Here is a 288,358-nt window from a genome sequence, read left to right as displayed (position 1 = left end):
TTCCATTTCCCCCAAAAAAATGTTTAGAAGGAAAATAGTTCAGAATTGAGTTGTCTGGAATTATTTTTGGCCTGAACTTGAATCACCTTTGGCATTAAACATGCCTTTCATTTTGGCACTTGAACTTTGCTCAAGGAGATGGGGAAGAGCACAGGCACAGTGCCATGTTTCAGAACAAAATACTCATTTCACATTACATTCCCACTGCCTGTATCTAATTGCATGTGAATATCTGACAGGAAATGAAACAGGATACTCAGCATTCAATGTTTTTAGGAAACAGATAAACGGTAAATTGCTCTTTGCTATAGTTAAAAGAACAATTGTTTTACTGGGCTGACCAAAACCAAATTGCCCCAGAGATGCCAAAAACGACTGACAATCTGTACCCTACTGGGTAAAAATTAGATAATTCTTTCTTCTTTTTTTTTTTTGTTTAATCTTTACTGTATTTCTTTCCCTAGTCTGATGCTCTCTCCCTTGTACATGTATGATTGGTAAGGAAAACAGTTTAACTTCAAAAGGTGCTAGGATGATTAACTGTCGTATACAGTTCTTGCTGATTACCCAGCCAGGATAATATCATGTATAACAAATTATCAGGGTTGGCCCTACATTGCAGAAATGAGCTGTATTCCTAACGATCATTTTCCAGCCTTTGAGATAGAAAGAGGCTTTGCATTTTTGAGCATCTTGAGATCTATTCGAACAATGGTTATCAGTAGTTCAAAGACATGTGAAAAGTTTTTTCTGTTTCCTTTTTTTTTTTCTTTTTTTTGCTTACTTCTCTGATAAATAAATGAGGGGAAAGAATCCTTCTGAAAAAAGAAGCTTTCCAAGAAAACACAATACTCTTAACCTCCACCTAACATTAACTGTTAATGATCTTCCTATGAAACTTTCCCCTAGCAAGTTTCTTCTAGGCCATTCTAATGTGGTTGGTGACTCCACATTGAGTGCAAGGCTTCTTCTTATGTGGGAATGTTCAACCATTGTTCAGCGTGATGGGATCTAAACCTTGTGGTTCAGTCCTCACAGGTCCATTATTGACCTACTTGATCTTTCCTTTCTCATTTCACCAGAGATTGTATTGCCACCTAGTTCAATAGGTTATAGAAACATTAGAAGTGATTTTTTTGCTATTGTCTTTGCAGAGGATCAGGAAAAAGAAGCAGATCAGCTGAGTGGCAATTTTTCTTTTCTTCTTTACACAACATGATCTGCAAGTGACACAGATGTCATTGGAGCACATGTGGTTTATGTACCCCCCACCACCTCAGCCTGGGAAGTGTAGCACTGTTTTCTTGGAGAGTCATTAGTCCTTCTCATTTTGCCCAGTGTGGTTTTGTACGTGTTCATCACATTAAAATATAAAACACCTATTAAGGAGCAAAATAGTAATTGAATGATACAGCTAGGTAGGAAAATTCAGAGGTGAGCCCAAGGGACAATTTGAGTAGCTTTTGCAGTTCTAAATCATTTTCCTTATAATGAGAAAAGGAAACAGTGAGGAAAAGAGTATGAATATCTAACTTTATATTATATACAACTTTAAATAAGGCTTCTGGGCAGCAAGATTGTGTTTTACTTCGTGCATTCCTGCATGAGAGAAATAAAATATTTATTTTAGAAAGCAGAGGTGCAATTTAGATTAAACCATTTAAAGACTGATGTGCTGGATGACAATTAATTTAATGATACTTTACTGTCATCGGCAACTCTGACAGTAGGATAGTGAAGCACTTCATTAAATTTTACAATGCCCCTGCCAGGTATTGCTATTAGAGACCACTAAAAGGAAGGTGACTTGCCCAAGGTAGCACTACATTGGCAATAAACCTCAGAAGCCTGAGGTTTATTCCCTGGTCTAACTATAAAACCTTAACTATGTCAGCCTGGTCCCTCACCCTGGCATCTGGCAGCGTTGTCAGACCTGCACATTGTGGTGGATATGGTGGCTGACTCCTGCAATCACACCTTGTGCTGTCAGTCTTCAGCTGACTCGATGTGTCTGTTTGCTTCCTGAACACCATCTCAGCTGGAGATGAGCTAATTTTCGTGGATTTTGTATGGACAACACCAAATTCAGCAATCCCCCTGTGACGTATGATTGTAGGGCAGCTAAGAGACAGTGCTGCTGTACGGAGTGAGAACATGGGCTTTTTCTAGCAGCAAACACAAGCAGCTCTGAAAAATGATCCAGACATCCATTTGTTTTTTTAAAGATACATTAATCTTTCAGAAAAATGTTTCTGTAGTTGCATTTAGACTTGGATATCGTTAATATCCCATACTGCTAATTGATTTTTCTGACCTTTCCAGCCCATATGAAAACAGGGTGGCTGCGGCTGCTGAGGGAAAGTACTGTTTGCTACCACCAGAGACGCGTGGCCAGCAGCCAGCAGCACAATTACACCACGTGCCTGGAATGATAATTGAGATATTGCTCCCTTCTTTGCTTTTCACCTCGATATTAGCACTGATGCAGCCTTCGCTTGACAGAGTGACAGATAAGATGGACCGCAAAGATTTATTATGAAGGCTTCATAAAGAAGGTCCTCAGAATGCATCACAGTGAGAGTCCACTTGGATTCACCTGATGATAGATTGTCTTTGGAGGAAAGAAGATAAATTGTTGTTGTTACTATTAATTATTACTGTTGCTGCCACTGCTGTTACTGATACTACTGCTATTACAGTTATTACTTGCTGCATTCAAGAAGGATCTGGGAGGTGCTAAAGTGGTAGTTTCTACAGGGAGCAGGATGGAGAGGAACATCGTGTCCCAGGAGGAAAATCTACCATTTTTCACTCCTTTCATCCCCTTTTTACAGATTTTCCAGCCTCTCCCACATCTCTCAGTTTTTTGCCTTCTCGCATCCCCATTTGCCTGTGTCCTGACCTCCAACCCTCATCGCTGGGACTTCAAAACTCCTGGGAAGTCTGAGCATAGTTCCAGAAGCTGAATTTGCAACAAGGAACGAAGACTTGAGCTGAAAACTGAAATCAGAAGTGGGCCACCAGCAAAGAATTTGGCAGCATCTTTCCCCGCGAATCAGACCCTTCGGAGCTCTGTGGTGCCCTAGTCTGTATAGCACGTAATGAGAGACAGTCCCGCTCCTCAAAAGCTGCAGTCTAAGCTTCAGAGGGGAGGCCAAAGACTGGGAAATACATACCGGGCAATAATAATCGAGGACACAAAATGAGATTCATTGAGAGAGAAAAACTTTGCTCTAAAATTGGAAATGAGGCAGAAGGGGGAAACAGTGGTAAGATTGCAAAGCATTTCATATAGATCTAGTCTGAAATAAGACTTCTGCATTTTAGTATTCCTAATTTTCAGAGGGCTTTTTTGTGTGTGTTTTGACTTCTTTTTTTTTGGTTTGTTTGATTTGGTTTGTTTGGGGGTTTTGTTTGGGTTTTTTTTTTGGTGTTGAAACCTCAGATCTTTACTTTTCTTCAGGCAGAAGATTTTGCCTTTTATGTAATGAGATTTTTTTCCATTAAATTCCCAAGATTTTCTCTATCTTTAGGTTTAACATGTATAAAAACTACTTTGACATTTGTTTAACCCTTCTGTTCTCCTTAGTGGATCCTTTTATCAATATTTTACACCTTTTGCACACATGTCATGAATACCAGGCTGGTAATTTTTAAGCCTAAATTTACCAAAACAAGTCAGTTCAAATTTAACAATAAAATAACTTAATAACCATACACACAGCACCAGCTGAAAAAAAAAAAAAGCCTCTGAGGCAACATGAGTCATAGCGATCCATTACTTGCTGTCCTTTGCTTTTTTCCTCTTCTGCCTTCCACAATTAAATCCTAATGGTCACGAAGAGATTCTCCGCGGCTTTTCCACAATGTAATTTTTCTCAAAAGCATCTACAATTGCTCGTGTGGTATTATTCAAAACATACAAATCAGCTGCCCCATCCGATATTTTTAAAGCAAGATTTTACTGCCAGTTGGAGCACGTTTAAAGTGCTCTTTACCAATTACTGGTTGATAGAGGCCAGGGAGGAGATGTTTATAGAGATGCACTGCGCTGTAGGGGTGGATGCAGCCGCAGACTTCGTGGGGTCTGTGCAGCGTTGCTACCTCTCCTGTCAGACTGAGCACTGCACTGAGCACTGCTGATGGAAAGATTAGATCCCATTCAACCACTACTTTTTCTTCCTTTTATTCTTTCTCCCCCACCCCCAGGAAATTTGTCCTGTAGAAGGGTAGAGATCAAGGCACTGCAGATCAGATCTGGGGACACCTCTGGCATTGCACTGGGGCTTAGAGCATTTACCGCGAAGACGTGATCTCCCAACCTACATCCTGACTCCTTCTCTCACTGGCTCATCTCTACTCGGCTTCAGAAGCTGTAAATTTCCATCCACAAATGACACATGAGCTGAGTGAGGATAGCTGATTTGGCCACTCCTATTGGAAAAAGGAAAGGGGGAAGGAATATTAAAAACATACCCAACAAATACTATGCCAATGTCAATTAATTAGGGGGAGGGAATAGTTTTGTGTTGTTCACATAGAGCAGCACTGGTTTTGTGACAATTTTTTCTTCTCGAAATAATAAAAAAATAGCGTTGAGATTTCTGGATGGGATGTGAAGGAAAATTCAGGGCTTTAAATACATAGGAAAAGAGATATTTGACATTCTTATGAACCCAGTCTGGCATAGCATACATAGCTCAGCTCAGATTAAGCACAAGAGTTCAAGTTCAGACCCAACACTCTATGTTTCGCTCATCATTGCTGCTCTCACAGATCCACAGCCTACCATCTCTTCTGCAGTACTGCCAACCTTAATGTTTTTTATTACATCTCACATTATTTCATTTTTTTCTTAAAGATCATGCTCCTGGAAACATGCATTGCACAAGAATCTCAGCTTTCTCTTGAAGAAAATTAATTTTCCAGACCTCACTGTTGCAGGACAAGGCTTGGAAAACATGAATCTTAGTCAAACGTAAAGCCTCAGAAACCAAAAAGAAACTCAGAAGAATCCAACCATCTCTCTCTCTCTTTTCCTTTCTTTTCTGTTTTTTTTTTTTTTTAAATGCCTCCTTGCTTTTAAACTTGTCACATAATTTTTTCTGATACCTGACTCATGATTTCTGAGCACCCGAGGCTGACAGTCCCGCATCCCGAGATGGGAAGGTTTGCCAGCAAGAAGCCTAACAGTCCTGAGTGAGAGGCAAAATGAACACAACAGCAGCCCTGAGCTATGCAAAACTTCAGTCCACAGGGATGATTCCCTACATGCCTTGAAACCAAATGTCAGGCTGTGTCTGCTTACGGCTTCCCTCCAGGCTCCCTTCCCCTTCAATGTCCAATAGGATGAGATGGGCAGGAAGGCTCTGGAAATATTTAGCAGATGAACGTGAGTCAGGAACCTCATCTATGTAATCATTAAGAAGGAAGGCAGAAGCCTCTCCAGGATGTAAATCCAATGGCTTTCTGGAGATGTTTCCATTGTCTGTAGAGGCCGCCTTCTGATGACCATGACCCTTAACTGGGCATACCAATTAACTGTCTAAACTAAGGCTGGATGAATCCTGGCTGAATCCTCATGTCTTCAACAGTTGCCTCTTGGAAAAGTGATCTGCATAGATCTTTACTGCCATCAAGAAGTGATTCTGCAACTGAGACACAACTCTAAGAAGTGGCTACCTGAGCCTAGTCACAAGAGAGTGTAGATAATCCACTACCCACCATACACATCTCATTTTTCAAAGTGTATCATATGAGTTAAAATATTCAATATGCCCATCCCTTGTGCCTGCAGGACATCATGGTGGTGTGCAAAAAAAAAAAAAAAGGCAATAGCTTCCTTCAAATGTACATTAACAAACAAATGGGCTTCATACAGAAGCGCCTTAAAAAATGTCCTTTTAATTGGGTGTTTCAAACCACAAACTACCGTGGTAGTTTGAGAGGTATATAGTATTCCTCACAGCAAGAAGCAGGGACTTTGACTCAGGAGTCACTAAGATAGCAAGAATATACTTTCTGCTATTCTCCATGAAAACATCTAAAATACCTCCTTTTGCATACACCCTTTTCAGAATTGCTGAATCAGCTGAATTTGGCAGCAGTTCCTTCCACGCAAGCTGTGCTCTGGGCAGCAGATGCAGGGGCTGACCAAACTATTCTGTCCAGTTCCACCTCAAATATTTGTGATTCCACATGCTGAAAATCAGGCATCTCTCCATGCCCAAGTGTTGGGGAGGAGAAGGTAGCGGTAGCCCTGTGGGATGTGGGTAGGTGGAAGTTAGAAGGACAAGAAGTTGTGGAAGCCATGAAGATGTTCAGGAAGAGGAGGGTGGTGTGATCAGAGGCAGAGAGCAATACATAGATGCAAACAAACAAAAACCGAGACTGAACAGAAGCAAGACTTCCCAAAGCCTGAAGTTTGGAAATAACAGAATTTAAGCTGCCAGGGAAACCATAATTGGCCCCACTGTGCGTAAGCTCTATGATACAGTCTTTAATTAGATGACCCCATACTGTTTTTTCCACGGGGCCTAAAGATCACTTTTAGTGCAGGTCTTGGGTGCTGTGCTGACCCCAGCAGTCCCCCTCATATGGGAGGGGACAACTGCAGGGACAACAGGGCAGAGCTGCGCAAGCAGCAGCACAGAGGTTGAGGGAAGCAAAGCCTTAGGTCCAGCAAGGCAGGGCGGGAAGAGCCCTCTGATATAACGTGAGGAAATCACTGATCCCTGTATTTTCAAAGCCAGTTGCTTATTGACATTTTTCATTGGATATGTGGCTCAATATTCTCAGGTCTCAAGAGGAACATAGGTGCTTGAAGCCAGCAGGTGCTATGCTATGGGGTGACCTGATGCATGAGGCTGACCCTCCTCAAGTGCCCCACTCCACGTCACATCAGGCTTTGGACAATTACATACAGGTAAACTCATAGAAGCACCAGAGAAAAGCAGTATTTTCAAGTCACTTGAAGTCTGGATGGTGCACCTTCAGTACTGGGGTCACAAACTGCCATGAGCAGACAAATCAGCTGCTGGAGCTTGGCAGAAAATCAGCACCAGTCCCTCATCCACACACATACAGGTGTTTGAGAAGAGGCTGCACAGCCATCTTTAACACCGGAATTACCTCTTTTTGTGAGCACTACCCAGCATGGGCCACATACCTTTGATACCTCAAGCATTGATAGAACGTTAGCACAAAACAGCAGCAGTGGGCCCCCAGCTATGTCACGGTGGTCCTCTTGCTGCTCAAAGGTGCCCACAGCCACTGCGTGACCTTATGGAGATCATTGGATGAGGCTTTGAGCAACCTGGTGTAGTGAAGAGTGTCCCTGCCCATGGCAGGGGGGTTGGAACTAGATGATCTTTGAGGTTCCTTCCAACCCAAACCATTGTATGATTCTATTACTCTCACACTCTCCTCTATTTTCTCTCTTTAAAAAAAAAAAAAAAAAAAAAAATTTAGCTTTTAAATCAGAACTTATCCTCACTGCCTTTTTACACAACAAGATGTGATTTTACTCTGGGTTTTTAAGCCTCCTCATAATCCAAGGAAAACCATCTAAAGAACTCCCAGGTCTTTACTGTGTCACCACCATTACAATGGTACCAGTAGTGCCATTTCCATTTTCTGTTCAGCTCCGACACTACAGGAGCACTCTGAATGCACGCACAAGCCCTTGGGAAGGTGTTTTTTTGCTGACCCGCAGAGGAGCGCGTTATTTTGGACCTTCCTTTTAAAAGCGAACACAAAGGAGAACGAAGGGCAACCAGAAAGCAAGCAAGCGGCTCGCACAGCAAAATCGCTTTCGAGCAGAAATGACTCAGCCATTTTCCGCTTAAACACAAACAGATACACAAAAATATCCCTGCCACATTATGCAGAAATCACCCTTATTTCAGCTGGAAAAATAAAGAGCCGCTGAAGCATTATGAAAGCAGCCAGAGCCAGCCAGCTCCTGTGCCGAATCCGCCGCGCTGCCCTCCCTCTCCGCTCTGCTCTTCTGCCACTTAAATCCCGCTAAAAGAAAAGGGTTTTGAAAATCAGGAGGGGAGGGGGATCATTCCTGGCCTGAAATCAGACTTTTGCTGCCAAGGTTCAGCCAGAAGCAATTTCTTACAGCTGAGTTATAAAACTCTGGGAAGAAAAAGACGCTGGCAGAGAGAGAAGGGAGGGAGACAGAGGGATTTATAACGGAAAGGCAGGCATGACCTTCGCTTTGGCAATGCTAGTGGGCGATGCTGGAGAATTCCAGGGGCAGAAAGGTCTTGCACTAAACCAAAAAGATGAGACACCTTCTGACAGGAACGACAAAATTTCTTGAGATCTTTTCTTTGTTTCTTTTGTTCTTTCCATTTTTTTCTTTTTCATTTGTTTCATTTTCAGGCCATTCTTGGTCATTTATCGGAATTATTTTAAAGTACCTGTCATTTAAACTGAGTCACATAATCAGATATTGTCATTTTACTGGCGACAGTGTTTCCTGAACTGTGCCTTTGGCCTGTGTTTTACTTTCGGTGATTATTGAAGAGCCCTCCAAGAGTTCAGAGAGCCCAAGGCCGGTATGTATCAATTATAGTTTGTCTGCATAAAAATTGCTTCTTAAAAATAGTTTTCCATGTTTACTAAAGTGCTCTCTGAAATGCTAAAATGCTGGACCTAACTTCAGACCAGCGGCTCAAATACCAGCCATTAATCTTTTTGTGACTATTTAAATACGAGACTGTACTTGTAATTCAGGACTCCTCTGATACCCCAAGTATATGTATAAACACCAAAGAAGAAAAACGTGCCATAGACATGGGGGGGGCCTGTGAAGAAGCTTGTCTAATACACATAGGCTTTTGGCAGATGGAGACCCTATGTCTCATCGCAGAGTCCAGAGCTGTACACTTTTTATCGCTGCTCTGACCTTAGGACAGTGTTTCTCACCCTTGTTAATTAGAGGCCACACTGTTCATTTGGAAACAAAACACGAAATATACAAAGGATATGATTTACAGAAAGTTCACTGCAATGTTGTAGCAATAGTTTTTATTTCCAACTTAAGAAAAAATAGATTAAATGCTAAATATTCATTTGCTGCTTTTATTTTGTCCCTGGTTTGCTCACTTGCATGTTTGAGGGTTTCTATGTACGAGGATTTTGGATCAGTGGCAATACAATTTGCAGCCTTTGTAGAAATGCCTCTTGGTGCTCCGCATTAGTTAGCCTTGTACAAGGGTTTTGCTGTAGCATAAACTTCTTCTTAGCGAGCTCGAGATTGACCCATGCTGTCCACACTGACACGCCCTCGCTCTGACCTACAGAGAACACCACAGTGCAGGAAAATAGCAATTCTATCTTCAAGCCATTTACATCTTTGGTCTTGCGGCTTAAACCACTAAACTTGACAGCATCTGTGATTTAGGTAGAGGTTTACCAGAGATCAGCTACCGGAGGTCACTGAACAGTCATTGGCGATATCATAGAATCATAGAATGGTTTGGGTTGGAAGGGACCTTAAAGATCATCTAGTTCCAACCCCCCTGCCATGGGGGGTTGGAAGCCTCATTCAACCTGGCCTTGAACACTTCCAGGGATGGGGCAGCCACAACTTCTCTGGGCAACCTGTTCCACTGCCTCACCACCCTCTAAGTGAAAAATTTCTTCCTTAGATCTAATCTAAATCTCCCCTCCTTCAGTTTAAATCCATTGCCCCTTGTCCTATCACTACACGCCCTTGTAAAAAGTCCCTCTCCAGCTTTCCTGTAGGCCCCCTTTAGGTACTGGAAAGGTCATCTATGAGGCAGGATCTCATTTAGTTGAGCATGGAGATATCTAGTCTTTGCTGATCTTTAAATGTTTATTGGTTGCATTGTATGGGCATAGGGCAGGGCCTCTCACTTTGCATCTATACACAGCTGCATTCGGGCTCAAGGCACCAGGAGTACTGATATTACATATTAGATAAACAATGTCTGGGTTGATTGAATAGTTCACTTCTTTTCTGTTTTGACAATGCTGTAAAGGGCTTCGTGTGTCCCTGGGCCAGTTTGGGGAACTGGTTGCAAAAGGAAACTACACACTGTTGGACTTTAAGGAAGCGGTGACTGTACCATAGCCTACTGTCATGGTTTAACCCAGCCGGAAACTAAATGCCACACAGCCACTTGCCCATCCTCTCCCATCCCCTGGGGAATGGGGAAGAGAATTAAAAGAGAAAAGGGAAGGAAGCTCGTGGATTGACATAGAGCAATTTAATAATCATAATAATGTAACATTAAAAGTAATAATGATAATATAATAGTAATAATATATCAATATATAAACAATTTGATAATAATGTATACAAACAGGTGATGCACAGTATAATTGCTCATCATCCAGTGACCAGCACCTGTCCCATCCCAGCGAGTGATCCTGAAAGAGGTAAGTTCCAACACTGCAATCCCAGCTGAGTGAGAAGCCTGGGGGGGTGGGGGAGAGAGAGAGAGAAAGAGTCTGAGAGTCTGCGAAGAGACTGAGAGAGTCCTCCAAAAGAGAGATACCAACTTTCCAGACAACCCTCATCTATATCCTAGGCATGACGTTGCATGATATGGAATACTCAATTGGCCAATTTAGTCCTCAATCCTAAATCTAAATTTGGATCGTAAGAGGAGTTGTGGATCCCTCCAGCCTGTTGTGCTCCTGCACACTAGCAGAACATGGGAAGCCAAAAAGTCCTTGATATCTCAGCACCAACTACAAACATCAGTGCGCTATCAACATTCTTCTCATAACAAATCCCATGCTAATCCATAACACAGCGCTATTCTAGCTACTCAAAAGAAAATCTAACTCTGTCCCAGCAGAAACCATGACACGTACAGAGACAGATCAGTTCAGCTGATGCTCAGGAATCGTCCTATTCATCTGCTAGTGGTTGTTCATATGTATTAGTCACGTGAGAGTCACTGATTTGGGGCCTGAATAAAAAACGTGAAGGAAATGCTCTCTTTGCAGTAACTGGGATTACAAGTCATGAAAACATGTCTCCCTCCTCCAGCCTTGGCATATTTTCTAAAAGAGTCTTCAGTGCACTCTGCTGCACAGCAGCCATTTATGTAGCTGATTTCTTTTATATTCTCTAAAAACAGTTCACTGTTTTGTATCAAGTACCCTCTGCTCTGTGTCAGAATTAGAAACGGAGCCAGATCATAAGCAATCACCAAAGTTACCACTGATACTGGAAAGTATGAAAAAAATAAAATTCGAAGTCATCCTTGGATTTCATTTTATGACAAAGTTTTGCCAAATCATATTTACGTGCTACACAATCTTGAAAAAGAAATACATTTCAAAATTTTGAATAACTTTCAAAACTGAAGTCCTATTTTTATATATCACTTATTCCAGATCTTCAAAAATAGGTAAGTATCTAACCTCCACTGAAGTCATTTGAAGGCAATTGGGTTGTGGGTGTCTTAGATATTTAAAAACTCAGGATTTCAAAGGTGCTAGATCTTACATCTTATTCAAAGTCAAAAAATTGGTCTTGCAAGTGACCTGTCCTGACTGAAACCATTTAAGTAGCATCATCCAGCTGTCAACAAAATTTGGGGTCGAGGTTAAAATGATGTCCCTCACACTTTTTCCTTTGGAAAATTGAAAGTAGAGTCCCTCTGATTTTGATCACTAGTGGTGGAGATGCTTAGCCCATCTTCTATGTAGTTTCATGTTCTTTTATTACAGCCGGTGTAAATTGGCCCTGCTTCTGGATAGAACTTCAAGGTTCAACCTCTTAGTGAGTTCTGGGGACTTATATTGTCAGTGTTTGCAACTCAAATTCACTGTGTTTGCTTCTTTTTGAAGTTTGGTGCCAGTTTCACATGTGAAATGTCCAATCCAGGATGCTGGTTTGACTTGGCATCTCTGTCAGCTCTGCAGAAAGTCAGCAATTATACCCTAAACCAAAACCAAAATGTAGTTAAAAGTAAAATGCAATGCAGAAGGCTAATGGAAATGCTTCTGTCTGCTCATAGATTAATTCAGTCAAAAATCATTTTTAGATCTCTGGCCACTTCCCAGCCTTTCCTAAATGGAAAACTTAGTCAGCTCTAACTCCACTCCTTTTAGATGTTTGTCGCCGAGTTGAAATCGACTGGAAAGATGCAGGACAAGGGGCTGTCTGCCAGGAGGCAGGGTTTTCATCCCACTCCTACGCATAAAGCTATAAATCATACTCTGCCATCAGATCATTATTTTTCTTCTGTTTCTTATAAACACACAGCAGCATCAAATGAAATACGAGCTCTCCGAGGCTGCTGGATTTCCTTGTACGTACTGTAGAAGGCAACATTTGCAGACATATGGCATGCAGGCTACTCTTAGAGAAGCATTTTGAAAGCTGAGCTTGGACATTTTTCAGTCCTATAATGTGTAGGTGGTCTGGTTTACTAACCCTAAATCACTTCAGTGGTAACTATTTTTCCTGGTCCTACACATCAGTCTACATGACATTAGGTTTGAGGGCTTTTTATTAAATAGAAACCTCAGATATAATCCCCTGAAACGAACTGTAAAAGATTATCTTCTGGATGTGTGGCTCTTTTTCTATTATTATTGCTCATTTGGTTACAGTACCCAGGAGTATGTGGGTCAAGCACACACGACTTGCAGTGCTCCAGTGAACAGGCTTCGGGCAAGCTGGATCTACTCCCTGTTCCTCCACCATTCGTCTTTCTTCCTGCGTGTTCCCTCCTTCCTGCATGTTTCCTCTCCTTTTATCAGGGAAGTATTGTCGGGATAATAACACAAACTTTGTCAGGACTTCATTGTTACGGGAGAGGAGGGCAATGGAAGCGTCTCAAATATTTTGTTAGTTTTGCCGGTTTGGCTTACCTCCCTATATATATGTGGAGATAGAAAGATAGATAGATAGGTAGGTAGATAGATAGATAGATAGATAGATAGATAGATAGATAGATAGGCAGACAGATAGATAGAATGGAGGTACATACACATGTATATTCATAGATAAATGTGCACACCATATATTTTATAAGGAATTGGTTTTACATTATTGACTATTAAGTTGCACTCTTCTTATGGGGGAACTGGGCTGCGTAGATCTTTTTGGAAAGGGCGCGTTTCAGGGTTCACCACGGAAAAGAGCAAAGGAAGAACAGTGATAGGTTATTTTGGCACAGAGAGCTGCCTGAGCACAAGTCTGGAGACTATAAAGGATGATGGAGAGAGCAGAATGTTGTGGCAGGCAAGTAAGCATAAAAAGCACTGTGAAAAGACAATGAGGCAGGAACCGGCCGCATGGGACCTTGAGTGCAAGGGTGGCAACATCATCCTGGCAACAAGCACATCCAAAATCCTCCTGTGAACTCTCAGGAGCTTCGCCTCTCCCACGCTCTGCCTCTGGATGCTCCAAGCCTGCTGTGAGCAAAGCAAGGGCTGGACCCAAGCCCAGAGGTCCTTTGTTGCGGGAGTGGGGATGGGGCACCCTAAACCACACCTGTATCAGCACGTCACATGTGCCCAGGGTCGTTCCTCAGCAGCTTTTGTAGAACAACCCACGCCTGCCCCACGGAGTAGGTTGGCTGCATTCAAATCACCCGTGAAGAAGGACTCCTGTCCCTTGCTGTCCCCTGGCCCATACCCAGGCGAGTTTTAAGAGACAGCCAAATTAAGCCAAGCCATAACAGTGCTGGAGGCTGGACTGGCAGTTTCACAGCACAAACAATCAAGTTTCAGTTCCTAGAAACATTTCCTGACACTATTTAATTTACTGGTACGAATACAGTCCTTCACCTTGCTCGAACTACAGGGAGGTGCTCAGACACATACCCAGGAAGAGCTCAACCGCAGCCAGCATTTCTCTCTATAATTCCCTGCCGTAGCGTACGGCAGATGTGGCCCATCTACTGCGAGACTGGTCTGAGGCCATCTTTTGTGCTGAGTGTGCAGCTGGTTTAATCACACCGTGCCCCCTTTAACGTGATTGCATTCATATTTATCGCTGCACTGACACAGGCAGTTTAGCTGTATTGCTGATGGATGCCCTAGAAAACCTCATACATTAGCTTGGTTAGAAAACCTGATTTCCTGTCTCTAAGTGAATGGAGAGATGCTTTAGATGTTGATACAAATGTCTTATAATCCAGCTACAGCACACCATTAAGGAAATTGTCTCGAGACCAGATACTGCCAGATTGATAGTCTCTGCTTCATTCGCCGATAGCGCAGGTGCAGACGCTGTTGACAAATGCATCGAGGCTTTTTGAAAAAACTACTAAGTGATTTGCTCCAAGGGTAACCTGCAGCAAGGAGTTCCGTGAGTTAATGATTGACCGTGTCAGTGCAGACAAAATCCTGAAATTAGAATTAATGAAACACTAGAAAGTTAACTCTGAAGGGAATGCCTCAGAGAAGGATCCTTCATTGACAAGGAGATTGAGTAGATGACCTAGTAAGAAAAAGTCAGTCTCTTTTCTAATTTCAGCTTTAAGACTTTGCTATGTGTGCTCAAATCCCAAGCATATTACACACATTGGAGAACTTATCCAGCTCTGAGTGCCTCTTGAACTAATTTTTTCTTTGGATATAATGTTTGTCACTGTTGTCTCTTCAGCCTTATTACTGCTGACAAGCCCGATGTGTGCATTCACACTCAATTCAATTCAATTAACACTTACTGTTTGTGCTTGAGTGTTCGTAGTGAAACAGCTTTAAAGAATGCCTTGGATAAAGCATGAAATCTTATTGGTTGTTTGCATCTCTTTGTTCTCAGCCCACCTCAGCTTTCAGCTGTGTCTGCAGAATTGTAAGTATTTAATACTAATGAAGTAAAGAGCACAGACAGAACCAAATGATCGAATAGGTCTTCTTCATGGCTGAACTCTGAGATTTTAAGCAGTGTTTAAAATTCAGACAGAGCTGTGACCACATTTTCTTGTGCTCACTCAATTCTTGATCTTGAATTGGAAGCATTCATTATTTATCCACATCTGTCGTTCATAAATCTGTTTATTATGAAAGGGATTAGACACTTCCCCTATACAAATCCCATTATTCCCAAGGATTTATAGTCATATCAACCTTCTCCTTTGAAAATGCCGCTCTCTGTCCTATAGCAACATTGAGCAGTTCCTGCCATTTACATAAACACAGGATAAATTCCACATTGCACTGGTGCTTCTCCAAATAGCTGTGCTCAGCCACACTGATGTGCACCTCACCAGCCACTTGCACTGAGTAAGGCAGTAGTAAGCCCATACACAGCACAGAAGAAACATCTGAGGGTCCTTCCTTCCTCTCCTACATGCAGTGGGGGAAAATCAGACCCTTGGATCAGGAGCGTGAAGTTACCCTGAGCAAGAGATCTACCATGTTGGCACAGCCAGTGTCGCCCTTGACACATGCTGGGGCAAGTGGCAAAAGAACAAGGCCCACAGACTGCATGGGAATTAAATACTGGTAGGAGAGTGATGTCTGTAGTAGGAGCAAACAGATGACAAAGAAACAGCACTGGGAGATCAAAACCACTGCAGACTTAGAAGCCGTGCTTAGAAACTGAGCTGACAGACGGTTCTTACAAGCAGCGAAGGCAGACAGACAACTCATGCCAGGTTTTTCCACCTGATAGGAGATTTGTGGTACGTATTATTCCAAAGGCAGATCTTTGAAAGGTAAGCATTAGAGCAAATATCCTTTTGAAATGCAAATTATCTACACAAATGTCCCCAAACAGCAGCATAGAACTGAGATTATTTGGTTTTTATTGTCATGTTACACCTGGACGAAATGGGATGGCAGCACACTGAGTAACAGGGCAAGATCACTTAGAAGAAGTAGAAGGAACTGAGATCATCCTGACAACGAGCTCGTTTTCCTTCGTTCCCTTGCCCCAGGATACTGCAGAAAACGACCAATATATAGCCTGAGTTCAACTACTTCTGGACACTACCGTAGGCGCTCGAAAGCAGATCTGGTGGTGCTGCTCCCTGCGTTTTTGAGCCCGCTGTTGGCTATGTGTCTGAGCTGAGCATTGTGCTCTGCTTCTCTGATCAGCCAGCGCCGCGCAGCCAACACAGCTTTCCCCAGCAAGGAAGCAGATGGCTCCTGGGACCAGAGTCATCCTTGGCATAAGTCATTGAGCTTCACTGAGGTAGGACTGCAGCTACACTCATCCCAGGGGTCTGGACCTTGACTGCTCATCTGCATTTACCATATGCTCTGCTATAATTGTAAGCTGTAAAGTAAAAAACAAATACGTAGCTTAAAGAAGCCTGCTCTGTGTGGTGTTATTTCAGTTAAGGATTAGGTGAATCAGCCTCACTGAAGAAGACAATCTCTTGCCATATGCCCATACAGACCCACGGCTCCCCCGTGGCATGCTGCAGGGCAGAAGGGAGACGCATGCTGTAAGCTATGTGCCAGCTCTGTCTCTCTGCTGTTAGTGCCTGGCTAAAACAAATGGTATTTAAAGAAACAGATCTATCTTTAAACAAGGCCTCATTGGGTAAATTGCAGAAATCCAGCAAAGACTATCCTGAGCTCTCAAAGAAGGAGTCTTGCACCTTCTTAACACCAATGTCAAAACTGCCCCTGTCATCAGTGAGCCCTGATTATCACCTTCAGACTCCTCTATTCCAATGCACAAATTCAGAGCTATGGAATTTTAAAAATAGAATAACCTCAGCTCTTCTTAATGTTTGCATCTCTGAGGCAGCACTTAGTTACCTAAAGCTCTCCTTTCACGCTGAGGAGAAGCAATTAGCACAATGAGTACCACACAGAGGCAGGCACATATATATAACCGAGAATCAAGCTGTGACAACCAAAGTAATGGGGCACCAGAAGACAAATAGGCAAACACTGTATTTGTTTCTGAAATAAGGACATGGGAGAAAAAAAGAAAAGAAAAAATCACAAAACTATCTCTGAATAAAGAACAGCAGAAAACACTGAGAAAAGACTAAAAATAAATTAGCTGTTAAAATTGTAGTACGTCTTGAGGATGAAAAGTTTAACCTGTGTATCTAACATAAAATCATAGAATGGTTTGGGTTGAAAGGAATCTTAAAGACCATCTAATTCCAATCCCTGGCCATGGGCAGAGACACCTTCCACAACATCAGTTTGCTCAAAGCCTCATCCAACCTGGCTTTGAATGCTTCCAGGGATGAGAGAGCCACAACTTCTCTGGGCAACCTGTTCCAGTGCCTCACCACCCCCAGAGGGAAGAATTTCTTCCTTATAGCTAATCTAAATGTGCCCTCTTTCAGTTTAAATCCATTGCCCCCTGTCTTATCACTACATGCCCTTGCAAAAAGTCCCTCTCCAACTTTCTTGTAGACCCGCTTTGAGTAGTGGAAGACTACTAGAAGGTGTCCCCAGAGTCTTCTCTTCTCCAAGCTGAACAACCCCAACTCTTTTAGTCTGTTTTCATACAAGAGCTGCTCCAGCCCTCGGATCATCTCCGTGATCCTCCTCTGGACCTGTTTCAACAGCTCCATGTCCTTCTTATGTTGGGGGCCCCAAAGCTAAATGCAGTATTCCAGGTGGGGTCTCACGAGAGCAGAATAGAGGGGCAGAATCACCTTCCTCAACCTGCTGGCCACGCTTCTTTTGATGCAGCCCAGGATACAGTTGGCTTTCTGGGCTGCAAGCGCACATTGCTAGCTCATGTTGAGCTTCTCATCCACCAGCACTCACAAGTCCTTTTCCTCAGGGCTGCTCTCAATCCATTCTCCACCCAGCCTTCACATGTGCTTGGGATTGCCCTGACCCATGTGCAGGACCTTGCACTTGGCCTTATTGAACTTCACGAGGTTCTCACAGGCCCATCTCTCCAGCCTGTCAAGGTCTCTCTGGATGGAATCCCTTCTCTCCAGCATGTCCACAACACCACACAAATTGGTGTCATCTGCAAACTTGCTGAGGCTGCACTCAATCCCACTGCCTATGTCTCTGACAAAGACAGTAAACAACACCTTCCCCAATACTGATCCCTGAGGAACACCACTTGTCACTGGCCTCTACTTGGACATCGAGCTTTTGACCACAACTTTTTGAGTGTGACCTTCCAGCCAATGCTTTACCCACAGACTGGTCCATCAATCAAATCCATGTCTCTCCAATTTAGAGATCAGGATGACATGCAAGACAGTATCAAATGCTTTGCACAAGTCCAGGTAGATTAAATCATTTGCTCTTTCCTTACCCAGCCATGCTGTAATGCCATTGTAGAAGGCCACCAGATTAGTCAGGCACGATTTTCCCTTAGTGAAGCCATGTTGGCTGTCACCAATCACCTCCTTTTTATCCATGTGCATTAACATAGTTTCCAGAATGATCAGCTCCATAATCTTGCCGGGCACAGAGGTGAGACTGACTGTCCTATAGTTCCCTGAGCCTTTCTTTTTTCCCTTTTTAAAAATGGGGATTATGTTTCCCCTTTTCCAGTCAGTGGGAACTTCACCAGACTGCCACAACTTCTCCAAATATGATGAATAGCGGCTTAACAACTTCATCCGCCAGTTCTCTCAGGACCCGCGGATGTATCTCGTCATGTCCCATGGACTTGTGACATGAAGACAAGGGATACTGAGCGTTTCATAGGCAGAAGCTATATCCTGTATCCAGCCAATTAGAATAATGGGTAAAAAGGAGGCATACCAGTGGGCACACAGCATTCCATTAGGTCTGTGGACTTCTGTAGTTGCTTTTCATGGATGCTACAAGCTTACTTCAGACTTTCAGATACATGCTGGTTCCTACCCATCTCCCATTGGGCTGACAGAAGGAATGGCTTGACTTTGACCTGTGCAAAGCTTCAAATCATTGTCTGAAATACAACTCTAATTCCACCACTTTTATAGCTATACAGAGTGAAGTCTTGATGGGAAACTAGTCAGATATTCCATCCATGAGGCAAAAGGAAGGGCAGAATCCTGCTTCTCTCTCCCTGAAGTGCTGTTCTGCACGGCTAGCTGAAATAAAACACTATTTATGTCACTAGCAGTGGCATATTTTATTCTGAATGCTTGCAGGAAACAGATCTCTAGAGTAATGAAGGGACAATAACTATAATAATTTCTTTGGAGGAGAGACATGCTTTAAAATTACAAAAAAAATACTGGGCATGCTGCTCTTATAGGAACCATTTATCTTGCATCTGCTCCCCCACCCTTCTCTCAAGCTCTAATTATGTACAAACACACTCGTGTGCATAGAGAGTACGTATCCACATGAGTCCCATAGCCCAAGAATTAAGAGCCATGTTTTTCTTCCCTTCGATTTTGTATTTCACCTCTTAGCGCAGCCCTACTTACCCTATAGGCCTGACTTCAAAAACTCAGGCAGATAACATGACAGAAAATCTTTCTAAATCTAACACAATAGTTCCCATTGTCTCAAAATATATCCCAAACACATCTGAAAGCTTTCAGACAGACAACGGTGGTTTTAGCATTACAAGAATTTGGTTCATTACACCTAGAAAACAGAAATATTTTTTTTCCGTCAGGTTCTACTTAGTTGGCTGTAAGATACTCATTTAATTATTTCACATAACAGTATCAGAAAAACACAATAGGTATTAAAACGATAAACAAATGGCATTGATACTCTTTTCATTTACTTTAATTGCATATCACTTTAACTTCAGTTAACCAGTTTTTCAATTAATATAAATGATTATGTCTCTATTGCAACCAATAACCCCAGAGTGATTTCGTCAATTGAGGTTTAGGTCAATTGAGCTCAGTGGAACTACTGCTATTTATGCCAAAGCAAATATGTAAACAATGGGGGTCCATATTTTTTTATATTTTATTTTAATTTTCCATACTAAAAATGTTACTAAGTATATATGGAAGAAAGTATCAGAGAGGTAGAAATGGATGAATGCATCACATTCACGGGATTTCCTAAGCAGGAAGATAAAAAATGTGTTTTATTATGTACAATAGTTAGCATTAAAAACATTCTCAGCACTTCTATGGTACTGCTCACACAGCAGCTTGGTTACAGCTATTTTTTTAAGCTTGATTTTTCCAGTGCCCTAGACATTTTAGATCTTAGCTTGCTGCATAAAGACAAAAAAAAAGTAATTTAGATTAAAGTTGTCAACAAAGAGCTGTTCCATCATTAACGTGCAGTTGTCTCATCTCAGCCGCTACAAGATTTCCAGTAGAGACATGCCCATTTATCCGCTTCCCTACTCACTCGGTAGACCTCTGTAGGGTAGAGATAATTTTCTCGTGCCTCGGTATGGCTTTGATTCTGAAAAGGAGAGGCATGGATTAAGGAAACACCCCAGCTGAGCAGCTGTTATTTGTGAATCTGTCCCTCAGGCTACTCATGTAGCTCAAGACCTAATAAAGCAACGAAACAGGAGCCTTAGTGCTGGCAGGGCATTTTTGGCATGAATTGCAACTCATCCTAACCAAAAAGGTAAAACAGTAAAAAACTAAGAGGCTTACATTTAAAGCAGTAAGACATTGTTAATAAGTCAGACTGTGAACCTCTTACCCCCACTTGGATCAAAAAATAGAGGCAGGACAACCACTGACAGCCTGAAATTTCAGGTGCTTTGGTGTACAGCCAGGAGAGACATTTTTCTGCTAAGGTTTGAAATAAATCCAACAAGTCATTTCTAAAAGAGCAGCAATACCCTGAAAAGCATGTGTTCAGAAATAGTTTTCATTTGAAAGGTCTGCTCCCCATGTTCACAGACCAAACAACTTTCATGTAGAATTTCTGTACCTACCAGTAAAGGCAAAAAAAAACCCAACCTCCTTTTAATTTGAAAATGGACTATATTTGATTTTATATCATCAGCAGTCTATCAGAAGGCAACTCCCATATTGCTAACATTGCATTTCCAAATAGTGCTTTTTGGTCTTCACATTAGACAGCTGCAGATTTACCTCACCCTCCTGTGATATTTTTCCACCAATTATAATTCAGGAGGCATGCAAATTACCAAATTCTCAAGTTCGAGAACAAAACCTGGCAAGGCCCAATGAACTAATATGAAGCATTTACAGATTTTCTTGATTAAATGCAAAAATAAAGAGAAGCATTTATATTTTCACCTCTTGTAAAGGAAAAAAAAAAAAAGTATTTTTTTTTAAATGCCACAAACAGTTGCTACCACCTCTTTGCTCAGTGTTTGCAAAGCCTAGCCAGGAGGCAGACGACTGGGGTTCAGTTCCCACTTTTCGCACAAGATCTGAACCTAGAGAAGGAAGGAATATTCTGCTGGAAAATACTTTCTGTTTTGGTTTTTTTCCCCCTGTTGATATTGTTCCACTGTATACAGAATATTGAAATATTCATTATGCCAGAGAGAATAACTCTATATCATGGTGTTTAGGCTCTGCAATGGGAAGGCAAGACATCACTTTCATGAATATTTCAACATTATAAACAAAGTAGAGCATATTCTATTGGAGGTATTGATAAAACAACCTTTCTTCTCTCTCGCTTCTGCACTGGGAGATACCAAAGTGATTAGGGACCATTCCTGGGAAATTAAGGTAAACTCAGATCTCCGTAAACAGATGAAGAAACTAAAGCCTTATTTCCTGCATTTTGGATAAGTCCCTTGCCAAATGAACTATTGAAAGGAAAGAGACACGTGACTTTTAAATCAAGTAATCTATCATTATGTATCTCTTTCTCCCTCTCACCTTCAAAAATGACAAATTTATCCTGAATTTTGGAACAGTCCTAAGCTCACTGAAATGTCATTTTTGAGCAGAACACTTAACAACCAAATCTTACTCAAACCTGATCATATTTTATGTTATTTATATGTTTTTCACAGCTTTAGGCTCAACTCTAGCATTGCACAAATCAAATTCCGGCTTTATTCTATTAACCTTCATTCACCTCCTCATACTTAGACAATTTGAGGTGGAAATCTCTGATTTGGTGGAGAAGTAAACGCTGGGCTGGAGGGAAGGTCTTACATTTTACTGTAATTAAACAGAGATCTATGAGAATTGACACTTAAGGAAAAATATTAATCTGATTTCCGTGTTACAGCCTTAAAGTTGAAAGTTGCTACTAACTGTGTCAGAGGCTGGAAATGGTCTGTGATGTATTAAAGCCATGGCATCAGTAGCTGAAGAAGTAAAATTCTTGTGAAATGCCTCAAAAAAGTCCTAAAGGCTATTACATTACTGTCTTAAAAAAAAAAAAAAGAAAGAAAAAAAAAGAAACCAACGAAAAACCCACAACAACAACAGAAAAAACCTCAAGAAAAAGCCTTGCTCTGGTGAACAAGGTACCCTGAATTATGTATGAGTCCACATTAAAGGCACAGCACGATATTTCTTTACAAGCTATATGGAATGCAGTGCTCTTTCCCAGCTAAAAGTAGCCAGTTTGAGAGAGCAGAATTTAGGCCAACGGTTTAATTTGGTTGTGAAGTTTTCTTTTATGCCTATACAGTATAACTTGGGGGCATGAATAAAGTCAGATGAGAGCTGGAACAGCTGAGGACTTAGCAGAGCCTGTGGATGTTCAAAGCTTTAGCTTCCCTGGGTCTGAATGATAGATGTGCTCACATCAGGACAAAATTTCTTCTGTTGTCTTCAGAGTTGAGAATATCTCTTTAGCTGGCTGAGAAAAATGTTTGGGAAATCTCTGTAAGAGATTGTAATATTTATGTTATTTATTTTGCCTGCATTTATTCTGTAGCAAGCATTCTGGAAGTAATGCAAATAAAATAACTCTACAAGGAATGAAATAAATGCAGGGAACTGTTGCTGCATAGAGCTCCAAGAAACTCTTTGCAGATATATTCACTTAGTTTTCTTCAATGCAATTGTGACAGGAGAGTTTACTAAGAATCCTAGATGATAGAAATTTCACATGCATCTTCCTACTGCAATTTATTCACCAAAAAAGCATCCCCAGGCTCCTAAGTACCAGGAGAAGCACTGATGTTCTGGCAGACAGGCTGTCGCATAGAGGCAATGAGCTTGCATGTACGTATATGCTCCTTATAGACACACACAGATTCAGGCTATATCTGCATTCACAAGTGAAGAGGTGCAACAGGAACATCAGATAATCCTATTGCATATTGCAACAGCAGCAACACCATCTGTGCTACACTGCACGTCTCGTGATTTTACTTCAAGACAGCTCTAATCTGGTCCTCAGGACAGAATTCCCGTTAGTTGCTGGAGCGCATTAGGTGCTTGGTTGCCTGGAGCACATAATTTGGCTTACTTTCTTCTGAAGGGATCTGGTTCATGCACTCTGAGATAAAGGACGCAAATCAAAATTTAGAGAGTGGGGATAATCAGTAGAGTCAAAATCGCAAAACTTGAAGCTAAAAGCTTGCTTATTCCTGACTTCAAACCCATCATTTCTACACTGTTAACTCAGAAAACCACGTGCTTCATAGGAACCTCCAAGAAAACCAAAGGCTATTCCAAGCCACCAAAACCAGGGCCACAGAGTGCATTACAGCCCAGGTGCAGCTCCCATGGAATCTGTCAGCCATGCTGGATGCCTTTGAGATGGCAGCTGGAGTGTTACGGACTCCAGGCTGGAAGGGATAGCCATGGAGTGGCTGCCCAAGGTCCTTCCCTAAGGAAGAGCAAGTTAATTCATCCATGCAAAGCACACTATCAAAATGACACTAACACTGAAGTAGCTTCATCACATTAAAAAAGCAATTTAGGTATTCTGCTAGGATTATACAGCTACATGGAGTTGGTGGCTCAACCATCCCAGTCAGCCAGAGACTAAACTTCCTGGTCAGTTAGTATCAGGATGAACCTCAGACCAAACCTGTGTATGTTGAAAGAGAAGTTAATAAAATTTAAGCTAAGGATATTAAAATGACCTGAGAGATGTCTGATGGCAAATTGGTAGTGGTAGTAGTAGAAGAATTAATACTATGATCCTTACTTATTGGGTGGTTGTGCTAAAGGACTTAGTTCATAGAATCATAGAATCATAGAATGGTTAGGGTTGGAAGGGGCCTCAAAGATCATCTAGTTCCAACCCCCCTGCCATGGCAGGGAAACCCTCCACTACACCAGGTTGCCCAAAGCCTCATCCACCTGGCCTTGAACATTTCCAGGGATGGGACACCCACAACATCTCTAGGCAACCTGTTCCAGTGCCTCACCACCCTCAGAGTGAAAAATTTCTTCCTTATATCTAATCTAAATCTGCCCTCTTTCAGTTTAAAGCCGTTGCCCCTTGTCCTATCACTACATGTCCTTGTAAAAAGTCCCTCTCCAGCTTTCCTGTAGGCCCCCTTTAGGTACTGGAAGGCTGCAATAAGATCTTCCCGGAGCCTTCTCTTCTCCAGGCTGAACAGCCCCAACTCTCTCAGCCTGTCTTCAGAGCAGAGGTGCTCCAGCCCTCTGATCATCTTCGTGGTCCTCCTCTGGACTCGCTCCAGCAGCTCCATGTCCTTCTTGTGTTGGAGACTCCAGAGCTGAACACAGTATTCCAGGTGGAGTCTCACGACAGCAGAGTAGAGGGGCAGAGTCACTTCCCTCGACCTGCTCAAGTACTGGCAAACAGCTCATGTTTTGTAATGCCTAAATTGAGGGAGACAGGGCATTCACAGGGTTAGGATAATACCCAGGGAGCCTTATTTCACATGGTTATCCAATTCTTTGAAATATTTACAGCTTTGGTAAACCAAAACATCTCACCAGCTTCAGTGGAGGTTCAAATCCATCTGGTTTTATACCCATACACAAAGATAAAACTGCGCAATGCTCAAGTTTTCCATGTCAAACTGAAAATACATACACCTTTATTTCTGCAACCCTATTCCAGCTATGGGAAAAGCCCTCTTCTACTACTCAGTAATATCCTGAAAATGTGTTACCAGTACCAGATCCCATAATTGCCTGATTCAACATATAAACTCAGTTTTTAATGTAATGTCAAAAAACAACAAAGAATGAACTTTAATTGAAACTCTCACAGTTATAAAAGCAAATTGTCCTAAAAACACACCTAGAGTCTTTTGGGGCTGGAGCCACATCTTGGCAGGCACAATGGGGTTGCAGCACATTACAATGGTTCTGCAACATAAATAAAAATAATCTAAATCATTTTTGGTGTCTGCACGTCTCACACAGTAGGGATCAGACCCGACTGGCCTCCTGATGACAGTGTCATATAAATATTAAATATTAATAGCACTGTTACTGTTAATTTGGCAAAATGTGATACTGTGTAAATGGAAGTTTGTCTATTTTGGCTGTGCTGCAACAAGGAAAACACATGTTCTCAACATTTCTAGCTGGATGGCTTTCTTTTACAAAGGTTTGCTTTTCTCAAATTAACATACATGAGTGGGTTGGGGAGGTGGGGAGAGGCCGTTGTATTTACCTGAAATCTTTCATCCCCCTTTTCTGTGAGTCACATTACACTGGAGATCTGGGCTTGGCTGACACTTGTCTCTAATTTAGACACAGTCTCTTATTTATCAGATAAAAACTGGAAAAAGCTATCATCTAAAAGCATTCCTGTCTTTGACTTTTGTACATTACAACGCAGTTCTTGTCATAAATGTAGGTCAGACACTGAAGCTAGTGGCTGGAGCAATTAAGTGTTCCATTCGACACAATTGAAAATCAAATAAAATACTCAAGTGTTCAACCATTACATATACACATTTATTCTTATGTTTTCTATGTGTTGTAATTAGGAAATATTTATTTTCATGCAATCTGGAACCACAGTATTAACAGTGAGAAACAATCCTCATGAATATGGCTATCAGGATATTTGCCAGCATTCTCTCTTCTTTAGCACAACAAAAATGTTTCTTCTTTACCCCTTCATAAATCTACTTGAATCTTGGAAGAGGAAGTACAGACTGGAAGAGGAAAAAGCCTGGAGGAGGTATCCCTGACCCTCTTTATATACATACAGTAGAATATGAATCGCACTCTTAAATAGCTCTGCTACTAAGAGCTTGCAAACAGCTCTTAGTTCCACAGCTATGGAAGCCTAAATGTTTTCAGGTGCAATGCAGCACGAAAAGGTGAGGTTTTGTTGGCAATTTCATTTTGAATGAGGAGAAAATGAGAAATAAACAGGAAAATACAGGAACAGCTGTGACCTCTAGAAAGAAAATATGAAGGCACAATGAAGAAGCACAAGCATTAAAAGAGTGAAAGCTGGTAATGATTCTGTGTTCAGAGCTGACTGTTGAATACTGGTGAGAAAATCATGGAAAACCTCATTATCTCACTCGGGAAAAGTGAGATAAGGGAAGAAACAACACACCACAGAAACAAGTAACTGTTTGTGGAGATATGTGGCAGATTAATCAGCTGAGATAATGCTCTGGCACTTTGTAGACATGACAACATAGATGCAACTGTCCAAACTGGGTGCCCCATGATATGCTCAGGAACAGCCACTGGAGGCCAAGCAGGGCATCTGAGGGCATTTCAAGTAGCCCCAGACACTTTCCTTATAGTGAGATAGCCAAACTTAGGTGTTCTCATGTGTAGTAGATGTCTAAAGTCCTGTTTGTGGACACTGTGGCATAATTTTAGGTTCAGTGGAGTATCTGCTCTGGTCTCCACCTGCTGCTTTCTGTCATATTGGCCATTCCACTGCAGAAGTCCCAGATATCCTAAGGTATCTCAAACAGCACTAGACTTGGTTTAAACAACAAAGTCCTCTCCTTTGTCACTACAGGCAATGGAAATTACAATGGAGAGCTATTCAGCCATTCTGCCTCGAAGCAGGAACCCAAAGTTGGCCTGTTGAGTCCGTCTTTCAGCTGTCTGGACTAGACCTTCACTGACTATAAACGTAAGCTTAGACACCTCATGTGTGTGTAGACTCCTACAGGTAACGTACATTTGTTTTACTCTTGAGATAAGCTCACCCTAAGGAAATAGAAGTTTGAATAAATCTAAATCTAAATCTGGGGCAATTCTTGGAAAAATGTGAGGGCTGCTGATCTATATTGAAGAGCAAGGATAGTCATGAGGTCAGCAAAGACAGATTAAAGCTAAAGTTAAAGCTAGTTAAGAAACCCAATACAGACCTGGTCAATTCAATTGCTTGACGTGGCCTCATTTTCCCTGGAAAAGAAGGCTGACAGTCATGCAACCAGTACACCCACCATGAGGCTGCAGGATCAACAAATGATTCATTTCCATGCAAACAGTGGAGTCAGCTGCAGTGCTCATCCCAGCAACAATAAACATTAGTATAAGGCTGCAAAAACGTGACTGTGTGTTGGTGATATATAAAAAGCCATGCTAAAACCATCAGATAAATACAAAACTGTCATTAAGAAACTCACAAAATGCATTGCTTGGGTTTTGCAGGACACAGAAGGAGGCAGGACAATGTAAACTCTGATCTGGTAAAGCAGAGCCAAAGAATGTCCTCATGGTGATACGGCAGCCACTGTAGGTCAAGCACTTGTCAAGGGCACAAGACAAGAAAGTGAAGCTATAAATAAGCTTATTTCCAGCGAATGAGACATGAGAAACGCACAGTGCAGTCACTAAGGAAGGAAGTTACAAGGCTGCGAAGAAAATGGATTGTTAACATCTTTGGAAACTATCACAGACTGGCTCACTATTCTAACAGCACTGAAAGCTGTCCTGGTTTCAACTGGGACAGTTAGTTTTTCTTTTTAGCAGCTAGAAGAGCTGTGTGTTTTGGATTTAGTCTGGGATTTGTTATGAGAAGAATGTTGACAGCGCACTGAGGTTTATAGTTGGTGCTGAGACCTTTCAGCTTCTGATGTTTTGCCGGCATGCAGGAGCACAACAGGCTGAGGGGAGCATGGCCAGGACAAAGGACTCACAACTCACCTTATGAATTGAACTTAGAGGATTGAGGGCTAAATTGGCCAATTGAGTATTCCATATCGTACAGTGTCATGCCCAGTACATAGATGAGGGTTGACCAGGAAGAAGCTGTTTCTGTCTCTCTCAGACTCTCGGAGTTCTCTCTCTCTTGCCCTGTTTTCTGGCCTCTAGTTCATCCAGGATTGCAGTGTCGGGTCTTATCTGTTTCAAAATTGTTTGCTGGGACAGGACAGGTGTTGGTCACTGGGTGGTGAACAATTATACTTTGCATCACTTGTTTGTATGTATCATTATCATCATATTTTTCATATATTATTATTTTTATTATTACTTTTAATTTTATATTATTGTTATTATTAAATTGTACTTAACTCAATCCACAAGTCTCCTTCCCTTTTCCCCTTTAATTCTCTTGTCCATTCCCCTGGGGTGAGGAAGGTTGAGCGAGTGCTTGCGTGGCGTTTAGTTGCCGGCTGGGCTAAACCATGACAAAAACCTTGCAGGTAGTTGGGCATTGACATTGACCCAAAAACACTGAACTGAATCACTCCTGAAAAGTATCACTGCTGATTATCAGTGAGCGAAGCCAGAGCACTTGGTTTGTTCAAGGCAAAACTCTCTGCTGACCATTGTATCAAGAAGAGTCTTTTGGGGAAGTGCTGTGGATAAGGAACTTCTCTGGGCTTCAGCTCAGCCTCAGCAAGACAGAGGGAGGGTCTGGTGAACACTGAATCACTGGTGGAAACCCAACCAGCAACATTTACACATCTTTTAGAGTGTAACCAAGAGTTTGCTGGGTTAGGGGGACGTCTCTGAGCACACAGTAACGTGGCTATAATCTGATGGGGCATTAAGTACAAACAGTTAGCATTTTGGAATTACATGGCTGGCCAAATCACAAGGAGTAAATCCTCCTGAATGCCCAACAATATACAGAAAAAGTAAAGCATTCAAAAAGTATCCTAGCTACCAAATCCCAACCAGGTTCTTGGAAAAGATCAAAACAGACTTTTAAAAGGAGAATTGCATCATGAGAAAGAACTTTCCCAGCTTCTAGTAGGTGGATAATTTGGAAGCCATTCAGGCAAAACTCTGATGGGGAAACAAAAAACACATTTTGCAAGATATGACATAACCAGGTCCCGTACTCAGACAATCAAGCACATGACACAGTAGCAGAGTTCAAGTGACTCAGCACTCCAGCAGAATTGTAATACAAAACCTCTTCCCCTGGGTACACACAAAGCAATAGCAAAACCAGATCAGCACTAAATAGCCTGAGCTAAACATCCATCTGGACAAAAGAACAATCGTTCAGGCAAGTCTGGCAGGCTTATATGAATTAGCAACAGACTCAGGACAGCAGATGAAATGAAACCAGTAGCAATAGGAGAATAAGGGCAGAGAGCTGGAGCCCTCATGGAACTGAGGCCAGGGCCAGGAAAGCACTGCAAGATGCTCAGCAACCAGCTGAGTCAGAGAAAATGAGAACTGTAAGAGTTGCAGACCCCACGGAGGACCGAACTGAGGTGCCTGGGGCAGAAGGGAGGCAAATCCTGCGCTCACAGCAAGCACATGCTGGAAGTGGCAGCTTTCCTCAAAGAGTCGTGCGTCAGAAGGACTATGCAACTTAGTGGGCTGCAGCAAAATGACTGTGAAAGGAATAACCGTATTCCTGGAACTTCACGTTAGTAAATGCTTTTAAAAAGAAATAAATAAGAAAAAAAAAAAGTCCAAAAAACAGAGTAGTTAGTGCAACAACTGTCATAAAGCCGAAAGGGAGAAGTGCAGGTTGCAAAAACATGCATTTTGAAAGAGTCACTGGGTACATGTGACTGGGGTGCTGAGCCAGAGAGAGGAAGACAAAACCCTTTTGAGACCTCTGAGTAGGCCAAAGGGAAACATAAACCTGAAGTTCAGATCCCTATCTTTTTTTTTTCCCTTTCCATATTGCCCCCTAGCTCTTGCAATATGCTCCACGTGCACCCACAAACTCTGTAGCTCAGAGCATCAAGGAGGTAGCACGTATTGAGCTGGAAATGCTGCAGTCTCTCTTCTGCTACTAAAAGGCTCAGTAACACATTCCTTTTTGCAGTTCTTCTGCTTCAAACTGTGCAGAAACACATCAGCACAGTTCCTCCTAATCCTCTCTTGCTCAAACATCCCCTCTCGCTCAGGCACATTTAACTGCTTATTAGGCCACCGCTGCCTTAAGGTCAATCATGATTACGCCATTCAAAATTTCAGAGTGGTTTTTTCCTATTGACTAACCACATCACACAACGGACTAATTAACCCACTAGGTTCTCATTACGCAGTATACCTTCACTCTCCTCCAGGACCACCAGCTGTGCTGCAGATTTCCTCTGAGTTTAGGAAAATAACAAGATTCATTATCAGAAACGGATTTTTTTTCCTTTGGCACACCACAAGGCCCAGGATCAGGTTTCAAATAGCAACCCCCAGACCCTGGGACTTGGGGCAGGATTTAGGCAGCCTCCTGCAGGAGACTGGGATGATATTTCAGTAATGCTGTGGGGAGTGAGAGAAGGATCTCATCATGCAGAGACCTGGATTCCTCCCCACATGCCCAGGATGGAGGAAAAAGCGTGCTTTACTCTTTCACAGACCAGGATGCATAAAATACCACTACTTAAGGTAAAAATCTCATTTTGGAGGCCACAACAGGTCTCCACCTAAGGTGTTCTCCTGTTCCTGGGCAACTCTTCTACCACTCTGGAGCTGATGCTCACCAACTTCCTTGTTTTCCAGAGGAAAATCTGCAATACAGATACCTAAGCCCACAAACAGAGAAGAGTGCTGAGCCTATCCCAGCCCCAGTTTATCCACTCTTTAAGCGTGTAAAAGCTTCAGGCACCACCCAGGATAGAGCAATTCCTACATCTGGTTTGGTCATCCATCCCTCAGCATGCCAGCTGTCCTAAAACCTGATGTTGGAGCCCTGCTCAACCCAGGAGTTCGCATCCAAACTTTAGACCTTGCAGCACAAATCATCAGGACACCACTGTCCTCTGGCCAGGCAGGCCAAAATATTTGATTTTCATATTTACTTTGGTGGTGAACAAATTAACCATCAGCGTGAACTGGAAAAACCCTTAAAAACTGTTTTTTTCAGAACATAACAGACCATTTTGTTGTGTCTCAATGACTTCAAGTCAGCATGGACAGTGTTTGTGATATTGCTTCCAGTCAGTTTAAAAAAGAAAGTTTCTCAGTTTCTCAATCATTGGCCTAATGTTGCAATTTGGGGGATGTTAAGATTGTAAAGGAATGCTTATTCACCATTTAAAATATCACTGATGTGTTTCTGTAATGAAAATTTATGTTAATCTGTGTTAAATGTAATTAAATATCTATTGTAAATAAAAATTTCTATTGGCCTGTTGTGAGTAAAAGAAAAACCTTTTAAACTAATTTGGGCCTAGAAATGGTTCTCTCAGTTCATGAGAATCAGCAGCATGCTTCCATTTTGAATTGCAAGAAAAAAAACAAGACTTCAAAAATTTTCACTAAAATACAGGATAAAAAAATATTTTTATATGATGGGTTCCCTGATCTCAGTCACTTCAAAATATTTAGTTTAAAATTTCATATTGCTTAGCTGTTTATGAAAATGTATTACCTAAAAGATAAGTTGTTTTGACTAAAATCATCCATTCTCAGGATATTTTCCTTCAGATTTTTTTTTTATTCTGATTTTTTTTCAATGTGACACTTGCAAATAAACTATTTCCTTTTTTTACTGAAACAAATTTCTTTTTTTTCCAGTTAGGTTATCAGACAGTAAAGGTATCTTGGAAGATTACAAGTCCACTTTTATCTCCAGTTTAAAATTTTCCTTCCATAGAAAATTTTAAATTTTCTGATTTTTTAATTAAACTGTGTGAAAGGGAAATACAGGGGATAAAACATTCAAAAGAAAGAAAATCCATATACAGCTAAAAGGCTGTATATCACACGAACTACATTAGAGTATATCGATTTTATGAAGTTATCTTTCAACTGCTAATTATAGATTTCTTACAGCATTATAAATCTTGACAAAGTGCTTGAGTCAATGTATTGGAAGGAAGATGCCCTTCCGAGTACACGATTTGCCATACCAGACTGTGGGTTTCCAGCAGGTTTGCCATGAGAACAGTTCCTCAGGCTGCGGAAGATCAGTGTGTGAAGCCAGGAGCAGCCCCGCGGGGCTTCTCTCTGCCTGTTCCACATGGGTGGGATTTCCTCCCCTCCAGCCCCCTCTGCAGAGATGGAGCTGGGACTATTTGAAGAAGGACCAAGCTGCAGAGCAATACAGCAGCTCACCAGGAACCTAAAAACTTCAAGTAACATGTGTAAGAGGAAGCAGCTTCCTGAACGCTGAACCAATAACTAAAAAAGTTTTTTTAACAGACACTTACAGTTGCTTGGGAATATTTCCTGATGTTCCAAAATCAAAACTCAGTCTTCTGCAAACCACATTGTGCAGTATGAATTGTTAATTTTGAGAGACCCAAATACACGCTTCCTAACAATACATTCTTATTCAAATACCGATTTTAATTTGGCTTTCCCAAAAATCACAGCACCATGTACTCTTTGATGCTAAATCAGTAAATCATTTGATCCTGCAAAAATACCACTGGGCGCCATGGAATTCCTGGACACAAAGGACAAAGGCAGGAAGGTTTAAATAGTTTCAGCTGAGAAGCTTCTTGCTCGGATGACCCCAAACTGGGATCCCTATGCATAGGTAGTCCAAGAAAATGTGGATTACAGAAAAATACAGTCCTGAAAATTAAGGACTACTTCAGTGAAGCGTGTCGTATTCCACTTGGATCCCAGCATGGTCATTCAGGGAAAGCTTAAAGCAGTAGTCTCCTTATTTGTAAATGACAGTGGTTCACTTGTGCACCCTAAAAGCCATGTTTAACCCAACTGGTGAACTCTGCCCAGCTCCAATTTACACCATGTTCTGTTTTACAAAACCTACTTAGTCAACATATGGGAACAAGGATGGAGGAGGAGCTGGGAACATCTGCTTTCCTTGTCTTGGGCTTACACTGTTGCTGCATATAGCTTTTTGCTCTGGAAGACTGTCAAGCCTGTAATAGTCACCAACCACTTGGATGCAACAGTGTGCTCTGATGTTGCTGTCTGTCTTCCTGCTGTGACTAATTCAGGATTTTTCTGGTTTTGACAGAGTGCTGACATGTCCAGGGGTTTGCCTGCGGTCCTCGTTAGCAGGGCTGGTGGCCAGGGTCTCCACACCACACATCCACCAGCCACCTTGTGCTCATGCTAAAGGTCATCAGTGTTACCAATGAAACAGCTGCTTCTCGTTAAAGATTTCCGATAAAGTGATTCAGAAAAACAACTCAGTTTGCCACAATCTATACCACTGCTGTCACTTTCTATGTACATTTCTGGGATGAGACCATTATTTTCAAGAAAGACCATCATTTTCATTTCAGAGGCAGCAGAGAGGGACAGGAGGCAGCCTGATATGGCATTTGGCTTTGGAGAGCGACAGGGCTCGGGTCCAGCAGACAGAGCAGAAGTATGGCTCTAGTATGGTTGTGCTGCAGACTGGCTGGCTTCTGTCAAAAATAAGATGTTGCCTAAAGAAGAAATTGGCACGAATCTTATGAAAGGCTGTCCCTCAAGCCTCTTCTGCCCTGGGATAAAAAGGCTTGAAATGTTCTTTCTAGTCCTTGTGGTTACATCTATGAGCTCTTATCCTTGACACCATAATTTGTTTGGAGTATGTCAGGAATTTGACCCTTCCCTTGACAAAACTCTTGCCCCAGCACACACAAGTGGAGAAATTTCTGCTTGTCTGAAACGCCTGGCTGCTCTTGGTCAGAACAGTGTGTGGTCAGCAATTGCACAGAAGCAATCCCCCCATGTCTGTATGTCAGGCAGAGGGCTTTCCTCAGCCTCTCTGCACACTCTGCAGCTCTCCCACAAATTTTCCTGCTCCCTGAAGCACTCCCAGTGGCACAGAAAGCATCAGGGGGGAAGCGAGGGGCCGCTCAGTTTTGCTTTATTACCAAGATGATCAATTATGAAATCAGTGTCTCTCGAGGCACAGCACAGCACTCTGTGATGTGTTAAATCACTGTAATGATGGCCATGAGAGATGGATTTGAAGATGCCTAGAGCACAGCTGTCTTAAGGGAAAGAAAATGGAGCAGCTCCTATTGTTCCCACAGGGCCAGATCCGGCCACTCTACTTTGAAACCACTGCAGCATTAAAGAGTCAGTGGCTGATCTGGCTGGCTGGTAGGTGGTGAAGCAAGTCAGGGCCAAGGAGTAACCTTGAGCAAGGGAGGAAATGCAGCCCACAGCCAGAGACTCGCTCAGATGTCATTTGCAGACTGCAGGACCGGGATGCTCAGAGAGACGCCCAGCAAGAAGCACCAGTCTGTGACATGGAACAGATTACTCAGATACTGGTTGTCCCATGCAATCAAAACCCTCTCCAGTCCCACGTCCTCCAGCCAGCAGACCTGCTCCCCAAATCAAGGATCTGGGCTTCTAGTGCCACAGGGAAACAGGAGAACCGTGAACTGGAAAATGAGAGCAGCTGAGTGTGCTTCACAAAGCACAGACTTGTCTGTAGCTCAAAACTATTGAAAGTCACCACTAACGAGTATCTTCAAAATGCTGCTATTTTTTATCTCCATTCCGTTTCTCCCTCTCTTTATTTTCAACCTTTCTGGGTCAGACAATGCCAAAGTATGTTATTTTGATTGTCTTGCATGTTGTCTCTTAGTGCAGCAGATGAAAGGGTGCCCCAGACATTGTGTCGTCCATGGCTTTGTCATTTTTCTGGCAGGTTATTTCCCACATTCCAAGGTCATCCTGTACTCTTCAAGCCGCTGAGCTGAAGGAGTACTTGGTCACCACTTAGTTACTCCAGTAAGTAGCAACTATGATTGCAGCTGTAGAGAAATTAATATCTCTAAGGCTTCCCCATCCCTCTCCCAACTCCAAACAGCATCAGGACACTACTCCACATGGTGTCATTTTTGTGTCATTCACATTTTTCTCACACCAACAGTGAAGTGAACAACAAGGCAGTTTGATGCAGGAACCATTGCCAGGTCGCACAGCTCCATCTTCCTGCCTCCCTGCATTAAACTCAAGCTACAAAACCCTGTTGTCCCTCCTGATGCATCCCCCTTCTATCTCGCCTGTGTAGACTCATACATTTCTTTTGCATTGTTGAAGCACTACCAGTTTCTCATCTCCTCGTTTGTCATTTTTTGGGGCCCACTGCACTCAGAGGAGGGAGCACGACATGCCATGAGACGGCAATCTGATGCCAAGGCAGAGCATAGCATTAGTGAGAAAAGGGGCCACAGCCAAGATCACAGTCTCCCTCCACGACCTGCCCTGCCCTCCTTCTACATCATCCCTGCCTCCATCCATACGTTCGGGCTGGTTTTATCCATTAGTTTCCCTGTTAACACTCCACTCTGTTGCATTTTCCTGAGGAACCTTGTTGAGCCAGTTGGCTTTGGCACTGCTGTAACAACCAGCTCTGTTTAACAACTATCACCGGATTTTCCGAAGACCCAACTTTGCTTGGACTCGCCATCTGCATGTGTCTTTGTGTGTGTCCTCTGAGCTCACAGGCCAATTCAACAGAACTGGGAGGGGGCAAGACCTCCCAAAGTGGCTGTGTCATTGACCATGTTAGAGGATAGAGACTTGGCTAAAGAGAAGGCTGTAAAACAAGCTCAGCCCTTGCTGGGTACAAGAAAGAGATCTCATTAATACTTGAACCAACATCAAGAAATAAACGTCAATAAGCCTCAAGGTAGAAGAGGAATTTAGGTACATCACTTCTGATCATTAGGTAACTACTTTCAGAAGGTAACTACTTTCAGAAAGTAGTTTAAAGTCAGAGCCACCAAGGCCCACCTATTACAAATGACTGAGTATGGTTGCAAGAGCTGACTTGATTTTTCCAGCCCTCTCCAGCACTCATATGCCCCACACAGTCACACGCCAGCTCTTTAGGACCAGGGCTTGTCACACAGGGCTCAAGCCCGCAGCCACGCTCACAGCCTATAGGTCTTGGCCATCTCCACCTGTACCCAAGGGACAAGGGTGACCTTTGGCTCCGGAGTCATCTGGGCTTGACCAAAGGATTTTTCATTTTGTTTTTTCCAGCAGGACGTCATTTGGCTTCCCAATCTTCTCTACAGAGGAAATGCGCTTTTCAGAAAGGTTTCTAGGGAGTGTGACAAATTGAAATTTCTGTTAACATCTTGGTTTTCTTCTAATTTAACACTGCTGAAATTCCCAGAGCCATTCCAGATTATAGCCCTCTAAGTCTCATAACTGCCCTTGACTTTTTGCACCCCATTTTGTGGAGCCTCTGGGGTAAGTGGAAGGAAGTGGGGATGAGGGTTGCAGACGGGCACTCCAGAGACCAGCACTTCTTCTTTTCTCACCTCCAGTGCCTTCAACGCTCCAGGCCTGGCCTTTCTTTTTACCATAGTGTTGCATGTTTGTACCCAGGCATTGATAAACTGGTAAAAGAGAGGATCTGGATCTGTGCATCCAAACTGCACATGCACAAAATTTTTGCAGGCGGTTTTTTAAAAGACAGTTACTATCCATCCTACTTGTCTTCACGTCCTGGAAGCTAAGCCTGAACAGTGCTGTGAAAGTTTAAAAATCCTCAAATATTTGGACAAACATCTTGAAATTAAAAAAAAAAAAAAAATGCAAAGGATTCTGACTCAATCTGTGCTACTTGGAGTGAGTGACATAGGAAACTCAGTAGCCTCAAGGATTTGTCAGATAAGGAACAAAACACCATGAAGATGTGTCCTGAGGAACATCTGCCAGTCTTAAAAATGTGTGCACATCTCCATCATGGTCGTTTGCTGACACCTTCAAGAAGATCTCAATGCATTTCCATGGGTACTTCACCTTTGACTTTCTGTGTTATCCTTCCTTCTGTGCTATTGTTGCCTGTGCAGTCATTAGAGAAACATCACAGTGGGCTTCTGGAGGTAGAGTGTGAATCTACAAGTTGGCTTGCACACCCCTATAGGGAAACACCATAGTCTGGACCATTGTTTGTCCTTGTACACCAGTGGGGGCCCACCTCCAGCCTTCAATGGCCATCCCTAGTGATGGTCCTTGGAAGTGAGGAGCCCCAAAGCCTGATACAGATGGAGAACAATGTGGTATCTCTCAGCCTGCCTAGATCCTAACATCATCTTAGATGTTAACATGATATCGTCTGCTGAAATACCATGGTATTTTAGACCCTTCAGGGAAATAAAGGAGACAGCTGGGTTTTTGTTCACCTCCTCCTAGAGAGTTTTCCTGTGAAAATGGAAAAGAAATGCTGGGTAGAGGAAGAAAAAGGAAAAAAAAAAAAAAAAAAAGGAAAAAAAGAGTCATTGCATCTGGTTTATATAATTGCAAAGAATTTCTAATAAAAAACATTTATTTCTTCATTCTTAGATTCAACACCGTGCGCATTTGGTAGAAATGGCATCAGTGACTGGAGCAGACAACATAGGCTTTTTTTTACGGTATAAATATCTGAAGCTATACTTGAAGGAGGAACGAGCTGAAGTTTTTGTGACAGCACTAGTCAAAGGACAGCCCGTAGAAATGCAGAAACCCACGCAACCGAGAGACATGGAATGAGACCAAACAAGAGGAAAAGGCAAAATGTTGTGATAAATGCACCAACTGTATTTAGGAAAAATTGGAAGCAATATTTTGCTTGTCTTTTTAAGTGACTTAATGATAGAGAATCATAGCAGAGACAGCCTTGCAATGGAACGCCTTCCAGCTTGCCACAGGAAGGATCATCACAGATGCTATGGAATCACAGAACCATAGAATGGTTTGGGTTGGAAGGGATCTTAAAGATCATCTCATTCCAAACTCACTGCCATGGGCAGGGACACCCTCCACTACATCAGGTTGCTCAAGGCCTCATCCAACCTGGCCTTAAACACTTACAGGGAAGGGGCAGCCCTAAAAGGGAAGAAGTTCTTCCTTAGATCTAAGCTAAATCTTCCCTCTTACAGTTTAAAGCCATTGTCTCTCATCCTATCACTACACGCCATTGTAAAAAGTCCCTCTCCAGCTTTCTTGTAGGCCCCCTTTAAGTACTGGAAGGCCACTAGAAGGTCTTCCCAGAGTCTTCTCTTCTCCAGGCTGAACAGCCCCAACTCTCTCAGCCTGTCTACATGTGAGCAGTGCTCCAGCCCTAGGATCATCTTCATGGTTCTCCTCTGGACCCATTTCAACAGGTCTGCATCCTTCTTATGTTGGGAGCCCCAGAGCTGAACACAGTACTGCAGGTGGGGTTTCATGAGAGCAGAGTAGAGGGGCAGAATCACCTCCCTCGACCTGCTGGCCATGCTTCTTTTGATGCAGCCCAGGATACAGTTGGCTTTCTGGGTTGCAAGCGCACATTGCAGGCTATGGTGAGCTTCTCATCAACCAGCACCCCCAAGTCCTTCTCCTCAGGGCTGCTCTCAATCCATTCACTGCCCAGCCTGTACTTGTGCTTGGAATTGCCCTGACCCATGTGCAGGACCTTGCACTTGACCTTGTGGAACTTCATGAGGTTTGCACAAGTCCACCTCTCCAGCCTGTCAAGGTCTCTCTGGATGACACCCCTTCCCTCCACTGTGTTGACCACACCACACAGCTTGGTGTCATCAACAAACTTGCTGAGGGTGCACTCGATCCCCCTGTCCGTGTCACCGACAAAGATGTTAAACAACACCTGTCCCAATACTGATCCCTGAGGAAAACCACTTATTCCACTTGTTGCCACTCGGACATTGAGCCATTGACTGCAACTCTTTGGGTGCGACCATCCATACAATTCCTTATCCACCGAGGGGTCCATCCATCAAATCCATGTTTCTCCAATTTAGAGACAAGGATGTCGTGCAGGGCATCAATACGCTTTGCACATTTGACATTGATGCTCCCAACAGTGCTTCTACCAAACAACATACTCCTGAACAAATCAGTTTTGCCATGCTACTTTCCAAACCAGAGAGAGACACTACTGTAAGAGCTAACAAGTTGAAATGAATTATTTATTTGGACCAGAGGTTGGATTCAGCTTTCAGAGAAAACCAAAACCTCTGTGAATTACAATTAAAAACTACAAATGACATAGAAATCACTGAAATTAAGTCTTTACCATACAATAAATCTGGCTTCAGGACACTTGGTATCAAATAAAGGCCATGGCAGCTTCATAATACAAAACACTTATTTAACAAAACCTCACTCTGCCATCTCAAATTTGTTCAAAAACTGTGAGCAGGTTGACTTCACCCTGATAGGCTTCAGGATCCAAAAAGTTATCACTTGCTTCCACTGCTTAAGTTGATGACGGACCTCTGTTACTCAAAGCCAAGTTTAAACCCGGTATGGAAACATACAGCCAGCCTAAACTTCATGGTGGGTGCTCAGCTAATGCAATGGAACAGTGTTTCAAATGCTTGTTTTTCTGTGCTCGGTCTCAACCAAAATCAGTGCTGCTGGGTAACATGTCAATACACAGCCTCCATAGAGGGACTGCGGTCTCCGTGTTCTCCTACCTCTATCTGTGTTTTGAAGGAGGTTAATTTATTCTTTTCCAGGGTATGCTTTAGAAAGATAAAGTGAACCAATGCCAAAACAGCAAGCCATCATTGTCACTGCAATATTAGCTCACTTTGACCAGGCACAGCAGCAGCATGCCAGCAACTGCCCCTCAGTGATTCAGATTCCCCAACTTGAAAACTCAGGGATGAAAACCAGGGCCGGGTCAGCAGGCAGCGTGTCACCTCTTTGGTACTGCACGGAGTGAAATCCCCCTCCTCGGCGTCCCATGGACTGTGACCCAGCAGCCGGGCGATTGGTGCAACGCAGCCAGCAGCGTGATGGAGAAAGCGGGCGCAGAAGATCTCTCTTTGCTCTAGCAAGCTTTTTACTGCTTTTGCCTGCAATTTTCCTCCCTTTTGCCTCCCTGTGGCAACATAACCCATTTTGTGAAACAAGATAATCTAAGACTCAACAGGCAATTACCCCTTCTCTGCGGAAGTCCATGACTTTATTCTCCACTGACCTCTATGCCTGCAGCGTACAACCGAACCCACCCCTGATATGTAAGGAACCAGGAGTTCCTCACTGTCTTTAAAAACACTTTTTCCCTGTCCAGACCTCTGTATTCAGTGTCTTGATGCTGGAAGTTGTTGATTTTTTTTCTTCTTTTGCTTGTCGAGGAGCAGGGTTGTTTCTGAGATAAAGGTGATGTGCACGTGTGGGGCCACATCACATTTCAGCACCACCTGCAAGCAGAGCATTTCACAGGTAAGTAAATACCCGTTTAACAGTTAGGAACTGTCTTTTAATGGCTTCATGATACCTGAAGAAGCCAGCCTAGGAAGATGCACACCTGCATTTTTGGTAGCAAATGAAATTGAAATGAGCTATTGAAAACGAGTTTTTCACGATTGAACAGGCTTTGTGAAAAGTGCCTGTGTGTGCACAGCCTCTGTGTATCCACACGCAAATAAAGATAACAGCTGCCTTCCACATTTCTCTTGGCTATTCCTTTTCACCCATCCTGCAAGATCTACTTCTCTTTATTCTTAAGACATCACTGGTAACAACAGTACTTTTCAGTTCTTAAGTAGAGCTCTGTGTGTGCTGGCAAATTGCAAAATATTTGGCAATGGAGAAAGACTGTGGTTATCTCCATGCTAACAATGAAGAAAGTGCTATAGGAGGAGAACTTTGGAGGAATATCTCTTATTTGCAGCTTATTCCATTGCTTAGTTATCCCATTCATAATAACTGTTACAACTGATAGAGAAAACTTTCCTTTCACTCAAATATTTTCAAGAACTCAGAAAAATGTACTGAACCAAGATGAACAGTCAAAATAATGAAAATACTTTGTGGATCGAAAAATCCTAAAATATTTGGGTTTGATTGAAAACCTTATTTTAAATATTTGAAATTTTTCATTTAATCTTTACCTTATTTTCCCTTATTTTTCTTTTTACCTATTAGTGCTTTATTCAAAAAAAAAAATCCATTACTTCATATGTTAATGTATCCATTGACTCCAACAGCAAGCATCGCAGGAGCAGCTGTTACGTGTAATGTTGTTTATTCAGATTTATGCTATTTAAAGCTGAAACAACAAAGCAAAACACCAATTCAGAGATTCAGGAACAGCCGAATATACTGCTCCCATCATTAGTTAAACAGTTAGCCTTTTTCTGTTTCTCGACACCATGAATTTCCTTCAAACAATTCAACACACCTGGACACAGTTAGGAAGAAAAATATAAAACACCTCCCAAGTATTGCAATTAGGTTTGTTCTGGCAAGTTCTGCATCTGTATTCTGGTGGCAATTGGCTTCTGGTCAGAAAATTGTGCCAAAAGTAATGTTTTCTTTTGCATACAACATACGGAGCCTTTTTTCTGAATTCCACTGTGCAGTGTGCTTCTGGTAACGCTGTTGTCCAACCTGGGAGCGAGACAGTCCAGCACCACTAGTTACTACTGGGAGTACCAAGATGGTATCAGTGCTACTAGAAGGAGAGAGTGGCTTGCCAGTTGATGAAATGGCTTTTAACACAAAGACTAATGGGCGGCAGAAGGCTTCTAGCAGGGAAAATATCTGATCTACATATGATGGCCGTGAGCACCCTCAAACTCAGAAGGTAGAGATGGGAAGAGGATTTATGGAAATGTGAAATAAGGAAAATACTCAATCTGCAAAATTTTCCAGTCTGAGCCTGAGCAAACAGTGAACCTGTGCATCACGCTGGGTGTAGCTGTATCTCTAACTACCAAGTGTTGTTTTATGTGACGTATCTTTGGCCTCAAACACCAAACAGATTTTCCACGCAGAGCACTTGCAAAGAACTTGATGATATTATTTACAAAATATTTGCATTGTTTCAGTTTCCTCTTAAACTGGTATTAAAGCATTTCTGAAAATGGTTTTCAGGCCCCATTCATAATGTAGTCATACTACCAGGTTCAGCAAGGAGCATTTACTTAGTGAAAATCTTTAGAAACTGAAAGTAAATTGTCACAAGCCAACCTCAGAGCACTCGTTTTTCCCTCAACTTCCCCAAAACTGAGAGGAGTAAATGAGTGTGTCATTGCACAAACCGATCCTTGGAGAGGGAGCAGCATCCAGCCCCCTCTGTGCCACTCACCCGTCTGCTGAGTTTGGGCTCAGGCCAGAGCTGAGGCATCACATAACAGTGAGACCTGATTAAAGTGGACCAAATATCACAAGAGAAGCTTTGTCATCCTTTCTACTGTCCCCACAAAAACTCCACTTTCTGGCTAATGTAATAGAAATGCACTTGTCAGAGAGAGCCTGATTCAGATCAGCATGGTCCTGGAATAACAGCCTGGAAGTACGGTGGAAGGATTTGCGGAGAGCCTTGTGCCTTGGACCAGGATGGGGCTGGGAGTGAGGCTGTACCTGTCAGGGTCTGGCTGGAACCACCCACAGCCCAGAGCAGGAGAAAGCGCTGGAGAAGAAATTAGGACCGGAAACTATGAGGCGTTCAGTCTGGAGAAGAAACTGGGTAATTCAAACTGCAAATTAGAACAACTCTTTCATGTTCAGAAGCTGGATCAGCTGTTCCCAATGAGATATTGTGAGCCAAAGCAGCGGGATGTTGAGGACCTGCGGATAGTTTAGGGCCAACAACAGGCACATGTGAGCTAGATGTGGATGTAGGAGCATGGCGGAAGCACCAGCAGAAGAACCTGGTCAGCTTGGCTGAAGATTGAGAAGAGTTTGCTTTTCACCAAAGCATTTGCTACATCTCTTGAGGAAAAGGAGAACCATGGCAGGAGCTGGCACGGGCTGAGGAGACACTAAGCCACAACATGACCTTCCTGTGTGCGCAAAAGGCTTAAGACAAGGAATAAGAACAGTCAGAGGAACTCTGCCAGCTTTTACAATCAATTTCAGTGACTCCACAACACCCCTAAAGCCTGTGTGTATAGCTCCTTTGCACATCAAGTGTGTTAGTGTGTACAAAGCACTGAGTGCGGCAGAAATGGGAAGTTGCGTTGTTCCTGAGCAAACCCATCCCTTCCAGATCCACAAAGCTGCCTCTCACGGGGCCCTGGTTCACGCTTCACCACCTCTGGGCACATGAGGCATCTCAGGCAACTCCCAGGGGCCAGAGACTTGTGCTGAGTGCTCCCAGGTTGTGCCATGCGTCCCCGGCCTCGCTCCTGGGAACAGCAGAACCACCTGAGTTGGCATTTATAGAAAATACTGGTTTTGATAGACCGTCCCTCAGTAAAAAACGGCAGTATTTTAAAAGCAGGGTCTTAATGTGGAAATGTTCGGAAACTTGAGTCACAGCGTAGTCGGAGGCAGCTGTACTGTAAGAGTGGGAGAAGGTGGTAAAATGGCTCCATCCCTATGAGCCCTTTGAGTGCTTCAAAAACCAAGGAGGGGATCCAGTGTCCCCAAACTGCTCTTTGGGAAAATATATGCATTAAAATGACATTTTGTTTGCCATCCAGAATACAGACATGAGAGCACTAATGAATCCATTCTCAAAGAGATTGCTAAAATGTGAATGTTTGGCCTTTTTTCTTCTCTCTCTCTTTTTTTTTTTTTTTTTTAACTCCTGAACTTTTACTTAAACTCTTGGGTTGGAAAAATAAGACAGTAATGTTCACACTAAAAAAAAAAATAAAAATTGGCAGAGATAAAGGACAGTTTGGAAGTCTTAAAGCGGCACTTGGTCTCGGTTCTGTTCCAAATCCCTTAATCTTATCATTGACTGAGGCATTCTTAATGGACTTTTTAAAAAAACATAAATACATGAAAACGGATAGTTCAATCAATGCACTATCTTTAATTCAATATTCATCCCAATTGATTTTCACTTCCCAGTTTCACTTCGTCATGAAACACGGCATTGTCTTAAGGAAGTTGTGGGAGAACTTGTAGGTTTTGGCAGCTGGAGTGAGGGGAAACTGTGGTTTTTAGATTAGAGGAAGGTGTAGGAATCAGCTCTTTAGCTAGCGGCTGGAGCAGCAGGGCTTGCATGTGTTGTTTGTGTGCATTTCTGTCGTCAGCCTCAAGATGTTGTCTCTGGGCGGAGGTGAGCGGGTTGCAGAGGCACCGATGCACTGACGCTCCAGCCATGGTCCTACTCCCACCACTGGCTCACTCCGCAGCAGCGATGGCACCGTGCCATCCCAACGTCCCCGTCCCCAAGCCGCTCCCCAGCTCTACCCTGCCCCCTAACAAAGGTGGAGGATTTCCAGACACCGTCCCATACCCATGCCCACATTAGCTGCCTGGGGAAAAGAAATTCCCTTTCCCAGCTGGGGCATCTCCATTTACAAGGCTGCCAAGCTCCTGAGGACTGCAGCTCTCCAGCAAACACATTCCAGATATTTTCTGTGGCTGCACTATATATTCTGTGGTTCAGTCTCATGAGATATGCAGGGCTTTCCATGGCAACCACAGAGATAGCTTTCTTCTTAAAGGAACAGAGAGTAACAGAAAATGAGGAGTTTACATAGATAAAATCAACCAGTTTAAGGACATCAGGAAGCCCATCTAATCAAACCCCACTGGAAGGAATGTAACAACTCCGTCACCTAGGGAGCAAGAGCAGGAGAACAGCATGTGACAGAAATTAGTCAGTCCTGGATGCACTACGGAAAAGGCAAATCGAGAGCCAGAGGAGCCAAGCAAAACCCCATCCTGTTTGTGCCTCACCTGTCTCTGCACTTCCTCACCTTTCGCAGCTGAGCCTGTTGCAGTTCCCTTAGCAGCACCCTGGGGTCTGCTTTTAAAGTACATTCACACTTATTCGCATCAAAAAAAAATGTGGTTTGCTTATGCTTCACTGTGACTGCCCAAATATCCATTCAGATCAGCATCTTGACCACGATCACAGCTGATCTCCATTGCCCTTCTCTCTCCATGGTCTATGACCTCCATTTCTCTGTATCTCCTTCAGAGCTCACTTCTTCTATGAAGCTCAATGACCTTCTCTCAACCACATCAATAGATGTCATTGCAACAGCTGGACCATTTATAATGGTCTGTGTAGCACTTTGTGCTTTGCTACTCCAGATTTTTACTGGGAGATCCTTTGGGAAGGCATCTTTCCACTTTTGGCTTTGGTGATCATCATAGTTTAATCCCAGCTGGCAGTTAAGTCCCACACAGACACTCGCTCACACCCCTCTAATGGGATGGGGGAAAGAATCGGAAAAGTACAAGTGGGAAAACTCGTAGGTTGAGATAAAGACAGTTTAATGAGGAAAGTAAAAGCCACTCACTCAAACAAAGCAAAACAAGGAATTCATTCACTCCTTCTCACCAGCAAGCAGGTGTTCAGCCATCTCCAGGAAAGCAGGGCTCCATCACACGTAGCAGTTACTTAGGAAGACAAGCACCATCACTCTCAACGTCTCTCCTTTCCTTCTTCTTCCTTCAGCTTTATATGCTGAGCATGACATCATATGGTATGGGATATCCCTTTGGTCAGTTGGGATTAACTGTCCCAGCTGTGTCCTCTCCCAACTACTTGTGCACCCCCAGCTTACTCGCTGCTGGGGGGCGAGGGTGGGAAGAAGCAAAAAAAGCCTTGACTGTGTGTAAGCACTGCTCAACAATAACAAAAACATTCCCGTGTTATATCAACACTGTTTTCAGCACAAATCCAGAACATAGCACCATACTAGCTACTATGAAGAAAATTAACTCTATCCTAGCCAAAACCAGCACAGTGATAAAAGGAAGGAACAATCACTTCTGAATTATTGTGCTAGGTATTGTACGTGCTAGATATCATTCGAGATGTAACAGAGAAAAGAAGTGTGGACAAATTAGGGGAAATTCAGTAAATGACAGCAACACAAAGGGACTAAAAGGGACTAACTTAGGATCACTGAAATCTCTAATATCCTTCCCAAGAAAGAGCGTAGAAAAGGTTTTGTCCAGTCCATAAAAGTGTAAGAGGTACAAACAGAAGGAAAATACGTGTTCAGGGTGGAGCTTTCTAAGCAGCTAAAATTCAGATGATGGTATTAAGAAACAAAACCCTAAGAGAAACCTTTGTCCTAATAATCTCTAGTGACTTGTGGAGTTGCCACTACAGCAGACAGCAGGAATCTCTCTGTTGACACTTTCCTTATTACCAGTTTAACTGCGTGATTTTGAGTTGCCGTCTCACATTATCCAGAAAAGAATCACAGCAGCCAGTTATAAAACCTTCCAGGACAGCATGACTTGAACCTCTCTTGTTCCAAAGTCCGTCTGCTATGTGAAGCAATGACACATGTTAATGCAGGGATCTGTCCCAGATCCACTCATATACGATTATGCTACTGGAGCAAAGGTCCTGGTATTTCTCTTTCTTATGAGATTTTACTGTGCTGCAAGTCAGTGCCTAACCCCCCGGGAAGCTCAGAGATGAGACTCTCTAAAATTATTTACTTCCCTCAAGTGATTTGTCCACACTGGTGAGAGAAGAGGCTTAATCTTGCCAGTTTCTGACAATGCTCTGCCCAAGGACTTGGCTCTTCATACCTGCCCACATGGCATGAAGAGCTGGAGTACCTAAACCAACGGCTGTCCCAGCTACATTCCCGTGTGAAAAGAGCTCTAAATGCACAATAGCAGTCACCCATGTCCCACGGATGCTGAGGATTTGGACCTAAAGCAGTCTGGATTTTACCCATGGAAGTTAAACCTCAGACTCTTGAGGAAGCACCCTTACCAGAAAGAGAACCCAGCATTTTCATAGGAGGTGAAATAACTACCCTTCCCTGCATGTTTTGCCTTCAAAATATGGGTATGGTAATTTGAAGAAGTTTCTATAAAAACAGTGAAAATCATCTGTTTGATAGCAGTCAGAGGATTCAGTCTCAGGATGCAGTGACATGGTGCAGAGTAAATATTATGGAGCTCTTTGGAAAGTAGGTTGCATGATTTGCTGTGAGTCGCAGTGAAACAGAGGACAGGACCGGCAGCAGACCCCTGGCACCCCAGCTTCCAAATCTGAGCTGTAACCACAAAACTCTCCTTCCTTCCTCCCACAGCTCCTCTTGTGAAGCTTCACTGGGGGAGGGAAAAAAGCAGCCAGTGCTCGCAAACTGGAAAATCAACTTGGTAGCGACAGCAATTTTGTTTCCAAACTTCTAAACTACAAGGAGTCAAGGGACGAAATAGGGTAAACCTACAAAAACAGATAATCTACAGGATTCTGTTAACTAGGGTATACTATAGTCTCTATAAGTGAACTGTTTTCCAGCTAGAATATGTATTCATCCTCACAAAATGTCTGGAGTAAGAGTCACAATAAATTGTTGCAGCTTCTTTGAAGTTTGCCAAGCTCCTGCAAGCTGGGCAGGCTGAGGACCAGCGCTGGAAAACTTTCTCTTCATTTGAATATTAAGAGGGCTAGTAAAACAAAGAGGATATGGTAAGTTCTGGAGGTTTTTCTTTAGTTGCCAAGGGACAATTTGGATGTGAGTATGGTTTTTAATAGCTCTCTTCACTCTAGTCCGTTAGTCGTGCTTACAGAACCAGTCACAAAGAGCATCTCCTGCTGCTTTGCAGATTAATTACGCAATGTTTGGATGAAGTGCTGTGTCAGTGCTAAGTGTTATTACTTCCAGCAGCACCACTCTGCAGTGAATGTGAGCAGCCACTTTGAGAGGGCCATCGCTGCTTCTGCCATACCTCCATGTTTCTCAAAGCAACGACCTGCCCTCTGCTCTGTGGAGTGGCATTTCTCCATAAAGCTGGAGATACTACCCCAATCCAGCAAGCATGAACATGGGCAGCGAATACCACATGGTGGTACAGCCTTTCGTGCATGCTGACAGACTGAATAGGAGCCCTCAAGGGCCAAATCCTGATCGTTAGCATTCACCAAATCCTGTCTCACTACCCTTGTTACCCAGCTTAGCTGCCCAAAGTGTTTTTCTTCTTGTACCTTCCATTTGCCGTGTAATTGGACCCTATATAATGATCCCCATGGAATTTATACAGCCATGGTGTCTAGCGACACCAAAATGTTAAGGTAATGGCTGTCCTATGTTCAGTAATAGATGAACAGGTTCTGCCATGATGGTCACTCGCTGCAGAGTATCTCTAGTGCCTGGCCATAGAAAGTAGGATTTTAGGGTCAAGAATACCTGCTTCTCACTCTTCCCAGCAGTGGCTAATGAGAGCCACAACACAGAGCAATGTATGTATTTTCTCACAGTCCTTGGGACAATGCTTTCTTGTCTGCAGAAGACCATACATGCACTTTTACAGTAGAAAGTCATAAAAAGCCGTTTTCTCTCCTTGTCTGTTTTACTGAAAACCAGTCATCATCACGTCCTGCACTCAAGAGACGTGATCTGTGGTCAGCCTGCGTGTTCCCCTTTCTCCAGCCACCTTGGACTCCTGTTTGCAATGATATCCTGGCAAGATCCTGGGAAGGTGCAGCTCCACTTCTCCCTTGTCAGGGCATTATTTGAAAGAACTGCCTTGGCACCTTTCCCTCCTACGCATGCTATGAACCAGCCCATGCACATGCATCATTATTTCCAGAACACTGAGGAGGAGAGTACAGAGCCGATCAGAATCAGACTTTGTTTTCTCACCACCTTTTAGCAGAAGTCTGGGAGAAAAAAAAAAAAAAGAAGTAGTTCTGAGACCTGAGGTTCCTCTTTATGTTTCTGTAGGAATTTCCTATAAAACGGGGTGTGCATTTTCCAAGGAAATGAGTTATTCACTCAGCACTTGGGCTGAGAAAGTCCTGCAGGGAAGAGAGATGGGAAGGGAACAGTCATAGAAAATCTATTCATCCACAGGAAACTTGTATTAATGCAAGGTCACAGCCTGTTGCTGAAATACACATCACTTTTATACTGCTCGCTGCAGTATCATATTCCTAAAAGAAGCATTACAGAGGAGTCGGAGCCAGACTTCTCAGAGGTGTACCGAAAAGGGGCAACAGGCAACTTGGTCTAACTTTGAAGCTGAACCTGCTTTGACAGATCTCCAGAGGTCTCTGCCAACCCCAGTTGCTCTATGGTTCTATGACATGTGAAAATGAAATTTATGCTATGTAGAATGTCTATTAAGAGGTAACATGATTTTTAAAGATGCCTGATTTTTTTCAGTACTAAGCTTCTATTTTAAATCATCAATATCTCCCTGATATTGTTACCATTTAGCTCAAAATTTCTCTCATTTTCTTTAGAAATCAAAATGAATCAGCTGTGTCTGCATAAGAGCATAAGCTCATTAGAAAAACCCTGATGTGCCATCATCCATCTATTCCACCAGTGACAGCAGGAGATGCTATTTAGGGAGAACACACAAGCCCAGATACTCTCTGTGGTTTATTTCCTTCATGCTCCCCCAGCATCAACACTCACTGGAAAAGTGATGTTCAAGTTCCCTCGGGTTGGTGTTCACGGTCTGTTTCACAGTCTCCTGTAGCAGTAATGCCAGAAGTTCAGAACACCCTATGTAAAGCAATTCTTTTTTAAAAGACCCTCTATTAGGTTTAGTGTCAGGTAGTTCCAGAATTATGGGACATGGTCAGTAACCATTCTGCAGCCACACTGCCCACCACCTCCCTGAGGTTGTCAATCCCAATCATCTCCCATTTTCAGCTTTCTCTTCAGCCAGAAAAGACTCAGCCTTACTAGTGCCTCCTCATAAGGTAGCTCCTCTCATCCCCAGGTCGTTTCGTTCACCTTCCTCACTGTTTCCCCTAACTCTTTGATGTCCTTGAGATGCAGAAACTGGGATCACACACAAGACTCAGAGCATGAGACCACAAAAAACGTAGCAGCAAAATGACTCTCTGTCATGTCTGCAATATCCTTCCTGATGAGCTCCAGCATTTTATTGACTTTCTTCGTTTCTGCTTAACGTTAAGTCAACAGTTTGAGAGAGCTGTCAATGATGGCTCCAAGACTTCTTTCCTGAGTTATAACAGCATCTTTATTTTTTTTTACAAAAAAATCCACACAGATATGTAAGAGCAAGATAGCTATGTGAGTAGGTGGTATAAAATCAGAAGTACCTAAAAATACTTAACTCATTTTTAAATAATAAGATAATAAGCTAAATAATTAAAACTAATTACCTTAGGACTACAATGAAAATAAAGCTTAGCAGCACATTCTGAACTCTGTCCAATGTCGGTAAATTATATGGCCTGGTCTTTACCTACATTATCATATGTTACCTCTCAAGCAATACATTTGATCTATTACTGGAGCTCAATTTGCATTTTCCTGTAGAGTTGCATTTCATTCTATGTACGTCTTCCTTGGAAATTTTCTCAGGCCTTGCTTTCTTACAATTTTTAGAAGAAATTATGCACTTATGCACTTGATGTAAAGACGCCTAAAGTATCAACATAAGCGTGCTTTTTATAGCTACATACATGCATTTTATTTGGACAGTAGTGATATTCCTCCCATAATTTTCCCCCTTGCACGTGCAGCACATAAGCATGATGGACCTATTTCTCCTACTGAGTTTCCATATATTAAATGTTTTTCAAGTTATACTTGAAGAAATGTCGTGGTTTAATCCCAGCTGGCAACTAAGCCCCACACAGACACTCGCTCACTCTCCCCTGATGGGATGGGGAGAGAATCGAAAGGGTAAAAGTGAGAAAACTCATGGGTTGAGATAAAGGCAGTTTAATAGGGAAAGTAGAAGCCGCGCACGCAAGCAAAGCAAAACAAGGAATTCATTCACTCCTTCCCATCGGCAAGCAGGTGTTCAGCCATCTCCAGGAAAGCAGGGCTCCATCACACATAGCGGTTACTTAGGAAGACAAGCACCATCACTCTCAACGTCCCTCCTTTCCTTCTTCTTCCTTCAGCTTTATATGCTGAGCATGACATCATATGGTGTGGGATATCCCTTTGGTCAGTTGGGGGCCATTGCTCTGGCTATGCTCCCCCCAGCTTCTTGTTCACCTGCACACTAGCAAAACATGGGAAGTTGAAAAGGCCTTGATTTCTTAGCAGCAATTTAAAAATTCAGTATATTATCAACATTCTTCTTATACCAAATCTCATACTAAATCCAGAACATAGCGCTATTCTAGCTGCTAAGAAAACTAAGTCGATCCCAACAGAAACCAGGACAAGAAGATATAACATACCCTTGAGATGCACAAATCCACTCCAGGACTGAACCAAAGAAGGGTGGTCTTCTGGGTGAATAATTCATGAGCAGTAATCATATACTCCAAATCCAGTATCAGAAATGTACTGTGCCTTGATCATTTGTATGTTTGTAAGAAAAATGTAAATAATCAGATAATGGAATATTATGACAATGGACAGAGTGAAAAAGGAGTCAGAAAAATTTTGTTGAGCAGTATCTGAAGCTAAACTAAAGTAGTGTTTACTATTTTGTGTTTATGTCATCATTCAGTCACACCAGCCTGCTGCCCGTGCAGGAGATGTTAATTCTCAGTGTTTAGTAGCTGCTGAGTTTTGAGTTGTGGATCTTTTAGTGACTTTTATTTTGTCATGGCCTACCATTATGAAACATTTGCTCTAAAAAGCTCTTAGTAGCTTTTCGTACTGCTGCCTCTTTCATTGCCATGAAATGGGAACATACACAACCTAAGGCTAAATGCTGCTCTGCACTGGACAATGGATAAGTTACTACGGAGAAAGCCGTGTATGCAACTCATTTTGAAATCTGCCTCCAGGTCCTGAAGACAAACTAAAATCTTCTTATACTGCTTATCAGTATAAGAGTGAAAATGAAGGTGGGTGAAGGGCAGATTCATCCATCCTGAGATTCTAGCACCTCTCAAGGCATTGCTGGTGCTGCAGACCTAAAGGTTGGGCTGCCACACCGTAATGAAGAGACACAGGAAACAACATGAAAACAGAAAACTCCGTGGGCTTCAGCATAGATGAGAACAGGCAAGTCTTTTATAACCCAATTTTGTTCCTCTTCTGAGAAGGTCACTTCTGCACTTGCAGCAAGCAGGTGTGGCAACAGCATTTCCCTGGTGCTGCTACATGAAAGCATTTGAAGCAAAGACCTAGGGGTGAGGGACACTGAGAGTCTCTAAACCCAGATCCTCACTCCCAGTAAACTTCTTTGAAGTTGCCCTTATAGGGAATGACTCTGTCATGTGAGGGCAATGGAAAGCATGAGCCCAAATTCCCCAAGGGACCAGAACAGAGGAGGAGGAGGAAGGAGTCAGAGTCAAATGTGATTGCTGCTAATTATGTCTCAAATGACAAGTCTGAGAAGGATCTCAGATAAGACAGTGGCATCTAAACCCCGGATGAGGAATCACTTAGTTCTGGCAGAGTCTGAACTCCCAGCCTGGGGACTCGCCTGTCCCTCACCCGTGCCAAACACTGAACCTGTGCCTTTGTCCAGATGAGGGAAATCTCCCTCCAAAACTCCATTTTTCAAAGACCTTGTCTTCACTAAATAAGACATTTCTCTTTTTCATTCTCTGAATGGCTTTCACAAACATGCACAGAATGTAAAGGATGATCCCAGAAATCGAGCTGTGATGGAGAAGGCATGAGGAGCCAGAGGAATTAGGACCCTGAGGCTCCGATACAGACTGCAGTGAGGCTGCCTGAAAGCAATTAGCTCCTGGCTGAGCTTGGATGTACTTTCCTCTGCCTTTGAAATCGCTGTGGCCAGGCCTGCCTGTGCTACTCTTATGGTAACTAACTTTTAAAAAATGATGATAATAACTACATTAACATATTGACATCATAAACCCAGCTACACATGAACGAAGTGCATCCATTCTCAAGATGTGAAGTTATTTAGCCTGAACCACTGTGCCAGCAAGGAGAGGAAATATTTATTTTTTTTTTTATGATGTCAAGATCAAGACCTGGAGTGGCTGTGGCTGGTGCTGCTGCTGCCATAAAAGCCAGTGATTAAAACATGATGTTCATCCACAGCCAGCACTGAAATGAACTGTTTAAAAGAGAAGTTTGTTTAAGGCACAGTAGCACCTGGACTTCCCCTGAACGTACTGCCTCTTCCAGTGCCCATCTGCTCTGTGATGTGCAGAACTGCTTGAAAGCAACTCAGCACAGAGGCTATACTGCTTGGTGAGGACAAGCAGCCTGCTTGACCTTGACATCCTAGAATCATACATCCTTCCTTTCCTCTCCATTTAGCAAAATCCTAACAGCCAGGAAAGAGAATGACTATGGCTACCTTTTCAGAGGTGACATGTTATGAAAGTGTATGATTTTTCTCTCCCAGCAAATTCAAGATGTCAGAGGTTGCCAATGGATGGAGATGTAAAACAGCAACAAGAATAATCACAGGGAAGGAGTCACGCATCTACTCTTGGTATTGGGAAAGTAATTATTTGTGAAGATGCAGCCTGAGCTCCAGGACAACTTAAAGATGTTGTATCAAGAGTGTTAAGGCAACCTCTGGAGTCTCCTACAACTCAAGCAGAAAAAGCCTTAGGAATAGTGTGGCACTTAAAGATCAAGTCATAGTCAATGACACTACTACAGTCTATGCTTAGTGGAGATCTGGCCCTAATCGGATGAGGCTTTGAGCAACCTGGTGTAGTGGAAGGTGTCCCTGCCCATGGCAGGGGGGGTTGGAACTAAATGATCATTGAGGTCCTTTCCAACCCTAACCATTCTAGGATTCTATGATTCTATGTCTCCTGGCTCTTCTCTTGATTTGAGGAAAGATCTCTGTGTCGGTTTTGGCTAGAGTAGGGTCAAGAGGGAGTGAGCGAGCAGCTGTGTGGTGCTTAGTTGGTGGCTGGGGTTAAACTACGACACTCTGATCAGTTCAGCTTTACACACATTTCTGAGCCTGTGCACCTCTCTTTTTTGCAGTGAACACTGCACATTGCTCAGTTTGTGGTGTTCATACCTTTACAAGGAGAACAGGACAACAACTCTCTCCAGAACTGCAACTCCACCGTCCACATTCAGCTTGTTCTTTATATCACAGTCCCATCAGCTTTCAGTAGTATGACATGACAATAGCCACCATAAGGGAGACCATCAGCCTTGTTTTCTGGGGGAAACACCTCTTGATCCATGGGCTGGCTACTGCTGTAGTAGAGTGAATAGTATTGCAAGTAGCCTGTACTCCATTTCCTTCAAATTCATTCGGTTCTTGTGAGGAAAACCTTTTGTGTCTTCTATTAAACACCAGTCTGTGCCTTGCCATTCATGGGCATGCAAAAACAAGTGATGTTATTGCACAAGCCCATATCATACTCAGCTGCAGACACTGTTCTAATTCATTTGGAAAAACATACATCACATCTGGCCAAGACTGGTATTCCTTTTATTAAAAACAATGAGCTACATATTGGTGTGACCCTTGTTTTGCTAAAGCTGTGCAGCTGTTAAATATAACGCATGTGAGTATTAAATAGTGCTTTCTCTGTGCTCATGTGAGCACATGCATGTGGGGAATTGGCAAGTCTTCCTGCCTTAAAAGACAGAAGGGAAGCATTTGAACTTGGGACAACACAAGAAGAACTTGGACAATTGGATGAACTCGTGAGCAAGAGGGAAGTTCTCTCTGCTGTGCTGTGAAGTGTGGCCAGAGAGCCTTGGGCAGACTTGTCACACACAAAGAGGGAAAAACAATCCATCACTCTTTGGCTCAGCTATAATTTTCATATGGCAAAATAACTTTCACCAAATAAAGTAACTGCTAATGCTGTTTGTATAACCAGACCACAGAAAGGTAGCTCTCAGAAGCCACATTTGACTCAAGATGATGCATGAGATAAGCAAAATGCTGCTAGAAGATGCCCCATATCTGTCTTAGAAACCTTACAGCCTCACTGCAGCTCTTCCTGACAGCAGCAAACTCCAAAACAAACCATGCTGAACATGAGGAAAAAATTCTCCAGGGTTGAGCAATACTCTGTGTCCATTGCAGTCACATTCAACATCTGCCAGCGTCCTCACCAGGCTACCACAGGGCGTCTTGCTGTATGAGAAGCAGGGCCTGGGTAACCTCAGTCCTAGGACAACTTTGCTGGTCATGTCCTCTTAGACTGGCAGCTATACTGGCAAAGTTACATTACGTGGATATAATAAAACCACTCCCTTAAGGGAAACAGCCTTTGCCCTTAAAAGACCAGATGTTTCCAGCAAAAGCATCTATAGCAGGGGCCAGGAGAGCAGCATTGTTAAGGCCAAGCCCGGGCACCCAGCCCCAATGTGCCTAAGCAGGCAGAAGGGCATGATGGAGATAGAGCTCACCTGGGATGTGCTTCGGCTGGAGTAAAACCCCAGGGAAAACCTCAAGGCTATATCATATCGCTCCCAAACCAACAAAACTGCAAGAACAATCAGATCGGTGCTGTGCTTCCTGAATTCCTGCTTGTAATGGTTTTATAATAAAAGGACTGAGGGTCGAGACAAGAACAGAGGGAGGAGCACCCACCAACCATGGTCCCAGGCACAACAGACTCGGCTTTCTCAAAACAAAACAATTTATTAACAGTTGCTTAAAAAGGACAAAGGGAAACAAAACCAGTTACTTGAGAGGATAAAGAGAAAACAAAGCCAGATCTTAAAAACAACACCCTCCCACCCCCCTTTCCTTTTCTTCCTGGCTCTACCTTCCCCTCAGCAGCGCAGGGGGACAGGGAATGGGGGAGTGCAGGTCAGTTCATCCCATGTTGTTACAGCCGCTCCTTTCTTAAAGGAGGAGGAGTCCTTACACCATTTTCCCTTGCTCCAGTGGATCCCCTACTCACGAGGAAAAATCCACAAACTTCTCCAGCGTGAGTCCTACCCGCAGGACGCAATCCTGTCCCATCAGATTGCTCCAGTGCGGGCTTTACCACAGTCTCGGATTCTTAGGGAGTTGTGGCCACTCGCTCCGGTGTGGATCGTCCCACGGACTCCAGATGCCTCACTACCTCGTCGTGCATCCCAAGCTCCATTATTAACAGTTACTCGTCGTGCATCCCCTGCTCCACGACCTCTCTCAGGCTCAGGCATCTCTTCCCCGACGTGGGCTTCTCCACGAGCCGCGAGTGGGTCTCTGCTCCGCCGAGCCCATCTTGGCTGCAGGGGGCCACCTGCTGTCTCGCCACAAGTTGCAATGGAAAAACTCCTCTCCAGCACACCTCCTCCCGCTCCATCTTCACTGACCTGGCGTCAGTGTGGCCGTTACTCTCAGGTCTTAGTCCTCTCTGGGTGAACTCAGCCCAGCGGGTACCCCAGGAGCGGGGTGCTCCTTGAGTTCCCCAAGCGGCTCCATCGCCGCCATCTTGAGCACTTGGCGCCGGCACGGCACGGGCAGCCGCCCCGCCAGCCGGGGGCCATGGAGCGAGGGCAGTGCCCTCCTCCCTTCTCCTCGCTCCTGGGCAAAGCACCTTTCCTGTTCCTTTGTCCCAACGTAAATAGGGCAATTCGCAGAGGCGCCGATGACTGGCTCAACCACGAGGGGGATGGGAATCCGATCTGGTGGCACAGGGAGCAAATCCCCTCTCCTGCCACCAGAACCTCCTCCCCCACATCAAACTATCACACTGCTGAAATATGAATACGGGTCTCTATTCTCCCTGCCAGTAGAGGAGCAGGCTGCCTCTTTTCTCCCATCTTTGCAGACCACTATTTAATTTCTTTGCTTGATATAAAGTCCAGGACAACAGTGGGGGCAAAATACTCCATAAAGAAGCGGCTTTTTGTCTTCATTGCTCTGCAATTCTCTGCCCTGGGACATTATCAGAAAATATCAAATTGTAGACTTGGACTTCAGAATCTAAGTGTAACATTTTTAAAGAAACCATGTTCCCAGCCCAAGCAGCTGAAAAAAACAACCACATTTCACGTGTGAACCTCTTTCATTGGACTGTGTCCTGTAATCAGAAGGGACATTTTCTCCTCCTGTAATCTCACTGCAATCAAACTTTAAGTTACATTGGACACCTTAATCACGGCAGCTAACATAAATGTCAGTTCTGTTAATTCTTTCTGTGTGGTTCGACTTAACAGAAACCTCACAGTAGTTATTATTATCATGGGCATATTTCACAGAACCCAATTGCTTCTTATCGCATTCGCACATCCAGAAATCTCCATCTCCCCCAGATAGCTGTGATGCTGCCATGAGCCTGCAGTAAAAAATACTGCACTCAATAGAAGAGGAAAGCAAAATATTTTGGGCAGCTTAGAATAAATCCAACCGAAATAAGACTTTGTTCGGCAGCCACATGTATTTTTTAAATTTTAATTCTGGGGAGGAAAAAAGAAAAACCCTTAATGTTTAAGATTGTGCTCAGTCTGTGATCTGCCACCTAGGTAAGCTCAGTAACGCAGGTGTTTTGATGAAGAAACTAGGTCAACTTTCTCTGAGATGAGGGCAAAGTCTCAGATGTTATTTAGCATCACAGGAATCTGTGGTACTTCCAGCCACTGCAGTGAGGAGAGGGCACAGAGGCAGAGCTGTTCCCATGTGGGTACCAGAGTAGGCAGTGCTAGTGGCCAGGGAAAGGGTCTGCAGACCTTTAATTTCATCTCTTCCCTCCCCATCCCTGGGAAATTGACTGCTGAGAATTGAGGCAAGGTGCCCTCCTGAAACAGCTCATTCGCATCTAGCCGAGAACAACAGAAAACGAATAGAGGCTTTCACAAGTTCTCTGTTTGGGTTTCATGTGTCACTTGTTTAATCCGAAAAATAAGTGCAGCATGTAAAGTACCATAGAGAAGAAAGACTGAGAGAGTTGGGGTTGTTGAGCCTGGAGAAGAGAAGGCCCTGGGCACACCCTATAACAGTCTTCCAGTGCCTAAAGGGAGCTGGAGAGGGACTTTTTGCAAGAGCATGTAGTGACAGGACAAGGGGTAATGACTTAAAACTGAAAGAGGGCAGATTTAGGTCAGCTCTAAGGCAGAAACTGTTCTCTCTGAGGGTGGTGAGGCACTGGACCAAGTTGCCCAGACGAGTCATGGCTGCCCCATCCTGGACGTGTTCAAGGTCAGATTGGATGAGGCTTTGAACAACCTGATCTAGTGGAAGATGTCCTTGGCCATGGCAGAGGGGTTGGAACTAGATGATCTTTAAGGTCTCTTCCAATCCAAACCATTCTATGATTCTATGAAAACTAGCTTCTTCAAAATGACTCCAGTTAAGTCAGATGGGGCACAGACCAGACAGGCCTACTTCCTCCGTCAGAGGCATCTGCCTCTCCCCTGATGTCTTGCAGACTGTCATGAGACCCTCTGGGACCTGAGCTCATTCTGCACAGCCACAGGGCAGCAGTGAAAAAAACATCCCTGCCATCTTCAGCCCAACCAGAAATTGCCTTGCTTCAGCTCGAATGGGAAGCTGAGTCATGCTGAGAGCAGAGAAGGTCTCAGCAGTGTTTCCACCAGGCTGCACACCGTGGCCATGGAGAAAAAGAAAACACATTGAGCCCTGTGGTAGTGGAGCAACCTGACTTCCTGATCTTTCCTGATCTCCTCCCTTTCCACATATCTGCTTCCTTTCAGAGCAGAGCAGGATAGTTAAGCACTGACCTCCAGGTTTCACCCTGGGGTGGAGGCAGAGGGACAGCAGAAGGCACCAATGGTGTTCTGTAGTCCAAACACAACCACCTTCTTCTGCTTTTCTCAACTGTAGGAGACCCTGGACTACAGCCATCTCACTGGACTGTGCAAGAGCAACGTGTCACATCGTGGCATGGATGTCAAATGTCCCCACAATGCAAACTCCCCAGGGAACATGAGCTAGAGGACTCCAAGTGCTGGACCATAGGAATTAAAAGATGGAGGAGGACACTGACTGCCAGTTGGGCCAAAGACCCTTCGTATTAGGTCATTGCTGCTACCCCAGTGGTCTGCCGTTTCCAGCCCATTTCAGGTGGTGACTGAAGGATCCGCTCTTGTTTCGGCACCCTCTCCATTCACAACTCACTGACCCAGCTCTGCTGGTGATAAAATATTTCCAGACAAAAGCTCCTTCTTGACTCAACCCCTGACAGGAAAACAGAACGAGCCTGTAAGCATGACCCTTCCCCGCGCGCATGGCACATGACTCACCTCCTCCACAGATCTCTTTGCCAGAAAAAGAAGGAGAAAAAAAAAAAAGGAAGTATGGCAAGCTGAAAATCTCAGAAACACAGCAGGAAAATAAGCAAGCACCGAAGACATGAAAACAACTGCTACAGACAGCTCTACAAATCTTCATTACAATATCGTCACACAAGGTTATCGTGAAGAAGCCTTGGAAATACAGACAACGGCATGGTGTGGTGTGAGTTAGTGTTTGCAAGAGGACAGTGAATCTCAGCATCCAGGAAACTGCTATTAATGAGATATCTGTCAGACCACATTCACGCTGCAAACATCTTAGTGACCTGCAAAAAGTGTCCAAGAGGGAGGGTAAATGAGCTTCCGAGCTTCGTGTCACTGCAGCTTATATCCTGCTAGGAGCTAAGCCAAACAGCTGAATCCCTCTGCCGAGCCCCAGCTAGCTGCCTGCAGCTCTCACGTGAGCAGCAGTCATGAAGAGCCACATCTCACCAGTACTGTTGCTGGCAGTAGGTGAAAAATTGGCCCCTGGTTTAGCCAGGCATTTATCTGGAAAGGAAGGATTCATCCAAAGAGGCAAAGGTAACTAAAATACAGCAAAATGCATCTCAGCTCATCACTGAGTCTCCTCTAGTGATGAAACGAGAAGAACCAACACTCGGAGGCAGTAACTCAGCCATCCTAAAGCCAGCAGCACATCTAGGGGAGCTTGGAGGGCTGATATCTCCCCAGTGGTGATGCAGGGAGGCCCCTTGACAAGCTCAGGTGCAGATGTCAACCAGGAGGGGACAATGCCCATCCCCACATGCTGGCATGCACTAAAACACAGCTGGCCTATTAGACCACTGACACCTAGGTCCAGGTCTAGTGATTCCCTGAATGAAGCCAGCCACCAGACTTCCATTTAATTCAAAGTCATCAAAGGATTGGAGGAATTGAAGTATGTTGCAGACTGATCAGATTTGTTTTGGTTTCATAATTTCCTAATTCTTCTGACACCTGAAGCATTTTCATTATTTTATTTCTTGAAGCAAAGAGGTTTCCTCCCCTTTGCTGGGGCTCTCATAGGACACTCATCCAGAGTCTGACACAAAAACAACCTGGATGAAAGAAACATCGAAACATCAGTGGAAAGACATGGAGGGGAAAGAAAAGACTGTTCAGAAAAACAGCAGAACGAAGTCCCCTTGGCAGCCCTGAGCTTTTCACACTTGTGTTTGCAAAGATAAATTCTCTGGTCAATTCTGGAGTGCTGAATACATGGAAAAAGTTCTTTTCATCCCATACCAGAACCGCGTCCAAATAAATGCCAGCTGTCCCTTATGTGAGGCCCCCGCTCCTTGCTCCCTCTCTGAGGAATCAATACTGAGCAAACTCGCCCCAACTGCTCTCCTGCTGTGATCCTTTGGGAACACCAGTGATGGGGGGAGAGAAGACCTCTGGTACCATTACAAAGGCAGAATATGTTGCATTTGTGTCCATGAGGAGAAGTACTCACTGGGTGCCATCCCCACGCCCCGAATGAGGCAACTGCTTCTCCTCTAATGCTGCTGCTGTGTGGTTTGCACTGAAATCCCGAAACCACCTCCTCCAGCAGCTGAGCAGACAAAACGCAGGCCAGCCACTTTCCCTGTGTTTCAATTTTCCTCTTAGCAGAGGGGATAATAAAATTACCCAGCACTCGGCAATGCTGCAGCTTTAATTCATTAATATCTATAAGGACCTTAGAGATCCTCAGCCATAAGGGGCTCTGGAAATGCCAATGGAAACACTTTGCATCTTGATGCTCCAACTTTTAAAATTTCCCTATCAAACCCACCGATCCAAACAATTTGAGTTCTGAATTTTCTGACTCGGCAGACTCAAACCGGCTTTCCACAGCGATGCGAGGAGCGAAAACGCGCTCTTTGCCAGCGAGAGGACGCAGGAGCGGCGCTGGGCTGTCCCCGCGCTGCACCAGTCAGCCGCAGCTTGCGCACCTGCTGCGGCTTACGAGTCTGAATGTACTGAATGCACTCGGAGATGCTGGTTTTGCAAACAGATGGGTTTTGTAAATCCTTTTAACGTTTCTGTGTGTAAAGAGCTTCCCAGCAGAAAAGGAGCATGTCCACGTGAGTATCGGATCCACTTACCCTTATAGATCTTAGAACAGCAGCTTCATTTGACTCAGGCTGGAGATATAAATAGATTCATCGCAGAGTGGGTATCCTGGTTGTGTTTGTGAGAACGGCGGCTTTCAGGAAATTAAATTTTAAATTAGCTGCTCTAAACCACAAGAAGGAGGGAGATGTGTGGCTCTAAAGACACATCATCTCTGGAGGGCTCAGATCAACCACACTCCAGCAAAACAACCCTTTTGGAAGGAGCACAGGGGCTGCGTGCGCAAACTGCTTGTTGTGCTCTCTCTCAATCACAGGGTTTTATTCCAAAAAAGTTACTGGAATGTTTTGTTCTCGTAAGGTTTAAGCAGCTTAGGCAGGGAAAATTGCATAACCCATTTGCTATGTAAGCTTCAGTATTTGACGTATACTGAACTCCTTCTGCTTTGTGCATATACAACTGCTTTTTGCACAGGACAGGGCTAGAGTAGTAAATAAGGAAGCTGAGCCTGATAAGAAGGGAAAAAGGGTCCTGAGAGCTGCTGTTGTAAATACAAGAGAAATGAGTGTGGGCAACAGAAGCACAGCTGCTGTTTCAGCAGTTTACATATGAATTTGCTGAAATCCTTCCATTCACCTGGGCAGGAGGGCTGCCACAGAGTAGGGCACACACGTGCCATACGCCTGGCTGTGTGCACCATCACCTGCTGAATGAGCTGGCTGTCCTGAATTGAACCAAAATACACAGCAAAACGAGGCAGAAATGGAGAGCGGAGAGGTTAGTGGTCTTCAGCAATCACAGCGGGACACTCTTTGTTCCCCCTGGAAGTGGTGTCTCATGGCTACACAGCCAGTCTTTGTCAGTGGGATTAAGCATGGCCATGGTTTAGGAGGAGGAGGAGGTGGGAACTGCTAAAAAACTCACCCTTTTGTATATTTGTGAAGGGACCCTCATACCAGTAGGTATGGAGATGCTCAGGCAGGGATGTGGCAGTCCAGACGCGACCCCACCACCTGAGTCCAAAGGAGATGGGAAGTTGTTGCTTTAGAAATTGGTGTCCGACAGGCTGAACCCAGCTCTCAGACTCGTCTCTGTTTAGAGAGACAAAATGGCCCTGTAGTTCCCCACATTGCTGTGATCATCAGCTATCGAGTGCTAGAAACCCGCTGTACACTATAAAATCCTAGCTGTTGTTATCGGAATTTATTATGTGGGAAATTAACATAGCCAATCCCGTTACCGCTGATGGGATTTATCGGAATAAATCTCACATGTGTTATTCTCCTAGAAAAACAAGCGATCAACTTTTTGGCTTGGCCTAAGTTTCCAAAGATAAATGTATTCACGCATTTATTACTAACTACACAGCTTGTGGCCATGTGGTATGAGTATAAACAAGCTGAACAAATGTCTAGTATGGGAAGGAATAAAATGTTAATGCAAAAAAATTGATTTGGTGATCTCTTTGCAGCCAGTGAGACGGATATTTCATTGCCAGGTCTGACTACGCAAAATAGTAATTGTGCAATTAGTGCTTAATGGCTGGAGTTTATTTCTTTTCCTTCCCAATCCTCAAAGCCATGTTGATCTGCTCAGAACATATTGATAATTTCTGAATATATAGGCAAGCAAATCAGAAACCACAACAGTCTACTCAGGCTCTGTTTATTTCTCTGCACTGACATGCAGTAGACCTTGCCAGATAAAAATGTCTGCAGCAGAGTAGGGCAGAGGACGAAGAACAAGGAGATGGGGCAGTGCCTGAGCTGTTAGCCCCCCAGAAACACCAAGTCACTAGGTTACACCCATCCAGAGCAGAATGACCGGGGTGATGCTGCTGTTAAAGCTGGGGGATGGTGTTTTACGCCGCTGCCAAACGCACAGAGCAGCCCCCTACTTGTTGCACACTACATACAGATTACACCCCTGAGTACAAACGTTAACCGCATGAGGCTGCCGCAGCAAATCCCCACCTGTGCAAGTCTTAAAGCACTTCCCCAATCCATTCTTGGCCACAAAAGACTTGCTTTGAGAGGTGGTTTCCTGCTTCCGTCCCTCATTACTTTCTGCAGCATTTCAAAGCCTGCAGTGCAAGGTTGCACTTCACGCAAAGGGCCCAGTGTCTCTCTGCACCCTGTGTAGGCATGCCTTTTAGCACAGCTACAGCTATTATTTTCCCTTTGACTATGTCTGTAGCACTTCCCAGTCCTGCGAGATCTGACCCTTCACCTCCACTCAAGCTGCTACAAGTGGTGCTCAAAGTGGAGTTGTTGAGTACCATGGCTGGGGTTTTCAAAGATGCATAATGGGGTTAGGTGCCTATCTCCTGAGGTTTTTCAGGAAAAGAGGACGGCTAATCCCTCTAGTTATGTCCTCTTGTAAGAAGAGAGGCTGCCTGCACATGGCATGCGGCAAAGACACCGTCAGGCACCCTGTGAACTGACCTGCATGAGCACACTTACATCCCTGCTCGTCACTCGGACCAGGGCAAGATACGCGCAGGCTTTGAGCCAAAATCACTGCAGAGATTCTTGTTCTTGTTCTGTGGGAGGAAAATCCCAAAACGGAACAAGCTAGAGAAATGGATAAATATTCATCTGGCATTCAAGAGAAATGCATAGATGCATCTTGAGTTGGTTTCCATCTGTTAGCAACGATTCCAAGCGCTGTTACTGGAAGCAGGACCCAACTGGCTAATTTGTCCCTATTGCATTACGCCTCCAATGCTGAAGCAGAAAGTCTGTTTCCTGACCCGGATCTGTTGTTACCAGGCAAACTGTCTGCCTGAGCAACGGACTTTATTATGAGCAGGAACAGTGCCAGTGCTTTGAGTCTGTAGGCAGATGATGACCACAGCAAGTAGGAGGGTGGCATGGTCGAAGGGAGCAACGCATCGCTCCTGGTCCATCTCCTCACTAAGGGACGCTCCTGCTAATGTGCGTGAGTGGACAAGCCAGATCCCACCGTGTCAGCTGAAAGCAGTGTTGTCACACAACATGGATGTAAAAACCAATGCTGAGGTCAAGAGAAAAATCTGTACTGGTAAACAAAACAAGCCAGGACATTTTTTGTGTTCTTAAGGGCAAGTGAAATGATGCAGTTCCCGTCCATTGAGCTCTGCACCCCCAAACCAGAACAGCTTCCTCCTTGTTACCTGCTGGCCGCTGCTGTCCTCTGAGCTGTGCCACGGTAACTGTGGCAACGGTGGTTGAGACACACCAAAACCTTCAAGGGAAAGTGCTGATTTATAATTAACAGGGAGGATCTCCAGCCCATGCCCTGGCTCTGTTTAGCTCACTAGCCTAGGTGTAGTCAAAGGAGCTACCCTCAGGAGTCCAAAGCTGACTTTTCTCAGTGCTGCAGGTTCTGCTGAGCCTGTGAGTTTAAACTGGGAATTCCCAACGGGACCTGAATTCCCCTGTAGTTAGTAAGGGAGTCTGGAGACAGTGTCCTGTCCCACTTACAGCCCATTTCCACTGGACAGGCAGTGAGCCCAGATGGCTGGTTTTGATATAAAACATGTTTTCCCTATTTTTGTCACTCCCTCCCTGCCGCTCATGTGTTTGCTTCACCCAGCTGTGACTTCCTTATTGCAGCCTGGCTGTGGCCGTGACTCCAGATGACACAGCAGTACAGCCATAAATGTAGGCTTAACACCTGAGTTTGATCCAACACACCACCGCAGAGCAGTAACAATCAATAACACAAAACTGGGTACATGCTAAAAGAAATGGATAGAAATCTCCTTAAATCCAACTTTAAAAGACGGGGAAAATAACCTACTAAAGCCACTTTATTTCTGGCTTTGTAGTTCTGATTGATACTACTGTAGGTGGACATGCAAAAAATTGTAGATGTCCTGCTGAATTAAATTTGGAGGCAACTGGTGATGACATCTTGCACCATAAATAACGTCTGTCTAAAGCAGTTGAGTTCATTCTTGTAATGCTTTCTTTCTTCCTTAAAACCCTCGTGCTAAGACCAATAAATCGATAGAAGAACACCCGCTCACTTTAGTAAATTTTGGATCATGTCCTGCGGGATTAGCCCACACGAGCTTTACAGAGCAAGGACTTGTGCACAGCAGTAACAGATTAATGAGACCATTTCTGTGACCAAGCATTTGCTGACAGGGGTTAAGTTTGCATGGCCAAGCACTAACAGACTTAAGTCATCATCTTAATAGCCTGCACATCCATTATACTGAAAGTGAAATGAGCACATCTGGGTGCCTGGAGATGAGAATGACTAATAAAGAAAAAAAAGGGCAGACAACTGAGAGGGTAAAGTGAAGAAACCATATGAAGAATATGGGGCTGCCGTTCAAAGAGTCATGCTCAAACCTGGGGAGTTTGTGGATCCGATGGTTGGCATATGCTCCTGCACAAACACGTCACACTGACAAGTGAGCCCAGTGTTCAATTTGTTTGAGCATCAGTGTCAAAGCTGTACTGCTGACACAGAAGTGCAAATCTTGTTTGCTTTGGTAGGAGCTGCCTATACGTGGTGGAGAGCACAGTGTGAGCAGTAAGGTCCAGGTTGAACCTCCTAACGTGAGGAAATTGGGAGTTAAGTGTAACAACTCACTGAACGCGCGGAGAGCGGGTTTAAACAAACACGCTTTGGTGCGGGGACAGCGATGCGTTTGGAAATCTGGGCAGGCTCTTTCTGCCGTCTGTGTTGTGTTTCTGGATCCAATGCTATCATAATGAATAAGCTGTTTGCTCTTTCGACTGCACACCACATGACAGCTAGTTTCCATCCAAAAACTTTGGCCCCTGCGTGTAAATTGATCCTGCAAAGTTAACTCCTTTGTTCAAGAGGTTAAGTGTGCAATGTATCAATCGGGCATTTTGTGTAAAAGCCACAGAACAATATCCTTCCTGAGCTGTATGTGTATTGCAGAATAATTTGCAGTAAAGGTATGCAGAGGAGCAAAGATGGGTCATACAGAAAAAATGTAGGCTCCAGGTCAAGAAAGTATCCGTTCAGAACAGAGCAGAACTTAAGCATATGCTTAATTCCCACTGAAATATGGTTTCTAATCACATTTCAGGTTAAGCGTGTGGTTAGTGCTGGCTCCACCAGGAAGGGATTTAGATGCATGCTTAAAACCTCTGAACTGGGCAGGTTTTACAAAAAGGCCTCTGGAGTCTGGGCTGACCAGATCAGGGATCCGAACTTGCACCCAGTCTCTACCAAATGTGTCTTGCAAAAATGCGAGCTGGGTTTGATCCTAACCACAGACGTGGCAATTACACCTCCCTGGGATGCAGCAGCACAGCCAGGAGTTGATGGCACCTGGGGCCTCGCCACTCCGAAGTGGATGCCGTGCTTACAGGATCGGGGCAGGTGGCTGCTGAGGACACCAGCCCTGGACTCACAAGAAATCTGATTGTTCTTCTGAGTCACGCTTTGGATATGACCTTGGGCCACGTTTCCACTGCAGCACAGTGAATCTAGTCTCTGTCCCAGTCTCCCATGTGACAGTGGAGGACCAGGAGATGCTCTCAGACATGGGGGGCCACAGAATTCCCTTTTGTAAATTGAAAAGTACCTCCATCCTATACCCTGGTTGCTGTCACCTTCAAGACATCCCAAGGAGAAAAAAGGGCTTCTGTAAAAGTAGCTTTGCCACAATGGGGAATTCAGAATGAACCATGAGTGAAAAAGGAATACTCCTTGCAGGAAACAGGACTGCCTTTGCATTGTCTTCTTCAGTGAAATCGACGTCGTCTAGGTAGAATGACGTCTGCTCTGACATCTTAATCTCTGCCACCTACCCTGCTGGCAGTGGGATCATATGCATCTTTGGCAACAGACAATTGGCATTTTCAAAACTGGTTAAATTCTTCCCTTCTGCTGCAGTGCATCTGGACACAGAACGTACTGGCAGCCTCGCTCAACGTTATAATTTTATTAGAAACTCTTGAAGGAGCATATTTGTCTTATTCCTTTGGCTTTTTGTTATTTCTCTCTGGTAGCAAGAACCAACAGCCTACGAGGTACTTTCCAAAGAAAATAGAGGCACAGCCTCTGCCTTGCAAAGCCATCAATCCCTTTAAGATCCTTTGCAGTGTTGTCAAATACGAGAATCAGAAATCTAACCCCACCGTTGTGAAAATGTGAAGGTACTTTTAATATTTCTCTTTTATGTGTGTCTGTGTGTGTGTGTGTGAGTGTGAGTGTTTAACCTTCATCTCTTTAATGAGGAGGTTTATTTTTTCCGTTGTAAATGTGTAGACTGGGAAAAGGAATGTTCTTGATTTCCCTGCCCAAGGTGGAGCATCGCATCAGCCGCGCTGTTAAACACCTAACATGCTTTTCCTCCTTGGCCACCCTGGATTAGGCAATTCCTATGGATGTGTGAGCAGAGCCTGGAACGGCACCGGCTCAAAGGGCTTGCAGGGATTTCAGGAGCGCAGTCAGGCTGTCGTCTGCTCTAAACCGGCGGAGCGCCGCTGCCTTCCTCAGAACTCTGCCAACTCGTACCAGGTGGGGATCTGGCCCTCAGCCTTTATTAATTATCATACGCACTCAGAGGTGAAAAAGACGTTTATCACGACGCAGAGAGAAGCCGTCAGCTGCGTCAGCTGCCAAAAGGGAAGGTGTTCGCTTGGCTCGGCTCGAAGGGCCATCATCGCGGCGGCGCTGGGCACTTATCTGCCAGGAGCAGGTTAGCTCTCGCTGATGCTAAATGGAGGAGACGCAGAGAGACCAGACAGTTCTTTGGAGTCCCTCCCTGCCCTATTTTTCTGTGATGTCTGTTATTTTACAAGGGATCCAGTCTTCCCTTTTAGTAAAAATTATGCCAGCCAAGGCCAGGCAATGCCTGTTGCAGAAGCAGGGGGCTCAGCGGGCTGCGCGGCTCCGTTCCGACAGGATTTTGAGGACAAAGTTGGGCATCTGGGGATTGGAGCTATGGAGGGGGTGACCAGGAGCTCCCGGTGGAGTAGGGCTACACACGGTGAAGGTGGTGGATGAATTCAGAGCAAGCGAGTTTCCCCGGGCATTTCTCTGCCTGGTTTGGGAAGTTTCACATGGATTAGGGAAGGATTTGTCAGGCTGCAGTGCCAAACCAGTGTTTACCCACAGAAGCCTTCTTATTTTTTAATTGTGTCAGAGATCTCTAGCTGGCATCTCTCTCTCCAAACCTGGTCCGTCTCTGCAAACAGAAGATTTATTCCCATCCTTTGTTTTACAGCTGGGGGAGGCGAGGGGAGGGCTGAGGTTTCTTATGTCTGACTTTAAAGAGGTACCCCCTTCTCTTTATCCACTTCCAGCTCATCCTTCTGGCTGGCAGACGTGGGGGCTTCCCTGCCAGGGCTGGGGAGGGAGGGGGAAGCCAACAATGATTCCCTTGGTGTGAGAGCATTGGTAATAACACGAGGCACCCTCAGATGCACACGTCTTTCTGTTGACTGCTGTGGGAGTTGCCTGCATATTTTAGGAGACAATTAGGGCAAAGCAGCATACGCTGCCTATTCACTCTTCATCTCCAACCCCAGGTTAGCAAGAGGAATGATTTATTAGGGAGGCAGACTTAACGTCTTCTGGCTTTGGTCAGCTGTGATGTGAAAATAGCCTCATTGAAGGCAAATAGCATCAAACCCTAATTAAAACCAAAATCTTTCGTTGGTTTGCTTGCAGACAGCTGCTGCACTGGAAGCACAGCCTTGCAGGGGAAGGATGAGGAAAGCAGGAGAGGAGGAGAAGGGGGGTGAGGGGGAGAGGGCAGGGACATGGCACAGAGCACCCTGAGGTGGCCATCACCCCCAGCTCCCACTCACACTAAGGGCAAGCGTGGGCTCAGCCCATCGCAAAGGATTGCCCAGCAAGGTGAAAGTCTCCGCGCTGCTCTGCTGGGGCTGTGCAATGACTTGAAAGGCTTGAGAGAGATAGTTTGGGTCGGCCAGTGCATATCCAGACAGTGCAGGGGAGAGTAGCACTGCAGGGGAGAGTAGCACTGGTCCCCGTGACAAATCCTCGCTAATCCTCCAAAAGCAGAAAAAAAAAGTACACAAGTGATGCAGCCTGAGCTTGTGAACAGGCTTGGGTGGCATTGTCTGATCTTTGGCTCCTGCCCAAGTCGGGCTGGCTAACGCCCCAGCGCTCCCTCAAGGTTCACATCAGCAGAACGCCCGCCTTCCCAGGGGAGCTGGGATGAGCTGAACATCCCTTCTTTCCCTGCCAGACCTTATGCCCTCGCCACTGCCCTGAAGCACAGCTGGAGTCCCGCGTTAGTGCTCTCATTAAAAATGTGCTTTTTCCTGCCCTTGCACTTGGCCCTGTGTCAGGTTCGTTTAGCAACGCTGATTGAAACCACTGCAGCCACTGTGCCTTTGCACAAAAAAGTGCCTTCTTTTGGGGGTCTCACCCTGTGACAGAGGCTGCAGAATGGGAGACGTTGTGTCAGTGATGGGGAAGACTCTCTGAGGGTCTTGGTTATGGTTATGGTGACTGGTCCCCATTAGCCCTGTGGTTCGGATTGTTCCTTTGCCCACCAACTGCCTGTGAACAGTGAGCCCTTCACTACACACAGTGCTCCAGGGAACACGGACACTGCACCCGTATTAGTAAATAAAACGTGCCCAGGACTCTTCTCTAGCACTGAGGCCAACCAGTTTGTAACAGCCTGCACTTATACTCTTAAGCTTTTTCATTCTCCAAAATGGTGCAACCTCTTCCAGGTTGCTTACTGGGAGAGGTGGTTGACCCATGGTAACTCCTGAACTGTGCTGGGGACCTTTCTAATAATACAACAGGGTAGACAAGTTCCAGCGCTCGGGAAATTCCCTGGCACTATTTAATTTATCAGTCAGATGTAGATAAGACACCTTCAGTATATCCAGGTCACTGCAAGACTTCTGTGATTGAAGGAGCCGCTCCAAAACACCAAAGGTGCAGGAAAATTTTGCAGGGCTGCTGTGCTGGGGAAAGCAATCACATCTTGAGCCAAAGCCATCACTAATATGAGCATGAGTCTATTCAGCATGTTCGCATCCACCGCATCTGCCACAGCAAGCAGCCGTGGGGTTCTGGGTGCACCCCTGCTCATCTGCTGAGCATCGCATCGCATCGCATCGCATCGCATCGCATCGCATCGCACCGCCACTGCGCTCGCACCCCCCCTGCCCCAGCCCGAGGAAGAAGCCTGAGGAAGGAGCCCGAGGCAGGGACCGCAGGTGTTTCCAGCACAGCTCCGCTGGGATGCTGCCAGCAGTGCCTCGGACGCCCGTCAGCAGCGTTGGCGGGGCGATGTGGCAAACATCATGCCCTCTGCTTCCGCACCACCCGCCTGCTCTGCCTGCGCAGCTGCCTTCGCGCTCGTCGCACGCTAGACCCAGGAACAGGCTGCACAGGAACCCAAAGCAAAACTGGCCCACAAACATTATGGATTGCTTCTGATACTGGAAAATAGATTATTCCAAAGGCTAGGAAAAGTTGGATCTGGAGTCTGCTCCGTGGGCTTATTTAGAGCTTTTTAAAAATTTAATATATTTCACTTAAGTATCCATATGCCTGGTCATAGCTCAATAAATCAGATGACATGCTGCAGTCAACTAAACCAACAATATTACAGTAAGCAGTAATGTGCAGTGTGTGGTACAGTATGCAGTAACACATATTGTGGAAAGAGAAATTCATTGATGAGTCTGTACTAAAGCACACAATCCCACTCGGCTCTGGTACCATTTCCTTATAAAGAAGAGGTTTCCTCATCTGAGGTTTCAATAAAACTTGAGTTCCTGTTCCTAAAAGGAACTGATGTATGTCATTGTCTGTCCAGTACATTCTGAGATTGTTTTCACCTCAGAACTGCCTGCATCCCTATGAATCATTTCCCCAGAATTATCCTAGAATCATAGAATGGCATAGGCTGGAAGGGACCTCAGAGATCATCTAATCCAACCTCCCTGTCATGGGCAGGGACACCTCTCAACTAGATATTTAAAATGTATGCTTGGCATATTTAAAAAATTGAGATAATTGCCAGTTTGGGGTTCCTTTAGCATAGCCTACCAAAAAGATTTTGAAGATGAATTGCTTTATTAGATAGCAAGGATTAGATCTTCTGCTGCATAAACTAGGGCAGCCTTATTGCAAATTCCCAGATATGATCCTTATCTCACTAGTGCAATACATCTTCAGCCTTAAGCTACACTCACTTTTTCTGCATCCTCGGAGAATTCCAATGGGAGGAATATCATGTTATGTACCTGTGTCAGGGGGAGATACTGTCATAGCTCCTGTCTTAGAGCCCATTGAAGGCACTGAGACGCTGTGCTTTCATTTTAGGATCAGGACTAAGCCTGGCACAGCAAAGCACGCCTCAAACAAGTCATTGACTTTTACTGTGTGCCTCATTTTCAGTGACTTCAACGAGACAGAGAAATGAGCTTTTCCAGGACAGATTTGACGACATGGTAAGAATGTGGCTGGTTCAGAGCCTGGCTGCAGTCGTTTCGCTTGCAGAAACTGGAGCAGGGCTTGCACTGAGTGATGCTGCTGAACACCCGCTGCCTTTCCAGGGCGGATGCTCTCACTGCGACTTGGCCCGTCGCACGCCAGAGCCGTAGCTTTCGGATGCTGCAGTTAGCCTGCCACAGCCCCTGCCGAAAAATCCTTCATGACTTAATAGGAAATTCCAGCCTTGCTAATGCGGATTTCGGGGCTTCTTAATCATTTTAATTTTAACAGGAAATTACGTATAAAATGCTATCGAACAGAAAGGAAATCTGCTGAATTTCAGAGGGTAGTTCTGATTTTTTCTACTATCCCTCGTCCTTGAAGATCCTCATGGTTTCATCAATATTAAATTCTGCAGGACTTTTCCACAGAGGAACTCTGTCATTTATTTTCTTTACGGTCCTGACTGAGCAAATATAGACAAAATAAAGTTTGCTGTGGCACAAGGGAGACTTGAATTTGAAGTCGCTTTTCAATCGCTTGACATCACAAATACCTGAAGCTGTGACTGATATCTCATGCTCACAGCTGAGTATGTTGCTTGAAAAATCCCGTTACATGGGTGAATGAGAAGGGGAAAAGTTTTTCACTTTTGCAGGGTCTTTTTTTAATTTCTTCCTTTGTCTGCCTTGATTTTAAGAGATTGACTCACAAAAAAGTGTGCTTTTCCTAGTCAAGAGAGAATTGCATCCTCAGAATGATTGCACCTGATCCAAACTGGATCTTGATCCATGCATGTGTTGCCTCCAAGCCCCAGACTTTCGGATTCAGGGTTGTGATTTTCCTAATGAAGATTAATTACATACCGACTTCCTTGCAGTTTCAGAGACCTAAAAGGCTGCAGAGAGACCATCAGAGGCAGATTTTTCAATGAGGGAAGACCCATTGGTGCACGTACATCTTTATAGGACCAGTTCCTATAAGCAAGAACATGATGAGTATTTGTATATGCCTTTGTCTGATTGGGACACTAATTATCCAGGTACAAATTTATAAAAAGAATGGAGAAAGAGGGCTGAAAAGAGGTAGAAGAGTGGATTATCAATTCCACATACGCAATCTATAATCCTCCATCCCAAATGCCTACGCCAGCCCCTCCCCAGTGTTGGGCTCTATCCGCTCCTGCTGTTCAGACACATCTTCACGCACACACAGCTGTTACGTTACATTGCTGGGTTATACAAGCCCAAACACCTATGTACTATCCGGATGCATTCAGCTTTGAAATTTGAGCCTTCCTATCAAAGCTGGCGGATAATGATAACTAATGTAAAAATCAGATTCAAGAGGAGATTTTATGCCTTGAGTTATCACAGCAGTGCAGGGGACTTCCATGGTTTTGGAGTGGCTGTTGTAAAATGCGTGTTTTGATTCAGTGCCCTGGGAGTCTCAAGTCTGCAGCTAATATTTCTTTTCCAATTATTGCTGTGAGTGGATAAATATATTTTAATATCTTTGTGCTAAGAATCCTACTAGAGAGAGAGGTATTTCCACTGCACTGCAAGGCCATTACATTTATTTGCGCAATTCACTTAACTCTGGTCCATGATATCGCCAGAAGCCTTGATGGAATTATGGTTCCATAATTATAGCTTTATAAATTACAGGCCTTAATAGCTTTAGGGCTGGATTCTGACTTGCAATAAATCATCAGGGCTTCATTGATTTTATTGAAGTATATGGAGACATATCAACTTACACCATCTGAAAACCGAGGTGAGATCTTCACCCTTTGAAGTCATTGGGAGTTCTGCCATCAGCTTAAAGGCAGCCAGAAATTAACCCTTGCTCCTCATTTCTCATAGCCACTTTGCTGCCATGAACTGCATCGATACAATAAATTGTTGAAGATAATGATATCACAAACCAAGATGATGTTGCTAATTAAAATCTATCATTACCACTCATGCTCTAAAAGGTTGGACACTAAAAGGGTTTGATTCCCTACCACTCTGCACCTTAGACTCCCTTTGTATTGATCGAACACCGCAACACACCCTCAATTCCTGCAGTACCCTAATACGTTTTTATGGATGCTCTGAAACATGCACACATAAATATAAAGTTTCAGGGTATGTCACTGTGCACTCTCAGCTAATTTACTGTTCATACATGAGCCTCAGTGAGAGGAACAGATAAATAACTGGAAGTCATCCAGCATTTCAAATGGTCAGCAAATGGATGGATGAATTCACTCAGACTCCTCTGGCAACCTGCACAGCCTTCTGCCAAGAAGCCAGACAGTGGAAGAGGAGGCTAAAATACTCAGCGTGGGGGAAAGCATTGCTCTGGGTGAAATAAATATAACATTCATATGTAAGTAGTGAAAGTCAGTCACTGCCACAGGTCAGATTTGATCTAATATTGATCACTTGAGATGGATGCAACAATCATTCACTTAAAGAATAAGTAGAATACACTGTCAAGTCTTTCCCAATAAAATAATATATAGAGCCTTTATATAGCATCAGTGTATTTTAATGACCATAACACTTTTATGAGCTTACATTTGGCTATCTGTATTTTCAGTTGTCAAAATGGAGCTACTGAAAGTTTCAGTCCAAAACAGCCATTGATTTTTTTGGCAACTAAAATTTGCATGTCTTTGCCTTGCCCAAAGTCAGTTTTGGCAGGCACATCAGAGATCAGCAGTTCCTAAGTCCAAGCGGTGATCTCGCGATTACAGCTTATTCCCTCTGAATGTAATTCTTTTAAAAATCAAAAGAGGTCCTCCAGAGAAGGATTGTTAGGGGTCTGTTAAGGATAGCAAAGTACAGGCCCAAGTTTACCAACAGATGAGGCGGCTGTGGGGTAGGCGTAGGTGAAGGAAGGCATAAAATGTTTATCCCTTTAAGCCACAGTGACTGATGAAGGGTGAGCTTGAGAGAGTGCTCTCCCGAGACCCCTCCTGTGCTGCACTTCTCCGGTTTTCCTTTCCTCTGTGCTTGTGGTTACAACTGGATTATTTGTCCCTCAGCTAAGATAAACATAACTTTCCCACATTTTAATTCATTACAGCAAACTTCCCGGTCTCACTCAGGAAAAAAAAAAGCTATCTGTTGCTTCTTGATAACTCCACCACAGAAAGATAAGGGAAGGCTGGTGAAAACATTGAGCTTCTCATCACAAGGGAATTAATGGCTACAAGCCAGTGGGAGCTCCTGCTCCAGGGCAGGCTGTGGTCTCCTCAGAGAGCCTGGGGCAGTTGGAGCACCATTTCAGCTCTGACACATCAAAGGTGGCATTTGGCAAGAAGGTCATTGCTTCAACTTGTGTCAGGACCATGTCAAACAGAAAGCAAAGCCAGAGAGTCAGGAAAAGGGTAGAGCGATGGAGCCAAACCATATCCAAGGAGCAGATAACTGAGAAGTTAAAAGCACTTGGCCAGACAATTACAAATGGATGTCTCAACTTAGAGGATGATGTGCTGATGCCAGCAGCTACGCTGCAAGGGTAGATCAGCTTCGTTGCAGCAGGTGGTTGGAGTCCTTTTGGGTCCACTGCAGCATTAAATGCAGGGAGGAGCCCACTCCATCAAGGACTCCCGAACCCACACGCTTTCCTTTGAACTACGCCCTAAAAATAACAAGACAGTAACATCAAAAGTGAATTGATAGAGTCAATCCAGGGGCTTTTTTTCTCCGCTGTTGCTTGAAGGATGTTGTGAGCACAGTTTCATCTCAATCTCTCAGCACTAACACATGCCTCTACTCACTGTACTGATAGAGGAGAGTGAAGTTTTCACATAGGGAACACGGTTACTCCAAACTACCTGCAAGGCAGTGATGAATACAGCCCCAGGGACTGCATTTTTCTGGGTACAGTGCATTAACAGAGTGTTAAGCAGGAGAACGTTAATTACAACATTGTTGCTGCTGTTCACCGAGAAGGAATTCAGCCTGGTAAAACAGGATCATAAAAAGGAAGGCATTTGGAATGAATCGATGCGTGTGTGACACATATAAATGCCCTTTGCATCCTGCCTGTGAAGGCTCCACAAGCCTTGTGGCTCGCAGCTGGCTGCCAAGGTCTCCGCAGCACCATCAAGCACAGCCTCAGATGATGGTCCAGTGACTCTGATCTCCACTTAATGAGCGCTGACAGGGAGATTAGAACAAAAACCCAAAATACCCTGTGGTAACAATTCTAGATATAAAATCTCCTTTTCTGGTGAAGCTATAGGCTTGAGCTCTTTTTTCTCTTAATAATTCTGTCTTAAAATGACAGACTTCAACATTTCAGTGACCGTGGGCCAAGACATCTGGGTCTCTGGGCTTAGCAATGTGCTGTGAGGACACAGCTCCCTGATTCTTTGCCCAGTTTCATCCCCGGAGCATCCTGATCTGCTTGAATCCACACTGTCCCCAGGACCCACGACCCAGCCAGAGACAAGCCAGTGCAGCCCAGCCCAGGCACTCAGCTTGCACCCATCCGCCCCTCATGGAAGGAGACCAGGAGGTCCGGTTTGCCACGTCTAGGTGTCCTGGAGATGCCACAGTGTAGAGAGACGGTCAAGACAGTCCCGAGGGGCCAAATCAGCTCCTCTCAGTTACGGAGGAATACCTTTGGTTTCTGCTCAGATCAGTCATTTAATGGAGTACTGATGGTATCCATCTCCAGGGCACTTTAAACAAAAGCATACCTATCACCACCACCACTACCAGATGGCCAAATTGCTCTTCAGAAGAGCGAAGTGACCTTTATTTTCAAACCTATTCAAGAGAGGCAGCGAGTTACGTTCAACAGCTGGTTACATTACCAAAACGCGTTGTTGCTAATGTATGCACGCACACGGTGCACAGCCTGGTGTGAGCATTGCGACTTTGGGTTAAAGCCACTGCCGTTTTATAAATTGTGCACAATCATCCATAATCTTTGCAAAATACAAAGTACAGTTTGCTCTCTGTTGCTTGTTCTGCACAGCCCTTTCATTACAGAAACATCTGTTAGAAGCGCTTTAGTTAAGAGTTCGTCAGAGTTTCCATTATAAACCCCTATATTCAAGGGGTTACTGCAACTGAGCTGTAAAAAGTTGCTCCAGGCTCAAACTTGGCATAAAAAATCTCCAGTGGGAGAATTATTTTTTTTTTCTAAAACCAAAATGTTAAAATACATGCAGTTAAACAAAAGAAGTTCACTTTCCCTCAGAGATTGCCTCTCCTGAATCTACATGTGTTAAGACAAACTTACATGTGCACACATTGTGCATGAACCTTTAAAAACAAAATATTTATTAATTTATTTTAAAACTATTTATTAAAATAAATTCACTAACTTAACAGCCTTATTGACTCATTCAAAATATAAGCGGCCAGGTGATTTCAGACAGAAAAGCAGCAATGACACAGAAAATGAATTTTATCATCCATATAAAAAGCAGGGAGAGGGCAGCACTTCTAGGACCTTTTTTCATCTCCAGCTTTAACTAACTGTCCTCTGGCAGACGATGTGGTTGCCCCTGGACTGGCAGTAGGGTCCAATGACCAAAACGACCTGAAGGCAAGTGGAGACAATATTTAAGGGGTAGTCTGCTCCAGCAGGATGAAGGAGATTAGCAGAAAGACGTTAAGTAGGAGGAAATAATACGCTTGTTTGGAGAAGATAAGCAGAGGGGAGAGGTTCACCATACTGTACTGATCTTTAAGCAGTGGTAGACACAAAAATCCTCCATGCAGCCTGGGGACAATGAAGAAGAGGCAGAAACCATAGGAGAGTTCAACTTAGGAAAGTCTGGTTTGCAGGTAAAGGAAGATGAAGCAAAGCTAAGATCCAGAAGACCTATGAATTGAGGAAAGGCTCATTTTCCAGGCTTGAGCACATGAACAGTGATGCTCAGCAAGTCAGTCCTTGGTTATAGAATGAGCAACTCTTGTTACACCACTAATTGTGCTGCCCCCGGGGCAGCTGCAGCAACAGACCTCAGTGCTGATCCTGCAGGAATTTAAGTCCATGAGTAATCCCATTTAAATTAATGGGATTATGCCTCAGAAGTGTAGAGTTAAGCATATGTGTATGCATTTGCTGGAGCAGGCCCCAGGCAATGAGCACGCTTGCTGAGTGCCCTGCCGGCAGCGATGCTCTCTGTGCTGCCATCCCAGAGTGAGCTGTAAGGTCTCTAAGGAAAAGCCCCAAACCAGGGGAAGTCGCACAGTGATTCACCTAGTGGCACCCTTTCCTCTGAGTCAGTCCTGAACAAAAGTCCCATCACGGCTTTAAGATGGGAAACTGTGGCTGGATGTGCCATCCTTTGCAGGAGATGGAAAACAAACATCCTGCCCGTGACCGCCCCATAAGGTCTCAGCAGCTCTTTTGGAGAGTTGGGGTTTTTGCCCTGGTGTTTCTGGCCAAGATCCAACTGCCGTAATTTCAGCTTTCTGGTTCACCCTCCCAGCGTGGGCTCCTGCTCTTTCGTAGCCTCAGCTGCATTTGTGAACACAAATAAGCAGCTGCTGCAGCTCTGATAGATGAGGGAAGATGTCTCTGTACACACCACAGATGACCCAGGTACCCTCAGAGAACAAGCGTGATGCAAAGAAACAACCTTGCCTCCTTCACTTGCACTGATCAGCGCTTTGGTTTGTATTAAAATCAGATATTGCTCAGCATGCTTGGCTCCAGCAAAGTGGCTCCCAGCACTCATTGATGTTGGAACAACTAGAGATTTCACCACATGCAAACGGTTCCTTTTAATCCCCTCAAAATCTTCAGCTCTAACACTGAGCTCAGGGAAAAGCTGAGAACATGATAGAGCATCTTATGTGAGTAATGCACGTATATTGTTCCTCCGCCTATGGATGTCAGAGAGGAAAATTTCTCCATTGCATCTTGTTATCAGCATGCAGCATGCTTGAGAGGCTTCTGATTCTTGGGCATTGGCCAACCTCCTTCAGTGCTCTGGAGTCAACACTGCCATCGCCTGATGCCTTGCGGCACACCTCCTTTTGAACACCAGGAGCCCCTGGAAAGGAAAAGCTCAGATAAGATATCAGTCACTTAAGTCATAGGTTATCTGAAGTGAAGGCTACTCACAATTCCTTCCTTTTCCCTGTTTTCTACAACCTTCTTCTAAGGCAGTTGTCACTACATTGCTTAGATCAAGAATGCTCAGATGACCTCTCCACATATTATTATTTATTATTGTTAGGAAATCATGAAAGTTCTCTCAATTAGAGAGAATGTCCCAAATGTAAAAGCTTTGACAGGATTGCTCACAGCAATTCAGTTTTCTGCTTTTGCTTTATGCCAGCTATGCAGATACATGTTTTGACTGGTTCAATAACTCTTCTTGAAAACATAAACAAATATTAAAAATCTGACAAGGAAAGTTGACATTAAGTAGCTGGAGAGCTGGGATAGACATCAGCTAATAGGAATTTCCTGCTGCTACTACATGTATTTCTCCCTTTAATCATTGTCACATTATTTTCTTATCCCAGATTGTCCTACATGGCATGATAGAAGCAGATATCTGTCAGGTCCTAAAGAAGCCTTTCAGAATAGACCAGACTTTAAAGATTTTCCTTTGCTGTGAAAAGAGAACTATGTTCACAAAAGTTATATGCATTTCCATGTATTAAAATATTTTTCCTGGACAGTCATAGCTAATGTCAACTCTAGGTATCATTCCATTTTGAAATCTCCAACATGCCCATCTCTACAAGTCCAAGAAAAAAAGTCCTTTTCTTTGCACATTCTTTACGTGAAAGTGCTGAAAATCGTGTGTTTAAAATGAACGGGGATTGATGTGAATCTGTCACTTTAACAAGAAACAATTTGGTATTTCCATAAGCAATTAGGCTGTGTTAATAGTTCACAATCTATCACGCCAAGAAATGACAGAAGCAACTTCTTAACTGTATAAAAGTGTCTGGGGTTTCGTTAATGTTTCTTCTTTAGAGAAAAGATAACTCACATTTCCATCTGGATCCAACTCAGCTGTTGTGAAAGAGTAGGATCAGCATCCAGAAGACCAGAAACAGCAGAGAGTCAGAGTTTGGGTCCCAGTGCCATCCTGTTGTTTCTGCAAGAACAGGGCAAACGATCCAGGAAAAATACAGCAGAATGCATCAGGGAGAGGTGTTATACTTGGCTGTAAAGCTCTCTCTTGAGTAATCAGTGGAGGTGTTGACTTGCCTTTCTTTTATTTTGCTTATTAAATATGATCTGTGATCCTGTTAGCACTTTGCATGTCACACCGAAGCTTCACACTAGAAAAAGACTGGGATGGAGATTTCCTAGCTGTGGTCCACAGTGCACTGGTGAGCTCACTGCGCCTGCGGTATGCTGGCTTTTGTCCTGGACTTCAGTTGAGAGGAACAGGGCCAAGGGAAGGAGAAAAGATGAGATAAACAGCAAAAGCAGAAATCATGGTCAACTTTTACAGGAAGGTCAATACCCATATTCCTCTAAAGACCTCTTAAAAAGAGGCACAAATGCTTTTTCAGTATGGTTTTCCTTGTAATGCAAATTGCCACAGGGATGTTGCACAATGACTCGAAGGATAAGTGCCCATGAGGCAATTTCTTTATTGAGATGTGAAGCTCATCACAGAAAAGCTGGAAAACACCTGTAGGCGTGGGAATAAGTTTCTAGTCTTACTGGAATAAAATATACCCTGGTCATTGTGCTAGCTTTTCAAGATCCCATGGCGTACAACATCTATTTCTGTCTCTCCTCTGAAAGATCCTTTTATTTTTTTCACAGATGAGATAATTTACCTGTCTTCTAGCAGAATAAAAAGAATAGAACCACACAATTAAGGTGGCTTATGATGAAGAGAAGCTGAGAGACGTTAGCAAAGTGAGGAAATGAAACGTGTGAAATGCAAGATTATGCTAATCTTGAGAGGTACTGTTAGAATTGGCTTTTGATGTACCATAGATGTTGTATTCCCCATGAATATAATAAAAGACACAGCACCGAATGATTCAGAAGTGTGACCTGAAGATCATAGAAGCTTAGGGAAAGTTTCCTATTGAATACAGTGGCCTTCAGATGACAACCTTTTGCAGGAAGCACCATCAACTACTGGAACAGCCTCAACCATAAGAAAACCCTGAGAAAATAAGTTCACTAAATTGTATCTGTTTGTGGCACATTTTCTACCTTAGCTGTCTCAGGCTGATCTATTTTAAATAACTATTTCTTTCTGGAAGTTTAAAAGCTTGAGTCATTTGAGATGATGAAGTTACGGAGAAAGCTCCTTTTCCACCTCTTCTCCCCGATTCCATGTTACAGCACTGTGGAGGTCTTGTTATGAAACTTCACCCCTTTCCTCCATTAGAACTTGGTATTTGACAGTGAAATGGCTTTTCAGACAGAGATGTGCCTTTCACATCTTTGAAAGCCAGCATATATGCAGACAAACCTAGGTTTCAATGACCAAAATTGCCCAAGACACCCTTGATACATACGATATGCCAATCCAGAGCTGACCCAGACCGATCTAGACTACAACTGGGCCGGAGCACAGACATCTGAGAGCTACAAAACTCAGGCCTGCTGAGAAGAGAGGGAGGGAAAATCAGGGGTGATTCAAGGAGAAAGAAACACTTATCCACGTATCCAACAGGGACGGGAAGAAACTTAGTGGTCAAAGATGGGGAAGAGGCAGGTTTGCAACAGCTCTGCCCACACAGCTTTAAGTGACTGATCTACACTTCCTTACAGCAATGTAAAATTAATGGTATTCCACAGTATACATTGAATTTTCATTTCTCTGTGCAGATTTTCACAGCCTTTCCTTTTTCCTGTGGCTTTTACTACCCAAGAAGAGAGAGAGGCGGAATATAAAGCTGCAAACCGAAGGGAGTGTGGGTGTGAGGGGGTTTATGTGTGCTTTAGTTTCGAAGCTTTGGCCTGAAAAGACATATTTGCATTAACAGACTACAAAAGATGGATGATTTGCTGTACAGAAAAAGTTAGAAACTCCTGCAACGTCAACACAGTTCATTGAAAGTTAAAAGGGGGGGCGTGTTATTTTTAGGTGCTAAGTAATTCACAACATTTTGTGTTTAAAATAAAATATTCATCTGTATCATTATGAGTCATCTTTGTCCAGATAGTTTACTAAAATATTCTCCTTATGTAATACTATCATCCAGCATACCTGAGATCTCTATTTTATCATAAAGCTGGTGTACATTGCAAAGTCCACAGATATATTTGTGTTCTTAAGGCTAACAGCAAAGTGAAACAATATTTCAGGTATTGTCACTATTAACAGGTTGTAAAATGTTGACTTCTCTCGCTATCTTTTCAAATGCTCTATGTCTTTTCTATTATTATTTTTCTTCTGCAGTCTATGTGCCGTATGCCTGCAGCCAGGAACATGTGTTTCCAATTATCTGAGCTTTCCAAACCAGCTTTGCATTCAATAGCAACATTTTTTTTTTTTTTAAGGTACAGCTCCTCCTCCCACAGAAGTTAATATTCCTCTCCTTTTTCACACAGCAAACAGCAGTGGCTTTTGATTTCAGGCCCATTTTAGACATTTAATTTGGCCCATTTTAGACAATGAATTACATTTCATGAGACAAAACCAAGCTTTCAGATCGAATGTACATAAAGTGTTGAAGAAAGAGAGGGAAAACTGATGTCATCCAGTTTGCCTTGTATGACATTTTCTCTAGTTTCTTATACAGTGAAGAATCAAATTTGATCACTAGAGCCATAACAGCAAAAATGTTAAATAGCATCTCATCCTTACACCTCATGCTTAGGCATTACAAATCCCATCCCTGAAGCATCTGTGCAACCTGTGACCTGTAGCATATCGAAGTCATGTGTTGTAAGGCCATAAATTGTGATTATCCCCATTTGTAGGTGGAGAATTGAGGCAGACACATGTTTGTGCCTCTGTGTCGGCTTGGGGATCAAGCTTGCATTTGACTTTTCTGTGTGCAGTTCTGGGATCCACAATTTAATAAAGATGTGAAGGTACTTGAATACGATCAGAGGAGGGTAACAAAGCTGATGAAAAGGCTGGAAGGAACGCCCTGTGAAGAGCAGCTGAGGACTCTGAGTTTGTCTAGTTTGGAGAAAAGGAGGCTGAGAGGTGATCTCATTGCTCTCTACAGCTTCCTGAGGAGGGGAAGGGGAGAGGGAGGTGATGATCTCTTCTCTCTGGTATCCAGTGATAGGATGTGTGGGAATAGTTCAAAGCTGGGTCAGGGGAGGTTTAGACTTCACATTAGGAAGCACTTCATAGAATCATAAAATCATTTAGGTCGGAAAAGACCCTTAAGATCATCAAGTCGAACCGTAAACCTAACACTGCCAAGTCCACCACTAAACCATGGCCCTAATGCCACATCTACACATCTTTTCAAAACCTCCAGTGATGGTGACTCAACCACTTCCCTGGGCAGCCCGTTCCAGTGTTTGATAACCCTTTTGGTGAAGAAATTTTTCCTAATATCCAGTCTAAACCTCCTCTGATGCAATTTGAGTCTATTTTCTCTTGTCCTATCACTTGTTACTTGGAAGACGAGACTGACTTCCACCTTGCCACAACCTCCTTTCAGGTAGTTGCAGAGAGTGTCTTTCTTGTAGTGAGGGGCTCACGCTTCTTTACGGAGAGCCTGGTCAAACACTGGAACAGGCTTCTTACAGAGGTGGCTGATGTCCCGTGTCTGTCAGTGTTTAAGAAGCATTTGGACAACGTCCTTAATAATACGCTTTAACTTTGGTCAGCCGTGAAGTGATCAGGCAGTTGAACTAGATGAACATTGCAGGTCCCTTCCAATTGAAACATTCTATTATATTGATCATCTGCATCAATGAGACACTGGCTTCCACTCAGGCTTCGGTCTGGGGAAGACTATGGGCTCACTACTCAGAGAAATTCAAACACAGAGCTGCAAATTGAGATGCAGTCCCCCACAGACAGTGCAAGCAGAACCAACATAAAGCATTTTACAAGAAAATGGACCCCACCCTGAGGCATAGTTGATTAAGATAAGAGACATAGCCAGAGACCCAGGCTGTGTCTTGCCTGAGTAGGTGGCGTGGGGCAGTGTGTGAGGGGAGTGGGGTTAGTGCACATCTCTGGGCCCTGCTCCAGGTTGGGTTGAAGCCAAAATACAACTAGACAGGAGTTTGGAAATGCCCTGGGGTTTCTAATTTTAAATGAAGCCTGGGTGAGTTGACCAAGGCCAGCATAAGAGCTTGAACTCAGCATTATCCATGAATCTGCTTAATGAATCTTCGTTAACAACTCAATCTGCTTCCTAGGACTGGAAAGGCACCAGAAGGGGCAAGGCACACCAAACTTCATGGGCACTGCTGAGGCAGAGCATGCTCTGTGCCCCAGGCAGCAGAAAGGCTGGTCAGAAGGTGCTAGAGTGCTAGGAATAGGTTATAAACCTCTGACCTTTAGTCACTGAGTAACTAACGATTGAATAGCAGATCACTTATCTGACCTCCACACAAGGAACAGTCATGATCCCTCATTTGTATGAGAAGCACCACATGAGCACGACTGTGTGGTTGCCCTGAGCACCAGGAGATATGAGTATCTCCTTCTGAAGCACAAAGCTGGTGAGACAGTGTGCTGCAATTAAAAGGTAGAAAAACAAGATGTTTAACATAAGATGAGTCATTTAGAAAGAAGATTAATTCATGCTTGGTGTTGTATGACCCTCCTCCACAGATGTGTTGTGTAGCCCTAAAACAGCTGTGTGGCCAGCATAACACTGCAGCATTTGAAACCTCCGCTGATAAAGTGGCAGCACACAAGTCAGTCCTGACTGAGGAGGATGAATGCTTCAGCTGGTGAACACTCACAGAGCAACTCTTAGCAAATGAGAGTGGGATGAAGGCAGCCACCACTTCCTGCAGAAGAGCTGAAAGAGCCTCTCCCAAGGAGAAGCCTATAACCAGAGCATAACCAGCCAGGACAGCGATGTGATGGGGAGAAATATGGAAACAGACACATGTAGAGTCCATTCCTCTTTCAGGGAAGTGCTGCAGTCCTTCTGTGACTATAATGAGTCATCTCTTCTCTAAATCACTACGTTATTCTCTCCAAGAGCCATCAGGCCTCACTGATGATGGTCCCAGGTGCATTGGTAGTGGAGGACAGGAGCTGCAGTCCTTCTGAGCACAGGATACAGCACTTTCTGACTCATTGGATCTAACAGAGGCAACCTCACCACCTATTCCCCACCGTCCTGGCTTCTCCCTGCAAAAGTCATATCTTTCTGCAGCAGCTTCAACCTTCTGCTGGGCCTTTTCATTCTCATCTACATCCTTCAGGGCCATAACAGGCCAGGCTGGTATTTCACCCTTCTGCTTTGTTTCTCAGTCCTGTTTCCTCATCAGTGTTCAAGGGTTTGGATTTTGACTACACACACATAGGCATACACATAAAAATCTAAAGGTCTAAAGGATTACAGTAGTGGGGAAAAATTTGGCTTTAAGTCTATCTTCCTCACTGTAGACATGTTGCCATGATGATCACCACCTATTTCCAAAAAACTGTAACGGAAATTAGAAATAACGCGGGTTTTTTCTGTGGCCCTTCATTTTCCAGACCCCACTAAAGCTCCCTAGGCTAATAGCTCCTGTGCAACCTATGCCGTATACAAACATACAGTGCTCATAGCATATGAAGTTTTCAGCATTTATAGCAGTGTTGACTCTCACATGTCTATGACAAGTCTCATGGCACCCATCCATACTTTTAAACGTTCAGCTCCTTGTGAAAAGGGATTGACAAGAATTTGTCAATTGACACTAATTTTTGTGTATGCATCTAGACTTCATTCGTAAAAAATGCCTAAAATTATTGCTCATATGACTTCCAAAGACTCAAATAATAAGAAGATTACATTTCTTTTTTTAAAAAATCCTTTAATTGCAAAATCAATCTGGTGATTATCTAGAGGTCTGTCACAGTGCTTATAAATGTCTGGAATTCACATGTTGTGTTTGTCATTACAATCTTCTGCAGCAAACTAATGACAGCACACTGAGGAATAATCTTTTTCACCCATTTTTAGAAAGGAAGCTGAGGAAGACTTTGATGGCAAAGGGAGAACAAGACTGGTGTGATGCTTACAGCATGTCCAAGGTGTCCTCCTAACCCAGCCCTCTCAACATGACTGATGGCCTGGAAACCAATAGAGAACGATGCAGAGAGAAATTCAAATTTCAGCCTTTTCCCCACACAGCCGCATTTCATTACTACTGGTGTCTGTGGTGTATAATTCAACTTACAGTTGTGTCTGAATGTTGTCTGGAGTTTCCACATATCTCTGGCAAATGATGAAGCCAGCAGCTACACTCACACCATGGGGACACCTTTAGGTGACAGCTGTTTTCTTTAGTACCCTTTACTGATTATACTTCTATTTGAGCAGAGGTAGTTAAAAAAAAAATTGTTGGACATGTCTTTGGTTTCCTCTTTTCATATGCCACGTCAGAAAACAAAATTAGGGGAGCAAAAGAGGACTATGAAAAAATTACCCCTTTTTCCCTTTGCAGCAAGGAAGAATGAATGAAAAGGCGAGGTGAAAAAGAAAATGCTTTGGTGTTTTTTTTCTTCTTAAGAAAAAGAAAACTATAAAAACAAGAATAGTTGAAAATGAAACGTGCACAGCCTCCTGTGCATTGGTATGACCTGTGGCTACCACGGGTCAAGTGCTTCTTGTCAAGGCAGTTTCTAATGCCCGGATGTTTTCAGAACGTCAAGAGGTGCTATTTGCTTAATATATGTATAAACATGTTGTTAAACCTGTTAGAACACAGCTTCTGCTGTATTTCACTGAATGAACAGTGGGGAAAGTGGCAATGTTGCTCATGTAATGTCAGAGCACATGGTCTGCTGCTGGATGCAGGGGGCTCGGTGCTTTTCTTAATGCAGCATTGTCAGCAGGGATGCTGGTCTCAAAAGCAAACCTCCTTCACTGCTCATTTAGGAAGGAGCAGACTAGTATTAAAATTGGTGGGGATCTCCAAGCAAATGCTAAAATTGAAAGCCAGTGCACAAAGAGATATGTTCTGTAGCGCAGCAAGAAATCTCTAAACCAGTTAATTACTGAAGTTTTGCAAGAAAAATAGTGTTTATGGATTATGGTAAGTTGTGTCAGTGTTTATGAAATCCTTTCGGTTAGTGTTTTCTACTCATTTTCTCTGATGTTTGCTAAGTTTTAGCATATGTTGTTGTAAATCCAGATAGAGTCACAGTGTGAATGGGGAACTTTGTTTAAGCGTGTCACAGTATTTCTCTGGCATCCAGTTTCTGGTAGCTACTGAGAGGTCTGGGATTGCTGAGCACACAGGGCTGGCCATGCTCTAAAGGGAAAGTAAATTAGTTTCACATGAATATATTGAGTCATTTTTTTCAGGGGTGTAAAGCCTCAGGGTGACTGAAGGGTGAAGAACAACAAAACTGGGACCTACAATTTCTTTCTCCAAAAGTTTTAATTATTGTGTCAAAGCCTTCCCCAAACCCAATAAGCAGAGTGGTGAAAATTAAAGAATTGATCTCTGTTTAAAATCTATACTGGAAAAAAAAATCCTATTTATAATGATAAGGTTTGTCATTATACATTAAAAATAACAGAGCTTTGAGCCTCATAGGTTAATGATAGCTTTTCACAAGCATTTTGTTCACAATCTCAATTATAATTTCATGTGCTTTATCTTTCACATACATAGCTAAATCCTTTTAATCTTTAATGAACTGATTTGTCTTAATTCAGTAGCTATAGAGCTCTTTGTAGAAGAAGTGAGAATTTTGTTATCAGCTCTAGGACCACAGAAAGTTACATCCTGGGGATATAGAGCAAGTGAGCTGAAAGCTCAGCTGCTGTGGAGCTCCACATCAAGGGTGGAGGTGGTGGAGGTTTTTTTTTTCCAATTTAAACACAAGCATCTTCACATCTGTATTGAATAAGGCCACTGGCTTTTTTTCTCAGGTGATGGGAGATTTTTTGCAGCTGCTGTGCCCTTTCAGGAATCTTTATTCGCTTTTTAGCTTCGGTAACTCTACTGGCCTGAGTTTGAAGTTTTCTCTCTACTCTGTTTCTGCTGAAATGTTTCTGTACGGTTTACTTTTATCAGCTTCGTTATTCTACCTACCATGCTGTCCCTCTTCTTCCTTTAACCAAGACTGACAATAACACCTTTCCGTAGAGCTTTTCAGCAGAAATTTCTCATCAAATGAAACTTTTCAGAATAAGAACAACCTTTCGTCAACATTTTTTTTTTACTTAGAAAAACAGAAAAGTATAATACTTTTTGTGGTTCTGTATGGAAATTGTTGGAGCTGTTCTATAAACTGATAGTTTTCTATTGAACATACCACTGAATTTTTTCCCCCCTTTGCAATTTTTCTAGACATAAAAAGAGTTTTGCACAAGCACTTGCTCTTCTGCTTAGAGCCTATCAAAGCTAGATGGAGTATGCTGGTCTTTTTAATTATTTCTTTATCCCCTCTCACCTTGACCTAACTGTGCCCTGGCAGGGAATGTTTGCCTACCTCTAACTGATTTACAGCAGATGTTAGTGGTAATAAATTACATCCCACTTCCCTCAGGTCCCTTCTTTCTAGAGCTGCTTGAATGTTTTCAAATGAAAAGTCTCTCAATCTCAAAAGGTGTTTTTTTCAAAATGCGTATTTCTAGGGTTCACGACTATTTTCTCTTTTTTCCAGTTATACTGAAAACATAGGCTGCGCTTTAGTTTTTTCCTCCATTTTTGCTTTCCTTTTGCCACTGGAAAGGACAGCACTAAGGGAAAATACAAGAAAAGGGAAGGTGAAAAAAATCTGTGACAACAGAAGAACTTCTATGGAAAAAAGTGAATAACTGAAATAGCTCACTGGCAAAACATATGGAACAAGAAAAAAAAAAGTCCAACCCTGACATGTTTTAATTTTTCCCTGTTTTTCCACCAGTTCCCTCCTGACATCATCAAGCAACCATTTGGTACTTGTTTCATGTAGCACGTGCTAGGCAAGGGGAATGACTTCATGCCTCTAAAGCCAAGCCTTTGTTCTACCAGCTATTTGCCCAGACGCTGCCGCCAGCGGTCCAGCCCACGCTCATAGGGACCGATCTCCATCACTGGCCTCACGCATCCTAAAAACAGTAAGAGAATGACTGGGAACATGAGGACCCAACTTGAAAGACGTTTCCTGTCTCAGAACTGGGCTGGAGACCAGAGGAGATTTTCTGAGGCGGGGGTGCCCCAAAAGCCCTGTTTTCCACCCCAGCTCTGCTGCCAGGCTCCCCACGGCGTCGCTTGGCCAAAACAACCTATCTCAGTAGACCAGGTGTAATTTCCAAGCCTGGCTGCTTCCAGGGAATGCTGAAACCGATGTTGGTTTGCCAGAGCTTCTGTCTTTGAAATAATAAGCAGAAACACACCGTAAGTAGTAGAAGGTGCTGAAGGAAGCCTGTTTCTATAGTGCTCCTATTTTGTTCCTAGTGGGTACCTTAATATAATAATATAGGTTAATACTGGATGTGGGACTTTTACATTAAGGCTATTTCAGATGAGCTAATTGCCAACGCCTTAAGCAAGGGCAGCAGTCAGCGGATATTACCTCTGTGTCTAATTACTTCTGCCAGCAAATGGCGAAGTGAAATTCAAGGTACTAACTTTTATCATTTTTGTATCGCTACGAAGTCCTAGGAGGACCAGAAAATCTGAAGACACAGCATTTTATTTCCAACATGCTTTAGGCAAGACTGTTCCAAAAAGTCAATTTTAAGAGAAAAGATGCATTTTTGGAAGTATGCCCTTGCCTTAGGAGTCAGTAACCTCTGAAAAGCAGTGAAGCCTGCAATTGTCCTGCTACAGAAAATACAGCCAAGTCCCCATCCTGCAGACATGCAGAGGCTTGGTTGCATGTGTGAGAGAGTGTGTGTGTGTCTGCTCATAGTCCTATGGATTTCAATCAGACAACTCTCACGTAAATGTCACTTTATTTACCACATCTGTGGGAGTCAGAGGTCAGCTCTACAAAATGCTGTTCCTTCTTCTTGCTCTTGTAGCTAGTTAAGAGGTTTACATTTATATTTTAACCAAGGTAGATCATATAAAAGAAATCAATTAAGAAGCCTCAAAGAAATAAAAATGTGATGATGTTAATGATGGGGAGTGAATCATAAGGCTCAAAGAGGAAAGTCTATATTCTGGAAACGAGCAACCAAACAAGCCTTATTTTAATTTTACTAAGGACTGCAGAGTTTAATCCTCAATTCCTTGACTAAATAGAACAAAGGGAGTTTCCAACCCCCCCTGTTCCTTTAAGAACACTCTGCCTCTGATTTCTAAGGTGTCTCCCCAACCCTGCTGCACCAGCCCTAGAGAAAATCATCACTGGTAACCTGCAAGGATCCCACAGACAGCCATATAAACCTTGTGTTACAGCAAAAGAGAGGGAAAAAAACAGGTAAAACTAATTCAGGATGACCAGGTAGCCACGGCTGGTGGCACACAGGTGTTCAGGCAGGTTTCCCCTGCCCTTGCAGGGCTCAGGGTGCAACGTCATCTCCTTCAATCATACATGTTTTAACGAAAGCATCACTATGTAGAAATAAAGCGAGGAAAATACCCTGGCCAGAGCAGGGAGGGAAGGAGCAGGCAGGGTTGAAGGCAGGGCTGCCGCTCTGGCTCCTGCGCGCTCAGGCTTTGGAGTCCCCCAGGCAGCTTGTGTTTCCAGGCGTTGCGTATCTGATTTCAGCCTCAGCCGTGGGCAGGCGAAGGGTTAACGGGAGACGCAGCACGTTAACTGTATCTGTGGAGATTATGGCATGTTTATCCAGTGTTCAGATTTCCTGTCTGAGTGTTTGGATTTCCTGAAATCCCTGCTATCAGCCCAAGTGCTGTCCACTGAGCAGACCTTTTTTCCTCTCTCCCCCCCCCCCCTTTTTTTTTTTAACTTTGCTCACATGGTAGGTTTTCCTTCCTGCTCTCTTTCCAGTTGTACTGCCTGTGTCTCCTCACCAGTCAGGACATTTATGGATGCAGATCAACACTCTTAGACTCCAGAATTCTGGGGATCGCCGTACATTGGATTTCCTTTTTTTTTTTTTTTTTTTTGCTTTTATTTAATCTTTTTGTGGAAAGAAAACCTGAAGAAACACGCTCTTTTTCAGCTGCTCATGGGAGAATATGTTTTAGTCTGAGATGGAATAATGGCCTTAGGTTTGAAGACCAAACCTGGAATGGGAATTCAGACTGCACACATCCTGGTGAGTTACAGCGCATCGGGGCTCAGCGTGGTTGGTAACGAGCAGCTCTGAGACGGGGACAAAGGCTGAGCGCGTCCATTCGGTGTGGCTGCTGAACAAACTGCAAAAAGCAGATGAGTGAAGCTGAAGTCAGAACTTTTTCAGAAAAAAAACCCAACCAAAGTCCATTTTTTATTCCTAAAAACACAGGCTGATCTACAGCCTAGATAGCATCCAGGTAAACTTCACTGTAGCAAAATGCGTAAGGCCAGATTCTGCGAGTCCTTACTCATGTAAGTAACTTTTAGTCACTTTAAAAAGAGATCACGTAAGAAAAGACTTGCAGAATGGGGCCCACATTGTGTAAACTGCAACGTCTCTATCTCAGCGAAAATTAAACGTAAAAGAGAAATGAGAATTTTCTGAGTGTCTTTGCATGTTTCCTTGGCCTTTTGTGTTTTATTGTTGATCTACATTTAAGTTTTCAGAAGTCTCCATGCGCCAACTATTTCTCCTATTGTCTGAAATAAGTTTGCAGTAGGAGTGAAAATGTATCTCATGCAGCAACGTTCCGGGAGGCCAGAAAGGGGCTTTCTGTTGTTGGAGGGAAAATGCTGAGTGCTGTGCTGCTCTGAATGAACTGGAAAGCTGCATTCAGACGTGAGGCTTAGCTAAGGTTTTAGCTTCATTTTTGGATGTGAGAGCCCATGACGGCGTTATTAGCCTTAGGTGGTTTTAGTTAAACCACGGTCACACATGCAACGAGTTGACCAGTCTAAAAACTAGTGACTCAGCATTTGGAAAGAAAAGTCTTCTTTTCGGACCTCTTTGAAGCAGATTTCGTTGCTAGCACTCATGGCAGTGTTGCTGGAGTAAGATGTGGAAGATAAAGCATCATTACTGTTGCAACTTTTGTTCTGTCCCATAGCTGGAGGCTGTGGTTGCACTGAACATTCCTGAGCTGCTCCTTGGAGCTGCTCCAGGGATTTGATTCTCTAATTTTAGGGGAAAAACCTTGATTCAGAAATTGCTTAGTTGTTAGGCAACACCTATAGGAAAAATGGCTTTCTACAGTAATTTTACTTTAGCCCTGATTTTCCTTAGACCATTGAGTATGTGCTGAATTCCAGTGTATAATACTGCACGTCAATCAAGAGACTTTAACACATAAATTCTTGGGGTTTAGCAAGACAGAATACTTTCCTTTTTTTATACCAATAAAGGGAAAGAGCCATTTTCCAAATTCTTTGCAGAGCTTCCAAATCTGAAGTTTTAAACTAATTGCCTGGTGTGCTGGCTTTCTGCACAACCCTTTGAATGTGATCCTGCTGCTCTTCTTCAAGGTTTTCTTTGGTATCAGTGGAAGGTTTGTGTGACACCAGACAGACCAAACTCATATATTTTCTGCCTGCAAGCCTTCAAGAATTCAGTTTTAATTATTAACATGGGGCAACGCTGAAACCGATGGCAATTTATGCATTGAAATGTCAGTCTTGCTGTGTACGTAGGTTTGTACTCTCATTGTAGGAGACTGAACCCAAAAAAAAACAAAAAGGAGGGCAAAGAACCCCTCACCTGAGATGGTGCCAAGGTGCCCTGCCTTGCAGTTAACGTACAATTTGGTGGTCTGTGGTCATGGATGCAATTAAACTGGCTGTAGCAGAAATGTCCTCTTCTCAAAGCTGGCAGGAGAGTCAAAAGGCCACTGATGATCAGTGAACCACAGAAAATACAGAGTACAGATGGGGACTCAGGATATATGAAGACTTGTCTAGGTCTACCCAAAACTCCCAGCTTTGGAAATTTCATTGGCTGCCCAATTAGCAGGATGCTTGGGACTGGGTCGATTGGGGGTTTTCCCCTCTTTATTGCAAGACTGTCAGAAGTTTCTGGTTTCAGTCAGGTTGGAAATGCTGTGGGAATAGTTTTTCTGGTGGTATTTTGGTATTTCCTCTTCTGCTCACACCCAGACCAGGAAGTGCAGAAGCACAACCTTCAGCTCATTGTGTACGTGTTTCTTTTTATAAACCTGAATTCTCTTCCCTCCCCTTTTTTTTTTCTTTTTTGTCCTGAAAGCCCTCATATAGGTTGAAGGTTTTGTTTGATTTAGACTGTGGGAGGTTTGTATACCACTTCATATAACTATACCAAACACTAAATAATTCTTTAATAAATGATTATCACATTAGTTTTGAATTATCTAAGTGCAATATTTGCCACTCAGCTACTCACGGCCAATAATGTCAACGCGCCAATATTTCCCAGTAGCTGTTTCTGCCGGCATTTACTCCTGTACCTTCAGCAATGCGAGGACTAACTGGCCGTTAAGTCCTATCTACTCAGATGTCCATGGAGAACTGTTGCAAAAGGCAAGTTTTTTTGGTAACCAACCATACTATTAAACTTTCTAAGATCAGACACTTCATGCTTTAATGTTCTTTCCCTCCCTCGTCTTCCCTTTCTGCATCAGTGAGGAGGTTCGACTCACGCACTATCACTCCATGTGTCCAACTCACTCACCATCACGACTGCCAGTCCTCCTACCTTTCTTGCTGTTGTTGGCAAGTATGGATAAACAGTTTTGACAGGCATAGAGTTCTGCAGAGCTAACTTCGTACGCACAGTGATGTTTCTCTGCTCAGATGATAAATGGACCAGAGTAACTAAAGCACTTTCACTGAAACTGTTCCCCACATCCAAAGCTTTTAACCTCTCCTTTTTGTGTTGTTCTCCACAAAAAGAAAAGAATGCAATTTTGTTTCATACCTGAGAAAAGTGGATTATCTTTGGATTGCGCTTGCTCCCTCAAGACTCTTCTAGCCATCTTGTAGAGTCTTCAGTCGATAAATGAAAATAAACCTAAGATGGACCTTAAAGTTGTCCCATGGTGAAATACTCATCTATATTTCCATTTGGTGCACTCTCATGAGCACTACAAGAACAGCTATGCCAGTCATGTTTGGAGACTGTCCCCATGTAGAATTGGGTTTGTAAGACAATTTGCTCCTCAGCAGCTTCATAGTCCTCAAAAATACAAGGAAATGCGAGCAAAGGGAAGTTAATTTACTTCACTAAAAGCTCTGTAATTTACGCAGATTTAAGTAGAGGCAATGGAATTACCAAGGGTTTTCAAGCTCTGTGCTTGTTTTGGGATGTTTGTTTTTTCATGGATGTTGGCTCTTAAGTCTCTCTCTTGGGCTTTCGGGAGCTGCAATGCTTCAGAGAAAGGGCATGAGGTGGGGGAGAGAACGACAGTGTGGTTCATTATTTCAGACACTGATAGCAGCAGGGCTCAGCCTGGACCACATATCGTGCTCCTCCCATGTGGTACCCACGAGCCAAGCTCCATCCACGCTGAACAAGGCGTAACATGGAGCTCCTCGCTCACTTCCCCCCGAACCCCAAAGCCCGGTTCGGCCCCCCCAAGAGGCAGCGATGCTTTTCATGTATCCTTCTCTGTCTCGGCTGGAGTTAACAAAATCCATCTGCTTCTGTGAGTCAGCAGAAAAGTATTCGGCTTTTATAAGAGTTAAGGGACACGGGATAGGGCAATGTCAAAGTGCAGAAGTCTTCCCCCGGCTTGGCGTTTGCACGGCACGCACAGAGAGGAGGTCACGTTTTCTGTTCCCATTCACCAGACGAGCTGATTTACACCAGTGGAGGACTTGGCCCGTGGTGTACATGGCCACGGGTGTCGAACAAGTCTCCTTTCATCAGGGGTAAACACGAAGAAATGTGCAAACGAGAACAACCAGCACGCACCGTGACACGGCGGCTGCTAGCAGTTTGGGAAAGTCGAAAGAAAACTCTATTTTCTTCTCATCAAAAGCAAAATGAGGAAGCCTCCCCCCTCCCTTTCCGCCCCCACTGCTACCACCCTGGCTTGAGCAAGTCGATCCGTAGGTATTTGTGTGGGGGTTTGTTCTCAGCGGTTAACCACATAACAATTTGAAGCATGTGGCTAACTCAAAAGAAAATGCCTTTAAACGTTTGCAGACTGTAATTGCGTTAGGAAGAGCGGAGCCCTGGCCGGGGGCTGCTGGCTGCCCCGGGGCTGCGGCAGGAAGCCCTGAATATCCCACAGCAAGGCCCCGAAAAGAAGGAAAAAAAACCCTGATTTTATCTCTAGGAGCTTCTCTGCAGCCAGGGCCAGATGATCCCCACCTCCTGTTTTGTGTCTTTATTTGGTGTGTCAGGGTGAAACACCCGTCAGGAAACAAAACGGAGAGAAGAGGGGTGACAATGAAGGGGAGAGCGTTTCGGCATGCAGTTTTCATAAATAAAGCCAGAGGAAAAATAACAAACAAATTGGAGAAGCTTTGCTGTGAATTTGAGAGTGCCTGAGACTGTCGGGCGATCCCTGGGGGAAGTGGTGAAAGCACACAGCGTGGGGCTGGAGAGCCAGACGGCCTGGGGGACAGCAAGGAGCAACCCTGCTCGGGGTCATAAAATACCCCAACTGAGCTCCTCCATCCCTCCAAACTTGTATTTCTTAGGCAGGGAGGAAAGACTGGAGGGAGTATATCATAGAATCATAGAATCATAGAATGGTCAGAGTTGGAAGGGACTTCAAAGACCATCTAGTTCCAACCCCCCTGCCATGGGCAGGGACACCTTCCACTAGATCATGTTGCTCAAAGCCTCATCTAACCTGGCCTTGAACACTTCCAGGGATGAGGCATCCACACAACTTCTCCGGGCAACCTGTTCCAGTGTTTCACCACTCACATTGTAAAAAATTTCTTCCTTATATCTAATCTAAATCTCCCCTCTTTCAGTTTAAATCCATTGCCCCTTGTTCTATCACTACATGTCCTTGTAAAAAGTCCCTCTCCAGCTTTCCTGTAGGCCCCCTTCAGGTGCTGGAAAGCTGCTATAAGATCACCCCGGCGCCTTCTCTTCTCCAGGCTGAACAGCCCCAACTCTCCCAGCCTGTCTTCACAGGAGAGGTGCTCCAGCCCTCTGATCATCTTCATGGCCCTCCTCTGGACCCGCTCCAAGAGCTCCATGCAAAGAATATACGCAAAGGAGAGGTGAACAGTTGTGCTTGTGGGGGGTAAAGATCCCAACATCCACATGGTGCCACAGCACTCATCCTCATAGAGCCATGAGGCTATAGTAACATCTAGTTTTAAAACATTTGAAGGTTTAAACAAATAAAATAGTGCAATTAATCTTCTTCACCTTGTAATCTTCTTCTTGTTTGTAATCCAGCAGGTAAAAATACCATATCTGTACAATCACCAGAATGGCCACTGATCTAGGAAAGAAAATAACATTCGGTGTGTGGTCTTAAGGTTGAAAATTCAACCTGCTTGGGAGAAAGGGCAAATGAGACCCTGCCAAGTCTTTCTTCTCTCTCGGTTACAGTGGCTGGAGCTGTGGCCTTGTGGCACGAGGATGGGGTGGGTGGAATTGCAGCTAGAAACTGAGCAGTGCTCCAGGGTCCTGAGAGGATCTGCAACCACATGCATTTCTCCATATCTATTCTCCAGTCTGGGCAGAAAAGAAATCAACTTTTAGTTAGTGGATGAACCACCACCCTGGGATTGCCACCTTCTGACACTGAATTAGAGTGTGACCACAGGCAAGTCACTGCACGGCACTACCCAGATCAGCAGCAGGAGAAGTGTGGCTGGCTCCCCCTTTCTTCTTCTTCATCTCTGGAGTAGCCAGAAAGGAGTACGTAATTGGGAAACACATGGTTGATGTGCTCTTCAGAACCACTTGAGCAAGAAGACGGAGATGTCTCCTGCCAAGGCTGGCACAGCTGGATGCCCTTTTTATAGCACTTGGCCAAATGCAGAGAAAGTAATTTTGTTCTGGCCAGAACTGCCAGCCAGAGAGGTGTCAGGACGTTTCAGGTGCTTCGAGAAGCCTTATGGGATCTAGATTCAACATAACACCAAGCCCTTAGCATAATGCTACGGTTCTGTATCAGAACATGAAACCGCCTGAGCCAACACTGCAGGATCCTGCCCCCAGTATTGGCTGACACGTGTGTAGGATGCAAGAGTTGAACAGTGAGAACATGTAGCGGTATTTTCTCAGATTATGGTCCCAGCTTTCCAGCATCTCACCTGGAGGATTTTCTGAGTCAGAGCTCATACTTAGGATGAACTTGTCCTGCAGATATTTGCAACATGGATTTGTAGGCTTTTTTCTACTGAAACTAATTGACATTTTAAGCATTCATTAAAAAAAAAAAAAGGCTTATATAGTTATAACAAAGTGGTAGAAAAAAATGGACAGATAAATTAATGGATGAAATTTTGTCCTGAATTTACAGCTATTAAATTATTACTGACAGTGAGGGTCCAATCCTAGTGTCCTACCTGATTTATAGTAGTGCTACAAACTGAATTTTGTGGAAATATTCCAATCTATTTGTGGGTAAATAAGATCTATGCCAGCACCATGGAACTCTAAGGTTTATTTTATCTAATTTAATGTGGAACTACATTGCTACTTTCCTTCTGCATTCATATCCAAGCAGTTCAGTAGTCACTCAAATTAAGATGCTTACTGATGAAGCCATTTACCTAATGGTATATTTGTCTTAAAATGTGTAAGACTGCATTCTCTGCTGATGTAGGATACTGGCTCCATCCATCTGATCAGAGGCAGGTTGCAGTTGCGTATCCTTTAATAGTTATTTCAGCAGGTGTCCTTTTATTCCTGTTCATAATTAGTAGCTGAGTACTTAGCAAAGCTTGTCAGGATCAGAAATTCCTACAATTCAGGAGTTATCCATATTCATGAACAAAGAGAATCTCTACCTTGGTAGAATAATTTCTGAATATATTTTATTAAAACTAATGGGTACCACAATTCTACATTAAATCTAGAGCTTTTAAATTATTATCAACCATCAGGGTATAATTCTGATCTTACACTTGTCCTAAATTAATGTCACAATCTGACTCCAGATTTAATCAATGGTCAGATAGGTCTTAGCCAGAATCACAGATCTTATGGATCATTTAAACACCATCATTTTTATTTTCTGTGTTTATGAAGATGTGGTTCAGAAGGAGCTATCATGTTCACACTTTGACCAGGATGGGGTTAAAAATCTACTTCTGACCCAAGATGATCTACAGCTGGTATTTGTTCTCACTAGACGGACAAATGGGATTTGGCTCAGTTGAAACAAATTTCCTTACCATTGAGAATATTAGACTTAAAGGGCATCCCTAGCAGTGGGAACAAGGATAAAAAGGTGATTGTAAGTCATGTTTTGCTCCCGTTTGCTGGAGCCATATGACAGCCTACCTGACACCTGGTCTGAATTAGAGAAATCAATCGACTGTTTGGATTTATGTTTTTCTTCCCAGAGGTCCTAGGAAGATCAGAATAGTAATTACGCAGCCGGCCCTATGGGGTGGTATATATACATATGCACACGGTATATCATAAACTCCTACGCTTTGTCCCTTCCATTGCCTTCAAGCACGGAGAGCAGCCTGGCTGTAAGGTTTCTCTTCAGCCAGAAACCTTCTTCCCCCGAGGACCATTTCTAACACTAATTCTGCCCCTTTTAAGACTGTTTCATTTCCCAAAGAGTCAGAAGGCCCTAAGCAGTGCCTTCTCAAGGATGGGATCTGCAATAAGCCTATGTCCTGTGACTCATATCCGCAGTTTTCTAAGCTTGAGCGACAGAGTTGGACTTACACAAGTAACTCATAGAATCATAGCATCAAAATGGTTTGGTTTGGAAGGGACCTCAAAGATCATCTAGTTCCAAGCCCCTGGCCATGGGCACGGATATCTTCCACTAGATCATGTTGTTCAAAGTCTGATCCAACCTGGCCTTGAACACTTCCAGGGATGGCACAACCACAGCTTCTCTGAGCAATCTCTTCCAGTGCCTCATCACTCTCAGAGGGAAGAATTTCTAAATCTCCCCTCTTTCAGTTTAAAGCCATTACTTCTTGTCCTATCACTACATACCCTGATAAAAAGTCCCTCTCCAGCTTTCTTTTAGGGCCCCTTTAGATACTGGAAGACTGCTGGAAGGTTTCCCCGGAGCATTCTCTTCTCCAGGCTGAACAGCCCCAACTCTCTCAGCCTGTCTTCATAGGAGAGATGCTCCAGCACTCAGGTCATCTTCGTGGCCCTCCTCTGGATTCGCTCCAACAGCTCCATGTCCTTCTTGTCTTGGGGCCCCAGATCTAAACACAGTACTCCAGGTGGGGTCTTACCAGAGCAGAGGGACAGAATCCCCTCTCTCGACCTGCTGGCCACACTTCTTTGGATGCAGCCCAGGGTACAGTTGGCTTTCTGGGCTGCCAGTGCACATTGCCGGCTCATGTTGAGCTTCTCATCCACCAGCTCTCCCAAGTCCTTTTCGTCAGGGCTGCTCTCAATCAATTCTTTGCCCAGCCTGGACTTGTGCTTGGGATTGCCCCAACCCATGTGCAGGACCCCACACTTGGCCTTGTTGAACATCATCAGGTTCCAACAGGCCAACCTCTCAAGCCTATCAAGGTCCCTCTGGATGGCATCCCTTCCCTCCAGCGCGTCCACAACACCACACAGCTTGGTGTCGTCAGCAAACTTGCTGAGGGTGCACTCAATCCCACTGCCCATGTCTCCAACAAAGATGTTAAATAGCACTGGTCCCACTACTGACCCCTGAGGAACACCACTCATCACTGGTCTCCACTTGTACATCAAGCTGTGACTGCAACTCTCAGCGTGACCATGCAGCCAATTCCTTATCCACTGAGTGGTCCATCCATCAAATCCATGTTTCTCCAATTTAGAGACAAGGATGTCATGTGGGACTGTCAAATGCTTTGCACAGGTCCAGATCCAATACTGTACAATAGATTTGCACCATTAGGCAGATCAGGCACAAGAGAAGACATGACCCCAACCAGTGAGACCAGGTTTAGCCTGACCGTAAGGAAAACAAGGAGTGTTAGACAACACTTTTTCATAATGCTGGATGCTGAAGGACACCCTGTAATTTAAGGGAATCTTATTCATGTTGTGATTTACATCCTGGGAGGAAAAAAGAATTGATATATGGAAATTTAGATCATTTAAGTGGAGTTTAAATAATGTGTTACTGAGAACTCTGCAATATTTGTAGCCTGGTCTCTATGAGTGAGGCTGTGGCAATTGCACTGTGCGTGCACATGTGCCCCTCAAGACTGTGAAGCCCCCTCAACCAAGACAGATGAAGGAATAGACGTCTCAAGTGCTCCTATACATTTTGTAAAAACAGGCAGATGACTAGAAGAAAAAAACACTCTTTGTAACCTCTGACTACCTCCTTCCCAAGGGAAAAGCCACAACTATAGTGAGACAAAAAGACAGTTTCCATGGGAGTGCATCACTGCGCTTGCCACAACCTGGGGGAAAAGCTTCCACAGGCATTTGCCCTTCAGGCTGCCTGTGTGGGGTTTCAGCTCTCCCAAGCCTTCTTGGTGTTCGTGCAAACCTGCATGTGTCAGCGTGGCTTTAGGAGCAATAACAGTTTGGTGAAAGACACCTGTTGTTATTTATCCCATTACTTAAATTCTCTCTCCTTGGAAGAAATATCTTCTTGCAATATCACAGGCCATTAAACAACCACGTTAATGTGAAAAGTGTTTCCTGGGGATAATAATACCCTGCCATCAGTATTGCTTGCACAGTAGTGCTGGCTGCTAGTACAGTGGAAATGTTTTGCTTAGACAAGCAATACCAGGAGACGACCCTCTTTGCTAAAGCTGGCCATTGTTGATAAAAGCTTCAATCAGTAATTCTCAAAAGCTGATTGCCTAAAATTCAGAGCCTCGGCTAATGCCAAAGTCCTGGATAACTTATTTCAATGTCCTTTTGAAAGTAAGGTCAGCTATCTCAGTCCACTAATCAGGGTTTTGGTAGATGAGAGTTCAGCATTTCCTCTTGAGTTTCCCAGTTGAAGACAACATAGCTCAGTCCTGAGATGTGGAATATTTGGGGTTTTATAATTCAACAGGCTTTCTAAATAGAAATCTTCAGCTGGGCCAGACTGTTGAAGACAAGTCAATTTGTGTTTTGGAGAAAGACACTGGGCTTGCTCCAAAATGTGAACTTAGATGGGAAAGAATCTCAGATCCCTACGAAAGACCGCTTAGTGCTTTCACTCCTTCACACCTCCAGCCATCTGCAACGTATATTAGTTTACCAGGTTTAGCAGGAGATGAGCGGTGGTCACGAACACCAGAACGGAACAGTCTCATCCAGCTCCTACTGCAGATGCAAACTGCAGCCGCCTTTGCTCTGGTTCCCACAGATACAACGCAAGGAAAGAGGAAGGACCACAGTGACCAGGCAGCAATCTGCATGAACGCGGGCAATACCCTCTGGTTTCGATAGCAGTTATCACGAGAAAATATGTCTCTACTTTGTCCTTTCCTGTGCATGACAAAAACAAACAAGATATTTGTTCCCAAAAAGGAAACAGGCTCATTCTGGAATGCAGGGGGCAGATCAGGTTCTTCTAAGTACTGAAGGATACATATGTGGGATTTCAAAATTTTTAAGCCCTCTCAGGATATTTGTGTAATATTAATTATGTCAGTTACTGTATCGTTTTTGCAGCAAACAGTAGACCTCATGTAAGGAAAACTGGCCTCATTTGTGCTGTGAATGTAGTCTTTCTTAGAAGCAGAAGCTATTTGCAAGATCATAATTTCCCTCACAGACACTATTTTTAATTGGGGAAGGGTTCTCTCAAAGGAGTAATAGTCTTACTTCTGCTCACATCTGCGCAGTATTTTCCTGATCAAGAGATCAAGAGAAAGAGGATCTGAGCAACTGCTTCTCTAAGTAATAATGATCAGAGAGCTGTGCAGTAAATCATAATGTGCAATAAAATAATAAAAAAAAAATTTGGCCGGAGATTAACGACTAGAATGGGATTTACTGAATTAAATTGGATCGGATGCTCCTTGGAAAAAATCTGAGTTAGATTCATGGTTTTGGTTTTGGTTTTCACAAAGGAAGATTTAGCTTGATTGTTCTGTGACTACTAATAAATTCTAGGCCTTGCAGAAGTGGTCTTAGGGGCCTGCAGCAGAGGACAGGCGCTGGTAGAGGAGGGAACTGAACATGGAACCTCCCCAACACACAATGCCATTAACTGCTCAAGTGCTACAGGAGGCATCACATTTTTACAAGATGCAAAGGGCTGGCTTTAGTTCCCACTTCCAGGGCAGATTCATGATTACAGGTCTGCTACGGAGCCAGATACCCCTGAATTCTTGAAAGCTATGCAAAGCCCAGTTGCACCTCTCGTTCTCCTTTTTAGGTGGTTTAGGTGCCTCCTTCTTACCATGTTTCCTCCCGTGAATCCACTTGTAAGTGTCCAGCCATCCAGATGTTGGCTAAAGAGACGTATGGGCAGCTAACTGAGGCGTCCGAATTTTCCCAGGGACTAAGGCACCCAAAACCTACACCTGGCTTGGTGTTTCAGTGCCAGATTTGTTTGTGACTCCAACTCCAAGTGGCAAAATGTTGGCACTTCTAGCACTGTTCACTGAAAAAATCGACATAAAACTGTAAACCAGTGACGAGGACTGATGTTTCCTGTTGTTGTTAGTGTTTTTTTTAGTCAGATATGTCTGTTGTTTTGTCAAGATCCAGACTCAGCTCATGAATATATCAGAGGAAGGAAACCAAAGCTGCATAAATTCTCACTGATCATGCTAGAGATACCAAAAGTTTTTCCTCCTTCGATTAACTTTATTTGCTGAACTGAAAGTGAAACAGACCTCTAACATGACAGATAAAAAGGTTCACCTCGGTAGGCACGATGCTGAAGGTAACACACACACCTTCCTTCTCACCTGCTCTTAGGCACCTGGCAGCTCTGCAGCATTGGGCTTAGTGACTTTGCCTTATTAACTCAGTCTCCTTGGGCTTTTGTAAAAATGGACTTAACAACAGTTGCCTAGAGCCAGAAGAAGAGCAAGGCTATGTTATTAAAACCCAGAATGCAATACCATTAAAAAATTCATCAAAGTGCTCAGAACAAATTCTCCAGAGATTGGTGGCTTAGTCATCCCAGGTTTCTCCAGCTCATTTAGATAATTGCTCCTTGAAATAGTTGCCTTTTTTTTTTTTTCCTCTTTTTTTAACACTGTCACTTGGCAAGTATTCACTGAGCAGGCAGCTCAGCTCCACAGCTGCAGAAGAAATCTCAAGATTCCCACCATGCACATCTCTACGTTCTATAATGTGAGCCAACCACATCTGAGTGCATCCAAAATAGTCATCTCACTGTCTCACTTGACAAGATATTAGCAACTCAGTAGCCAGTTTAATTAATACACTGGAAAATTAATTTATTTGTGAAGTGATTTATTAAATAATAGGAGATGCTTAGAGAGTGTAATGTGTGAGTTATTCTGTATTTTTAACTACCATCAGGGCCTGGAGACACTCAGTCTCAATGCTTTTCCACCTTTTTCAAAGCCATATGATTCGATTGCTTCTGTCTCAGTATAAATTCATGCTGTCACCAAGAATGCCCAGAGAGGTGGTGGATGCTCCATCCCTGGAGACGTTCAAGGCCCAGTTGGATGAGGCCCTGAGCAACTTGATCTAGTTGGAGATATCCCTGTTCCTTGCAGGGGGGTTGGACTAGATGACCTTTGAAGGTCCCTTCCAGCCCTAACGATTCTATGATTCTATGATTCTATAATGGCAGTTCAAGTACTATCACATGAGCTGATCAGGAAACCCTAAATGAAACTGAACATAAAAAGTTATTTTTCAACTGCATCATTTTTCTCTTGATAAAAATATAAAACTTACATTACAACATAAAATTTTATTTACCTAACTTCTTCTATACAAGAAAATCTAAAGATCATTACAACTTCCCATTCGAGTGTCAGTGGAAGGTATGTCAGCATCCACGGTAGTGCACCATAGGTATTTTTCTCTGGGGATTTCCATTAAAATTTTCATTTTTTAAAATTTGTTTTCTTCCTCCTGGCACCTCTACTTGAATGTAGAATTAGAGGTATGGTCTTGTATCTGACCATCTGTATCCATGGTTCAGGCAGAAATAAGAAGGCCCTGCCACAATGCACTTAGGGCATGCAGCATCTTTGGGGCAGGTGTCTACCTCTGGGCTCAGCACCCCACTCTTTCTTTTAGTCAGTAGAATGGAAGAGATGGTTTAGGGTGTGGTTCTCAGCATCTATTTCTTTCTAGGCATCTACTTTAGTATTTCTATTTTAAACACTTAATTTTGGAGGATGAGGTGAGCTGCAACCTAGTTTCAGTTCTCTGTATTGACTGTGTCATCAGTAACGATAAAGACAGCCTGGGGTGAACAGCCCAGGCAAAGACACTTTGTCAGATACATCCCACTTTCACAGTCTAAAAGTTGAGTCAGATCTCACTAAAGTGGATGTAAAGAGTTCCTCTTACATGGACTGAGTTTGGATCAAGTTTTAAAGGCTCTGTTCTGTCACTCACTTTCCGTTAATATCATTTTTCTATATAGATAGCACATACGATTTCAAAGACCATGCTTACAGATCTGGGCGTGACTCACTATAGGGGTAGCTGCAGACATGAAGAACAAAAGAAGTGGATATTTAGGAACATCTTTGTATTCCTGTATTGAGGTTTCTATGTGTCTCATATTTTGGGATATTCTGTAGATATGCTTTGATATTTCCACATTCCGCTGAAGGACAGGATGGCTAGGAGTATTACATCAGCCAAAATACGTGACACTTTCACAGGACTCCTAAGTAGAGTGGTACTTACTTGGTGCACACCAAAGGAGAAAGCATGAAAAACACAGCATTTTGAAGGGCAGAGAGGTACCAAGACAAGAGGGGTTGGCAGAGGGCACTTTGGAGTCATCCTTGTGATCAAAGACTGGCTCTGTCCATGAGACATCAGACTGAAGATGAACATATCAGGCTCCTGTTCATGGCAGAAGCCACATACAGAGCCAATCTTTGATAACAAGGATATTCATCCTACAAACATATATGAAATATATTCATTAACTTCTGTGAGGTGTTCAGACACAAGGACAATGTAAGTGCCTGACTAATCAGTGAGGGCTAGAAGAAGGAGGTGTGCCACTTGCTTTGCTTGAGAGCTGCCATCATAAAGCAGAAAAGCTGCTGTAGGAAGGGCACAGAAAGTTCAGATGCATCAGACCTTTCATGCAGAGACAAATTGATCTTCAAAACAGCTACACCAGGTTTAGTTTCTAAATTTTTATAATAACTCCTTCCTGAAAATACATCCAGCAAGCAACTGATCTTGAATTCAACCCACAATCAGTGGCTACTGAGAATGAGTGGGGGCAATGACAAGAAGACTTGATGTTGCATTCAGATTAAATTATTAATCTATGGTCCATATACTGCGTACAGGCTATTTTGTTATAGACTACGCACTGAGCAAATAATTAAGCAGTGACTAACCTTACAGAGCAAGTGGGAAACCCTCTTATGTGTTATTAGCCCCTCACAGTCTTCAGAAATGGATTGTAAGTAACTCAAAATCTTGGACTGCGGATGGCAGCCTTGTCATCAAATGCAAAAAAAAAAAAAATACCCTTGACGAGATCAGTGAAAGCTCTCCAGAGGCCTGAAGTTGGGCAGCAGACACTCTGATTAGCTGCAGCCTCCACAAAATGAAAATTCTTCCCTGAGCCCAAGAAACAGCCGATGGATGTAGTCGGAAGTGATAAAAAGGTCACTCTTAAGTGGATCCAAGGAGATTTAAGTCACAATACCATCATCCTGAAGCCCTCAGACAAATAACAAAAGACAGGATTCAAAGACTAGAGAGTCCTTCAGTCTAAATACTTACATAAATCTCTTTGTCATGTATCTGAGTCTTAAAGAAAATTCACCTTTGAATGCCCACTGCAGAAAATTACCTAACAAATACACTTAAGCCCTCTGGCACTCTATAGCAATGTGTTGTAACATCGTACACTAACAGTGGTGATATACTACAAAACCACTGAGTCTTAGAATTACTGTGTTTTGCAGCATGAATTTCTAAACCAGGTTTAACCTGTGTGGTGCAACTCTTCTGTAGCACTTGAACAGCCCAAATATCTATCACGATCATTTCATAATCATATAACGATTATATCATCAGATGAGTGTGGAGAACTAATTTCCATCCTAACAGTAATGCCCCCATCTCCTAAAACTAGATTCTTTTTTAATCAGTTATTTCTAGGAGTACTGTCCAAGAAACTAACTGAATTTTTAAGTTGATTTTTCATACATATTCAAACACATCGGTATTTCAAGATGAATGGAGGAAAGCTCATACTTTGCCAATACATTTAAAACTTCAGTGGAATGACCTGAGGTTTAATAACTCTGTCAGCCTGACATCAATCAGTGTAAAACACTGGAATCACTAATTCCAGGCACTATTCATAAAGAATCAGAGAAAAGTAATGCTATTCATGCCAATCAGGATGAAATTAAGGAAAATCTTATTTCAAGAAAGCTATCTTGATATTTTTTGAGGTTTTAAGTTTTCCTGAAAAAAAAATCTATACTATTGATGTAATACTTAGGAACTTTGGTAAAACTTCTGGCACCAAACAACATTTTGATTAAGAAGTTTGAGTTATCTAAAGTCATCACTGTAATTATTTAATAGATTAAAACCTGAGCAATTGACATTTCTCAGAAACCATTATAAATAGGGACTCATCATCAAAAGGATGTCAGTCAGCTCTTCAGGGTCACTTCTGGGCTCTATGCTGGGTCAGTGCAATTCAGTGATGACTTTCCCATAATAATACTTCTTTCAGGGTTCAGCTCGTGCCTATAAGCATGCTAGTATTTTGATGGTGTGTTTTTACGGAAGCACTGAAAACACATACAGCTAATGCACGAGGTCAGGACAGAGCTTCTGTTGCTTAGGAATACTAAAATCAAGTCTGAGGTGACTTGTTCACAGACAAATATCCTTGGATTTGCTTCACCGAAGTTTGTTAGACCACATCCTAATAGCGTTATCCAAAGCATGGATTAGGATGAAGCCAAAGAACATATGTTTGTCACATCCTCTTTGGATGATACCAAGATAGACACAAACAGAACAAGCAGACTTTGTCACAAAACGAAAGACATTTTCTTTAATCTCATAGTTGTTCAAGAGCATGTCAGTTATCACATGGACTGAGTAATTTAATTCTATATTTTGCCCATGACATCAGCTTCAATAGCCTTTGCAAAATGTGATTTTGAAGACAATCTTTAAATTTGTAAGAGACACTCTTCAACAGAATATAGACAGTGCAATGACTTGATCCCCTGTAGTTCAAACAGTCAGCTTATTTTTTTCATTTGCAGGAAATAAGATTTTTTCTACCTGCTTTATTTTAAAACTTCCTGGGATATAAAAGCTTTCTGCTCAATCATTAGCTGTAAATTGCAGAATGAAGCAGTAGCCTACAGCATTTCCAGATGAAGTAGTCTGTTTATACAGAAAGCACAAGAGCTATAATTACTACATGATCACATTTGTATATCAGGGTCAGAATTCTGTGATTCACGCTATTGTTTGGACATAAAGGGAGTTGATTTTCAGCATGGTGGTGTACAACTACTATTATTGTTACATCAGTGACTGTAGAAACAACATTAACTTTTGCTTGTTTGAGTTTTTCTAGTTAGGTTAACTCCAGTTCAAGCCTACATGAAAACTGCCTGGTTAATATTTGTCCTAAAATACCCATTAGACATGCGAAATATGTATTTGTATTATTGCTGTTTAGGTCATGTATTCTATTATGGAAGAAGAAAAAATCCTCCAAAAAGCAAACCAAAATAGGTCATTAAATTACTTACACATGAAATCACACACAATCTAAGCAATATCAAATGCAGGTAACTAAAGCATATAAAAATATTTCTTGATCTTTTCCGCTCTTCTGCAAAATATCTGCATAAGATTTTCTTCTTGACTATTAACCAATTCATTGGCAATTTTTATATTTCGTTCCTGAGAATTCATTGACTTTCTACACTATTTAACCAGTTTTAAAAGCTTTAAAATATGGGGATTCAACACATTATACCTATTAGTTAAGAGCTAGGATTAGTCAAGCACTTAGATTGCACCAATTAATTCAATATGATTGTACGTATTTATAATCAGGCACAAGAACAAACGTTTTCCTCATCTGAGCACTAATAGAATTTGCTATTGTATTACAGTATCATATTGAATTGTCATCCAGCTGCCATTAATGTCACCATGTCGTCAGCTAGGCCGTTTTCTCTTACTTAAGCCCCAACTAGTCTTTCTCTTTTCAAGTGTAGGTGTCCCTAGGTAAAGAAGCAATCATATTTCTCCAGGTTTGCATTGTTCTCTATCTGTTCTGGGGTTTTATATTTCCTATTCATTCCCTGCTCCCACACATATACTGTCATATATAAGGACTTTACATAAATCCAACACTGTTACCTTCACATTGCCAAAGACGGTTGGGAAGCACTTTTTTCCTTTTTATTTTGGGTGAGAAACAGTCATGACGCCATCTTGATACAACCCAAATTCTACTATAGTCGTTGGGTCAAGAGTTTTATAAAAGCTGTATTTAGCCTCGAAAGACTCCTCATCCAGACAAAACACTCACATGGTCATAAGGACCATGGAATTTGCCTTCTGAGCATTGCTCTAATAACTTTTCCAAGGTCAAGGAGACAGGGTGTTGAAACAACATGAGCATCTTCATTACTCGGGAGCATTAGATTCCTCTGGGAGCCACATATGTTTCCTTCTCAGTGTTGTTTCTCATCAGTCAATCCTGATAACTTCAACCAACTTGATTTCTTTATAAATATTTTTCTGGAAATGAGTAGGAGACCTAGAAAGGAAATAGAATCATAGAATCATAGAATGGTTTGGGTTGGAAGGAACCTTTAAACGTCATCTAGTCCAATCCCCTTGCAATGAGCAGGGACACTTTCCACTAGATAAGGATAATCATCCTGACCCATTGAGATCTAACTGCAAATGCTGGTAATGGTGCCTATAGCAAATGAACAATACACAAATAAACAAGAGGAGTCAGAGATATATGCATGCCAGCAGGGCTATGATGTTATTGGCATCATGGAGAGGTGGTGGGATGAATCCTATGACTGGAGCAATGGAATGGAAGGATACAGGCTCTTTAGGAAGGACAGGCAGGGGAGACGAGGAGGAGGTGCTGCCCTCTATGTCAAAGACCAGCTGGAGTGCATGGAGCTGCACCTGGGGATGGATGAGGAGCTGACTGAGAGCTTATAGGTCAGGATTAAATGAAGGGCAGGGACAGGTGACATTGTAGTGGAGGTCTGCTACAGACCACACGACCAAGAAGACTGAGTGGATGAGACCCTCTATAGTCAGATAGGAGCAGCCTCACGTTCATGAGCCCTGGTCCTCATGGGGGAATTCAATGACCCCGATATCCGTTGGAGGGACAACACAGCAGGGCATAAGCAATCCAGGAGTTTCCTGGAGTGTGTTGGTGATAACTTCTTTCTCCAAGTGACAGAGTAATCAACAGGGAGAGGTGCTATGCTGGACCTTGTTCTCATCAACAAGGAGCAGCTGGTGGGGAATGTGAAACTCAAGGGCACTCTTGGATGCAGTGACCATGAAATGGCAGACTTCAAGACCCTTACGGCAGCGAGGAGGGCACACAGCAAACTCACTACTAGCTGCTGGGTAGAGCACCATGTAATAGAGCCCTGGAGGGAAGAGGGGCCCAAGAAAGCTGGATAACATTCAAGGATCACCGCCTCCAAGCTCAGGAGCGATGCATCCCAACAAAGAGGAAGTCAGGAAAAATGGCCAGGAGGCCTGCATGGATGAACAAGGAGCTCCTGGACCAACTTAATCACAAAAAGGAAGCCTACAGAGGGTGGAAGAAAGGACAGGTAGCCTGGGAGGAATATAGAGAAATTGTCCGAGCAGCCAGGGATCAGCTTAGGAAAGCTAAAGCCCTGATAAAATTAAATCTGGCCAGGGACATCAAGGGTGACAATAAAAGCTACTATAGGTATGTCAATGATAAAAGGAGGACTAAGGAAAATGTAGGCCTTCTCCAGAAGGAAACAGGAGACCTGGTTACCCAGGATATGGAGTAGGATGAGGTACTCAATGACTTCTTTGCCTCAGTCTTCACTGGCAAGTGCTCCAGCCGCACAGCCCAAGTCACAGAAGGCAAAGGCAGGGACTGGGAGAATGAAGAACTTCCCACTGTAGGAGAAGATCAGGTTTGAGAGCATCTAAGGAACCTGAAGGTGTACAGGTCCATGGGACCTGATGAGACGCATCTGTGGGTCCTGTCGGAACTCGTGGATGAAGTTGCTAAACCATTACCATCATATTTGAGAAGTCATGGCAGTGTGGTGAAGTTCCCACCAACTGGAAAAGAATCATAGAATGGTTAGGGTTGGAAGGGACCTCAAAGATCATCAAGGGGAAACATAGCCCCCATTTTTAAAAAGGGAAAAAAGGAAGACCCAGGGAACTACAGGCCAGTCAGTCTCACCTCTGTGCCCAGAAAGATCATGGAGCAGATCCTCCTGGCAACTATGCTAAGGCACATGGAAGAAATGAGGTGATTGGTGACAGCCAACATGGTTTCACTACGAGAAAATCGTGCCTGACAAATTTGGTGGCCTTCTATGATGGGGTTACAGAATTAAAAGGAACGGATGTGCTGTAAAGTTAAACAACAAGCAGACATGTCATCATGGGTTGAGCCATATCCAGGGCTGCCATTGGCTGTGATTTTATTGTAAGACTGTGGCACTTGGTTGTCTGGTGGTGGATGCCTTTCCCAGTCCTCTAAAACCAGTGCAGCACCCAGGTCTTCTTCTAACACCATTTTCCTGCATGTAACATAATATTCAAACATAATATTCTTGATTTAAGGTAGATACTTCTCCTCTTACACCCTTGTCTTCATCCCAAAGGACACATCTATTCCTTACAGGCAGAGTCCATAACCATGTCCTCTCCTGTGCTCCCAAGCTGGTGGCACACCTGGTAAAATCTCAGATCCTTTCCAGTCAGTATGTGAAAATCTGAAATCTGCTGGTTAAAGAGATGTCTAGCCCTCCTATTGGCAAAAGAGCTCTTGACAACAGCACTTGAAAGTATCCTAAAGGCTCAGAAACAGAAGGGAGAACAGATATAGTAACATCCTATCCAAAAACTTTTATGTTGCAATTTTTAATTGAATCTCATGTGTCTTGGAGGCAGGGATTATTCCATGTTATTTTTAATGTTAAGGGTTGGCAAACCTCCAGACCCACATGACATATTTGGAAACATAAAACATACAGGACAAAACCCATAAACAAACTACAGCAGTCTCTGGGGAAATAGGTCAACAGAAGTAACAAGTCTTCTCTTAAGAGAGATGTTTGGGGTTTTTTTTTAAAAAAAAGACTCATAGTGGAGGAGATGTGCCTTTTCTTACAGAATCAAGTGGTGTGCTCAAAAGGAAATGGCAGACTGGCTAGCAAAGGGTATGATCTGGAGGTGGTCTTCCTCTCACTCCCCTTCTGCCTTGGCCTCTCTGTTCAATCCCAATCTCATCCTTGTAGGTCCTTGTCATGTCTCTCATTCTGCCAGCTTACTGTCGTGGTTTTAGGCTGATCCAGCAACTAAAACTCACACAGTCTCTCCTTCTCCAGTAAAGTAGAGAGGAGAGAAAAAAAACAAAGGGGCTGAGGGTTGAGACAAGAACAAAGGGAGCACCCACCAACCATGGTCCTGGGCAAAACAGACGGGGCTTTTCTCAACTCAAAGCAAAACAGTTTATTAATGATTACTTAGAAGGACAAAGGGAAACAAAAACCGATTACTCGAGAGGACAGAAAGAAACAAAACCAGATCTTAAAACCGACACCTTCCCCCCCCTCTTTCCTTTTCCTCCCGGCTCTACCTCCTCCCCCCAGCAGCACAGGGGGCAGGGACTGGGGGAGTGCAGGTCAGTTCATTCCGTGCTGTTACTGCTGCTTCTTTCTTAAAGGAGAAGGAGTCCTTACACCCTTTTCCCCTGCTCCAATGGATCCCCTACCCACGAGGAAAAATCCACAAACTTCTCCAGCGTGAGTCCAGCCCACTGGAAACAATCCTCCCCACAGATTGCTCCAGTGTGGGCTTTACCACAGTCTCGGGTACTTAGGGAGCTGTAGCCACTCGCTCCGGCGTGGATCGTCACACAGACTCCAGATGCCTCTCTGCCTTGTCATGCACCCCAACACAACCATCCTCAGGCTCAGGCATCTTCTCCCCACGGGCTGCAAGTGGGTCTCTGCTCCACCGAGGCCATCCTGGTTGCAGGGGGGCAGCCTGCCATCTCACCATCAGCCGCAGGGGAAACTGGGCTCCGGCACACCTCCTCCCGCTCCATCCTCACTGACCTGCTGTCGATGCGGCTGTTTCTCTCAGATCTCAGTCCTCTCCAGGTGAACTCAGCCCAGTGGGCACCCCGGGAGTGGGGTGCCCCCGAGTTCCCCAGCTGGCTCCGCCGCCGCCATTCTCCGTGGGCGGCGCCGGCCCGACACAGGCAGCTGCCCGGCCGGGAGCCAGGGAGTGGGGGCAGTGCCCTCCTCCCTTCTCTGCTCGATCCTGGGCAAAGCACCTTTTCCAGTCCCTTTGTCCTGACTTAAATAGGGCAATTCGCATAGGCGCCCTATTGGCTCAACCCCGAGGGGGATGGCAGTCTGATCTGGTGGCCAGAACTAAGCCTAACCCGGTTCCAAAACCGGGGAGGTCACAGGGACCAAAACCCCTCTCCTGCCACCAGAACCACCCCCCCCCTCCACATCAAACCATGACACTTACCCAGTCCACATCTCTCTGTCTCATGTGGCTTGTACCAGTCTTCTTTTTTTACCACCTCATCTTTAAAGGCAAGAGCTTCTGTATAGCCACCTCCTTCCCAGCACCAATATCTGGCCCCAAATCCTGGTTGATCTTTCCACCTTATCCCTTTGGCCCTACCATGGAGATCAGTACAGCAGGTCTCAAAGTGAGAGGTTTGTCCCAGTCCTCCCCACTTCCTCCAGAGGCTCTGCAGCATCTCTATCACCTTCCTTCCCTCACAGCAACACAAGTCTTAAACTAGAAATACTATGCAATATAATGGTGGAGAAGACTGATGAAAAACTGTGAAACCACTTGTCCATGTCCTGATGTGACCGTCTCCCCACACCCTCCTCCTCTCTCCTACACGCAGGATTCCTCCCTGTCAAGCCACTTCTTGCTCCCTGTCTCTTCATCCTTCAAATCGTATCTCCGTCTTCCAAAAAAGATCAGTCTGGTGCATACACCTGACATGGAAATTTTCAGCCTGAATGGTTAGACTGAAGTTATATCTGAAAACAGGGTCTTCTGAGGAGTCAGACAACTTGGACAGGCGATGCTACCAGCTCTGCACTCAGTGCAGCTGAGTGAGTAGTTGCCACATTTAGTTAGACAGAGTTTTCCCAGTCAGCTAAACGAAGCCCTCGTGTACCGATTTTTAACAAGGTGTTATTTTCAGGGATTTCTAATGGATTTGTTTACCACAGTGAAATTCACAATATCAAATGCAGTAATCAAATGAGGTATGATAAATTGCCGTCACTGACGAATTAATGGACATTGTTTCCAACTGACTGTTTGAATAAGTGATTTTGTCAGTCCCATAGCTCTGGTCAGTTTTACTTATTTGATCTTTTCTCCTCATCTAGGTAGGTTTCTGGTTGTGACAGATGAGACATGAGATCTTCAGCTTCCAGGCTTTCAAGTTTTTCTTCAAGAGATTCACTATGGAATCGGTAAGAAAGACGAAAGACATATCAATAACTGGTTTAAAGTGTAAAAAGCAGTTGAGAATCTATGAAAAATAAGCCCAAAAGCAATTGGTTTTATCAATTGCAATATCTGCAAGTGGTTTTTTTCTGTGCCTAACGCCACTTTGGTCATTACTACAGTGGGTGGTTTTCAAAAAAGATGTAACCTATTGATCCTTCCAAGCATCAAAAAAATCCAACAAATCTGTAAATCCTTAAAAAACACTGACCGCCTGAGGCAGTATTGGAACAAACATTTATTTTGCTCTGCTTTCATAGATTTCAAAGCTGGATGCGGGGGCAGGGCATAAACCTGACGCTTTTTGTAACTCCTTTCAACTCATGTAGATCTGGTAACTGATGTTCTTTTAACTTTGAAAACAACATATCTCTGAGATCAACCTGAAAAATCTATGGCAAGATTTGTGCAGAAGTTTGAAAGAGGAGGGACTCTCTTCTTTTCGTGATGTGGAGGGCTGAATAGCACACAGTTGTCTAAATATGCTTTTGTTTATTCAGTCTCTGGACGGTGAGTGCTCTTGTTTTAAAGTTTTTACTGTGTTTCACTGAACCACTAAAAGCTACATTTGGACTGTATGACTTGAACCCCCTACAACAACAACATTGGCAGTTGAGGCTGAAGTTTTCTTTGTACCTGGTGCACTGGCTGGAGCTATCCTGGCACAGGTCACTGTTCCCTGTGTGGCCATCACAGCAGTGTGGGACTTTGATCTTTTGTCCTTCCTGAGGCAAAACGGTTGACCATGTTGCACTCCAGCCCAGCCAAGAAGGGTGAATCACTGCTGCTGATCTTCTGAAAACCAAATAAAATCCTCCTTTGGTGCATTTGCTTTGTCACATGGCTACATGTATTTTCCCTTTTTTAAGTCCACGATGCCTTAAATAAGCAAGAGTTCAGAAGTCAAACGATCATCTTGAAAAGTATGAAGCTATTAAGCTAGATACCCCTATTTGACTTTGAAACAGCACTCAAGTTTTTATGTCCTACTGCTCCAAGATTTTCTTGGAAGAATAAAACAAAACAAAACACAACCACCAACAAGCAAATAAGCAGTGGTAAGTGTTGCTCACCAACCTGGGCTGCAGCTCCAAAGATGTCATTGCATCTTCCACAGCCAGGAGGAAATGGCCTGCCTTTTGTAGGCAGGGTCTAAACCTTAGTTAATTACATTCAATTCAAGCCAGCTGGGTAATAATAATTGGATGCCATAATTCCCCCTTTTTGTTTTATAGTTTTTTGTTTTCAAGAATGCTTTACAGTAAGCAGAGACCCAGTTCATTCATTCCAACTCCAGCTCGCTTCCTCTTTTGGGGTTGCAGCTTTACCTTCTTTACCAAAGGAGTCTCACTCCGGCTCTTTTGGCTCTGGCAAGGGAGTCGGGGTCGCAGTCTTCAGGGTCTCTCGTGTTTGTATCACATCAGGGTCACCAGATGTTGCTCACCAGCCTAGGCTGCAGCTCCAAGGATGTCATTGCATCTTCCACAGCCAGGATGAAATGGCCTGCCTTTCGCAGGCAGGGTCTAAACCTTAGTTAATTAGTTAATTACATTCAATTCAATTCAAGCCAGCTGGGTAATAATAATTGGATGCCATAGGTAAGATCACTGAAATTAATGAAACCTGATTTCCTATGGATTTATGTCTTGACTGCAGCTCCTGAGGAGGTGCAAACCATCAGTGAAAGTTTTCCCATGAGTGGGACACTTAAAGAATCTTTCTCCTACATCAATTATCTTGATAAAGAAGATGATGAGGGGGTTTTTTTCTATCCATAGGGACAATAAATATCTTTTTCTTCTGCTCATTTTTATTTTCCCACAAAAATTCTAGGAACTGAAGAATTTTGACACCTTCCCTGCCCACCTTTCAAATTCGCTGGGATCAGCAATGCATTTAAAAAAATCATTAGAGGCAGGACAGAGGAGCAGATGATCACCCTCTATCATAGTCAATGGAGAGCCAGTTAATTTAGGAAGAAGCAAGCTCAATTTGAATGGTTAAAAGTAGAAGCAAACGAGTAATCAGAGAGAGGCTGCTGTGATGGACTTCTAGACTGAAATTCTGAACTACTTTATTTCATTTAGCACCATATGAACACTGACCCAATGCAGACTAGGTCCACGCAGCAAGACCAGTTTCCAAAAGCTCCCAGATGGTTGCCTGCCATCCTGGGTTTTAATAGAACTCCACAACTACAACATTCAAACGTGTACTTTAATAAAACATTCAGACCCTAATTTTCAATTTGAGTAAGTTTTGCTTGATGACAAGCCTTTGAGCATTAAAGCAGATATGCCTCAAATTATTTCAGGTCTTATGTATTGTCAAACATATTGATCTCCTTAACAAACAAACAATACCCAAAAAAACAACACAAAAAAATCCAAACCAAAAATCAAAAGACATCACTCCTGAACTGAAAATTTCCTGTGCCATGTTCAAGTCTAGAGTCTGGCCAAGTGATGCATCCCTGAAAACAGAGACTTACATAAGGGAAATCCAGATGTGCTAGTAAGTTCAGTGGTTGCAAGGGCCTTTTTTATAACATCCAACATCTGCAGATTTATTTTCAGCAGTTCTCTAACGAGATGTTATTTAGGAAATTAAGAAATGAAGTATGCTCAGTCAACACTATAAGCCAGCTTTTGAACTTCAGCTCAGTAGGCCCATACACGTGCATGTCTGCAAACTGTCTTAGAAAAGCTTGTGTAAAGCCACAAATGACTTCTGTGTGTCTGTCTAACATGCCAGGGTCTCAGTCCCTCTTCTTCCACTAAATACCACTTTAATACTAATAAATTCATAACACAGGGGGAAAACCTCTCACAAAACCAGATCTCTCTGCTTTATATTCTCACATCATGAACAAGTAGCAGAAAGAAACCCTTCCATTTACCTGCCAATCCTTTCTGTCTATCCAATAAAATGCTGATTGAATTGTTTGGCCTGCGAGCCCTTCTCATCTCTCAGCTATTTTTTGAAACTCTTACAATGAAACGTATAATAAAAATACTTAGTTCTGATATAGCACTACTCAGCCGTAAAAGCCCAGTGTGCTTTCACCTAGAAGAATAAATGTAATTGTCTGCATTCCACAGACAGAGAAACGATGCACACAGAGATCAAATGTCATGTTCACAGCCATGAGCGGCAGCTCAAGGACATGATCCCAGGTCTACAGAGCCTTTATTTTGTTCTCAAACTGCTTCCCAGGTTCATTTGGGCCTGAAACTCCAGTTTCACTGCAGGCAAGATGCATGCTGCCATCAGCGTACGTTTAGCAGCTTAGGAAGAACCAGAGATGTGCCTGGATAATGATACAGCCATATCGTTTTCAGAGGGAAAGAGAAAATATTGAAATGTTTGCAATGCGAGTTGAGGCTTTATTTCATTCCCTTTTTATTTTGGAGAGCCTGCTACGCCAGCTGCCCTGCAACATGTTCATTTCTGCAGTATCACTCTCTGATTTTAGTCATTGCTGTTTCTCATATTAAAAAAAAAAAAAAAAAGAATTCAGTTACTATGATTCCTGCTTTGGTAGGACTCTTATTTCTTTTGTTTCAATCAGAGTACCCCTTCCTGATATATTTTCTTTGTCTCGTGCTTCGCAATCCCACTGGCATGTCTTGCTCTCATGCTAATGTGTCTGCTGTGTCCTTCCCAACAATTCTCCAAGGATTCACTCAGGGTCAGGAATGCAAGGATAACCATGCACAGGTTTCCCCTGTGCTGGTCCTCACCCTCACCGACCCTGCGATGGTGGATACTGCTGGGAGAGCAGCTCCCGTGGGGTCGACAGTCCTTGTGCAACTGTCCCCCAAGCAAAGAGCAGTCTCCTGTTTGCACTGTGGGCAAGGGTTAAATTTGCCAGAGGCTCCACTGACAGTTTTCTTATCCACCAGCATTCATAAGAGTTCGACATTTTTGGACTGTCTCAAATACGGTCCTTGTAGAAGAAGAACACACTGCTAGGATTTTGTATTCCATAAATGTTTTAAGGGCTGTATTTTAATCTCATCTCTCCGACCCATGTAGTATTACGCTTCCTATGAACTGAAGTAAGGTTTCTTAAATGAGCATCTCTAACAAAAAAATCATAGAACTGTTTAGATTGGAAAAGACCTTTAAGATCATAGAGTCCAACCATTGACCTACCGTTGTCGAGTCCACCACTAAACCATGTCCCTACATGCCACATCTACACATCTTTTAAGCATCTCCAGGGCTGGTGATTCAACTACTTCCTTGGGGGAGCCTGTTCCAATGTTTGACAATCCTTTCAGTGAAGAAATTTTTCCGCGTATCCAATCTAAACCTCCCCTGGCACAACTTGAGGCCGTTTCCTCTCGTCCTATTGCTTGTTACTTGGGAGAAGAAACCAACCCCCAAGTCACTACAACCTCCTTTCAGGTAGTCATAGAGAGCGATAAGGTCTCCCCTCAGTCTCCTTTTCTTCAGGTTAAGCCATCCCAGTTCCCTCAGCCGCTCCTCATAACACTTGTTCTCTGGACCCTTCACCAGCTTTGTTGCTCTTCTTTGGACATGCTCCAGCACCTCAATGTCTTTCTTGTAGTGAGGGGCTCAAAACTGAACACAGTATTCGAGGTGTGGCCTCACCAGTGCCCAGTACAAGGGGAAAAACCTCTGTGCAATAAAAATAGCAAATTCAGCACAATTGCCAGAAAAAAAAAAAAAAGAGCATGCCTTCCTTGTCCTCGATCTGCTGCCTTTTGCTGCTGGTGAGCATTTTGCTGTTTTTCTCTTTGGAGGATGGACGGGTTGCAGGGGAACAGCTCGTTGCTTGTTGTTGTTACTGTGATCCTGGAATGCCATTACGTGTTTGTCTGCATGATTCTTGATCTTGCATGACAAAACCAAAAAACAAAGGCAAAACCGAATCAGCAGATTAGTCAGCTTAATCTTGTGTAACTCAATGCTGCACTTCATTTTCAGTGCTGTTATTTTCAGCTGTCCTTTGAGGTGGCTATTTGAGCTTACCTCTCACTCAGACATGCTCCTTGCATAGGACATTCAAATAAATAAGATGCCAAATATATAATTCAGTGGTATGTTTCTGATGTTTTGATTTAATCTCTTTAATTTGGTACATATAGTGTTAAAAATGCGAGATCTTAATGTAACCACAATGTCATTTATAACAAGAACATAATGGGTTCTCTTTTTGCTATCATATTATATATTGAAAGAATGCAAAAAGAACCTTTTGTTTAAGCCACTATTGCTAGTGCTAAAAGGCTTTTAAACTAATACTGTAGTTTCTGAGAGAGTTGCTTATGTTTTCGTATCTAATTTTAAATACCAAATGAAGACATAAGCTCAGAGATGCCAGTATTAAAATTGAAATCAGCTGATCCTTGTATTCAAAACAGTCACAGCGGCAACAGAAATTGTTGATGCAGCTCATGTAGTCCATAACCCATACTGGTAGATACTGCTGCTTAAAAAATACCAAATTGTAATCAGCCAGTTTGCTGGATCTGGATTTTGGTTTTCTGCATGTGCTGCGATATGATTTCTATAGGAACATTTTCCTTTGACTGGAATGTTACCTGACTATTCTGTCCCCATAACACAATCCTTTCAAAGATTTGCTTGCAAATGTCAAATCCAATAGCCTTCTTTCTCAAGCAGAAACACTTTGCAGTTTACCATCTAAGTTCCCTTCAAGCAAATTAGCACCAGTCACAATGTGTGATGTTGGTTTCAATGTTTAAAATAGACTCTGCCTTTTCCTGTGAGTGCATCATGCACTTATGTGATATTAAAAGTGTAAATGTGCTGCAGGTTAAAATACGTAGTTGTTATGTGTTGTACAAGCCTCAGTCAGCCGACGGGACCGTCTTCAGAGAGGACACTGCTCCTGGAGGTGAAACTCCTCTTGGCTAAACATTTCCTGCTGAAGTACAAAGCGATGATGTTCGGTGTCCTTACATAAATGGGGTGGTTTTGTTTTTCAAAACAAAAGTATGGGAGTTCCATCAACAAAGAAAGTTTACTGAATTTCAGCACATGAGATAATCCGAAACCAAAAGCCAAACTCACCCTGCTGAGATTCTTGTTGATTTGAAGCTCCTTTTATCCTCTAAGCCCAACATTCAACTCAAATGAGAAGAGTCAATGTTCAGAAATATTTGTGGATATTCCAGTACTTATGGCCATACATTTACATAAGCATTTCTCACTAATTCAGTCAGAATTTATATGGAAATGAACTTATTAAAATATAGCAATAGCAATTTACCATATATATTTCTTCTCAAGGGATCTCAAACTACCGTTATCGGGGATCAAATGCCACAGCTGCCTTACGCCGTACAGTGATCCCATACAGTGAGTCAGGATAGGAAGGAGGATGGGAGTCAATGCTGGCTGCTGTGTTTAGCTGAAATGGATGAATGTAACACCAAACCACAAATTTATTCAGACTAGCAGTATAGTAGAGCAGCATAGCCTAAGGATATTTTCCTGATGAGTTTTAGCACACCACTAGTTCTGCTGCTATTTGCTGCTGAACTGGTGATACTCTCCATGCTAAGGAGCATAAAAAGAACAACTATATAGTTTACTAACAATAGTATGTGTATTTCAGTGATTTGATATTTTAATTAAACACTAATGTCTGATCTGCACCACTTTTATCAACAGTAACAGCCAAAATGGGAACCTTGAAAGTAAAGAAATGAGTGTAGGTGTAAACCCTCATTTGCAAAGCGGCATCATCCCTCCCATACTTGGGAAGAAAGACAAAACGAATGTGACATGTGAGATCCTGGCATGACTATGTCTGTACTAATCAAGGGGAGTCATCTGCACAGTAGCCATGTGCACAGTGATTTCCTTCTTCAGCTAACAACTCACTTCTCCGCCACACTGACAGGTTGCAAATGGCCCTGGAGGCAGCTTGTCTGAGCATGCTTGACAGCATATTTGGTGCACAGCCAGGGACCCGGGTCCAGCTTGTTTCCAAAAACCAAGCAGCAGCCACACCTGAGTCTGTATTTGTGAGCTCCCTATCTGTGCAGCAGGCAAGCGTGGCCTCGGGGGCGGTCCCGGGGCTGCTCGCTTCGGGCCGCGTAAAGTGTAATCGTATCCCACGGGAGATCCACCACGGGCGTCAGCACAGCTGAGCTGTTGATACCCTGAAGAGCTGACTTTGCATGACTAAAGCTAGACAGCCTAAAATACCTAAAATATAGCCCTGCTTTCAGTCAGCAGGGCCACAGCCTGCTGTATCTGTCTCCTTGTGTGTAGTGGAAAGATAATATTGTTGTTCTCCACCTCACCACTGCCTGGTTTAATTGCACTGACGACGTGAAGAGCTATGCAAGTGCAACGTAGCCCTTCACCTCTGGCACGTATCTGTAATGTTTCAAAGTTTGCAATGATGACAATAGTCATCATCACCTGATGACTACTACTTGGCTCCTGTGAACGAACCGACGATCTCAATCTAAATATAAGATGACTGGAGTACTATAAAATGAAACATACCATAGTTAATATTCACCTTATTGTGAAACACCTGTGTCGTTAGTAGATTGTGCTGTCGTTGCTATGTTCCTTAGCCTCTCCTCTAAGCACGGTGACTATCACCAATATTGCAGAAATATTGTCAACTTGCTGTAATTAACTCTCCTGCTGGCAGTCACAGTGAAAAAGGCCAGGGAATCAAAAGGATTTGCAGACTGAATCATTGGGCGGGATAGTGAGGAAGCACGACTTCCTTGACTGCAATGTATCATCAGGAAGGAGCGCGCTTCCCAGGGCTGCTCGGGCTCTCTTCATCCATGCTGGCTTGTCCCAGGATGGACACGGAGATGTGTTTAGCATCAGAATACCAAGAGGAGTGAGATAGGCATAACCTCTATTGGTGAGCCTTGCATGAGAAAACGGCTGCGGCACAGCCTCCCCCAGGATCTAGCACAGACTGAGACAGCGTCAGAGCAGACGCCGTGAAATATAACTTTCACACTTTGCTGATTATTCTTTGACATTTGTGAAGCGAAACAGCGATTTCAGTTGGTGACAATTTATAGAGAGGTGCATCTTACAAATTTAGAAGTGAATCTCAGATGCTGATGGCAATTCCAAACAGGAAACATGGTTAAATCTGAAATCCACTAAAAGCTATCTGAAACAGTTATATAATTTGACTAGTTTAAACGTAAGCACATTTTTACAGGCAAGTTGCATAATTTATTTTTTATTAACATTATATTAATTAACTAATCTTGCTTCCAGTGAGTTTAAGTGAAGATAATCCAGGCCTAAAGAGGTCATGCTCACAGGGCTATTTTCTGTACTAGCATTTGTATAGGGGAAGAGAAAATGCTGCATCAAGCAGCAAAACTGAGCACCATATTCTCTTTAATAGAGTTAACAATTTCAGAACTGTCAAAAAAACAGACTAAGAGGTGAGATTATGATCAGTAGTTATTCATCTTCCTTTTTCATCTTTAGGCCTCGTGTGCTGTGTTCTTTATTTCCCAGTATTCTTCTGTATTCATTCTATTTTTAGGTATGTAATATTTTATTTTAAAATATTTCTTTTCCTGATGAGGAAACACAGAAGCTCAGCTACTGTTACTCTCTGCTATGCCTGCATTTCTATCACTATTCACTGTTTCAGTTTCCGTGGCCTGCCTCCTCCCTTTCTTTGTTGAACATGCTCTTCAGTTCTGCAGTTTAAATTTTCTCTAAATATTATTAAAGAAATCATGTCTGTGGCAATACATCCAGCTTTTGTTCACACTCTTTGGGGTAGGATTTGTTTAGGATAGCAGATGAGGTTATTTCACAATCCAAAGACTAGTGCTTCAGCTCAACAACTTCAGCCTGAAGAACAATTCACCTTTAGCAGTGAGAGTACTCAATTAATTAAATCAGTTTACCCATCACTGCGATGGATTTATCCTCACTTTAAATCTGCTGGAGAGGGATCTGGTCTCCCACCGTGAACACCGCGGCTGACCTGCAGACCATAGGTCTGGCTCTGGAACAGCCATGTGACAGCCCATGATAGATGTTCTGCAGGAAATTACAGGGGATGACCACAGAGGTCCTGTTTGGCCCTGGGGCCAGATCCCAGCCCCTCACCCATGCAGTTTCCATGCAGGCTAGGCACACTGAAACAGCTTTTTTTGATGCTACCAACAGCTCTTCCCTGGCCCAAACCTCTAGTTCTTCACTCTCATTTCCATACTGCTTTTGATACCACCAGCCATTTTTATCTTCTTGATCTCTCTTCCTCCTCCACTGCTCTCACGAACACGATCCTCAATTGATTTTCTTCCTACCTCTCCAGTTGCTTCTTCAGTGCTTCTTTTTTTTTTTTTCCCAAATCCATTTTTCAGTGCAACTCCCACGCAGTTCTTTTCTTGGCTTCCTCCTCCTCCTCTTGCCTACTCTACCTTTCAGAGTCTCATGACGTTTAACAATCATCTGTACGAGCCCGCAGCTTTGTGCCGGAAAGCCGGATCACGTGAAGCAGTAGCAGCAGCAATCACATGGCCATATGGAGGGCTTCTGCTAAGGCAATGGAATCACAGAAACATGTTCAGGCAGGACCATTTCTCAGGAGTACTGGTCATATTTTTGCTGGCAGAACTACATGCAAATGATTTTTTATGGGTATACACAAATCAGGTATCTCCTTTTTATGTTTACTCAAGCATTGCAGACTTTTGCAGATATTTCCAACTATTTTTGAATTGCACAGGCATTTTATCAGAATTACATGGAAAACCATGTAAAAGCCTAAGTGCTTTGTAATACAGGAGTAGGTCCCTATATACAGAACATTAAAACCTTTGAAATGGATGTAACCATATAACACTGATCATTTCCAGTTTTTCAGATTTGAGAACACTTACCATTTCTTAATTTGCCAGATTCTGTGGAGAGAATCCCAAATACAAAGAGAAGGAAAACGCATAGTAGGACTAAATAAATCGGACTGAAACAGCAGATGACCATAATTACTTGAGCCTCCTGAGACCTAACCTTCTTGAGCAAGGCACATATGGGCCCCAAAACCTAAGCTTTTTTTTTTAAAAAAAAAAAAAAAAAAGAAAAAAAACTCATTAGTGCTGTCAATCCCCAGAGTTACACGATGCAATAACGGGTAAAGGATATTTTAACTTATTCAGAAATACTACTTGTAAGAGGATGCAGGCCTGGTAAACACCGCAGAGGATGGATTCCAGGGATGCGATGAAGGTTGGAGGCGGGCGCTGCCGCTGCTGCTCTCTCCGCGGTACGAGGGCACCGCGGCGAACCGTGCAACCCCCCCACCTCGTTCCAGCAGCCACACATCACTGCCCGTTCCCCTTGGGAAGGCTCCGGAACAGAACTAGTAACACGTATCAAGCGATGGTGGCTTCAGGGGTAGCAGGACTTCCTAAAAATTATGCAAATATACGGAGGGTAAAGCCCGTGCAGTCAGACCGCTTAAAGCGATGCGCGGGTCAGCGGTGGCTGTAAGAACTGCGGAACCTCCGCGCGCGTAGCGCTGGCGAGCGCCGAAGCACCGCAAAGCGGCTTCGCCCGGCGGGATGGGCTCGGAGGAGGGAAAAGGAGGAAGGCGCTGGCCCGCCCTCGGGCTTCGCCCGCGGCTGCCGGCACGGGAAGCCCGGTCTCCCGGTTGGGGACAGAGCTGGAGCCCAACACACACACACACCCCCCCCGCCCCCGACCTTGTGTGCTTCCACCGAAACGACCTTTTTTTTTAATCATAATTAAGAAAAAAAAAAAAAGGAAAAGAGGCGCAGGGACCCTCCCGCGCTCCGCGCAGCCCCCGCGCGCGCCCCTGCGCGAGGCGCCCCCCGCGGGGTCGGAGCGGGGGGCGGGGGGTGGCGCGCGAGGCCGGGGGAGGGGGCGGAGGAGGGGGAAGGGCGCGCGGCGGCGCCTGCGCAGAGCACTTCCTCGTTGGCCCCACGTAACGGCAGCGCGTGTCAGTCACCGGGTGACTGTCAGCGGCGGCGGGAGGCACCGCCAGCCCCGGGCAGCCGCCGCCCCCGCCGCCTCCCCCGGCCCGTCCTGTCCCTCCCCCCCCCTCCCCCCGGCCGGGGGGCGCAGCCGGAGCCCGCACAAGTTAGTGCTCAACTTGGTGGCGGGTGGGAGCGGCGGCTGAGGCGAGGGGTGCGAGGGGGGTCGGCGGCGGGTGGGGAAAGGGGCTGAGCCCGGCGGGGCGGGGGCTGGCGGACGCCGCTCCCCTCCCGCCTTCCCTCCCCTCGGCGGCGGGGCCGGGCTTCGCAGAGGCGGCCCCGTCCCCGCAGCCGTCGGGGGCCGCAGTCGGCCGAGGGAGCGCTCCCCACCGGCGGGGCCGAGCGGCGCGGGGCGAGCGCTGCCGTGTGGGGCCTCTTGCCCCCTTCACCTCCTGCCCGGGAGGAGGAGGGGGCGGCCGGGGGAGAGGCTGGATGTCGAGGGCGAAGCCTCAGCCTCTCTCTGCGGCTCCGCTGCTTTGATGCTGCAGGTCTCTGCTGGCTGTTAACATCTTCCCTCTGCTTTTTTTTTTTTATTATTTTATTTTCCTTTTCTTTTTTCCCTTCCACCTTCCCCGCAAAACTTGGCTTCCTCTCCCCCGGATCTGTGCGCTCGGCTCCTTCTGGGCTGTGCTGGTGGGGCAGGATCATGCCGGACCAGATCACCGTGTCGGAGTTCATCGCCGAGACCACAGAGGATTACAACTCCCCGACCACCTCCAGCTTCACTACCCGGTTGCAGAACTGCAGAAATACGGTCACACTGCTGGAAGAGGTAAATCATTCTCCTCTCTCCCTCCTCCTCTCCCCCCCTTTTTTTTTTCTCTTTGAGAAAGAGCATCAGGGACGGGGCATTACCACCCGCCCAAATCCGCGGAGCTAGAGGCATTGGTATGCATGTGCGTGTAATCTGGTCTTTTAATTGTGGGACTTTGCTCTTGTGTTGAGCTAGTTACAGAAACCTTTCCTGCCCTGGCGTCTTAAAGATTACTGCGTAAAGCAGTTGCCTGAACTTAAATATTACTGTAGCACTTCGTGGTGGTTTTGGCCTTGGCTGTTGTTACAGTAGAAAAAAAGTGTGAATATTGGGTTTTTTAGAGGGAGGATGAAGGCTGAGTTTTCTTTGGGAGCGTTAGCAGAGGTTTTCCCCAGCCACTCATGAGATCAAGTCAGTGCAGAACTCTGCAGAAACCTGCCAAGGGAGACTCCGTTTAAGAAATGTGGTAAGGATGAAGGGATGAATTTGGAGTGAGGAAAATAATATGAAAACAAAATAGGTAGTGGAAGGAGAGCCATATAATGCAGCAGAAGTGATTATACAGTCTCAGCATCTCAACCTTGAAGCCTCAGTGTTGGGATCTTTTTTTTTAATGCTTATTGTGACCATCATTTAAATGCTCGTCCTGCTTCACTATCAAGAAAGAGGAGTGTGAAAACGGTAAACTTCCAGAGCTGGTTTCTATGGGATATCTATAAGTCCACTGCTTCCTATTTGAGGTTTCAGTGTGATTGCCTATGGACTAGGTCAGCAGTTAGGAGGAAATGTCTCCCAAATGACTTTAAAACAAGACATTGTGTAGCTCTTCTCTTGCTTTGTGCTTGGTTGAACGTACTAGCATACTGACACTGAAAGAACAGTTTTTTCTATTGTTTAACAGATTGCACTTTGTTGTTGTTTTGAATTATGCACTTAGTTAGTCAAGTATTTGTCAATTCTTCAGGAGTCAGCACGTATTTAGGAGATGGATTTAATAGATTCTTTTTAGTTTTGCAGAATGTGTTGGCATGAGCAAAGCATTTGGTATGCAAGTAAAGAGTGTTAATCATGGCATTCTCCTGATAGTCTTGGGTATGGAAAATATAATTCCATAGAATTAAAATTAGTTAATGTTGACTTAGTAGAAAAACTGTCTATGTTGAAAATTTTAATCGAGCTATTGTTTGGAATAGCTGACTAGGTAATAGAGTGATTGCAAGATAGCATTTAAAATTATACATTTTTTTATTATTATATAACCTATGTTAGCTTCTGTAACTTTCCCATAACTGTAATTGCTTTTTTTCCTTGTGTAACTATGCCATGGTTGCTTATATATTTGTCAGAAATCAACCTGTTTTGGTTTGTGTTTGACAGTATTGCTGCCCCCTGGTCTTAGCGATGTGAAATAGGTACAGCCATTGGTATACTTACTGGTATGGCTAGCAACATTCAGAGAGTTAAGTGAAAACATGTATTCTGCCATCACTGGTGACTTCTAGGGTAAGAATACAGTATAATGGGGGTACATGAGTACAATCTGAGTGTGGTAACGCCTGTCCAAAGGAAACCAAAATATAGAAGATAAAGAGACAGTGTTCAGGACCGTTTGTGTGGATTGTGTGCATTTTCAAAGTTTTTATGTCGGACTTGACAGCAATAAGTCAGAGGAATAGATAATAGTGGGCGCTTCTGGTGCTTGCGTTGCTATTTCTTGAATTTCTTTTGTTTGTATAACTGTTTCATGTGCCCTATTTAGACTAGTTGCAGTTTAAATTGATCCTGGACTTGTTTTGTGTTACTTTTTTATTATCTGTAAATACAAAAAAGCTTTATTTGGTGGGAAACAAGATATAAATATGCTCTACTGTTACAAAAAGCCTGCAGCTCTCCCAAATTTGTTTTTATTAATTTGCATGAAGAAATGCAGATGGTCAGAATGTGGCAGGCGAACTGCTCCGTTAAGAGTCTTTGACTGTGTCTTCATTGTGGTTGTAGCTTGGGTACGCAGTTCTGCTGCTGGTACTTCAAAGCTAGGTTGGTTTCTGCACACCTGCTTACCTAAGGCTGTGATTCGAATCAAGCAGGGGGTTGAAATTGAATGGTTGAAGTGATTGTTGTGTGCCTCTTATTACTGCTGCTATTGTCCATGCATCGTGGATGGCTGAAGAGCTCTTGAGCAGCTCCTGAACTTCAATTTTGAACCCACTATATAAAGGCAAAGGGGGTGATCCCATCCTGGTAGCTGTTTGATTTTTTTAACTTAATGTTTGATGTGCGTTGGAGCCTTCACTGGCTCCAACAGACAGGGTCCGGCTCTGTGCTGTTATGGCACTGCAGCCTGCACGTTTCTTAGGTCAGTAGTTTAAAGGTAACACAATTCAACACAACCTGCACCTACCTCAGTGACTATAAGCTGGCTTGTGGATAAACTAATTGTTTTCTTTATTCTAAATAAGATCGTGAAGTAGAACTATTTTCTGAACAGAACTGGTAGAGAAATTAAACAAATTTAATAAAAGTTAGATTTGTGTCATAGCCTCTCAGTCTGGTGTAATTCCTACCATAGCTCAGGTCAATGGTTAGAGGAGAACCACCTTTTCATAAAGAATGTGACAAAAAAGAAACAGACTGGTTTTTGTATGTCTGTCTGTCTGTGTAACGCCTTCATGGAACTAGATATAGACAGCATTGTGAATTTACTATTCCTTAATCACAGTTAACAAGTTTTCTGAAATAATGAAATAGATGATGGACTCAATTGCTGTCTTTTTCACTTGGTTGTCCTCCATAGAATCATAGAATCGTTAGGGCTGGAAGGGACCTTCAAAGGCCATCTAGTCCAACCCCCCTGCAAGGAACAGGGATATCTCCAACTAGATCAGGTTGCTCAGGGCCTCATCCAACCTGGCCTTGAACGTCTCCAGGGATGGAGCATCCACCACCTCTCTGGGCAACCTGTTCCAGTGTTCTACAACTCTCATGGTAAAAAATTTTTTCCTAATATCCAACCTGAATCTACCTCCCTCTATTTTAAAACCATTACCCCTTGTCCTATCACAACTGGCCCTCCTGAACAGCCTCTCCCCATCTTTCTTGTAGGCCCCCTTGAGGTACTGGAAGACCGCTATAAGGTCACCCCGGAGCCTCCTCTTCTCCAGGGTGACCTTATAGCGGTCTTCCAGTACCTCAAGGGGGCCTACAAGAAAGATGGGGAGAGGCTGTTCAAGAGGGCCAGTTGTGATAGGACAAGGGGTAATGGTTTTAAAATTAAAAAATTTAATTAATTAAATTAATTAATTTAAATTAATTTTAAAAAATTCACTCCAGTAGAAGTGCAGTTAGTTCAACTGGGTGGATTTGTGTATATTCTCCTCTAGTTGTGACTCTTTTCCTTTTACAACTGAAACTCTTTTCAGAGGAGACTTTGGATCCAGTTAGATGCAATTTTGGGACAAGTTTCAAATGAAAATCCAGAGCAGGCATTTTTACTGATTCTGATGACTTTGCATTTGTTTTTAGTGGAATGCCCAACAAAATACAGGGACATACCTCAAAAACCTTAGGAAAGATTCTCCAAAGGATTTCTGTGTGTTTGTGGGTGACTTTTTTTTTTAAAAAAAAGAGCATTCCCCCCCCCCCCCCCCCAAAAAAAAATCCCAAACTCAACTTAAGCTGTATTCAGATCTATTGTAATATTATCAAAGGAGAAAATAGTAAGTACATGCTGCTTACATGAACAAGCAGTTCATTTACTAGAAAGGTTTTGTTCCATATTATGTAAACTAAAGAAACTTGAAAATTTGCAAGCTTTTTTCCTCTTAAGAGACAAAACTTACGTTTTTTTGTCAACCAGTCACACCAGACAAAAAAACCCTCTCTTATCTTGGTATCCAGGCTTAGGCATCTTATACAGTAGTTACCAAAGAACTGCAATATTATTTTTTTATCATAATTTTTTTTAAAGCATGAGTGCTGTCTAATGGTCATCAGTAAATACAAATTTTAAGGTTCATTCTTTGGCTAAAGTAATGATTTTTCTTTTTTTTCAAACTCTGAGAGGAGGGAAAAACCCCATTTTAGGTTCTTTTTTTATTTATAAAAACCATCATAGACCACTAGTCTAGGTCTAGTTTAAGAGAATTTGCATTCAGTACTCCTTTTTGTGTTGTTTTCTTCAGCATGTATTCATGGGAAGAAGACATTTTTAACTTAATATTCCTGCATGAAACTGAGATTTTTATAATATTCATATGAAGAGGTAGATTATTGCTTATGTAGATGGATAATTACTCTTGGGAAAAAAAAGTTGAAATCCTAAGATAGTATAGACAGATCTCTGACAGAGTCTTAGAATATAGCCTCTGCTTTGTTCTTATCAAACACGCTTTTATACCCACAGTAGCTCCATGATTTGGGTTACTCAGATTTTGAAGAGTTGATTTTAATAGTTGAGTTGGTATTGCGATGTGAGCTAGTTGGAATTTTTAGAGAATGATGACATCTGTTCTGAGAATGAGTAGTGCACATGTGGGATCACCACAAGACTGGCTTGCTTACCATTCCGCTACGTCCCAGCTCCAGCTGAAAGGCCATCTTTGCGCTCAAGGGATAACTCAGTTATCATGACCAGGCAGTTCTGAGTCTTGCTCCTAAAGCAGCAGATGTTTCGCAGGGCTGTCTGGAGATACGGAGGGTGAGCGTAAATGTTAAGTTCCCTTTAGGAAAGCTGGTAGATAAGAAGGGACAGTTGGAAGCTGATGATACAATAAAGAATAGCTGCAGTTTTTTCTGGTGCCTGTGTTACAGTTTGATGCCTATTTTACTGTTATTTTGTGATACTTGAGTGTCTTTAATGATTAATGTTATTTCTTGCTTTCTCTCTTCAATGAACTTGAAAACTCAAATGTGCTTTCTGACAAATAGATCTCGTCACATGCATCCTTTTTTAATAAATGTTTAGCTGATGAGTGTAATGAAATATGGCTACAGATATGCTTGTTTTTTCTATTTTTTCTTTTTTTTTGTTTATTTTTTAAATAAAAAAATCCCAAGCCCCTATTCCTGCAAAGACCATTGCTCATTTTGTTTCTCACTGTGCTGATCTGCTCGAGCTTAGAGGTCTGTTTGTCTAGACTGGCCCTGTAACAGATGTGTGCATGCTAATTCGGTGAAAGAATGACTGACTGGCTCCTGCTCCGCCTAACATGGATTTTGTTCTCGGGGCAAGGCTGGTGTTATCTAGGATAACTTGAAGGGGGAAGATTTCTCAACGTTCTTCATCGTTTCATGGACGCTGATATAAGATTAGAGATGGGAAAGGGGAAAGTATGTGTTTTTTTCTTTTTATTTTGCCTTTTTCTTATTTTTCTTTGAAAGTATATTGTGTGTGAATGATTTTCAGTTTTTTGTTTGTAACTTTCCCTTCATGCTTCAGTTTCTGGGAATTTTTCTTACTGTACTGAGGGAAAGACTTTTGGGACAAGGGTAAGGGGACAGAGTTTTTCCTCCTTATGAGCTTGTAGAAACTAGCGTAGCACTGAAACTGCTGTACAGTCAGTTTGTCTACAGTGATTTCATACATTTTTCTACCACGAGATCCTTTTTGCAGTGACAAATTATTCTATCAAGGGAGGCAGGTGAAACCATGCAAGAGAAAAGGAGCACTTCCATTCTAAATCAGCTTTTTGTTTTAGCTGGCAACGCGCTCAGACTTTGTTTATTAGCCTGGACTTTGAAAACTGGTAAGATTGATTTTTGTGTGTGTGTCTGAAGAGAAAGAAACTATAGAAATATTTCTATCATTTAATTTCCTTTGAAGCGTCACCTCTATATAATTACAACAGATAAATCGTAACATCCTACTGTTTATCTTTCTTTATTTTTTAAATTAAAATAATTTTTTATTTTTTTGATGGGGAATCCAGGAGACTCTAGCAGCACTAGACTTAAAACCAGTTTTTCTAACCCTGTAACCTGTTACTTATGACAGTCAGAAACAGTCTTGCATCATCTTTGTAAGAGCTTGTTCTTTCGTAACAGACTACAAGCAATCTTCAGTTTTTGAAGAAATACGCTTTTGGTAGGAGACCATCCTGAAAGAACCAGACAAGAGAAGTTTCTTTGCTTAGTGAATAAAAAACAGAATAATTATTACTGTTTTGACACTGAATGGCAAATTGCACCAAAGACATAAAAATGGGGACATGAGCGTTCTGAAGTACAGAGGCCACTGGCAGCTCGTGCATGATGCCTGATAGTGATGCTGAAAATGTGATGAAGAAGGAGACTTGACAGCAAGTAGTGCGTTTCACAAAAATGCAGTTGAGGATGCTTTTACATTTGCATGCTACAGTACTTAATTCATTTAGTATGTAATTGGTTTTACCCTTCATTTGACAGTAGTCGAAACATTTGGTTGTAATAAGCAGACAATCTCCTTTTACCTAAACGTGACTGATGCGAGGAAAAACAAGAAAACATTCACTGGTAGCTCAAAGTTTCAGTCACGGCAGACTAATTAGCTTTGCCTTTTGAGAGTTTGTATTCATTTTAGACACATTTTTGAAAGTACTTATTGCTTTTTGGTAGCTCATATGTTGTTCTTTTTTTTTTTTTAGAGAAATACTGCTTCTTGTTTTGAACTCCCAAGAAGCTTCATGTTTGCTCACCAGTTAGGAAACTGGAAGTGCTCTTGGGTGCACTCTGCTCAGTATGCTGTTCAGATAAATCCCGACAGAGAGTGTACCTGTAGTCATGGGAACTTGGGCCATGATAGAGAAGAGGGAGACGCTTAAAGTGACATGACTTAAAGTTGATTTTAGTGTTTAGATTGGAGTCCTGTGCAGATACCTTCTGCAGTTAAAAAGCACTAAAAGGAGAAAAAGTTGTTTGAACAAAAAAGGAAGGGAGAGGGGAAGAAACAACCCACAAAACAGTGTTTGTAATCCAGCGTGGCGTCGCCGAAAGACTGCAGGTGAATGATTTGGAACAAAACTAGATTGGCTGATTTAGCTTCCAGTATTTTTTTGGTCCAATGAGTAAAATTCAATTTTCATAACTATTGTTGTGATTTGTAATGACATGAATGAAGGTGTTTGTTAATAATTTTTAAAAACAGATGTGAAACAAATTTATAGAGGAGAACTGTAAGAAAGATCATAACATCTTACTTTGAATGGAATATTACCTTGCATTAAAATCATTAGGCAGAATCAAGCCAAGACTGCTGATTACTACTATTGTTTCAGGTGCAGAGGTAGGCAATATATGCATGTTCTAAAAAAAGTGCCCTAAACCAATAGTATATTTTTTTTATATTTCATGTGAAGCTTTTTGGAATCCAGTTAGTAGCACGTGCCGTGGTACTTTTCTTAGAGACTTTTCTGTCAGGTTTGATTGATACTGGTCAAGAGGCCTAAAGTTTATTGGTGAGTGTGAAGGAAAACTCCTGAGATATTAGCATGAGTTTCCTTTGCTGAAGGAGTACAGCTGGAAGTACACTCCCTGCTGAGAAGTACGGCAAACATTTTATATTTCTAAAGAGACAGTATTGATCTGCGTTACATATATTGGGTTTTAAATACCAGTGGGCTAATGCTGAGGTTTTGTATAAGCGTTGTGACAAGTAAGATTTTTGAGAACAGTGGATTCGACTGTGGTGATGATGGGGAACTTTTTCCTTTAATACTCCTGTGAAAAAGAAGAAAAACGCTGTTGAAATCCCGTTTCCCTGTTTATACACGTAGATGTGCACATGGGCGCACACAGGGCCTCCTTGTCTCTCTCTCTCATGGGTGAAGGGACAGACCTGAGGTGGTGGTGTTACTGTGGGTAAGCCAGAGGGTGTATTCTTTTCTTTCTTTTTAGTAGCCACCTCTGTCTTGACCTTACTTGTTTTATCCTTCTTGTTACGTTTGTTATCAGGAGAAATACAGAAGTATTTCTGGTGCAGAAATAGATGCTTAGAATACCAATGGAGTCTTTTGTTGGTTTTTGCTTGCGTAAGAACTGAAAGTCTAGTATGATGCTGGAGATAACTTTCTGCAAAATAAAAGCCTGTAGGACTGCCGTGGTCTATTCTGGTAGCTTTCTAGCCAGGTTGGTGAGAGATGGACCAGAAAAGTGACCTGTGGGGTGGGTGGGACATTGACTGGGTTACCAAGCCCAGGGCATGGTGATCAGTGAAGCAAACTGCTACCACCTGGACTTTACAAGTGGCATCCTTTCATAATCAATTTTAGTACTATTTGGTGTCTTTCAGTTGTCTGGATGGTGGGCTGGAGTGCAATCTCAACAAGTAAATTTGGATGATACCAAGTTGCTTGATGTACTGGCAGGCAGAGTCACCGTTCAGTGGGACCAGTAGAAGCCTTGTGGGGCTCAGTGAAGACAAATGTGAAATCCTGCACCAGGGATGGAGTAGCCCCGTATAGCAGTACCGGCTAGCTAGAAGGCAGGTTTTGAGGAAAGGGCTTTGGACTCAGGTGGATGACCAGTTGCATGTGGGTTGGCAGTGACAAAGGCCTGCCACAAACTGGGCTGCGTTAGTAAGAGTGCAGCCAGAAGATAGAGGTTTTTCCCCTCTATTCAGCAATTGTGAGCCCACATCAATTGTGAGGCTCAACTTGGGTCACCCTCAAGTACTATTTGGAGTTCACAAATATATGAAAGAAATGGCATGAGGCTCACCAAGATGGTTAGGGGCCTAGAGCACATCACTTAAAGAGAGGAAACTGGATTTCTTCAACCTTAGTAGAGAGGCTAAGGGAAGGTCATATTGCATTCTTCAGGTGTGTAATGCAGGGAAACCGAGAAGGAAGAAATTCTGATTAGGTTTGAGGTTTTTTTGTGGTTTTTTTTTTTTTTTGGGGGGGGGGGGGGGGGCATGTTTGGTGTGGTTTTTTTTTTTTAATTATTATTATTTTGAGGGGTTTTTCTCTATTCGTTTGAACCATGAGTCTGATGAACAGGTGCCCAGAAAGACTGTGTGTCCTGGGTTTGGCCAGGATAGAGTTAATTTTCACAGGAAGCTGGGAGGGGGCACAGCTAGGGCAGCTGACCCAAACTAGCCAGGGGGATATTCAATACCATATGATGTCATGCTTAGAATATATACTGGGGGAGCTAGCCAGGGGAGGGGCATCACAGATTGTGAGCCAGCTGGGCATCTGGTGGTGAGTGATGAGCAATGGTGTCACTCATTTTGTGTTGTTCTCTTATTAGTATTATTGTCATTATTATCCCTTCTCTCTTTTTGTGCTGTCCTATTAAACTATCCTTATCCCAACCCACGAGTACTACCTTTTTCTTCCAGTTCTCTTCCCCATCTCACCAAGGGGGAAGGAGTGAATGAGCAGCCTTGTAGTAGCTTAGCTGCTGGCTGGGCTGAACCACAGCACTGTGGAAGCTCTGTCCACAGAGAGAGTCAAAACTCCGCTTGCCTATAGAAGTAGTTCTTCTTAAAATTGTTTGCACTGCGTGATTTAATCTTTAAGGAGATATGCAGGCAGAGTAAAGTGCTTATTTAGTTTAATTAATTTGTTTTTTGTGTTTTCAGGTAAAAGTTTACCCTGAGCTTATACTTGGAAAAACAGCACGTTTAAACCTAATAAAACTGATGTAAGCAAAGTTGATAATTTTTTCCTTCAATGAAAGACTTTAATAGAGATACTACTCACATTTTTACAAATCTATATTTCAGAAAGCTTATCAAATTTGGAGTTTTGTATGATTTTTAAGAATAGTTTGAATAGTTACTGAGTGTTTGACAAAGGTATAATTCCTTTTAAATCATCAACCTGCACCTCTAGAACGTCAGCTAATTTATTCTGTGAAGTGATGGCTGTGTTACAGCTTAAATATGTCTCTGCTGGATTAACTTTACTTCTATGAGGAAGATCTGAATTTTGAGTTTTAGAGCTCCCACCTTGAATTGAGTACTCTAATTTCCTTTCCTCTTGCATTATAGTTTACTTTTCAGATAAATTATCTCTTGAGTTTTGGATTCACAAAGCAAGAATTTGAGAGTGCAGAGGGAAGCATCCTTAAAGTGTTCTTGATATGAAACTTTTCCATAGCACTTTAGAAAAACTTCTTAGGGATAAGAAGGAATAAAATGTAACAGGTTTTGTTTGCCAGGAGAGTTGTGGCTTGTTACAAAACCACTAGGATTTAGATATCCCATTTTGGTTAGATTCTTAAGACTTTATTTCATAGAATCATAGAGTATCTCAGGTTGGAAGGGACCCATAAGGATCAAGTACAACTCCCTGCTCCTTGCAGGACTACCTAAAATTAAACCATATGACTTAGAGTGTCGTCCAGATGCTCCTTCAACTCTAACAGGCTTGGTGCTATGACTATGTCCCTCAGGAACCTGTTCCAGTGACTGACCACCCTCTCAGTGAAGAACTTTTTCTTAGTCTCCAATATGAACTTCCCCTGATGCAAGTTCATTCCATTTCCTTGTGTCCTATCACTGGTCACCAGAGAGAGGAGATCACCACCTCCCCCTCCACTGCCCTCCTTGAGGAAGTTGTAGACTGCAATGAGGTCACGTCAGCCTTCTCTTCTCCAAGCTGAACAAACCAAGTGACCTCAGCCACTCCTCATAACTCTTGCCCTCAAGGATTTTCACCATATTGGTCGCCCTCCTCTGGACATACTCTAATAGTTTGATGTCCTTCTTATATTGATTGAGTTGCCCAAAACTGCACACAATACTCGAGGTGGTGCTGCAGCAGTGAGACAATCACCTCCCTCGACCAGCTAACTATGCTGTGCTTGATGGACCCCAGGACACAGTTTGCCCTTTCGGCTGCCAGGACACAGTGTGGGCTCCTATTCAACTTGCCGTCACCTAGACCTCCAGATCTCTTTCTGCAGGGCTGTTGTCCAGCTTCTCATCCCCCAATTTGTATGTATAACAAGGATTACCCCATCCCAATCCTGCACTTGCTTTTTTTAAATTTCATATGGTTGGTGATTTCCCAGGTCTCTAGTCTATCTAGGTCTCACTGTAAGGCCTTTCTACCTTTGAGGGACTCCATAGCTCCTCCTAGTTTGGTATCATCTGCAAACTTACTTAATGGACATTCGATTCCTGTGTCCAGATTACTTATAAAAACATGAAAGAGCACTGGCCCTAAAATTGAGCCCTGGGGAACCCCACTGGTGACTGGCTGCCAGCCTGATCCAGCCCCTTAACTACAGCTCTTTGAGTCTGTCCCATCAGCCAGTTGCTCACCCAACGTATTACAGACTTGTCTAGCTGTCTGCTGGACATTTTTTCCGGAAGGATACTGCGAGAGACAGAATCAAAAGCTTTGTTAAAATCCAAAACCACCACATCTACTGGCTTCGCTTGGTCAATGAGATGGATGACCTTGTCATAAAAGGAAATTAAGTTGGTTAAGCAGGACTTTCCCCTCATGAACCTGTGCTGGCTATGACCAATGACTGAATTCTCTCTCAAGTGTTTTTCAATAACTCCCAGAACAACCTTCTCCATAATTTTACCAGGCACTGAAGTGAGACTGACAGGCCTGTAATTACCAGGGTCTGTCTTCTTACCCTTCTTAAAAACTGGGACAAGATTTGCCAGCTTCCAGTCAACAGGGATCTCTCCAGACTCTGAAAACCGTTGAAAAATAATGAAGAGAGGTCCTGCAATAACATCGGTCAGCTCTTTCAGTACCCTGGGATGAATCCCATTGGGCCCCTTAGACTTACGCGCATCCAGCTGGAGCAGAAAGTCTTGAACAAGTTCAGGGTTGGCTTGTTTCTTCAAAACAAGACAGAAAACCTCTAATGATTACATGAAACTCCCTCAACGTTTTTGTTATGCTCTGCTTCTGATAGATAAATGTCAAAGTTCTACATTTTATTTTAATTATTTACATCTGGTTTAGAATTCAAAAATTTTCCTGTTGAGCCTATCGCTGAGAAAGCGTTTCAATATTTAAATCTCAGTGTGTTTGCTTTCCATGCTGTCAACAGAATTTGGTTTTGTTGTATTCAGGTCATGTTAGAATGAGACTGTCATATTACTGCTGAGTGTGGAAACTTGGATTACTGAGATACTTCAGGTTTTAGTTAACGAAGACTGTTTTTGCCCAAACGATATTTGGGTTATTACACATCTTCTGGAAAAGTGATACTTTTGCTGTACTCAAATTTGGATCACATGGTGTTTTTGTAGAGCTGTTTTTGGTAGTTGTTAGTCATGAAGGTGGCATGTAGCACTATGTAGCATTTAGTAGCCCTGCTTGCTAGTAATCATAGAATGGTTTGGGTTGGGAGGAATCTTTAAAGATGATCCAGTTCCAACCCATCCCTGTCATGGACAGGGACATCTTTCACTAGACCAGATTTCTCAAACCCCTGTCCATCCTGACTTTGAACGCTTCCAGTGATGAGGCATCCACAACTTTTCTGGGCAACTTATTCTAGTGCCTCAGCACCCTCATTGTAAAAAAAATTTCTTCCTTATCACCAATATAAATCTACTCTGTTTCAGTTTAAACCCATTGTGCCTGTCCTGTCACTAAATGTTTAAACCCATTTTACCTGTCCCTGGTAAAAATTCTCTCCATCTTTTTTATAAGCCCCGTTTCAGTATTGAAAGGCTGCAGTAAAGTCACCCCAGAACCTTCTGTTCTGCAGACTGAACAACCCCAACTCTGTCAGCCTGTGTTCATAGGAGAGGTGCTCCAGCTTTCTGACCGCTGTTGTGGCGCTCCTTGGGACTGGCTTTTACAGGTCTGTGTCTTGTGCCGGTCAGAAGAGCTGATGCAGAACTCCAGGCAGAGAGTGGAGTAGAGAGGGAGAATTACCTCTCTCGGTCTACTGGCCACGCTTCTTTTGATGTGGCCCAGGATACAATTGGCTTTTGGGGCTGCAAGTGCTCATTGCTGGCTCATGTCTGATTTCTTTTTTTTTTTTTTTTTTTAATCCATCAGCATCCTCAAGTCCTTCTCTGCAGGGCTGCTCTCAATCCATTCATCCTCCAGTCTGTTGATATTGGGGATTGCCCTGACCCATGTGCAGGACCTTGCATTTGGCCGTGTTGGACTTCATGAGGTTCACCTGGTCCCGCTTCTGAAGCCTGTCAGGGTGCCTCTGGATGGCATCCCTTCCCTGAAGCAAATCAGCTAAATCAGCTGCTCCACTCAGATGGATTTCATCTGCATACTTGTGAGGGTGCAGTGAATCCCTCTGTCTGTGTCATTAATAAAGATATTGAACAGTACTGGTCTCAGTATGGGCCCTTGAGGGACACAGCTTGTAACTGATCTCTGTTTGGACATTGCACCATTGATCCAAACTCTTTGGATGCGGTCATCCAGCCAGTTCCTTATCCATTGAATAGCCCGTCCGTCAAACCCGTATCTCTCCAATGCAGTGACAGGAATGTTGTGTGAGACGGTGTCAGAGGCCTTACAGAAGTCAAGGTAGATAACATGAAGGTACCTGACAACGAAAGGACGTGAATGCAGTGCTCGCTGCAAAACAAACAAGACCCTTTTCATAAGTGCTTCTGCACATCAGTGTCATTGTCTTGAAAGTACAATACAATGAGAGTGGTAGAGCTGTTGTTTTGTCTGAGGTGTATCAAGGAAGTGAAGACAACTATTAGAAAAACGTATTAGTGATACTAAAACAAACTTGAACACTTTTTTTCAGTGATGACAGAGGACTTGTTTATGACCTTCAAAAACTATTTTTTAATTGTGAGTTTATGAAACCGTTGAATTTTAGTAAAGTTAAATGATGCTGGGGTGGGTCTGGGAAATTCAAGTCTGTTGACGTGTTGAGTAATCCCTTCTATGCTGAGGATGTAGTCTGGGAACTTAAATGGCTGTAAAGTGTAACAGAATGTGCAAATCTGTGCCACGTTGTAAGCGTGCAGAACTGTGACAGTCCATTCCTGTGTTCTTAACAATGTAATGTACAACAGTGATGGTAAGTGTTTTTGAAATCAGCAGAAATGACTTTTAACTAAGAATTTTTAAGGAGATGGGTTAAATGTAAGATATACTGACACTCTTGGTTGTGTTTTGGTTTTGTATTTTTCTTCCCTCGGTAAGTGTCAGAATTATGGGGAAAATTGTAAAACTGAGAGTGCTGATGCTGTGACTGTGCAAGTGGGATATCCTGACTATGTTGTCTAATCCAACCTCTTATTCTAGAATAGTGTTTGTACTATCCATATTAGTCATTAACATGGGACTCAGTGTAACAGACAATGAGTATGGCTAACTTTAAAGAGAAAGTTGGATGAAGTTGCCTTGGATGTTTTGACAAAGTTCTTTGGTTTTACTGTAAAACTGGTCTTGCGCACTACGTTTTTCTAACGTTATAAATGATACTTGGATTTCTTTTGCAAATTTTTCTTCCTGTGAGGCCTTGCCAAAATTAAGCTTTTATGATTTGATTTGGAAAAAATTACTTGGGAAAAATAATTTTGATTTTTGCAAGGCAGGGGGATAGATATTATAGTTTTTAGTATATTGCTATGTCTGCAGCATCTGCACTGGTGTCATTTTTTGCAGGGGCTTTTTGGTCTTTTTGTTTGTTCACACCCCCACCACCACCACCTTGTAGCCTCTTCTGGGAGGGATGAAAGAAGTCTGCAGAGGCTCTTTGATGTGAAGACCTACTTAAATTAGTTTTCAGTGTTACAATATCAGGACTGTCTGTACACAGATTTGGAAAAAATGGTGGAGTTACATAGCTAATGTGATTTAAGCATGCAAGAGAAGTAACGTCTTTTGGGGTGGGGTCACCTGCAGAAGTTTGAGTGCCCAAAATACTGTCTGCTCACTAGTACAGCTGTAGGGAAAGAGTTGCTAGTTCTCTCTGAAACCTCCCTTTAAAAAACGTTTATAGTCCTCTGGTGGCAGTTTTGTTGCCAAGCTAGTGTTGCTTTCACAGGAAGTGCTTGGAAGGAGACCTTGTTTAAACTGGCAGAGAAGACATGAGAAGAAATGCATTTTTTTTCTTTGCTGACTCTTTGCAGGTTAACAAAGCTCTTTGAGGGTTTAAGTCAGTAGCATCTCTGACAAATTCACTGCCTGCCCTTCTGTATCTCTCCATTTCATTTTGAGCGCTTCGAATGCTTCCTTGCTTGCTTTGTTCCACCACATCTGAGATAGGTTCTTCAGAAATTTTTTTGCCTATGGGTATGGTACTTTCTGGTTAAAATATCTGTAACAGGGTTCTTTGCTTCAGCAAAGCCTAGTCTGTTTGCTGAACTCGTTTGTAGTTTAGTATAGCTTCCTGTTTTCTCATGTTATTTGATTGAGCAACAAGTTGCAGCAAAGCAGCTTCCTTTAAATTGAATCAGTGAATATGGTTCACTTGCTAAATATGGAAGCAACTAGTGACTCTTTGAATCTTGCAAAACTCATGGACATTTTGCTATAGCTTCAATGTTTGTGTGGAAGGCCAAACCTGGTTGCAAATAAAGCAATTATCCTGCCTTTCCGTGTTTCTCTTTTCAATTTTATTGGAACTTTTTTTACTCTGTACTGCTGTCTTGATGGTAACAATACAGAGCTGTCCTACGTTTCTCTTTTCCTGTCGTTATCTCTGTTGCTTCACATCACATAACTTGTTCCTGCAAGTAATGGTGCAACTTTGTTGGGTCCAGATGCATGTACTGCTGTCCCTAAGATAATTATACAGTGAATTTGACACATAGAAGTATTTGTTAAAACTGTCTTGTTTGTTTTGCAGTGAGCATTTTATAATGCGATTATTTTTGTAGCAATACAACTATTTCTTTGAAACACTCAGAGTGTGTGTGTGTGTATGTTTGCCTTGAGAAAAGCAAACGGAAATGAGGAGATTAAATACAAGCAGTGTAGCTAGGTGCAGAGTGTAGCTCATGCCATAAACCCAGGAAGCAATGACTGATGTGAGGATTAGTATGAAATCCTTGATTCGTGAGTTAAACTGTAAGGGTGAGCTACTGGACAGAGTGATGGTGTTCTGCTGGTAGTTGTAGTGTGCTGAAAGCACACATACAGTGTCTGCAAAGATACTTGGATGGATGCCTCTGCTCTAATAGAATGATTTTTGCCCGTTGTAAACATGCAGGCTGGACCTCTGTCCTTTTGCAAAAAGTTAAACCACAAGGCTGTGATTTATGACTTACTCAACAGGACGTTTTGGAATGTCTTTCATCAAGTTGCTATATGAATCTCTAATTCTGAAACAATCCTGTAATCTGTGGCAGAGGAAGAAAACCTGAACTTTGTTTGTCATAAAGCAGTGTGAAGAAGAGCTGGAGCTCTGCTTGAAGTTTTAAAAGCAAGTAGATAGACCTGTAGAGAATGTATTAGGTGCAGGAAACAAGATAATCTGTTTGTGGTTCCTGAGCATCAGAGTGTAGCATAGTGCTTGAAGGACGCCCTGGTCAGCATGGACTTGCACTGTGCTACCAACCTGCTGAGTTACTCCACCCCATGGAGAGTATCTGCTGCTTCTGTTGAAAGAATTTACAAAGGAAGTTACGGCTTTACCATAATCGAGAATTTTTGAATAAAGATTAGATCGCTCCTAAAACAACTCTAGATGAACTAAATGTATAAAACACGAGGTTTTGGTATTGTGGATTTTAACAATTGCTTATACAAGCTATAGGTAGGACTTTTTAGTGTTTCCTGTCCAGCCTCAAAACCTGTATGTGAAGTGAGCAATTGCAGGGAAAAGAAACGCAGATCTCTTGGTCAGCTGAATGCTAGACAAGTGGGTTTTGTCCCTGTCCAGGTCATGAATTTGCCTGCAATGTTAGAATAGTCATGTAAACAGCACATTCTCCAGGTGACCAGTAACTGGGATTTCCTAACTTTTGAGAGGTTGCTTTGAAGTCAAGCAGTCTAGTTGAATGAAGAAAATATTGAGGTCTCCACCTGAGGGCAATTGAATATATTCACTGAATGTATGAAATTTTACAAAATGCTTGTGTACCGGGCACTTAACACTAATGGAAGATTTTAACCCTAACGTGTCATCTTCCTGTTTTTGACGGATCCTGGCAAATTCATTCATATTGTAAAGCTCTGAGATTATAGTAGAGTCTCATAAAACTGCAAGAGGAAATGTCATATTTCTCTTTTCAGAGCAGAGTTTGATTAGCATGTAATTATAACAGGAAGGAAAAAGAATGCAAGCCTAGAAGTGAATGATCATAGTAGACTAAAAATGCTTTAAAAAGCAGTTCATTGATTGAGCACCACCCAGCCTTTACAAAAGATGGACTGGGGTGAGTTAAAATAAAAGGCTATAGAGACCCCTGGTCGTGTAGTGACACAGTATAGGGGGTGTCTTACGATATCAAGACGTGAATGCAGTCGGGTTTGTGTGTTCCATGTTAACCTCACTGTTTTACCCTTTCTGTGAGGGTATACACAAACACATCAGTACAAGAAATATACACGCACCTCAGTAGAAAACTGTGTGAAGGTTGTTAAAACTGCATCTTTTCTGTTTCTGCGTGGTGGTTTCTGGCCCGCTGAGCATCGCAAACAGAACACCATTTCTCTGCGTGCTACTTCTTCAGCAATGCAGGCGTTTCGTTTGAATCAAGCTGATGGGTAGGAATAAGCGTTGACCAAGCATGTCTCTTCTTTCCTGAAACTTAAAGGCAGTCGATCAGTTTAGGGTGGTACTTCAGTTTGTTGGACTACATTGTAGGCTCAAACAGGCTTTCAGTAGTCATTGGTTTGTTTGTGTTGGGCTTTGATTTTGTGGATTAATGTTCACATCCGTTTTGAGCCTTCCTAGGAAACTTTCAGTTGAGTTTGAAGAAGCTCTACTTACATTTTTGTTGATAAAAGTAAATGTGGTCAACTGCACAGTTTGTATTTTGTAGATGGCCTTTACAGCCTGGTTGGGATCGACTGCCCCCCATGGCAGGGGGTTTGGAACTAGATGATCTTTGAGGTCCCTTCCAACTCTAACCATTCTATGATTCTATGACTGTTCTGCACCATCAGGTTTACAGCTTCTTGACTGTTATTTTTTCTTTCTTTTTCTTTTAATAATCTAGAAAGACAAAAATGCAGACAGGAGAATGACAGGTCAAAGGCACACAAACTGATGGGCTCCTGAAGTGCGAATGGGTTGTGCTGTCTTGGACATTGCTTTCCAAAAAATTGCATGAGCCATGGGATGAAGTATAAAGCAAAAGGTAGACAAAAAGATAATGATCGTTTTCCAGGAACTGATGGGGACCAGGTAGAGGTTAGTACTTAATAGCATGATGCTTCAGCTCATTCCTCGAGAACGTTGGAGGCAGAAAATGCATTAATTTCAAATGAGGAAGGAGGAAGTGATGTTTAAAACCTTTAGCAATATTAAACTTGAGCAGTACTTCATAATGAAGTTATATGAATTTGTGCTCTGACTTTGAGCAGAACATTTGGATTGTAGTAATTTATAGCCCGTAATAAACAATTTGCTTTCAGATACAAGATTTACTTGCAAGATTTATTTAAGTAAATTTGCTACCAAATATAAAAGTTAAATTCTTACAAGGAGAAAAATCCTTTCTTTTACTGACTCAGTTTTGTGTTGGTGTTCATGCTTTCCACCCAGCTTTCTATCCTTCTGTTGTACCTTGCCCTGTCTTGAGGGGCCTGATGTTGACTGACATCAAATCTGTCTGAAACATTTTTAAATGGTCCAGTGCCTGTAGCAAGATCTCCAAAAGACTTACCTAACAACCCTTTCTGTAAAAAGTACTTTTATTCTGCAGAAATGAAGTAGTTGTTCGCAACTTAATAGATTCTGTTTTGCTGGGTAGTTTGTTCTGAAAGACAATATATATCCCTGTAAATTGTGGTAGTTCTAACTTTTATTCTATTATCCGTTTTTGTAGCTGCTTTAACCTAAAGCTTCTCAAACTCCCTGGCTTATGTGAATATGACCATCTGTATTAAGAAATGAGAAAGGTCAATTGGTAGGAATTGAAACACTGTGTGGGTTGAGAAACATAGTTGTATTGTGTGTTATGGTTGAAACAGTAAAAAACTTACTTGCACATGATACGCTCAAAAGTTTTCTGGTTTGTCAATTTTTTTCACCAGAAACTATCATCACATTGAGTCAAACCACAAGTTCACCTAACCCTGTATCCTGCCTTTTAACAGTCAGTGATCAATAGCAGCTGTCTTGGGAGAACAGTAAGAATAGGGAAACTTGCCATGATACTACTCCAGCAATTTGCAGCTCAGAAATTTTCTGAGCTGAAGATTAAACACACAAATGCCTTGGCTTTCCCTCTCATTAATTGTCTGAGTTCAGAAAGAATTTGTTAGCATCCATGGAAACCTATTGCAGCTGCCCTAGGTGGTGTTTAGGGAGGAAAAAGCAGACTTTTAAATGACATTTGCATCCTGATGATTTAATTTGATGTCCTTAGCTTTAATAGTCTGAGAAAATAAGTAATTATTGCCTATTTGTTTATTCGGTTCCTTACAGATTGTAGATCCCTCTCGTTCTACATCAGTTGTTTCTTCTTGAGGTTGAAGAATATTAGCATATGTATGTTTAACCCTACTTCTCTTAGGAAATGTTTTCTTAGTTGAGGTCAACCTAGTTGCCATCCTTTATTTCCTGTTTTACCTTTTTGAGATACAAAGAAGATAATGCAGATGTTCTATGAAGTTGCGTCTTGGTATAGTGATGCCCTCTGTGCTGTTCTTACTCCATCCCTGATGGAGTTCCTTGGCTCTTGCTGCTGGGGAATGAGATTGCTTGCCTCTCCTTGCTTTTATTCCTGTCGACTGGACATGGGTAGTTCTTTCCTAGTAGGTACTCGTTTGCTCGGCTGGATGCTTTGTCTGCCAGGAAAAGTATCCTGGTAGCACCTCAGTATTCAAGGAATAGCTCAGGAAAGCTTCTCTTAAAACTGCAGCATCTTTTTGCCCACTGTGGTAACGGGGGATTCAGAGACTCGCATTATATCTGTAAATTTACAAAAGTGTTTTTCCTGTGTGCATTGCTTTATGCTTATGTATATATATTAATTTTTTTCATTCGCTGTCTTAATGTACAGTTAGTATTTGTGAAGTTACCTGTACTCTCTATATTTAGTTCTAATTTTTCTCACTTGAGCAGCTTATATCATTAGCAAACTTTGTCCTCTCACCATTCACATTCTTTCCTAGATAATGCATGAATACATTGAGCTGCACAGCTGATAGAACTGCTTCCTGATGAATTCTCTCAGATGACAAAACTGACAGTTTATTCCTTTTTCCTTTCTTTTTAAACGGTTGCTGCTCCAGAAGAATGATTTCCCCTCATCCCATGTCAGTTTATTTTTTTTCAAGAGCCTTTGGTGCTGAATATTGTTAGATCTTTTTGGAAATTCAGAGAGACTATGTCAAATAAGTTGACAATAAAGCTATACGTCCACCAAAAAGTGGACGTAGTATGTTAAATGTCCTGAATCTTTATAGATCTCTGTACAAAAGTAATGGCTTAGGTTATTTTTGAACCTCCGGTCCCCTTGATTTGTCAGTTTCTTTGTTGGTTTGATGTGTGTAAATGAGAGAGGAGGTGCATAGCAGAATTAAGACAAACTTTTTGCTTTGGATGTGTTTGAAAAATAGACTAGTTTTGATGCATTTAGAAAAATTGTTACTATAAATCTTCTGGTTTGTGATTTTTGCATTTAATTTGCAGAGTACTTGAGATTTCCTCATTTGCTCATGACTTCAACTTGTCGAAGGATGTCTGTCTTTACTAATCTCCTTTACTGGCTCTTTTGTCATTGTGGTCTTTCTGAAAAGACATGTTTCTGAAATGACAACCCTTCATTTACTTAGGTACAATCACTTAAAATGTTACTGTCAAAGATTTGAAGTTGTATATGAGGGAGAATGGGAGAAGGTCTCCTTCAACATGTCTTGCTGAAAGACTGTAATATTGAAAATTACATGTGAGTACTAATTGGTACAACTAAATATTTATAGAGACCATCTAGCATTAAACTTAATTTTAACGTACTTTTAAAAAGTTTGTGTGTTTCCAGATAAACTGTTACAATTGGGTTAATAATGCCCATGCTAGTACCTTTTCAAGAAAAAAAGACCTTTTTAACCAACTGGACTCTACTAAAAATGTGTGAAACTGGAACGGTTATGAAGAATTTTAGCTTAGAAGTATGCTGGAGATATCAGCATCTAGATTTCCTTTTATTATTTATTTGAAGAGGTTCTGACACCCACTAGCAAATAGGATCAGTGAACATGCTTTCCATACATTGTCCTTGTCCATTGAGCTGATACTCAGAATGTCAGGAAACTTCCTTCTTTCCCTGTGGAAAATTAGGCATCACTTCTGTGGGGAAGCTAATATTAGAATATCCTGCTACAGAGAAAATGGTCTTAAGTGTTTTTTTGCGTCATCTGAGAATTGGGCACATGCTTCCTTCAAAAAAATGAATAGTACTTAAAACCAGGATAATCCATTTAGTAAGATGAGGTGTAAGGTTCACAGTGTTACTGCTTTTTCTCATACTTACTTGGATGAGCTAAATTAAAAATAAACCAAAACTCTTTGTTTTTTCCAATGTTGTCTTTGTGTCTGTGCCGAGAAGATTTTGGCTACTTTTTCTTCTCCTTTCCTTCCCTCAGTACGTTTCCGTCAGGCAGAGTCGTGACTCCGGGGTGCTGGCGCTTGCATTAACCGCACAGGAAATGGAAAATTTCTTGCATGCGCTGCGAGAGAAGCTGCGACATGGGTTGTGTAGGTGTCGCTGGCGGCGTGAAGTTCTGCTTCTCAACGGGAAGAACGTACCTCCTCTGCACCCCTCCTGAATGAGGTTTACAGGGAGAAAGGTCGAATTACCAGACTTCAAATGGAGATGATCTGTTCAGGATTTACAAATACGTAGCCGCCTGCTGTTAGTTACACTGCTAGTCAAAAGAAAGGGGTAACTTCAGCTTTCCATATTGCCTTTGGGGTTGTTTTCTCATCTCTTTCTTTTCATCACTTGGGTAGTAGACATGGAAGAAGTAAGGAGTGTAGTCCTCCAAGGTTAGTTTCCAAGATGTTTGTTTGGTTTTTGTTGCAGTATACATCCTTATATCAAAGGGTAGGTGGCCCACTCTGCTGATGTTGGCTACCCTTTTAGCTAGTGGTAGTTGTGTGTACAGCAGGAGTGGTGTTCACTGCTGCCCTTCTTCCCAGCCTGCTGTTCCTGGCTTGCTTGTGTGCCTGGAACAGGGAGCAGGCAGCACTGGGCTGTGTACAGTAGCAAGGGCTGGTTCCTGGGCTCTTGCTGCTGAAGAATGATGTTGTTTTTATTCCTGTTGACTGGACATTCCTAGTTCTTTTCTTGTAGATATTTCTTTGTTGAGCTGGGTGCTTTGACTGCCAGTTTTAAAGTATGAAAACAATACCGAAAAGGCAACTGCCCCACAAATGGTATTGCACTGGAAATGCGAAGTGATGCAGTTTTAGGAGGAGAAAAAGGGAAAAGGGATGAAAAGGGAGATGAAGTTCTTTATGCATGGTGGGGGAATATGCCTCCACGTTATCTTCAGCATGTGACTCTCCTCATCTTGTTTCTTCTTTTCTTTACAGAGATAGAAAAATGTATCACTAGCTATAACTAGGAATTTCTATGAGGTCTGAAGGTATTGAGATTATAGATTTTTTGGGAACTTTGAGGAGTGGTTCTTTTTCTGTGCAAGGCAATGTTTACTTTATCTAGTTGCTTTTTTAATTTCCTTTGCAAACTACAGTCTTGCTGTTTCTTACTTTCTCCTGTAACTGTTAATGTTTCTTATTTAGCTTTTCTTTCCCAGACAAGCTCCTAGACTTTGGAAAATTTGATTATGTGACTTCTGTGGAATTAAATTTAATGCAAGGGAAAATGGAGGTGGGGTTTTTTTATGTGTTAGTGTTCTTTTTGTTTTATACAAAGGACTAATTTTTTTTTTAACAGCAAGTTAATATTAAAGTTGCATATGAATTGATAGGTTATCTCTACATGGTCATTAAAGCCAGTATTTAAAATGTTACAGTCTTGATGTCATGCTCTGTGCTTGCTTTTATTTTTATTATGAGAGACAGTAAATTGTAAGTTAATTTTGTTTCCTGTTTATGTTCTGAGTGTTTCAGTGTTTGGCTCTCAGATCATTTTAAATAAATGTTTGGTTTTTTTAAGTCTGGTGGAATCAGTTCACAGTTTTAAGAGACGAGTCTTCATGAAATTAGCAGAACTTTACATTTGGTGTCACTGAACTACTGTTTAGGAAGAAAAAGAGGAGTTATTTCCTGCAAGCCATCACTTAGAGCAAATGGAAACTGTTACTTTATTTTTAGCTTGCATAGATTTGTCTGCTACTTACTTTTTGCCATGTTCCCCAGTCTCAATATATGTAAACCTCTCTACTCCTCACATCGTAAACTTCTGTATCAAATAATGTAGGTAAGCTGGTACTACAACCAGGTGTCATGCATGCTTACTAAACGGATTAAAATAAACTGAGATAGAAGAAAGAACTTGCACAGAAGGTGAGACTATCGTGATAATATTAACGAAACATCCGCGTAGTATGGGTAGGAAGTTACCAGGTTTCAGCTTAGGGCCAGAAGCAGATAAGACACCTGCACCAAGGTTGCTTTGTGTGGTTGGTAGGAGAAGTGCTGTTTGAAGGTTGATCAATAAACTAGATTCCTATCTCTGTAATCATGTTTTGACCCAGGCTGGCCTTAATGGGTCAGGGGCACCACTGTGGCAGCTGAGAATAATTGTTGTTTTCAACCAGTGATACCATTGAGATGTTGCTGGTTGTCTAAAAGAAGTTGTATCTTCTAAGGATTCTCACTAGTCTTTCATGTCTGTAATTTTTTTTCAGTTTCTTAATGAATAGCATTTACTGATTGTTACAGTGTCTCGTTAAAGGGGATTGTAAGGAACATACCTGAAGAGCTTTCTCCAGTTCATTAAAGTGCTAATTTTCATGAAGTTAAACGAATGATAAATTAAATGATAAATGAAATTGTAAAATAATTTTTAAAAATTGCTACCAAGATCAAAGACAAATTCAACAGATGCTTATAACTACAAAAATATTGCTAAGTGTATTGCGTCCTTTGTGGAATTAGAGCTGGCTCTGTCTGATGTGGAGGTAGCTTCTGGTGTCCTCTCACAGAAGCCACCCTTGCAGCCCCTTCCTCACCCTCCCTGCTGCCAAAACCATGCCACATAAACCAAATACACCAAGTAGGACATCTGTGTAGCAGTAAAGTTATTTTAATGTTGAGTTTGAAAGTGTCCTTAGCTGAATGCTTGCAGTTGACATGCTGGAGGGAGGGGATGCCATCCAGAGGGACCTTGACAGGCTGGAGAAGTTGGCCTATGTGAACCTCATGAAGTTCAATGAGGCCAAGTGCAAGGTCCTGCACACTGGTCAGGGCAATCCCAAGCAGAAGTACAGGCTGGGTGGAGAATGGATTGAGAGCAGCACGGAGGAAAAGGTGGTGTTTGTTGGTCAGAACCTCAACATGAGCCGGCAATGTGCGCTGGCAGCCCAGAAAGCCAACCACATCCTAGGCTGCATCGGTTGTGGTTTAGGCTGGTCCAGCAACTAAACTCCACACAGCTGCTCTCTCACTCCTTCTCCAGTAAAGTGGAGAGGAGAAAAATATAATAAAAGAACTGAGGGTCGAGACAAGAACAGAGGGAGCACCCACCAACCATGGTCCCAGGTAAAACAGACTCGGCTTTCTCAAAACAAAACAATTTATCAACAGTTACCTAAAAAGGACAAAGGGAAACAAAACCAGTTACTTGAGAGGATAAAGAGAAAACAAAGCCAGATCTTAAAAACAACACCTCCCCACCTCCCTTTCCTTTTCTTCCCGGCTCTACCTCCCCCCCAGTAGTGCAGGCGTACAGGGAATGGGGGAGTGCAGGTCAGTTAATCCCATGTTGTTACTGCAGCTTCTTTCTTAAAGGAGGAGGAGTCTTTACACCATTTCCCTTGCTCCAGTGGATCCCCTACTCGCGAGGAAAAATCCACAAACTTCTCCAGCGTGAGTCCTACCTGCAGGTCCTTCCCCATCGGGTTGCTCCAGTGCGGGCTTTACCACAGTCTCGGATTCTTAGGGAGTTGTGGCCACTCGCTTCAGCGTGGCTCATCCCACGGACTCTAGATGCCTCATGACCTTGTCGTGCATCCCAAGCTCCATTATTAAGAGTTACTCGTTGTGCATCCCATGCTCCACGACCTCTCTCAGGCTCAGGCATCTCTTCTCCAATGTGGGCTTCTCCACGGGCTGTGAGTGGGTCTCTGCTCCACTGAGTCCATCCTGGCTGCAGGGGGGCTGCCTGCCATCTCGCCACCGATTACAGGAGAAACTCAGCTCTGGCACACCTCGTCCCGTTCCATCTTCATTGACCTGGTGTCGGTGTGACTGTTTCTCTCAGATCTCAGTCCTCTCTGGGTAAACTCGGCCCGGCGGACACCCCGGGAGCAGGGCGCTTCCTGAGTTCCCCAAGCGGCTCTGCCGCCGCCATCCTCAGTGGGTGGCACCAGCCCGACGTGGGCAGCCGCCCGGCCGGGAACCGGGGAGCAGGGGCGGTGCCCTCCTCCCTTCTCCTTGCTCCTGGGCAAAAGCACCTTTCTGTTTCCTTTGTCCCAACTTAAATAGGACAATTTGGAGAGGCGCTGATTGGCTCAATCCCGAGGGGGGATGGGAGTCCGATCTGGTGGAGCAAATTCCCTCTCCTGCCACCAGAACCCCCATCAAACCATCACAGCATCCAAAGAAGTGTGGCCAGCAGGTTGAGGGAGGTGATTCTGCCCCTCTACTCTGCTCTTGTGAGACCCCATCTGCAGTACTGCATTCAGCTCTGAGGCTCCCAACATTGGAAGGACATGGAGCTGTTGGAGCAGGTCCAGAGGAGGGCCACGAAGATGATGAGAGGGCTGGAGCACCTTTCCTAAGAAGAGAGGCTGAGAGAGTTGGGGCTGTTCAGCCTGGAGAAGAGAAGGCTCTGGGGTGGTCTTGTAGGCCCCCTTTAAGTACTGGCAGGCTTCTGTAAGAAAGCTGTAGAGGGACTTTTTACAAGGGCATGTAGGGATAAGACAAGGGGCAATGGCTTCAAACTGAGAGAGGGCAGATTTAGATCAGATCTAAGGAAGAAATTCTTTCCTCTGAGGATGATGAGGCACTGAAAGAGATTGCCCAGAGAAACTGTGGATGCCCCATCCCTGGAAGTGTTCAAGGCCAGGTTGGATGAGGCTTTGAGCAACCTGATCTTTAAGGTCCCTTCCTACTCAAACTCTTCTGTGCGTCTATGAATGGCAATAACAAGAACTGTCAAATGTGGCGGTGGATCCGAGAATAGGAGAGTGAAAGACTGATCAAAAGATGTCTGGCATCAGCATCCAGTGTGATAGTGCAGTGCTTTTTGTAATACTCTAACATGAAATTGCCTCTGAGTGTTTGCCAGGAACTAGTTTGACTGATAAGTGTGCTTAAAGGACATTTAAATTGGTTCTCCAGGATTGTTCCATGTGTATCAAGTTTGACAATTTTGGGAGAATTAGGCTTTCAGTAGAGTTGGTCTGGAAGTGTATATGAAATGCAGTGCTTTTAGGAGTTAATGTGCATGCCTTGTAGATTTTGCAGGTTGGATGCAATGAGCGGGTGCTCATGTCCAGATTCCTGAGCATATAGAGGCCCAGTAGGAGTTTGTGCAGCACATACTGTGAGCTGGTACTTATGCTGAGTCACAAAACCTTTGGAAATCCAGGCAGCTGCAGAAAATCCTAAGTTTGTGTGGATGTGATTTCTGAGATTCTTAGCCTGTCATACTACTTCACTTCTTGGACCATTCAGTTAAGTGTCAACTTGTGCTTCTGATAACTCCTTGAATAATCTAACGGATGCGGTAGGCAGCTGGGGTGTTTGGAAGCATGCCCCTCTTTGGTTATTTGCTACGTGGTGGAATGAAAAATCTGTTACTATTTCTTTTCCTTAAAATCACCCTCAAATCAAACCAGGGCAAAATAGCAAATTTAAAACATTCATCGTGACTTCAAGAATAAACACCACAATGGGAAATGTTTCTAAATTATATAGGTAAAAAAATGAGACAATGATGGTTAATGGATATACCTGACTTCATTTAGAGCTTTTGCGCTCTCTCTGCCAAATTAGCACACGGAGTCAGCTGGAGAGGTGCCTGTCCTGGATCCTTTCTTTCATTGTTCCTCCTGCTGCACCTGGTAGAAAGCACAAGCAGTCTTGGTGCAGTGTTTGTGTGTATGACTAATCTTATCCTTGAAGTCGTGGGTGGAAGAGAGAGGGGTCTAGGCTTTTAATCTGTCTCCAATTTTTCTCTCCTTCTTTGGAGATGCAAATATGGGTCAAGGTATCCTGCAAAATAGCCTGTAGTGTTAGACAGGTTGATTAACAAATGCTTGCCTGAGCGTGTGGTAGAATTTTCCTGACTCTTTTTGTGTCTTGCTAGGTATGTTACACTGCAAAGCCTTTCTCATTGAAGGTTGTTGTTTTGTTTTGTTTTGTTGTTTTATGGTGCAGACGAAGTCGCTCTGTACAGCAAGTTGTATTTTGCACAGGGTACTGAATGGGATAAGTATGTATAATCACAGGCCTTGAGTGAAGTCTGGCCACAATAGGCTCTACAGTTTTCGCTGTAACTGCTTTCCAGCTTTTTGCCAAAGCTTATGATAACAGTAGAAATTAACCCGTACCTGCTTATCATGAATGATATGAAGGGGGCTGTGAAATGAGTGTTTAAGCAAAACAAAACAAAAAAACCTCATCACTTTTGTCTGTAATTGTTTTTCCTTCTCTCAAGACCAGGTGTATTCAATTGGTTTTAATACAGCTGTAATAGAGGCATCATCTTGGAAAAGAATAACTAATTTAATAATTCTCTCATATACTTTAAGGGTACTTTTAATGTATAATAAGATATACACATCAGAATAAATATTTATATTATATATTCATAAATACTTTGATGTGAATACTCCATATTTGATGTGATTTTTGATGAATGAGTTGTAGCACAACCTGTTAAAAAATTACTCCTTTATGTTTGCTGATGCCAGTGTTAAGTGAAAAATTTCTGCTTTTAGTTCAGTAGTATAGTAACTGCATCAGTGATGATTTACCTGATGTTAAGACCACAGGGATGTGTTGTTCTTCTTGTGAGCACTTAAGATGGCTCCAACGATAGTATTTACAGGCAAAGCAAATAATGGACAGCTGGTTTTTCATCCCCTTCTACCAGCAGTTTGAACTGATTGGGCTCCAAGCTGACAATTACGTTTGGTCTTTGGAGTGCCAAAAAGATACCTTTAAGTTACATATGTTTCAGTGTTTCTCTTGCTACTTTTTGAAAACAACTCTTCTCCTAACAAGTGAGTTGCCTAGATACGACTAGGCACGTTGAAAAGTGTCCTTTCTGGTCGCAGTACTCCTTTGCGATCTGTGGTGCGGATGCAGTTAAGGCCTGTAAGTTAGGTGGTCGCAATGGCTGTACAGTGCTGTTAAAGGAAGGCAAGCTGTAAAAATGTGGGCTGAGCTACTTGGTGTTTGCTCCAGGCTATGAGCATGCATGGGGGTCGTTATTAAGGGCTCAGTTTTATTTTACTTGTTAAGATGCTGTATGTTGGTTATATGTCTAAGGTTTGGAAAAAAAGATCCCAACTTACATTGTATGGATATGGACATTCATACAATATTAATAAAGATTGATTTTTTTTCCAAGGTTTGCTTTCATTTTCATTAATTTGGGTGAATTATTTCTACAGGAGTTCTATCGCAAGAAATCGTTTAAAAACTGCTGCTCGTGCTAATAAACAACAAAAACCTCTAAACTGACTCAAGGCATAAACAGAATAGAGGTCTCAACGTGTGAATGTTCAGGCATAACAAAATCAAAGCAGCTGGTTGAATGGCTTGGGATTTTTTTAGTGCCAACCTTGCCAAGACATCTGTAAGACATTAAGGGGAGAAGCTGATTTCAAACAGTGTTGTTTCTGTGTACCAAGTAGTGGTGTGTTTTTGACAGCCTTGATTGTGATTAAGGGGTCTGTACAAGTTTCCATAGTCAGAAAGGCAGGAGGCCATGTAACTGTCCCTTCCTCTGCAATCTTTCTAAAATGCAAAGTGTTTTAATAAGGGTCTGTTTTAATTTGGAGTGTCAATTTTATATCAGCTGTTCTCTTACCAAGCAGGAACATACTTTGGATTCAGTGCAACAATAGAACCAGCACTAAATTTTGCCCTGTGAGAACTGAGGGGAAAAAAATCTGTACTTTGGGGGTTTTAGGTTAGCTTAGATTAACTAAGAGGCACACACGGTATTTGTTTTTTAGCTATGATTTTTGGAAATGTATACTAGAAGAGTATCCTATGGTAGCTTCATGTGTGCATCTTCAGAAAATCCTTTTTGTAGTAGAAAATTGCCTCCAGCTAATAGTTTTGGTATGCTTTTTTCTTTCAGTTTAACAAAGCTTAGAATATAACTGAGTTTTGAAGGTTTTTTTCCAAGATTCCTAAGACATTTAATACACACTTTATAATCCCAAACTTAACCTAACTCCATGAGTCTGTGATAGTTTACCTCGCTCGAAATGACACGTGCAGTGATCAGAAGATACTGCTGTATCATAGAAAAGCTTGCTTTCTTGTAAGACCGAGGATTCTCTGAATTATTTGAGCTCAGTTGAAGTCGATGACGTTTTGTCATAGTAATAGCACTTTATTTTCACTAGGATACTTAATTTATGAAGTGAAATACTATCACAAATTGCCCAGGAAGTTTCAGTTCTTAAGTTCACAGGACAATTGAGAAGAGGAGCAAAGTTTGCTACTAATTGTTGCGAAGTTAGTGATGTTGCAGTGAAGTTCTTTTTTGATTTTACAGTTCCTGTATGTAAGAGCATGCATACAGGATTTGCAGCAGGTGAACATGTGTTGTTTCCTGAGTGACCTTGTAGTTTTACCCTGTTGTCATGTGCAAGCAATTCAAGCTAGTTTACTGTAATAAACAATCTGAAATAACCCTTGGAATTTAAATTCCTTAGTTATTTTTTTTAAAAAAAAGTCTTACTGTAAATATTAGCAGGATGAAATGTGTGAGTTTGAACTAATTATTTCTGGAACTCCTAATTACAGGCCAAAACCTAAATCATCACTTTTCAGAGTTTGACAATGTTGGTATAGCATCTGTTCTCGCAGGGTCAGGGACCACGGCCAGGGGAGGCTGAGTGGTGCAGTCCTGCGTTCCTGCCAGCCCTGTGCTGCAAATCCTGCTGTGCCATGTGCACACCTGCATGCGGAAGGCACAGCAGCAGTATGGATTTGGTTTTTCTAACTGGGAAGCCATTTGTTGAATAAAACTTGAAAAACTGAAGGAGTTCTGCATTTTTCCCTTTCATTTAGTTAGTAGTGCCTATAATAGCACTGTGGGAACAGTGACTTTTTTTAACTGCACAGTTTTTGTGTTTTATCATATTTATTAGTTCTGAATTTGGAGTCAGTCTACGAATTCACTCAACTGTTTGGTTAGTCTGTGAGTGTGGGACATGTTCTTTGGCTATTTTGCTGTTCTCTTGGAAGTGGGTTAAAACGTGTTACTTGTCTGCTAGCTGTTTGGGTAGGTAGTGAAATTATATTTATTAATTTATTTTTAAAGGATTTGAACTTTTACTGAGCTCTCAGCTAGAACAGTTGTAGCTAAATACATTTCGTAAGCTATCTGCAAGGCATTGGTGGATTGAATAACAGAAAGATAGAATGAGAATAATGGAGACTTGAGGGGGGAAAAAAAGCCATGAAATCCTGAAAGTGAAAGTGGGAGGAGGAAGAGACTAGATTGGAGAAAGACTGCGCTTGCTGAGTGAGGATAGACCGACATGAGAAGGATTCAGAAAAGAGAGGAGCCCAGAGAACCTTAACAGCAGGCAAAGGACACAAAGTGTTAATGTGGGTGGGCTATAGATCTTTCAGGTTGGTAAGTTAATACAAATATTACCAAAGGTGAATTTTTAATGGCGTGGCACTTTCAGAGCTGCCTGAAATGCAGCATCTTGGAGCTTGTGGATCTTGCCAAGATCTGAACTTGGTGAGATTCTCTGCTTTTGCAGAGATTTTTATGTAGTGTTTTTTTTTTTTAATCCAGTCCTTGACAAATTTGTTGATCTCTGGGATACAAGTGAAGAATGTGTTATCTCGATGATTGTTCTCATGGGAAACGGATGTCTTGTGATTCCTCTAAACCAGCTGTGGTGGCTTGTACATACACCCTCAGCTGTTTGGCTTTTCTCTGGGCTGAGGAGTAACCTTACAGCTTTCCACTTCTTCTTAATCTATTGTCATCTTTTTGCTGTCTTCCACTTGTGTCCATCTTCGACACTAACCTTCTGTGCTCATTTGCTTGTAAACTTAAAGGGAGATGCTTTGACTTCCGTGGTACCTCTTGTGCTTGCTAGGGACTCCCTTCGAGCGTGCTCACATTACGTATTTCTCTTTCGTGTTGTCAGTAGAAACTTGAAAACGAGAGCTGTCTGTCGTGCTATCAAATGCTGTCTTGTTGTACTCCTCCTTTGTGTGAGAAAGTGTACGCGTTTTCTTTCATATGTTGCCTCTGTCAGATCAGAGGCTTTGTTCGGTGCGTGTGGAGTTCCTACCCCAAAGGAGTTTGGCTTACGCTTGTGCACTTTGGTAACACAAGGAAGAATACTTGAGCCTTTGCTGAACCTGACAATTTGACTTGAATTTTATTTTTTGATCTTTTTTGACTGTACTGTCTATGGGAAAGCTGTCGTTAATTGGTCAAGGCAAGTCCTTATTGCCATTACAAATTAACTTCTCTTCATGTTTTGAAGGGCAGAGGGAATGGGACGTACATACTGATAAGTTTCTGATTTGATTTGCAGGCTTTAAAATGAATCTTTATATCAATTATTATTTTTTTCATATTACAGCACCTTAACTCCTGAGTATTTGAGGTACAAAGTGTATAATAGTGCAATTAACTCTGGCTTTAATTTTAAGTTGGGGAGGAATATTAGATTGAGTGATAAAAGGCTCATCCACACAAACCCAGTGGAATGGTGGCAACTGGGGAAATCCTAATAATCTGAGACATGGAGCATCCTGACCTGACTCTTCCTGAGTGCCACAGGAAGGTGATCAGCTCCATGAGACTCATTATGGGATTGAGGGGAAGAGCATTATGGAATTTTTCAGGACTTACTATGGAACGTTTAGGGAAAGGACCAAAGATGGTAAAGGAGGATTTGAGGTCGTTTGGGGAGGAACAAGCATAGGAAGACAGAAGGATAGAGGAATGAACATCCGCTTAAACATGAGGAAGAACTTCTTCCCAGTAAGGGTAACAGAACACTGGAACAGGCTGCCCAGAGAGGTTGTGGAGTCTCCTTCTATGGAGATGTTCAAAACCTGCCTGGATGTGTTCTTGTGTGATCTGATCTAGGTGGTCCTGCTCCGGCAGGGGGATTGGACTAGATGATCCTTTGAGGCCCCTTCCAATCCCTAACATTCTGTGATTCTTGATATTTTTTCCTGTAAATAATGCTAGATCACATGATAGTAGAAGGAATTCTTTAAAATGTTTTCTAATTAAAATTTCAGTACAAAAATTGAAAAGGAAAAAAGCCATCACATTCTGTGATTCTGTGAATGAAGGGGCTCGTCATGTTTTCCTGGGTGAGGGGGCTCTCTTCTGTATGCATATGTGTATAAGGAGTGCTGAGTGCCAGTGCTGGACCACGGCCCAGACTGGAGTTGGACCATTGGGTCATAGGGGCCCACACTCCTAGGGGTGTCAGCAACCAGAGTGCATGCATATGCTGCGTGGATATGTGTCAGTGTGCAATATTAAGATGATAAATATTAAGCAGGACGATTATTAGGCTGGTGAATAGGTAAGATGCTTGGGAGCCAGGTATTGAAGCAGCCATAAATCTGAGAGAGACTGAGAGCACAAAAGGTCTGCCAGTTGGCTTCTAGAGAGACCAGCAGGTCCAAGCCAACTACGGAAGGCACGACGAGGTCTCAGGGCTGGTTGAGAGACCCGTTTGCTTGTGTACGTCTCCATGCACGGGGCACGTTACAGTGCAGTAACGTCCCTTCATGCTGTGTGTGTTTGCTGGAAATACATTCTCAGTCCTGGTACTGGCTGGAACTAGGAACGTGGAACCTCACCTTTATTGATCTACTGGAATCAGCAACCCGTAACCCATTTGGATGGAGTTTGTTAGCATGATTGTCTTTTTTCTCTGCTTTCTTTTGAGTGTAGCTAAAAGCAGGACAAGGTAGACTCTTGGGATGTGTCCAACATGTCAATGAGGCTTTTTATAGATTTTGATTTAAAAGAGGTTTATTTACCAAATTATACATCTAAAGATAGCAAATCTTTACTGAAATGTAAGAAATATCACTTGGTTTTAGATTTTTTTTTTTTTTTTTGGTGGTTCCCTCTGAAGATCAAGAGAGCCTCTCGCCTCTTCCTATCATAGCCTAGTGATAGCCGCCCTTTTCTGCACAACTTGTAACCCACAGTTCCCCTTTGAAGGAACAATGAATGGATACAATTTTGTATAGAGATAAGCACAAAATTTAAAGAACTGGAGGATGGGTTAGCGTATGGTAGTCTACATCTTTTGCCTTCTGAAAATCAGACTCACCTGACACCAAAAAGTCTTTGATAGTGGTCTCAATTTTCAGCCCTGTTCGCTGTGCTATAGTTTGGAGCACGAGCGTTGTTTTGAAGTGAATTTCCTAATTATTCCTCTTATGCCGTGTCTCATGTTACGAAGCAGTTTTATAGAAGAAAAAAAAAGCTTACTTTTGGGTAAAATAAACTGGAAGATGCACTCCCAGCTGCTACTGCGCATTCAGTGCACAGAGCAGTTTAGATCTGGTCTGGAGTAAACCTGTCTGAAAGGCACCTTATGTGGATAAATCATATTTTGTTCTACGGCTCCTATCCTACTGTTGTGCTCTACTTGTGGCTATAGATATGGTCTTTATTTATGAAGAGGCATAAATATGTCTGGTGTGGGTTGGTTGTTTGTTTGCTTTTCCTCCTTTAAACAGCAAAGCTTCAACAGGGAGGAGTTCCCTTTCCATGTTTTCTAAGGGGGAGCTGCAAGTCATAAATACCCCTTGAAAAGATGCTGAATTGCAAATCTGCTTCATCTTTTCCCGGTTGTGGTATATATTTAAATGCTTTTCCACTGTGCTGCTTATTTTGCTTCACTGTTTGTGTTATTTCCTTGACACTAATTTTTCCTCAGTGCCTGTGACTTTGTCGGTTGAATGTCTGTAAAATAATCCCTTGTTCATGGTCCTCGAGTTCTGCCTTTCAACTTGTTATAGCTATTGTGAAATGTACCATACAATCACATCCACCATGGCAGATAGTTATCTACAGTTGCCATCACCTGCTGTAGTATGTGTCTTTTACTATGACTTCAATTTGTGTACGTTACACAAACTGTATGTAACATTAGCATTAAATCGGGGCCTGTTTCCAAATCTTGGAACTCTCCAATTTTGTGATTAACAAGTGTTGCCTTTTATGATTATTCATTCTATAACTAGGGTTCGAATATTTTCCAAATGCCAACACTTAGAAAAATAGTTCTTTACTGAATCTCTTATTTATATTCCTCATGTGAATGAGCTGGAGGTTTTCTTACTTTCTTCTTCGTATTCAGGCAGAATACAAATCAGCAATAGGATTTTTTTGCATCATTGCACACTGCTTCCTTTTCTGCTGCTTCGTTCTATTTGTGTCCTGCCTTCAGCCCTGCTCAAATGCAGCCCTTAGCATTCTGTGCAGTGCCAGCTTCCAGAGAGCCAAACAATGCCACGTTCATGAACGCTTTGAAAGGCTGCAGTTGCCAGGTGTAGGATTTACCCTGTTCTAGCTGCCTACTGGTGACTTGTAATAAGCCAAAACAAAAACAGAATCCTACAGTATTCTCTTGTGAATTCACAAGGAAAGGTTTGTAGTCACGGGAATGTAAATACCTTTGCTTGCTCAGCCCATAGCTGTCCCTAGCCAAGGTGAGAAATGGATGTTTGTGGAAAGAATGTCGCCACAGTATGCCGCAATACTTGTCTTGGTACAGCATTTTGAGCTGGAGTTCCATAAAAGCTGCTGCGATTGAACCAAGACTTTCTGACTTACAGGCAGCATCACCACCGTGACTTTTACCATTTCTGTTTTCCTTACCCTCAATTTAATCTACGCTTGTGATGATGTAAACTGGAATTTTGTTGTGGTTTGCCTGGCAGATGTTAAACAACAAGTTTTAAATTTTTTTTTAAATTTTTTTATTTTAGAATATTCTGTGTCAAGGTAGATACTTCTCAAATGCAGCATGTCTTGTTATCCTCATTGGTAAGGAGATCAGTAAGGGGCTGAACTCAGCATGATGAGTTTCTTCTGTGTCCGATGCACCGAGATTCTTTCCAAAACAGTATATGCATAAAGAAAACCTATATTAAAAATGTTACTCTTAAAAAGCTAGGAGCTAGCTTTTTCTAACAGTCAGTTCATTTTTCTGTAAAGGATTATGGATTTTCTTAAAACAAAATGGCTTTCTGAAAAGACTTTATACTTTTGTTTCAGTTAAATGCATTAGTTCAGTAAGTTTCTATTCAGTGCATAGACTGGATGTTCTGGAATAATGTAAAGAAGTTAATTGACTTTCACTCTTGGTGGGTATACGGCAAAAGATACAGTATCAAACATCTGTCCTTGTTAAGACTGGCAATAAATCACAGCTTTTCTTTTTCTGTGACTGTAAAAACAAACATTCTCCAATCTGTACATGAAACAATTGGCTTTAGTTCTCTTCTGAGTTTAAGGCAGATTGTAAAATATACAATGGAAAATTTGAATAAATTGTTTATTTTGCTTTAAGTTTAATCATTTGATTTTGCTAGAGCACATTGATATAGTTTGTGAAATGTGGACTAATGTCTGAGGGCTGTGTTTAAAAATTAAAATGAAACATTTCTTTGGCCTGAATAAACATAATTGTTCGGTTAATACCTTACTACTTAATTACTGCTAAACCTTTCAGAAAACCTTCCCCCTTCTATGTGTAAATAGCTTTTTGGGGTTTTGCAATGATAGCTGTTATTCTGAAGAAAACAAGCTATGGGAAGAAAGAGGAAAAGTTATCCTAGTTTGCTACAGGGCTTTTTGTTGTTTTTTTTTCCAGTTTTTGACTGAGGTTTGTCTGTTGCTTGATATGTGCATATATGGTTATCTACTGGCGAATTCCTTCTTGTTGCAGCTTACTTAACAGAAATACCGTTAGCGAGTAGAACAGCAGCTGTGCTGGGATAGTCCAGAATTTGATAAAAGCCTAGGATCTTTTCTGACAGCGCTAACAGCAGACGACAAGGGAAGACTGTAGGATAAGGACAGAGATGTAGGGATACCTTCTCCAGTATGATCTCCCAGTCTCCAGTAACTTGTAGCTCAGGGAATGGCAGAACAAAGATGGTAAATTTAAAAATGGCCATTCTCTTCCTTGACTTTATTTCTTTTGTCTTTTTCTTTTTTTTTTTTAAATATATAGAACTTTAGGATCCATGAGGAGTTCCACAGCTTACCATGTGCAATGCAAAGCACTATGCTTTTGCACTTTTAATTTTTTATTTCAGATTTGCTACCTGCTGTTGCTTTAAAGTCCTCTGCCCTCTGTGTTGGAAGAGACTGTGTTCAGCTGTTGGATATCCACCCCTCTTTGCCATTTGGGATTTTTATAGGCCTTTGAGGTCAGGGAGGGTGCTTGGCCTCTGTCTTGCCATGTGCTTGTCTCCAGAGATGCAGCTTGTGCCTGCAGAGATCTGAAGGGTTGCACTTACTGTCTTGGGTAATAAGGAGGAGTAGGTGGGACTTCTGAAGGGGCTGCTCTGTTAAAGGAAATTCAAGGTTAAGTATTTCTGGAAAACCTACTGTCAATTACCTGCAACTTCTGTTGCACCACTTAGTGTTTTCTTTCTATGCAGTTCTCTGTCAAGGCCAGCTTCTGCCCTTAGAGCTAAATTCACCTTCTCTCTCTGAGCGAGAGGAATGCTGAGAGGAAGCAGTGCTTGCTTGGAGTGATGCGTGGTGTAGGGGATAAATGGTCCTGTAACCGTAGCAGGAAGTATTTAAACTGGGTTACTAGAGAGTTAAATAATGCAGCACACTGAAAGTTGCATAAAGTGCTTTTCAGATTTTGCTTGATTGTTACCATCAAGTGCAGTAATTCTCTGTAGTTGCAAATGTGAAGACTTCAGTCCGTACTTCAGCAATGGTTTATGTGCTTGTGAAGATGAGGAGGGAAGGCATAAGGAAATCCATGTAGTTACTGTAGATTAAATAGTTGACTGAGTTTCTGAAGGATATAACCCATTTTAAAATCAAAAGAAAGAATGTGAGATTAAAAAAGAAAATCTGTAGCCTGAGTCACCCCTGCTGGGGAAGGAGAAACTTTAATTTAACTCCTACATGCATGAATATTGCTGCTTTTTCAGAGTTGGTTTCTAAGGATCCAAGTTTTACAGTCTCAAAGTGTATCTTCACGGATCAAAAGTAGGTGGAATGCAAGGGATGCAGCTGGGATGGAATAGATCTTAATGTAGTTGAAATAGAAAATATCATCCGTTTTTTCAGGTTATGATCACATGGCAATTTTAATCTGTTATGAATTCGTGCATCCCTTGGAGGGGTAGAGCCACCATGTGTGTAGTTGTCCTTCTTTGTGCTGGCCATAACGCAACAAAAAAGGCAATTTTAATCTGATATCATTTCTCGATTTTATGATTTTCTGAACACTAGTGTGCTGGTCCAAAGGAGATAGTGGGAATGAGTGGTTGCCAGGGGGAGACAGGAAAACCATCTTTTTCAGGTCCTGTGAAGCAACGGAGCACTCTAGCTTTCCACAGAAACCTGCAGGGATGCCTGTTGCTTCTGGTCATAATACACCAGCTGGAATGTGGAATGCTATTGATTTTAACCTTCATTTGCTTAACCATCTCATCTTTCCTGCCCAAATTTTCATGATATTACTCACCATTTTTTCTGTACATTCATTCTGCATTCCAAAAAGAGAGTCTTTTAACCATACACATACATGTAGCATAAATTATAAGACACATGTTGTATTTTGTAGACATCTGAAACAGTGAAATGGTTGTTATTTCCTAAGGAAAAGGAGAAAATCCATCTTCATTGATACGCCTCTGTTGAATTAAATTGCATTTGGAGGTTTTAAATTTTTTATTAAAAAATACAGTGAAGAAGCTGCAGAAATGTAAAAATGAAGAAAGTATCTTTCTGGCTAAGTAAAAGTCTTCATGAAAAGGTACTACATTTATTGGTGGTAACATTTTGTCGTGTCCCATATCATCTAAGTCTAAGGGTGTTTGTCAAGAGAGTACACTATTGCATCAATTTAGAAGTTTATGTTCCGTTCATAGCTGCTTCTTTGTGACTTTGTGAGAGCTGCTGTGCCGTTATTTAATTTTAAAATACCGCAGCCTATTAATCTCCTATTGTTCTAGTATCTCTCTAGCTTTTATGTAAAATCATGCATCAATTGTGCGAGCTTCTTGAGTATCTTTAAGACTGATGTTGATACGTTAATTTCATTTAAGTGCTAACTGCATCCATTAGGATTAGCTGATATAATTTTTTAGAGTGAGCTGGAATTAATAAATTGTTTTCAGAGCCAAGATAACCTTAAGATAAATGTCATAAATTGATGATTTTAGTATTAGTCTTAATTTTGTGCTTAGTGGGGGAGATTGGGTAGTTAAAAGAAAAAATAATTGTACCAAGATATGAATAACTTGGTTTTTAATTACATATACTTTATTATGTAATTATGGCTGGTTTGGGTGGGTTTCAATTATGCTATTACTTTGTCCTATGTTTACATGTAACCTGTATTTTCCAGTTACATATACAAGGATGAAAACCTATATGGCAATGATCTGCTTTGGCCATGTATTCTTGTTACCCTGCAGTAGCAGTCTTGGTTTTCATTAGCTTTCCCAAATTCCTTTCTCAATCTTGAATCATAAATTATATTTCTTATTTTAGAGAATAATATTGCCAACCTCTACTCTTTTGGAGTGATACATATCCTCTTCAGCTGTAAGACTTCTGTTTTAAAAAAAACCCCAAACTAAGCAAGCACAAAACCTAACAATGTTTTCCTTCTCACTGGTGTTTTCTGATTTTTCCTGTATGCAGAAGTGTTATTTCCAAACTTTGTTTTGCCCCAAGTGTTTTAATGTTTATTCTAGCTAATCCTGTTGGAAATACCATTTGATGATTTACTGAAGTTGATTCTTTCACCTTCCTTGCTGCTTCTTGCAGAAGACAAGATTCTGGGACCCATGTGTTTTAACTGCTACTTATTTAAGGGGATTTATCTGAAGAACGGATGTAGGAATGCCTCTTCCAAAGAGGGAGACAAGAGTAAACAGACTGAAAACCTATTTTCCATACAATACCTAATATCACAGGGAAATGATAAACTGTAAGCATTTTGAAGGTTTGTTGTGGTGTTTTTTTTTTTTTACTCCAAGCAAAATAAACTAAAAGTCAATAGCTGCTGCTGGAGCCTGGCTGTTACTGGAAAAAGTGCCGTTACCATTAGAGCAAGAATATTGGTTTCCAAGAAGTTAATACTTATTGCTGTGTTTAAGGTCCCTTATGCCTATGATTCACTATGTGTGAGTTATGTACAAAGCCTATGTTTTACCTGACAAAAATGCACTGAAATAATATTTTGTAGAGCAGAGTTTGCACAGTTACTTGATATGGAGTGTGGACGTATGCATCCTAGTACCTAGGAGCATAGTGCAAGTGTTAGCAAAAGCGTTTTAAGCCCTGGCTTGAGGAAGAGAAGAATGATTGTGCCTGATCTTCTCTACCTCCACTGAACTTGAACCTTCTTACTTAGGTGCTGCATATATGGGGAAGTTGTTATCTTTGCCTAATTTTTTGCTTTTAAATCTGTGGAATTTGAATGCTTTAGAAGCCCCAGGTCATCAGTCACTTCTCTCCCAGCTTATTCCTAAGACTTTTCACTTCCTGAAAACTTTTCTATTTTTTTTCTCATTTGCACGAAGTGTTTCACAGTGCCTCCCAAAATGGTTACACAATGTAATTGAAAAGTGTCATAAAACTTGGACTACTTTTTTGTAGTTAAATGCTCCCTAACAAAACAGTTATTCGTTCAGCTAGTACCACAACTGTATACTTGTGTTAAAAATGTGACTTATATTAACAATATTCAGTTAAATCTGTGATCAGACAAATGAGTTGCATTTTGTAAATGGAATACAGTGCAGCTATTTTTATATCTGACAATACTTTAAAGAAAGTGGTTGCTGGCGTAAGTTCATTGTGTTTAAGATCTTGGCTGTAAATATCTGAAGTTTGATATTGTTAAGAAAATATTCTCTAAGGGCGTCTATTCTCTAATACAGTCTTAAAAGAGAAATAGCATAGGACTATTTTTACCAAACGCAATACTAGGTTAAAAAATACTGAGAAGTAAGTAGCAGTTTGCTTGCAAAGCACTCGTACTGTTTCCTAACATACTGGAAACTACTGCCAAATTCTTCTAAGTTTCATTGTGGTTTTACAACAATACCTTTAAAATCACACACTTTATTTAAAGTGTCCTTCCTATGGAAGGGAAAGTGGTGGCTTCTGTGTGGTCCCTGACTTTGTCAGGTCATATGCTCAGTTTGGGCAAATGAAGGTCACCTTTGCGCTGTGGGATTTCAGCATTGTCGGCGTATCCTTTTCTTTCGCCACCGATTGATTTCTATGGCTTGTACCTAAGTCAGAAATTCCGTTCTGGACTTAACCAGTTTGCCAGTGGTCATAATGTGTGCCAGCACCCTCGAGATAAGCCCCAGAGAATCTGACTGGGTTACAGGTCTTCGCTTTAGGTTGGATATCCCTTCTCATTTTGTTGTGTTTTACTTGTATATTGAGAAAGCAGATCTCACTGTGGTCTGAAGTTATATGTAAAATTATTTTGTTAATTAAAACATATACGGCATTACATAATGTATATTACACACATACTTACGTGTGGGTTTTTTCAGCCTGTATTGCTCTTAGAAGTCTGTTGGTTTTCTGTACCACAGTGAGGATGAGATGCACATCTTAGTTTTGTAAATGGATGTTTCTGCTATTTTTGCATGTTGATCAAAAGAAATGAAAGACAATGTAGGAAAAAGCAGAGATTTTTAGGTGAGATTTTTATTAAAATATTAGAATTTACTATTCCAAATATCATGTTTCCTTTTCTGTAGTTTCCCTACTAAATTAAATATGTTCAGAGAATATGTTTGTATCAAAGATGATAGTGAAATTCAAAATTAACTATAATGCTTCACGTCTAAAATTTGCTTTTGTGATTTTATTTTTTCCTTTTGTAAGAGGAGTCTTAAAATGCTTCTCATGCATTTTGTAAGTCATGTCTAGCTGAAGTCTAATCGTAACAGTTAGAAACACAACTCCCGTTGTACACTGTAAAACCTCATTTTACATTGTAAAACTTTAACTTCATTTGTATTTTTAACGTTTACCTTAAAAATAAAAAAAAACACAACCCACAGAACGTGTGCTTACTTTCTAGAGTATCTCTAGATTTGTTGTTATTCTCCCTCCTGTTGTTATCCTATAGTGCCAGTCTACATTATACACTATAAGAAGGACTGGATGATAGACTTTCCTAGCTGGTCATCCAAGTGTAGCTCTGAATTTCAGAGTAAGTGGTGGTGGTTACAGGTTTAACATGATGTAAGAGATGAAGTCTTATTGAGTCTGTCATCATAGCACTCTGATAACAAAACAAAACTGATCTGTATGCAATGGCCCAGAATGCTGTAGTAGTCTTCAAGGTCTATGTTGTAATGAAGATCCCATTTATTTTTCTTTTTAAACCTAATGAAAACTGTTGAAATCTGCAGCTTGGAACACATAGACACAATTCAATTATTTATTTTTTTTTTTACATAAACCAATTTTAATTCATTCATCTACCTGCTTTTTCTTTCTGAACATAATTATTCTGAAATGTCATGTATTTAAGTATTTCTTCAGGGGTTAAAAGGAGAAGGAGCGTGGGTTGTTTCTGTTCTCAAGTAAGGGACCATGCCCCAGCCCCCAGTGATGCAGGGTTTTTTTTTAAAAAAAGAGTTTTTAATAATAACCTTTTGAAATGGCTTGATCTACCATGAGTATGTGTCTGATGTCCTCCGTATCTCTGCTGCTAGCTGATACCAGATATTGACAAATAACAATACTAATTGAAATTTATAGAGCTCGGAGGTGCAAGTGTCCTGTGTAATTGCAACAGTGCCGTGAGGCTGGCAACAGCTGAGTGAGGGAGTACTCGATTTATCCTTCAGTGTCACTGTTGAGCTTCTGTAACATTCATAGAAACTTGTACAATATTTGAAGAATTTTGCTGCCTGAGAAGGTGGTAATAATGGTAACTCATGTGTCCTGATCTAGTGCATCTTCCCTCCCTGACTAGATAATACCTGTGAGTTACTGGGATAACAACTTAAATATAGAGCATGCAGCAAAATATTTTGTGGTTTCAAAAGAAGAAAGAACAGTTAACGCAGGAGGAAAATATTTTGTGGTATTTAACACTGATGTAGCAACTCAAGAGCTCTCCTGTTAGTGAAATTGAGTCAGATATGGTGTGGGGGAGCAATTCTGGAGAGACTTTTGCGCTTTTTTCCCAATTCAAGTTGCTAAGAATCACGTTTCTTACTAATAAATCTTTGTCTGCTAGCATATCTGTCTAGTGTGTGTGTGTATTTATGCTGTTTGCATGCCATGATTGGTGACAGCCAACATGGTTTCACTAAGGGAAAATCATACCTGACAAATTTGATGGTCTTCTATGAATGGTTACAGCATTGGTGGATAAGGAAAGAGCAACTGACATCATCTAGCTGGACTTGTCCAAAGCATTTGGCACTGTCCCACATGACATCCTTGTCTCCAAATTGGAGAGACATGGATTTGAGGGATGGACCTCTCAATGGATAAAGAATTGACTGGATGATCACACTCAAAGAGTTGTGGTCAACGGCTCAATTTCTAAATGGAGACCAGTGATGAGTGGTGTTCCTCAGGGGTCAGTATTGAGGCCAGCGCAGTTTGCCATCTTTGTTGGTGACATGAACAGTGGGATCAAGTGCACCCTCAGCTGTTTTGCTGACAACACTGAGCTGTATGGTGTGGTCGACCCACTGGAGGGAAGGGATGCCATCCGGAGGGACCTTGACAGGCTTGAGAGGTTGGCCCATGTGAATGAAACTCATGAACTTCAACAAGGCCAAGTGCAAGGTCCAGCACGTGGGTAAGGGGCAATCCCAAGCACAAGTACAGGCTGGGCAGAAAATGGATTGAGAGCAGCCCTGAGGAGAAGGACTTGGGAGTGCTGGTGGATGAGAAGCTCAACATGAGCCGGCAATGTGCACTGGCAGCCCAGAAAGCCAGTCGTGTCCTGGGCTGTATCAAAAGCAGCGTGGCCAGCAGGTCGAGGGAAGTGATTCTGCCCCTCTACTCTGCTCTGGTGAGACCCCACCTGGAATACTGTGTTCAGCTCTGGAGTCCCCAACACAAGAAGGACATGGAGCTGCTGGAATGGGTCCAGAGGAGGGCCGTGAAGATGATCCGAGGGCTGGAGCACCTCTGCTGTGAAGACAGGCTGTGAGAGTTGGGACTGTTCAGCCTGGAGAAGAGAAGGCTCTGGGGTGATCTTATAGCAGCCTTCCAGTACTTAAAGGGGGCCTACAGGAAAGCTGGAGAGGGACTTTTTACAAGGGCGTGTACTGACTGGACAAGGAGCAATGGATTTAAACTGAAAGAGGGCAGATCTCGATTAGATACAAGGAAGAAATTTTTTACTTTGAGAGTGGCGAGGCAGTGGAACAGGTTGCCCAGAGAAGTTGTGGCTGCCCCGTCCCTGGAAGTGTTCAAGGCCAGGTTGGATGAAGCTTTGAGCAATCTGGTGTGGTGGAGGGTGTTCCTGCCCATGGCAGGGGGGCTGAAACTAGATGATCTTTGAGGTCCCTTCCAACACAAACCATTCTGTGATTCTATAATACTTACCACTAAAATTAGTTTCTACCCAGTGGAAGGTGATTTAAGAGCCTGTGCCTGTGGAGAAAACTTTCTATCTGTCACTGGATGTTTTCAAGTATTGTCACTAGTTGTGTTTTTTTTCTGCATGACAGAAGTTAGAAAATTAATCTGATCTGTGTCATCATTGTATCTGGAAACAAATCTCCGTTTTGTTTTTCAGTTATTTCTAGATGTACTTGTGCACAAAATGAGCTTAACTCAGAAATACTAACATAATTCAACTGTGGACTTAAAGGAGGAAACTGCCCAAAATATTGTTAAATATTCCCAAATGATTCAGAGCTTGTACAGTATCAAATATTCGTTCCATGCTCATTAGGAAAAACATGATGCTAATTTAATTTTATCTACAAGGACTCACACATAGATAGCAATTGGCATCTATCTTCCTGCTCCTGCAGACAAGGCTTCTGGGTAGCCGAAGATCAATTGTCAGAACAAATTACAATTTAGGAATACTGGACTTTTTAGAGGGAGATTTTTACAAGCAATTATTTACTGTGCTGCCATTTGAGTAATACTTGAAGAATAATTTAGTGACTGTTATTTTTGCAACTCTTGTTAGACACTACACAAATGACTTTGCTCATCTAATGTCACCTTTGCAGCACTGTAGGGATGATGATTTTTCTCACGTGCACCAGTTTGGAGAGAGGGTGTTGCATCGCATGAGGCTGTGTAACTTCCAGCAGGGGATGTGAGGGAAGTTGAGCTGATGAGATCTCTGTTAAGCTTTGACATTACCTGAAAAATTATTTTCTGGAAAAATGTATTTTCTAAATTTGACTACTGATAATTCTATCCTTATTTTATGGTTAAACACTGAAAGTTTCCAATTGTCAGGGAAATGACAATTTTTTTTAAAAAAAATAGTGTCTTTTAATTGGAGTAGCTGGTAAATTATGCTGTAATAAATGATATTGGGAGTAGCTGGTAAATGGTGCTGTAATAAATGATATTGACAGCAGTTACTACAGTAATAACTGCTTGTTGAGGTGGTTTTTTTTGTTTGTTTACTTTCTCTTATTTGGATCCTTTGGATTTTTAAGTAGTTCAGGACAAGTTCAAACTATGCTGGTTTATATCCATCTTTTCCACGAATGGTTTAAGTGTCTCTGGAAAATTCTTAGCCACTCCCTATTTTTGTCATGTGGACGTGTGCTGAGACCAGCAATTGGAAACAGACTTCACATCAGTGACTGGCAGGGCCAGTACAAACTGAGCGGAGAGGGAAGGACAAGAAGGGTGGTTTGGATCAGTTCTCCATGTATGGAATTAGGTGAGTTTGGTAGTCTGCTCAGTGCTGAGTGAGCAAGCAATGGGAGACCAACACTTGACTATTGTCTCCTCTTTTGGTCATATTTCACTGGGGCAATTAATGGGGTTTTGTCTTGTTGCAGTTTCAGTGATGTATAATAACTTAATAACCTGTGTCTAGTCTTCATTTATTACCCATCTGATAAAGTTTGGATTTTATTGTGGAGAAAACTGGTACTGGTGCTGAACAGCCATTACTTTGTTAGGTGCCATTGCTCCACTTTGTGATTTGGATATTGTACCTGGAAACTGAGAAGATGGCGAGCATGTTTTCTGTTACAGACCATAGTAAGTCACTTCTGTGCCGAGGTTAGATTAGTGTGTTAATTGATAAGTAAAAAACTAACTTCTTTTAGTCCCTTGAAACCAATATATCATGTGTTTATTTTCCATGAAATAATTAATCTTGTGTCTGACAACACATGCATGTGACTACCAAGCATTCATTGTACCCATTTGTGTGTATAACCTCAATGTATAACCTCAACCATACTTCACATGGATTGTTTTTTTTAATGTATGAAAATAATTTCTTAAAATACGTGGAGGGGTTTTTGTCAGGAGTACATAGATTGTGCATACTTTAATAGCCATCAGGCTTCTGTCATGGATTTCTCTTGTGCAAAATATTGTAATTGTTTAAAACCCTTATGTTTTGGTATATTATTTTTCTGGGTGGGTTTTGGTAGTGGTAGGATATGGAATTTTTTAGGGCAAACCTCCTACAACTGGAGTAAAATTCTAAACCTCCTCTGCTATGAGGATGAGCAGTTTGTTCCAGTTGGAAAATGCATCTCCTCTGGATAATAATCTATTTGAAGGGATTAATAATGTATGCTCACATATTAGTGCGATTGGCAGTCTATTGAACCACTCTTGTCTTTTTATTATTGTACGGCTGAAAGAGAAATCATAGAATCATAGAATGGTTAGGGCTGGAAGGGACCTTCAAAGGTCATCTAGTCCAACCCCCCTGCAAGGAACAGGGATATCTCCAACTAGATCAGGTTGCTCAGGGCCTCGTCCAACCTGGCCTTGAATGTCTTCAGGGATGGAGCATCCACCACCTCTCTGGGCAACCTGTTCCAGTGTTCTACAACTCTCATGGTAAAAAATTTTTTCCTAATATCCAATCTGAATCTACCTCAGTGTTTTTTTTTTCCTCTCCAAATTGTAAAGATTTGCAAGGAACACAAAATATGTTGGATATTTTAGTAGATCTAGTGGACTGAAGGGGCCACAGCATCTTCTGTGTAAACGTGTATCTCTAGGATGATGCTGACTTCTAAAAGAGCTAAATGTAACATGTACACAAAATGCTTTGGTGATCAGTTCCTGTAGTAGTGGTTTTACATTGATCAAGAAAGGAAGGTGTTTGTGTTGCTCAAACCATGCTTTTCATGTTAATTAAGAGTATTCGATGTACTTATTCCTAAGAATGATCTCCAGTATATAGACTTACATACAGACACATGCATACAAATTTGTACTTACCTGTACAGAATAGAAGGGCACCAGGTTCTAAGGAAACAATCAGTTTTCTGTCGAAATGTGAGTCTGGCAGGTTTTAGTACATCAAAGATCGACAGCGATCCAGAATCCATCGCTTTGCACACCGCGCAGTCGTGTAACTTCTGGTTTAAAATTCAGTAGCTGTTAAAACCGAGCACAGCCCAAAAACAGAAATACCCTTTACTGAGATGAGATTCTAGAGCGTTGAAGAGTGGCAGAAGCAGTGTCTGTCTGCGTGAACAGCAGTGCATGGCTCTGCCTCGTCTAGCAGAGGGGACGGAGGTGTGGGTTATGGGATGCCAACATACGCCTTTTCTGACCTGATACTGACTTGCGTGCTGTGTTGTGCTGGTCAACGTCTACGAGCAGCTACCCAGTGATCTACATCAGTGAAATGATTCATTGGGAGGACTCACCTTCCCTCCACTCCAAAATCAATTTGGTTTTCTTTCTTCAGGTGGACAAGTTTTCCAATTTTTATGTTGGTGTGAATAGCTACCAGTAAATGTACATCTTAAGAGGGAGGGTGCTGTGAGAAGTCTTACCTCTGAATGAGAAACGGTGGCTGTAAGTACAAATTTCTATCAATGTGCAATGTATTAATGGAAGGTGAGCTAAATCTGCAGCCCTCAAAAGAAAGCCCCTGGTTTTCATGGAGCTGAGGTCACCATAGGTCAGCTCCTGAACTGGATCTCCATGTAGCCAACATGAGTGCTCTGGTGTGAGGAAGGAGAGACACAGCTTTCTTCAGGAGTACAAATTTGGACTAGGTTGGTGGCTTGAAATTGCAACTTAGGTTCAAAGTAGCTAGATTTTAACAGGAAGGAGAGGTTAAATCTGGGGTGACTGTCTGGGGGATTCCAAACTGATGCGTTAGAAGAGCTGCTCTTGCATGATCAGGAGGTTTTCTTCTTGAGCATAAGCTTCAATATAAGGAAATGCAGGAAGATGAAACCTTGACAGGGCGTATGTCAGAGATCATGCATAGCAAATCTGCTGAGTATGAGGAGCAAGGAGCTTTCCTTGTGTAATTTCATAAAAGCAGATTAAATATGGAGGTGTTTTTCTTCATTTCTTCACTTATATGTCTCAGGGTTTTTTTTTGAATGTGAAATTTGTATTATTTTGAAGAAAGGTGGACCTTGTCTCTAAGATAACCTTTTTCAAGAATAAAATGTTGTTCAGCCACGGAGGTAGCAAATCTGTGTTGCAGGTGTCCTTTAATAAATTATCTGTCTTTTCACAATGCATAAGAGGGTAAGAAATCTCCCAGGGAAGTATGAAAGGCCTCCTGGGAGGTGGTACCACAGAAATGAAGATAGAAGCATTTTCCAGGAATGGGTGATGATGAGTAAGAGTTTAATATGTAGGAAGGAGCCCATCTGAATACCTAGAGATTGTCAGAGTCTCCTTGGTTCTCTGAGGCATTGTAGTTTTCAGTCATGTAAATGTGTCAGTTTTACTGAAAGAACTGATTTTATGTTTTCTAAGAATGAAAAATATTTAGTATTCTAAATGCTGGAAAATAAAATTAACTGATACTGCAAAGCATGCTTTCACCTAACTGGGGAATGCAAGCCTATTCCTGTCTACTTTAACATGCTTAAAATGTAACATTATTCTGGAATAATAATTGAATTGAACATTGAGTGCAGCTTACTTCCTCTGCAGCAGAGTGTGCAGCTAAAAATTATTAGCAAAAGGCATTCAAGAGAAATGTAGTACATTTGGAAACAAACTACCTACAGTTATGTAAAACAAACAAAACTAAAACAAACAACAAAAAAACTCCACCCCAAACCATCCAAAAAGCCCTAGATGACAGTTTTCCTGTACCTAGAATCCTACATAGGATTGCATTCCTGCTGCAGTAGGCATTTTACACTCTGCCCTGGTATGCAGTTATAACTGTGCGTGGATTTGTTTTACTTAGGGAGTTTGGGACTAAGAAGAACTAGTTCACGTAAAGATCGTATTTGCAAATGTAAAAATACAAAATTGACCTGTGATGTCATCCCGACTTAGATCACTGGCTCCTTCAGGCAGTGGATGTCATCTCTGTATATTGCTTTGCTCAGTGATTGCTCTCTTAAAATAACGAATGTTCCCTTCCATCCTGCTCCCATATTAGTGATGAAATTTAATTCTCTATCAAATCCAATTTGGAAGATTATTTTTTTTTGGTCTATTTATCCTAGTCGTCTAGATTGATATTTTTAGGAACTAGTACCATCTTTCTTGGAGTTTTTGTATTTGTTTTCTCCTCTTGATTGTCCAGTTTGCTTCAATATCAGAGTTTAGTTCAAAGTTTTATCTCTGAATCTCATCAATGGTTTTAACCATTGTCTTTTTTCCAAAATACTGGTTTCAAATTCTTATACTGTCCTGCATTCAAACTCTCAATAGACAAGTGAATCATTTTTTTCTTTCTGGTCATTGAAGATGGAGAGAACTTCAGTAGAAATGTATGCTAACTGTCTGGCATAGCATCCAGGCAGAAGCAAAAGCTTTTGGCAGCGTTTGCAAAGGAATCTCAGGAGAATCACCTGCTGTGCACTGTCTTGAAAAGGAACACAGTGTTCTTAATGTTTTATTAAATTTAAAAATTTTAACTCTGTCAAGATGAAAGTGAAGTAAAATCCACTGTTTTATTGGGGAGCAAAAGAAATAGTGATATTTGCAGTTCTGAATATTTCAATCCATTGTTCTGCTGCAAATGAAAAACTAGAGATAAATAGTATTAGGAAGCACTTATATAAATTCTGCCGTTCCGAACTTTATAGTTTTATCTACCACAGAAGTGGTTGTATAAGTTAAGAATATGGTGTTTTTCAGTTAAAGAACAGAAAAACTGTGTTTTCTTTTATTACAGACTTTTATGTATTGTTCCACTATAGTATTTTGCTTGCTTAAAATCGGGCCACTCCACGTAGAACTATTTCTTTATAGAAAATTCTATTTCTTTATAGAAATATAAATTGTTTTCGCTCTGTATGGGTTCCTACTGTAAGCATGCATACACTGAAGCACTCAGCGTTTTCAACTTACCTGGGAGCAATATCCTCTGTTACGACCATCTCTGGGGTTTAACACTCTAGTTGACCTGGAGCTCCTGCTGTGTGTGAGGCTTTTTTGGAGCTTCTTAACGCCCAGTGCAAGATACATTAATCATCCCAGCTTCGACAGCAAAAACTCTGCTTGTTGGTTAAGTGTTCACTCGTAGCGTTGCTGGTGATGACCCTGTCTGATGAGGTACGCCCTGCTGGAGGAGTAGCTGCTGTTCTGCCTTGCTCTGCCAGTCTTCAGGTGTCAGACCCACAGGAACTCCAGGCTTTAAGCTGTTTGGATCATATGGCTACCAAAGAGTCTCTGCAAGATAAACTTACTGGTCTGTAACAGCTAACAGGCTCAGTTGGGCTGCTCTCCTGACAGGGATTCTGAGTTCAGTGATTTGAATGTGAATATAACATGGCAAATGCTGCCAGTTTCATTAAAAATTGAGATTATTAATCTGACTATACTTATGTGATGGGAAATTGCCTAGGATCTAAAGGAGGAAAAAATACAGGAAATTATTTAAACATTTCTTTGTGTTCTCCATGAATCGCAGGGAACCATGTACAACATGTTAAGTATGCAGATTATCCAAAACTCTCCCTTAAGCAAAATTAACTGGATCACTGCGCACAATGCCAGTACATGACTTTTAAGGTTCTTAATTTCACAAGTCTAGACTAATGTTTAGTTCGATTTTATTTTTTGCTGTATCATAATATTTCTTTCTCATGTTAATTTGATTTTGTACATCAGATTACCAGTGGGTAGGGAGAAGTTACATTGTTTAGAAAAGGAAATACCTAGAAATATAATCCTAAATTCATCATTACTTACTAACATTTTCTTTTGGATTTTGAAACTATTGCAGAAAATTTGATATTCAGAATGATGAAATCTTGAAAACGCATCTTTGAGTATTATTACTATAAATACTTCCTTTTGGTAACATTATGTTGCACAAAATCAGATCTTAGTCCTTTTAATTTGCTACTTTTCATCTGTTTTTTTATAAAATTCTGTTGTGGAGTTTGGGGCAAGAGATTATTGTGATAATCTGTGTCTATAGTTGGAAGACTATTACTGTGGGAAAACCATAGAAGTTAACAAGCAATTTAGTTGTAGTAGAAACTACAGGGCTGTATGAGAAATATCTACTAACTATTTCTTGGTTTTTTTTCCAAATATATTGCAATTTGAATAAATGCTTTGTTCCTTGCAAAACTGAAATAGTGTTTTACTTTTATCACTGTCACTGCCGCTCTACTCTGCTTTCTGAGTGTTTTCAGTTCAGTTCTTTAATTTGTCTTGAAAGAGTTGAATGATCTCAGACCTTCCTGCGGACTGAATATGTTGTATCTGCAGTTTTTTCCAGCCTGTGAAACTGCTTCTTTCATTGGGTTTATTTTTAATGTTACAGTGTATTCAGTTGATCAATTAACTAAATATGTAAAATTGGTTTATTTATTGTTATTGTAGGCATTGGATCAAGACAGAACTGCACTACAGAAGGTCAAAAAATCTGTGAAAGCAATATATAATTCGGGGCAAGGTAAGACATTGTTTTAAGTTTTATACTGGAACCTAAGCACTTGGTTTCATAGAATCGTAGAATGGTTTGGGTTGGAAGGGACCTTAAAGGTCATCTAGTTCCAACCCTTCTGCCATGGGCAGGGAAACCCTCCACTACACCAGGTTGCCCAAAGCCTCATCCAACTTGACCTTGAACACTTCCAGGGATGGGGGATCCACAGCTCCTCTGGGCAACCTGGTCCAGTGCCTCACCACCCTCAGAGTGAAGAATTTTAGGTTTTAGAAGTGTCTTGCAATTTATCCTGTTGAAGTGTATACCACAGAGATGCTCATCTGTTAGGAGTGTTTGAATTTAAGATTTCTTTCTTTTGCTTCTGATTATACATCAGATTAATGCATTCTACAATTCTTTCACCCTGAAGTTCCTTCTTAAAGGCCTCTAGGAGACTTCCCGTGGGTAAAATTTCCTGCTGTCATAACATTTCAGGCAGTTACCTTCAGCTATTCAATCTAGGCAGTGTCCTCTTCATGGAGTGCACTTCTAAGGGAAATAAGAATGAAAACTTGTTTTAAAAATAATTAGAACTATCTACAGATACATGTGTCTGTTCCTTCAACACTTGAGTCTCCTCTCATGACTTATACAATAAAAATGACGTATCTCCCTTCTTAGATAAAACAGTGGAGATTTGTCATTATTTGACTTGTTTGAAGACACTGTTGATGTTTTATTGGAGCTATAGTAATAACTTTGATGAGAGGATAGTTGGCTGGAATATTTATTGGTGAACAGTCTGAGTTCAGTAACAAATGATGGTCAAACACAGATCAATGTACAAGTTAGGTTTTTAAAATCTCGTGAAGTAAACCTGGCGTCTACCTCTGTTGCTCCTAAGGTCTAAAACCTGTGCCAAAGGCAGATAAAGTAGCAGAGCTGGACACCTTCCAGTAAACATATGGTTGTAAAGACTGGATTTCAGAAAAGCCCAGTTCCTTTTCCCTAGCAGTAATAATCAGTTTAGCAAGTATTTTCCTTATGCAGAGCTGCTCCCGAGTGCTCTTAGTTTCCATGTTGTTTTGTGTGCTGTCCCATTAACTGGTGTTTATGGAAGCGTGTGGGTTTTTAATATATTGTAGATTCTTAACTTTTCTCTTCTGCCAATGATGAATACTGTTGCTCTGCTAGCACCATGTTTTAATTAGCCTTTCTGTAACTTCAGTTGATGATGAATGTTTTCCCAATAGACTGTGAAGCCTGATACAAAGTGGGAATAGTATTTGGTACACGTGTATTTGGTTTTTGCTTTTAAAAATATTCATATGCTCCAAGCAGCTTTTCCATTTGGAAGTACCTACTTACTGAATTTCAAAACTGATGAAAATTGTAGAACGCGTGAAATGTGTTCTGCCTGTTTTGAAATATATAAATGATCCTAGAGATTTTAGCCATCATTTGATTTGAGTTTCATAGTAAAAGTAACACTGTTTTCAGTGCCTGTAAGTAGACCAGACTACATCATGAACGAGTTGCAATGAATAAAAGCAACAGAAGGTTGGTTAATGGTTTTAATTGGCTGCCTCTGCACTAGAGGTAGCAGTTTCTCTTTTTCTTTTTTTTTTTTTGATCAAGTTTTGTTTCAAAGATGCAAGTTAGTATGAGTTCTTTTGGACAAAGAAAGCACTATAGATGATACTCTAGCTCCCTCTTCAGAGTGCCGTTGTGATAGGCTACCTTAGAATTTGAAAAGGTGTGCACAGGAGGCAATTTATGCAGTAATTGATAAACGTGAAGTAGGATTAGTAAGAGCAAGACTTAAAGCATGTGTTATACATGTGAAGCCTTGTAAAAATAAATATAATAATAAAGTCACTGAATTAAAACTCATTTTGCCTGCTTGTAAAAAGAGAATTGCTAAGCCAGCTAGTTTCTTATGCTTCAGTGATGACAGTGGGTTTCTTTGACATTTAACTTAGTGAAAAACCAGCTATAAAATACGTTGTCATTTATCAGCTCAAGCAAGAGTTAGGTGACTATTTTCATATTTCAAAAGAAGCCTCTAACTACATTTTGAAAGCTCAAAATTGAAATTTTTTGTTTTACAAATTTGTTTGTTTGCTAGAAGGTGAGACCATATTTAAACTACTGGAGTAGGAAATGTTTTTTTTAAACTCCCCAACTTCATAATCTCCTTTGAGAGCTCTAGCTGGACTGGTGAGAAATGATTATTCAGGGGCAAAAGAAATCCTTCTCTCTTTAGTTCAGTAATCCAATTCATATGCTACCAAAAGTCATAGCTAGCATTTTTTGGGTTGCGTCGGGGATTTTGTTTTGTTTTGTTTTTTGCCTGAAGTAACATTTGAACAGGGACATTCATGCAGTGCAATGTCTCATGCAAAATTCTTCAGAAAAATCTAGCCCTCTGGTATGTTGGTTTGTTCCTCTTCATTGCTGAATTATGAACCACGAGGGACTCTCTCCTGATGCGAAGAGAGCTTAAATGTCACCCAAATACTTTTTTTGCTTTTGTGTGCACATCCCTCACCCGTGTGTGGTGCCTAGGTTTAGATCCACTGCTATGGAAACAAAAACATACTGGCACAGAAATGTGGAGATCACTTGGAAAGATCCTGTTCCTTTTTCACGGTCTGGAAGTACTGTTTGGGAAAGTACTGTTTATGAAATCCAGTGAGACATAAGTTGATACCTCTTTCTGACCACTTATCCTCAAGTAGCTCATCCACCCTATTCTTAAACACATCCAGGGATGGGGACTCAACCACTTCCCTGGGCAGCCTATTCCAGTGGCTGACAACACTTCCTCCTTATCTGGCTTGCATTTTTATTTCTGGCATGATAGATTGCATCGGTAACTAAGATTAACCCATCTTACGTGATTGGTGCTTGAACTTAATGGAGAATCTGTTCTGACTCGCTTCCCCATAACATTTGGATTGAATTGTAAGAGCAGTAGATTGCACAATTAGTTTTGTTGTAAATTTTTCAATAGCTCTTTTTCATTAATTCCCTGGTATGAATCCCAAGTATAGTCAAAAGAATTCACACAGTGGAGAAATAAAAACATAAAATCCGTGCAAGACCAAAGGTACCGAGTTGGACCAGCAGCGCACATGGTTTCCCCCAAAGATCAACATCAGATGCTTGAGGAAATAGAAAAACGGTGCAAAGATGAAGTGATGGGTGGTTTTGGAGGTTTCTTTTGGTTGGTTTGTTTGGTTGCTTTTTAACACTTTCTCAGCTCACAATGATATAAAAGCCGGGCATTCCTGAGTCAGGACTGATGTTGTGATGCTTCTTCACGGACTTTTACAATTAATTTTGTCTAAGGAATTTAAATTCATGTAAATCTTCATCATGCGTAGTCTTGCACCAGTCTAGTTAAATGTACCCTTCCTCCCTTGTGATGTTGTTCCATGCATGCTCTTCAGGCCTCGCGTCTCCTGAGGAGCAGACTGGCCCTGTCCGTGTCTCAAAGCGTTGGCCTCAAACCCACCAGCATGACTCATTTGATGTGAAATTGAGGGAGTTTTGTGTATTCTGGGGCATGAGAGTTTGTAGGGGACTTTGAAATCCTGAAGCTTGCTGCAGTGGTGTTGAAGGACTTTTTGGTGGATGAATCCAAATTTGATTCAGTATCATCCATTCTACCTGTTGAATTAGGTTTATGGATTGAGTTTCTTCCTCAGTCACCCAAAATATCCCCCTTCTGGACTCAGCAGCCCTATGGGTTTTTGTGGGTGTGTTTTTGTTGTTTTTTACGGAAACTGTCCCATACATTTAATCATCCTTTCTCCAAAATGGCAACATAGGCTTTCTTTTTTAAAACAAGGAAGAGGAGTGAGTTTAAGGTAACAGTGACAGGAACAGCGCACGATATTAAGGGTTTAAGCACGCTATGCCAACGTTTTTGTGTTGCTCTGTCGCACGCTCTGTTTCTTAATAATTTCTGCTATTCAGCTTTGTTTTGCTTGGTACCGAATGTTGAGATATAATTTCAGAACCTTTCTTTATAATGTCTAGTTACACAATAATTTCTGAAAGTGAGTCGTGTTTTCCCTTGTGTTATGCTGCCTAGTGCCCCCTTTCATACATTGACCGTTTGGCAGGGGATTCCTCATCTAACTTGGGAGCTACCCAGATGTGAGCCTGTTGCCGTAGACTCTGTGCACAATTAATGGATGTACATAGAGACTTCTAGGGTGAGGTATATCCAACTTCCTGTGCCGTTAGATTAGGATGAGCTGAACTGTAAAGTTTCCTGTGCTGAATGTAAGGGGAACGGTAGACCCCAGGCTCCAATATGGATATCTTTGTTGTGGAAGTCTGTGTTTGGACAGATTGATATCACCTTTGGAGTGAGCATTTGTTTCTATTGCCCTGACTAATTTATAGTATTGTATGGAAAAGAAGAACAGAGTTTATCCCTAAGAATCTTATTTTCTAACTCAGATGTTGTTAAATGATGTGATCCTTACCGCTGTTCCATACAGGACTTCACTGGTGACCTCCCTCTGTTGAGAAAATTAACTCTATTCCTTCCTTTCCCCCACCTCATCTTTTTGACCTGTTTTCCCTGTGTGTGAGGCTTGTCCCTGTTATCCTTTGTTTGCTTAGTTTCTTTTAGTGTTTTGGTGAGGGACAGATCTTTTCAGAAGTCCACACAGATAATTTAATGTGGATTTCCTCTTCCCACATGCTTGTTGATGACCTGGGGGTACAGGGACTTTTGTGAAGTAAAAAATTTCTTTTTATAAAACCTGTGTTTCTTGTTCAGCATTTTGTGTTTATTCACTGATCCACCAGTTCTGTTTTGCACTGTAGTTTCTACAAATTTGCCTGAGGAATATATCGGCATTACTGCTCTGCTGGTGCATACCTGAATTCTCAGTTCTCTCTGGAGCTCTTATTAAAAATAGCTATTATATTTACTTCTCATTCTTCCTGTAATATTGAGGCTATTATAAATAAGAGACTTGACTTTACAACTATATCGTTTGCCTATTTTATTCTTCTGTATCTGGGTTTGAGTGACTTGTCATTGCTCATTTTGTCAGCTTTTATGAATTCTACTGTGAGCACTTAGATTTGGTATAAATTCTCTGAAGCAGAGTTGAAAGAAAATTCTTCCATGAGGACTTCCTCAAGCATGTCAGCAATGAACACAGATTGAAAAATAAGTCATTTCCCTTCCAGGGCTGGCGTATCTCTGTGCTTTTATACCATGGTGATCTGGAGAGCCTTGCAGACTCACTGAGGTGCTCCTTGCTCTGGAAATCTTTGAAAGAGACTTTTATTACTTTTCCTTTCAGCAGTCTCAGTCCAGAAGGCATTATTGTTATCAAGTCCAGATAAGAATATGGTGGTCAAATATTTTTTTCTTTCCTATATTAGATTTCAGCTCTGTGAAGTATGAAATGAGAAAGGATGCTTTCTTATTTCAAATAACTTCTTTTGCCATCCTTTTTAACCTTGCCAGCTTTCTTGCTTTTTCTAAAGTCTTTCTGAGTCTCTTTTCATGTGTGTGTTTTTCCATTCATAAATGCAGCTTGGCTCTGACCTTGGTTATTTTTCCTCTGGCTACCCGTGGAACAAAGCCATTTCATAAGGGCAACATAAAAATAGTTTCAATTTGATCAGGATTCTAAATCATGATTCTTCTTTTTTGTACTTAACCAGATATGCAGAAGTAATTCTCAGCAATTTAGATGTTCTTCAGGTTTCTCTGGGCATGATTTGAGTATCATCAGTGGCAGGGAAGAGCTGTATTGGCGTATTTTTCTTCCGTAAACTGTTTAACTCTTTTTCTTGTTCTTCAGTGTTTGCAGGTTGATGCATCTGAACAAAACTATTATAGAGAAAGGAAAGTTAAGGCTTTAGTTTTAGTGATGTGTTTTCTACCTCTGGTATATAAAGGCTGTTCTTTAACTTCTCTTCACTGTATTTATTTTTCAGTTTCCTTACTTAATGCACACAAGTAGACATGAATTTCACTGGGTTCAGAAGCATATGCTAAAATTCTGGGAACTTTTGAATGGAAAATAAACATAGTACTAACAACTAACCTGTTGTGATAGGACAAGGGGTAATGGTTTTAAAATAGAGGGAGGTAGATTCAGGTTGGGTATTAGGAAAAAATTTTTTACCATGAGAGTTGTAGAACACTGGAACAGGTTGCCCAGAGAGGTGGTGGATGCCTGGAGACGTTCAAGGCCCGGTTGGATGAGGCCCTGAGCAACCTGATCTAGTTGGAGATATCCCTGTTCTTTGCAGGGGGGTTGGACTAGATGACCTTTGAAGGTCCCTTCCAGCCCTAACCATTCTATGATTCTATGAAATGTTACGGGTTTCAATGAAAGAGTACAGATTCTTTATGCCTTGGGAATTTTCTGTCTTTTTCTTGAGAAAAGTTTACCACAAGGTCACTTTAGGCATAGACAACTTCAGGTGACTGCCTGGGCAGGCAGAACAAGGTGCGATTCAACCCTGGGAGTTCTTGAGTCCGAGCCACTGCAGTGCTTGAGGCTCAGAGCAAGGGTGCTCCCTGCTTCTGGTGAGTAGTGCTGTGTAGCAAAAGGCTGCTGTCACCTGCTGTGGCTGTCATTCCTTCCTCAGTTGCTTGGATTTGTGTCTTCAGATGCATTTGTATTATTTCCTCCTCTTAACACGTAATCCTCAATGCATGAATTATAGCACAGAAGTGAGGGTTGCTGCAACATTGCTGCTCAGTAAGCCCCACCAGGGTTTTCTGAAGAACAAAGGCAAATTCTGTGCTGAGTGTTTCTCAGAGTTAGAATAGGACAGAATATTTCGGTTGGAAGGGTAGATAACAATCATGTTTCTGATAATGCTGCTGTGTCCAGTCCAGTGTGGTGCTTCATACTACATGTGCTGTTCTAGAGTGAGGTTCTCAACATGGGCTCAGGTACTGGCTGCCTTGCCAGATCCCTTTGAGGAGGGGATGATTCGTGAGGCCCCTTTTCCTGCTCATAGCCCCTTGGAAAGGAACTGCCTGTGTCAACGGGAGCAGAGCCCATCCTCAAATGCCCGTGATTCTGGCACCTCTCGGGGAGCTGCTGAAGGAGGAGGATGTCTTTCTGGGAAAGCTGTTCTATTTTCATCACAGTACTGAGCTTTGTTTATGATGTTGAGAAGGCATGGGTCAGCTCTAGAAGGCAAACATTATCCTGTGTATGTACTGCTGTCAGTGTTCGTGTCTCTCTAGGGTTATTAAAGTCCTTCCTTCAGGCCTGGTATCTAAGGAAGTAAACATCAAGTCATGCACTTACAGCTTTCTTTATACCAAGGAAATTTTATTAAGACACTGGGAAGTAGTTTCTCTGTTTGCATGAGGCATCTACAGGGAGATTAAAGCATGTTCTTTGCTCTGAGCGTGTCGGTTTTCATGTGGTGCATTTTAGCGTAGGCTGCACGGTAGATGTAATTTTTCATCTATGTGCCTTTAAGGTTAGGTAGGGAACTCCCTTACCTCTGCAGTAGAGAATGTTTCTTCTCCTTTTACAAGACTTACGTTGATACTTGCGTAAAAATTGAAAATTTATTATTCTTACACAATTCTTGAATTTTTTATCTATATGTGTGGTAATTACAGAAGTTTTCCTATTACATTATAATCAAAGCCTCATGTCTACAGTTAGGTGATTTGTGATCTGAGATTCTTGAGATTCTTGAGAACTTCCTATATATTGTTTTAGGACAATGACCTGCTTCCTCTTTCTGACCAGGAATTTTTTTTTGCCTTTTGACAGATAAAGGAAACTCTCTTCTTAGAGTGTTCTTTCAGTCTCTTTACAAAATTATTTTTGAAAATGCTCTATGAAACAACAAAGCACTTTAAATCAAAATGCTAGGAAATATGGTGGGGTTAGAAGAGCTACACAGGGGTTCCATGATCTAGCAGATTTCTGTCTGACCTTGTTCCATTATCCTTCCTTTTCCTTCAGCACAGTAGAGTACACTTGAGCTTTATTAGCTCAGGACTGCATAAGCCAAAGCTCCTTCTTAGATAAAGGCTTCTATGTATATTTATGCAACAACTTTTACATCAAAACAAAATTCACATTTTATTATTAGATAGTGGTTTCCTTGGTTGTAATGCTAAGCAGTTTGATTAAAACCACATGCTTTTGCACCAGTTCTATTAAAAACATACTGTTTGAGTTACAACTCGATATTAACAAGTGATTTCATATTTGGAATTTTGAAAATGTCAGTGTTAATGTCTAATTTTAGAAAGTAATTTGTCTGATATGTGGCATTTGGGATTTGTTTTTGGTAAATAAACATTATTAGTTATTTATTCATTTATTCATTGTCTTCTAATAGTTTTTCACTTTTGTTTGTTGGTGCTTCAGTGCACTGTTCTTTTGAGTACTGTTAATACCTTAGAAGTATTACTGTTTGACTCTTCATCAAAGTACATTCATGGATTGTGGGACATTATCCACATTTGAAACTTACTTTTTTCTTCTTCTTCTTTTCGTTTTTTTTTTGTCCCCTCATGTAATTCAAATAGTCTCAGGCGATATGACAATTTGAAGAATATAAAGCTTACAAGTATTTTGGGGAAAAAAATGGTACCTATTGACAACTATTCTCTCTTTTCCTCCCCCTTTTATTGTAGGGAGCTTGTTCTAGCTGGAATTGCTCTGTGGTTTTGTGTTTGTGGCTAACAGGAAGAAACATAGTAAGACTAGGAAGCCCATTAAAGTGAAACTTTGATTTAATTAATACCAGCAATATTTCTCTAAGAGAGATGGAGGTAATAAAATGTGTCCCAAAGGGCTGTGGTGGCAAATTTCCTATTTAAAGATTCTAAAATGGAAGTAACAAAAAATACGTAAACAGATGCCAGAAAGGAAAGAATAGAAGCAGGAAAAACATTTCAGGCACAATGGTCTGTAAAACAGAATTTCCTTTGTCCTTGAATTAAGGATTTTGCTCTCTTTCACTGGCTTCAATTTCACCCTCTTGGTTCTGACCTCTCTGTGTGTCCAGTTTGCAGTTAAATAGGTTGCCACAAGTCTTTGGCTATATCCTAACCTACATTCTGTTCTATGGGGTAGCTCAGTTTTACAAAGCAGGTGAAAAGGGAATCTTTGTAAGACGTGTTTCTTCTTTTAAACTCGCAGTCAGATTCAGACTTGGTCTCCTTAGTTTTATATCTGATACTATTGACTGTATTTGTTCTGCAAAGTTGTCCTACATTACAATTTGAAAAAAAAAGTTTGCATTACAGTGATTACAGTGGACAATTATAAATTCCCACGTTGTTTACAAAATGAGCACATGTACTTACATTGTTCGATTGATTTATTACTTTATTAATAACCACGGAGCTTTTTTCATGGATGTATTACAAATTCAAGTTGCTGATGTAAAAGAAGCTTATATATGTCTGTTGCTAAACAGTTCTTTTTAATATTAAAATTGCTGTAATTTTCAGTAAATACATTAACTTGTGGCTTTTTTCAAAGTACTGTTTGTCAGTTAGTTTGTCACTTTATTGCACTACATAAGCTTCAAATAATTATTGACTGTCTACAAGAAAGAAACTTTCTGACTTTTAATTTTTCTTTTCAGATCATGTTCAAAATGAAGAAAACTATGCACAAGTACTAGATAAATTTGGAAGTAATTTTTTAAGTCGGGATAATCCAGATCTTGGCACAGCTTTTGTAAAATTTTCCACGCTTACTAAAGAATTATCAACGCTGCTGAAGAACCTGGTGAGGAGTTTGAAACTTTCTTAATTTTTTACTTTTCCTTCAAAATTAAGTACAATACAACAGCTTCGTGATCCTGATGAATGATGATAATTTTAGAGATGCTTCCAGTTTATTTCAAAAGCCAACACAGTAATTTCTGCAGAGATTATCTCTAAAGGATGTTATTACGTACTTACTGTGTTTGATTGTTAATTGACAGTTCAGAAGAAAAATATAAATGTTGAGACATCACTTGAGACGTCATTGTCAAGTGAATGACGGTGTTATATCTCTTCTTGTGGACCTTAATTTTAAATCATTCCCTGACTTGAAGTCTTTCCAGTTAATAATCCAATACCATAAGTTACGGCTGTTTTGTCTTACTTCAGAAAGAGAAACTTCCGCTTTTTGGAAGAAAAATAATGATTTGGGGAGCGTGCTTAAATGGTGTTAATAGTCCATTCTCTCTGTGGTATACAAAGCATCCCTTGCTTAAATATTAGGCTTATGAAGGTGGTTTAAAGGTTCATCTCATCTAGAGTTTGTCTTAGACCTGTTAATTCTAAAAACTGTGTAATAAAACTGCAGTTACAGCAAATGCCTTTGAACACTGAAAGTAACAAAGCCACATTTCTTGTGAAATCAAGTTTCATGGGGTTTGATAGCTGTTATGTTCAGGAAGTTGGACTTATCTCCAAACTTTTTGGTGTGTAAAGCATTATATTTTAAAAAAAAGCATATTACAGGCTTACTTTACTAGAGTCCCCAGCACAAGTACAACTGCTTTAGGTCACATCAGAGGTCCATGTAGCCAGTACCCTGGCTTTGACAGTTGCCCAAGAGTGAATCTTTAGCGAAGAGCGTAGGAAGAGAGCAAACATATGGGAATAACTTCTGTACCACGGTCATAAAAACAGTCTTCAGCTCCAAGAAGTTGGAGCTGGAGGCAACATCTTTTGCTTTGTAGTCCTTGTTAGGTATTACTTCCATGAATTTGTATAAGGATTTCTTGAATGCATGCTATACTTGGCACAGAACTTGGCGGGTTCCTCCAGAGTACTAAAATGAACTGTTCTCTGAAATGTCAATTCTGTTTCTTTTGAAGTTGATCCTTTATTGTTCCCTGGTTCTTATATCTTACATGAAATGTAAGAACTTCCCTATTTTACCCAGGAGTTTACAGATAGCTATCATTCTTTCTTTCCCTTCCTCTATTACTTTTCTAGCTGAGTCCATAGCTTGGATTGTCCTTGTTGATCCTTTCTGTATCTTCTCTTAGTACTATTGTACCCTTTTCAGAAACGAGGGAGGACAAACCTGAAGATGGTTCCATGTCTTATTCCCTTTTGTGAGGGCTGATTACTTTAGGATTACTGAGCATTGAGCTCGATGTTTTCAAGGGATTCCATGTTGTAACTTCAAGGTATTTTTTCCTTGAGACGTTTTTCTTAATGGTTGTTATTTCATAAGCATGATTCTGTATGCAGTTTTTTCTCCTTATGCATCACTTCACATTTTTCAGTGTAGAATTCAATCTTTAATTTCATTCTCTCTGTGGTAAGTGTTACATGGTTCCTCTGGAATTCCTCACACCTGGCTTTTGCTTTACTACCCAGAATAGCTTAGTACCAGCAGACATTGTCAGCAGACTTTCTGCACTGCTCTGAGATTTACTTACAAACATCTCAGACTGCACAGGCTGTAAAAACACTCAAAACAAGGTGAATATTCTGACCTCTCATGCTTGTGCTTATTTCTGCCCTTTGAGTTTTGCCTCTTCTACATCACCTACCTGCTTACCTAAGAATGATCACACTTATCCTAATCAAGCTTGCTTTCTTTAAAAGCTTTGCTCCAGCCTATTACCTGGATCATCCTTTGTTTGTTTTAATGTTGGCAATTTTAAAGATCAGTAGATATGCGAGGGACCTGCTTTCCTTTGTAAAAACTACTATCATTCTGGGTTATTTTGGCCTCCTTTAATCTTAATTTAGCACATAAGTAAAAATAAGTATTTTTAAAGTTGTGTTAAAGTGCAGTTTGAGGACAGTCTGGGACTAGACCTCAAGTTTGTTGGAAAATCCCTGGACCTCATCATTGCTTACAGGACTTCTACAGAAATTTTTAACTTCTTTCAACTGGCAAACATGAAGTGGGAGATTTATTTATTTATTTGTTTGTTTATTTGTTTAGCTGATGAAGAGGAAAAAGGTCTTTTAACTTAAGAAGCCACACTCATTCAAAACAACATTGTACTAATTCAGCTAGACTGTGAAACGTTATCTATCTAAATTCTTGTTGACATGATTTAAAATAGGCTATTCCCTAATTTATGTCATTCCATAGTCTGGAGTAGACAACCAGCTTATTTTACAAGTGTCTCAGCATTTTAAAAACACTTATTTTTCATCTTTCTTCTCTTGAAGACAGATAATTCTGCTTTGTTGACCCACTGTTGTTCTTGAGCATCAGTTTGATTAATCCAGTTGCACTAAAAGAAAAAGATTTTTATAATATCAAAATAGAAGTTGAGGTCCAATGAATTGCATTCAATTGAGGTCCAATTGCTGCATTCATTGAGGTCCAATGAATGAAGAAGCAGTTGAGAAGAGGACCATATAATGTCACTGACAAAGCCCTGCAGTAGGTGCTGAGGCTTATGTTAATAAAATTAATTGAAAAAACAGCAGTAGGTATAAAGATGAATGGAAAATTAATAAGCTTTTTTTTTTAATATAGATCAGATTGTTGCTGCCTTATTTAATAAATGTACAATAAAATAATGAATGATCTTTAAAGACAGGAAGACAAACAAAGAATGGAGCTCCACAGTAGCCAACAAAAAAAAACCTTCAAAAATTTGGGTCTGTTCTTATTAAATCTTTTGAACTCTCATTATGAATCATTAAATATTTTCCTATTAATTGTGATAATGCATATTTCACGAGGAGGAGGGTTCAGAATAATTTTTTTCCTTCTATGTAAAGGAATTGTAGAGTGATCACTTCAAGAGTCATCTTCACTTGCTGTGGTCACTTATCATGAAGTAAAGCCAGCAACTTGCATTTCATATACAACTTTTGGAAACCATCATTTTGAAGTGATTGTTCTGCATGCAAGATCTAGAATAAAAACATATCCATTAATCATTTTAACAAAAACAAGTAAATCGCTATGCAAATTTTACTATAAACTGTTCATGTTATCACTAAATATAACATCTGAAACTTAAAACATACAAATATAATCTTACATTTCTGAGTGAGATTTAAAAAAAAAAATGACACAATGTTGACTTCTGTGACATTTTGTAAAGGTAATTACATTGTGATTGGCCATTGTCAACATTGATCTACGTTTTCAGCAGTCTCTGAGTGTCCCACGAGAATTGGTTTCTCTGCTTTTACTACTACCTCCTTTCTTGTTCCAGGTTTCATTCTTTATGCAGTAATTGGTTATAATAGTGCTTTAAAAAGCTGTATGAAGACCTGAATATGTGAAACTGAGTGTGTCGGTTCCTTTAAATTGATCTAGATGAGGGTTTGGAAGAACATTTGGAGCATTTGCAGATTACTTGGTATTTTTAAATTTTGCATGGTGATTGGCTTTTTCCAAATGTTTAAAGCCTGTTTTTTTTTTTTTTCCCTCCTCCGTTTCCTTTGAATGTCCTCAGCTAATCTTTGTGGGCAAATTATCTTATCTTCATATCCCTCCTCCCCAAATTATCATATGTATTTCCATCTGTTAAAATTTTTTCCTTTATTTTGCTCTAGATAGGAGACTATTTTGATTTGTTACCAGACGTGCATCTAATTCATTTGGGCTACTGTTTTATCAAGTCTTCAACAATGTAATAAATGATTCCAAAATCTTACCGTATTGGAGTAATACACTGCTATTTAAGTTTTCTTTTCATAGCTGACATACTAGCTGGCAACTGTGCAGTAATTTCAAGCCAAGAATTAATGACTTGAATTGATTATCCTTAATGGATACACTTTGGAAAAAAAAAAACAACAGCCAAAAAAAAAGCTACAGTAATGTCGTGTCTTTCGTGCCTGCCCTCTTAACTATGGAGTCTGCCATATCCATCCATGTTGCAGAAATTTATGTTCTTTCTGTTTTTATGAACGAGACTGAGATTAAAATCATGTGAATATTCTTTCTCAAAATTGGCATTTGACATATGAACTTCAGTTAAGGTTGTTAAGTGGAAACCGATTAAAATGGTTGAGAATGAAAATAATAATACTTTTTCTTTAACCTGTGTAATGATAAAGCATCTATTACTTGTTGGCTTAATAGTGATAAATCATTTCCTTTTTCAGCAAAATTGACACTGCTAAGGAGTTGTTAGTTGTGATGTATTGAGATAAAAAGCCAACAGAGGACAAATTACAAAAAGGCATAATCCTCTACAAATTTCCTGGCTTCTTTTATTTCTGTTCTGAAATATTACTGTGTGGGGGTCGTGCAAATATTTAAGCTAAGAAGAAAGAAAAACAGAACCTAGCTCTTTAAATAGAATCAAAGCTTAGACTATCTGCTATAAACTCCTCTACTGAAGCCAGGTAAAAAAAAAATCTTGTGGGATTTTAATTGCTGAAAGTGATGAGGTTGCTATTTTGATTCATACAGAACTAATATTTGAGCACTAATTATATTGTTGCAATTAAGGAGAAAATCCCTTCTCAAATCTGGATCGTTTAAGCCATGAAGAACCTTTGCTCTGTGTTCACGTTATTGTTTGAGGCTGCAGCTCAAGGTGTTCTAGTGGCTGTCCTTTGTCTTGCTTTGAATATATGATTTTGTGAATTTAAAAAATATAAAATATTGACACATGAAATAGTTGTCAGCATATCTTGAACAGAAAGATACAAGTGCGTCTCATATATTTTCTGAATTTGAGTCCATCTCATGCTAAGAATAATTATCAGTCATGATACCTGCAAGCTGTCAAAAAAGAATAAAACTTGAGAGATGGCTGACAAGCTATCAGCTGATAATTAAGTAGCTGTATGATAACCTGTGTTCAAAAGATCCACCTTCCTCTTTGCCGTGGAGACCCCAGTGCTTTCCAGAGGATAATGCATGTCCAGTTTGAGGACCATACTTTGTAGGACTGCTTCGTATCTTCGTTAGAACAACGGGAGTCTGAACTGTGCTTGAGCTCTGGCAGTAATGTCAAGGGCACCTTCCAGAAATCCTTTCTGGGCAGGATATTTGGAGAAGGAAGCAAGTCTGTTTTTTCTTTTCAATTAAGAATTGATAGTGAATCTAATGAAGGAAAACACTGTACTTACATATAGTGAATGTAGTTCTTGTAAATAATGGCCTGGTACAAGAAGTTATTTGTAAATTGGTAAGAGACTCTAGCTCTTAAAACAGCAGTGAATCCATACGGGTCATGCCTTGTTTCATCACTTTATTTTACTCCTGTGGAAGAAATAAACCATGATACAAGAGTGAGATTTCTTTGAATATTTTTTTGTGTGCATGTATTTAAAATTGCATAATGTCACTTTTGAAAAATCAAGTATTTTTTTTTTCATACATGTCTTTTGAATGCGTAAGGAGTTTGTGAATGGAACGTTTTACCTTGAGAACCTGTTTGAGTGATAATTTTGATATTCTCATCTGTGTAGATCATCTATTTCACAAAAGTCCCTTAAAAATTAGTTTCATGGACTAAAATATGCTCAGAAGACCTTAAAGGAGAGAGGAGCTGGGCCATATATATGGCAAATTAAAAACTCTTAATGTAACACTTCTCTGCTCCTTTGGCTTACAAGCAGAGGATGTGTTTTGCAGCCTTCCCATCGTTCTCCGTATCTTTCCTTAGCAAGGATCTGAAGAATTCATGGAATATTTTGGGCGAGAAACAAAAGCAGGGATGAAGTAGGAGACAGACTTTTCACTAGACTGGGGTAATACTGATACATGTCTCTTTCCCATGATGATGACTCTTCCGGAACCGTACACACTTACGTGTTCAGACAGGATCTCAGCAGTCGCTTCTCTACCGGAGAGGCAAAGACAAATGGAATGTTTCCACAGATACATAATCAAACAGGCATCGACGTAACGGGATAAAAGTTAAACTCTCAAGAGTTTAAGCAGATGTCACATTTCCACGCTAGACAAAGAAAGGAACACTCTTCCTGAATAGTTGGGAATAATCAAACAGCTGGTGACTTTTTTTGCTCCTTTTGTTCATGGTTGAATTAACACGTCCCGTGCGTGTTATCTGCCTGTAGCACACAGGTCCTTGCTTCTTACTCAGGAGGCTCTAAGAAACATTTGTTCCAAACCAAATTTGCTTCCTAAATAATTAAGCAATATTCACGTTTGCTTGGAGAGGCTGGAGATTACCTTGACTTGCTTTCAGAACTTTTCTTAAATGCGATTTTTAAAATTCTGGTTTTAGATAACCCTGTATAACTAAAGTTTAATTATAATGCTTCTATGTCTGATGCAAGTGAATGTTTATTAATTCCTCCCAGACTTGAATTTACTATTAATTTAGAAATTTTGAGGTGATTGCAACTTCATTAATGAAGTTCAAAGACTTCTTGACAGTAGTTTGATAAGATCATAATAAATCTTTTTGAATTATAACAGTGTGATGTTTTTCTTTTTAGCTCCAGGGTTTAAGCCACAATGTTATTTTCACCTTGGATTCCCTCTTAAAAGGAGACTTAAAAGGTGTTAAGGGGGTAAGTGTTGAAAAACAGCTTTTTATTTAGGGAGATGTTTTCAGGTTCAGCTGTCGTGTGACTGTTTTCCATTCACTCATGAGATTATTTCTTATGTTGGTATCCATTAATATTTCTGTATGTAGTCCAAAGAAAAAAACCTCAACATTGGCATAACTATGATGCTTCTTTAGAATTTCAGGATAAATTCCTGTCTTAAGGTGCACAGGAAAGCAATCATTTACAAGATTGAAAAATACCATCTTTTTCCAGCTGCTATTTGAAAAGTTTAAATGAAAATAGTATTTATTTGTTACTATTTATGACTTGGTATTTTAACTATAAAGATAAAGTTTTAAAAATGTTCTAAGCAAATCTTCTGTTTCCTAAGGACCTCAAAAAGCCTTTTGACAAAGCCTGGAAGGATTATGAAACCAAATTGTAAGTACTTTTCTCTGGGTTTGGGGGGATTTATTTTTTGTTGGTTGTGGTTTTTTGTGTTTTGTGGTTTTTTTCCCCTCCTAGTCCCAAACTAGGTACTGTGCCTATTATCTGTGGATTTAAATGTGAATATGAGCAAGGCATCTCTTCTGTGGATGTCTTCTGCACTAAAAGAAGTAAAATATTTTTGTTCTCTGAGAAGTAGTTAAATGACTGCCCAGTGGTTCTTTAATGTGAGAAAGATACTAATGCTTAGATACCAAACATTGTACAGTGAGTTGTGGGGATTTCAGATGGCATTTATATTCTTATAACCATATGTATAAAATCTATTGATACTAAAAATGATGAGATTTTTATGTTGTCCTGTATTGCAGAACTCTGTTTTTTAAGAGGCAAGCATTTTAGTGCAGTTGGTGTGACATCTAAAGTATCAGTGGTTTTAGAAATATCTTCTTGCTCTAATACCTGCCTTCTGTGGGTAAAGAACGATTTATGAAAATAGAAGGTTGGAGACAAGTGGTGTCACAGCTTCAGAAATGTTAGTGGAATGGTACAGGACGCTCTCAAAGAAGTCATGGGCAGTTGCTTTGTCAGAATTCAAGAGCTCTCAGGAGTTAATTCATTTTTTGTATCCTTTCATTTATTCCCCTTTTTAATCCTATTATTATCTTTGTTTCATTTATGTCTAACCAGGAGGGGAAAAAAAGCAATGAAAGAAAAATTCAGGCCACTAAGAGCTGCTGAAACATTTATTATCAGCATGATTGTCTTACCTGCATATAGTAACTTTTGCCTTCAAAATTCATTACAATATGAAATCCTGTGCACAACTGAGCTGGAAATGAAGTTCTTACTAATGTAAGGCAAAAAGGAGATTCCTGTCCCAAGATTGCAACATCTTACTCAGTTGAGCATTCATATTTACATGCAGAATTGTTTTTTTGTTCCTTCATTTGTTCATACAGATATTACATATCTTGCAAAAATATTTAATAGTCTTCTATAGACAGCAAATTGTTTTAAACAAAAAAAAAATTCTTTCCGCCTCTCAAATTGCTGTATGTAAAATCAGGGATGTCTTTGCAGGCGTATTTATACCAAATGCCATTAAACAGAACTTGGGAGACCGAGGTATCTCATACTGACTCAATACATGGAATCATCTGTGAGATTCTATTTTGAATTTGGAAAGTTTGCACAAAAGTTCTGTTGTCTTGTAACTCTTCCCGCACCCCTCGTCTTGTGAGCAGATTTCAGTTGGGCTTATTAAGACCAAGAAGGAGATGTCCCTTAGATTCTCAGACAATCCCATTTCCCAGAATTTGTTCAAGGCCAAATATCAAGTCAAGTTTAGAGACGCAGTGCTGAAAAGTGCTTTGTTCTATGTGCAAATGTTATGCCGTTCGTAGTTGGAGAAAAGCAGATTTCAAACCCAAATCAATTAATCCTTTTTAAGTTTTTTTTTTTCCCCTGGCAAGGAGCACCAGTCTAATAAACGCACAGTACGTTGTCACCTGTTTTACAGAAATAAAGCTTCAGTGTTTATTTTCTCAAAATGCTGCTAGAGAGGAAAGATATTTTTATTTTATTTTTTATATATTTTATTTTTTTAAAAAATCAGAAAATTGTTTAGATATTTCTGCTCTGTATTAGAAATCTAAGTTTACTTACAAATGGAGTATCCAGTTGGCCTGCAGAGTAGATACGTAAGGGACAGCCACATGGTAAGGCTCGAAAGTCTCAGGACGACCTCGTAGTTCCGTATTTGCATTTCTCTGTTGCAGAATTGCAGTGCTGGCCTTCTTTGAAAATGTAGTGACTGGAAGTCATGCCAGTTAGTGTGGGCGTTAAACTTCATGTGCTGCCTTATTGTTCTTAATCCCTGCCTTACAAGCTTGAAACATATTTGATTGAGATATTCTGCTGTTTTCCTGCCAAGTTGGAAGTTTCTTATATGTATGCTGTACGCTGCAGTATGTAGAGATGAAGGCTGTGGAGCACTTCATAGAGAAACAATGAGATTTCTCGCTGCCCCCCCGCCAAGTAGCACACAAACTGGAGAAAAGAGTTAAAGGTTGAAAGGAAGGAAAGGCAGCTTCATGACTCCATTACTTCTGGACACTTAAAAAAATATATGTAGCATTTGGTATCATAAAGGAACTGATCTTCAGAATGGCTTATTCAATATTTCAACAAGGAACTGCTTGAGAGAGTCCAGCGCAGGGCCACAAAGATGATTAAGAGTGTGGAGCATCGCCCTTATGAGGAAAGGCTGAGGGAGCTGGGTCTCTAGCTTGGAGGAGACTGAGGGGGGACCTCATTAATGTTTACACATATATAAAGGGTGACTGTCATGAGGATGGAGCCAGGCTCTTCTCACTGGCATCCAATGATAGGACAAGAGGAAATGGATATAAGCTGGAACATAGGAGGTTCCACTTAAACATGAGGAAGAACTTCTTCCCAGTAAGGGTAACAGAACACTGGAACAGGCTGCCCAGAGAGGTTGTGGAGTCTCCTTCTCGGGAGATGTTCAAAACCCACCTGGACGCGTTCTTGTGTGATCTGATCTAGGTGGTCCTGCTCAGGCAGGGGGATTGGACTAGATGATCCTTTGAGGTTCCTTCCAATTCCTAACATTCTGTGATTCTTGATATTTTTTCCTGTAAATAATACTAGATCACATGATAGTAGAAGGAATTCTCTAAAATGTTTTCTAATTAAAATTTCAGTACAAAAATTGAAAAGGAAAAAAGAGAACATGCAAAACAGCATGGGATGATAAGAACTGAAATAACAGGAGCTGAGATAGCAGAGGAAATGGAGAAGGAAAGGCGGCTATTTCAGCTACAGATGTGTGAAGTAAGAAAAAAGTTTCAACTTTTAATTATGACACCATAACTTAAAAGTACCTTCTGAGTCTTTCTTACAGGTGGTGAAATCTGCTTTGTTGTTTAATGGGGATGGAGGGAGGAAATTATATCAATGTCACATAGTACAGCAATATAACAGCAATATAATTATTTTAGCAACTCTGTGCAAAACTTGGCTTCCTTCTGGTTTATTTCATTTCTTTGTTTTTAGATTATTATGCTAAGGTTCTCAGGCTGGAACCATGCTATGGAAATATTTCTTATTTTTTTCAGGTTTATGGTTGAGCTGTTCAGGAAGGTTTTTTTTGATATCTTTCTTCCAACATGCTTTCTGAAGCCTTCTAAAGTTTCTAATAAATTGATAAATGATAATGATGCATTAGTTCTGTAAAACTGCTTTTTATATCAATAATTATCTTTACTACATTTTAGTGATGATTACTTTAAATTGCATAATATTTATGTTTTAGAATATGTCAGTAGTTAGTGCAGTAACATTAAAAAACAGACATCTTCAGACAATTGTAAAAGGTAAAACTTTTTCCTGAATTTGTTTTATGTTCTGGGGTGTTTCAGTTTTTTAGGAATGGCAAATAAACCGTTATCTGTTTTATAGTTTGCTTGAATGTGGTGGACTGGTGTCCTGTGAGTCAGCACCCAGGTTAAACACACAGATAAATAAATTCCTTGAGGAAATGATGTTTTATTGATTGAAAAATGCTGAAGTTTCTGAGGCATGATTATCAACATGTTTTTCACTGTCTGTACAGTATCTTATTAAGGTTAATGAAATCAAGACTAAAAAAGGCGTGGACCTTCTGCAGAACCTTATAAAGTATTATCATGCACAGTGCAAGTAAGTGCAACTCTTTTAAGCTTTAGTTACAAAACGTGCTTGTTTCCCATTGTTTTGAATTTGGTTTGGTTACATCAGGTGTTTTTATCATAATTGTAATCTGCCAGGTGTCTTCATCATACTAAGCTGTAGTCTTTCAGCAGTGAGTATGAAAATGAGCAAGTGGGGCAGGGGAGTGATGGAGAAGGATGCCAAGGGAAAACCCTGCGTGTTGCGTCCAAAATTAATCTTAGTTCCTGAGACAGATCTAGAATGTAATTTTAGAAATAACTTGTTTATTCTATTTAATTTTAGGGGGGTTATGTAAATTTTAAAACTATTATGAAAGCCAGTAATTTCTTTGAAATTCCTTGAGATGAAACTGGTAAAATATGACCTTGTGATCAGTAGAACAAGAGAGGCAGACTTACAGGAAATTTTACTTAAATGAAATACCGGAAAAAGATTTTAGAAGTTACTGACGGGAATACATGTTGACGGACATTGATAAAAATAACCTAAGATATATTCTCTCTGATTTGATATTTGTTAAAGTCCCAATGGTATATCTTCACTGCTGAAAGGTACCATATTTTAAAACTGCTAGGAAGGGGTTTTTTGGGGTATTTGTTTTTTTTGTTTCTGAACATGGGAGAAGCTAGATATGTTTTAGTGGTTTTGCTGGTTTTTTTCACAAGACAATCCATTTTGTGTTTTGAATTATATGTATTCCTGATAAATCACAGGTATTTTTCGTTATAGTTTCTTCCAAGATGGCTTGAAAACAGCTGATAAACTTAAACAATATATTGAAAAGTTGGCTGCTGACTTATATAATGTAAGTTTACGTATACGTAGTTTAATGGCTGAAAATGGAAGTATTTTGTTTATATGAATAGATTTGAGATGTGGCTATAAGGGTGTATATTTCATTTGTATCTTATAAATAAAAAGTGTGTTCTCTGAAACTTTAAATATAGCTAGATTGAGATAAAAAAATCTTGATTATCTTAAACTTTGTATTCTATTTTTACAGTTATTAGGAAAAGTAGCTTTCATTCTACTACTAATTTTGTGTTGTATTAGTATAAAACTAGTTTAAAGTGGGAATCTTTGAATCAGATTACATTAGCACCAATTTTAGCTATCGCTTTCATTTTTCAAACCCAAAATGTTTGATGATAGCACCACAGTTTTTGAATTAATTAAGTTGTGATGTTCATTGAAGGCAAGTGAGCTTTGATTCCACGTTATCACTTGTCACCCAAGTGCTTTTCTATTCTATAATCAGAATTACAATAATCCCATTTACTGTTGTAGTTTGTGGCTAAATTAAACTGCGTTTTCATTCCTTAAGTCATCTCTAAAGCTTATTTGAGTTATTTACTTAATATTTCAGAGACTAATCTATTTGCATTAGATAAAGTGAACCATTAAGGCATAATGTGGACTTGTATGTTTATTTTAGCTTGCTTTTCAAGTGATACATGCACAGAAGGTGAATATATAAGAATGGACTAGTCTGTAAAAATAAACTCAAATATTAGAGAAACACAAAATAGTTGAGCTGATTGTTCAGGATATCTAAAATGATATATTGGAATGCATAAAAAATTAAAATTGAAGTTTCATCCGGAAAACATATAATGGCAATTTCTTTCCATAGATAAAGCAGACACAAGATGAAGAAAAGAAACAACTTACTGCTCTTCGTGATTTGATAAAATCTTCTCTGCAGCTTGATCAGAAGGAGGTAAATAATTTAGACATGTTATTCTTGGAGATAATGTGGATTTATGAATTCTGTGTTCAGAAATTGGTTTAATTGATGTGTAGTTATTGGTTCAGAAGAGTTGGACTTTGAACATTAGGACAAAACTAATATTTACGATGTTCAACTACATATCAACAAACCATAGTTTTAGATTAATTTTCTGTCTCCATTTTACATATGAAAAGAAATTATTCCTTTTTTTGTGTAAGTTTATTTTTTTAATGTACCACATTAAATATATTATAAGAACAGTTGTAATGGATCAGATAAATGCTTCATCTAGCCGAGTATCCTATCCTTGACAATGATAAAGAATGAGTGTTCGGGAAAAAGTATAAAGGAATGAGATGCACGCTTCTTTCTTATGTCCTACCATCCTCCAGCCAGACTGTGTTCAGGATTTTCTTGACCTAAGTGAATTCTGAGTAAGCCAGAACTGAAGGCTTACCTTTATGTATGGCTCCTGTATTACTGTTCATCTGCTAACTCACATGCATTTTTGATGTTGTTCTCCTTCCCAAACCCCTTTTGCTAATACTGTATTGTAAGGAAAAAATTTGTATGTTGACCACATAGCAGCGGATGAGCCAGGGCAGTTCAGTATTTCTGAATATCCTGTGGTGAAGCTGAGGGTTGAGGGGTGGGGGCGGGGGAGTGGCTTTCCTTTAGGAAAAGATCACTTAGGTAAATAAAACATGAGTATTTTCCAAGTGTCTACTCCCCTTATTAAATATTTATTATTAAATATGAATGATTATTATAATTAAACATTAGACAGATGCCATTCTGCTGCATATATACGATCATCCACATATATGATTGAACAGTATTGATGATATCAAATATACAGAAGAACATAGCTTGCAACTAGATGTACGGAGTCAGCCAAGTTTCCAACAGCAATCAATCGTGGATGTTCAGCGTGACATGCAGAGCCATAAACACTGATACTTCTCCAGAATACCCTCCCATTAGTAGTTTGACTGACTTTGCAGTCTCTCTATGACCCTGTGGATTTCCTTGCTTTGAATTTGTGCCGTTGCTTTTTGCAGCAGTGTAAACTATCCCCTTCTGTTACAGCTATGTCTTTTCCACCATTGCCACATGTTGTGCGGGAAATCTTTTTCCTTTTATTTGTTTTGAACTTCTACATCTGCGTGCCCTACTCAAGATGGGAGTACTTATGAATTTATGATAGCATCACTAAATCATTTCTGATCTTTTTTTAATGTAAATCCTAACATTGACTTGCTTTTTGACCAGTGCTTAGTGGAAAGAAGGAAGTTGTAAAGTTTAATCAGCTCTGAAGCTGTAACCATATCATCCTGTTTCTGAATGTTAATAGTCAACTCGCAGTATCTTATTTTTCCCCTCTGCATCGCTCTGCATTTGTTTATGCTGATCTTCACCTGTCGTTTATTGTCAAGTTACTCACTATCATGAGATCCTTAAGAAATTCTTGAGTCAGCCCTTCTTGAATATCTTTATAATTTAGTACCATCTAACAAACTTTGACATTTACTGTTCACCCTTTTCCAGATTGTTTTAGTGTTAGACACCACATGTGCTGGCACAGCTTTCTGTGAAGCTCATTTGTTTGTTTACTGCTTTTATCTTGCTAGTTTATCTGTGGACTTTTCTTCTTGTCCTGTAGCAATGTAATTCTTTCCCTTTTGTAAGGAGCACTAAGTTCTCATTGAAAGTCCAGGTAGACTGTATCAGTCTGATTTCTCATGATTCCTTGAAAGAACTCCAGGAGATTTTTGAGACATAACCTTTCTGTACAAAAGCTACGCTGATTTTCCAGTGTCTGTAATACTAAATGTACTCTTAAAAGTAGTTTTCATTAATCTTCCTTATGTGGTATGAATCTTACTGGTCTTTATTTTCCTGAAATTCTTCTGGAACTTCTTCAAAAATAGGACTTTAGTAACTGAGGCAAGTAAGTATTTTTATGGGTAATTTTGTAATTAGCATGTAATTTTATGGGTAATTTTGTAATTTTGTAGGTAGCATGTTGCAATTACGGCTACTGCATGCAGAAAAATGGCTTGAAGTTGGTGAATTATTTCAGGTGGAATCACAATTATTAAGGAATGATCGATGAGTCATTCCTTTTGGTATGGTGATGGTGTTTATTTTTCTTTTCAATACTTGCCTATATGTGCTTTTGTAATGTAGATGTACATTATATAGCAGATAAACCTTGGCCAGAAGGCTGTTCCTCTCTCTGCATCTTTAATCCCATCGTTTGGAAGGACAACACAACCTTATAGCACCCTACATGGCTTTTAGAATTTCTTCAATCTCAGAAATGATGACAGGAGCGCTACAGAGCACCTTTGAATAGATCCCAATTTATTCTGAGATTTACCAGCTCTTTCTAGTACTCAGTTTTCCCTTATCTCAAACTCTATGGTCTTTCCCAGTTCTCTGGTATTTTTTCCTTCCATCTCCACTGGCCACATGGACCTACTAGTTCTCTTCCATAATACTTAAGGAGCTTCCCAAACATGCATTACATCTATGATCTCCCTAGTATCTAAACCACTCTGAAGGTAACTCATGCTTGTTCTCTATCCTCACCCTCTGAAAGTTGAACAGAGAACATTAGATTTCAAGAGCTGTTTAAAGTGGTTTATGGATCGATTCCCAACATACAGAGGAAGAAGACCTGCTCTCTCCTCAGGTCTCTTTTTCTTCCACAAGCTGGTTATCTGGGAAGCAAAGAAAAATATCTCCTTCTGTCTTGGATGCTGTGTATCTTGTTAAGTTCAGGCTACTTGGTAATCAGCCAGACCTCGGAAATCAAGTAGGACAAACAACTTGTTCTTCTTCGGTGTTGTGTGTTGTACATACATGGCTGCATACAGTACAAATCCAGTTTCAAAAGTTGCTCACAGAGTATGATGAGGTGGAATAACTAAATGAAATAAAGTGGTTTGTTCTTTGGTTACCTATTTCCTGAATGTGTAGTAAAAATTACTCTGTTTCGGTGGAAAGTAACCTCATTCGAAATATAAAAGTTAATCGAATCAAATTGTGAAACTTAGATACATTTTGTAATAAAGTACTTCCACAGGCATCAGCAAAATAAATCAAACAACTTTTCTGACTTCAATTATAGTGTAGAAAAATGCTAGGACTCTTGAAAAAACTATGTGATATCTATATTAAAAGTTATAAGATAAATATAAAAATAAAGTATTTGGCTTGAAGAGAATTGAAATTGTGTCTTAGAAGAAGAAGAAGCGGTATCGTGATTCTCAGATATTCAGGCAAATCATGAGAGAGAGAGATCTGCTGTAATGAAAGAATCCAGTATTTTGGATAAAATAACCATTTGATCACATTGATATTCAAGTGTCTCTTTCAAAATCAACGTGAGAACTTTCACTCGTGATTGTGCTATGTGACATGAGTCAGAGCATAATGACGGTGACAGATACTGAGGAGCTTGATAAAACAATGTTTCTGTTATTTAGATATTCAGTGTTTTAGTCCTGAAATAGCATGCCAGCATTCATTACTCCTTAGTTAAGTGGCAATGAAACTTGAAGATACATGGCCTGAGTTTTGCCAGTCAGCTCTCCATCGTTGTGTATATCCAAATCTTCACGTATGTAAAGCTGGGCTTTGTTACTGTGACAGATGGCCGGCTTGGTTGTGATTAAGAATACATTTCCCCTATATATTAGTGTATTATAATCTCACCATTGGAAAATTTATGGATTAATGGAAATATTGAAGAACATGAAATGAACGTGATTTTCTCTGGTGGATTTGTAAAGATTCAGAAATACTCTTACCACAACTTACTTTGGCAGGAAAGCAGTGTGAAATAATAAAATTGATGCCCTGGTTGTGTGTAGTTTTAAGTTTCTTTGAACTTTTGTGCAAGGGAAGGAAGTTTAAATCTAATGATTCTGTCCTAATTTTAAATTCTGCCACCTTTAACCTCTTTGGAGTTGCCATTAGATAAGTGAGACTTCCTGCCCATCTCAGACTGACTGGCTTTCACAGGTGAAAATAGAAATTTCTGCATGGTTATTAAATCTATTAAAGCATTTAGGATCTTTTTGAATTTAAAATAATATGTGTGGGAAAATTACTCTTCAGCACCTGTACTTTCACTGGGGAAAAACACTAATGTAGGAAATGAGCGAACCTGGTTCCCTGCACCTTCAAGGTGTCCTAAGGCAGCAGTTGTTCTGCCGTTGCAGGTGTTCAAGGTGTTTGTTTGGCTTTGTGGACATCTGTAATGCCCTTAAACGTTTTTCTAGCTCACCCGTCCTTTCATTAGTGAGATAACTCTTACTGTAATCCTTGTGATTACCTGGTTCTTGGAAAAGCACATCTTGGCAATCCTGGGGTGCACAGAAGTGCTGCACTATGAGAAGTGCAGTTTGCTGAGGCTGTTACAGGCAGCGTCTCGTGTTGCCACTCTGTACTGTCCTGGTACCAAGTCATGGCAGTTTCTGTTATTCTGTGCAAGAATTATCTGATTTTGTAAAATAACTACGGTTTAAAGCTTTGGAGAAAAATATTTTAAGAGATACTAGTGTAATTTTAATTGTGTAAAATGTTTATTTTTTTATGTTGAAAAATGCTTATGTGTTAAGAAGCTTAACTTTCAAAGGAAACCAGGCCTTTAATACAGGCTTCTATTTTTGTATGTCAATTATTAGTGCAAATGTAACTTAACAGCTTTACATTTATTTAATCTTTAGAATCATATTTCTATGTCTGTTTTCTTAACTATTTCTTTACCTTTTGATTTATTTCCCAAAATCTGCATCTGGTATGCTCCTTGGAACAGGAATTATATCTCATTACGTTCTTTCCTATGCTAATATCAACAGGATCGTAATTTCAATGGGGGTTCAAAATTTACGTACAAAAAATTAGCTTCTTACTGTGATGGTGTAAACACTGACTGCCGGCAGCACATTGCACAGCAGCCTTCATGCTGCTTGCAACCACAACTGCTGGTTTTCCAAAGCACTTCTCTCTAAGCTCCTATGGCAAATTCGATAGAAAATGAGAAGCAGTTGTAAGGAGCCTGAATGAAATAGGAGGGAGTAATGGTCAATATCTATTGGCTATGGTAATTGTAAGAAATTGCTTTGAAAGAGAAAAGGTTGTTGCCAAGGGAGTAATTGACCTTCCTGTTATTTTGGGAGTTTTGTGGGATTTTGTCAGATGTTTTGCTGATAATTGTTTCACAGCTACGTTTAAAACCATATCAATGTGTCCTTAATTATGCCTTGCTATATAACTAAAAGTTAAATTTTGGGCCTGATCTTTTTCAATGGAAATTCAGAATTAGCTCCAGTTTGGTGGAGGATACAGTATAGCTATTGTTTTAGACAATTAGAATGTAAAAAAGGCGGGAAGGCATTTCATAAAATTTGATCCTGTAATCATCTTAGTTGCTTTTATGAAGCCAACGTCATATTTGCAAGGTTGCACAGAGTTTTCTTATGATGTTTTGTTACTTTTGATGATAAAAAGTACCAGTGTACCTAAAAAAGTAATTCTTGCCTTCTTTCAAGCAGTGTTGTTAGAAAGGGGAAAAAATGTTTTACTAGATATGGGGGCTATAAAATTTATGTTCAAGGAACATGTTTTTAAAATAAAATAATAATTCTTGTTTTAAATTATTTGCTTTCTCTTTCCGCTATTGCTTTTGCCTTTCGTGATCGAAGTCTAGGAGAGTAAGTCAATGTTTTCATGAACTTTTGGGGATGTTTTTGATGATGTGCTTCTAAAAAGTTAATCCAATTCACTTAATTGTTTCACTAGATCAGGCCAAAAGTTATTTCAGTTGACTTCGTTCACTAAAACTTGTCAATTCTATACATATTTTTTATTGGATTTTAAAAAAAATTATTACTAGCAATTTTTTTTTGTTTATATATGTGTGTTTCTGTTTATATGCATGCTCTATTTTGTTACTTTCTTTTTGAAATTTGATCTTAGCCTTTTCCTCTTTGATTATAAGATTATGCAATATTAAACTTCTATGTTTTAAAAAGTCATTATTTTGAGTTGCATATTTGCATCTGTACTATGCTTCAAATTCCTAATGAAGTAATTGAATCTTGAACATGCAGTTAGTTGAAGATCACCTGATATAAAAGCAAACTCTCCTATGGATGTAAAACATGCATTAGGAGTTCTCTCTCTTTTTTTAAAATCGTTATTATTTTGTGAAGTTGTGGTGGAGAAAAGAAATAAAATAAAATAGCCTTAAAGGTTAGGAAAACTTACTGTGCATGTCGAGAAATGTTAATGATGCTTTCTCCTTTTTCAGGATTCACAGAGCAGGCAAGGAGGATATAGCATGCATCAGCTTCAGGGCAATAAGGAATACGGCAGTGAGAAGAAAGGTTATCTTTTAAAGAAGAGTGATGGGTATGTTCTTGGGGCTCATGATAGCCAGTGAGAACCACGTTCGTTACTGTGTTCACACACTGATTTTTCTTGATTGTACTGTGGGTGCATGAGGCACATTCTCCTAATGTGTGTGCCACAAATACTCAAGAATTTCACAGTTCAAATCTGAACAGAGATCTGAATTTAATACAGTAAATACAAAAAGCTTGACAAATAATCATAAAAAAATCATATTAAAAAAGGTGCTATTATCTTTATAAGTCTCTAAAAGGTGATTAAGACCTGTCATAAATCTCCAAGTTAATGGAGGCATTTAGTAAAAATTTCACTGCATCTGTTTGTTTCTCAAGGCTAATCTTCTCAAAATGTTAATGGAATTAACGTGTTTTGAAATCATGTCTAGTTACTGAATTTGTTGTTGATATCCTTTAGGTTAAGGAAGGTATGGCAAAGAAGAAAGTGCACTGTTAAAAATGGAATTCTTACCATATCACATGCAACGGTAAGTTATCTTTATACCTTTTTATTAAAATTAAAATTGAGGTTACGCTTTCCCAGTGAATCTGCTGGTGTGAATCCTCTCGTACAAAAAAGATGCCGTTTCTGCTTCCGACGGTTGAAGTTCTGTGCGTTGCGAGAAGCTGGAGACTGACTTACACAAGTATTGCTATATTTGATGCTCTATTGAAATTTTTCCTAGTTGTCTGCTGCTGACCACTACTGGGAACAGTGCTTCAGGTTAAATGGAGCAGTACACCTTTTCTTACTATACCTGTGAGATACAGGTTGTGATTCATCTGAATAAAACGAGGTGTCTACAGTGTAGCTGTCTGCATCGGAGCAAGATCCTGTCGATTCCTCTGTTAGCCTCTGGAGAGCTTGTCAGTGTAGTCAAAGGAGTCTGGGTAGATTTGGTCAGATGTCTTGTTATAAACTCAATTCTGGCTGATGACTGTACTGGAAGACTATTAACTAGCTCGTACATAGATGTCTGTATTACAGATGTTTCATTCCTACAGAGGATGTTAACTATTTAAAACATTTTAATGCCTACACATTAATTTTGTAAAAAAAAAATTAAAATTGTTCAACTAATCAGAATGAGAAGATGAGAATAAAGGCTGGGTTTGAAATTAGTTTCAAAACTTCTGTGGACTGTAGGAAGTAAGTGAAATCTTCTTTAGCCTTCAAAAATTTTTCTTCAAATTTTTTTTGCGCTACTGCTATAGTTTATGACAGTTGATTTAATACATGAATGTATTTATCAGTAGTTTGATAAGAAAATGGCAAATATATTCAACAGCCTTTTCAATGAACGCTTCAACTGCTTTTGCTCATAAGCATTGACATGGTAGATCTGTGAAGCACATAATTTGGAAACTTGGGAAGTGTTTGATATTAGATGTTATTGATAGAGTCTGACAGATGAGTGAATGTGTTAATACTTTGAGTGCTTTCAGCTAAAAGGTGTGAAATTTTTGAAAGTTTTGATCATAGTGAGTTCTGGGAATGAGGCATATATCTGAAGTATCTTCCTAGGAACGCTAAATCCTAAGGAAGCGGCAACATTACCGTGACAGAGGCAGTTCTAAAACTGTCTTGGCGGCAGCATGACACAAACTTGGCACAAACAAGAGTAATTCCTTTTACTCTTGTTAAAGGAGATGTTCCCATTTCATCAGCCTTTTTTCCCCTTCGCCCCAAATTCCACTGATGGCTAAGCGAGTTAAACAGAAGTTATTACTCTTTGTACTGGAGTGTTGGTTTGGATTTTTTCAATGGCTGGGAAAATATCCTCATGTCCTTTGAGGTGTCACTTAGTCAAATTACTCATGGTTGGTTACTAATACCTAGGTTAGTAATGGTTCAGTTACCACCATTTAAAAAAAAAAAAAAAAAAAAAAAAGGTGTATTGTCATTGTCAAGCACTGTTACAGTGCAAAGAGGAAAGTAATTTTCTTGTTTTCAATGATGAAAACTTGGGATCATGACAATCTGTTCAAGACCAAACTGAAAACTGAGACTCCGATTGCAGATTTAGTCCTTCAAGGAATTGTTGCTCCTTAAGTGTTAAAAATATTGTGCTGATGAGCTTGTTCGGACAAACATTTGACAATGTGGGAAATGCACCTCTAGATTTTTTTTTTTGTGGGTTTTGCATTACTTTTGTATTTGATTTACAACTTCTAACATGAACATCTTCCAAAGCTCAGTTCAGACGTATTTACTGATAACTGACATCTCAAGTTCACTTTATGTCTGCCAGATACGGTAACTTTAATTCAGTATCTCGATGATTTCTGATAAACCTGTATAAACCCAAAATACTTCAAAGATACATTTAGTTATCATGTCGTAAGTAACCCAGTTACAGCAGACAATATTGGTAGATGTATTTATTCCGAGTTCTGAAACTCCAGATCCCCAGCTTCTCACTTACCTTTTAAATGTTTAGGATTATATCTTTGATTTATTTGAAATGGGAGGAAAATTGGAATATGGGCATGCTGTAATGAAAAAATGCATAATAGTTTCATCATTGTTTATTAAATACAATTAAAAAACTTCGTTATTAGCATATTCTAAATTAAGGTTTATTCCTTTAATCTGTTTCAAATAGTCAGGAGGGGTTGCTATGAAGATTTTAATTTTGTTTAGATTTAGCAATCTGTCCTTTCTGACAGACCAAGGCAGACAAAGTCTTGCTGATCTCAAGTGTTTTGAGGGTATACATGTATGCATGCTCACACTTTAAATTAGTATCACACATACCCACACCCCAGAAGGGAAAAATAATCCTAAATCAAGACATTTTTAAAGTAAAATAAATTTTCTCTTTAGTCCAACAGGCAACCAGCTAAACTGAATTTATTGACCTGCCAGGTGAAGCCAAATGCTGAAGATAAGAAGTCTTTTGATCTAATATCACGTATGTAGCAACTTCAGTACCGTCTTGCATTATGTGGGATTTCTAAAAATGTCATTACAAGATACTTTGAGTAAACATGAGGCTACAGTTCAAAATTCAGATCTATATCCAGATACGCAGTGCCTCATGAGTGTTCAGATCACTCTAGTTTGGAAAATGGATTGGATGGACAAATGAATGTAGAACCTTTTGTGTGTGTGTGTGACATAAATACTGTTCGTTTGTGACAAGCCATGAAATGCAGCATATGTGCTGCTCTCTGAAGTTCAGAGAGATGTTTAACAGCTTAGTGGAACATGCATAAGCCATGTCCACCAGGACATGGAAACCACTGTCGGCCTCATCTTGGTTTTCCTTCATTGTCCGTTTTGCTTTTTGACTGCTCTTTGTGGGGTTGAGGAAGACGAGTAGAACCCAATTTCTCTTCTTCTCTTATCCTCCTTTTAAAATATGCTTCTGGTTATCTAAAATCAATAGTGACTTTTCTTCTCAGAATGAAAGGGAAGTGATTGAGTCCCCATCCCTGGATGTGTTTAAGAATAGGGTGGATGATCTACTTAGGGATATGGTTTAATGGGGATTAGGGACGGTTGGACTGGATGATCTCTAAGGTCTTTTCCATCATAGAAATCTACGAAATCTATGAAACCTTCTGTGATTACCCTTCTTCCCATTTTGGTCTTGTATAGCAGGCATTTGTATCCAGTATGATTTTAAAAACAGTTTTGAAGACGATGAGTCAACTTTTTTCTGGTTTCGGTGTTTACATATATAGTATGAAACAACAAACAGTTCCAACATTCTGTATGTACAAGGACAGCCTGTGAAGCCTTTGAATGTGAGAGATAATACCCAGCTCATATGGGTAGTAAAAAGAAGTTTCCTAACCCAAATGGAGGGAAAAGTATATAATAGGAACAAATTCATTTTACCCTTTTCTGCTACTTGTGTTTCAGATTTGCTTCAGAAGGGCAAAATTTGATTCATATGTTTATTTTTCTTTAATATTTCTAAACATAAGACTTCCAAAATATCAAAATCAACAATTTTTTCTGTGTTTTTTTGAGTTGTTTTCTGTAGCCATGAGTAAAGTATTAATGTTGCTAGTTAAGAGCAATTGCTTTCAAAAGCTTTAGGTGCGAAATAGGTTTCAGTAACATACGTGTTGATGCTTTAAAATTTTTCATGTGCCAAATGAGAAAATGTATTTGTTTATTTCAGATAACAGAACATACCACTTTCAAGCAGAAGATGAACAGGAATACGTAGCGTAAGAATGCTTACATTTTTTTTAAGTTTATTTTGCCAATAGAGGTGTATAAAAATCGCACGTAACAGTGGAAATAGTTTTCTCAGTTAATGCAGAAGTAGTGCCTACTGTCTGTTTTTTCTGCTGTTGTGAATCTATAAATGTAAACTATTCTGTGTCACGCTACAGGGCTCTTTAAAACCTTGTAACATTAAAAACAAAACAAAAAAAAAACTAACCAAAAAAAAATTTAGATTGCATCCTTGCCAGCACATGGTTCGTGTGCAGTTTCTTGGCATGATAAAGTAAATCAGATTATTAGAGTTCAAATGAAACATTTTTAATTCTTCTTAAATTTTCCTTAAATTCCTCCTGATTCTACCTGTTCCTTTAAATTAAAAATAATAAATAAATAAAAGATCTTCCTATAACACATAGAAAATATTTAGAAGTAATGCATCTTTTCTACTGTAGGTCTAGAAATAGATGGCAAAGCATATGTCTTTGAGATTTGTGTACTTCAGAATGCAATAACTTGCCTCATTAATGCATGTTTCCAACCAGATTATTTCCTTTCAAACAATCTTCCTTCTACATCAGAACTACTTCTTGTCCTGAGAACCATGTGTCACTTTTTTTCCCTCCTGAATATTGCTCTTGGTGTCATCAAAAGCATGTTGTGCAGAACGTTACAACCTAATGCTCATCACCAGACAAATCTAATGCTCATCACCGAACAATTCTAGGAATAAAGTTACCAGTAAAGAGGGCAGCAGGCCTGAGCCTTCCAGGCTGCCTGATTTTTCAGGACTGTAGTGCTCTTTTGTCACATGTCCATATTCTAATGGAAGGCTGTGTTGCGTTGTGTACTTCGAAGGTACAGGGAATGTTTATTATGGTATTTCAGTTGTTTGGTAGTGTTGGGAGGCATGGCATTGACAGTTCAACGTTGGAAGGCACGAATGAAATGGGAAGGCAGGAAAGTTCTTTGTCATGCTGCTATTTCCTTCCAGAGTCTTCCTCAGCTTTAGGCTGGCTCTTAAGAGTGCAAAGCTGACTTGCTGGTCATGCTTACTGCATTCGTTCTGCAACGTAATTATTCCAGTAAGTTCCTTAGTCAAGAAGAAAATACTGTTGTTTCTGATGAGTGATGCAGTTGATGAATTAGAGCTTTTTGTATCTCTGCCACAAATTAGTTTTTACTATATTTGTTGGTTTAAGAGGTGAAGTTTTTTTTTTTTTTTTGTCTTGATGCATGAGCAAGGTAGGGAGAGAATACATTAGTAGGTTAATTCTTCTGATTAGCAGGTCAATAAATTTAGTTGAGCTGGCTGCCCGTTGGACTGTTTGGAATTCCAGGCTGATCTTGATTCCAGTTAGAACTATAGTTCCCATATATTTACCACTAAAGTCTGATTTATCCCTTTAAAGTCCAGCAGCTGAGAAAAGGATTTGTACTGGAATATTTTTATGTTGTTGCAAGTCTAAAAAGTTTCATTTAGCTAAAGAGACATTAGTGTTGCATCCAAGTGTTGGAATACAGGCAGGCAAACTAATAGACACTATGTATTTTGCCTGTATTAGCACTGTAATACACTAATAAAAAGGTATTGTAAGGCTACTCAGACAAGTATTCTATTTCAGAAAATTACTTAAGTGACCCAAATAATGGTATATACTTCGAGATGCACATGGAAATTTATTTTATTTTTCTTTAGGAAATTTTGTGCAATATCTTTAGTTAATTGCAGCTCAGGAATCTGAATGACTGTTAATGTGTTGATGAAAAACTTCTGTATAACCAAAAGATCTGTGTTTCCTGTGCAGCCATTAGTAGCTCCTAAGTAGTTTTATTTATTATCTAAGATGTCGGGTGAACACCACCCTTTGACTTCCAATCTTGTTGATTTAAGAGCATGTGGTAGGAGCTATGTGATGTAGCTCCTTGATTAGAATTGTCATCCTCTTGTTTCAATTTCCACTTGACTTGTGTATGTGTGTCCTACTTGTCCCCTTCTTTTCCATCTTGTTGCATTTTGTCCGCTCAGTTTTAGTGCTGCCTCTGTTCTTTTTTCTTCATGCACCAATTGAGGAATAAATGCATAAATAGATTTTAAAATCACTTTCCTTCCAGCCTCACATCTAAATAGAGAAAAAAGCAAGATGCATTTCTTTGCACTCCAACTGACCTTGCATACATTGTCCTAGTGATCATTCTAAACTGCTTCCACAAATAGCTCCTCAAACTGCTTAAAAATAAAAATAATTTTAAAAAGCAGATGGTTTAAAATGCAGATCACTGAAGCCTACATTCTGTTCATTCTGTTACAGGTTTATTACTGCTCCCCCTCAAACATTTCCTTTAGTCCAGTGCGTTTCTTGATTTTATTTTCTTTTTTTTATCCAGCCAGCTGTCTGTTGACCTTTAATTACTGCTTGACTGTCCTTCAAAATTCTCAGTGAGTTATTAGATAAAGTACAGTTGGCGGGGAGGGGTGGGGAAGTGTGTCTATGTGCGTGTATATATATACAGGCTCTTTATGTGTATATATACAAGCTCTTTAGGAAGGACAGGCAGGGGAGACGAGAAGGAGGTGCCACCTTCTATGTCAAAGACCAGCTGGAGCACATGGAGCTGCATCTGGGGATGGATAAGGAGCTGACTGACAGCTGACCGGGTCAGATTTAATAGGAAGGCAGGGACAGGTGACATTATACTGGAAGTCTGCTACAGGCCACATGACCAGAAGGATTGAGCACATGAGGCCCTCTACAGACAAGACAGGAACAGCCTCATGTTTACAAGCCCTTGTTCTCATGTGGAACTTCAACCACCTCGATATCTGTTAGAGGGGCAACACAGCAGGGCAGAAGCAATCCAGGAGGTTGGTCATAACTTCCTTCTCCAAGTGATAGAGGAACCAACGAGGAGAGGTGCTATGCTGGACCTTGTTCTCACCAACAAGGAGGGGCTCATGGAGAATGTGAAACTCAAGGGCCTTGGCTGTAGTGACCATGAAATGGTGGATTCGAGACCCTTAAGGCAGTGAGGAGGGCGCACAGCAAACTCACTACCCTGGGATAGAGAGCAGACTTTGGCCTCTTCAGGGTTCTGCTGGGTAGAGTACCTTGGGAGAAAGCCCTGGAGGGAAGGGGCATAAGAGTGCTGGTTAATATTCAAGGATCAACCTCCTCGAAGCTCAGTTCAGGTGCATCCCAACAAAGAGAAAGTCGGGCAAAACTGTCAGGAGGACTGCATGGATGAACAAGGAGCTCCTGAACAAGCTCAAATACATAAAGGAAGTCTACAGAGGTTGGAAGCAAGGAGAGGTAGCCTGGGAGGAATATAGAGAAATTGTCCAAGCAACCAGGGATCAGCTTAGGAAAGCTAAAGCCCTGATAGAGTTAAATCTGGCCAGGGACATCAAGGGTGACAAGAAAAACTTCTATAGGTACATCAGTGATAAAAAGAGGACTAGGGAAAATGTAGGCCCTCTCCGGAAGGAAACGGGGGACCTGGCTACCCGGGATATGGAGAAGGCTGTGGTACTCAATGACTTTTTTGCCTCAGTCTTCACTGGCAAGAGCTCCAGCTGCACAGCCCAAGTCACAGAAGGCAAAGGCAGGGACTGGGAGAATGAAGAACCGCCCACTGTAGGAGATCAGGTTTGAGAGCATCTAAGGAACCTGAAGGTGCACAAGTCCATGGGACTTGATGAGATGCATCTGTGGGTCCTGAGGGAACTGGCAGATGAAGTCGCTAAACCATTATCCATCATTTTTGAGAAGTCGTGGCCATCCAGTGAGGTTCCCACTGACTAGAAAAAGGGAAACATAGCCCTGTTTTTAAAAAGGTGAAAAAGGAAGACCCAGGGAACTACAGGCCAGTCAGTCTCACCTCTGTGCCCAGCAAGATCATGGAGCAGTTCCTCCTGGAAACTACGCTAAGGCACATGGAAAGATAGGAGGTGATTGGTGACAGCCAACATGGCTTCACTAAGGGCAAATTGTGCCTGACAAATTTGGTGGCCTTCTACAGTGGGCTTACTGCGTTAGTGGATAAGGGAAGAGCAACTGATATCATCCACCTGGACATATCCAAAGCATTTGATACTGTCCCACTTGACGTCTTTGTCTCTAAATTGGAGAGACATGGATTTGATGGATGAAACACTTGGTGAATAAAGAATTGGCTGGATGGTTGCACTCAGAGTCGTGGTCAACGGCTCAGTGTCCAAGTGGAGACCAGTGACGAGTCGTGTTCCTCAGAGGTCGATATTGGGACCGGTGCTGTTTAACATCTTTGTCAGTGACAATGGGATCGAGTGCACCCTCAGCAAGTTTGCAGATGACACCAAGTTGTGTGGTGTAGTCGACACATGAGGGAAGGAGTGCCATCCAGAGGGACCTTGACAGGCTGGATAGGTGGGCCTATGTGAACTTCATGAAGTTCAACAAGAACAAGTGCAAGGTCCTGCACATGGGGTGGGACAATTCCAAACACAAATCCCGTCTGGACGGAGAATGGATTGAGAGCAGCTCTGAGGAAAAGGACTTGAGGGTGTTGGTTGATGAGAAGCTCAACATGAGCTGGCAAAGTGCATTTAGAGCCCAGAAACCAACCATATCCTGGGCTGTATCCAAAGAAGCATGGCCAGCAGGTTGAGGGAGATGATTCTGCCCCTCTACTCTGCTTTCATGAGACCCCACCTGGAGTACTGCATTCAGCTCTGGGGTCCCCAATATAAGAAGGACATGGAGATGTTGGAGCAGGTCTAGAGGAGGGCCACGAAGATCATGAGAGAGCTGGAGCGCCTTCCTATGAAGACAGGCTGAGGGAGTTGGGGAGTCAGCCTGGAGAAGAGAAGGCTCCGGGGAGACCTAGCAGTCTTCTAGTACCTGAAGCGGGCCTACAAGAGAGCTGGAGAGGGACTTTTAACAAGGACATGTAGTGACAGGACAAGGGGCAATGGCTTTAAACTGAAAGAGGGGAGATTTAGATTAGAGATAAGGAAGAACTTCCTCCCTCTGAGGGTGACGAGGCGCTGGAACAGGTTGCCCAGAGAAGTTGTGGCTGCCCCATCCCTGGAAGTGTTCAAGGCCAGGTTGGATGGGGCTTTGAGCAACGTAATCTAGTGGAAGGTGTCCCTGCCCACAGCAGGAGGGATTGGAACTAGATGATCTTTAAGGTCCCTTCCAGCCCAAACCATTCTATGATTCTATTAATTTTTATGTGTGTTTTATAAGAAACGTAACTCAGATCTCTAAAGTAACCCCGCCTGTTTGTTTTTGTTTAACATATGCAATAATAGATATCTTCTGCTTTTTTTTATAATTGCGGATAGGGCCAAATGTTGTTTGGACATGACTTTTTTCGTTCTTTTCTACCCTCTTTTTGAAGGTCAAGACGATAGCCATTTCTGTAGGAAAAGCCTCAATTATAAACAAAGGTTGATTCAGGAATTTTGCTATGAAGAAGCACACATCTAACTTCAGTCTATGGTTTAGCAACAGTCCTCAGGCATTTTTTTACTTTGGGAAGACTGAGTTGGAAGGTCTTGATATTGTCTGTTGTTTCTTCCATATAAAAAAGTTGTTTCTGAATATTTGAAAAATATTATACTATTCTCGTTCTGTTTACGCAGTTACCTGGAAACAACAATGTTGCAATAGTGATTGTCAAAAGAGACAGAGAAATTTTTATTGCAAACCAAAAACTGAGTCTAGTTTTTGTTCTTGGGAAGGGGGTCTTTATCGGCTTAGAAATACTGAAGAACAGTAAGAGGAATCTGAGTGAGAGTTTGGTCCACCCTAGATTAATGAATACATGTTTTCTTCGTTGGATCTGGAGGTCACCTATAATGCCGGATTTTTGTTTAGCCTTATGAATTTCTTCAGAACTGGGAATCTTCAGGGAAAAAAAAAAAAGCCCTATAGGGTCATAAGAAACTGCTGAGATCCAGAAAAAGTAGTAGAATCATAGAATCATAGAATCATAGAATGGTTAGGGCTGGAAGGGACCTTCAAAGGTCATCTAGTCCAACCCCCCTGCAAGGAACAGGGATATCTCCAACTAGATCAGGTTGCTCAGGGCCTCATCCAAGCTGGCCTTGTCCAAGAAGATTGGACAACCTATCTTACTGTGTTAGATAGAAGACAGAGCAATTCTGTAAGACTTGAGTAATTTTAAAATTATTTGAAAAGACACTACTGAGTATTACCAGAAGCTTTTTGACTGTTAGCTTGACACTGGTGGTATCGTGAAATAAAGAAAATGCATTTTTTTAAAAAAGGAAGGAGGGAAAAAAAAAGACTAGTACAGATAAGAAGAGGAGGAAGAACAGTATTCATAAGGCAATTTTTATAAACTGTTGACATTCAATTAATATACTGTATTTATTGGTTTGAATTGTTTGTTTTTGAGCGTACAGCCTGCCAGGAAGGCCTGGCGACCAGCTGGGGACTTGTTGTATAAATAGCACCAGTCATTAAGAACGTGTCTGTTGTGCTGGTGTTAAATGGGCCTTACTGCTGGTGTCTGGGAGGAGCTGACGCGGTGGTGCCTCTTGCTCTGGCTGTCTCGGACAGCAGGTTCCTTCCGGCTGAGGAAGCACAACCAAAATACGTTATTGCTCTTACAGTTTAGAAACTCTTAATATGGAAATCTGTATCAAACTAACAGCTGCCTCAGTCATGTCGTGTTTATTTTAATTGCAGCTAATAATTTTTTTAATTGTTACTGCATAGTTGAGTTTTGTTCAAACTCTGCCTTTTTTACAAACTAATCAAGTTGTAACCCTGAAAGAAATTGCCACCAAATGTCAGAATAAATGTTGTCTGTCTGAATTTAATGATTATTTTACTCTATGTGTTTAATACAACATTACTATAATATTAGAAGCAAGACACTGCCTCTTATTGTTTTAATAACATTGGATTTCATCAAAAAAATTGCAGAAGATTGCCATCTAGTGTAGGTTCTTATATTGTGTCTTATAACTAGAGAGAGATTCATGTAAATATATTGTTTTCAGCATGTAAACTATGGGGCAAATTCGTTTTCAAAGTTCATTTTTCAATAATTTTTAAAGCTTTGTCTTTTAAGTACAAGTTCCCAGATTATTCTCTGCCCATAAAAATTTAAAAAACATTTGTGCATGAAGTATATAATATACAGTGCTCATATACCAGTTCAGGCTCTGAATCTGTATTGCAAAATTATATACATAAATTTAGCTCTGAAATCCTTTAAAGTTTATCTTTGCATTATTATTTCAGTGAGAACTTAAGAATTTCAATCTGAAGTTCTCTTTGTTTAGATGACCATAGCCATTTTCGCCCATTTCAGAAGATTGATGATTGCAGCTAATTATGATATTGTAAACAGGAAATGGATTAAGGACACTGCCATATCTCTGTTTGAAAAAAAAAAAAAAAAAAAAAGTGTATTTGCAGTTGATCTGAAAACATCTAAAATCACTATACCTGGGAGGATTTTTTTTGTTCTCTTTTTCGAAGTTACACAACACTGCACCTGTAATGTGCTTGTCCACAGTATAACCGCTTTCCCCTCTTTACTTCTACCTCTAGGGCAGCAGCCACTGAGATATATTTTGTTTGTTTGTTTTTAATTAAAACATTATTGTGTAAACCAAAACTTGCAGAGTGTTTGGAGGGGAATGGAGGGGTGGCACCAGTGCCTGAAATATCATTAAAGAGTCTTGATTTATGGCAGTCAACAGTTGCTCTTAAAATTTCGTGTTGGCTATCAACATTGTTACTCTCCTGTCATCTTCTCTGCCTTACCCCGTTTGTTGCCGTGACAGTTGTCATTAATTTGGACATTACAGTCTGACTTTGATTAGGGCACTGAGACCTGCGTTCCGAAAGGTAACTGGGTATCAACACATTCAGAAATGTGCCTGCTGTCTTCTCTATGAAGACAGAGATGCATGCTGAAGAAAGTAACAGTTACAATTTTCTTCTTTAAGAGTGGGATAGACTTCAGGAAGATCTTTGGCACCTACTTTTAAAGCAGTTAAATTTACAGGAGCTTAACTGCACTTTTTCTTTCCCACAGCTTCTGCTTATTTGAGGAACCTGACAACTGTACTGCTTTGACTTTAAAATTATTCACCAAAGGGACATTAGAATTAAGACTTTTTTCTCCTTGTCTTTTCTCATGCTTACTTACCTTTTCTGAATTCTTTCCGTCTGTCACTCTTTCCCCACTCAGTCTCTCCCACAATACGGTCCTTCCCTGCGTTCCCACTAATATTTTGTTCCTGGCAAGCTTTCTACAGTTTTTAGATTAACTTGTATTTGCAAATGCAGATCTTCATTAAGGTCTTTATCTTGTGCTAGATGGATATCAGTGTTGACTAACAGCAAAGAAGAAGCATTAAATATGGCATTCCGTGGAGAGCAGAGCACAGGGGAAAACAGTTTAGAGGATCTGACAAAAGCCATTATTGATGACATACAGAGATTACCCGGAAATGAAGTCTGTTGTGATTGTGGCTCACCAGGTATCTCACTTTGTTAATGTCATCAACTTCTTGTTGGGAGCAACGTAATTTCTTTAGAGACGTATTTGTAGAGTGCAAACTAATTTTCTAAGTGATGTGTTGATCATTCTTCAACCTGTTTTTAAAAGAACAAATATGACTTTCATACGTTAGTTCCATTTAATTCACTAAAATATTTTTGTGTGTTGTCTGTGCTTACTTCCAGCAGTTCAAGCCCCTCTGGAGTTTGAACTGTTCTTGTTGCACTGTCTCTAGATGCTTGTTGCACTTGAATGGAAGTTGCTTGGCATCACTGATCCTGTGCATGCTACTAAGTAGAAGTGAGTAATGCTTAGACAATGATTGTGGAAAAATTGACCTGGCCGGGATCTTACTCTGAGGTCTTATCTTGGCATGAGACTACTGGAATTGCAGTATCAAAACTATTCCGAGGCAGAATAAGTAGTCTTGTGCAAAGAATGAGACCCAGAGTTGGAATCCTGTCAGATTATGTCTTCAGAAGTACAGAGTTACAGGTCAGTTGTATGTTGCTTAGAGCTTGAGAAGAGTCAATTTGTCTTAGAACTACTGAGGCAGTTATGGGAGTTGGCAGCTGTTACAGCTTTCACAGCTAGAGAGACGCTTCAAGAAGGTGATGTTCATTGGGAACTGAGTAGATAGTATGTGTCTTGAAGGTGCTTACTGCTGCAGAACCCATCCAAATGAGAAATACCTTGATAAAAATATGAAGTGGAATATAATTATCTCAAATCCTGGAATTAGTTCATTCAATTATTTCATCATGTAAAGCTGCAGAAACTTCAGATTACTGTTCTCATTCATCTTTTAATTTATAGTGAAGTTTTAAGCGTCACTCCTGCACTCCAGCTTGCTGCTTTAAAACTCTGGACTTAATGCTTTATCAGTTACTATTTAAGATCAAGGAAGAGATTAATTTAAAGACATGTTTGTATACAAAATATGTCTGGAGCTTTTTCTTTTCCTTAAAAACTGGTCTTACTTCTTACGTAGCATTCATAGTGTAAAGTCTATTCTAATACTACATGCAGATCTCCTCCATGACAGCAATTATTTATTTTTTATGCTGGACTAGCCAAGATTCCTTAAATTTTCTACAACATATTATTGGTTTACATAATGGAAAATGATACGGATAATCTTTTATGAAGAAAGACTGTTTATTAAGAGCTAAAGACTAAAACCTCAAAGATTGCCAACAGTGGAATTTAGGAGATCTGTTCCTTTTAAAAACAGGAAATAAAAGCCTTACCTTCTTTCTACAAGAAGAAAATCCTAAATGTATTCAAATATGGTTATTCAGTATGGCTTTATAGGTCTAAATTCAGTGCCTTTGGGACTGTCCCTGTATCCAAAAAACATAATTCTGATGGTAGCAATTTGTGGATGAATTTGCACTGCGGTTTGGAGAAAAGTATGGAATATTCTTAGTTTATCTCCATTTGTTGGAACATTAAATGAGGAATCATTTCAGAATACATTGGGATTTCTTACCACCATTGAAAACCTTTTCTTGAACTTCGATTAAATATTTTGTTTTTCAATTCTACAGATCCAACATGGCTATCAACTAATTTGGGCATTTTAACCTGCATTGAGTGTTCTGGAATACACCGAGAAATGGGTGTCCATATTTCTCGAATCCAGTCTTTGGAATTAGACAAATTAGGAACGTCTGAACTCTTGGTAAGTTTCTTTAATTTGGAATTTTTTTTGTAGTCAAATGTTGACCTGTGTATAGGAGACATTCAGGTGCATAATTTATTGGTAATTTTTTTCAAGATACAGGTTTTGCAGAATGTCGTCTTCATATTTTTGTATGTATCTTACAGCAGTTTTTTTACTATTATATGTTATTGATGCTTTTCACCACTTGTCACTTCCCGTGTTCATTTCCTGAGGTTTTGCAGGATGAATATTGACATCCGTCGTGATCAGTGCCACCAGAATGTTGCCTCTTATTAGCTGATCTTGATCCTGAATCAGAATAGTCTAAACTCTCATGTGATTAAAAAAAATGAAAGCTAATTTAACTTGACAAGTGACAATGACCATTGTTAATTTTGACAGAAAAATTTTGGATGTATCTTTTAATTTGATGGAAGAAACCCTGTAACATTAAAGTTATGAAAGGAATTTGATATGACACTACTTAAAAAAAGGAAGAAAAAAATACAAACAAAAAAAAAAAAAAAAACTGTTACAGCAGGTTTATCTTCCCAGCTGTGTTTGGCCTGTGGGAAGACACTTGTAGCAGAAATTTTGTGTGGGAAAATTGAGAAAAGATAGAAGGCAGTTCTGGGTTTGTGCATAGGTTTAACATTATCACTAGTACTCTTTTGAAATCTTGAGTTGTTCACAAAGTTACTATTCATTTAAATCAAATTTTACTAAGCATGACTTTCCAGTAGGTCTGAGCTTCTTTCCAGAAGTAACTTCCTGATCAGTGTCCTAGCACTGTTTCAATGTTCACGCTGCTAATTCCTCCTTCTGTTTTTATACTGGAAGCAGGTTGTCTTGAAATACAAATAATTAGCTGCAACTGTGAAGTCTATTGTACAAGTTCTGGGATGATTGGATTCACACTTCAAAATATTTTTTAATTGCTTTAAGTGTAATCATCATGCTTTATTTTTGTCATCTTGTGTTCTATCTTTTATTAATAGTGTGGAAAACGCCCATTAATAGGCCAGTTTTACATTGCTGTTAGACCCAAAAACCCCTCTCCCTCTTTATTTTATTTCTTTTTTTCTCTTATTTCAGCTGGCCAAGAATGTAGGAAATACTAGTTTTAATGATATTATGGAAGGGAATTTACCTAGTCCTTCACCTAAACCCAGTCCATCAAGTGATATGTAAGTTTTGAATCTCTAAATTCTTTAACATTAAGTTTACTGTGAAACAGATATGTGATGTAACATGTCTTAAATGGTAACCAAGCCAGAGGAGGGCTAGGATGACAGAAGACTGGGGTTTGTTGCTCCAGCTGTTGAGTTTTTTAGAAATGCAGACTCTTGTCATGTAGTAGCATTTTAGCTACCTTAGCTTCTCAGTGTAGAAAAATTTAAGTTTGGATTTTGAGATTCATTATTTTGAATCTTGAATGTTTTTGAATTTTGTAGCATGCCCTCCAGTGATAAACACAGTTGGAGTAAGTGACACTAGCTTCAGGTACTGTCTTGAGACGGTGACGAGCTTTTTCTTCTGTTCCCTGGTGTAGGAGTTGCATAGAGAGCATAACAGATGTGGGTTTGCCACAGGAGACCTTTTAACCTATTATACTGTTTTCTAGCTGACTCAGTATTTTTCTTTTATCCTGTTTTAGCATATTTTTCATGATTATCCTGTTTTTAACATGCAGATATGTTTCCATGAGAAATCACATTTTAGGCTTTGTTTTTCCTTTGGTCTTAGTGCCCAGAGTCAAAGTAATTTCCGTATGTAACAAGAAGGCAGGGTAAAATCGGATAGGTACCTTGTTTTGGGCTCGTTTGCAAGAAAGACATGCATCATAATAATCAATAACACAGTTTTTATCTGAGAGTTTTCCTCTTCCTTTCTCAGCTCCTGAGTTAGACAAGGTGATTTTAAATTTACTCATTGACCCATTTCTCTAGAAAATTTCTAAATCGAGCTGTATTTTCACACCCCACAGGACTGCACGTAAAGAATTTATCACTGCTAAATATGTAGATCATAAGTTCTCTAGGAAGACTTGTGCATCTGCAGCAGCTAAACTGAATGAATTACTTGAGGCTGTCAGATCCAGGGATTTACTTGCACTAATTCAAGTCTATGCAGAGGGGGTAGAGCTAATGGAGCCATTGTTAGAGCCTGGACAGGTAAGCTCATCAGGTAAACAAAGCAGAGTATTTTAAATAATGTGTGTTTGTAAAATGGCCAGGACCCAGGGCTGCTACCTTAGATGCTAAAACAAGAGAAATAACAGCTGAAAATGGTGGGGGTTTTCTTGCTTTCCTTAGTGTGGCATCCTTGTAGGGAGGGAAAAGAAGACTGGATCTGTTGTCATCTGTTGTCATGGGTTTAAGAGAGTGTGAAGTGCAAGAGTGATATCATACACTGTTCTAGGTGCAACTATAGCTGTGTTGAAAAGCATGTGTTCTGCAGTGTGTTTCTTCTAGGGAAAGGCCCGGAGAGAGAGGGCTTGACTTGATAATCCAAGGTCACCTGACATCGTATCTGCATTTAAAGTAGTTGCTGAAGGAACACATATTGACTATATCCAAGTCTCTATTTACTCTGTGTAAGGAAAGAGCAAATCTGATGCCTTCACAGCTCCTGATGAAACATTTACAGAAGTACAATTTCTTTCAAAACAGGAAGAGAAATTTTATTATTATTATTATTTTTTAATGTAAAATTCTGATCTTCCTTCTGAAGTCAGTAACAGTTTTTCAGAAAATCATTGCAGCTTGAATTCAAGTATCCATGTAGAAATGTTGCTCAAGAGCAACGTAAGCTGTTTTTATAGATAATCGATGCTGTGTAACCACTTGATCAACGATGTTTTCTCCCATTATTTTTGACCTCGACTTGGAGAGATCTTGGAGAACGTTTCCAACAAGTTTTGTGAAAATAGCTAACTTGGCAAAGGACAGAGTGCCTGTCTGTATCTAGTAGAGGGAATAAGTTCAATATAATCTCAGCACTTAAGATATCACAGAGTGCTTATCGTGGAAACACATTGCACAGTCACTGACTACAAGGTAAACTTTCCATATTTGTCATCCATAGCAGTTACAACAGAATTAGAACCTTAGCATTTCTCGGCTACTACAGTCAGTGATAACTAGAAAGGTATGAACGCCAGTTGAAATGTAGCCTGCAGTTAGGATATTCATAGCAGCATTCTCCACTCTAAATTCTCTGATGTTTAATATAGTCATGTTTTTTTAAAAGTTGTGACTTTTAATTCTATGTATTGTAATATACTTTTTTAAAATCCCCTTTAAGATCGATAAGTTAATGAAAACTGATTTTTAGATTAATTTCCTATATATCTTTTAAACCGAATTAAACAGCATTAATATTTTCATTTAAGTGCATTAATGCATATATTATATGTCTAGAAAATAAAGTATGATTCAATTTAAGTTCAACAAGGAGAAGTCCTATATCTGAAGAGGAACAACCCCGTGCACCCATATACGCTGGGAACTGCTCAACTGGAAGGCAACTTGGCAGAAAAGATCTGAGGGTCCTGATGGACACCAAGTTGAACATCATTCAGCTGTGTGGCTTTGTGTCAAAGAGGGCCAGTGGTATCCCAGGCTGCACTGGACAAAGCATTGCCAGCAGGTTGAGGGAAGTGATCCTTCCCCTCTACTCGGCACTGGTGAGGCCATGGCTGGAGTGCTATGTCCAGTTCTGGGCTCCCCAGTGCAAGAGAGACTTGGACATGCTGGACAGAGTGCAGCAAAGGGCCACAAAGGTGTTTAAGAGTCTGGAGCACCTGATGTATGAGGAAAGGCTGAGAGATCTGGGACTGTTCAGCCTGGAGAAGAGAAGGCCCAGGACGATGCTATCAATGTATATAAATACCTGAAGGGAAGATGCAAAGAAGACAGAGCCAGGCTCTTTTCAGTGGTGCCCACTGACAGGACAAGAGGCAGTAGGCACAGACTGAAGCACAGGAGCTTCCCTCTGAACATCAGGAAATGTTGGGTTTTTTTTATTGTGGGGGTGACCGAGCACTGGCACAGGTTGCCCAGGCAGGTTATGGAGTCTCCATCCTTGGAGATATTCAGAAAGCTATCTGGACATTGTCCTGGGCAACTGGCTCTTGGTGGCCCTGCTTTGGACAGGGAGGTTCGACCAGATGACCTCCACAGGACCCTTCCAACTTCAACCATTCTGTGATTCTGTAAGAGACTCAATGTATGTAGGACTGTCATTTTTGTGGTTTTTTTTCCCTAGTTTTCTGGGAAATAGCGGTGTAGCTATGCTCGGTGCTCACCAAGGTGTCATAGAGCAGCAAGTACTGTAGACTCGCTCAGGATTTCTTGGCAGAATCCCTTTTAGTAGCTAAAATGGTTAAAGGTTCCTCAGGATTATTCCATCCAGCTGGGAAAAAGGGAAGACTGGTTTTGAGAAAGCTATGATCTCAGAAGAGTGTGATGTCATTTTCTTTGAAGCACGTGGTGTGTTTTAGAGATCAGAAAGGCAATAACTGTTTTCATCATAATTTCCTAATAGTATTTTGCTGTTGAAAGACTTGTTGTAAAAGAATAAGTGACGTATATTATAAGCTTTGCAGAGGTCAGACACAAAAATCTAACTTCTGTTTGCGTGCGTTTAGGAGCCGGGTGAAACAGCACTTCATTTAGCAGTTCGGACTGCTGACCAAACTTCTCTCCATCTGGTTGACTTCCTTGTACAAAACTGGTATGGATTGCTCATTTTTCATTAAATTTTGCATGAAAAATGTAGATGTTCAAAGCTATCCTCACAGTGTTTGCTCATCACTTTTAATTGTTCTCCTTAGATATGTTTCAAAAAAGTGTAATTTAATACCTCTGAGATGACCTTTGTGCTCCTAATAAGTAGAGAGAGGGGAAAGAAGTGCAGATGGAAAACATGGAAAGCAGTTATAGGATGAAAAGAATAACCATGTAGAGCAAAAGAGAGCGTTGATTTAGAACACATGACAGTATGAGACAATGTAAACAAATAGTTCAGGTAAAGAAGAGATGACAAGTAAAAGGTCCAAATACAGGACACATGCAAAGAAATCGTAAAAGTAGAAAACAAGGATCTTTCTCAGAAAATTGTGAATAGAAACTAGATTGACTTTGAAAAAGATGTCCTAATAGTTAATGAACTGTATTAAAGCTATTAAGAGAATAATCTTTTTAACTAGTTTATTGGCTGAGCTATTCTTTATTGTCAAGAGATGTGTTTATAGCAGTGAAAAACCTTAATGAAAACTTTTTTTTTAAATCAAGTGGTATAGTGGTACAACATTATTTTTTAATATATTTCACAATATAGGTAATTATTAAATGAAATCAATTCCAGTCTTCTTCTATGGTATGCTATTAAGTGAAAGAAGCAGCACTTGCTTGCTTTGTCAGACAGTGGTTTTTGCAGAATGGTGGGAGAGGAGCATTGGGGAAACACAGAAGACTCATCACAGTTTGCTTGAGCTAGTGGGGAGAAGGCTTGAGGATTTTTTTAATTTTTGTTTTCCCTCAGCATAGCGAGTCATAGCTGGCTGTTGAAATGCAGTCACTGAATACTCACTTTTTTCCCTTTCTCTCTCTAATAGCTCATGTAGGGTTGTATATAGGGAGTGTTAGAGAGGAAGTTTGGTCTTCTGGGAACAGCACAGACTGGGAATCCATCTTCCTCACATCATCTCCAGGGCTATATGGACTAGCTGTGCAACCTTCACTTAAAACTGTATTCTACCACCGCTCCCTCATGTCGAATGGAGTGCTGACTATTGTAGGAGTGTTACTAAAGTATAAAATAAAAAATAAGCTACTAATATTTGCAAGCTGTTTGAGATCGTAAGTTGAAAAATATTTTAGAAGCCCAGATTACTATTTTAAGCATTTTTAAAGGATTTTTTATGTTCGATTATTATTTTAAATGTTTCAAATTAGTTATGAAGCTTCATAGTTTATTCAGATAACTATCATTTTTTATGTGTTTCTGTCAGCTGTCTGTATTTTTGTCTCGGTCTCAAATTTAAGAGCATCTTTACAGCCATATGGGCTCTGCACTTGCTGTTCAGTCTGGGTAATACTGTGTGGAAGAAAAACTGTGATCTTCTGAGCTCTTTTAATTTTTGTGAAAGTATTATATTGATCTCAATATGTCAGTAACTTTTTTTTGAGAAACTTTGGTTTAGAAATTGAAAACTGAAGGAGGTACAGTTTTGACAAGCCCTATGAACCACTTTGCACAGCTTGTCTTTCCCTAACTCAGTGTGTACCCTTCATGTGACTCTCTTGTGTATCCTCACAGCCACCCTCTTCGTAGTTCCTTGAATGGGTGGGACTTACTAACTGTATCAAAGTGATTTTTCGGATGCTTTTTATTGGGCTAATTAAGCATGTTTGAAAAAGGTAATTCCAGTAGAGTGGCAGGTGGAAGACAACTGGCATGATATTACAAAGGATTGCGTTGGAATCATAGAGGTTTTTGAATCTTTGAGGTTTTTTGGTTTTGTGGTATTTTTTTTTTTTTTAATGAACATCTGTAGATGCTCAGTCATTTTCAACCACAGCTAGGAATTCCCAGTATGCTTGGAACTATTCTTAATAGTCTTTGAAAGTAATCTTTAATTTAAAAATATTTCTTCCTCCTTCTACTTCGTATTTGTTCAGTAAAGTATTTATGCATTTATTATTTATAGGGATGCTAGATCAGAAATGAATAGCACAGCATACTATACTTTTCTTGACTGGTTTTTCTTTTATGTTTAGTGGAAACCTGGATAAGCAAACAGCATTGGGTAATACAGTTCTACACTACTGCAGTATGTATAATAAGCCTGAGTGTTTGAAATTGCTTTTGAGGGGGAAGCCAACTATTGATGTAGGTAAGTTCATTATTTAAAACTAGGAAATAAAGGTTTCCTAAAATTTCTTTCCATTATTGTATCCACTTTTATTTATGTCCCACTGTGTTAAGTGAACTTTTAAAAGGAAAAGCAAAACTGTATTAGGAAGATGAAGACTTTACCACCAATAAGCCTGAAGGAAGCATTCAGTTAAGAAATGGAACTTAAATTCTTAGAAGATAATAGTGACAAAAATTTTCTAATATGAAATACTAATAGTAAACCCTATGTTTTCTCTGGAGTTTTATTTCTGACACATTGTAAATGTCCTGGAATTAAGGTTTGTTGTTTATATTGTATAATTCATCTAGTACTTGTATGTTATAATGCTCCAAATGACTGCTCACATTAATTCCACTCTAGATGGATGTGGGCTTTGTGTACACAACAGTTAATTCTTCTTTTGATATCAATGTCAGTTGGCACTGCGGCTTCCCCCAGCATGCTGTAGCCACCACGGTAGCTGATTAGGGAAGGGATTAGCTTTCTCAGCTGCATTTCTTCCTCTGTTTGCCACCTGAATATGTGAGATAGGTGTAACACTTGCTGTACCTGCATCAGTCTGTTTTTCATCATGACTTAGCAAAAGTTTAATTAAAAATAGAATCTCTGTAAACTGTTTGTTCATGCTTAGGATCATGTCTCATTTACTAAATGCTTTCCTTTCTCTGCCATATTTTCAGAATTAGGAAGGTATTCCGTGAATCCAACTTGTCAGGCTCAGGAGCTTAGTGTCATCTGCACATCTATAAAACATTTGCATTCTTTCAGTTCTTGATATAGGAGGGAATCTTTCTGAACAGTTGGCGCAAACTGAAGAGTATGAACTTTTATTTCTCCCTCTTTCCTTATCACCATCATTTTTCTCTACTGCCCAGTAAAAAAACTGTTGCATAAATTTAAGTTCATAGCTCAGTGGCAGAAGTCATTGGTTTCCTTGGCCTTTTCATACATCCTTAGAATATGTTATGGCATTATTGTAAGAATTTCATGTGACCTTTTTTTTGAAGGTATGCCCCTAGTTAAGAATATGGGAAAGCGATCTGAACAAGCTTAAGCATGTTTATTGGTCCTTCCAATAAACTCTCTCCTAGGTAGATGCCAGAAGAGTGTTCTTTCCTTTTGGGTCTTTTTTTTTTTTTTTCCTAATGCTCTCACATAGGAACTGCGTATCTTCTTTAGACCTTGAAACACATCAGGTTTATACTTAAAGGTTGAAAGTTTGGAATTTATGTAGTCTCTTAAGCTATGTGTTGACTTCGGTTCAGAAATACTGTATTTTCATTCCTTTTCACATTGAAACTCCTGAACCATCTCAGATCTTTCCATAAGGAGCGCTCCTTCTTCTAGGGATCTTAATTTTCAAATTCATAGGCCTTTCTAGATGACTGCCTTGTATTTTCTAGAATTCATGACTGGCATTCTGTATGTAATATTGCAAGTAGACATATTTGCTTCCAAGACCTCAATTTGACTGTTTTCAGTTCCCATTCACGGAAGTACTTTATAATCTGGATACAACGTAGAGCATACTGTGTTCCAGCATCATATCATTTACAGCTATACTGCGAGAATAAATTTTACCAAAGGTTTGTCCACATAAGGTTGAGGTGTGGGTGGTGTTTTTGTTTCTTGAGACTTGCTACGGAGCATCTAGGAAGGATCTCATCAGATGTTGTGCCAGAGGACCTTGTAGAGTGTTCCAATACCACCTTCTTTCTGATCAGGCATTATTTTAAAATGTAAAACATTTTATAGCCTTTATAAACATGAAATAGCTAGAAAGTTTTAATATTATTCTTGTTCGAATGTCATCTTAGAATAGGACTTCTGTCTTCAAATTCAGGCTTCAAACCACTATGTATTAATCAAAGTAAAACATAACTTGGATCAACATTTGATTTTTTTTTTTTAAATCTTAGAATAATGTTCTTTGTTAAGCTGTATTACCCTGTCTGCTTGCTTTTCCTTCTTATTCATGTAAGAGTTTTACTGGCAAAGGAGTTGAGTGGAGATTGAAATGACTAAATTTCTTTATATTCTTTGCTAGGATGGTTAGGAGGGATTTGGGAACTGTCCCAGCAGATGCTGCTGTTCAGAAAGAACCTGATGATACATGAAATGCATGAGCACTTAGAGTGGAATCTTAAAGAGCTGCAGCTGCCATAGAGTAAATAGACGTTTTTGATCATTTTTAGAAGTTACTCTGATAAAAATAGTGAAACTTAATGAATTGTTTCTTTAGATATCTCAAAGAATCATTTTCTTTTTTTATTGTTAATTTTGTAGTAAACCAAGCTGGAGAGACAGCCCTGGACACAGCAAAAAGAGTGAAAGCTGTCCAATGTGAGGAACTGGTAAGAACTGGGAGTGAAAAGGCCGAAGCGGGGGCGGAGATTTACCTCTTTAAAGATGTGATCTACCTAGAATATCGTTACCAATGTATCTGAAACTCGGTATCGCTGCCAGCTGGCTCTATGCTGATCTGAAGGCCCTACCATGGATGAATATTTTCTAACTTCAAAACACGACAGCTGTTCTCTTTATAACAGTTTAGTAAAAAATCTTACTTACATTGGAAGTACTTAGTTATTTCAATCAGTGTATTTGAAGACCTTAAATACTGGAGGGTCAGATATTTGAATTCCAAATAATGCATCACTCTAGGACATCTGAGCTTCATCACCTCAAAAGTTCTTCACAGAGACATTTCTATTAGGAGTACAAAACAACCTCTGAAATATTAAATCTGTCAAGACATTTTATGTCTGGATCTTTGTTTGACTTTTCCTGCGTTGGCTTCTTCCAGTTTATTTAATGGGACAGACAGTTCAGAGATGGTGAAAGTCTTCTTACAAGGAGAGTTAAAACAACTTGAAATTAAATCTCCTCAAAGGAGAAAGAAACAAAAGTGTTATGTCTGGAAGTTAGAGTACGAAAAAAAAAGTAAACCACCAGCTTCTGTGGGACTTTGTCTCTCTACTAAGCATGATCAGAGTAAAAACTTTCTGGAATTTTAAGAATGTACAAGTGATGTTAACAGACACTATACAAGAAAATTATTTGAGGTCAAGAAATAAAGGTATTAAGTTAAGGATTAAGTTAAAGGATTTTCCCAGGTGCTCTTCTGAAGCAGTTAGCCAGGAATAAGGATTCTACATGAGACCAACAAGCTTGTTTGTTCTTAGCCCTCTGAGGTGCCTCTCACCAGCATGCATTTAGTAGGCAAGTGAGTTCAAGTACTATCAAGAGATTAAAAAGTCTAAGCAGTGTGACAGTTTCACATTCAAGACAAAACCAGAAGAATTTACAAAACAGTTGTCACTTGCTGCTTAATTCTGTTCCGCATAATTTTTTGCCTTATTTTGATGATCCTTATTTTGATTTCCTCTGCAGCTGGTAATTTTAATTTTGATAGCTGAAAGTGCTTGTCATGCATCAAGAGAGCTTGTCCTTCACAAATCAGAATAATTTTCCATATTTCTGGGGATGCAAGTCAACTCTTTGCTATGGTTGATATGGTGGCACTCTCACTGACTTCTCAGTTACTCCCATGTCTGCTATGTTAATACTGTTTCCAGTGTTTTGAGTTTTCTGTCAGCTGAAAAACAGGTTAGCTGTACAACACAAAATTGGTATGGATTTCTTTTTTTTTTTTTTCAGTATATATTTAATAAAGTAACATCTACCATTAATGTGGACCAGCTGACTGTGTTGTAGAACAAACAAAAACAAGGGGATGCTATCAGTGAGCTTACCTAGCAGTTAATCATTTCAATTATTGCAATCGAAATTCTGCTAATACCTCACTGATTGTTTCAGTTAACTATAATAGAGCATTTACGCCTTTTCTCTGTTTTTTATTATTGAAGAGGAAAATTATTTCTGCATTTTTCTAAAAAGTGGCAATGAGATAATTAAGAGTAAAAAAGAAATATGAGTGAGCATATTGTTTACCATGGGCAATAAAAAAGTACAAAATAAATATCTAGATGTTTGCAATATGGTAGATGCACTAAGCTGATTTCTGTTCCATAGCTGGAGCCTTCACTGTGTAATTGAATTCAGTTTCAACTCAAGTGGATTCATTAATACTTATGTAACAGATTGAAAATTATTTGTTTTTTCCAAATTTTATTTGAGGAAGATGGTTAAAGGCTCTCCTGAATCAACTAGTACTAAGTAGACTGCAATTCAGAGGATGTGAAGGAATAAATAATGAGGGGAAATCTAAGCATTGAAAAGGAGAACTTACTTCCTCCAAATAACCATTAACTGCTATTTTCTTTTTTGCTGATTATTGTAGTAGTAGATTTTTAAAGAATGTGACTACATTATTTGGACTGGCAAAGTAGAGGAATTTTGTACATAAGACACATTGGCCTTATCCAGTGAGAAGGAGAGAAATATTTAAATAAAGGATAAATACCTTTTATTTTGATTCCAGCACAAGGATTGTGATTTTTGGAGGAGTAGTAGTTGTATGTACCAGAATTTATGAATGGGGCTTGGCTTTCCTTTTTGGAAAGGAAGGCTCCAGATGCATTCTGCTTTTGTGCGTATAGCTTCTCTTCATGTCGTCTTTTCCAATGCTTATCAAACATGACGACATCTACCCATTTTGAGCCTTTTTTGTTTCTTTTTAATGTCTGGAAAGGTTTAAACCTCTACATATTTCAGTTTATTGCTTGCTGTTAAAAAACTAACTTCGTTGACACAAAAGACCAGCAGGTATTTTAAGAATTGTTATTTCTTTCAGCTTTCTCAAGCCAAGGCAGGAAAGCTAAACCCACATGTCCATGTAGAGTATGAATGGAATCTTCGGCAGGAAGAAATTGATGAAAGCGACGATGACTTAGATGATAAGGTAAGCGTGAATCACTGATACAGCTTTGCACAAAAACTGTCAAAAATTTCTGTTCTGTGGAAAAAAGCTAGGTTTGAGGCCTCTATTAAAGACTGCCAAAGTGCTTTTTGAATACACTTTGTCAACCTAGTTATTACTGCCTTGAGTTTCAGAAGTTTTGCTTTGACAAGACGTACAATATAATATAAATCAGTAAATGTAGATTACTTTGTCATTTTATCCCCTTCTGAATTCTAGGCTGCTCATTTTTAGCTGGAGGGAATCCAAAGCTTACATACTTTTTTTTTTTTTCATAAATTAATTAAAAACCTAGTTGTTGAATCAATTAACTCTATTTTTCAAAAACTGTGCTTTTCACTTTATTCCTGATTAAAAAAAGAAGTAATGGAAAGACAAAACTTGAGGGCATGTGGTAATTGCCTTCCTAGAACATGTGAAAACTTAGCTTCAGTGTCCTACTTTAGCAAGTCAGTTAATTACTCTGTGCTCTGTTTCTGTAGTAAATGGGAATACACCTCTCCTATTTTATATGGCTGCTGTAGAAAGAAACATAGTCAACTTTTCATTTTTTGTGACACTTGGGACTGAAAAAATTGGAAACCAAAATAATTTACATGTCCTCAAGGACAGTAGAGAACAAAATGATTATCTGTGCAAGGAGCCTCAGGAGGATGACTAATGCTGTGTTGGAGATAATAGCCTGCCTGAACCAGAGCTGCAGAGAAACAGATCGTGCTCCATATGTACCTATTAATGTACAGCAGTCAAAAATTGCTGTATAAAATTTCTTCAAAAAGCAATTCTATACATTTAAGAGCTGTATCATTTAATATATTGCTAGTTTAAGTCAACAAATAGATCTGATGTGTCAGAAGTGGTTATTTATTTTTGATATACTTGATCTGTGAGGAGAACTGGTCTGAGTAAAGAGCTATTTGAACTGAAAATTACTCTTATATTCTAAAAACTTTACTAGGCTTTTATTGATATATTATTTAGTATATTATTATTGCGTATCTACTGTTTTAAGAACAAATCTAACTTTGTGTGCATGATGATTTGTTGATGCTGCGCTTTTTATTTTTCAGTTAGAAGAGAGGATCTTTCAGGTTGAATCACTGGGAGAGGGAGGAATGTGGGCTTATTCGTCCAATAAAGAAAATTATGCTCATGTTCACTAGAATATGTTCTATTGTATTCTTTCCCAAACATATCAACTATATTTAGTATTTAGACAGCTGTATAAAATGTTTTTCTATTCACAGCCTAGTCCAATAAAAAAAGAAAGATCTCCAAGACCCCAAAGTTTTTGTCACTCTTCGAGCATTTCTCCTCAAGACAAAATGACTCATCCTGCGTTTAGCACTCCTAGAGACAAGCAAAGACTCTCCTATGGCGCTTTTACCAATCAGATCTTTGCTTCTACAAGCACAGATTCACCCACCTCTCCAACTGCGGACGCTCCTCCTCTTCCTCCTAGAAATGCAGGCAAAGGTGAGTTTGTCTTCAGACTACGCTTGCAAGCAGTAATTTTTCCACAGTCGTCCTCGAAACATAATGTTTCGAGGTGTGGTATATTTTTCTTACAACATTGATGTGGTAGTAGGGTACAATGCATGTTCAAAACTTTAAAAAAAAAAAAGGGGGCACACGCATACTTTGTAGTGGACTCATTCATAAAAGTGTACATGAATGGGTGAAAAAATGATATGCTAAATTCAAGTTGGTTAATTTCATGTAGAAATTCTGTTCATATTTTGGAGGAGCATTTTTAAGCATTTACAGTCACAAAAATACAGGTGTTTCAGAAAAAGGCTGATGATGCATAGTGCACAGTGATGTGCTGTGTAGTTTGGCAGAGAGGGTGAAGAAACAAAGGTTTGGAGGAGAGGAGGTGCAAGAAGACTCCCTGTCCTTGCAGTCAGTTTGGAAAAAGAAGAATGTCAGAACGACTGGTGAAGTGCTAAGCAAGTTGATATTAAAGTTGCTTCCCTCTCAGTGCGTCAACACTCTCCTCTTCCATTTTGGTGTGTGCTCGAGAGGTATAAAGAGCAGCAGAGATACTATCAAGCCTGTTGCCAGATAGCTAACGAGTCACGCACTGAAGATCTAAACTAAACATCACCTTCCCTGAGTGAAACAACCATTTTGCTCTTGTAGAATTGTCCATAAGGAGAGTTTGTCCTGCAGTTCAATTAGTTTTACAATCTATGTTTAGTTGAAATGAAGGAGATGCTTTTGAGATGATTCTTCTTCTTAGTAATAGTAGAGACACTGTTCGTAGTGCTCAAAAGGGAAGATAACTTGTTTCTGTGTGAGACTTCCTCTTGCGGCCGTAGTGGATGGTGATTCTTTGACCTGGATACCTCTACACTTCAAGTTTAGAGGACATGCTTATGGAACAAAACCTATTACTTTGTGACATTTGTGCAAATCTACCTTTTAGAACAAAAAACCCTTTGTCTTTTCTCTTTGTTTACTTATTTAGTTTAGAAATAGCCAGATTATGTTTTTATGATAGACCTGTTAAAGAAAACTTCAGTTGTGATGAAGGCTACAGTATAGTTTAAGGCTTCAGCAGTTATGCCAAAGGACCGTCCCTCCTCTTAGCACTGCTGTAACTTCATATTTCATTTTCTCAACTAGTAGTTAACTTCATTCTCAAAAATCACAAAGAACTGCTCTCACTAAAACGTGAAAGAGTAAAAGGGCCAGAGCAGTCTGTTGGGATCAGATACCTGCTTTTGTACGTGGTTCAGATGCTGTGCTTAAGAACTACTGTTCCACCATCAGTCTTTGTCATGTACTGGCAACTTTTGGATGAATTCCTTGGCTCTCTTTTTTTAAACAGGTTTGTTTTTCATTAAGAGGCAAAGTGATTTTGCCAGGGTATGCGTTTTCACAATCTGAGTTTCTTTATATATATGTCATTTTCACTGGAGACTCCTTTGTACTCCTTGTGACTTTACTATGTTGACCTTCCTGTTGAAGTTTCTAACTTCACCACCACCACCACCTTTTTTTACATCCTCTGTCTAACAGTCTGCTACTGGTTGTCCATTGTCAGAGACAGTATACTCACTTAGATGTTCCTTTAATCTGACCTAGGATAGCTTTTTCTTTTTGTCATAAAGTTGCAAGACTTGGAAGCTAATTGTGAATCTCATTTCTTTATGAAGGTTAAGGAGCTTGTGTCTTGTATCCTTCTGTATGCTGCTTAGTATGTTGTCAGTTTTCAATGGATTATAATGAACAGTATTTCTTTTGTCCTTATATAGTGTAGCTCTCATATGGCCTTACTCAGAAAATTGTCTTTTTCTCCAGGAGGGGGAATATTGACGTGCATATTTCATTCGAAGTATGTATTCAAGTTCCAGAAATGCTAGACATTTTCCTAGATGTACCTGTAAACTATTCCCCAGATGAGTGGATGAACACAACACCAAAGCTACTTGGAAAGAAATGATGCGCTGAATTCTTTCGTGTTTTCATGTCAAGGATTATGCAAAAGAAATCCTTATTTAAATTGCAACAAAATAAAGATAATATCACAAAAACAGAGAGCCATTGCCTTCTAATGACAATAGTTACATTAATTGCTTTGTCAGGGGGAAATTGCCAGATTCACTGTGTGAGTCTGAGTGAGAGGTTGAGTGGAACTACGGTCAAGTTAAAGTCACCAGGCTTCTCTGATTCAAACATGCCAAAATTTATGATCTGTGAGTGATGCTGATTTTTTGATTGATTTCCATTCAGTAACATTATAAGTTATTTAATCAGTTTTAGAAGTATCCCTTAGATACAGATCGGTGCTATCTGTGTTTACGGGACTTAAAAGGACAGGGGAACAAAGTGGCAAATGCACAGAATATTCATTGGTCTGGAAAAGTCGCTCTAGAAGCATCATTGCAGATGCACTTAGGCTTTATTATAAACTGTGCTACACCTTGTTGTCTTCCCCTGCTCTTGTTCCCAAACAGATTGTTTGAAACAAAAAGTAGGATTTCTTCACTTCCATAACACACTGGTGACACATCTTAATTTTGTTTCTGTAGGAGAAAGGAATCCTTTAGAATTTATCTGTGCTCTTCATATTAGTATTAAGAGAGTATATCCCTTACATCGAAGTTTAACATACACCCTTGCTTATCAAATCAATTTTTTGTTAGAAAAGTTCATTTTAATAGTTACCTATTTAGGATTATATGAAAACATAGTATTACATTTTGCTCTAAGTTCGCTAAATAGCAAAAGTAAGAAAAGCATTGAATCTGTAATTAAATTTAAGCTTATCTTCTGTCCCCAAATGTAACCTGATCTTTGTCCCTGCTCTGCTGTGATGCCCCAGCAAATACCATGGGACCCTGCTAGAGCATGGAGACAGTCTGCAGGGAGTGGGTAGCTGGTGGGATCTGTATTGTAGAAGGAGGCAGAGGATTTTAAAGTTTCATGTTTTTTAGCCTTTGAGGCATACAGATAAAACTCTTTTCCAAAACATGTTGTATATTTAAAGAAAACCACCTCGCTTTAGCCCTCTGTAAGCTGGCTTCATTCACCAGTGAAGTTCTTTGGTAGCAAGGTTCCATGGTGTTTGCTGAGATGGCACAGCGGGCTGGAAACCATCAATTGTGAATTTTGTGTTGGGGTCGAAGGTAAGTTTAAAGCAATTTGTGTAATACACACCACTCTTGCCCATGGTTTCCAGCGAATGCAGTGTCTAAAAGTGTTTGATTCATCATTCAAGTTGTATAGGTACAATTGTTGGAGGACATGCATAAGGTGATTTTTTTTTTTTAAGTTTCTCCGTACATCATTACAATGTAAGTCCAGATTTTCCAGTTTGATCACTTTTCAAAATTGTCTCAAAAATACTGGAAAATTAGTGTGTTCTACTCTATACTAGCTCGTTTGTGGATACATCTTACTTTCTGCTATCTGCTACAGATTTAGTTAGTCCTAATGGAATGAAAAGTGTAGGGTGAGTACAGTAGCTGCATAAGTCAACCACTGTATGCCTTTTCCAGTAGTTTATCTAAGCTTATTCAGGTTCAACTAACTTGTGCTGTCAGTCAAGTCTTTAGTCTGTAACATTCTGAAAATTTTTTTTTTTTAGTCTTTCAAGTTTACACCTGCGTTATGGCTCCACACATCTAGCAGGTCTTCTGCCTGTTTTTTTACAAAAAGCTTTTAAAAAAAAAAAAATCAACATTTAAGTAGCTGCATGACTCAGCACAGTAGCTAGGTAAACTTCTTCACAACCTTAATTGCAAATCCAATGGGAAGGCAGTGTCGTTAACTAGTTTTGTAGAAGTGTTAGGCCAAATTTCCTTATTTTTAGCAGAAAGCTAATTGATTTTTAATGGTTCTGCCTATTTCTTTCATATGGGATGAACATGGACGTTAGGAATCAATTTCGTGCAATGAAGTTAAGTTTGGATCTTCAATACAGATTTGCATATTTTACAGTCTCTTTCACAGCCCTAATGTTGGGTACATAAACCCAGAAGGCACTTCCTTTGTGCTTCCAGGCCACTGCAGACACCGTGTCATATAATCTCCTGCTTCACTTGATCAAACTCAATTTCTAACCAAATTAGCTTATTTGCATTTACTAGTAATTTCTAGAAGTTGTCTGACTGCATTGCTCACAGGATTAGAAATCTTCTCAAATCCAGTAAATTACTTTGTTCAGGTACCTACCTTGCCATTTAGCTGCAGTGATTTTTCTGTCATGGGTGTCTGTATCAAGGCACTACCTGGAAGAGCATAGAATCATAGAACAGCTTGGGTTGGAAGGGACCTCAAAGATCATCCAGTTCCAACCCCCCTGCCATCGGCAGGGACACCCTCCACTACACCAGGTTGCTCAAAGCGTCATCCAGCCTGACCTTGAGAACTTCCAGGGATGGAGCATCCAGCAATCATACAGGTCTCCATTTTTTTGTTTTGTTAGACTAAACAAACCACGTGTCTTTCACCTTTTCTGATAGAAGAGTGTTGTCATTCTCCTGTTATCCAAGTTCTCCTCTCATCATACTAGCCCTTCTCTGACCTCTGCTGTTTCAATCAACTTTCTTAAATACAACTGACTGGAAGTGTAGGAACAGCATTGTTCCCACACAAACCTTGCTGTTTCTGCTGGAAGTACTACATTGAAACATCCTTTCATTCTCTTTATTTTTTTAGGGTTGCATCATACTATGGTGTATCAGGCATTACACAGATAGTCTCAACTATCATCTTCAACTGGCGTCCCTAATTTAAAGTACAAATGCTTTCTCAGTCTAGAATTTTAATGTTGTATATACTGTTGTATTTAATCTCATCTCTCTTACCTCAGCCTTTGAGGTCATCCAGTTTCTTCTGTTTAGTTTGAATGCTTTCAAGATTCTACAGCTCTCTTGCATATACTTAAAGACTTAATATTTTAAATATTCTTCTAAATGTGTTGTACATTTTGGTTAAATAATACTGCTTATCTCCCTCAAACTCTGTAATTTTTTAGTACCGTAATAGGACGGGAAGGCTGATAGCTGTTGATTTTATGTGGTTTTTTTATATCTGTGCATCAACACAAAATACAACATTCTTTAATACAAATTTTGGCTCTTTTTTAAAAAAACAGGAGTTTTTTTAGCATTAATTATGGAATATACTTCAGATGCTAATGTTGAATCAATGTGTATTCTTAGCTTTCTTGTTCAGCGTTATTGTGATATTTTTTCCTTTAATTGTACTCTTATTTTCAGTACTGAAGGTATATGATCTCAGTAAGACAAACTGAAGAAGGCTTTTAGTAATATTTCTGCAAAAATGTCACTCTAAGAGTATTAAAAATAAATATAACAACACTTGTTAATGAAAATACTACTTGTAATATAAACTTACTTTCCTTTGCAGTACCCGTTCTGCCATTAACTGGAATACTGGTTCTTCCATATCTCTCGTTAAGTGGTAAAAACTAAATACGAATGTGAGGGTTTTACACTCTGAACCACTGTTTCTTGAGTGGATGGTAACAGCTTTGCATGGTTTCACAAGTACACAAATTAGTAGATACTGTACTAACTGCACAAAAGCTGAAGCGCAATGCACTATTAATTGCAGACCTTTTCCAGTTATTTACCTTCATACAATAAATTTGAGGTTTGGTCTGTTTGCACGTGACAGTCTGATCCTTGTAATAAGAAAAGGTGATAAAAGATGACAACAGCGTTACAGAAAGCAACTGCTCCCCACCTAACTGAAGAAAAGCAAGCCCAATGGAAGCAAAATTTAAAAATTTCTAGGTCAAGATTATTTTTATATGCCTGTGTGAGAAAAATGTTCTTGTGAAATGTGAACGCAGCTATGTGAGAAATCATCATTAAGATGACTGTGGAGAAGAAATGATTGGCTTACTTGCTGCCTTGTTGGAATCACAGACCTAGAGAAATAACTGCTCTGATTACTGCTTAAAAATACCTACCTAGCCTTGCATAGTTAAAAATATCGCGTAGGAATTGTTTTGAGATTTTGTATATATATGTGTTTGTAAAACAAAGCATAATTCATCAACGCTTCGTATGTCGTGTCAGGTCTTTGTATTGTTTCACTGGTTGTTCCCATAAACTGATTTAGATTCCAGAACGATTCCCACGTTTGCTTTATGCAAAGCATGATGTGACTCTATACCTCTTTCTGAAAAGATGTTTTGAAGTTTTCCTTTATTTTCTGTTTATAAGTAAGTTATTTTATATTTCAGCCATCTAATCATTAGTGTATGACTTCTAAATTCATATTTATTCCTTCCATGAAATTAATGTAGGAACAAATGCTAGGAGTCTGAAAAGTTGCACTATTTTTAATGCCTTAACACCTTTTCCCTGTAACTGTTGTATGCCACGTGAACTTTTGAAAACTATGAAGTGATAATGTTTTTCAGCTCTTCCGTGATGTCTGGAGACACACTTCTAGTCTGAAATATAAAAAAAAAATCAGTATAACCACATTTAAGAAGTTTTTAATCCTACTAGCTTCTATTTTTATTTTATTTTATCTTTATTACGAAAGATTCTTCATTTTATTGGCAATAAAAAGCACAACTTTTACGTCATGTCTGAAGTTTTATTTTTGCAATAAGTGCACAATATTATTTGCATGCGTTTCCTCCACTTTCTTTCCCTGACAGCCAAATTTGAACTCTGGGTCACTTGTGGGGGGCTGGAGCGCGGGAGCGCCGGGTGTGCGGCTGTAGTGCAGCACGAGGAGCAGGGCACTAGGTGGTGGTAGGACAGAACCTCCGCCGTGTTGGCCCATCTCACTTGCAGGCATTTTGGAAGCGTGTAATTCTTTTTCCAGATGTCAGGACAAGAGGAAAATACTATACTGACAGACTGTGTATGTCTTCTACATGCTTTGAGAAGAACGTTACTGTTGACTCTGGATATTGAATTTTCCTTTCCCTCTCGCCACTCCTAGATACACTCTTGAGTTATGGTTTATAGAACAACCTTTGATTCATATTTATTTAAGCAAACTAAAGAATTTATGACTTGCAGGAGTCTGGGGGATTGTCGGTCAAAAGTTACCATGAGGAAAGTTTTTTATTTTTTACTGGCAGAAACATTTTAATGCATGGTTTAAATTAGCTTGTGTTCTTAAGCTTATGGAAGAAATTAAAATAAGAAAGGATGCAAATTGGGGAACAATCTTACTAATTTGCACTAACATTTGACTGCTTGTCAATTAATGTTTTTGTGAACTTGGAAGTAAATTGAGAGGAAGAATCATAAAATATATAATTTGATTTACAAGAGTAAGCAATTAATGGAGAGCCAGGCCCAAAATACCTGCTGGGGTTGTGGCTGAGATTCTCCTGAGCGGCAAAAGGCCTTCCAGGCTTGGCTCTGGAAGAGAATAGATTGAATCATTAACTCATTATGGGCAATTTTATTGATCTTTTCTTTGGGGTTAAGAAGAAAGAGGGAGGTCACCTGCTGAAAATATCTGGCAAACATACACACACTTACAGGATAATTGAAGTTACTTTTTTCAGTGTTTAATATTTCACCTAAGGAATTTTAGCAAAGATTATTCTTCACTGATTTTAACACTTTTATGATATATAGTAATTTGGGAAGGAATGCAGAATGTCAGTCTACCTATAGAGACTGGTAATAAGTATTTTTAAAGAGGCAGCTCTAGTTCTGTGTGCAGGTTGTGATATATGCTGATTAACAAAATGAAGATTTTTGTCTCAAAAACTGTTCAAATGGTTTTCAAAAATAGGCAAGTAGGTTCTATAGTGCTACAAAATACATGACAATAGACTTGAAATTTCAGGTATAAATAAACTTTGTTTTTAAGACTTCATGTTGATTTTCTGCATTTTTCCAGAATCTGTGATGGCAAAGCTCTCTTACGTGCAAACCTATTGCGAGCTCATGACTGCAGTGAAGTGTTATTTGTTGGTTAGATTAAAAAAGAAAACAAAACAAAACAAAAAAAAACAGAAAAAAAACCCAACCAATCCACAACTCCAAACTCCAACAACAAAACCCTTAAAGCTATTCTAACCTAATATAGAACTAATTTAGATAAGTGTTACAAGTAATTTCTTTTGACGGTAATGGCAGCTGACTTGAGCAGTTGTCCCCTCGCTGCATGTTTGTGCCCTGCACTGTCTGCTTCCTTGAGCTTCTTATTAAAGTCATTTTTGAAGGTGAATGGTGAAGCTGATTAGAGAAAATTCTGTCTTCCCTCAGGGTTGTTTTGTCTTTTAATCTGTATCTGTTCCCATATCCTGTAAAACATGCATTGTGTTGAATAATATTTGTGCCAGCATTGATGCAGGGGGAAATAAAGGGTTTAAGGGTAGGGGTGACTGCATAAGCTCTTATAAGCAATGCTGCTACCATTAAATACCTAATCTCAGCCTCAGAAAAGGCTTTTCTGATTTTTCTAAAAATGCATATTCTGATATATTTAAGCCACAGAACAAAAAGGGAAAGTAACTACAGAAAAACTTAAGGTTACAATTCTACTTTCAAAATGCAAGAAAAATTTGTAGATAGATTTCTACTCCTGCCCCTTCCCTGCCCCCCAAGATTATTAACAGAATTCATATGGGGTGTTCTGGAGGGAGGAAGAAAAATACCCACATAATAAGACATCTAGAAAGCTATTTCATTCTGGTATAAATTAATTGTAATTTTAATCCCACATGCTAAATAGTACTTAATTTTAAGACTTCATGTTTTCTAATTTTTTTTCTCTAAACAATGCCTAAAATTAGAAATCCTGGAGTGATTAATCCTGTATTTTTTTAACCATAAGTACACGTGTCATTTTCTTGTCAAGTCGCTTATATTCCCACAGCTAGGACGGTTAAAAATGTGGTGAATGTGTCGTTTAATCTACACAGTGTTTTGGCATGGCTTGTCTTTTTATTTTAGTCTTCTGCTGCACTTCGCTGTGGGTCTGACTGTGAACTGTTCACTGCTGCTTTGACGTTGATGCACATGTATTTGTAAGAAGACTGTTTGTTATTTTGCAGGCCCACCTTCAACCCTCCCTCTAAGCACCCAAACCTCTAGTGGCAGCTCCACTCTTTCCAAGAAGAGACCACCTCCCCCACCCCCAGGACACAAAAGAACCCTCTCTGACCCACCAAGCCCACTACCTCATGGACCCCAGAATAAGGGCCCAATTCCTTGGGGTGAGTTTTGAAATGCAAAGCAAAAGGGCAGGGGAAAACCTTTATGATGGATGATATATGATCTTTGGTTTCTTTTTACCTGGTGCTTGCTTTCCAATGATTGCAGCTTGATATAACGTCAGCTCAGATAAATCAACAGTTCTATCTTCTGTCACTCTAGCTTCTAGGCTTCTGTATCTGAGTCTCACTTGAGAAAATTAAAAATATTCCACGCTCCCCTGGGGCCCGATTCAATCTCCTCTGCTGCCTCCCTCTCTCCGCCTTAGCTGCCCAGGCTGCCCTCACCCCAGCCCCCTCATCTGCTGCATCTACTCTGCATCTGCTTCCTCACCCCTGCTCCTTTTCTGACCAGCTCATTAATCTAGATGGGTCGTGATTTGGGGCAGATACACCTCGATGAGTGTTGCCAGAAGAGCACGTTTCCTTGGGCTCTATGCCAGAGCTCTCCTGTGAAGTGTCGCACCGAGCCGGTGGGGATGCATTGTCCTAATGTGTTTTCGGGTTTTGTGATGTTGTCTGTACATATACAAGGACTTATAGGTTTGCATCCTTCTACCTGCAGAAGCTATGCAGAAACAGCACCTTTTTTTCTTTTTCTTTTTTTTTAACAGGATACCTTTCTGACAGAAGCTTTTTAGAAACTATTTCCCAGACTACTCAAATTCTTCCTCTTTTGAATAAACATTGCTCTATGCAGTCAGCTTCTCACGGTAGCTATAAATCTCAGGCCCATGTAATTTTTTATAATTTTAGTCTTCGTGGCAGGATTTCCATAAATCTGTAAACTTTTGATCTGGAATCCAGTGCTTATGTAGGGGAGTCATCCATACACTACTTACAGCTTAGGAATATCCTCTCTCTGTTCTAATATAAACACAAAATTGCTAGCCTAAAAAAAATAGCAAGCTTAAAAGCACTGTTGTTTTTTTTTCAGCAAATTGAGTTGAATGTAGTAAATCATGGACTACTCATGTGTGGAATATGTGATTTAATCTAGGACTTCATATGAAAAGTACAGAGTCCAATGAAAAGCAAAGTCTCTTTCTCAAGGAATAGAAATAACGGCAATCTTTTCAGTTCTCTAATTTTCAGATGTCTGGGATATGGGAGAAATGTTTCCTATGTTGTGGACTGTAACGGACCTGTACATTTTCAGAGATAGAAAAGACATTTTGAAGAGCTGGGACTTTAAAAAAAAATAAAATTAAAAGCCCAAATATGTAAGTCCGAAACAGGACTTAAAATACCATATACTAGAACACTATATAATGTAACACTATTAGAATGAAAAGTGTGGTAGGAAAAGATGCTAAGCTAGTGCCAGCTTTTCTTTAAAAATATTAGACAATAGATAAAGGAAAATATGGGAAGGATGCAGATGTGGAGTTGAAGAGCCTTATAGCAGTAGAGTACCTTTTCAAAGCAGAGCCAGAGCAGAACATCGCTTATTCTGTCTCTAGCGCAGACTAAATTTCAGTGGGTGGAAAAGGGGCCTCTTCGCCCCTTTTTCTTCACTGAGGTCTGTACAAAAACTGATTTCAAAGACCATTTGGATTTTAAGCAACTATTAAGTTTTATGTTTGTTAAAGAGGGAGTTTCTTGTATCTGCCTTTATGTTTTTGGTTTAAGAATATTGTTGGATGTTTACTGCTTTCCCTTTCAGAAGCTTTTTTCTGTGTTGTTATAGTTCCTGTTATGTTGAATTTCGGCATTTGTTTTCTAATCTGTGCATTCTTTGAAGTTTCAAGCAGAGCAATCCTTAGCTTATGTCTAAGCAAATTAAGCTAATATTCAAAGATGTTCTAAAAATACCGTTTAGATTATTTTGGATTTCCATAGCAACCATGAGATATTTTTTCTTTGCTTTATCCGTAGGATCTATGTGTGAAAGATTTGGTGTTTATCTTTTATTTTTCTTCTCTTTTTTTCCCGCTTTTAAATATAAACATATTTTTAGCAAGGCTCAGCATGAGCCTTTTCTGCTGTTTCATTTAGACTTCAATGCACTAGGAATGGTATCTGAGTAGATATGTCATTCTTTTGCATGGGAAGTATTTTGTATTCTTGGATCATTAAATGTCACTTTACATCTATTTCAATGCCAAAATTTACTAATGGTTGTTGAAGTTGGTTCTAAGATTGCTTAGACATACTGTAATAGAATAGGGAATGGGGAATGATAAAGGCACTAAAATGAACTAGTATGATTGTACCTTGGTAATGGTGATGGTTAATGAAAGAGAAGTCTTCTGCTGAAGGAGTTCAGAAGCACGCAGGTTTGGATTTTGCTACCTTTTGACAGAATTGAGTATACCCAGGATCTTTTATTTACCAACAGTTAACGTTCAGGTTATATATAAGTCAGTAACCTACTGACTTAGGCATTAAATCATCAAAGGCTATTCTTTATGTAGGATAAAGTACCAATCCTTAGACACTCGACGTTTTGTGAATAAAATCAAATTCATGGTGGTTCTAAAAAGATGTGCCTCATAACACAAAATGTAAACATCTGTGATAAATTTATTTGATACTGGCCTGCAGTATCGCCTTCTATTCAGAAAAAATTGAAACGCTATATTCAAAACAAATGCCCCATAGCAGTAACTCAGCACTGTCATTCAGTCTTTCCTTGCCAGCAGATGTGAGCTACCAGTGAGTTGTTTCAAAATGTACGACATGAAAGGTCAAGTTGGATCATTATGGTCCCTGCCACTTTATCAGTTACAAAATTATTAATAAAGAATGATCTTTAAAATCTTTAAACATGTTGTATAAAGGATACTTGGAAGAACATGTACTTCATGTTAAGTAGCACCTTCTGCTGATTATATTTCAGTTATTCTAATGATTTTTTTTTTTAATTGTGTTTTTTTCACCTCAGGTAATGATTTGGGCCCACCTTCAAGTAAGGCTGCAAACAAATTTGAGGGGATGTCTCAGCAGTCAAGGTAAAATCCGTGTATATGAAGGCAAAGATAAAAATTCATCCCAGCATAATTGATTTGTAAATTAGGGTAAAAAAGTAATATGAAGTAAAATCCTAGCTATGTTTCTTCATTAGTTTTCTGCATGCCTTACTGCCATGCAAATACTTTGGCTGCATTGAGCCTCCTACGCTGTGTTCATAGCTGTCCATACACAATTCATCCTTTGAGAGGGATGGACAGAACAAGTTGTACCAGAATCCATCTACTGCTCCTACAGAAGTGTGGTCTGAGCTGGAGAATGTTGCCTCAGACTGCAGACCAGAAGGACAAAAGTTTTATTTTCATGTCTTCTGGCGTTTCTTTTTATCTCCTTCAGTGTGAGGTCTCATGCCCGTAGCTGCAGTGTCACTCTGGGTACAGGCTGCCATGGAAGACAGCTCTATGGGAGAGAATTCAGCTCAGTCTTCCAGCTTAGCTGTTTTCCAGTCTGTCGAGCTTATGTGCTGACACACAGTCTGTAATAAGACAAACCGTTTTTAGCTCGTAGTTCATCAGGTCAGTACGTTACAAATGTCTTTTTCAATAGCTGGAGCAGTAAGGACAGCCACGCATTCCTGTCACTTAGTGTTTGTTACTCCTTTCTCTGTGTCGCGATTCCAAAGTCCTGAGGTTCAAAGCATGGTAATTCTGATAAACATGTGCCTCAAGCAACACGATGGAGACCGTGCATGACCACGAGTGCGCGTGGTCAGGCCATGACTGGAGATGGATGTGTAACGTCAAACAAATCGCAGTAGAGGATGTGTAGGTAGAGTTTCTGGACACTCCTCAGGCTGCCATCTGCATCGTCAGGACACGCAGTGGATGTGTTGGTAGCACAGCTGTCTTGCCATGTTTGCTGAATCCATCCAGGTGGCACTGGCTGTTCAGGGAAAAAGTGGTGATGTTCCACAGCACGCAGGGCTGGTGCCGTACTTGATACTTGTAAGAGAAGGGTAGAAGTGTGGTGCTTGTGTTTGATGACATTAGCTAAAGGCCAAGGTAATTATTTATTGAATCAAGATTGAGCTTGGCTGTTCTTTCAGTTTTGTGTCATGATATAATTTGACAATTTAAAAAAAGCTAGGAAATTAAGATAAAAGTGTTTCGTCATACTCATTTTGAAACGTTAGCTTCAGAGACAAATAATTTCAGAATCAAGACTGATGGAGAACACTCTCTGCTCTGTTGAACATATTGTGGCAACTTCCTCATTTGTTTTTCTTTTTCCTTGATTTTTTTGAGGAATTATTTTGAGGTAACGCTGATTTTTATTTGGTTATTTATTGCGTGATTTTTATCCTTTAAGTCAATGGGCTTTCTTCTTTTCTTCCACAGTCCTTTTCTATAAAAATGGCAGTTCATTCTTAATAGTGCTTTGAGTTTCGGGATCGATCCACAGACAAGATAAGTTGGTTGTACAAAAGAAGCAAAATAAATGTGGCTTTTTTTTAAGATTATGAATGTTAGAGAGGAAAAAAAGGAAAAATATATTTTATACCAGTTATAAGCACTAATAATTTATATCCGTTGATTTAGCACTGGGACTGCAAAGACTGCACTTGGCCCTAGAGTTCTTCCCAAACTACCTCAAAAAGGTAAGAGTTCTTTTTGTGAATATTACCGTAATGATATCTTTTAAATGTGTGTGAAAGTAGATACTTTTTTAAAATATATGGGTCTTTTCAAGAGGAGTTTTATTTCTAAAATGCCACAAACCATGAAAGTTTAGAAAAACAAAGGATTTGGGAAGATCAGGAAGGTTTTTATTAAACTAAATAAATAGTTAGACCTGTGGAACATAAGGAGGAAAGAAAAAAAAAATAATAATTGAAGCTGGAAGAGATGTCAGGAGGTCAGCTGGTCCAATCCACCACTCATAGTAGGGCCAGCTTTTTGACATGAGAGCAGGTTGTGCAAGGCCATGTCCAGTCACATTTTGAGTATCTCCATGGATAAACCTCTCTGGGCTCCCGTTTCTATCTTTGGCCACTCTCGTTGGTAAATTGTTTTTTCTTCCTGATATCCATAAGTCCAATTTCTCGATACCCTTCAAGCAAGTTGTGTCCATTGCCATGTTTTGGCCATCAGAGTGGTTGTCCTTATAATTACTTTGAAAAGAATCAGGTACTGTTACATGCTCACTTGTATACTGGTGACAAACTTCCTGAGACCATCATCCCAGTGAACACCTCATGGCCCTTTCTTTTTTGGAAATGTTTTTTCTAGTCTCTCTTTAAATTCATACAGGGAGTTTTATTTAGGTTTTTTGATTCCTTGTAGCAGTTGACTATAAATTTGAAAGTAGACCTACCTCATAGCTCTGTCTGATACTGAATCCATCAAAAATACGTTATGTCTGTATGAGTAGATGATTACTATAGAGCCCGAAGATCAGAAAATTATGCCTGTCCAAATTCCTGAAGCTAGATGACTGAAATAAGAGTGCAAATCATTTTAACAGAAAATGAAAATGTGAAATTTCAAATTCATTAAGTTACAGTTATTATGACATGATACCATCTTTCGAAAAAGACACCAATGACGCGATAGGGTACCACTGCAAAGAAAGTCAACACTTGCTTGATTTCAGTTGATATAGATGAAAATTTAAGCTGAGGTCAATCAAAGCACTTTCATAAGGGCTACTGTCAGTTTTCTTCATATCATTTACTTAAGCCTCAAACCAGTGTAGATGATCAGTTCTTGTACCTTTGCTACTATCTAAATCTAGGAGACAAAGCCATATACAGGTATCAACACAGAGACTTTTTTAAAATGAGGTATCTGATAGTAGCTATACAATTTCTTTCCTGGAAATTATGCAAAGTTTTCTTTTTTGGTATAAATAACTACAAATAATAGAATCATAGAATCATAGAACGGTTTGGGTTGGAAGGGACCTCAAAGATCATCTAGTTCCAACCCCCCTGCCATGGGCAGGGAAACCCTCCACTACACCAGGTTGCCCGAAGCCTCATCCAACCTGGCCTTGAACACCTCCAGGGATGGGGCATCCACAACTTCTCTGGACAACCTGTTCCAGTACCTCACCACCCTCAGAGTGAAAAACTTCTTCCTTATATCCAATCTAAATCTGCCCTCTTTCAGTTTAAATCCATTGCCCCTTGTCCTATCACTACACGCCCTTGTAAAAAGTCCCTCTCCAGCTTTCCTGTAGGCCCCCTTTAAGTACTGGAAAGCTGCTATAAGATCACCCCAGAGCCTTCTCTTCTCCAGGCTGAACAGCCCCAACTCTCTCAGCCTGTCTTCATAGCAGAGGTGCTTCAGCCCTCTGATCATTTTCGTGGCCCTCCTCTGGACTCGTTCCAGCAGCTCCATGTCCTTGTTGTGCTGGGGACTCCAGAGCTGAACACAGTATTCCAGGTGGGGTCTCACGAGAGCTGAGTAGAGGGGCAGAATCACCTCCCTTGACCTGCTGGCCACGCTCTTTTTGATACAGCCCAGGACACAGTTGGCTTTCTGGGCTGCCAGCGCACATTGCTGGCTCATGTTGAGCTTCTCATCCACCAGCACTCCCAAGTCCTTTTCGTCAGGGCTGCTCTCGATCCATTCTCCGCCCAGCCTGTACTTGTGCTTGGGATTGCCCCGACCCACATGCAGGACCTTTAATAGCCTGGAAGTGTTATTGCAGTAGGTGATATCCAAAGCGACTGTTGTTTCTTTCATAGTAAAGTGTCAGGCCACTTTTTGGCTGGTAGAGTATGATGAAAATATATAAAATACATGCTGAATACAACAGGAAATTATTCCTTCTAGTCAAAATGTGTTGCTTTCATCACAGGTTGAAACTTTTTTTCTCTCCTGTCTCCATTCATCTATTTTAATATAGAGTTGTTCAGTTTAGAGGTTTGGGGGTTTTGTGGTGTTCTTACGGTTTTGTTTTTAAGATAGATTTCAGTTAAGTTTTCTTAGGGAACTTAGCAGTAGAATCAATATGAATGACACTGAGCAAAAACTATCGGAAAAGCTCTCTTCACTTTCCTTCCATAAGATCTGCAAAATACAAATTTTAAAACTTCTCTTCTTTACTAAATTGTAAATATTTACAATAATTCATTTTTATTAGTTTTAGTTTGAATGTCTAGAATACAGTTTATTCTATACACTGCATAGACGTACATGCTCACTTGCTCTCTTCTTTTAAGATTTTACAGGTACTAATCCTGAGACTCAGGGTTTTTTTATATGGAGTTCAACTGAATATATGAGTAATTGTGATTGAAGAGAATTTTCATTGCAGTCATGTCAGTGGGTTGATAGGTTGTTTTGCAAAATACATCTTTTCTTATATTTGATATTGTTTGGTTTAGGTCCAAAAAGTGATCACTTTATTTCATTTTAAGTAGTTAATCTATAAATTGATGCCTAGTAGCTGTTGCATTAAGCACTCCTGGCCTCCAGAAGGAGCAATTGAATGAGACCTCAGTGAAAGAGGATTAGTAAAGTTGTATTATCTTGCATTTGTCATAGACCAGGAGAACATACGGGCAGTTATCGGGGCTTAGTGAAGATACGGTCATTTACACAATTACATTTACACAAAACACAATTACAGTTTTGATATGTGCTGCCTGAGTTCTTTAATATTAAAATGAGATTGTGAAAAAACATTGTTGTGCTCTTTTGTTTTAGTGGCACTAAGAAAAATAGAAACCAGTCATCATCTTTCAATAGATAAATCCCATCATCACTCGGAAATCTTTCAGAAGCCCTCGCTGTCCATCGATATACCACAGAAACCACAACCTGGAGACTTGCCCCCAAAGCCTCTAGCTCTGGAATTAACTCAGAAACCTCAAGTGGGAGATTTACCCCCAAAGCCTGGAGAACTACCCCCAAAGCCTCAGCTAGGAGACTTGCCACCAAAACCACAACTTGGAGACTTACCTCCAAAGCCGCAAATGAAGGATCTTCCTCCAAAACCTCAGCTAGGAGAGCTGCTGGCTAAAACTCAAGGTGGAGAAGCATCACCAAAGCCTCAGCCCTCAGAGGCAAATCAAAAATCTCACTCCTTAGATCTTTCTCCAAACGTACAATCTAGAGACACCGTCCAAAGGCAAGCATCTGAAGAGTCTAATGACATAACACATACCCTGCCAGAAACCCCTGTGCCACTTCCCAGGAAAATAAATATGGTAGGTATGATTCCAGCTAGTTGAGAGTATCCATCGAAGGCTTTGAAGTTACTGTAGGACTATCTGTGGGAAAAACTAAAAAAAAAAAAAAAAACCCAAAACAAACACTCTTGAGCTATGCACACAAAGCAACATAACATTATGGGCTGGGATGGGGAACAAAGTGCTCTTTTTGTGCTCCCAAGCAGCTTCAGCAAATGCTGGGGGTTTACAAGGCCTCTTGCAGGCTGAAACATACTGGTAACATAAAACGATAGCCCTGGGAGTGTGCCAGTGTATTTAGATTGATTAGGAAACTTGGGCATTTTTATCTGTGCCAGTCATAATTCTGAATTAATTGGTAGTTTTCTCTGCTGTTTTGCTCACTGCTTTGTATGCCTTAGATTACTAGAATATGTATAGATTTGATATTTGTAAGCTTTAAGAAGGGATGTTAGCACCTATTGTCAGTAGATAAAAAATTTAAAGTCAACTGTGACAAACTAGTAAACGTTCCTGTCGTGAGTATTTAATGTCAGTGTACTTAAGTGGTTAACAAAAGGTCAGACATATTGCTGAGGTGGCAAAAAAGACATTGCTGGATGGTGTGTAGTAGCAGAGCTGGAACTATAACTTGATTCCAAGTGTCCTTGTTCAACCCCCACTTCATACTGCTGTTTATCTTGCTAACCATGCAGTTTCATCCAACAGAGGATTCTTCATGCATATGTATATTGAAATAATTTTATGGAACTCCAGAGCTCTCTTAAGATTTTCATCATTAAGAATACATCAAAGAGGAGATGGTTTTGCTTGTCAAATTGGCTATGCAAAATACTTATGTAAAAGGAAATAAGGCTTCCATTCTTGTAGTGAAAGCGGAGGGTGAGCTTCTCCCTTGTGCTTGTCTGAGGAAGAACACTTTCACTGGAGTCATCACTCTGCTTGGCTTCTTGTCATGGACTTGGCTGTAAGTTCCAGTCTGAACTGAGAACCACAGGGTTGATGCTTGGGCTTCCTGTGTGTTCTGGCGAGTAAATAAAATAGTACAGGCATCTGATCAAAAGGTGTCTGCAACTATGGTTTGTTGTTTCAAATTCTCACCTTACTCTATACAGAAAAATTCTGAGGAAAAATTCAGTGTTCTCCAAACTCAGCCATTTTCACATGTGCAGTAAATAGTTCCACTGTTCTGCAGAGATCAAAATTGTGATGTATCTGTGATAATTACTTTCCAGTTTCCTATACATCATTGCATGCACACGTGTATCTCTTCTTGTTCACTGCAGTCTTTCTTGCTCAAGTGATAATGTGCAAGAATTCCTCTTAAATGTGTCTTGCCTCCATTTTCATCCTCTGGCTGTACCCTCTGCACACAAACTGGTGAAATGCCACATTGTAGTTCAACAGTAAGACCCGTGACAGCAGCTGCCAGGACTTGTGGGTACTTCACTCCTGGGTTCGACTATTTAGCCACTAAATAGATGAGCACTGATTTTTTAATTGGAAATTTTAGAAAATCAATTTTTCAGAATTATTAGGTAAAAAATACCAATGCTGTTAATTTATGAGGACTTGAAAGGATATTTTTGGAGAAATTAAGCTTGCTCTGAGTCCTCGTAAAATCACACTGAGCGCTTGGGTGTTCTTTTGTGTGTTGGCGCATTTCCTATAAAGGAGACAAAGTATTTCTTCTTAAACAGAAATATGTTGAATGTAAATAAGAACATGGGGGGATTATTAATGACCACAGCAGCTGATTATTACTCAGTCTTAAGCATAAAAGTCTTTTCTTAATAAGCGCTGTTATTGGATAGAAGGAGTTGGGGGTGGGTGATATTTGTTTTATAGTCACAAATTGCATGTTCTGGAAGTGCTTCTGTTTCGTTACACACCAGTGCCTCAAACTGTGTTCGGGAAAATAGATAACTCTCTTCAGATCCATCCTTTTTTTAAACCTTCCCAAAGATTAAATTCACCTCAGGCTTGAATCCGTTTTACTGCTCTCCTAAGTGAAAGGAATATAATATTAAAATGGCGTCTGTGGTACTAATCTGAAGGAACCAGGAGCAATTTGCCATCATTTTTCATGTGTTCTTACAAGCTGAGTTGTACACAGTTCTCTAAGTTTAGAGGCATTTAACTTTCTTTAGTCTCTTTATTAAATGAGACAATTTTTATCTGGCAGAAGTAGTTGCTTCCCTTCATCACCAGGGGATTGATTGGAAGCGTTCCTAGTTTGTAAAGGTTTTTTTGGAGTTGAAAGTTGGGACTGGCCCCAAATACCCATTAATACTGAATTCCAGTCCCTTGTGATAGTTGAGATTTTTGTTCAAATTATACGAATTTGTTTTAAAAACACGGAAAGTTCTTTGAAGTAACTTCTTGCTGCACCAAACCTTTGCTGTAAAAAAAACTTTGATCTCATATGAACTTCACTTCAGGTATTTCTGTTCATTTGTCTTGAGTATGGGATTTTTTAGTCTTAATGTTTTTGTGTTAACTGTTTTTTCCCTTAGATTCCTCTATAATTATTTTTCTGTACCATGAGTTTGATATGAGTGCTTTTCGTGTGTCTGTTCTGCTGTTGATCTGCAGAGAATTTTTTTTGCCAAAGCTCAGAGGTATTTCAAGTGGGTAGGTAATAGCAAAGAGAAGGCTCCCTAGGAAATTTCCTCTGTGAAGTTACTTTTGGCTCAAATTCCTTTAAACCTGCTGACTTTTCCTTCATAGCCCTTCTGCTTCTCATATCCTTGTGCTGCACTTGGTTTTTTACATTCTTAGTATCTGACTACTACTGTTCCAGAAGGAACTGTAGTTTTTAAAGAAGTCTGGATATGAAAATACAGGACTATAAAGTAGCAGGAGTGTTTTGCTGTGAATATTGCTTCTTTACTCTATTTGGAAATAATTTAAAGCATTTTCCCTGCAGTGAGAAACATATGTTTAGGGAGGAGCCCATGGCTCAGGCTTTTTCATATGAATTAGCAGTATGCAGCAAAGTATGACCTAGAAAATACTTAGAATCAGGCTGGTGGAGCTGTGAGAATATCTTATCATGAATTATCATCACAAAACAGTACTGCCATCTGAAATTGAGATTCTTTTAGTAAGAAGTTGCTAACATACTGGATGAAAAATCTTTCAAAAAATAATTTCCAGTCCTATAAGCATATCTGATGCGAAAGGATACTGTATTCTTGCACTAGATCCAAAGCTAGAACTATAAGGAATACTGTGATTTCAATGCAGCATTTTCCTCAGCCCTTACCTCTCTTGTAACATTCAGAGGAGATTGGATTTCATTTCCTGTTTAAGGTGGGTTTTTTTAATGAAGTGTGCATTAAAAGAGAAGGAGTGTTTGCGGACTGGAACGATGTAAAGATGTTATTTAAACCTTCTTTACTGGAGGAAACGTAGGTTACTTAAGCTGTGCAGTACACATTAAAGTCTCTTGGGAGTTCTGAATCTTAAGAAAAAGAAAACCTACACCTGTGTAGGCAATTTATTTATTTATTTATTTATTTTAAATATCCTTGTTGAAGCAGAGTTTTTAATTTTTGTGTCCCCAGTTGCAGGGAAAGCAATTTCACAGTCTTCGCCTTCTGGCAAAATAAAACATAACTAAAAGGCAAAACTCCTATCATATGTATGTTGTTGCTGTTCCTCATGTCCTTCATCTAAAACATTCTATTTTTAGGGGAAAAACAAAGTTAGGCGAGTGAAGACCATTTACGACTGTCAGGCAGATAACGATGATGAGCTCACATTTGTTGAAGGAGAAGTAATTATTGTAACTGGTGAAGAGGACCAAGAGTGGTGGGTATGTATCTTTTCCTTTCATAGTTCCACGTAACTTCTTTAAGACTTTTAAAGGAAAGGCTGTTTTTCCAAATTTGAGGGGTTCGTTGTTATTTGGGTTTGTGGATGGTGGTTTTTTATTTTGTTGGGTTTGGGGGAGTTTTTTGCCTGAGCTAAAATCCAGCCCTTAAACTCGTATTAGAGAAGACCCCCTTTCTCCAATAGTGTCTGTCTCTTCCTGGGAGACTGCTACAACCATCCTGACTGGGTCTGGCTTTATTGCTGGCTCATAACAGCACACATTTATGTATGTCACTCTTTGTAATGCACACTAGCCTTTCATGAAGTGAAGAGGTGGTGATTTTTACTCCGTTTAGCATGCTTACACTCTTCATGAAAAATGAAATAGGTAATTATCTTCAGTTCATCAGAAATGTTAAATTATACCTACAGGGGTTGCTGGAAGCCTGAAAAATTATTTGTAATTAGTGCTGTAAGCTGATGTTTTTTCTCCTTAAATATGAGCTAATTAATATTTTCTTTCCCTTCCTCCTTCCTGTGCCATTGGTTGGTATCATAGTCCCCCCTACTGTGGGCTGCACGTTGTCTTTAGTTCTTGAGTGCTAACATCAGGTTTTTCTCAACCCCACTATGAAGCTCCAACCCTCCCTTGACACTCCACTGCACCCCTCCAAAGCCCTGCTCCATCATTCTTCCGTCCCTAAGAATTACTACTGGGGAAAATAAGACACATTTCACTTTGATTAAAACGGATTCTTACCGCAGTGCTGCCTATGATTTCCCAATCCAAGTGCAGCGCAGCCCTTGCCGTTTTGGTTCTAGCTACACGGTTTCCACTCAGTTATCATTTAAGTGTGGAAGATTTTCAACTGAAAAGATTGTCTCAAAAGAGCAATGCCAAGTGAAAAGCTGATGTATTAACCATATCATCCAGTCCCTGATGATGGTTGCATTGGCTGCTGAATCTGTTTTGTGAACTGGCTTGTTAAGATCCCTGGGTACATGCCCAAAAAGTTCCATGAAGTGCTCCAGTCTGTGCTTCTGAGAAGGGAAATGAGGGCTTGTTGACTCATATGCTTCAAAAATTTGGCTCTACAAGAGGAAATGGCCAGCCCTGCATGCTTCCCCTTCCCATTTTGTTAGCTGGTGGAAGAGGAAGGAGGTACACTATTATTCTGAAAGTAGTGAGCAGCGCTGTAGCAGGATGAGAACAGGGTTATGTGGTCAGTCAAGACTGCTACTCCGGTGCTATCAGTTTGGTGGTTGTTTATAATTATACATTTTAAACATGTATAGTTCATATAGAAGGTGCAGTTATTATATTTCTTTTAGAGGTTGCTTGGCTATTTCTTTATAAATTATTCTTATGCAAAACATGTAATAAGTTGTACATGAAGGATACTTAATCAGCCAATGCTTGATTTGTTATAAGCACTAGTATGCACATAAATCACTAGGAATCGTGCTAATTCAATGAGAAAATAGCTGGGCCTTTATCACGTCAAGTAAGTGAAGCGTGTAGATTGTTGCAAGTAACTTCACAACTGTAGCAGATATTTCCTAAGTGAGACGTTTAGGATTTATTCAGTTAACTAAGACGAATGGTTTTCCGAGATGTGCATCTTATTACTGAAAGTTAGTCTATCAGACAAAAGAAAATCAGGCTTCTGTTTTGGTGAGATTCTTGAAATTCAGTGGTGTATGTAGGTTTCCAAATAAAATCATGGTTTTGTTTGCTTTATATTTAGTTGGCTTAATTTGTCTTATTAATAATATGCCTGTACGGTTTTATTTTGTTCCACTACACAAATTCAAATATTAACTAAAGTCTGCTATAAACTGTCCAAAACCTCAAAAAGGCTCTGTAGGACCCTTGCAGTTCTGCTGCTTTTGAATGAAGTAAATGCAGTGTACGAACTCCGTGTATGCACATACATATATATATATATTTTTGTACGTTTTTCTCCTGTGTTGCAGATTGGCCACATCGAAGGACAGCCAGAGAGGAAAGGAGTCTTTCCAGTGTCCTTTGTGCACATTCTGTCAGACTAGTAAAAACAAACAAAAAATCCTAAACTTGAGCATTGCACATCCTTCATGCAAGACGGGCTTTTTAGCAAAAGCGAACGCTGCTGCCTCCCTGTAATCCCGTGCACAATTGTGTATATAGCTGCTGTTACAAATTAAGAATTCATTTAAGTTTCACCTCATGAGGTTGAATTATATGTATTGTAAATATACTGTGTTATTCTGCCTTTGCCAGTATTATGGTAGCCTTGGAACCTGGCACGCCTTATTGGGTTTGTTGAAGCCATCCTCGGCATCTAGCACTTACATCTCTGTCTATGCTGTTCAAAATACATAGGAACTGCCAGCTTTCCCAACATAGGTGGTCTCCGTCAACCATGTAACTGTACAGAAATGCCTGTTCCTGATAACTCGGTATTCTCAGTATACAATTAGCCGAAAGTTAGGAGGAGTGAATGGTTCTGGACAATTGAAAAATCAGTCTGCAGTCTATAAGTGTATGCAGTTTACAGCTATGAAACCCACTTTGGTATTTATTTAATATAGTGCTCAGTTAAGTGTAATTATGAAGACAAATATTCACTGACTCTACAGATAACAGCGATGTTTTATGGTGTGCACACAGCATTTCATGTTTATATTGCGTGGACCTATGCCAAACTGTGATTGCAGTTCCCCTGTGATATTACCTCACCATAAAAAGTTACAAATTTCTTTCATTCGAAAACTTCTTTTGATGAAGATTAGTCATGTTGTTCTTTAGGTAGATATTTGTGAAATTTACTGGTTTCTTTCACTGAATTCTTAGTAACCAAGGACTCCTAGAAAATGTTAACTGTTGACATTATGCATGCATTTAGACGCTTACTTGAAACCTGCCTTTGTACAAAAGTAGTAGTGTAGTCATATAGCTACATTTGAGGAAAAGAACATTTTAACTTAATTGCTATTCAGGTTAATGTGAGCTTGCAACAGTACTTGTTTATAGCTAAATTGGCTCTTTGAAAAATGATTTTGTGGGGTTTTTTTCCTCTGTCTTCAACCTTGCTAAAAGTTAGTTACCTAAAATAAAATTTCTGAAGTGGTGATAAATTTAAATTATTTTTAATTGCTCTAAAAAGTGGAAGTTAAGATGATCTCTCATGCATTTGATCAAGCTATTAATGATAGAACTCGGATCAACATTATCAGGCTGGTTTTAGTAGAGTTCACTAAGCTGTACCTGTAATAGTCTTAATTCAAAGCACCAAGTAACAGACATACCGTTATAAAGCTAATTTCTAAGAAGGTCTTTGGATGGCTGCATTTGACCTGAGGTTTCTTGAAAGTTGGTATAAAGTTGCATTGCCAGAAAACACTTTGATGTATTTCTCAAAACTTTAATTTCCTATCTCACTGTCAACATCACTTTTTAACTTTGAAACAAAACGCAGTTTTGTGTTTTCCCCATAGTTTGTCTGCAGCAGGTTCCATGACTTTCATATGTAGTTTTTTATTACTTGCTTTAAATGTAACTTTGGCTTCAGTACCTAGTACTGCTGTTTCAAAGCAGATTGTCTTGGCTGCATGGAAAGATTTTCATTTCATAAAAACACATCTCAGACTTTCTGAGGGCTTTCATTTTTAATTCAGTTTTACAAGACTGTAGTCAGTGAATATTTAATTCTGTTTGTGGTTAATATAGAAACAAATATCAGTCTAAACCCCACATGAAAAAAAAATGCAAAACTTTTATCAACTGTTAATGGTTTTATCATTTATAACAAAACTTTATTGGAAAAGAAAAAATAAATTACACGATGAGCGAGCAAGCCTGCTGGCATCTAATCCTTCAGTATTACCAGCTCCAATATTTCAAACTTTATTCTGTTTTTTTATGGAAAGGAAGTCAGGATTAGCATTTATTTAGCATTCCATTTTATCCATTACTACAATGTTTTAAGTTGCATTAAAGAACAAAACCTATTCACTTTTGTGGTCAATTGTATTTTTAAGTGATCTTGAAATAAACTGATAGAAGCTAATCATATAAAGAAAACCTAGGCATGTAAAATTATGTAGAGTCAAATGTCTATTCTTTTCTATGCTCTTTAAAATAGTATACATATGCATTTTATAAAATTAAATGAGTTCCATCAGGAACAATAGTTCTGTTTATTCTGGCTTATTGTGGGTCATAAGAAATCTGAAAATGTATGATATTGATTGAGTTTAAGTACAGTATTATATTTGAACTCAATGAGCCACTGTCTGCAATTTTGTACATGACATAGTATTTGGAAAGTCTAAATCTTTATGGAAAATTAGCTGATAAGGGGTTGGGGGGAGGGGCAGGGGAAGGTGCCCCCAGAGGGGGAAGTATGCTCTGCAGATTATGTCTTATTTACTGTTGAACAACAGTTGCTATTTATTTTTTTATTACATAGTACATCAACGTGTACAGAAATCAGATCTGGTCATGCCACTAGTTAAAATCTTGACTTCTCATGAATGTTAAGGTAAAACATCAGTACACATGTCTATTCACATGTATTTAATGTGACAGTTTTTGAGTACTGTATGTGTTAATTTCTACTTTTTTAATATTTAAAATTGCTTTTAAATAAATGTATTCAGTTGATCCCAGATATCTGAACAAGGCCCTTTTGTCAACTGGAGTATCTTCTAGGGAGACGGTCTGGATTCCAAACAGGTAGAACTAAAACACTTGAAATGTTTTCTCTTGAATATAAAGCACCCCTTATATAATTGCAATTAAATGCGTATCTCTTTAACAGCTGGTAAATATAGATGCAATTGCTTTTATCTGGAAGACTTTACTTACTAAAGTTAGCATCAAAACACTTATTTTGTCCCTGAGTTTCGATTGCTTTCTCAGTGGCTCCAGTAGGCTCTACGGAAAGCCAGCCCGGTGTGTCCTGTTTTCCACAGCTGGTCCTTCGGGTTGAGAAGAACCATTCAGCATGGCCCCCTGTCCCCGTGCACAGCCTTCCTCCATCTGTGGGCAGCGTTACCAAACCCTACAGCAGCTCTCAAACCAGCTCAGGCAGTACTGACCTGTCCTGGATGGAGCGACTTCACTGCTGAGAATTTCAGCTCTGACTCAGCTTGCAGAGGTTATTTTCCCCCTCCCTGATACGGTTCTTGGAAGTTTCTCATTTAAGACCCGTTCCCCTCAAAGCTGCTCCAAAAAGAACAAGTCACTTGTAATTGCTAGAAAGCAATGAGAACATCCTTTAGCGAGAGGAAAAGTTGGAGCGTGGAGTTATCAGATCTTGTTTGTATCAAAAACAGTAATGGCAACAGCACAGGGCTCAGGAGACTGCTGTGATAAGATGGCATATCCTGGATTCATCATGGAATATTCTGCTCGGGTAGTTTTGGGCTTTTAAATGTACATGGGCTAAACATGTGGGGTTACAGTGTTGGTGGATAAGGGAAGAGCAACTGACATCATCTACCTGGACTTGTCCAAAGCATTTGATACTGTCCCACACGACATCCTGGTCTCTAAATTGGAGACACACGGATTTGACGATGAACCACTCAGTGGATAAGGAATTGGCTGGATGGTCGCACTCAAAGAGTTGTGGTCAACAGTTCAATGTCCACGTGGAGGCCAGTGACGAGTGGTGTTCCTCAGCAGTCAGTACTGGGGCCAGTGCTGTTTAACATGTTTGTTAGTGACATGGACAGTGGGACTGAGTGCATCCTGAGCAAGTTTGCAGATGACACCAAGTTGTGTGGTGTTGTGGACACGCTGGAGGGAAGGGATGCCATCCAGAGGGACCTTGACAGGCTAGAGAGATGGGCCTGTGAGAACCTCATGAAGTTCAAAAAGGCCAAATGCAAGGTCCTGCACATGGGTCGGGGCAATCCCAAGCACAAGTTCAGGCTGGGCAGAGAATGGATCGAGAGCAGCCCTGACGAAAAGGACTTGGGAGTGCTGGTGGATGAGAAGCTCAACATGAGCCAGCAATGTGCACTGGCAGCCCAGAAAGCCAACCGTATCCTGGGCTGCATCCAAAGCAGCGTGGCCAGCAGGTCGAGGGAGGTGATTCTGCCCCTCTACTCTGCTCTCGTGAGACCCCACCTGGAATACTGCGTTCAGCTATGGAGTCCCCAACAAAAGAAGGACGTGGAGCTGCTGGAGAGAGTCCAGAAGAGGGCCACGAAGATGATCCGAGGGCTGGAACACCTCTGCTATGAGGACAGGCTGAGAGAGTTGGGGCTGTTCAGCCTGGAGAAGAGAAGGCTCTGGGGTGATCTTATAGCAGCTTTCCAGTACTTAAAGGGAGCCTACAGGAAAGCTGGAGAGGGACTTTTTACAAGGGTGTGTAGTGATAGGACAAGGAGCAATGGATTTAAACTGAAAGAGGGCAGATTTAGATTGGATATAGGAAGAAGTTTTTCACTCAGAGGGTGGTGAGGTACTGGAACAGGTTGGCCAGAGAAGTTGTGGATGCCCCATCCCTGGAGGTGTTCAAGGCCAGGTTGGATGAGGCTTTGGGCAACCTGGTGTAGTGGAGGGTTTCCCTGCCCATGGCAGGGGGGTTGGAACAAGATGATCTTTGAGGTTCCTTCCAACCCAAACTATTCTATATGGGGCAAGGGGTGTGTGAAATTCTGGACATGGGGCAGGGGAAGCAGTCTGATTAAATATTCTGCTCTTTCTCAGTTTCTACCTTGTCACAGTATTTCAGGTAACAGCATTCAGAAATCTGTTCATTCCAGTATCTGCAGTTCTCTGTCCTACTGGTGTTACTTGTTCTTCAGTGACATGTATTGATTTCCTTTTGCAAGTCAAAATCAAGGTATATCGCATACTGTTTGGAGCAGAAGAGACCAAGACAAACGCATGCCCAGAGATCTCCCTTGTTCAAAGTTTCAGTCTGCTAACCCTTTTCCTGGCAAACTTCAAGCTCATAGTGGAACAGAGACTGATTGGTAATCAAAACCAGTGAAAGTGGTGCAAATCTCAAATACCAATCAGTGAAACAGAAATAGCTCGCTGCCCTGCCCGACAAAAACCCAAACACTCCAACCCTATAAATACGACTTGTTTTCAGATGCTTCCCGTCTCCCCAGACTCTGTAGTTCTGTGTGGCAGTTCACCTGAGCATCAACAAAACCAACTTTTAATTTCCCCACACTCGACCCTGTTATAAATTTATAGTTTCATGCCATTCACACCCTGGACCAGTAACCCTCCTATGCCAAGAAACCAGAATGGAACAGAGGAACAAACATCCCCAAGTAAAACGAGTTCAGCTTCAGACCGTAAATTCTTACACAGACAACTTATCAACTTAGTCTTGAGTTGAAGGCTGTCAGGGTGCTTTTGAGAGACTTCCGTCATTCTAAAACATTGCTGGAGGCTTTTCAGACGGACACAGAATGCACACGGGGCTGTAAGATGTTTTCATCTGTACAGCTGCAAGCCAAAACTTTTCTTATCTAATACAAACGAACGATGTCGATTTGTCTTCATGATACGTTTGGGGCTGTACATAATGTGATTTACAGCTCGGTCATCTGCTGAGAGAGCTCTCAAGTTTCTTCTTGAGATAAGCGAAGTGCTGTTTGTCAACTTGTACTTGTCTAACCCCCCCGCCCCCGCGCTGTGGCGGGCACAAAACCCAGGCTTGACTGGTTCTCATCAGCTGCTCGTGGAGTCACACTAAAACCGATAGTGTGTCACCGTACAGGCTTTGCCTTGTTCCTCTGTAAATGACAGAACAGATCCTCCCGTCTGCAGGGAGGCGGATGCCTACTCTGCTCTCTATAATAGTGGGGGCAGGGGACAAACGATTTGTGACAGCTGTCACATCTGCCAGCTGCTTCAGAGCAGAGGAGAAGCTGATGGGTCATCTGCCATACCACCTGAAGAATGTTTTGAACGAGCTTTAAGCTTACCTGGAACTTTAAATCCAGTGTTAACGAGACTCCACAGTTCCTAACAGTTTGGTCTTGGTTCCTGTTGTCTGATCAGAAACATTCCCTCCCCTTGTGCTTGTTGCTTCTTACTGGAAGACGGTGTGGGACTGTTCCCCCATGGGATTTTTTTTCCCCAAGGCTTGAAGGAGTTTCTTGTGCTTCAGTTACTACCAGAAATTTGGAAATCTGATTCTCTCTCACAGTCATGTTGTGTAGAGGAATCGCCCTTGAGCACTCAAACCAGACTGCTCTGGAATGGCTGCGTTAGAGGTTGTTTCATTGTATTTACCTTTGGTCGGTTCAAAGCAATAGCATTAGGGTTGTTTTTTCTGTAATTAATTAATTTCCCCAGTCTCTTCCCCAGGGAATACTACAGGAAGAACTTACTACAGCTGCCTGTAAACTCACAGGAGTAAGCAGTAGTGTGCAATAGCTTAAGTCTGAAGCTACTCTCAAGTACTTTGGTGAAGAAATGTTTTCCATCTGTCCCTGCTCTCACATCTCTGCTGCAGTTCCAAGTGTCCTCTGAGCTGGAGTTCTTAGTGTTTAAATAAAAATCAAAAACTTACTTATCAAAAAGGATTGTAACGTGCTTCTGAACTTCAAACTGAAGAAAGACAAACCACCTCTTGAGCTCAATGTGCACAGAAGCCAGCAGCTGTTTGTTGGTTAAGCAGGGATTTTGTGGTGGGTTTCTGTTGGAGCCTGCAGGCTTCCTGAGTGAGCTGGTAACACCAGTAGCCACATACAGCTTCAGAGACACCTCAAAGATGAAAGTGGACATTTTTTCAAATTAGTAAAGATTATACTGCCTGTAATCACCTGTCCATACTGCAAGCCATCCTGTCCACAGCTCCAGACCTATCCACACATCCACGTGTCCTAGCCTTCCCTTTATCCATTGTAGATCTTGAATTCAGAGCTGTAGCTCTACTTCAGTAACTCTAGGCAGGAAAGCAAGAGGCCCAGAGCTGAGCTGTGAGCTGCAGGCAGCCACATGCTCTCATTTCACCTGAGACGACTATTGTATGGAAACCAATCCAGGAGTGGGAAATAAAAGCCCTGTGGAGCAACTCTAGGACCATTGGAGTAGTTCTAACCTCTGTTGACAGAAGCATGAGTATGAAGGAAGATTTGTGTGATCCAGGATCCTCCTCAGCATCTATCTTCCCTACAGGAACTGGGCCAACCTCTGCAGAAAGGAACAGGAAAAAAAATGCTCACCCTGCTTCGAGAGGGTGCACAGAGCTACTGGCCTGCTTACAAAGGGCAGTTCAGCAGCTTGGACATCTGGAGAGCAAGGAGCAGTAAGCTTCATGTGAAGGGAACTTACACTGGGTGATGCTGGAAAATGGGGACTTCCAGGTCTCCTGCAGGGTACAGGAACAAATCTGAACTCTACATCTGCTACAGGGTAGAGGTGTGAGAAGAGCAGGGGGACAACACAAACCACAACTTGGACACCTTTGAAAGAGGTGCTCCTATGAAGGAGCAGAAGGCACCAGATGTGCAGGCAGGGCCTGTGCCCAAGATCTCGTAAGCAGGAGCATTTGCCTGTAAGCCAGGAGGTGCTGCTGCCCTGCCAGAGCAGTCCCTGGCAGCAGCCCTGAACAGGTCCACCTTCGATGTGGTTCTGGCACCCGCACTACCTCCTTGGAGCAGGTCTGAAATGGTCGCCTTCCTTAGGGATACATTTTGCTCAGGATCATCCTTTAACTCAGCACCTGTGTTCCAAACAGGTCTGTCTGAGTGAGATGTTGCCGGGTCCAGCAGAAAAGCTCCTCCTGTTACCCCTTCCCTGCCTGGATGCAGAGAAAGCTGAGATGAAAAAGAAAATATTACATTTGTGGGTGGAAAAACTCTCTATACTTCAAAACCCTTGAGAGCAGGACTTTGTTGCTCTCACTTGCCCAAGGCAGTGGTCTACCTAAATATTTTTCATGCAAAATGCAGCCCCTGGTAGTGATTATTTAGACCAGGGTCTGACTGGGGTCGTTGCCTTCCTCTCTGTACAGCAGGCACCTGGTCTGCCCGTGATCCATAGCTTTAGGTGCTTGCCTGGTGGAATATAAAAAGCAGCATGGAGTGTAGTACCTCCGCATAGGCATCCCGTTACCTACATGACTTAGTGCCCTGGCATCATCTGCTTTGGGCCAAAGACGGGACTTGTAGCCATTGTGGCCATCGCAGCAAGACCCATGCCATGGCCTCGGGCTGCAGAGTGAGCTGAAGCATTGCAGCCCCCCACCAGTGACTGACAACAAAGTCATGCAGCACAATGCCATTTAGAGAAATTTCCTTAAAATCTGTTACCCCCACCTAATCCCTGTCCCTTCCTGAAAGGGATTGATGGTGCGGGAGAACAACAGCATCTGTTGCTGGAGGGAGAGCTTCCTGCTGGGCAGATGGGGATGGGGATGCTGTGTCCGGGGGGGACCCTCACTCCTCCTGCAACCGAGATGCTCTCAGTCGTCAACAGGAGGCAGAGAAGAAACTGAGCAACGAGCCTCAGGGATGTCACAACCACTCCGGTGTCCGAGCGCAGCTCCAGAGACTGAAGGAGCTGTTGGGGCTTGAAGGAAAAAACTGAGCTTTGCGGAGTTTTTTCTTTAGTTTGGGAGGATCAGTCTTAAAGGCAGCATCCCGCTGAAGTGGTTCGGCTGCCGGCTGGGATAACCAGGCTCTGACTGTAGCAGGGACCAACACCCGCGTCTGGCTCTGCCAGCAGACCCGTCCCCAGGACTGCCACCCGCGGTGCCCATCCCCGGGTGCCCTTCGGGCCCGGGCAGCGGTCCGGCAGAGCCGGCAGCCAGAGGGTTGGGTTTTGGTGCGCTCGCATTTAAAGCTTGCGAGGTTCTCCCGCACGTCGGGGGCACCTCCCTGTGTCTGCAGAGCCTCGCTCGTGCTCTGCGTGCGGGCCCAGGGGCGGGCAAGGTGTAAGGAAGGGGCTCCTCGCCCCGGGGCGCCGCTGGCCCCTCGCGAAGGGTCCCTCCTTCTCCCGGGGCGCGGCGGGGGCCGAGGCGGAAGGCGCGGGCCCGCTCTCGCTCCCGGACCCGGCCAGGCCTCCCGCGGCGGCTGCAGCGGAGCCCGCAGCGGGCCGGGGCACCGCGCTCGGGGCCGCCTGCCCTGCGGGGGCCGCGCGGGGCGAAGCCGCAGCCCGGGGGTGGGAACCGGGGCCGGGCGCGGCGAAGGTGCCGGGGCCGCCTCTCCCTCCTTCCCTCCCTGCGCGCCGCTTCCTTTTATAGCGATGCGGCACCGCGCCCGCCGCCGGCAGCCAACCTGCGGCCGAGACGCCGCCGCCCGGCAGGCCCGGCTGCGCCCCGCGGGCTGCCCGCCGCCCAGGTAGGCTGCCCGGGCCCCCGCCGCGGGCGGAGCGGGGCGGGGCGGGGCGGTGGCTGAGCGGAGCCGGGGGTGGGCGGCGGAGGGGGAGCTCGCCTGGGGGCGGAGGGCAGCCGGGGAGGAGCCGAGGGGGGGCCCGGGTACGGCTCGCCCCGTCCCCGCTGATCTCCCAGGGCGGGAAGGCGGTTCCCGGGGGCCGTTCGCTGCCCCTTGCCGGCCCCCTGTCAGGCAGGGGGCAGAGCCAGTGTCGGCAGCCAGGGCAGCCGCGGGGAGCCCCGCGCCGAGCCCCGCGTCGGCCCGAAGGCCGGAGCCGCCGCCCTGGTTTCCCGCCGAGCGCGGGGGCTGCGAGGCCGCCCCAGTGGGCAGGTGCCGGGGGGGCCGCGCCCGTGTCAGCGCGGGGCTGGGGCAGGAGATGCTCTGCGCCCCGGGGCCAGGGATGGAGGTGGCAGGTCGGCGAGCGGTGGGACGGCCCGTGAGGCAACCGGCGCGGTCTGCAGCAGCGGCCGGGTTGAGAACGAGCAGCACTCAGCTGGAGGGGTCTTTAGGAGCGCAGTTTGGTCCTGTGCACGACCGGTGCTGCTCATGGCCGTCCTGCGCTGGGAGCAGCCGTGGCAATGTCGGCTGCTGGTCGCACTGGGCTGGGGGCGTCGCGTTTGACAGTCTCCTGGTGCTTGGACAGGCGCCAGACGGGGGAGTTTTCAGCCCTCATTGTTGATGCAAATCTTGCACCTGCTACTGACTGAGCATCTAAAAGTGCAGCCCAGCAGCCAGGAACGCACTGGGCTGGCCGGCGAGGGGGCGAGCGCTTCTGCTTCGGGGGGATCCGGTACTTCCTCGTCTGGTGGTGTGGTTGTGATCGTGACTGTGTGGGAAAACTGCCCCCCTCTTGAGCAAGCGGTAGTGTTTCAAAAGGATTAGCGGCGAAACAGAGAGGAAATGGCACAGAGCAACCCCTAAACCATGAAGATTAACTGGCTGTATGGTTTAGAGCGGCGTTACCCTTTTGCCATTTAAAAATGAAATCTTATCTCTAATAATCATTCTTTGATAGACATGGCCCAGAAAGCCAGAGGGCTATACTGTTTATTTGGTGTTTCGTTAGGTGTGTGATTGAAACAGCAGAGAGGCCCTTTTTTTCATTCAAACAACGCAAACCTCACATCTGCACCCTGAACCGAGAAGTGTTTTGAAACGATGCGGGGTTTCGTCGGAAATGCAATGTCGTCTTTGTTTCAGTGCTTGACTGAAACTGAGCCCGGTGGCCGTCTGTTCGGTGTTGAGGATGCCAGTTGTGCCGCCACAGGGAACAGGGAAGCATTCACAGTGCCTGCGTGAGCTCCAAGGGACCCTCCTGGGTGCACACAGGCACTCCGGGTCGTTTTGGTGCTCGACCCTGCACAGAAGAGCTGCCCGGGGTCATCCTGCCTTAGTGAGAGGCAGCATTTTGCTGCATGGCTCCTGCCGCGCTCCCCGCTCGGCAGGGACTGGCAGCCTATGCCTGTCTGGGCAGCAGGATGCTCTCAAGCTGCTGTTACAGGTGGCAGTTCCTACCTGGTGCTCTGCTCTGGCACACTTCGAGCACTGGTCAGACTGAGAGGCCTCGTTAGCGTGTTTTCCGACAGTTGTCACCACTTACTTTCCCAGGGCGCACCAGAGGTCGGTGATGTGGTTTCCTCCATGGCTCACCAGCAGAAACACCCCTGGCACAATGGAGTTTCTGAGCAGGTCTGAGGCAGTGCTCTGCACAGAGACGAGGGAGTGCTCAGGATCCAGCAGGAACAGTCATTCCAAAAGGACATTTAAGAACATTTCCAGTAAAGTCTAGAGCATCCGGTTCTCTAACTGATATCGATAGTCCAGACTGCTCAGCAAGGAGCATGTGCAGTGGATTTTCCATAATCTGCATGGCACAGCTCAGGCTTGAGGAAAAAATAATTAGGCCTCATTCTGTGCCTCCAGAGATGTGTGTGCCCAGTGAGAGCAGTGAAAGAAGCTGATGGGCTAAGGGTAGGTAAAAGCTTAACGCTCCCTGTAGAGTGTGGGAGGGCATGGCCACTCTGGACTGCTGTTCCTTTTCACTCAAAGGTTTCAGAGGATAAATAGGGGCTCACAAGACTAAAGAATTGATGTTTGACTGAGATACTTCCTATGCTTGTTGGAGAAGAGCAAGGCCAAGAGTGTTTTGAAAGTAAAATCTTATTTCCTGTGAAAAACTTTTGCTGAAGTGAAGAGCGAGATGGCTTTAGAGCCGGAGTCACAGCTGCGGTGATTCAGGCCAGCTGCACCGGCACCTGGATGGGGCTGGCTGGGTAGGCCTGAGGTAGAGCAGAGGGCACCGAGCAGTGGCCTGTCTGAACCTGCACATGGGGAACAGGCACAGCATCATGTGGTCCTCTTGCTTCACTGGGAACAGGAAGAGAGGCTGTGTCCTCTGCCTGCAGACAGCCTCAAGAACTTGATTAGATACTAAAGTTGGTTTGTCTGCAGGTATAAAATGGCCTGCTCTGGTTGACTACACGCTCCAGAGGCTCAGCTGAGAGCCAGTGTGGGTCTGCTGGCCGCCCGACCAAAGTAGATGCAGGAGTGTCATCCCGTCATGGGTATCAGGACTGTTTTCGTAAGCTGAAGGTCATTCCTGCAGCACTTTCTCAACCCTGATGTACGAAGGCTTGTTTCTGAGGTTAGCTCAGTCCAAGACCTATCTTCCTAATCATCTGGTTTAGGTTTTCCTTTAGTGCTTACCGTGTCTGTGAGCTTGCTTATCTGCTGTATCACTGTCCTCATGCAGACGTGCACAGTTCCACCGGGAGATGATGGAGGCTCGCTGGCTCCCAGGCACTGTCTTTCCCCTGCAGCAGCATCGCTCTGGGGGAGGCGGTGGCCAGGAGCGCTGGGAGCGGATCGCAGTGCTGACGGTCTGCTGGAGTACAGTTGCTGGAGCAGGGATTTCAAATCTGGAGTTGGGCTGTATCTCACTATGGTTAGAAAGCACTTTGCACGCTGTCTGCAGTTACTGAGCGGTTGGAAACCTTTGTTCTGCACTGCTCTGTGTGGAGCCTAATACAGCTTGGGTTTTCTTTTGGTGCCTGGGTTCTGTTATTGTCCTTGTTGGGTGTATTTTAAAACTCTTCCCCGCAGTGATGTTGGTTTTTTTCTGTTGGTTTTTGAATACTGCACACGTGAATTTATTCCTTTAAGATCTTCCTACACCAGAGATGCTCTGAGTGTATGTGCGACCTTGTGGTATTAGATGAGATAAGCCTAATAGGTCGCTTTGGTTTCCATCCCCAGCAGTTTTTTACATGGTGCAAGCTGCTTTTCTATCATCAAATATGCATTTTTTATAAAATACTGGGTTTGATATCTGCTTTGCAGAAATGCTCTAAGATCTATGCCAGGGTATCTAGTGGACAAACTCTTTTTATTTCTCAAAGGCTTACTGGATAGAAAGGGAATAATACCATATCTTCTGACTGCAGCAGAAAACCAGGAATTTTATCTGAGTTTCACTAACGCAGTCTTTGTCTCAGCCAGAATTAGGACTGTCCTCCCCCATCTGCCTTGTTCCCAATCTTGAGCTCAAACCTCCTGGCCACAACCCTCTCTATTTAAGAAAAAAATATAGACACTATTTGTAATCTGTGCTATGAAAATCTAATCTGTGACCTAATTTGTTGTGATACCATGAAGAACCTGTCAGTAGCAATCACTGTAACCCGTGGCACGGATGCACTGCCTGCTTTCCAAGAGTGCTCCCTCCTCGTAGCCTCAGCGGGAGCAGTGTCACGCCGAGTGTGCACGTTTGGGCTCCTCCACTGCCAAAGTTGGGGAATAATACACAGGCGACTCTCAGGTCACTTTTGTTATTCTTTTAAAATGGAAGTGGCATGGGCAGCCTTACAACGCGTGGAAGTGAACCTCTTCTGCAGGTGATCCCTGCGGAACAGGCTGGTTTGAAACGTGTGGGAAGGAAAATGAGATGCAACCAAAACTGGACAATTTTCTGTGCGTGTCGTAATAGCTGTTTACCTGTTAATCCCTCATTCGTCTTGTCCATAGCAGCACCTTGGACGCAACCAACTCGCTGGGTGAGTGGTTAGAGGAGGGACTTGTCTAAACCACCTGGCACCAGCGTGAGCTGAGGTGGCATGGGCTGGTTCTCAGGGGGTGAAATCGGCTGGCTTCTGGTACAGCCCCTTTGAGTCAACTTTGTTGTCCTTTAAGTAAAAAACCCGAGATCTTCTGTGGTGTGTTACTGAAACCACAGCACTGCCAGGCTTGCTCGGCAAGGCTAGAGAAGGAAGGAAGGTTTTACAGGTCAGGAGTGCACAAATAATAGGCTGAAAAACTGGAAATGGTATTCCTAGGTCCCTGCACTGCTCCATCTGACAGGGAGAAATCTTAACTGAGGAACTGCTGCTCTATCAGAAACGGACAGCAGAGCTGGGCTTCCGGTTTGATTGTTCTAGAAATAACAGTTCCTTTTTTGAAATAATATTATCTTTAAAGTGCTTTACTTGAAAGTACTAAATTAAAACGTGGAGGGGCACGCAGTCCAGTAATAACTGCTGAATTCTGTGTCCGTGCTTAGTGGGACACCCTCAGTCTGTTTGGACTCTGACCAGCTGGGTTTTTGGGATCCAGTAAGATGCGTTTCCAAAAACGAGGCCACAATCTATGGTCTGATGCTTTCCCTGCTCCCCCTCACAGGAGCTACCCGTGCAGCTGTTAGGGCAGTAGCTCTTACACTTTTTATTTTGAGCCTCCTCTTTATTTTCAGTGCTTGTACACCTCTTGTTCCCAAGCACACACTGGGTGTATGTTTGCAAGGAATACGTGCATTTGGGCAGTATTTTGTAAACTCGGTGTCCTTTTACCCATGCTGGGCACTCAGAGCTCAAGTTTCGGTGTGTTATTTGTTGATTCTTGTTCGCTCCAAGCTTTTCCCTCCACCCACTCACTTCCTCTCACGAACGTTTCCTCACTTCACCACTTTTTCACCCACGTTTCCAGTGCAGGGTTGCTGCCCGCTGCGTGCAGGCTCAGCACTTCGGCTGCCATTCACCTCTGCGGGAGGCAGACGGCAGATCTGTGTGCGAGAGGATGAGCAGAGACAGGGAGAAGGTGCCTGCATGTGGAGAGAGGTGCAGTGGCAGGGAGATGGGGTCTGGTGCAGGTGTATTTTGGAGAAAAAGGAGCAAAGGCTTGTAAACAGGGTGGAGAGAGTGAAGGTAGAAGAGGGAGGATGGTTGTATGTGTGCTCAGGGATGGGGCGCAGCGAGATGTCTGTGTGTCCGCAGCTGGGAGACGGCGGGGCGCGTAGGGCTGGCACACACACAAGGTCTGCGGAAGGTGCGTGTTCCAGACCAGGATGCAGCCAGGCCAGAGGCCTCGCTCCTTTCCTCAGCCCAGCACAGGCAGGCTGCTGCCTCCGAGACTTCTTGTTGGAGCTTAATAGCACGTTTTAATGTGCATTTTTTTTCTGTCAGCTTCTTATTTCTAATAAAGATTTCCCACCTCCCCTTGGGCAACACCCGTTTCTCAACCACGCAGGGTGCATCTGGCAGCTTGCGACCTGTCAAAAAGAGGAAAAAAAAAACCCACCATGAAAATAAAATGTATGTAGTTTTAGGCAACGACTAAAATCAGTAAGAGGAGGCCTATCTGTGGCTTTGCACACCGGCAGAGAATTAATATTCATCCGATGCTGAACAAGGCCAGCAGAGGTTTGCACTTGCACTCCCTTCCCCTTTTCCCACTCCTTTCCTTGGCACTTCCCGTCCCTGCAGGGCTCGGTCACCCGTCAGCAGAGAGCTGTACCAACGCCGCTAACCTTGTGCCAGTACCGCTGCTGCTTTCAATGTGAAATGTTATTTCCATGTAAAATGTTAGCAATAGCCAGAGTATTTTTGCTGCGCCCCTTTAATTTCTTTGCTCAGCTGCTGGGCATCGTGCTAAGGTCACTCATCAGAGCCCGGGATGTGGCCCAAGACCCACGCTGGGGCCCAGGTCCACCCACCCTTTCCTTGGTGAGAAAGGTGCTCCCAAGACACTTGTTCACTCTCCCCAGCTGTGGTTTACTTTCCTTCACTGTAATTGCGTTGCTGCTAACAGGGCTGCAGTGTAAACCAGTTGCTGCAGTATAAACCAGTTGCTGCAGTATAAACCAGTTGCTGCAGTAACTGACACCACAAGAATAACTCCAGGTCGGTTTGGCTCTTTGCGTTTTCCGTTTTACCTCCTGGCATCATTTCTATTTGCAGCACGACCCATGCAAACAGATTCATTTGCACAAGTCAAAGTGGGCAGTAGGCTGGGGGAAAGGGTGGAAACTTGCTGGTGGAGGGGAAAATGATAGGAAAAAAGGGATCTTGAGTTGCTGGGGAAGGGTAGGAGAGGTGGTTGAGTTGTTTGGCTCTGCTGGTGGAGGTGACATATGGCTGCTGATCTTTGAAGGGTGATGTCTTTGAGGGAAGGGAGAAGGGCAAGCATCTTTGCCTCTCTTCCTCCTCCCCTGGGAACACTGGGCTAGGCTCTGAGCCAGCTGCCAGAGATAAACTTCTGGGAGGGGATATTCTTCCACCTCTAGCATATACAGAGGAATTGGAGGTCACTTGGAAATGAAAATTAAACAACGCCTTAGCGCAGCTTTGAAAAGTTTACTCAAAGGGCTGGCGTTACTCTAGCATGGTTAAACTGATGACCTCCCTCTGTAACAGCGCGAGGGAGAGGGCTCTGGTTTGGCTGTCAGCAGCCCGTGGTGGCTGCAGAGCTTCACGTTCGGCGGCAGGGCTGCGTTCCTGCTCCTCTCACCCTGCTCCCATCAGAGCACACAGGGAGGACTGGACTGCGTCAGGCACATTGCTGCCCAGCAGCCTCTAGCAAGGATCCTGCTGGAGGTCTGTGAAGTGCCTGGGCTGCTGCAGGCAAGGGGCAGCTCTGAGGGACCATCCCAAAACAGGAACAGCCATGTGGCTGTTCTCTGGAGGACCACAACAGCCCGCAGAGGACCTGGAGTTAGCTTCTTTCCCTGGGCCGTGCCTCTCCTGAGCTGCCCCATGGAGGGACAATCAGACCTTGTCTCTGCAGGTGTCCTCCAGGGGTGTGCTCCTGACAGCAGACAGCTGCTGACATGGGCGTAGAGTTACATGACGGCTAATTTATGTTCCCCCCCGACACACACACACACTCAGTGTCTTGCCAGAGACATGGAGTAGTCTGATGGGGAGCGTCTCTGCAGTCTGCAAACTCCAGGGATGATTTGAGTGTTCATGGTGGTGGGTCTGGACTAGGCAACAAGACTTAAAGGCAAAGAATAGGAGCCCCATTCCCAAAACTGTTTTGCCAGTCCCAGAACTGAGGAGGGCAGAAGCTCCTGCCTGTCAATCCTAACTCCCTCTGAAGGACCATATGACCAAATATGATCTTCTGTGCATTAGTAGGTCTGTGTGGCATCCCGCTTACATTGAGTCGTTAGGAAATACTTACTGCGTGCGGTGGTGTTCTCGTATTAGTGCTCTGGGTATCGCAAATATCCACTGGCAATGGCCTCCAGCAATCCGTCAAGTGAGAGCATTGGTAGGATTCCCTGTGAATGAAGAAGACACTCGCATATCTATTTAAGGGTTGGGACCAAGTTTCCTACCCGGATTAACACTTTGAAAGGAAATTGTTTGGTTTAGGAATGGCTCTGAGTTACAAAACTTGTCCCAGGACTTCTTGTGCCCAGGATCCGCAGCTGATCAGTCGTCCTGGTTATTGGCATTACTGTCATTGCATTTATGAGCAAAAATTGCTTTAGATCTACTTGCACCTGATCTAGATCTGCTGCTATGCCTGGACGTAACATGAATCACACCACCTCTAAAACACATTTGTGTGTTCGAGGTATGATTACACCTAGGACATGTAGCTGCTGTTCGTACAAAAAAAATGGTCTTTTAAACTTGCAGAGGTTCTGTTTGGTCTGTCATCTTTTTCTTAAAAATAAACTACCTGATGTGAGAAGCAGTTGGTGGATGTACTCAGAACTCTTGTTCTGTGGGGCAATGCTTCCCAGGTGGAGACTGCGAACCCTTCCATGCTTTTGCACAGGGCTCCCGTACGATCGCATACCTGATGCAGGACCAGTAAATTATAGAATCATGGAATGGTTAGGGTTGGAAGGGACCTCAAAGATCATCTAGTTCCACCACCCCTGCCATGCAGACTCCTGCAGCACGTCAGTCAGTTTGAGGAAGCAAGAGAAGGGAGAGGGGCCAAGAATGAAACTACTGTGTTCAAGAGAGCGTGTCCTGTAGAAAAGGACTGATCCTGAGAACCTTGTGTGCCTGCTGATGCCGCTGGCAGGCTGGAACACTTATCCAGAGCTCTTGGAGAGGACCATCCGATACAAGGGCACCAAAAAGATCATGGCTTAGCAGCACATTGCCCAATGCTGCGCGAGTTTGGAGCTGTTCCTGAGCAGTTCTCACAGAGCTGAATACGATCATTTGCATATTGCACAGGGTTTGGGCTTTCCCTCTTCCTCTTAACTCTGTTGGGCATGGTCGTACGTGTGTCTGCGAGGGAAGTCGTGCTCTCAGTCAGCACCCAAATTGGCGTAACTTCCCCTGGGCAGCGGCTCCCAGAAACACAACCCCCTCCCAGCCAGCCCTGCTGGGGAAGGGGGAAGGGCAGAGGCTGCTCTGCGGGGGGACCTCAGCGAGGAACTTCCCCTGCATTTGTTCTCCTCCCCTGGTTCCTCATGCATGAGATGATCTGAGTCCCCACGTTCCTGCTGTCATGGGATGCTCTCCAGATGGGGTTTCTGCAACCGGGGATGCTCATGTCCACTCAAGAGGAGCCGTGGGCTTCCTGTGAAATCCCCCTGTGAAATAATAACACACACCCCATCCAAATTACCACCCACGTGTCCGGCATGCCCCCACCTCTCATCATCCCTGCCACTCGGGAGACTTTGAGGGGCAGCCTGAAGGTGTCCTTGCTGCTGTGGGAAACTGGAGCCAGCCCCCCTGGCCCTGCCTGCCGGGGGCAGCAAGGGGAGCCCATGCCCCTTTCTCGCCCCTCTGTTGGGAGCTCTGACCACCTGCGGAAGTACAGGCGGAGAGGAGGAAGGAGAGCCTTGCTCCTGCCCCCAGTGCCCTGCCTGCAGCCATTCAGTGCATCCCACGCCTCGGTCCAAGTGCAGGTGGTGGTGGTCAATACCCAGCTGAGACCCAGCAACTAGTCAAGCTGGTCCTTCTCCGAAGCGGCTCCAGGCCTGCTCTACCCTCTTCTGCAGGACAGAGCCCAAACCGACACCCAGGCTTCGTTGAGTTTCGTTAAGGTTTGACCTATAGGAACTCATTATCTGTAAGGCAGTTGTGGATGTGTCCTAAACATTTGTTTGGATCATTGTTCTCACAGTGTGCTGAATAATTTCTGAGCTGGAAGAGTGGCCAGAGCCTCTGCCTGGGAACCAGGCAAGCTATCCCCTCTTGGTGTGTTTTTCCTGTGCTGTTTTGTTGGGCTCCAGTCCTATCCTGAATTTCACTGGCAGTGGTAAAACACTGACAACTCCCCCAGATGGAGCTCAGCAGGATCAGAGCTCTTTGGAGATGAAAGCATATCTGAAGTGTGAAAGATTTTAAGAGGTCACTGAAACTCGGTCCCTTATCCCAAAGCCTCCGTTTGCCCTAGACACTATTATTGCAATTGCAATAGGTGAATTTAGGTTCCAGCCCCATGAGAGGATGTACCAGTTAATACAAAGGACTTTAGAAATTGCCCTTCCTTTCTCTAATGTCACTTTAATCTCTTGCCTGTACAGATATTAAAAGATATCTGATGAACGTGCTAAACATTCATTGCACATTTCTCTTCCAGTATCCAGCTGACCTCAAATCCTGAATGAAATGAATTTGCATTCGTTTCTAAAAGTGTCTCGTTTTGTGAATCAAAATGTCAACACATTTGCACATGGTCCCACGTGAGACGTTTGTATCTCTTGGAGTTTAAATTGCTGGATCAATTTCCCATTAATACTAAGGGTGTTTAAAGGACAAATTCTCTGCCTACTGCAGTGAAAATTTACCCCGAGGTATGACATTTCACCTGCCACTGAGTTAAGATTGTTGGATATAATGGACTGGAATAGCTAGATTTGCACATGCTGTCAACAAAAGTGGGTGAGCAGCAGATACCTTTACAGAAAACCTTGCCTCTTTTTTTTTTTTTCTCCTCCTTTTTCAGCCATCAAAACTTGCCTGCTCTTTGCAGTTTTTATTAGTGCTCTATTCAGAAGCCCCTGCCTGAATTCGGGCACAGTTTAATCATGTACCGTGTGAGTGGATACAGAGAGCCCTGAAGAGCTTCCACTCAAAAGGGTGTGAAGAACTGGGGGCACAGGGCACGTCCGAGGCCTCGTAGCTGAGCAGCAGCCGCAAAGCCTGGCTCCAGCTTCACCGGTTCCTGCACTGGACCGTGTGCCGTGAGCCCCATGACGTGCTCTTCTGGCTCCAGCCTCACCAGCTCCTGCGCTGGACCACATGTCGTGAGCCCCATGACACACTCTCCTGGCTCCAGCTTCACCAGTTCCTGCGCTGGACCGTGTGCCGTGAGCCCCATGACGTGCTCTCCTGGCTCCAGCTTCACCGGTTCCTGCACTGGACCCCGTGCTGTGAGCCCCATGACACGCTCTCCTGGTTCCAGCTATGCCGACTGACAGGGCTTTGCCACAGCTTGTCTCTGCTCCGCAGTGCAGCTCTGGCCCAAGTTAGAAGAAGGGAGGAGGACAGTTGGTGAGCCTCGACCCCCTCCTCCCCAAATGAAATATGGGGGCAACTGGAAGGAGCGATGAGCACACTAAAGCAGACAGTGTAGCTGCAAATAATTTGAACCCCGGGGCGTGGTGAACCTGAGCCCGCGGCGCTAAGGCGTGTTTAGCCGAGGAAGTGCCAACATAACCTAGGAGAACATACCATAAAATTGCACCATACTGTCCCTCCCTTGTGCTGTCATGGAAACCAGATGCCGGCATGAAAAAGCACCAGGAGCTGAACAAAAAAGCTTCAAGTGTCAAAGAGCCCTGCTCAGCCCTACCTTCTGCTGCAGGCCATCTATGCTTCCCGGCATTCCCTGGTCTCTTGCCAATTCCCATCAACAGCTGTGGTTTGTGGTTGTAATGCTCAGCATTTGTCTCCTCTTTCTCCTAGCAGACCTGCATCAAAGCTGGATGTGTAGGGTGTAGCAGTTTGGGAGTTTCAGGACTCCCAGAACTGGCCTCCAAGCCTGAAATCAAATCCTCCTTTGCTCCTTTATCTTCCCCAAAGTCTGAGACACCGCAAGTGCGGGTTTGGAAGTCTTCTGGGCCCTTCTGATGGAGTTTGTGAGGAAAGATTATAACAAAAAGTGCTTTGTAATACATAATTTTGTTTTTTTTAAAGAACAAGAAAGTCCCAGTAGTAAATGTAAAGCTGGATTGCCAGCCCAGAAGCAGCCTACCTGCTGCATTTAGCTGATAAAACATTCTTCACTCTACCATGCTTGTTCCCGTTTCTGCGTCTGTGTTACTGTTGAGGCTGCAGTTTGAGTAGGAGCGGCTCCAAGATGTAAGTAAGTGTCTGTTAGGAATCCCACTCCTTGTTTCAGGAGGCCCCAGAAGTTCATTAGATGTTTAATAGCTTCCAGTCACTGCTGTGCTAGATGGACCTGAACTGGTGACCGAAAGGGGAAAGGTTCTCTCACACATTTACAAACCCTGAGGCATCTGTTCTCCAGACACAGATTTGTCTAATTCCCCTAAACCACCGAGGACCTGCCCTGAAATGATACTCTCATTCCCTTAGGAAATCCCTTGGGTTGATATCAAGTAGATAGTTATTTTTGGGTTCTTTCCCAGAGAGAGTGCACTGTATTGCTTTGAACCCTACGCACCAAATAAATATATCATCGGACTGTAGTAAAGTTCCAAAAAGCTTTATTGAAGAGGAAACAGATTATTAATAATTAAGGGCAGTTCACTGTATTGTTTCTGAGACAAGTGAAGCTAATAGAGGTTTTTTATAGCCGAGATAAAAGTGTAGAATATCGAGACCGGATTGATTGCAACATTTAATGGCAACATAAAAGTCAATTAATGAATTGCAATAGTTAACTCTGCATTAAAGTGAAACGTGCAGCTCCCAAGCAACGTATTGAGCATTTTTAAAGATTACAAAAAACAAAGAGACAAAAAATCCCAACCCAAACCCCCTTAATGACTAGTAAATGCCTATATTGTTTTTTTCCTGGGAGAGAAACTCGTATGACCATATGTCCTGGTTTCGCTGGGATAGAATCACAGGATCAATTTTCTGTTCAGAGAAGCTACATTTCTAAAGCAAGCTGCATTTTCAAGAAGACTGCAGCACCTGGTAGGGTGAGAACAGGGTTGGTAAGACACTTGTTTTAGTTTGTAGCCAGCCGTGGTATGCAGGTATCCATAGTGATCAAGGACTTTTCAACTCTTCAACTCTTTTGCTAACGACCCAGATGTCCAAGAGCCTGGGGGGGAGCATGGCCAGGGCAATTGCCACCTAAATTGGTGTCAATTGATGGGCATTCAGTACCATGTAAGGTCATGCTCACTCTAAATTGGAAAGTTTGTTGGAGACAAACCAACAAACTTTTTGTTGGCCCTCTTTGGCTCTCCTTCGCTCTCTCTGCTCTCTTCCTCAACGGTCACTGTCCCTGAAGGTTCTCACCCACCGTCCTGCTCCAGAGTCCTACTCTCTCTCCCTTCTAGGATTGTGGTTTCAGGACTTTCCTGCTCTGGGATCGCTGTCTGGGAGCAGGCTGGACATTGGTCAAGGGGTGGTGAGCAGCTGCACCATACATAGAATCATAGAATGGTTAGGGTTGGAAGGGACCTCAAAGATCATCTAGTTCCAACCCCCCTGCCATGGGCAGGGAAACCCTCCACTACACCAGGTTGCTCAAAGCCTCATCCAGACTGGCCTTGAACATTTCCAGGGCTGGGGCATCCACAACTTCTCTGGGCAACCTGTTCCAGTGCTTCACTACCATCAGAGGGAAGAATTCCTTCTTTAGATCTAATTGAAATCTCCCCTCTTTCAGTTTAAACCCATTGCCCCTTATCACTTCATACCCTTGTAAAAAGTCCCTCTCCATCACTTGCCTATATATATTATTATTGTTAGCATTATTATTTTCCCATTTTATTTTATTTCAGTTATTAAATAGTTCTTATCTCAACCCATGGGTCTTCCTTCCGTTTTCTGATTCCCCTTCTGGAGTGGGGAGGGGTCGTTGGGTAATATGTTTCAGACACAGGCGAAACACAGACACCATATTTTTAGTTCATTCATCCTGAAGCTCTGGATGCCTGTATGTATGCGTGTGCTTTTCTGTTAGCACCTTTCAGAATTAAATAAAACCTTCACATGAAGTTGATCAGTGATCAATTCTAACAAAATTCTCTCGGGGCTGCCTGTGATTCCTTGTGGCAGGGAGGACGGTAGTGCAGAGAGAACAGGCTTCGACAGATGCATTTGTAATAAGGGGCTCTAAACGAGCAGAGTTCCAAACTGCTACGTTTGAACTGCCCCATGTTGTTTATTATCTACCCAATTACAGTTTCCTAATTCAAAAGCATATTTTCTATTTCTCTGCAATAACAGAAAAACACAACATTGAAAAGAGAAAACAGAATCATTGGGTGGAATAGCTGTACTTCTGGAGGATGAAGAAGGTTTTAAAATGTTCTGCATTGAACAAATTAAAGGTTTATTGCAGAATAAACTTGCAGCCGTTCCTTCTCACTGACAGTCATTTTATTGTAATTTCATCTCTTTGCAGCCTTTCCAAAACGATCCATTTCTTCTGAAACCGTTGTCCAAGCCTCAGTCTGGCACAAGGTCTTTTCCTTCACTGCAGTCTCCTACTCTGATGCGTACTTCATGGTCACCATTCAGTCTTCCAGTGGGGACACATGGCCCCTCTTTGCCATCTGGCCACATTCAGGTCCTCTGAGTGCAGTCCCCTCCGCGCTAAACCCGAGCTTGTCATGCTCATCTGCAAAACCTTTCACAGGCTTGGGGCTGGAGTCTGTCGTCTGAACAGTAGTGTGTAGTGCCTTAGGACAGAAGTGACCCCATTAAAACCATTTAGAAGCATGCATACTTACGACTGTCTCGCTGCCCTTATGTTTCTCCCTGCTCCCACGTGGTTCCCCAGGCCGTCTCACATCCCTGCTTAAGCTGGTCTTTGAGCAAACCACAGAAATGTTGTATTCTCTACATCTGCCCCTACCATCCTTTTAAAGTAAAAATCACCAGATCAACAATTGAAATTAAAATAATAAAGGGAACATAATGGGAGCATGAAGAAGCAGATACCATTTGCCTTTTCTTGGAAAAGAAGACGAAATAATTGAAAAATAAAGAGTCTTGTGAACAGTGTAACTAATGAATCCTAGTTTTCACCTGATTTGGGTTCTGTGCACCCTGCATTTCCCACTGGAGCCTTCTCAGTGCGAAACCTCCAGGCTCTTCCCTGTTCCCAGCTCTCCTCTTCCCTGCCATATACCCAGTGCCTCTGCTGCTGTTCGCCCCAGTCTCTCTCTTACATCTTGCCACCTGGGCAAGACACGACACGTGCAGGTTGACGGGGCAATACACACGTGCTGTTTAGTGTCCAGCCTCCTAAACCAGATTTCCAGGGGGAAGCAGGCTGTATGCCCTGGGACAGGGAGAACTGCTACCTGGCACAGGCCAAGGGCTGACCGGCAAGCCAGAGCCAGCTCGGAATGATCAGCCTTGCTGGGAAGCACGTAGTGGAGACGCTGTACTGCTCCGTCTGTTGTACTCAGCTTGGTTGGCTTAGGACGAGCTTGGTGACCGCTGTAGACGTTGTATTTTGCCACATGCAGACACCTCGCTACAGTGGTCGAAAACCAATGTGTACAACTGATACCAGTATTTGTGTTTTCCTCTCGTCTTTGGCTTAGGCTGTGAGCTGCTTGGAGCAGGAATTGCACCAGTGTTTCTGCAAAGCACCATACAAATCCTTCCAACTTAGTTTCTTACGTATGAAGTTATTGAAGCGTTAATGGTATCACTTTAGGCACTTACTTAGAAATTATCAGAACGAGAGGTACCACTGACGGGCTACCTGGTCTTCTCGCTTCACATCAGACAAAAGTCCAAGGCCAGAAACAGGGTCTAAGCTGCTCTGAGTTACAGCTTAGTACCTCACAAGAGAAGACCATTCTGCTTCTTTCCACTTCTTAGCTTCTTCACTGCCCGAGACAGGAATTCTTTAGAATTGTTACAGATTATTGTTATTATCAAGGAGTATATGACCATGTATTCAAAAAAAAACCACCAACACTGTTCTGTGATGCATTCCTGTAGAGGCAGCGTGGTGACAGTAGGCAGCTGCTTGTTCTAGTCTGATCAATTAACATAATTGCACCTAAACTCTGACTCCAGAAACCCAGATGTCTCAAATGGGGCTATATCCAGGTTGGTATAAATAGGCACAGAATGTTTCCCAGCTCATGCGTGGGGTTTATCAGCTGAACATAAAAAATACTATCTTTTCATCAATGGGGTAAGCTCAGAATAAGTTTAAGTAATTGCAACGTGCAATGTCAGCTTTACTGTCTTTTCTTGCTAACTGAATGTTAAACAGCTGCATCTGGTGCTAGATTTAGTCCTAGGTGCCATGTTCATGCTCAGGAAAAAGGAAGAGAAAGACGTCTGGTGTGCAGTGTTTCAGTTGCTCAGCAAAGGAAGTGTTTAAGTGCATGCCTCAATGCTTTGTTTTACAGCAGCCTTCATCTGCACCCAGTCTGTCTCTCACAGATTACAGTTTGGGGAAAAGTCTTGGCTTTCCATTTCCTCTGCTAGCAAACTCTTCTTTGCAGTTAAGAGAGACTTGTGCTTATGTGAGCAGTAAGGACTCTGTTTCTGTCCTTCTAGCTACCCAGGGTTCTTAAAATGATCACTCTCAAAGACTTTACTTTGGAAACCAAATATACCTACCACGCGGGTGATGAGTGAGTGGGAATTTCTTATCCCACAGAGAAAGAGTGCTACCTGCCCACTTCATATGAAGTCACTGGATGGTCTACAAGGAAATATGTGTCCTGATGGGGAAAGGGTTTCTTCAAAGTTCTTTACACTCAGCAATTGGGTGCACTAAAATTATTTCAATGTCTGCTGCTCTTTGGAGCATATTGATGGAATTGCATTAAGGTGACAGTATAATGGGAGGCAGCAGATGACGGTATCATAACAGCGTTATTTTAAAGAGGCAGATATCGTTGGTGAGACAATAACTAAATCATAGTCTTTTTTTCTCTGACTATTCAGTAGCCTTGTACTCAGCATCACTTAGATCACAAATGAAGATTAATTTGGTTCACAGTAATTCAAATTAACATTGCAAAACCAATGCAGGTTTTGATCAGCTACATTGAATTCTGCTTTTCAGATGGGAATAAACAGCCAGGTCCTTTCAAACCAAACTAGTGGTGCAAGGACAGAGCAGTGGCAGCAGTGATGCTGCAGCCCCACGGCGTGCTGAGCACCCTCAGCTCGTGGTTGTGCCCCTGGAGATGGAGGAACACATCCTATGGGATACAGCCAGAGGCCTCACTTTGTCCTTGCTTGTGTCTCACCCAGTGATGCCCACGCTGCTGCTTCATGATGTCTGTGTTTGTTCACTGAATTTCGAAATTGGCCCCTGAGACTGACACTCTCCAGAGCCCTTCCCTGAGGTGCTTTAATTAACTTACCTATTTCCCCAGGGAAAGATTGCAACATCCCCTGTGATCTGAAGAGGAAACTAAGTACGGCTGTAGCAAAGGAAACAGCTGAGACAAAGTGAAATGGTCTCTTGACAATGTCCCTTGGCAACACCTAGACAGAGCCCCAAAATCACTTATGAGCTAAATGCTATTCTGAGGATTTCTAATAACAAATGAATTAAGCACTTTGGGAAAAAGGGGAAAAAAAATAAGCAATAAACAAAAAAACCTCCAATGATTACATCACTACAAAGGATGTGATCAAAGTAAAATACCAGTCTCATGCTCCTGAGGTAGACAGAATTCTCAATGAAATCGATGAATATTTTTTTCCATCAGGGCGGCACAATTGCATTTGCCAAAAAAAAACCCTCTCCAAACAAACAAAAAAAGGGTTCTCTTCCAGAGAGTAATGAAACAGTCTGGCCCGCTTAAATATTGCCTTGCCTGTTCTCTGAAACATTGATTCTGTCCATTAACTGGAATGCTATTATGCTGCTGATTGATCTGAAACATTTGGGGAGGGGGAGGAGGGGAAGGAAGAGAGGCTTGTGAGAAAGTTCCAGTTCGGATATATGGTTTGTTTCCTACCATGGTCCTGGTGTTTCACTTTGACTGAAGGCTAATGGGAGGTCAAGGGAAACGCCTTCCACCCTGCATCACCCCTTGATTCGTCAGCCTCCCCTGACTTAGTGAAGCACTTAAAGACACTAACTGCTACCCAGAGCAAATAAATGCAGTGACATCGAGGAGCTTTGGAGAAGAAAGGTGCTTTCATAGGAGCAGAGGTGATGACCCAGCACCTGCTGAAGTGGTGGTAGCTTTTCCACTACGCTGAGCAAACCCCTGCTGAAGAATGAATGTACCTCGGGTTTTTCCTGACCTGAGCGCCATAAATTCGGCAGTGCAGTCTGTGGGCATGACCTCCTGAATTTGTTAATGCTGGATTATCTCGATTGCTTAGCAGTTGTCTTCTCTGACTGGCCAGCTCACCTGTATTTTAGCAGTGTAGGTTTTACCACTGCAATTGCTCAAAATACTTCCCAGTGCAATGGTGTCCACGCGGTGGTCGCTGAAGAAATTCTGTATTTCACAAACTTTAATAAGCAGCTTAAAGATCTCGGTGTCAAATACCGTGTTCTGCTCTATTATGTAACAGGACTACTACTCAGACCTGGTAGGTCTAATTTAGCTTTCTATTTTCCAGTAGAGATGAAATATGATTAAAATAGCTGCAGTTCCTCTTTCCACCTTCCCTTCTTACTGGTCTACAGTCTTCTTTCTAATGCAGGCTTAACACCTGCCATTTTCTCTTTATTCCTCTTTTTGCTTCCCTGTCTCATACGGGTGAGCTGTACTCTAGAAGAAAGGCAGCAAAATGTGAAAACAAAAAAGAGCTTTATATTGTAAAATCCCCATTACCTTTGATTACAGTCCAACAGTGAACCCTCCTGCATCAGTTGACTGAAGAAGTGTTCATTAATCAAGAGCACGCTGCATCTATTAGCTGAGGCTCCCCGCACGAAGAGGCCGTGCTGATCGTTCGCAGGGAGCAATTGCATCAACAGATGAGTGAACTCGAAAATAATCTGACTTTGTAGTGCCAGAAGAAGAGATGACTAATGTAATTAGTCACGTGAAGTGACTGGGGCACAACACAAGGAGACAACAGACTTACACCAGGTCGTCCAGAGTAAAAAGAATGAACTTCTGAAGCGCCTCGCTTTCCCCACTCGGCACCTAAATATCAAAATGACCTTCTGGAGAGGGAAAAGGCATTTTGAGAGTGCGAGTGCCTGTCTCCATGCAAGTATAGAACATTGGGATTGTTTGGCATGACAGTATCTGGAAGCACTTCAGGCACCTTTGTAAGCATCCAGTGATTTGACCTTGGCTTCTTGTTTTGTCTGCGCTTTTCAAAATTTATGTAGATCATTCCTATTTTGTTGCAACTGTTTATATTTCTGGAGAGCTACATTTATATGGGAGGATCTGAACTATCCAAAATGAGAGCCCTAAAGCACAGTGTAGTGTGTGAATGTGACTGCTTCTGCAATCCCTCACCTACTAGCTCAAGAAGGTGGAGAAATCTGGGAGAGGGCAAAACCTGATGTTAGCTTTATCGGAACTGAAAGGTGCTATGAATCACAACAGCATAATAAGGGATCTCTGCAAAGCTGCCTCTTTTTCCCGTTCTTGTAATTTCACTGTAAGAAATCTCCTCTCTTGAAAAATTTAAAAATTTAAAAAAATAAATAAATCTTTGGATATAGCATGCTTACTTTCTATTTTCATTCATGTAATGGAAAGGTTAGTGGTGTCCTCCTCCCCAAGACAAACAAGGCTGCTGTCAGTGGTCAGTGCACCTTATTATCCCTGCTGAGTACAAATGGGAGAGGATGATGATGAAACCCTTTTCTCCTTTTGACTTTCTCCCCTAGGCTACCATTAAGCTTAAAAAGTAGCCAAAGTGTTCAAACTGTGCATGGCACCTAAGGGCAGGTTTGCTTCTCTGGTTTTATTTACCTGCCTGGCCGTCTATATATAAAATAAAGTCATCTTTTGTCACTGGTATATATGCACACGTATACAGTACATATACATCCAGTAGTACATTTGGAGCTTAATAATCTTTGCTCTGTGAAAATGCTCTGACCTGTTTTCCTTCCTAAGTGTCAGCTCTATCTACCTGGCAGCAATACTGCTACTAACAAAACAATCCACAGGCATTTAGCAGCAGCAGAGCAGTTATGTTCTGTTACCACTCCTTTATTTTATGATACTAGCTGGCAAATATAATCTCTATTTTTTTTTATGTTTATCACACTAATAACCTAGTAAAATAATTTTCTGTTCAGAAGGAGCAATTAAGAAATTAAAAGCGAAGGCAGAACTAACAGAAAATTGGTGGGTTTTTTAGTCATGCAACATTTTCCAGAGTGTTTGATAATTTTTTATGCTTCAATTATTACGTGGGATGTGGATGTCTTAGTACGCAGCTGCTGTTAAAGCATTGGTGATGCTCAGGGTCTGGGTATTCTTACTTGTACTCCTGAAAGATGAGAGATCCAAATCAAGGGTACCTTAACATTTTTTAGAGCACTAAAGAGTAAGTATTATTATAAATCTGCTTATAGTTTCATTAGGAAAATTTTTTTGTCTCACCTCCACCCCCCAGGCAGTTCATAATGTCGTGAGCATCAAAAATCATTCATCCCTGAGACTGGTTGTGTGGTTTCCTTAGCTCTGTGTAAGAGGACAAAGTTCTGTAGTATGAGAGGAGAGAGCCCCAAGGTTTGTATTAAGCCCACAGGGTAACGAGTCCAACGTAAACACAGAGCGTGATTCTGCTTCCCTTGAATTCAGTTCAGCGAGACCTGGATTGCCTCCTGCCTGGCACGCTGACTTTCAAAGGTCTGCAACTTCAGAGAAGGAGGAGATGGGGTAGTGACCTGCCATCATCTCAGGAAGGAGGGTACATCCATCTACAGTTCAAGATTTGTATCTGCGAGTTGCAGAAAATCCTTCCCGTAGCAGAAGTGAAAACTCATGTCAAGCACTTAAGTGTAGTCTACCCACTTACACAAATCAAGCACAAGCAGAATTGGGACTTCCCTTCTTCTGCCATTCTGCCCATAAGCTGCTTCTGTGAAAACCTCATTTCATATCTTCTTGGACATCTTCCTTATTTGCTCTAATCTACTCTAACCTCCCAGAGCCTCCAAGGCTTGCCTGAGCATTACCCTTTCCCTGCTTCGGTGAAGGCAGCAGCAGTTGGGTACGCAGTGTACCAGCCCTCGTGTTGCCTGAATGTCACCCGAGGACCAAAACTAAAGTGCAGTGATTTGGGTTCATCAAGCAGGAACTATACTCACAAATGGCTTCCTTTATACCCCAGGATACTCTTTTATCTAGAATACTTTAAAGTTATTAGTGTAGTGAATCCAATGTATCTTGAATTCTACCAAGTTACAAGAAGAACAAAGTTTATCAGTTGAAGTCAACATATATACAGGTATGAAGATAAAAAGAGGAGAAATACGTTGACATACATTGGGAGTGCTGGTGGATGAGAAGCTCAACATGAGCCAGCAATGTGTGCTGGCAGCCCAGAAAGCAAATCGTATCCTGGGCTGTACCAAAAGAAGCGTGGCCAGCAGGTCGAGGGAAGTGATTCTGCCCCTCTACTCAGCTCTCGTGAGACCCCACCTGGAACACTGTGTTCAGCTCTGGAGTCCCCAGCACAAGAAGGACATGGAGCTACTGGAGCAAGTCCAGAGGAGGGCCACGAAGATGATCCGAGGGCTGGAACACCTCTGCTATGAAGACAGGCTGAGAGAGTTGGGGCTGTTCAGCCTGGAGAAGAGAAGGGTCCATGGTGATCTTATTGCAGCTTTGCAGTACTTAAAGGGGACCTACAGGAAAGCTGGAGAGGGACTTTTTACAAGGGCATGTAGTGATAGGACAAGGGGCAATGGATTTAAACTGAAAGAGGGGAGATTTCAATTAGATATAAGGAAGAAATTTTTTACATTGAGGATGGTGAGGCAGTGGAACAGGTTGCCCAGAGAAGTTGTGGCTGCCCCATCCCTGGAGGTGTTCAAGGCCAGGTTGGATGAGGCTTTGGGCAACCTGGTGTAGTGGAGGGTTTCCCTGCCCATGGCAGGGGGGTTGGAACTAGATGATCTTTAAGGTCCCTTCCAACCCTAACCATTCTATGATTCTATGATTCTATGACATATAAATAAATCTCTGTGGTCCTTTCCATTTTCATTCTTTCTCGAAGTGTGTTTGGGGGAATTTGGCATTCAGTAATATTTGGCAGTTATCAGACCAGTATTTGGCTTCTGAAGAGAAAGCAGCAGAAGTGGTCAGACTTTGAGGTGGTGCGTTTGCCTCTTTCGGATTGAATAATCACCTTTGCCAATGGTAACGCTCTACTGTTTGAGGCTGCAGGGAGTTTTGTCGTGGTTGTATCCATACGCTACTGCCCGCTGTCCTACTTGTTCTCTGAACCTCTTCTAGTGCACCCTCACCAAACGGAGTGTGATTGTCCCTCACCTTCAGAAGAATCATTCAATGTAAAGACCAGATGAGACTTCATGGCAAAACGTTGAAAATCATTGTCTAGATTCCAGGTTACTGTAAGAAAAAAACAAGCAGAAATTTTTATTTTTCTTTCTCTGTGTGTATATGTGTAATTTTACTAAAGAAACAAGCCCCAAAACAGGGTATTTGTGGCATCCCTCTGCTTGGGCAAATTTTTCCATACCAGAAGTAGTTCAGGGCGTGCGATGCCTCAATGTAACGACACCAAAATCTGAGAATTACGACGCAAGCAAGGAAAAGGTGAAGTCTTCATCAATGGGATGTGTACCTGGAGAAGAAAGTACATAATTAAGTCCACGAAATACCCTTGAAATATATTTTTGTGTTTATTAACACATTTTGCATATCTCTTACATTTTAGGGGAGATGGAGAGCAGTATGGCATCGGCCCTGGGAGCAGCGGGATGTTCTTCCTGCGTGGGGCTCCGGCAGCACAGAGCTCACTGAGGGGTCCAACTTCCCACTTTTTTTTGCTTAGATCTTACAACATGATCCACTTAGGAAGAAACGGTTGCACGACTTCTAGTTAGCAACTCCGGTCTTCGCAAAGAAGGAGCCTTGTTTTTTTTTCCCCATCCCAGCTTTGCCAACAGCGAATACTTAAAACCCCTGACTCAG

The 288,358-nt window shown here is 41.6% G+C and overlaps 1 protein-coding gene across 5 annotated transcripts; it reads left to right on the top strand.

Annotated features, from left to right (window-relative positions):
• Positions 1–124,612: 124,612 nt before the first annotated feature.
• On the top strand, positions 124,613–258,861 carry ASAP1 (ArfGAP with SH3 domain, ankyrin repeat and PH domain 1). 5 transcript variants are annotated; one of them, XM_086608846.1, is made up of 29 exons: positions 124,613–124,644; positions 125,181–125,310; positions 176,906–176,978; positions 186,579–186,724; positions 193,345–193,419; positions 193,790–193,839; positions 196,575–196,704; positions 197,486–197,571; positions 198,313–198,388; positions 199,217–199,303; positions 205,641–205,741; positions 206,156–206,225; positions 208,565–208,652; positions 209,874–209,922; positions 218,266–218,429; positions 220,000–220,133; positions 221,211–221,302; positions 222,103–222,289; positions 224,767–224,852; positions 226,901–227,016; positions 229,327–229,394; positions 231,797–231,904; positions 233,170–233,398; positions 242,442–242,603; positions 245,488–245,554; positions 247,112–247,170; positions 250,229–250,731; positions 254,411–254,533; positions 256,510–258,861. In XM_086608846.1, exons 2-29 carry the CDS (start codon positions 125,185–125,187, stop codon positions 256,582–256,584), a joined length of 3,330 nt encoding a protein of 1,109 aa, XP_086464972.1. In that variant the 5' UTR covers positions 124,613–124,644; positions 125,181–125,184; the 3' UTR covers positions 256,585–258,861. The 5 variants fall into 5 exon arrangements, with proteins under 5 accessions (XP_086464972.1, XP_086464973.1, XP_086464974.1 ...); XM_086608848.1 differs by lacking the exon at positions 124,613–124,644 and adding an exon at positions 238,805–238,858 and having other exon boundaries at positions 124,993–125,310; XM_086608847.1 differs by lacking the exon at positions 242,442–242,603.
• Positions 258,862–288,358: the final 29,497 nt, after the last annotated feature.

The sequence above is a fragment of the Tauraco erythrolophus genome, chromosome 3, assembly GCF_009769465.1.
Source record: "Tauraco erythrolophus isolate bTauEry1 chromosome 3, bTauEry1.pri, whole genome shotgun sequence".
Taxonomy (NCBI): Eukaryota; Metazoa; Chordata; class Aves; order Musophagiformes; family Musophagidae; genus Tauraco; species Tauraco erythrolophus.
The sequence above is the reverse complement of the archived record's forward strand: the minus strand, read 5'-3'. Positions and strand labels throughout refer to the sequence as shown.

Coding starts and splice junctions, on each gene's coding strand:
- ASAP1 (XM_086608848.1), top strand. CDS start 125,185: ATGCCGGACCAGATCACCGTGTCGGAGTTCATCGCCGAGACCACAGAG. Junction 193,840..196,574: donor AAGGATTATGAAACCAAATT/GTAAGTACTTTT, acceptor TTAAAATTTCAG/TACAAAAATTGAAAAGGAAA. Junction 218,430..219,999: donor TTGTGATTGTGGCTCACCAG/GTATCTCACTTT, acceptor TCAATTCTACAG/ATCCAACATGGCTATCAACT.